At 40.8% G+C, this 280810-nt stretch overlaps 30 protein-coding genes, 4 long non-coding RNA genes, 2 other non-coding genes and 6 pseudogenes across 48 annotated transcripts; 18 read left to right on the top strand and 24 right to left on the bottom strand.

The window, feature by feature from the left end:
- Positions 1-4583: 4583 nt before the first annotated feature.
- LOC121054671 (F-box/LRR-repeat/kelch-repeat protein At1g09650-like) lies at positions 4584-5801 on the bottom strand. Its single transcript, XM_040524864.1, has one exon. It carries the CDS (start codon positions 5799-5801, stop codon positions 4584-4586), a length of 1218 nt encoding a protein of 405 aa, XP_040380798.1.
- Positions 5802-10232: 4431 nt separating this feature from the next.
- On the bottom strand, positions 10233-15647 carry LOC102716877 (syntaxin-132-like). The gene is made up of 13 exons (XM_006655772.2): positions 15420-15647; positions 14412-14528; positions 14241-14297; positions 13941-13989; positions 13748-13836; positions 13567-13640; positions 13441-13483; positions 11336-11396; positions 11213-11238; positions 11006-11083; positions 10846-10926; positions 10701-10766; positions 10233-10594 (listed from the first exon to the last, which is right to left on the bottom strand). The coding sequence occupies exons 1-13, from the start codon at positions 15435-15437 to the stop codon at positions 10436-10438; spliced, it is 918 nt and encodes a 305-aa protein (XP_006655835.1). The 5' UTR covers positions 15438-15647; the 3' UTR covers positions 10233-10435.
- A 2025-nt stretch (positions 15648-17672) lies between these two features.
- LOC102712823 (ribonucleoside-diphosphate reductase large subunit) lies at positions 17673-22509 on the bottom strand. The gene is made up of 17 exons (XM_040525373.1): positions 22023-22509; positions 21852-21913; positions 21690-21777; positions 21265-21528; positions 20943-21183; positions 20786-20862; positions 20294-20464; positions 20123-20215; positions 19852-20001; positions 19684-19770; positions 19429-19593; positions 19229-19348; positions 18857-19059; positions 18631-18780; positions 18399-18546; positions 18170-18262; positions 17673-18094 (listed from the first exon to the last, which is right to left on the bottom strand). Exons 1-17 carry the CDS (start codon positions 22248-22250, stop codon positions 17990-17992), a joined length of 2445 nt encoding a protein of 814 aa, XP_040381307.1. The 5' UTR covers positions 22251-22509; the 3' UTR covers positions 17673-17989.
- Positions 22510-23062: 553 nt separating this feature from the next.
- LOC102716600 (36.4 kDa proline-rich protein-like) lies at positions 23063-23930 on the bottom strand. The gene has a single exon (XM_006655771.3). It carries the CDS (start codon positions 23886-23888, stop codon positions 23232-23234), a length of 657 nt encoding a protein of 218 aa, XP_006655834.1. The 5' UTR covers positions 23889-23930; the 3' UTR covers positions 23063-23231.
- A 1475-nt stretch (positions 23931-25405) lies between these two features.
- Positions 25406-30360, bottom strand: LOC102716323 (probable serine/threonine-protein kinase PIX7). Of its 2 annotated transcripts, none has more exons than XM_006655770.2 (7): positions 30115-30360; positions 28528-28844; positions 28319-28454; positions 27364-27497; positions 27130-27253; positions 25924-26274; positions 25406-25717 (listed from the first exon to the last, which is right to left on the bottom strand). In XM_006655770.2, the coding sequence occupies exons 1-7, from the start codon at positions 30266-30268 to the stop codon at positions 25701-25703; spliced, it is 1233 nt and encodes a 410-aa protein (XP_006655833.1). In that variant the 5' UTR covers positions 30269-30360; the 3' UTR covers positions 25406-25700. The 2 variants fall into 2 exon arrangements, with proteins under 2 accessions (XP_006655833.1, XP_015694214.1); XM_015838728.1 differs by having other exon boundaries at positions 28528-28841.
- An 8990-nt stretch (positions 30361-39350) lies between these two features.
- LOC102712545 (chalcone synthase 1-like) lies at positions 39351-42665 on the bottom strand. Its single transcript, XM_015837976.2, has 2 exons — positions 42328-42665; positions 39351-39354 (listed from the first exon to the last, which is right to left on the bottom strand). The coding sequence occupies exons 1-2, from the start codon at positions 42663-42665 to the stop codon at positions 39351-39353; spliced, it is 342 nt and encodes a 113-aa protein (XP_015693462.1).
- Positions 42666-42770: 105 nt separating this feature from the next.
- On the top strand, positions 42771-43350 carry LOC107304458. Its single transcript, XR_001550542.1, has 3 exons — positions 42771-42844; positions 42953-42989; positions 43157-43350. It is a non-coding gene; the product is annotated as an uncharacterized LOC107304458 (long non-coding RNA).
- Positions 43351-43693: 343 nt separating this feature from the next.
- LOC107304451 lies at positions 43694-45127 on the top strand. Its single transcript, XR_001550537.1, has 3 exons — positions 43694-43832; positions 43938-44147; positions 45044-45127. It is a non-coding gene; the product is annotated as an uncharacterized LOC107304451 (long non-coding RNA).
- Positions 45128-49969: 4842 nt separating this feature from the next.
- Positions 49970-53645, bottom strand: LOC102716043 (zinc finger CCCH domain-containing protein 40). The gene is made up of 4 exons (XM_006655769.3): positions 53474-53645; positions 52567-52836; positions 51868-52091; positions 49970-51267 (listed from the first exon to the last, which is right to left on the bottom strand). The coding sequence occupies exons 1-4, from the start codon at positions 53576-53578 to the stop codon at positions 50430-50432; spliced, it is 1437 nt and encodes a 478-aa protein (XP_006655832.2). The 5' UTR covers positions 53579-53645; the 3' UTR covers positions 49970-50429.
- A 180-nt stretch (positions 53646-53825) lies between these two features.
- LOC107304420 lies at positions 53826-56069 on the top strand. The gene is made up of 3 exons (XR_001550512.2): positions 53826-54245; positions 54625-54740; positions 55408-56069. It is a non-coding gene; the product is annotated as an uncharacterized LOC107304420 (long non-coding RNA).
- Positions 56070-64886: 8817 nt separating this feature from the next.
- Positions 64887-67525, bottom strand: LOC121054670 (annotated as a pseudogene).
- Positions 67526-69469: 1944 nt separating this feature from the next.
- Positions 69470-73208, bottom strand: LOC102715764 (mitochondrial outer membrane import complex protein METAXIN). Its single transcript, XM_006655768.2, has 6 exons — positions 72989-73208; positions 71659-71999; positions 71495-71571; positions 71147-71207; positions 70688-70856; positions 69470-69930 (listed from the first exon to the last, which is right to left on the bottom strand). Exons 1-6 carry the CDS (start codon positions 73173-73175, stop codon positions 69752-69754), a joined length of 1014 nt encoding a protein of 337 aa, XP_006655831.1. The 5' UTR covers positions 73176-73208; the 3' UTR covers positions 69470-69751.
- A 3245-nt stretch (positions 73209-76453) lies between these two features.
- LOC102715486 (proteasome subunit alpha type-4-2) lies at positions 76454-77490 on the bottom strand. Its single transcript, XM_006655767.3, has one exon. It carries the CDS (start codon positions 77376-77378, stop codon positions 76626-76628), a length of 753 nt encoding a protein of 250 aa, XP_006655830.2. The 5' UTR covers positions 77379-77490; the 3' UTR covers positions 76454-76625.
- A 1493-nt stretch (positions 77491-78983) lies between these two features.
- On the bottom strand, positions 78984-89238 carry LOC102711986 (probable LRR receptor-like serine/threonine-protein kinase At1g56140). The gene is made up of 17 exons (XM_040525533.1): positions 88980-89238; positions 88707-88866; positions 88552-88623; positions 87985-88056; positions 86309-86380; positions 86098-86169; positions 85940-86011; positions 85231-85302; positions 84819-84884; positions 83369-83440; positions 82006-82071; positions 81350-81412; positions 81212-81256; positions 80437-80507; positions 79912-80276; positions 79610-79796; positions 78984-79506 (listed from the first exon to the last, which is right to left on the bottom strand). Exons 1-17 carry the CDS (start codon positions 89089-89091, stop codon positions 79322-79324), a joined length of 1824 nt encoding a protein of 607 aa, XP_040381467.1. The 5' UTR covers positions 89092-89238; the 3' UTR covers positions 78984-79321.
- Positions 89239-90152: 914 nt separating this feature from the next.
- On the bottom strand, positions 90153-93071 carry LOC102715026 (dehydrodolichyl diphosphate synthase CPT3). Of its 3 annotated transcripts, none has more exons than XM_006655766.3 (3): positions 92339-93071; positions 91394-91471; positions 90153-91229 (listed from the first exon to the last, which is right to left on the bottom strand). In XM_006655766.3, exons 2-3 carry the CDS (start codon positions 91427-91429, stop codon positions 90366-90368), a joined length of 900 nt encoding a protein of 299 aa, XP_006655829.1. In that variant the 5' UTR covers positions 91430-91471; positions 92339-93071; the 3' UTR covers positions 90153-90365. The 3 variants fall into 3 exon arrangements, with proteins under 3 accessions (XP_006655829.1, XP_015694432.1, XP_015694433.1); XM_015838946.2 differs by lacking the exon at positions 92339-93071 and adding an exon at positions 91855-92311; XM_015838947.1 differs by lacking the exon at positions 92339-93071 and adding an exon at positions 92247-92264.
- A 9003-nt stretch (positions 93072-102074) lies between these two features.
- Positions 102075-103746, top strand: LOC102711709 (RING-H2 finger protein ATL46-like). Its single transcript, XM_006656624.3, has one exon. The coding sequence runs from the start codon at positions 102262-102264 to the stop codon at positions 103294-103296; it is 1035 nt and encodes a 344-aa protein (XP_006656687.2). The 5' UTR covers positions 102075-102261; the 3' UTR covers positions 103297-103746.
- A 4777-nt stretch (positions 103747-108523) lies between these two features.
- On the bottom strand, positions 108524-118840 carry LOC102711441 (AP-1 complex subunit gamma-2-like). 2 transcript variants are annotated; one of them, XM_006656623.3, is made up of 19 exons: positions 118598-118840; positions 118179-118481; positions 117914-118055; positions 117305-117478; positions 116179-116358; positions 115696-115850; positions 115418-115508; positions 114831-114994; positions 113527-113581; positions 113304-113426; positions 113115-113210; positions 112071-112198; positions 111359-111463; positions 110988-111277; positions 110634-110741; positions 110480-110557; positions 110221-110393; positions 109620-109724; positions 108524-108957 (listed from the first exon to the last, which is right to left on the bottom strand). In XM_006656623.3, exons 1-19 carry the CDS (start codon positions 118639-118641, stop codon positions 108862-108864), a joined length of 2610 nt encoding a protein of 869 aa, XP_006656686.2. In that variant the 5' UTR covers positions 118642-118840; the 3' UTR covers positions 108524-108861. The 2 variants fall into 2 exon arrangements, with proteins under 2 accessions (XP_006656686.2, XP_015694185.1); XM_015838699.2 differs by having other exon boundaries at positions 110480-110554; positions 118598-118839.
- A 2874-nt stretch (positions 118841-121714) lies between these two features.
- LOC102711162 (pre-mRNA-processing-splicing factor 8A) lies at positions 121715-131643 on the top strand. The gene is made up of 13 exons (XM_006656622.3): positions 121715-122120; positions 122843-122966; positions 123065-123157; positions 123342-123732; positions 124393-124882; positions 124992-128788; positions 128871-128977; positions 129096-129350; positions 129447-130082; positions 130171-130368; positions 130460-130738; positions 130869-131111; positions 131202-131643. Exons 1-13 carry the CDS (start codon positions 121843-121845, stop codon positions 131391-131393), a joined length of 7083 nt encoding a protein of 2360 aa, XP_006656685.3. The 5' UTR covers positions 121715-121842; the 3' UTR covers positions 131394-131643.
- A 1185-nt stretch (positions 131644-132828) lies between these two features.
- On the bottom strand, positions 132829-135728 carry LOC102714743 (PTI1-like tyrosine-protein kinase At3g15890). The gene is made up of 4 exons (XM_006655764.3): positions 135399-135728; positions 134568-134712; positions 133811-134073; positions 132829-133687 (listed from the first exon to the last, which is right to left on the bottom strand). Exons 1-4 carry the CDS (start codon positions 135467-135469, stop codon positions 133063-133065), a joined length of 1104 nt encoding a protein of 367 aa, XP_006655827.1. The 5' UTR covers positions 135470-135728; the 3' UTR covers positions 132829-133062.
- A 2456-nt stretch (positions 135729-138184) lies between these two features.
- Positions 138185-138257, top strand: TRNAA-AGC. Its single transcript has one exon. It is a non-coding gene; the product is annotated as a tRNA-Ala (tRNA).
- Positions 138258-144781: 6524 nt separating this feature from the next.
- Positions 144782-146109, top strand: LOC102710883 (auxin-responsive protein IAA20-like). The gene is made up of 4 exons (XM_006656621.2): positions 144782-145006; positions 145087-145277; positions 145599-145692; positions 145893-146109. The coding sequence occupies exons 1-4, from the start codon at positions 144831-144833 to the stop codon at positions 145945-145947; spliced, it is 516 nt and encodes a 171-aa protein (XP_006656684.1). The 5' UTR covers positions 144782-144830; the 3' UTR covers positions 145948-146109.
- Positions 146110-151211: 5102 nt separating this feature from the next.
- On the bottom strand, positions 151212-152958 carry LOC121054705 (ethylene-responsive transcription factor RAP2-9-like). The gene has a single exon (XM_040525101.1). It carries the CDS (start codon positions 152815-152817, stop codon positions 152248-152250), a length of 570 nt encoding a protein of 189 aa, XP_040381035.1. The 5' UTR covers positions 152818-152958; the 3' UTR covers positions 151212-152247.
- A 4774-nt stretch (positions 152959-157732) lies between these two features.
- LOC102710599 lies at positions 157733-161501 on the bottom strand. 3 transcript variants are annotated; one of them, XR_005811992.1, is made up of 3 exons: positions 160143-161501; positions 158154-158697; positions 157733-158053 (listed from the first exon to the last, which is right to left on the bottom strand). XR_005811992.1 is itself a non-coding variant. In XM_006656620.3 (2 exons), the coding sequence occupies exon 1, from the start codon at positions 161398-161400 to the stop codon at positions 160162-160164; it is 1239 nt and encodes a 412-aa protein (XP_006656683.2). In that variant the 5' UTR covers positions 161401-161501; the 3' UTR covers positions 158072-158697; positions 160143-160161. The 3 variants fall into 3 exon arrangements, 1 of the variants encoding a protein (XP_006656683.2); XR_005811993.1 differs by having other exon boundaries at positions 158320-158697; XM_006656620.3 differs by lacking the exon at positions 157733-158053 and having other exon boundaries at positions 158072-158697.
- A 1842-nt stretch (positions 161502-163343) lies between these two features.
- Positions 163344-169239, bottom strand: LOC102714295 (protein FAR1-RELATED SEQUENCE 9-like). Of its 6 annotated transcripts, none has more exons than XM_040524995.1 (8): positions 168767-169239; positions 168336-168405; positions 167650-167759; positions 164620-166750; positions 164419-164546; positions 164257-164337; positions 163935-164022; positions 163344-163807 (listed from the first exon to the last, which is right to left on the bottom strand). In XM_040524995.1, exons 4-7 carry the CDS (start codon positions 166685-166687, stop codon positions 163960-163962), a joined length of 2340 nt encoding a protein of 779 aa, XP_040380929.1. In that variant the 5' UTR covers positions 166688-166750; positions 167650-167759; positions 168336-168405; positions 168767-169239; the 3' UTR covers positions 163344-163807; positions 163935-163959. The 6 variants fall into 6 exon arrangements, with proteins under 6 accessions (XP_040380929.1, XP_040380930.1, XP_015694162.1 ...); XM_040524996.1 differs by having other exon boundaries at positions 167650-167737; XM_015838676.2 differs by lacking the exon at positions 168336-168405.
- A 1177-nt stretch (positions 169240-170416) lies between these two features.
- LOC102710312 (F-box protein At5g67140) lies at positions 170417-173188 on the top strand. 2 transcript variants are annotated; one of them, XM_040524760.1, is made up of 5 exons: positions 170417-170672; positions 170760-170906; positions 171041-171167; positions 171790-171888; positions 172726-173188. In XM_040524760.1, exons 1-5 carry the CDS (start codon positions 170515-170517, stop codon positions 172924-172926), a joined length of 732 nt encoding a protein of 243 aa, XP_040380694.1. In that variant the 5' UTR covers positions 170417-170514; the 3' UTR covers positions 172927-173188. The 2 variants fall into 2 exon arrangements, with proteins under 2 accessions (XP_040380694.1, XP_040380693.1); XM_040524759.1 differs by having other exon boundaries at positions 171032-171167.
- A 3349-nt stretch (positions 173189-176537) lies between these two features.
- Positions 176538-178015, bottom strand: LOC102714018 (caffeoyl-CoA O-methyltransferase 1). The gene is made up of 4 exons (XM_006655761.3): positions 177776-178015; positions 177600-177679; positions 177307-177451; positions 176538-177192 (listed from the first exon to the last, which is right to left on the bottom strand). Exons 1-4 carry the CDS (start codon positions 177896-177898, stop codon positions 176767-176769), a joined length of 774 nt encoding a protein of 257 aa, XP_006655824.1. The 5' UTR covers positions 177899-178015; the 3' UTR covers positions 176538-176766.
- Positions 178016-181043: 3028 nt separating this feature from the next.
- On the top strand, positions 181044-183312 carry LOC102710030 (annotated as a pseudogene).
- Positions 183313-187617: 4305 nt separating this feature from the next.
- LOC102713744 lies at positions 187618-190429 on the top strand (annotated as a pseudogene).
- A 1271-nt stretch (positions 190430-191700) lies between these two features.
- On the bottom strand, positions 191701-201629 carry LOC102709749 (annotated as a pseudogene).
- Positions 201630-207797: 6168 nt separating this feature from the next.
- On the top strand, positions 207798-207907 carry LOC121054819 (annotated as a pseudogene).
- A 4821-nt stretch (positions 207908-212728) lies between these two features.
- On the top strand, positions 212729-215261 carry LOC102709471 (putative receptor protein kinase ZmPK1). Its single transcript, XM_040524863.1, has 2 exons — positions 212729-213121; positions 213166-215261. The coding sequence occupies exons 1-2, from the start codon at positions 212740-212742 to the stop codon at positions 215259-215261; spliced, it is 2478 nt and encodes an 825-aa protein (XP_040380797.1). The 5' UTR covers positions 212729-212739.
- Positions 215262-218858: 3597 nt separating this feature from the next.
- On the top strand, positions 218859-221547 carry LOC102709184 (putative receptor protein kinase ZmPK1). The gene has a single exon (XM_015838445.2). It carries the CDS (start codon positions 218933-218935, stop codon positions 221351-221353), a length of 2421 nt encoding a protein of 806 aa, XP_015693931.1. The 5' UTR covers positions 218859-218932; the 3' UTR covers positions 221354-221547.
- A 4142-nt stretch (positions 221548-225689) lies between these two features.
- On the bottom strand, positions 225690-227153 carry LOC102708904 (annotated as a pseudogene).
- Positions 227154-228103: 950 nt separating this feature from the next.
- Positions 228104-231906, bottom strand: LOC102708627 (transcription factor SPATULA). The gene is made up of 8 exons (XM_015837928.2): positions 231411-231906; positions 231248-231313; positions 231076-231141; positions 229844-229967; positions 229650-229726; positions 229489-229552; positions 229248-229369; positions 228104-228437 (listed from the first exon to the last, which is right to left on the bottom strand). The coding sequence occupies exons 1-7, from the start codon at positions 231759-231761 to the stop codon at positions 229281-229283; spliced, it is 837 nt and encodes a 278-aa protein (XP_015693414.2). The 5' UTR covers positions 231762-231906; the 3' UTR covers positions 228104-228437; positions 229248-229280.
- A 4608-nt stretch (positions 231907-236514) lies between these two features.
- On the top strand, positions 236515-240159 carry LOC102713468 (serine/threonine-protein phosphatase PP1). The gene is made up of 3 exons (XM_006655760.3): positions 236515-236906; positions 238169-238728; positions 239516-240159. The coding sequence occupies exons 1-3, from the start codon at positions 236729-236731 to the stop codon at positions 239744-239746; spliced, it is 969 nt and encodes a 322-aa protein (XP_006655823.1). The 5' UTR covers positions 236515-236728; the 3' UTR covers positions 239747-240159.
- Positions 240160-243977: 3818 nt separating this feature from the next.
- Positions 243978-253235, top strand: LOC102713190 (E4 SUMO-protein ligase PIAL2-like). The gene is made up of 16 exons (XM_006655759.3): positions 243978-244258; positions 244428-244500; positions 246286-246351; positions 246796-246861; positions 247001-247083; positions 247520-247571; positions 247754-247819; positions 248620-248687; positions 248766-248814; positions 248907-248991; positions 249072-249170; positions 249326-249377; positions 249790-249841; positions 249925-250041; positions 250113-250964; positions 252323-253235. Exons 1-16 carry the CDS (start codon positions 244065-244067, stop codon positions 252935-252937), a joined length of 2589 nt encoding a protein of 862 aa, XP_006655822.1. The 5' UTR covers positions 243978-244064; the 3' UTR covers positions 252938-253235.
- Positions 253236-254905: 1670 nt separating this feature from the next.
- Positions 254906-259185, top strand: LOC102708346 (proline iminopeptidase). Its single transcript, XM_006656614.3, has 10 exons — positions 254906-255227; positions 255868-256004; positions 256096-256269; positions 256870-257106; positions 257192-257292; positions 257384-257456; positions 257586-257654; positions 257749-257856; positions 258287-258412; positions 258826-259185. Exons 1-10 carry the CDS (start codon positions 254921-254923, stop codon positions 259018-259020), a joined length of 1527 nt encoding a protein of 508 aa, XP_006656677.2. The 5' UTR covers positions 254906-254920; the 3' UTR covers positions 259021-259185.
- Positions 259186-260547: 1362 nt separating this feature from the next.
- Positions 260548-269244, bottom strand: LOC102708067 (subtilisin-like protease SBT6.1). The gene is made up of 10 exons (XM_015838872.2): positions 268552-269244; positions 267934-268062; positions 267403-267555; positions 266920-267036; positions 266234-266418; positions 265275-265538; positions 263989-265072; positions 262296-262808; positions 261284-261344; positions 260548-261194 (listed from the first exon to the last, which is right to left on the bottom strand). The coding sequence occupies exons 1-10, from the start codon at positions 269101-269103 to the stop codon at positions 261094-261096; spliced, it is 3159 nt and encodes a 1052-aa protein (XP_015694358.2). The 5' UTR covers positions 269104-269244; the 3' UTR covers positions 260548-261093.
- A 410-nt stretch (positions 269245-269654) lies between these two features.
- LOC107304383 lies at positions 269655-273404 on the top strand. Its single transcript, XR_001550451.2, has 3 exons — positions 269655-269880; positions 270691-271086; positions 273017-273404. It is a non-coding gene; the product is annotated as an uncharacterized LOC107304383 (long non-coding RNA).
- Positions 269846-269996, top strand: LOC121054846. The gene has a single exon (XR_005812130.1). It is a non-coding gene; the product is annotated as a U4 spliceosomal RNA (small nuclear RNA).
- Positions 270193-275089, bottom strand: LOC102712912 (protein disulfide isomerase-like 1-5). Its single transcript, XM_006655758.3, has 12 exons — positions 274467-275089; positions 274238-274367; positions 273925-274090; positions 273302-273420; positions 273062-273142; positions 272892-272978; positions 272601-272672; positions 272457-272525; positions 271734-271811; positions 271394-271534; positions 270668-270721; positions 270193-270586 (listed from the first exon to the last, which is right to left on the bottom strand). Exons 1-12 carry the CDS (start codon positions 274949-274951, stop codon positions 270470-270472), a joined length of 1599 nt encoding a protein of 532 aa, XP_006655821.1. The 5' UTR covers positions 274952-275089; the 3' UTR covers positions 270193-270469.
- A 473-nt stretch (positions 275090-275562) lies between these two features.
- LOC102712638 lies at positions 275563-278799 on the bottom strand. The gene is made up of 4 exons (XM_006655757.3): positions 278695-278799; positions 277966-278474; positions 277004-277189; positions 275563-276149 (listed from the first exon to the last, which is right to left on the bottom strand). Exons 2-4 carry the CDS (start codon positions 278446-278448, stop codon positions 275865-275867), a joined length of 954 nt encoding a protein of 317 aa, XP_006655820.1. The 5' UTR covers positions 278449-278474; positions 278695-278799; the 3' UTR covers positions 275563-275864.
- Positions 278800-280810: the final 2011 nt, after the last annotated feature.

Below are 280810 nucleotides of genomic sequence, written 5' to 3'. Positions count from 1 at the left end.
CCTCTTCTTCTTCGACGTATTCTTTCTCTATGCAAAATACGCGTATACGATAAATACAAAAATGCATAAAAACAAAAAATGCATGAAAATGCATGAGACTTATGCAGTGAGTGTGTGCTGGTCTCAGGTGGTCTCTACTGAAGGAATTTTTATTTTTTCACTTTGTTTTACAGATATATGCATTTAATAATTAAGAAGGTTTAAAAAGGGTTATGTTTTATTAAGCAATATTTCTGTATAGAAGTGAAGAAAATTCCTTTTACAAAGTTATAGAGCATGGTTTTATAAATTCAAAAAAAGTGGTTTCACAATTTTTAGAGTTATATTCAATTTGTTATGAATTTAACAAGTTCTAGGCAATATTTAGGGCAAAACAAAAATAAAGGAAAAGTTTGTACATAAAGTACCAAGTTTTATATTTTTGTAAAATAGTTCACAGTTTCACAGATCTAAACTGGTTTCACAATTTTCGGAGTTAAAATGAATTTTCTACAAATTTTTGAAGTTTTGCTTGTTCTTAGCTTTAAAAAAAGAAATCAAATTCGAAATTAAATCTCAGCCGGGCCCACATGTCAGTGAAAGTTTTTTCTCAGTGAGAGGCGTTTTTGCAGAGAGACCCTCGAAAGATGGGGAAATCAACCCGCACTCCCTTGCTACAGTAATACGTGTCTAGGCAGTTTTCAGATTGGACCCTAGAGTTCATTAAATTCAAGAAATCAAGTCCCTAGCTAGCTCACAAGAGTGGCAGCCATGCTTGAGTTCGGTCTACGGCTCGTCGACGACGATCAGTGCACCGAATCGGTTCGAGCGCAGAAGAGAAAATGTAGAGGGGGTTGTTGCGCATCTGTGAGTTGTAGTGGTGAGGGAAATGGTGGTCCGTAGCTCATGGAACATGAGCAACAGCTACGACGTGTCTAGGTATGCCCATGCATGTGCTTGCAATGGCTTGGTTAGTGCATGCAAGGGCTCGGTTAGTGCATGAACTGTCTCAAGGTACTAGGGTGCTCACCAAGCGAAGAAATGGAGAAAGCGAGGTCCACGGGAGCGGCGGAGACGGTGGCCGGCGGCGAGGTCGGTGACGCCCACCATGTGTTTTACAGTTTGCTTCTAGGGCAAGAGAGGTACGGGTGAGCTCGGCGTGATGCGTAGATCGCGTTCCATAGGAAGAAAGAGAGAGGGACTCACCGGAGATGGAGAACGACGACGGCTAAGTCGCCGGTGCCGGGAAAGATGGCCGAGCTCCGGGAATCCTGTGCGTGGGTTGTGTTTTCTTGGGCTTGGAACGTGATGTGGGAAGTATGCCCTTGCTCCTGGCTCGTTGGCTTGGCAAATAAGCAAGAGTGGAGTGGGGGGAATAAGAGAGAGAGGTGGCTAGTGCTATGATGGGGTTTCTTGGGCACCCATTGGGCATGGAGGGCGGTGGAGGCTGTGAGGAGAGTGTGGGAGGCTGCCATGTGGGTCCCAGGGGGTGTGGAGCCTACTTGTCATTGAAAGAAATTTGAAAACTGGCTTGGAGGCTAAGTCAAGAAAGGTTGTCTGCCAAGAATCTTTGGAGATGATTTAAGGGAGATTTTGTGCAGCAAGAAACCTGGGCAAGTGATCCTCTTGGTCGGGGATGATGTAGAGAGTAAAAGGGTTGAAGTGGTTTGGGTTAGAAGTCTTTGGTTGAGGCTTAATGAAGTGATGAATATGGGTTGACAGCATGGTTAGCAGCAGTCGACGGTAAAGTTAGTAGCTGATTCGATTTTTGGAGGGAGAGAAGAAAGGGTTAGAGAGTGATCCACGGTGTGTCATTCCTCGTGGTGTTAGAAAAAAGTTAATATAATACTTTGGCTGAAACAAAATTTTAAAAAGAGGTTTTGAAATAAATTTTACAGAGAGAGCAAGTTTGAATCTACTAAGCAGTTTTTCAGGATTTTGAAGATTAAAATAGATCAACGAGTTAGCAAACCTTAATAAAAAATTATGAAAATTTGTAGGTTGATTTTCTGACTATTTTTGAGAATTTTCATGAGACAAAACTGCTATTTTGTTCTTGTTATTTCAGTCCTTTCTTCACCACCTTGCTCTCTCCGCTCACTAACTTTTAATTGTGTCGGCTTCATCTGACACTTCTGGTTGTGCCTTGGCCTCAATCGGCCCAGTACTACAATCACCACCATAAAAACCGCATAATTACCGGAATTAATCCACCAACCACAACCACTCGCTATTATTCTTTAGGGTTAATTAGATTCATGCCATTATAAATTTATCAATTTTAAAATATGACATTACTATTCGATTAATTGTAAAGATGCCATTATAATTTTAGAACTACTTTAGATATGTTAGTGTTAGACCAATTACTCTTTGCACATACCAAGGGTGCAATGAACAACAGAGGGACAATATGGTTTATTTTTTTAAAAAAATACATCAAAAGGGTATGGAGTGACATTTCGAATAGTTCGGAAATTATAATAACATCCTTACAATTAGTTAAATAATAATAACATTTCAAAACTAGCAAATTTATAATGGCATGATCTAATTAATCCTTTATATAATGGCATGGTCTTTAAAACTTATCTTTCACTATAATTGTATATTAAAATATATACCAGAAATAAATAAATATTTATTTTTCTTGAAGTATTTCCTCAAGCTCCAATTAACCGGCACCCTGCGGTCCAAGCCCGATATCTCTAAGATCCAAAACAATTGGTTGTCTCGATCGTCATGACTAGAGTCAGATTAACTATGTTGTCGACGGGGTCGGGGCATGCTCAAGATCGCTTCTGCATTCGGCACCAAAAACTACTACCCTCAAGAACAGAAAGAATGGAGTGATGCCCTGACAGGGTATCAAGAACGGATCATAGCTTCCTTGCCAGAGAGTCAAGTTAAGATACTTGTTAGCCTAGCCCCATGTGTATCCGTAGCCTTCCCTGTCTTTGAGAATCTCCTATTTCTTCGTAGCACGCGTGTCCTTCGTATGTTACGTCGCCTGTTACTGGATAAGTAGATTTTCTGTTTGAAGTGGTTTCAGCAAATGGGGGATATCTGCCCCGCCTTGAGTTGCGGTCTTGCGCATTCAAGCGTAGAATAAGGCCTAACAATAGGGTGTAAACTATAGCGAACTCCCATGCTTATATAATCCAATCGATGTAGTAGTGGCTTGATGGAAGCCCAGTGTTTTTATTTGATCCAGTATATGAGATGTATATCCTATTCCGAAATGATCTATTAATCTGCTAATAAGTCGTTTCATAGCAGTTCCGTCGTGATTTAATCACGAAACGCGCTACTTCTAATGTTAGGATTGCTAAAAGGAAAAAGAACCCATTGTATGGGAAATACTTCAAGAAGTTATAAGGGGACATACTTTACTGTTGAATAGAGCACCTACCTTGCATAGATTAGGCATCAGGCTTTCCAACCCACTTTAGTAGAGGGGCGTACTATTTGTTTATATCACTACGGATATATATTTCATAATATATAACTTTAAAATAATAATAGAAAACATAATTATATAAAAAATATCATTGCATAGGATAATGACCGAGTCAAACTACACACGTTAGTGCCAAGTTAGCAAAAATTAAACTCAATACTGCCTTATTACTTCATTTGCACATGTTTTAAAAATGGGAGATACGTTATACCCGGTTTTGTGGTTAAGTAAAAAAACAAACTCGCCGTATAGCTGAGGGAGGGAAAATGGCATATTCTCATGCATGGAGAAATATGACGTGGCATGTGTACGTGTAGGACATTTCTGCTCGGTTACGAGATACTAATACAAATAGGTTGAAATAGAATTAGGCGATTCGATTTTAGGCTGACATTCGTAGGTTGCTGACTTTTATTTGAATATATCTACGTATAAAATAAAACAGTAGTCGAACTGAACGTAATTACTTTAATTTTACTATTAATTAAACATTTGATTTTTTTTCTTCTGTCAAACACGCGCACAGTGCACAGGGACTAGGGGGTGCGTGTATGGGCCTTGACTTCATTTGCATAGGATAATAACCGAGTCGAACTATACACGTCAGTGCCATGTTAGCAAAAATTGAACTCAATACTGCCTTATTACTTCATTTGCACTTGTTTTAAAAAGGGGCAAAAATGAGAGATACGTTGTACCCGGTTTTATGGTTAAGTAAAAAAAAAACAAACTCGCCATATAGATGAGGGAGGGAAAATGGCCTATTCTCATGCACGGAGAAATATGACGTGGCATGTATACACATGGGACATTCCTTCTCGGTTATGAGATGTTAATACAAATAGGTCGAAATAGAATTAGGCGATTTGATTTTCGGCTGATATTTGTAGGTTGCTGACATTTATTGGGACATATATATGTATAAAATAAAACAATAGCTGAACTAAATATAATTACTTTATTTTTGTTATTGATCAAACGTTTGATTTTTTTTCACCAAACACCCGCGCAGTGCATGGGGGCTAGGGGGTGCGTGTGTAGACCTTTTGACTTGGGTGTGCACGTCTTCAGATTATCAATCAACAGCAATGACTAAATTAGATTAATAAAATTAAAATTTTCAAACATTTGATCTAGGCGGACCCTAATTACTTTGCATGATGGTGAGCAGGCTCTCCCTGTACTGAACGACCTGGTTCATGCCCACTTCACGTTCCAGCACTTGGCGTTCCGTGTCGTACCGGAAGATGCAGGTGAAATTCGCGTTCAGAAATATGCCTCCTTGGTAGTCGACGGCAAATGGACGGACGGCCAAGGCAGGGTGGTATAGCTCGACGGTGCAATGCAGCGACCACCGCGCCGCGCCATCGTCGTCGGCGGCGGAAGCCGTCCAGAGCTGAGCGGCGGCGACGCCGGCGTCACTGACATGCTTGTGTACGTAGCACAGCTTGCCAGCCAGCTCGGTCAGGGCCGGGCCGAAGCCCTCGTCGTCTTCCAGCGCCGCCTTCATGCACGGCGGGATCGGGAAAAGGGAGAACTCCTCGGCGCGCACGTCGAAGCGCAGAATGCCGCGGGCGGTGCCGCTGCCGGCGGGCGGCGGCGGCGACGGCAGGGCGGCGTTCCAGTAGATGGCGCCGAGGATGCACGGCGACGGAGAGGGCATGACGAGGTAGGGCGAGTCGGCGACCGGCCTCCACGCGCCGGAGCCGCCGCCGAGGGGGAAGACCTCGCATCCGACGCTGTAGTCCGTCTTGGTATAATCGCAGTGGCGGATGAAGCATCGAACCACCTTCACCTCGCCCGTCGATGGATCGGCGCCGAGGCCTACCTTTTGGATCCCGAACAAGTCCGGCGTGCCGACCGGCAGCTCGGCGAGCTCCCTGGTCGCCGGGTTGCAGACGATGATCTGATCCGAGGAGTACATCTCCGAGGACACCATCACGAGGCCGTTGCAGTGCAGGGGCAGGTTCCAGTCGGCGGCGACGCCCAGGGGCAACGCCTCCTCGTGAGCGAGCTCCGCGGCGGCGCCGTGCCCCTGGTAATGGAAGAAGCTGACCGCTCCCATCCGTTGGTCCGTCACGCTCCAGCACGGCATGACGATCATGGACGGCGGCCGACGGCGGCGGCGACGCGCCGCCGTGGAGTGGTGCAGCTGGAGGCGCACGAAGCGCGGGTCGGCGACCATGGCGCGCCACGACCTGCACACGGACCGAAACCGCAGGATGGACTTGACGGGGAGGCGGAGCAGGATTTGCTCGGCGACGTCGTCCGGGATGTCGGCCATGGTGGCGCCGGCGGGGTTACGCCGCCGCCGCTTGCTCCAGGGCTCGTCGTAACCTCCACCTTCCCGTTGATTCTCCATCATATACAACAGTAGAAAGCTAGCTAGAGAACACCTGTAATAATTTAAGGAGTAAACAATACAAGAAGACGACTTTTATTTGAGTGATTCTTCCTTGTCCGAATCACCTGTACGAGCATTACGTTCGTACGTTACTTCCTTATTAAGATTAACACGGTTGATGATATCAGCCCAAGTATTAATAACGCGGCCTTGGCTATCAACAATCTAATTAAAATTGATTATAATTTGCTGAGAATAAACATATTATCGTACGGAAAAAAGACAAAAGCTAAGATGAAAGAAACAAATTCTAACAATTTAATTAATAAAGGCACTATTTATTATAAATTATATAATTAACTTGTGTGTTCCCATATCATTAATTGTTGCATGCCTTACCAAGTAGTATAAAGTTTTTCAGGACGCGGAGGTTCAAAGTCTCGAAGATAAGCCATGAAGGTAAACTTTTCGGAATGAGCTTTTTGGGAAACATGAGCATACACACATTACAGATTTATCATCTCGATTACATATTTGCTTTAAGAGATAACCAATAAAATATAAACAACTGAAACACCCAGATTCAAGGATTCAATCTGTCTGAAGTATTAGAGTAGTAACTATACTCTACGTACATACAAAATTTATGGAACAAAAGCATATATAAAATATAAATTGGATGTTGTATTATAGTAAAAAATTACAAACTCAAGCTTGATAGCAGTAAACGACCCTTAGTAGGTATTACTTATATGGAAAGCAGGATATGTTTGGGTCTTGTGTTTACCGATGCAATTACTTGGTATGCTAGAGAAGGCTTTCAGCTCATCTGCTAAAGAAAAGGTACCTAAATCTCCTTGATCAGGATCATATAGCTGAAACTAATCACATAATTTCACTGCAGAAGAAACTACCAAGTTTCAAGTTTCATAGGGTTCTCAATTAGAGATGGGATGTGCTCAAAGAGCTTAGATGTAGAAAGAGAAACATAGTCACCTAAAAACCTTAGCTATGGAAAAATATATGTTGGCTCCTCGCATAGCCTTCACCTGAAAAACTTGCCAGAATTCTAGAGTAAATGATGTATTTACAAAATTATGAATGAAACTATTATATAAACTACGGTGAAAAATTAACCCTTAAAATCAACTTATAATTTAAGGTAAAAATTCAAGTGAAAAGATAAGACCTTAGACGCCGGGAGCTGCAAAGTCAAGATTTTAGGGTAGGGATCAATTTAACTTGTAATGAGCAGTAAACATGGATCGTCAAGGAAAACTCACAGAATGACTTCTGCAAGCAATAATTTCATGAATAGAGAATCAATGAAGGCTTATCACCGCAACTACTTTAACTATAGACCTACAGCACATAAGTGAGCATATCTTTTGGTTTTTCCTTATGTTTATAAGTTAAAATTTAAATTTTTAACCTTAAGTTTGGAGTTGATTTTGATGTTTTTATTGTAGCTTATTTTTTAGTTTTAGCTTTTATAGATCAGAATATGTATATAAAAATTTTATTCACAAATGTTTTTTTAATAAATATGTCGTTTGGCCTTTTTTTAACAAAACTGAAAGATGACCCTATGATTGCTTTATGCAGTAGATAATCAATGGTCGAAACATTGACCTTTAAAAAAGTAGAGGCATCAGATATTATGTAAAAATCACTTTGCAGAGCAATGGAACAAATACTGCTTGGTGCCAAACACTGCATCGTATATAATCAATCGGATAGGACGTGAGCAAGTTGTATGAAAGGATTGATATATATACATCAGAGAAATGATTCATGACGATAATTAACGTACCAGCGAAGGTCAGCTACAGGAGTATGAATCAGCAGGGCAAGCATGCGCATTCTCAGAGCATAGCCTGCACTGAATTGCTGAGGGTGGTCTAGCTGCATACCCAGGTGATCAAGTACGGGGTGAAGGACGATATGACAGCAGTGTGTATATATATATATATATATAAATTTATGTCTATAATATTATATATATGTATAATTTTGTATAAATGAAGATTTTCAAATAGAAAGTTTGAATGTGCGAGCGTGCGTGTGTGTCTGTGTGTGTGTTTTTATATTTTAAGTTTATATATATATAACTTATATGTATAAAGTGCGTGTGTATGTATATATATATGTATGTATATATATTCTGCCAAAATTTCGTCGTCCGTCCGCTCAGTAGGCCGCCCACCAGGCCTTCCGTGTCGCACGGGCTCACGCCGCGGGAGGAGCGGCGGACGGCGCTTGCGCCTTGCGGAGGACAGCGGCCGGCGGGCCCGGGGAGGTGGGACCCAGAGTTTGTGAGCATAGTATACACAGGCAGTAATTAGCACAAATCTAATACTAACGTTTCATTTTTTTTACAGTGTTTGACCATTTATCTTATTTAAAAAATTATGAAAATATTGTTTATTTTTCTTATGACTTATTTTATTATTAAAAGAACTTTAAACATGACTTGTCATTTTTATATTTGTAATAATTTTTAAATAAAACGAATAGTCAAACATTAAAAAAATTTAAACATCTTATATTATGAAACGGAGCATGTATATTCTATAGTTCCTCCGTCCTCTTCTCATGAGTCAAGACAGAACAAGTTTCAAGTTCATACACAAAACGAAGTTCCAGAAAAGATGCTCAGATAAAATGCTCGGGATCATAGGTAGCTGCTCGTTGCACGAATTTGACAGCCTCAGATTTATAAATTTTGAATTCTATTTATTAAATAGTTTATAAATTTAATTTTGTATTACAAAAAATTACAAAACTAACCATCTATATTGGGCTGGAAACTAAACCCACACCCTCGTATAGCACTCGAAGCCAGTGGGCCGGCGGCCCATCTTCCCGTCCAAATCCACGCTGAACAGAGAAAGGATCAGAGCGCAATTGTTCGAACTTGTAGGGACTCTTCTTATAAATATCTTCCCTAAACTTTGGATATAATTGAAAATTTGTTAAACTGGAAGGGCTTTACTAGAATTTCACCACCTGTGAAAATGGTGGGCAAGAAAAGAGTGGAGGCGCCTTTCAAGAAGCCGCGTTCGCGTCCACGACGTCGGCTTCTTCTCCGCCCACCGCCGCCTTCTTCGTCTTCTTCCGTACAGGTGACGCCGAGGCGCTCGCCGGCAGTCGGAGGCAACAACAATTACGTCTACCACTTCGGCTCGACACCGCGTCTCAACCGTAATTGCTCGGCGATAGCGCAGGAGCGCGCGTACAAATCCGCGGTAGAGTTCGGCGCGAACCCGCCGACGAAGTTGCCGGCGCGGGAGAGGAGGATCGACCCGGTGTCTTATGGTGAGTACGGAGCACGCGAGGCGGCTTACTCCTACCAGCGGCTCGCAGCATCGTGGTTAGGGGCGGCCGACGTTGGATTCTTGGAGCCGTCACGGTCGCCGCAACCACCCCCTCCGGGCGTCAGGCTGCTGCCGCCCCGGCATTGGACACCAGCGCCGCCTTCGTGACCACCGCAGCCGCCTCAATCTCTGCAGATTTGGGCTGCAACTCCGCCGCTATCGCTTCCAGCGCCACCGCCGAAGACGCAGTCGCCGCCGCCGCCGAAGACGCAGTCGCCGCCGCCGCCGGGCGTCACCGAGCGTTGGCCTCCTGCGTCATGGCAGGATCACCGGTTAGATATTTCTTTTACTTTCTTGCAAGACTAAGACCAGTTCTTGATTTCTTGCCTAATCGATTGCTTGGGTTCTTGGCAAACCTTGGTATTTCAATATTCGTAGGGGAGCAGTTCTCTCCAGGGTGGTCATTCCGCCACCGCCCCCGCCGTCGCTGCCTCTGGAGCCGCCGGGAGTCATTCCGCTACTGCCCCCACCGGCCGTTCCTCCGCCGCCGCCTCCCAGTCGCCGGCACCACGCTACCTCTGAACATTGAACAGCATGTGAGTCCAAGTCCCGAAAGACGAATTTTGAGGAAAGATTTTACGGAGCAGATTGTTTTGAATAGAAATTTTAGTTGATAGATGGGAGCACAGTGAGCAAAGGCAAAGTAGTTTACTGACTTGTTTCTGGACAACATTTTGCTTCTGCTTCCTGTGAACACTCTGCTTCAACTGCCTGACGATGTAAAACAAATCAAGAATTCGATGTGTAACATTTACCTATTATAGTAGTTGATCATATCCCAGAAACATACGAGTTAAGTAACAAATTCTATGTTCTATTTCTAGCATTCTGCTTTTTATCTGGATTTTCGCTCCTGACTGTATTTTTACAGTTTTCTAGACTGACTGCTGTCTGTTTTTTTTTGTATATCCCTCAACCTTAATGAAATTTGGGAATCCATTCCTGGGCCTTCCCGGCAAAAAAAAAAAAATCTGCCTTTTATCTGGCTTTGTGTTGTTCAGTTAGCGCCTTCGGCCCTTGACCGAAGAATTATGAACAATATGAATGTAGTAAAGTGTAAGCAAAACTTTGCATAATCAAGCTGCATGCTCATTATTCTTATCACAGAGAACTGAATAAGTTCACACCCAAAAATTCACAGAAAAGTACATGACGCTCTAGCACCGTGGCATACTGGCATATACACATCTAGAAGTAGAACTACACAAAAGATAACATTACCAGCCAAAATCGACATGAACATGATGCTTCTGACTTCTGAGATGCAAGGTTTTTCTACTTAGACCACGGCTTTAAGGAGAGCACAACGATGAGGATGACTATCAGGAGAATGATTATCCCTATGCAGGTCCATTTCCGTGTGTTTTTCTGCAGAAATCTTGCTTTCTGGAGGAGGTTTGTTCCAGTCTGAATATGTTCAGCTGCACCTGATACCTGAACAGAGGTAGGATAAAAAATTCAGAAGCCAGAACGAAATGTGGCTCATAAAGGAGCATGGTAAAGATCCTCTGAGATGAGAGCTTGTAAATTGTAGATGTACCTGAGACTCTATATTGTCCAGGATCTCTCCTTGAGCCTCAACCAACACTGACATGTCAAGAAAAATCTGCATTCACGAGTTGTCAGGTAAACTAAAGCATAGTCTTTAGAGCATCAATTTTCTGGAAGATTTCTTATTCATTTACCTGCTGCAGCTCAAGAAGCTTCTGCTCGATCTCTTTCACCGTATCATGCCGCTCCTGGATTTCTTGGAGAGTGTCAAGTACCTGCATAAGCCATAAATTCAGGTTAAACCAGGTATTTTTGTCAGCATTTAATGGCAAGAGGGATCAAAAAAGTTGATACCCTTCCACGGCCTTGTTCCTGAATAGCTCTCTGAAAAATTTGCTCACTGTCACCAGTTTCTATTAACCTGTCAATTGTCTGAAGATTTGACCAGGTGTAAGCAACATAACACATGCATATTTTAATATATGAATTAAACAAAACTAGGTACATTGTTCGGCCGACCCAGCAAAAAAATTGAAGTAAACGATATATGGATCTTCTTACCTCTTCATCAGCACGCTCGCCAGTTACTGTTTTTTTTTTTTGGATATTTTAAACAAGTAAAGCTATCAGTGCAACTGAAATAGAAATAACTTATACAGTTTTGAGAATTTTAACTCAACTAACCAGTAAAAACACGCCGCTCCACTACTTCCCGGTATTCCTTCTGGATTGCCTCTCTTAATGTCTGGAAAAAATATTTCACGGTGAGGATGATAACAACCATGCCCATTGTACAAGCTGAATAAGACTAAAGGCACAATCCAACAGCACAATTGAAAAATTCTCCACTAGGGAACTCACAGAGCTTAGAAAAGCTGAACACAGCTATGATAGTGCTACTGCCTAAGAAGGAGTCACCGGCCTTGCTCAAAGATTACCGGCCGATCAGCTTAATTCATAGTTTTTCCAAGCTAGTAACAAGATTGATGGCAACAAGACTATCCAAAAGGCAAGCTGACCTAGTGCCTTGCAATCAGTCGGCGTTCATAAGAGGAAGGTCCTTGCATGAAAACTTCTTGTTCGTAAAAGGGATTGCAGCACACTGTCATAGAAGGAAGAAGGCAATAATTCTGCTCAAACTTGACATATCCAGAGCGTTTGACTCGGTTTCCTGGCCGTTCCTACTTGCACTGATGAAATATAGAGGGTTCGGAGTTCGATGGTGCTCCTGGGTTTGTTCGCTGCTCCTAACCTCTTCAATGCTATTTGTAATGGTTATGGACAGAGATTGGTGGCCAGGGCAACAGAAGAAGGGATACTCTCGGTGTTTGACAGGAATCGAAGAGCGCCAACAATCTCCTTGTATGCCGATGATGCGGAGAGGCCAACGGAGCAAGAGGCTCATGGAGTGAAAGCCATCCTTCATCTGGCATTCAATGTTGTGAACAGAGGATCTACCATTGACATACCTGGGACTTCCACTTTCAGTGCGAAAATTGACAAGAAGGGAGGTGCAGCCGTTGCTAGATAGGTTTGGGAAGAAGTTCGCAGGTTGGAAGCCAAAATTCTTATCGAGACAGGGGATCGGCTTATCCTGATTAAATCGGTTTTGTTTGCCCTGCCACTGCACATCCTAGCAGTGCTTGAACTACCACAGGAGCTGCCCGATATATTTTTTTCGGCTACCAAGCATCAAGTCGGGAATTCTGGGTGGCAGCATCAGGAACTCCAAAAGAACTTTATTCAGCTTCGTGGAGAAGCCCAGATTGACAGTTGCGGAGGGAGTTAGAAATCATCGATGGGTCCGTGACATTAAGGGGGCGCCGTCCAACGCAGCCATGGTTGAATTTTTTGAAGTCTGGGATGCAATCCAACAAATTCAGTTGCAGTCGGAAGAGGAAGATAGGGTCATTTGGAAGATGGCCACCAAAGGAGTTTTTACAGTGGCAGAGGCATACGAGATGTTTTTCATCTCTAATACAACCGATCCGTGTGCTCGACTGATTTGGAAAGCAAGAACGCCAACGAAAATCAAATTCTTCATGTGGCTTGCGGAAAAAGGTAGATGCCTAACAGCGGACAACTTGGCGCAGCGTGGCTGGCCACACCAGACGGGTTGCAAACTATGTTCTTCATCACAGGAAACCTGTTTGCACCTGCTGATCGATTGCGTATACACAACAAGAGTGTGGACAATGCTAAGAAGTTGGTCCAGGTTGAACTTCATTTTACCGAGCGATCAGGGAGGAGGTCTGGGCGAGTGGTGGCTGCAAGCACGGAGGTGTTGTCAGAAACGCTACAGGCGGAATTTTGACGCCTTGGTTCAGCTCACTTGCTGGTTGGTATTGAAAGAAAGAAATGACATAGTATTCAACCAGAAATTCAAAATAGCAGAACACCTGGTGCAGGACATCAAGGATGAGGTTCACATCTGGAAGATGGCAGGAGTGCTAATCACACATCTTAGGTTAGAGCCTTGCAACCTGGTTTGTCATGTGATGAACTAGGTTGCCATTGACAGCCTCATGTCAATGTCTCTGTACAGAACTTGTAAATTCTTCTTACTTAATGAAAATCAGGCCACCCCGGCTTGGGGCCGGCCCAGCAACAAACAGTTGTGTTTAGTTCTTTATCTGAGATGTGACAGGGTAAGCAAGCCCCCACATCAAATTTAAGCTAGAAGTAAGACTTGCACTTGAGTGGGTGATTCACAACCTTGCGTGGTAAAAAACTTGTAACAGATAATTTGTGGACAAGAATTGATGAAATTCTCAGTGAAAAAGTAGTACCTGAAACTCAGATATTCGTTCTCTCAACCTCTTTGTCAATGAACTGTGATAAGATTATCAGGTCAGTGATCAACAACGTACAAGAAAGAAGAATGAGAGTGAATGTAGAAATGTAGGATAGCATACACTGTGGTTGTAGTCCGGGATCGGTCCACACCCGAACCCTTGCCAAAGCCTGGTTTTTCTCTGTTTGCAGCATTCTGGAAGGGAAACAAAAACAAAGTGGAGTTATGATAAATTAGTAGTCTAAGGTACTTCTGATGTACCAGTGGAAAAAAGTGCGAAGAGAAAAAATGAAGTAACTCACGTCTTTATTCAACTTCTCTACTTTTGATTTTGCCAGCCGTGCAACTTTTGTCACCTCATTGACATCCTTCTCCATTCGCTTTTTAATTTCTACAATTTAAAAGGAGCAATCAAATTACGGGTGCAAAATTGAAGCAAGGCTGGATGGGTCCTTGGTGACCTATCCAATTTGCAGGAAAGAATTGATATGGTACCTTTCATAGCTGAAGCCTTGGTAACAACTTTTGACTCCTCATTTGAGTTCTACATGAAATTTGGAATCTTTTAGAAATGATTAAGGCTAACAGTGTTCAATCAACAATTCATTCAAACAGATTCAGGACAATTAAGTATTATTTAAGCATCTTGAGTACACGCATCGATCTTTCAAAAAGTCATATACGCATCACATTTTCAAACTTGTAAATTCTATAAGTGCTACTGAGATTTGATACATGTCCAATAGCGCGCACATATAAATTCAGTAACAGGTCCAGTTTGATATTGCTGCTCACCTGAAGGTCCTTCAGTAACTTTGTCAACGTATCAAGTAACTTCTCAATCTCCCCAACCTGAATGTTGTGATAAACACAAAGTTCAATGCGGTAGACTGCAATAATTTTAATCATTTAAGGAAATTCCAAGTGTTTTTTCAGATAGAGAAATATTTCAAAGTATAAAGGCACCTGTTCAAAGAAGCCATCAAAACCAGGCTGCGTAGAACTGCCCATGTTACTCTGCAACCCTAGCTCGATATCAACATTTGCTGGGGCTTGGTCCACTTTGCTGAGCTCGAACGAATCCTGTAAATTTGAAGGACACAGAAGTTCGATTAGTTTCACACTTTTCACAAAATTGTAGGAAGATTAAAAAGATCACCATAACAAAACTTATGTTTAGATTCTGAAATTGCACCCATTCCTGCAATCAAAGCTTGGGTCAAGATGCAAGACGCTAGTACGGATTTTTTATTAAAATAAGAAAACTAACACCGCCAAACAAATGATCATTGCCCCCGCGAAAAACAAATGATCATTCTAAAGTTTCAGTCTTGAAATTTTTGGCCTGAAAAACGGCCCAGCGAAAAAGTTTCAGTCTTGCAAAATATATTAAAATATCCGATACAAAACCAGGGAACAAATTTGCTGCGTCAACTCGATACAAATTCCATACTCAAAAGTTGCACCCAGAAATATTTTTATGATAACCATGTCTAAACAGTCTTAAAGACTATCACCCACGTCTTTATTCTACTTATGCTTATAAGCCAACATTTAAATTTTTAACCTTAAATTTGAAGTTTTTTCACCAAGTTTTATTTTTCAGCCTTGGCTTTTAGATCATTAAGAATACGTATATAAAAGTTTTATTCATAAAATATTTTTTATTTCCAAATATGCCGTTTGCAATCACCGCCCTTTTTTTAACATATCAAGAATTTCCAAAAACAAAAATATCAGTACAAACATCAGATCATCCAGTTGGTATGAAGTTTATCAAGGCCGATCCAAACATGAGACAGGATTCCAACCTTCAAGTTCACCAAAACTAAAATCTTCCTAGCAAATATAACAATCCTCAAGAACCAGAAATAACCACCCCCAGAACAGAAAACTCAATATTTCATCCCCCAAAATCACCACAAAAGCAACATCAACACCAAAATAGCAGGCAAAACACGCGATTAATCATACCGACAGTAGGTTACGCATTCTCGCTGCAACCGGCAAGAACCCTCAGAATTCTCAGAATTTACACCTCAAAGAGGCCCAAAAATCCCAATTTTTTTCACAGGGGCGCCTGCGCCGGTGGCGGAGGCAGGTTCTTGGCGGCTAGAACAGATAGGAAGCCGCGGTTTTGGTAGGAAATTTGGGAGGCGAAAGGGAAGGTTCGTGGCTTGGGAAATGAAACGAAAAATTCAGAGAGGAAGGGTTTATTAACTGCTATGGAAGAAAGACTTGCCATCCCATGTGTCTTCACACAACACCAGACACCGTTTGCTTCGGCCAATGGATGCCAATCTTTGCTTGTATTTTCACTTGTTTTTCTTTGTTAAAGTTGTCTTTTTTTTGCATGTTGATAGAGATGGATCCATGTCTGTCTGGGTCAGTCTTGATCTTCACCTGACATAAAGGATTAGATGAAAACTCTGTAGAATGTTGACCATAACAGCTCTAGTCAAAAACAGCCCTGTTAAAATTAGATTACTGATAGGATTATTAATTTGATTATGGAGATAAATTAATTATTTTGAGAAATGAATCTAACAAATGACTTAGAACAGATGGTGTAATAATTCAGTAAAAAAGTTTTTTTTTGACAAATCGCATTTTTCAAAGTGTGGAGCAAATAACTTGTTACAATAATATGAAAAGAACATGACTGTCTAATGAGAGGGGGGCAAAAGATTCATAGCATTTATTACTAGTTCTGTTTTTCTTTCTTATATATTTTTTCAATATAGAAAAATCTCTTTATTTGAGATGATAAAATTCCCTTATTTATCCAGGAAGTGATTTTTTTAGTACTGACTTAAATAGGAATTGATCCTGATTGGGATGAAATGGCATGACATTCTTTGTAGCAGTACCTTAGTACTGTGCGTTTGTACAAGGGTCAAATTATTGACTAGGTTAGGCAAGAATTAGTCCATGAAATAATCTGTCAAAGATTTGAATCTGTTATTCAGTCTCCATTCATATCCTTGAAGCTTCCAACCCATGCTTTTCTTTTTCCTAAGGTACTGTCTGCATCCGTTATAGTTGAAATGCTTTAGTTCTGGGCTTCTGGCCATCAAGGGAATTAAGAATTAGTAGCTTCTTATCATGGAGAAAATATTGTTCACATGAAAGTTGCTATAGTACACTAGTCAATATCCATCTGCCTATCTATCAACCAGTCAACCTAGCCATTTCCTGCAACCCTATCTTTTGGCTTTTGATTATTTTTATAAGCCAAAATTTAAATTTTCAAAATAGTTGATTTTGATATTTGTTTCGTCGTAGTTTATTTTTTAGCCCTAGATTTTAAATCACTATAAACACGTATATAAAAATATTATCTATAAAAGCTGAACTTCCATAGGGAGAGGCTGATTATTCTCCCCTTGCAGTATTAGAGTCATCTTATAATGAACTTAATTATTGTGTTTCAGTAATACTCACGTGCCATATACAACTAAATTCTACTACAGTAAGAGCATCTCCAACAATAAATCCATTCCACTCTCCAAGCTAAAAAACAACAAACATAGAAAATAAATTGAGATCCTACGAACTCTCCATTTGAATGGCTAAGCTATCTCGCTGGCCAAATAAGCAGCTGGGTGGCTAAATTTAGCCAACCAAACCAGGCTTGACATCCATAGGCCCTACCAACCACCTCTCCGTCCACCATCCGTTGTCGTCGTTGGTGAAGTCGCTGTCATCGTCGAGATCGTCGGCGCCGCACCGCCCACTCCGACACCACCCCGCCTACCTCCCGTGTCGGCGCCACGCCGCCTGCGCCAACACCGCCCTGCCCACTCCGACACATCACACCGCCCCGCCTACCTCCCTGCGCTCCTCCCTTACACCGGCGCCGTGCTAGCCCGACGCCTCCCCGCCCATGGAGGTCCTCCCCGCGCAACCTCCCACGCCGCACCGCCCCACCATGACCTGCCTCTACCGCTTTCTGCTAGAAGAAAAAGAAAGAGGGAGAAAGAAAGAGAAAAATAAAGAGGGAGAGAAATAGATTGATGGAATGGGAGAAAAAAAAAAGAGAAAAGGATGACATGTAGGACCTAGCTATCATAGATTCAAAATAGAAAGAATGGGTAGAGATGTTAGAGTAAAAAACGAATTTAAATAGTCAAATAAAATAGAATGGCTAAATAGGTATTTAAAAGTCCAATTTAGACTCTCTATTGGAGATGCTCTAACAAATTGAGATGTTGTACCACATGAAAATTTGATGATGCAAAAGCAAATCCAAAGCCATATGAGACTTATTGCCAAAGCCCAAAGTACTATTGCCAAAACGGCAACACCACACCACACGTCAATAACGTTAACACTAAGACATATATACATTTGCAGTAACCCAAGAATTTCGCTGGTACAATACAAGCCGAAGATGAAATTCAGCAGACAAGGAATGCCCAGTATCTCAACTCAAACATGCTACACTACACCAAGAACTCCTTTTCAGTTATTGAGACCCAATGATCAGCTGGTTGTATAATGTTGTCTTGATTAAAAATAGATCAACTGTGTAGTGGAGGCATCTAGCTTCCACATGCCAAGCACTCCTCCCGGTTGTTCAAGGAACAAACGACCTGAGCCATTTTAGCTTCCACATCCTCTTCCTCTGCAGGCTTGGTGCCGTTTTCCTGCACACAAAGTTTTTTCTATGAGTTGGCTTTGAAGGAGTGTAAAACAACTGTGGAGAGGGCCAGAACACATACTCCATTGGCCTTCAACAAGGACGTATCAACTGTAAACTTGATCGCATCAGCAGCTGCCCGCGTTCTTAGATAATACATCCCAGTTTTCAGGCCCTACAATTAACCAATATAAAGCATCTTTACTTTGGACTTTCTTCAGCAAGAAACATTGCAAGGACAGATATTTTTCATGAAATGACAATTATAGATAAAGTTCAGGAATATGCTTCAACATAGCCTTAATAATTACCTTCGACCAAGCATGGAAATGCAGAGAAGTTAACTTCCCGAAGTTTGGTTGTTCCATGTGGACATTAAGACTCTGGCTCTGATCAATGTAGCATCCACGATCAACTGCCATGTCAACCAGGTTTTTCTGCTTTATCTCCCAGACCGTCCTGGTGAAACAAATGAGGTTAACTGATTAGACAAATGAACATGTGCATCTGGTAGAATATAGCATAAGAGAATGGACAACATACTTGTATATCGCTTTAAGATCATCTGGGATTTCTGTCATCTTTTGAACAGAACCATCTTCATAAATTATCTTATTTTTCAAGGCAGGAGTCCAAACACCCATTTCAGTCAAATCATGGAGAAGATGCTTGTTGACCACAACAAACTCCCCACTGAAGAAGCATTAAAGAAAATTAATCATATGTACCTGTAGTTCAGCACATGAGCACTAAGAGTATAATTACAAACCTGAGAACACGTCGGCTGTATATGTTAGATGTATAAGGCTCAAAGCATTCGTTGTTCCCAAGAATTTGACTAGTGGAAGCAGTGGGCATTGGAGCAACAAGAAGAGAATTTCTTACTCCAACTTTAGAGATAGTACTCCGTAGAGCTGTCCAGTTCCATCTATCAGATGGCACTACGTTCCACATGTCAGGTTGGAGAATACCCTATAAAGTGGATAGAGAAAAGTCTTAGAATATATATCACTTTGGAAAATATGTCAGGTTCAAAGCACTCAGTAATTCAGTCTTGATTTCCAACCATCAAACTAGTCAAACTACACCATCAAATTGGGAAAAATCAGTGATTGAAATAAGACTTGTAAGGGGGAAGAACCTTGCTGACAGGGCTTCCTTGATATGTTTCATAGGGACCTTCTTTAGCAGCAAGCTCAGCAGAAGCTTGCAGAGCATGATAGTAAATAGTTTCAAAAATATCCTTATTCAATTGCTGAGCCTGGAAAAGAGAATCATGTTTTTTACATATCAGTAAGTGTAGGAAGGAACTAGTTCCAGCACTGAACTAGGAAAAAGTACCTCCGGTGAGTCAAATGGCATGCCAAGTAATATGAAAGTATCTGCCAAGCCTTGAACACCAATGCCAATTGGCCTGTGCCGCATATTTGACCTCTTTGCAGTTTCAACAGGGTAATAATTGATATCAATTATTTTATTGAGATTGTATGTAACAGTTGAAGTAACCTGTGAAATCAACAGTGCGTCAGAATATTCACTGACATTGACCTGAATTTAACACTAGTAGAATAAACAGATTGTGAGTAATCAGCAGACCTCAGCAAGCTTGTCAAAGTCAAAATATCTATTTTTAGAACCATTGCTGCCAACAAGCTTAGATGGATGGGATTCTATGGGGACACTCTGCAACAGAATCTTACAGTAAGACATGCAAACAGAGAATATTCCTAATTAACTCGCAGCCGAAGAACTATCAAGATATACCTTTTCCCTTACGAAACGTGGTAAAGCAATAGATGATAGATTGCAGACAGCAGTTTCAGAAGGACTTGTGAACTCAATTATCTCAGTGCACAAGTTTGAAGATTTGATTGTTCCCAGATTCTGCTGATTACTTTTCCTGTTGCATGTATCCTGCGGGAAACCAAGAGCATTAGAAATGAATGTTTGGAACCTGACCATTACAAACAGAATTTGGAAAAATCTAAATCCAGAAGCAAGTACTCCTTACTAGTTTTACTAGCACCAAATTTACCTTGTAAAGCATATATGGTGTACCAGTTTCTATTTGTGCCTTCAAAATGTCAAACCAGAGTGTCTGTGCTGGAACAACTTTCTTTGCCTTACCCTGAAAGAACAGAGCTAGGTTACCATAACATGTTCCAGTGTCAATAAAATGTACGGTTAAATGCAATTTCCAACTCACCTCTCTCTCATATTTCTTGTACAGATTCTCAAACTCGTTGCCCCAGCAATCAGCTAACCCTGGAGCTTCATTGGGACAAAACAAGGACCATTCTTCGTTATTTTGGACTCTTTGCATGAATAGGTCAGGAACCCACAGCGCATAGAAAAGATCCCTTGCACGATGCTCCTCCTGTTTTACCATTCAGAATAACATGCCTTTTAAGAACCTTTTCGAGCTAAGCTTTGAAGTTAGCAGAAATGACACATTAGAAACATAAATAGCACAGGCAATGCATGTTGATTTATTTTGTGACCGCAGTACACGGAACAAGTAAAACCTTCTACATTACAGGTAAGGAAAGGTAAGGAATCAACTTCAGGTGCAGAGATCAATATCATTGTAAGGATAAAATGAAATCAACACATTGTAAAATGGAGATTAGAAGAATTAAATGGTTGAAGTTTTCCTTGCAAAGGACACAATAAAAGGAAAATCTGGTTGAGATTTTACCTTCCCATGATTCTTTCTAAGATCAAGGAACTCAAAAACATCTGCATGCCAAGGCTCCAAATACACAGCAAATGCACCTAGTTTTTAGGAGTGTGAGAATTCCTGATGATTATGGTATCAGAGTAGTTCTAAGAAACAAAATGACCGTAGAACATACCCTTTCTCTTGCCTCCACCTTGATCAACATAACGGGCAGTATCATTGAAAACACGTAGCATAGGAACAATCCCATTGGAGGTTCCATTTGTTCCTCGGATATAGCTCCCGGTAGCTCTAATATTGTGAACTGATACACCAATTCCTCCAGCAGATTTGCTTATGACAGCACATTCCTTCAAAGTATCATAAATTCCCTCGATGCTGTCATCTTTCATGCAGATAAGGAAACAGCTGCTTAACTGCATTGCAGAGAACAAAAGAGTAAGCAAACAAATTTCATCATCCAAAGCTAGGATTTTTCTGGTTGGAATGCACAGTACTTGGGGCCTTGGAGTGCCAGCGTTGAAAAGAGTTGGTGAAGCATGAGTAAACCATCGCTGAGACATCAGATGATAGGTTTTGATAGCGGACTCAATGTCATCCTTGTGTATTCCCACTGAAACTCTCATTAACATGTGCTGCGGCCTTTCAACAACCCTCCCACCAAGCTTCAAGAGGTAAGACCTCTCCAGAGTCTTGAAACCAAAGTAGTCATAATCGAAGTCCCTATCATAAATTATCTCACTGTCCAAGCGAGAAGCATTCTGGAATCAAGCGTCAGAACATTAGAATCCACGAAAATCATAACATAAATTATCCTATAGGTAATCAATTGAATAGAACAGTACATTTACCAAGCAGGATAATAACAGAAACTATCTCTGCGAGTCCCTGGACAATGTATGACGGTTAATTGATATCTCACCTTCATGATGATTTCATATACATCGTCAGCAACCAAAGGAGCATTCAGCCCAGATCTCTCGTTGACATGTCCATACATGTCCTTAATCCTGCATCCACAACGAAACCTTTAGAATCCAACCTCTCACAGAGTACAATGAACCAAAAGCAATTCATTGCTCACGTATCCGAGAAGGACTTCTTGGTGTTCTTGTGCAGGTTGGAAACCGCAATCCTCGCCGCGAGCTTCACAGCAGCAATCCACATGTCAGAGGCGATAAGGTACCCAATGGGGGGGGGGGGGGGGGGGGGGGGGGCTCAACAAAACCATCGGGCGTCATTATGCGGCTATTACCGAGGCGTAGTCGGGGTGGGAGGCCGTCATGGCGGCGGCGGTCTCGGCGGCGAGCTCGTCGAGCTGGCTGGTGGTGACGCCCTTGTAGACCCCGGCGCATACCTTCTGCGCGACGAGCACCGGGTCGCAGTGCTCCTGGCTGAGGCCGTAGCTGAGCTTCTTGAGCCGCGCCGTGATCTTGTCGAAGTGCACCGTCTCCTGCCGCCCGTCCCGCTTCACCACGTACATCTTCGCCCGCCCCCGCCGCCGGCGAGGCCTTCCGTCGAGCACCTGGTGCGCACCGCACCGCACCGCACCGCCGCCGCCGCCTCGATTGGATCGGGGAACGAGGAGTGAAGGACGCGTAGGGTTTGGGTTGGGGAGCCGCGCTGAGGGGCAGATTTAAATGCTTTCCCGGCGCGGGGAGAGGAGAAACAAATTTCTCGCTACAAAAAAATTCAGAAGGGAAAAAAATGCTTCGATTTGGAGCAGGTTTGGCGCGCGGGCGCGGAGCTGTTTCCCGCGCGGATTTTGGCGATGTGGCGGCAATATATATAAAAATATCACCAGGCTCCACGTCACCACCACGGCCCATTCCAACAGACAGGTGGGCCCGACCGGGCGTCCTGTTCCTGTGGGTCCCGGCTGTCAGACACTCCGTGCGTAAGAAAGACGAGAATCTGGGCCGGGGCAGCGTGTAGAGCAAGCTTTTGCGGTTTGTTTATTTTTAACTTAATTTTATTTTTTTGGGGTGCTTTTGCGGGCGGCCGCTGAAATTGAGACGGCGGCGTGGACTTTCGGGGACCGTATGATTGGTGCGCGCTCCGTTCCTTCCAGGAGAAGATGCCGCCACGCGGCGCCATCCCGACCGTTGAGACCTGCAGATTCGAATTCGAGAGGAAAGTGTGCAGGAGAAGGAAACGCAACGTGATGATGGGCCGGGCCGCCGTGTCACGGAAGGTCCCCGGTTGGCAGATGGGCCGTGCCCAACTACCAGCCCTCGTACTAACACCCACCAGTCGGCAGCGTCTCGAGATGGGCTATTGGATTGGTTATTTAAAACTGAACTTAACTTTGGGATTAAGTCATTATTAAGATCCAAGAGAGTACAATATTTATCACGAAACTAATTAAGACAAACACAAATTAAAGACAAACTAATTAAGATAGGAGATAGCTAGCGACATAGCCTCCTCCATTGACGATGCTGCAGCTTCTTCTTCTTCGTGTTCAGGCGTAGAGAGGTGGGCACTTGAAGCCCTCGGGCGGGTGCTTGCCGCAGGTGATGAGGAGCTCGAGGGCGACGGGGAGGTAGATGTTGATGTTGAGGAGGCGGGCGCGGATGGTGGTGCAGAGGCAGAGCGCGGCGTCGAGGTCCGCCACCCCCTGCACCAGCGGGCAGCACTTGGCCTTCGCCTTCTGCCCGATCACCAGGTGGATCAGGCCCCCCAGCACGTCCACGCACGCGTTCAGCTTCAGCGCGTCGATCGGGCACGTCCTCGCCGGCGCCGGCGACGGCGGCGGGATGTAGGGCGGCACGTACGGTGGCGGTGACGGCGGAGGGATGTAGGGCGGCACGTACGGCGGAGGGATGTAGGGTGGCGTCGGTGGTGGGATGTAGGGTGGCACGAACGGCGGGGTTGGCGGCGGGAAGTAGGGCGGCGGCCGTGGCGTGGGCGGCGTGTATGGCGGGTGGCACGACGGGCACCTGGGAGACGGGGGATTGTGGTGGTGGTGGTGGTGATCATCATGATGCCCCGGCGGCTTCCCGTGGTGGCCGCCGCCACTGCCGCTACTGGGCGGCGGGCAGTCTTGGTTCCAGCCGTGCGCGACGGAGACGAGGACGAGAAGCAGGAAGGCGACGACGGTAGCGAGCGCCCCGGCCATGGCTGATGGTGGTGACGGGCTAGCTCAAGCTCGCTCGCCGGCTCAACGTTGCACGGTGGCGTGAGGACGGGTTGGCGCCTATTTATAGAGCAGCCATGCACGCGACGCCGCCGCTGATCAAGCACACACATCACATGCAACACGTACAGTCTCACACGAGCTAGTAGCTATACCACTACTAATCTCCCAGGTCAACACACCTGATACAATCAAAGAACTGCACTAACCAAGAAAACCATTTGTTAATCAAGGCTGCGTTATTTTTGGCAGGTTATTTCTCATCTTCTACATTTTTTATAAAATATTTTTATATACAAATTCATCATTTAACCTTTATAAGAAAAATGATTTTCAATTTTATAAAAATTAAATTAATCATTTACACTATTAAATAACTGTTAAAAAATCAGATAATCTTATCTACTTCGTCCTTTATCTATTAAAAAAACACGACGTAGCGAGCGATTAATTAATCAACTCGATCAAGGTCGTGAGCTGATTTTGCATGGCGTGTGGGGTGGATGGGCGCCAGGTGTAGGCGGCGGGGCGGACACCTGGCCCGGGCACGCGCGCAAGCGGCCACGGCGAGGGGCGCTCACGGGCGCCCGGACGGACCCGCGCCGACGCCGTCGCTTCAGCACGCACCGTGTACGTGGTGATGAGCTCGAGACGAGGCGTGCGTACGCCGGATTGCCGGAGTCCGGAGGCGGAGGGGCGGGAGACTGAGGTGGTTGTCGTCATGGGACGCGCCGCGCCGCCCGTGACACTGACGACGCCAGAGCTGGTTGGAGTTTTCCGGCGAGCTGGACGTACGGCCGCGCCGGCCGGGCTCCACCTCGCACTGCATTGCCGCCACGTCCAGATTCGCATGGAAAGGGAACAGGAGAGAAAAAAGAATTCGTGAATTCACATGGCCTGATCGTGGGAATCGTTATTCGTGGAATAAATAAAAAATAATTTATAAATAAAATATTTATATACATATTATTTGAGTTCTAAAAGCTAAGAATAAAAGTTAGACTATAATAGAAAAAAAACCAAAATCTACTTCAAAATTGAAGGCGAGAATTTAAACTTTGATTTATTAGTAAAAGTGAAAATATGTGACCGACAAGTAATTACTCCGGTCTAACTATAACTGTTCGAAGTGTTATTTACGAACACGGAAATTTAAAATTTACAGGATTCATGATATCTCGATTCCTAAGCTAGTCCATTCCAAAATAGCCCTTGATTTGTTCAAATAAGCTACAGTATTTACTGCAGTAATTCTGAGGCTTCAAACCAGATTTGTGAGCCTCAACTAAGCAGGAGTCACTGACATGTAGACCTAGAGTAAGTAGGGCCCACGTGTCGTTCGGTAGCACCACGGATGCAGTAGGATCCCGTTCTAAACCTGTGCAGTTTTATGTTTTTTTTTTTAACATAACACGATCTAATATCTGCAAATAACATTGGAAATTGGCCGACAAGGGAGGGAGGGAATAAAGGTAGGAAGGAAGGTACTAGTATTCACATTTGGAAAACATCAACCGGATGATCGGCCCATGTTAGAAAATTAAGTTGTTATTACACGTTGCAACCACACATACATGTCGTTTTTCGCTCGTGCAACCGGTCACCAGACAGAGTGACCAGTCGATCATCCAAGCGAGATAGACATCAGAGGGGCGTCACATCACATCTCTCCAGAGATTTGGGGATTATCAAACCTAGTTTCGCTGTACAATTAAACCAAAAACAAGCAACCAGCAATGACCTGAAGAATCATAAAATTTGCTGCTTTGTAGTAGCAATGTAGCCAGCCAGCCATCACCGACGTGCCTTTCCTGCCATGGAAAAAAAAAACTTGCAGTAAGCTTCATTTGCTAACCTAAAAATTCAGAATTTTAATCAGTCGCCACTCTGGAAGTTTGTATGCTCAAAATCCTTACAGAAGATAGTGGCAAAATAGTTCTTGCATTCAAAACCGAATTGAGGTTACTTCAGGGACAATGAATTTAAATTTGTTCATAAACTTCAAATGATAACTCACCACGCTGAGATGATCGAGGTCTATATGATGCAGAGGCCATGTCATTTAGGTCCTGCAATGGTGTCAGGTGCTTGACAACTTCATCCATTGTCGGACGAGACTTGGTGTCACGGCTAAGGCAGTGGTAGCAGATCTGAGCAACCTTCTGCACCCCTCTAACTGAATAATTCAGCCCCAAGCGAGGATCTACGAGTTGATAGAGCCTTCGCCGATCGCTTAGATATGGCCTTGCCCATGCTACCAGGTTCTGCTCCCCAGTAGGCCGTTTCTTGTCCATTGATCTTCTACCGGTTAACATCTCTAGTAACACAACTCCGAAACTATATACATCACTCTTGGATGTTAAGTGTCCTGGAAAGGGTACATATATAGATGAGCTCTTGAACATGAATGTATGTTTCTCAAAGAGAGGCATAATCAGGTGTTTGACATTACATGATGGCAATATTTTAGTTTTCACGCAGATGGCAAAGATCCTGTTGGAAGTAAATTTGTGAGATGCACACAGCAGTAATTTTTAATTAGAGAAGTACTGCTCTCCACGTTTATAGGTTAGTTGCATAAATTCAGGATAATCAAATCATCCTACAAAAAAGTGCTCAAAAACACTAATTGTCTAGAAATACTAGCCATTTGTTACTTAGGTATATGACGTCAGTTGTTACCTCGTCTTCATGCCTGGAGTGTACTACTATGCATGAAACACAACATTAATCCTAGAAATTTTGGATAAACTACAGCAGGAGAAAATTCAATAGCAGAAGTAACTTAAAAGAATGAACTTTTAGGTTCAGGTAATTTTTTTATATCAACAAATGGAATCCTGAGTCATCTTTTTTCGCCAGGCCGGCAGAAGCCAGCCGAAGTTTATTAAGCTCTGAGTCATCTTAGTATTCAACTTAGTAGTAGGAACATCAGTGCCATAATTAGAAAAAGAAGTTCTCCCTCCGTTTCATAATGTAAGACTTTCTAGCCTTGTCTAGATTCATATGGATGCTAATGAATCTAGACATATATATAAATTATATATATTTATCGATCGATGAATTTAGGTAAGGCTATAAAGTCTTATAATATGAAACGGAGGTAGTATTAGATTACACCATAGAAACTCAGGGAAACATAATAAAACACCAACCAGTAGATTTGTAGTTTAAAGAAATTTGGTCCAAGTAGAAGAAGAAACTAAAAGTTTCTACACGATACCTGTCATTACATATTCAGGCGCAGCATAACCGTAGGTACCAACAACCCGAGTAGAGACATGAGTTTTATCGCCTTGAGGACCAGCTTTTGCTAACCCAAAATCTGAAAGTTTTGCATTGTAATCCTGTATAATCAAAATTTCCACTGTTATTAGAATAGAATGCAAGGAATAATCTTGTGAAAAAGTGCAATATATTATGAGCATGATGTGAACAAATTGATAAGGAACAGTACCACATCAAGAAGGATGTTTGACGTCTTAAAATCCCTGTAAATTACTGGTTTGGGACCTCCATGGAGGAAGGCTAGCCCCTTAGCAGCGCCAAGTGCAATCTTCATTCTACAGGGCCAAGGTAGGGGAAGAGCCCCTTCAAGATTAAACAAAGATAACATGATTCTTTAGATTAGGGAAAAGATTCAAAGGCATTACCAATCAAGAAACTTCAGAAGAAAGTACAAGTAGTAAAATTTGTTAGGCAAGGACCACCTAATAGATCAGAGACCAACACAAGCATCATCAAAGAACAACACAACAATCATCTTTAGTGTAAGGATTAATTTGTGTGAACAGGTCCTAGTTTTCAATAAACTATTAACAATTCAATTAAACAACAACTAGATAGGATATAAACAAAACAAGTCAACAACAACTTTTCCAAAAGTGTATTACTCCTACTACTTATTCTAAAACAACCATCCATGCATTATCACCTTGGAATGAAAAAGAAGATAAACAAACAAAGGGTCACCTTCAACCATCGTTGCTCCTTTTGTGGGAAGTTACAGGTTTCTATAAGGAAACTTAATTTATTTACTTCATTGAAAAATATTTCTCAAGATACAACAAAATCTAAATGCTTGGATGACACAATTCATTTTATTTTAAATAAACTGATATACTAACACATTGGCATATGAAAGTATTCATTTTTTAGCCGGGGTGTCCGAAGACAGACTGACCCAGATTTTCATTAAGGAGCAAAGAATTTACAGTAAAAACCGAAAACAAAAGCAGAAGCCCAGACTGAGTTCACTTTTGCCGTCCCAGAACAGCTAACAAGGCAGCTGAAGCCTGCTCAGCTCAAAGTAACTATGAAAGTATTCATAGTAAATGTAGTTGGCATGAATTAAAAGTGCCACAAAGATCTCATTTGAATTGATATACTAATGCCTATATTTGATTGCTTACTTCTGAAAAGATGGTTTTCAAGACTTCCCCGGGCCATGAATTCATATACAAGCAACCTTTGGTCATCCTCGATACAGTATCCAATCAGCTTAACAAGGTGTTTGTGATGCAACTGTCCCAGAAAATCAACTTCTGCCTGAAAATATAATATGTTTGTAAGTTATAACTCTAACTACAGAAACACATTTATGAGACATGCCCATACTTACCACCCATTCTCTATGACCTTGAAGTGCATCCTGCTTCAAACTCTTGACAGCAACTGTAAGACCAGTACCGGGTTTTGCAGGAGATGTGCTGTTTGGATCAATCCACCCCTTGAATACATACCCAAACCCACCCTCTCCAAGAATACTATCTGGTCTAAAGTTAACTGTGGCAGATTTCAACTCTTGGAAAGTAAACTGGAGAAGCTTGGGAGGTGTTTTCTTTTCAGCTGATGCATTAACACCATTTTCATCATCAAGGTTTGTCTGAAAATGATCACCAAGCTCTCGATTGCTAGCATTTAGATACCTGGTCTCTGCTGTTATAGAGAAAAATAAAATGCTTGAGCACCTCACCCAAAAACTGAAAAATCAAACAACAGAAAGTACTCAGTAGATATCGTAGTCAAATTAAGCTCCATGGCCATAGATACCAAACTGTACTTTGAGAGCATTGTAGTCAAATTAAGCTCCAATGAATAAGCCTGTATAGAATATGTTTGAATGGCAATACTTATTAGTTGTTGGGGTCCCTTCATATATTCAAACTGGTTAAGTAAGTACTAGATAGATATTGACACAAGATTTATTATATCATTGGCATACCCGTAATCGATTCTTAATACAGGAACAAAACCCATCAAGTTGACTTGAAATACCATCAGTGTTTTTCTTATCTTATCCAGGTTATTATCTTGAAAGTACTACTATTCAGTTTAATCATTTCCCATATGTCAAGGTCAGCAAAAATGATCAGCATGACAGAAGACAGCAACGCAACAGGATGTATTTTGCTCCTGAAACAAAGGATAAACGATTTGTTCCATGCTTCTGTCATATTTACAACCATTTTTCTTAACCTGTCAAAAGGATCAGAAAATCGCATTTGACAGACAGTTTAAATGTATACCATAATGAGTTTCTTAGCACAGTACGAATGAAAGATGAGCAAAACACATTGATCTGAACGGATATACATTTCCAAAACACATAGAACATGTCGTTTCGTTACCAACAAATACAACATACTAAAACTGTTACTGATATCTGAAGAACACACACTGCTTAGATAATTCTGATCAGGCTCATATATATGCAATGTTCCCTCAAACAGGTTGTTTAAGATCATGACACTCACGCCTGCAGGAAATCCCAGCAGTATCACAGCAAACATGATCCATTCCATCTCAGGCAAAACAACAAAAGAGCATCTCATTTTCGTCTAGTCTTTATGTATCTCAAGTCATAGTTTTTGTTTCAATTTCTCGTTATACCTTTCCTAAATTCCAACGTATATTAAGCACTAATCATCTGATCAAATCACCAGTGAACACGACCAGAATATCCCAGAAACAGAAAAATTTATCCCCGTGGATGAACATCAATCACATCGCCGCAACAATAGCAAACATAAAATCCAACCACTAGAGAACAAGCAACCAAATCATCCCCAGAACCAAACAAAAAAATATATCCCAGACTCACCAACCAACTACTACAAACAAAACCAGAAGAGTTGTATCCAAAAAGAAAGAAAAAAAAACTAGACCAGACGAGGAAGAAGAAGGAAAAGGGGAGCAAGAAGCAAACCTGCGTCGTGGACGTGACTGCCCTTGGCGGATCCCCCCGCCGCCCCCTTCTCGTCGCCCGCCGGCGGCGGCGGCCGGAAGCAGGCCCCACGTAGCCCCCTTGCGACGGCCGCCCAGCACCCGCAGCCGCGCTCCGCCTTACGCCGGGAAGGCATCTTCTTGGAACAAAGAAAAAACACACACACACACACCAAGAACCGCTTCTTGCTGCTGCTGCGCCGCTAGCTAGCCTCCTACCGCGGCTGCTGCATCCATCGAGACGACCGGTTCTTGGGCTGCTTTGCCCCGTCGCCGTCCAAACCCAATAGATAAGTGCGCCCCAAAAGCGAAAGCGAAAGGGAAGAGGGAATTAGGAGGAGGAGGAGGATAGGTGCGGGGCGTGCGTGCGAGCGTGCGTGCGTGCGTGAGTAGTAGTAGACAAGTAGGCGAAGCAAGCGATAGCGCGAGATGGGAAAGCGCGCGAGAGCGAGTGGCAGTGGGGCGTCACCACCACCACCACCACCAGCAGCAGCGGCTGCTGCGCTGCCGGTGTGGATCGTCGCCGCCGTCATGATGACGGCGTCGGTGCGGAGGCCGAGGAGGGGGAAAGGCGGTAGCTTTTTGGGCAGCGCAGGTGTGGAGTGGTCGCCATCACCGGCTTGGCTGCCCGCCCTGCCCCGAGTTGTCACTGCCGCCGCGGACGGGAGTGGCGACGAGCCAACCAACCAACCAACCAACCAACGGGCAACCGCTACTCCTGCACGGACAAATTCGACACTTTTTATTTTCTTCATGGCGTTATTTTTACCAGTAAATTCTTTATCTTCTGTAAGAACATTTTTTAATATTTTATATAAAAGTATTTTATAGGGAAGAATATCCTATTATATTTCTAAATTAGATTTTTAACATTGTACTAATTAATCTCTTGTTTATACCATAAAATAACTATTAAAAATTTAGATAACCTTTAGTCTTTCACACTTTCACACTGATCCAACAAAAGAACACTAATCAAATTATTTAGGATCTGACTTAATAATAACTGGTTAGGATGGTAAATAATCGAATCCCAAATTTGTAGCGTCAAATAAACTCAAATCTCTCGGCCTTTTCCACATAGATTTTGGATCTTTTTTTGTTAGCACATTTGTTCAAGCATGGATGTGTTTTGTGAAAGAATTTTATACAATAGATCTTCGTCAACGTTTGTAAATCAAAATTTTAATTTTATGTTACTTAATTCCACCGTATATATATACTCAAATTACTTAAAAAAACGATAAGTCATAAAAAATTTAAACTTGTATCAGCTAATTCCACCATTTATACACTTAAATTACTATTAAAAATAAGAAAATTCACATATCCTAAATCTTCGTCACTTTTAAAACAGGGCATACGGTGTTTTTTGATTTTTTGCCCATAAACTTCTTGAGCTCTTAAACAATATGTTATGTAAGAGAATCCATTTGATATTTGCCTGATCTTTTTGGAACAAATTATTTGCTTTGTAGTATCTAATGATTTATTTATATCCATTATACAAGATTTTATATCCTGGCAACATTCATATTAATGCTAATAAATCTAAACTCATATATAACTATATATTTTGATCAATTGGTGTGTACCGATAAGATTAAAACCCGTTGATATAATCCATCTGCTCCATCTATTTTTTTTATTTTACATCATTAACTTCTGAATCTATATTTGGTGATTCGTCTTATTTAAAGTTTTTTTTTTAAATTTACAAGATCACAAGCCATTGTTAAAGATCTTTTAGTATAGATCAAATAATAACAAAGTAACTAATAATTATAATATTTTAAATAAGATGACTGTGAAATATAGATCCAAAAGTTAATTAGGTTATATTAAAAAGAAGACGGAGGGAGTATTTTAAATGGGATCTACGTGTGTATGGCGTGCGGCGGCTGCTGCTGATGAGCGGAGAATATGTGCGGCGCTGCTTTTTCTCCCGGTGGATCGCTGGATTATTCCCTTCTCCGGGGGTGTGCAGCCGTGCAGCAAGTGGCCGGCCGTAGGTGGGAGCCTACAACTACAAGCGACCAGATATTCGGATCAACATCGCGGTAAATGTGGTAAAAAAGAGCTTGAAAAAAAGATTTTTATTGTCTAGTCAAATATGGTAAAACAAGAGTCCTTTTCAGATTAATTAAAAGGAGATTATCTGCTTGCTATATGGAGGCATAAAAGAGCAGATCATTTAGTTCATGTATACTGTATTTGCATAGTACAAAAAAATGAGAAAAATTAAACTTCTTTAGATACTGAGATTTTGTTAGGATGTATCAACATCTAAACTGAAAAATAAGGTTTACTAGAATCACACAAACAAAACCATACATAAAGACAGCGTTAACCTGATGATCAACAATGTTATTGGAGACGATTGGTGGTGAGAGAATCATCAATATGAATTCGACAAGATCTGTGACAATGCACCTTGTTTTGAGAGGAGATTGTGCTTTAAGCTGAAGCTTCAGGAGTGCAGTAGTTAAAAGGTGGTCCCTTTGCTCTAATCACAGCAACCATTGCTGAGCCTGAACATCATCGACCCCACGAGCATCGCATCGCATCCTCTTCAGTCCACATCCTTGGGACGGGCAGAGAAACGGGATAGCAAGAACAGATGTTCTTTTATCCTACCAATGCATTGCATTCATATGTCACTGTTCCTCTGAAGAAAAGTGAGATGACAGATACGAATGAGATGGAAGGATAAAGAAGAAGAATAATTCAAAAGGAGGGCACCAAAAGGGAGTCTTTTTTATCTGGATCAGTTGTTCCAATTGTTGGTATAGCTATACTGCAAAGTGGTAAACAATTTTGGCTTCCTTTCCTACGGCCCCATCTTCACATGGTTTTCGGTTTTTCTCAATGATGTTAGTATATTTTTGACCGAAATTCAATGGAGATATTTGACAATTCCCAACTTCCCCCAATGGAACATGCAGTGGTTTGTGGAAATTTGACGAATTCAACCTTGTAGCAATTAGCATGTGCTGAAACTGGAGTTGTGCTTGTCTTTTCTTACCTGCTGGATGACTCAAAACTTGCTCTAGTCATGCGTCATCTCTGTATTACGTATGTTGGATCTGACCAGATTTCTATGTTCTTTTAACGGATTTATTTAAGGTACAACCAGACTGTCTTGAAACATCCATCAGGGATGGATCCAATGGTCCATATAACTCTTACCTCCTAGGAGATAAGTTCGTTCATTTATTACCATCAAAACATTCTTAATAACAAGGAAAGAAGTAAAGTTTCCTTTTAACAATATACACAAATTCATATTGCTACAATAATTTTTGATGGTAAAATTTTAAATTTCGAATGAAGTTTACCAGTCAGATTAAAAAGTCCCTTTTTGGTTTATTACTTCTACTTTTTAGTGGAAAATCTGAAACAATTTCGAAATATTGATCCATATCATTTTTTTAAGATATAATAGTTTAGAAGATGAAAATATAACCACTTTTTTGCTTCAGATTATTGTTCCATTAAACTTCCTATTAAAATTGTGGTAAAACCATTTATATGTGGGTCCTAATATTTGAATAAGTTTGCATTTTTTGGAAAGTATTGAACGTGACTCTCATATTTGGAAGGAGAATTTTATGCTCCATTAGCTTTCCTTTCCTAGTTATTTATTAAAAAATATCAATGATTCTTTCACCTAGCAAAATAGATCATTTATAATCAACAGTTCATATCTTTCCTAGCTTTCTTATCTCTAGAGAGGTAAAGATGGTGTACCGGAAAACTTCTCTCTTTTAACACAATTTTTTTAATTATCCACGTATGTGTTAGTGCTTAATTTAAACCATAATTACGTGTGCACTTACTAATGTATTGGATAAATTTTATAATTATTCAGAAAGTACCCGAAGGCAGAGGTAGAGAGCCTATTACCGCACGGTGGGCAAGCCCTAAACACACCCCACCTCTTGTGTACTGGGCGGCTAGGTCGACATACACGATTTAGCAGATGAGTGATACAGATATCCGACCTATATTTAAGTGTGTCAAATTGGAATATCTCCTTGTTTTCCCTCCAAATTCTGCAATGTTGAGAAAAAAATTTGTTGGATAAATATTTACTCCTGAGCATCCCCTGCCAGAACCTTCACTAGTTTTCAACTTCCAAATTCATTTCCCATAAAGAGCTTTTGGTGTACAAACCTACTTCCAATTAACCAAATGGTATTCTCTAGTACAAAGCCCTAAATTCATTATGTCTAGAGCTAGAATCCCCAGCCCTCCTTGGTTTTTTGGAGTACAAATCGACTTCAAATTAACCAAATGGTAGTATCTAGCGTCTTAATTTTCTTGCCAAAGAAATCTTCTTCTATAAAAATCCATTTTATATTTAAGTCCTTGTAACACCCCCAGCCCGTTTGAAGTCTGTTAGTAGTGTGTGTGGCCCATGTGGCCCAGAAGTGAAAGTTTAGTGGAGGTTTAGTACACCTTGAAAGTTTAGGTCGGTGAGGACCTGCTTATAAGCCTTAGTGCTCCAACCATGGTATTCCCGAGTTAACCCTTTTACACAAAGCGAGAACGAAAGTGTAAGTGGGATACCATGTGAACTAATACGGATTTTGGACGTAGGGTGTTACAGTTGGTATCAGAGCATAAATCTCCGTTGTATGATGCATGTGCTTTGGGCAATGCTCTGCACCGGAGGGTGTTCTGGGCCTCCGCCGTGTAAACGGTGAGTTGTCGAGGCGTCAGTCCTTAAGGGGGTGAATGTAACACCCCAGCCCGTTTGAAGCATGTTAGTAGTGTGTGGCCTAGAAATGGAAACGTAGTGGTGGTTTAGTACCACCTTGAAAGTTTAGATTGGTGACGATCTGCTTATAAGCCTTAGTGTTCCAACCATAGTATCCCCTAGTTAATCCTTTTATACGAAGCGAGAACAAAAGTGGTCCGCTTAACGTGTAGAGCGGACTAATACGGATTTTGGACACGTAGGGTGTACCGAGGGACTATTCTAACAGCGATCATTGTGGACATTAACAAATATTTGGTCCCTGTAGCATTTACAATTGTTGAAAGTGAGGACACATAAAGATTGGCGTAGTCCAGACATGCCAAACGATCACCCTAGGGTTTTAGAACCTTTACCAAACGAACAAAGAAGTGTGATTAGAGCTCGGAAGTGCAGGGGAGCAGGGAAATGCTGCTTCGAGGAGTAGATTGAACATAAACCAATGGAGAAATAGTTGTTGCTATATGATACTGATGTGTCCTGATATAGCGTTATGATAACTAATATTGTCGAGGTGTACTTCAGCTGGGTGATGAAAAATATTCGTCCACTTCTACTAGTTGTCGTATTTTAGCCTTTGAGAGCATTACTTGGTGCACACAGAAGTACACGTCAAAAAGGTGTGCAATTTTCACTCTATACGTAGCCAACCCTTATGCAAGGTACTATATAATATATTCAAATATGGAGTTAGTATTGCCATTTGCACCGTGCTTTCTTGAGCTTGTTAATTGGCAAAAACAAATCCAATAATATGGATTCTCCCTTCTCAGTTACTCTAATTAGAAAAAAAATCATCTCTTTCACTAAGGCCTCGTTTGGAAGCAATGGAAAAAAAAACCTAGGGACATATTCCTGGGAGGGAATTTTTCATGTGACATTTGCATCCTCTTTCATTCCCAGGGGAAAAACCCCAGCATCATTTGGTTGCCCGGGTGTGCCGCGGGGACGGGACCGCGCAGGCCATGGCAGCCTCCCGGCGGTGGCGTCCAGCGCAGAGAAGGTGAGGAGGAGCTTCAAATTCACAGCAATAACTAAACATATCGCTGCACATATTGCTGAACAACAATTCAAACATTGGATTTGTGAACTGATCCATTCATTCCTCTGACAAAAAAACATAAATGTGACAAAAAAAGGAGTAGCTTGCTCTTGCTGGAACATTCAGATACTGGAGTAATTCAGTACATTACATTGCTCAATCACAAATATATATCTGATGAAATTTGTGCTACAAGTAAGTTTATGTTACTACTAATTTCGAGAATCACAAATATTTTCCTGAAAACGCAAAGCCACAGCAAAGTAGTTCAATGCAATCAGCAATCATATTAGCAACAACATCAGATCAGCAACATGCCTCTTAAATCTTAATCCTCTATTTTGTGTTGGAGGGAGATCATCATCAATTCCCCAGGCAGTTCTCTTCACAAACCACAGCAATTATCATATCATGAGCAATTCAAGTTTGACCCTGCAAAGGATGGCATGGTTGTCATTAGCAATTGCATATCAGGATTTGATAAAGAAAAAAAGGAGAGTGAGCTCTACTTTGCTCAAATGAATTAAACTCCAAAAAATATTCAGCTACTAAGTAGCTTGCTCACCAGAGTTTTTTTTTAGTGTGTTGCTGCATAAACATGCGACATAAAAGAAACGCTATAACGCGAAAAACACGTGTTTTTAAAGCCATGTGATAAACAACTACTGCAAACATGGCAGAAACCAATCTGACCAAATTAAATATGGAGCTCTTGAATCCTGCAATTTTAAGTGATAAACAGATGAAGTATTTGCATGGCAGAAACCAATCTGACCAAATTAAATATGGAGCTCTTGAATCCTGCAATTTTAAGTGATAAACAGATGAAGTAAGATGATTCATCTCCTTCATCATCAACAAGTGGCTAACGAGCAGTTTTTGTTTGGAGAACAAAAGTGGACAGTTGCATCACCTCCTGCTCAGAGTTCAAACAACCATCTCATTAAGCAGGCCTGACCACCACAATGATTTTCATTTTTGTTCAGAATATAGTAATGACACCAGAAAGTAAGTAGCAATGGCTCTATACTACATAACAATTCAGACCACCTCAACGATTAACGTTTTATTTAGAATCTATTACTGAAACTAGAAATTCTCTAAGATGTTAGGTGACTCGGTCCATACTGCCCAACAATTGCAAAACTTATCTGAAACTTATAAGAACCCAGACCACTGAAACGTTTTCACGAAGGCATGAAAAGAAATAGTACTGTTCCTACTATGTAATACTCAATGACAAACTTATCTGAATGATTAGGATTTTATAAAAACTTCTACCAGCTTTCTGTTTAAAATGGCAGAATTGGGAGCTTTCCACTGTCCAAGAATTGAATTCTGACCACTGATTGGTATCTTTCATTTAGGAAAATAGAAAAACTATGCTATGAATAAAATTTTCATATATATGTTATAAAAATAAAAAAAAAAAAACTATAATAAAAAACATAAACAGAGAGGTTTCAAACTTATGAGTTGTGTGAATTGTGATGGACAGCAAGCTGGCAAGCTGCCGGCCTGGTCAAGTCCCGTCCACCAACCACCGTTGATGATAATTGAAGAAAAAACATAGTTTGCCAACTTATATGATTACCAAATCAAGAACAGGATCATAAACCTAGGCCACAACACTAACCAAAACCCTAGGAAAAAATGAGGAGAAGAAGAACGGGCCGACCTCAGATCTCGAAGAGGAAGGCATGGAGGAGGAGGAGGCGCCACTTGTGAAGGTCACGGGGGAGACTCGTTGCCGGCGGTGCGGGGAGAGAGAGGGGTAAGAGGTGACGGCGGCAACTTCACGAGAGCTAGAGGCGGAGCCAAGGCAAAGGCAAATGCGGAGGTGGCGGTGATGGTCTCACGAGAGTAGGAGGCGGAGCGGCGGCATCGCGAGAGGTGGAAACGGAGGCAATGGCCGCCGGAGGCGGAGGCGACGACGGGAAAACACGAGGGGATTTTTCCCCGACGGTGAGAGGCGTGACTTTTTTCCCCTCAGATCCCACGCAAATTGGGCTGGAAACTTCCCCGGTCGTGGGCTTCCAAACGTGCGAAAAAATTGGCCCGTAAAAAATAACCCCATGGACTGGCCACCCAGGGAATAGACCGGGATCCCGCCGGATGGGATCCCGGGCTGCCAAACAAGGCCTAAGTTGTTTTCTCCTAATTGCTTATGCTATAACTTGCAAGACTGTGTTGTTTCTTTCTGTCTTGGTACAAACTTTCAACAACCATAAAAAACATATACCTTTTTGATTAAGTTGAACTAGGGTGGTGTTTGGTTGGCAGAAGGTAATGTAAACGCTAATGGAATGTGTTGCGGTGGTAAGCGATACTATTGTATCAGTTCACGTAATTTGTTTGGTTCAGCGCTGTAACATGTTTTCTTTTTATTACTGTGTTTGTTTGGATGAAGCTGGAAGGGAGGTAACAGGAGGCCAGAGGCTAATGCATTTGTGACACAAAATGGTGCAGTTCCTGACGAGCAGCACGCGCACGTCGGCATCGGCGCCCTCGTCTTCCTCCCTCCGAGGCTCCCCACGCTGATCCCGTGGCCTGGCCCGCAGGCCACGCCGGCGACGACGACGCCGGAGGATCCGGGCCGGATGGACACGCAGTCGTCGCGCGGTGCAAATGGTGGAGTCAGCGATGGTCACGTGGCTGGACTGCCCGACGTGAATCCCGTCCGTGTTACGGCTCGCCGCCGGCGCCTCAATGTGGAGGCCCTCCGCCGCGACATGGCTGCTGCGGTGGATGTTGAGGTGGAACCTCCGGCTGTTCAAGAAGGTCAGCGCCCTCACCGTCGCGTTCGCCACCCCGTCCAGCTCCAGAGTCTGCGCAGCCACCGGCCATGGCCGCCGTCAACTTCCACCGTTCCATTCACCGGAAAAACTCTCCAAAGCTAGCTTAACCACCGTACCGTCGTCGTCTTGGGCTTGGCGCTATTGATCATCTGATGTTCGCCGCCACCGTCGTCGAGGGTGCCGGCGCCGGTGACCAGGCGGTTGCTGACGCCGCTGAACGTGATCCAGCTGGCGGCGTCACCACCACCCGTCGAGCGTCGGTGGAAGCTGCCGGTGCACGGACGCAGAACGCCGTCGACCACCACCACGACATGCGAGCAGCGGCGCTGGGGCGACGAGCAGCGATGCCGGGGGCGGGGGAGAAGAGCGGCGGTCCTGGGGCGGGGGAGAAAAGCGGCGGCGCCGGGAGTAGGGGTGACGAGCGGCGGCGCCGGGGGTGGGGGAGGGGGCGATGAGCGGCAGCTGCGCTCTAGATCTGGAGGCGGCGGCGCGACGCTAGGTTAGGGGCGACGAGCAGCACCTCCCCTCCCGTATCGGTATCGGATGGCACATGGGGGAGGAGCGGTAACAATTTTCTATTAGGCCCTTATCCTATCACAAAGGTATCTGATTACAGCTCATCTAAAACAAACAGGTGTAAAGTAACTAGTTAGCGCTGGTAACAGCTCCGGCCCAAAATCAGCCAAACCAAATAGCTCCTAGATGTTTTTGAACTTTGCATCTGCATGGCTCCAAACGAGGGGTCTAGAGTTCAAATCTCCGAACCCCTTGTTATATATGGCGCTTGGGTGCAAGTGGCAGCACTTCGATGTATTGCCACCGCCGCACGTGTCGTTCTCGTCCTTCATGACAGGGCGCTCGTAATAACTCATGCACGATCGATCATTGGAGTCTTCTTTGGCGGATGGAGAAGATGATGGTTGCATGGCCAACATGTGGGGAGGTTGTTCGTGGGTCCGCACAAAGAATTCAGCCCAATTTTCTGGCACGAGGTCACCCCCTTACTAGCGAGTGAGCCAAAAAGGCCGATTGGGTAGTGGCATGCCGATAAATAATGGTGGTGATTCAATTTTTTGGAGTTATTTATTAACAAGAGTGCAGTGCAGAACCGGTTACTAAACTTGTTTATTTTGATTATCAAGATCTTCATGCTCTTAAAATGCACATCTAGATTTCAGAACTTACTAAAGTGTGTCATTTAGGTTCCAAACAGTCATGACTTATTTAGAGTCCAACGTGACGTTGACATGGCATGTCACATGAATATTGACGTGACATCATTCTTAACAAATCAGTCACTGTACAGTTAAAGATGATGTCACATCATTATTCGTGCGGCATGCCACTGACGTGGCTTGTAGGATCTTAGAGGATCAATGAAAATTTGAGATCTTGATAACATACTTAAACAAGAGTATAGAACCTAGATGTGCCACTTAGCCTAGGAACTGTTGTTCACTTTACTCTATTAACAATTAAGTTGGCAATCCCCGAAACTTCTCCAACTGAAATACATTAAATCCGCTGACATGTAGGCACTAAACCAGCTTAACCTCAAATTAGACGTACAGGCAACATGTATTAGGCTCAGATTATTGTTAATCAGAGTAACGTTTGGTAAGGGAGCAGGTAGTGGATTGCAGGGTTGGGATTGAACAAGGATAAACCCCACGCAAACGGCAGATTGCAGACATTAGTCCAAAATATAGCAGCATCTTAATTTGTTTAAATGGACGTGTTGCCGTTTTTTAATGAATGGATTAAGCTATCCACAAAGAAGATGGTAAGGTCAACTTTGTATTATCATGCACAACAGTAAAAAAAAAGTTGTGGGTGAGAAAAATGTTGTTGGTATAAGCAAGATTTGTTATGTTGAATGCTTATCCAGCATAGTATAAATATGAGGGCATTCCATGGCTACCTATCGCCACAGAACTATATAGCTAGCAGTACAAGTAATCACAGATACATAGAGTAGAAAGGCTACAAATTAAAATGGTTAGCCAATTATTCCTCGTCTCCTTTGCTTCAATGCATGTTGTATTTTTCGAAATGCATGCCACCGCTAGAAAACTCATTTTCGACGTCGTAGGGGTCTGATTTTAACAGACGGGCATATCCTTTGGGACTAAAATTCTGCCAACAAAAATTGTACCTGGCCTAGAGGGGACGGTCCGCCTGAGAAGATGGATCTTTGCAGGCGGGCCATATAAGCGTCGTCTGCGAAGAACGATCTTCGCAAGCGGCACGCGTCGTGCGCCTGATAAAATCCATTTTCACAGACACCTCTTGTATAGGCCGCCTGCAAAGATGCCCCTATTTATGTTGGTCTTACTATTTTTTATCATATTACAAATTGACAAAAAGTTTACTCAACATTTTGCATATTATTTTTTACTATTTTTTTGCGTAATTAACATTTGTAGGGTACAATGTACAATTTTTTATATGTTAAAGGTTTTTAAAAAGAGGTTTCAAATTTTAGTACCAAATTTTTATGTGAACCTATTGTATGAAATTTTTATAAGAAATAAAAGTAATAATATTAAGGTTTCTATATTTATACGTAAAATTATTTTTTTATTACAACTACTATATACATTTATAAATTACAAAAATAAATTAAAAAAATTTTAGTCAACATTTTGCATATTAGTTTTTACTATTTTTTATACGCAATTATCATTTGTAGGGTACGATGTACAGTTTTGTATATGTTAAAGTTTTTTTAAAAAGAGGTTTCAAAATTTAGTACCAAATTTTTATGTGAACCTACCAGTATGTAAATTTTTTAAAAACTTAAAAGTAATAATATTAAGGTTTCTATATTTATACGTAAAATTAATTTTTTTTATTACAACTACTGTATACATTTACAAATTACAAAAATAAACTAAAAAAATTTTACGCAACATTTTGCATATTAGTTTTTACTATTTTTTATGTGCAATTACCATTTGTAGGGTATAATGTATAATTTTTATATGTTAAAGGTTTTTAAAAAAGAGGTTTCAAAATTTAGTACAAGTTTTTTTATGTGAACCTACCATTACCATTGTATTGATTTTTTAAAAAAAATTAAAAGTAATAATATTAAGGTTTCTATATTTATACGTAAAAGTAATATTTTTATTACAACTACCATATATAATTACAAATTGCAAAAATAAACTAAAAAAAATTCAAAATAAATACATTCACATCTGTAACAATTTTCGCATACGGACGGACCGTTTGCAAAGATAGTTATACCTTGTAGGGGTTACATTTTTCGCAGGCGGTCTGGCCACCTGCGAAGATCGTGAAAATAGTTTTCGCAGGCGGGCAGTCCGCCTGTGAAGATGAATTTTGCAGCCGGCCCGCCTGAAAAAACCTTTTCCCTGTGTAAGCGCCCACCCACTGCCCCAAAATTTTCAAGTCCGAGCACAAACTCTATATTTTTTGTTTTGACGCCGTGAAGCTGCCAAATTTTTTCGCCGCCGCACGCCTGCGCCATCGCCCTCCGACCTCCGCCTCCGCGCTTCGACGTCTGGTCCCATCCACAGCCGCCGGCGCGCCCCCACCCGCCGTGATCTCCGAGCACACCGCCAGCACCCTGGCCCCGCGGTTGTTCTGGCCAGGTCCTTGGCCACCCGCAGCACCGTGCCGCCGGCGAAGCACCCCTGCTGGTACATCATGAGGCGGTTCACCGAGGGGCGGAGGCCGAGCATCTTGGCCAGCTGGTAGTCGGCGCCGGGCATGTCGACGCCGGAGGTGGTGCAGAAGACCAGGTGCGTGATCCTCGACCGTGGCTGCCCCCACCCGATCTGCGCTGCCGCCTTCCCCAGCTTCGGCACCTCCACGACGACGATGTCGTGCCGCGCGTCCAGCGGCGGCGCCATGTACGCGCACATGTTGGGGTTCTCCTGCAGGATCTCCTCCGTCAGGTGCATGTACCTCTTCCTGATCTGAGACTTGTCACGTCAGCATCTTTTCCTGATTTTTACTATCTTTTTTTAACATCTCAAAATAATATATATATATGCAAATACATACAGTGTGTATTTGCAGGATCTCCTCCATCAGGTGCATGTACCTCTCTGTCTTTCGATCTGAACTTGGTGTTTATTAGGTGAGCATTGAATTGAATGTGTTCCTGGATTTTCCTCCTCATCTTGATGTCATGCATGAATGTCTCGCTAACTGGCTTGTTCTACTGCTCATCCATGTTGGATTTCAGGGATACCTTCTCACCCCGTCTATTTTCTTTTGGTCAGGTATATATGTCAAAATTTGAATAACTAATCTTAATTTTGAAGTTAATTTTAAAATTTTCGTCGTAGTTTATTTTTCAGTCTTGACTTTTAGATCGCTATACTACGTACTACTAGATAGTTTCACATATTTATGGTACTAATATAATGTTTATCTTCAATGCATGCAGTTGCCAAGATTAGAACATCGAACAAGCTTTGACGATACAGGCATCATAAATGTCTAGCGTGATCTATGCCACATCATCCACCGTGAGTGCTGTCATGTGAAAGGACATTTCTTTGACCCCGTGGGTTCCCTAGCGACAAGTGAGAAATTCAAGAATCTTCAGGAGTGAAACAATGCTATGCTATAATGTTACTAGATGACGTATATAAAGTAATAATGTATAAAAATATTGCAATATATATATTTTGGCAACACTTTTCAGCTATGCCTTATACGTAAATTTCTCCGTTCCAAATGTTTGATAATCTTCTAATATATGTACATAAAAATCTACCTGCAAGAATTTCTATTAACGGGCAAATTATTATTACATTTACGGGCAAATTATTATTATATTTCAAAAATTTCTACCTATTTTTGCATGCGGATTTTCTATTTTTTGCACGCGGCGGTTTCCTATTTTCGCAAGCGGACAGGACTAGCCAATACCCGTTTGCGAAAATTATCTTTGTAGGCGGGCGGCCGTGAAGATCGAATACCTTCGCAGTCGTTTGCGTAAAGGCAGGCGGCCTCCCCGCCTGTGAAGATCGAATACCTTCGCAGTCGTTTGCGTATAGGCAGACGACCTCCCCGCCTACGAAGATCTTTTTGGGCCGCTTGCGATAATGATTTTCCCAGTAGTGGCATTCATATGTTTCAATTGCATTGTTGAGATTTGCCTGTACATGAGATTTTTCAATTAAATTTATGTTCTGATAATCATTGGTACGTGTGTTTTGCAGAGCACACAACTTGTTAAGATCGGACCATGGGGGTGGAACCGGAGGAGGTCGTGTAGACATGTCTGTGCCCCCAAGGAGCTTGAAAAGCATTACGATCCGTAGCGGGGCAGCCATTGATGCTGTAGCCTTTACATACAATGGCACAGACGGGAAGGACCATCTTGCAGGTCCTTGGGTGGCGGCGGGCTGGTGGCGGAAATCCCAGCTACGGTATACTCCCTTCATTACATATTAGAATATTTTTTTAAGTTTGTGTAGATTCATCCATATATGAATATATATGTATTCAGATTCATTAGCACATAAACAAACATAGATAAGGCTAGAGCCTAGAAAATCATATAATATGGAATGGAGAGAATATATTTTTATTTTTGGTTCCTACCACCTCCATGACTCCATATTAAATTTCAGTAAACCATGTGTTTTATAATCAAAATTGTATAAAAATACGGGTATTATCACTTGTGACACGTAACCATAGGTTTATGGTTAAAGGGTTTCATACAACCCCACTTTATTTAAATCTCGTGTAAATTTATCCTATCAAATACAATAAATTTCAAAATACAAAAAGTTAGATTGACCACCTATACTAAATAAAAACTTTATGTTTCTATGCATATGGGTTGGGCTTTATGAAATCTTAGAACTATAATACCCAGTGTTACGTGCCACAAGTTATCGTATATGAGGTTTTCTGTAATTTTAACAATAAAATATGAGGTTTTCTTAAATTACTCAAGAAGACTCCATTTTTTCACCATGGATATGGACAATTGACTTTATCTTTGACCGACAAAAAAATGAAGGTTTTGGACGGAGCACCAGTTAATTTGCACAGTTGGAAAAAAAAAACCCCTAGCTAGGGTGCATGTATATAAAAGATTATATTGACCTTAAACAACACTTTGCCAGTAGGTAGCACAATTAAACATGTTATGATTGATCGATGCCCATTAGTATTCTTATTCACACATACTATATTTATATATGGTTGCTGCCCATTAATATTATGTTAATTATTCATAGTCCATTTACCGATGGAAATTTTAGCATAATAGCTATGAATAATTAATAATAATGTTTCCATATATACGTCGTAGATTACACTTGGGTCTCAGGAATTCGTGAAGGAAATCTCCGGAACTTTCACCAATGTCGTGACAAACCTTACGATTGTCACCAATGTCACCGCTTATAATTTCGGACAAGGAGGCGGGACTTTTAGCGTCCCACTGCAGAGCGGCAGCGTCGTTGGTTTCTTTGGACGAGCCGGTGCACTACTGGACTATCTGTTGGTGTTTATGTCCACATATGATATGATCATACCGTCGTCTACGTTTGAATATGTCCTTGGATGTATCAACACCAATTGCCCTCCAAAGGGTACATATATAACCATATAGTGTGCATGGGTGTGTGTGCTTGGCCGAGGTTTACGTACCCTTACTGGTGCCTAGTTTCTGTTATATGTTATGCCTCTGTTACTGTGTCATATACTCCCTACTTTTTTATTTGACGCCGTTAATTTTTAGATGTACATTTAATCGTTCGTCTTATTTAAAATTTATATTCAAATATGTAAAACTATAAGCCATGTTTAAAGTTCCTTAATTCAGTAATAAATCAAATCACAATAAAATAATTAAAACATATACAAATTTTTTGAATAAGACGATTAGTTAAATGTAGATCTAAAAGTTAAATGTGTCAAATAAAAAGATGGAGGGAGTAGCTTTATTTGTATTGTATATTATCACTGTATATATATGTACGTTGTCTGTATGATTATTATATATGAATAAAGGACAACTGTATTGTGTTGTACTGTCCTTATTTTGAGAAAGTGCACATGTAGGTTACTACTACAAATAAAGCATTCCCTTTGTTTCATTTTATAGGTTAGTTTAGCTTTGTGGTATGTCAAAATTTTTTACCAAGCTTGTTAAACATACCGTAGAAATATATTTTATCGTGGATTTAATGAAACTAAAAAAATATCATCATCGGTATGGTGATGGCAAACTCTACGATTAACGATTACATTTCATTTACTCTCTGGCGATATCAATCTGCTTCATCTAGATGTCATTAATTGTCGATGGTGATGTGCGCAAGATCCGACGACAGGCACACCAATCGGAGGATATATATGACAAGTATTACATGCAATAAAAAACACTATGCACATTTTTGTGCACAATCGACGGGGGTTTAGCAATAAGCTAGGTCATGTTATCTCTACCTACCTTTAGATTGGTGTTCTAGTTGTTCAAACTGAAAACTATTGTAATAAAGATCAGAATGAATTTCTATCGATCGTCTAGAAAATGAGGAGCTAATCGGTGGTGGCAAAATTAGCTAACAGTGATAAGCATAAGCCCGATATATATACGTACTTTGGTTAAGGTGGTACGAACTTTGACAATGGGGTGATAAGCATGCATAAGCCCGAAAATGAGGTGCTGAACTATTGACCATGCTGATATACTCCATAGCGGTACACATGAGCTACTTGTTGCTTTTAGTGCATCTAGCTCGATGATAGATATACACACAACAACACAGATTCAAGACATATTAATGGGTTTAACTTTTTAGCCTACTAAAATTAAGGAATGTGCTTGTCTTAGAAATATATGCAGAAGTGAATATGTAGTCTAGTGGTTACAATAAATCCCAAGGTTTTAAGATTGGGTTGTTTGAGAAGCTAAGTTTTCAATTTAAAATAGTTGTATATATCTGATTGGGTATAAATACCTGGTAAAAAAAACCCTACTTATTAGAAAAAGAACCAAGTTAGTTTATGAATGGAGCATGAATCCGGATCAATTACAATCCCTAACTATCTCATTGATGATCATCGGGATCTTCTTCCTCGGTCCCGTCATCGGCAACAGCATTAGGGCATGTACAACAATATAGATAATTGTTGTTCATTTTATATACACAGACAACTAAACAGACAAGTTGTATAATGGATAACCTATTTGCTTGTCTGTACAACATTTAATACACTATTTTTTTGTCTTATATTTGTTGCATACAACCAATACATGATATTTTTATGTAGGTGTCAAAAAATTCGATGTGATGTTTTTAGAAAACAAAACATGACCTAAGTTCTTTATAAAATCTATCTTAACAAAGGTTCAACATTCTTGATCTCATAGCACCACATTATTAGGTGGGTTAGCAATGAGAATGGGAGAAAATCAGAAATAGCTCAACCGGTGTTTTGGTTTTGGGACTGGGGTTTTTGAGGATATTAGTACTCGTGCAGGTGCAATGCACATTCCACAATATTTATCCTTAAACATTCTAGGTCCATGAGCCTGCTCTATATAATGTAGTATTACATGAAATAAATATATACATACGTCACTAATGCATTATGAAACAATTATGATTTGTTCATACCAAGGTACCAAATAAACTCTCCATTTGCCTACCCACTTTCGGTTGTAACTGCCTCGTTAGCTCTTCTGCATAATCATTTTTTTATTTTGTTGTTGTACTATCAAGACAAAATCAATAGATCTCTGTGAGAAGAAATAGAAACTTACAACTTTTCATCTGTCAGTACTAATCAAGTTATTGAAAACCTACGGTTAGCATGGATTAAAAATATCGTTTTTTCATATTTTCATAAATAATGCTCCTTAATTAATACAAAAATGTAGCGGAAAAAGTATATCAAGTATAACTTGTATTAGAATAGAAAAACATAGGCATACTGAAAATGCACCAAAGATGCATCTGGACAGATAGAAAATAACAAAATAGCACAAGAAAAATCAATATCTTCAGTTAAGAACAAAGCTTATTGTATTTTAACAATCGTAAATGGCTTTAGGAAAGTAATTAAAGTAAAATAAGTGATAAGTAATCAAAACCTATTAGACAATCAAAATATCAAACTAAAGGATGTGACTACACAGATGCATGCTGAGACCGGCTCTAGATTGTTTCAGTGGCATTTAGTCAAACACCCACCGAGCAAAATAGAGTATGCCCAAACAATAGAAGAATTTCAGCAGTTAATCATTGGAGTCACATCCAAATTGCACGAACAAAAGAAATGAATTGGAAATTTGGAATGGTGGCAAAGATTGAACCAACTCAATGATATATGATTTCGATCATTAGCGATGGAACCGTACCGCCACCCGAGACGATGTGCCAGAACTGGATCACGACACAACTGCAAGATCCAAATTAGTTTGTTGCACTGCAACTAATCACAGAGTAAAATGGTCTAACAACACCACATTGCAACTAAAAAATCAATTTCATGAGTAAAACAACTTGGAACAGAAGTTGGAGTGTTGGACTAACGACTGAGCATTCACTTAAACACCTCCTTGGTAAAAGAAATAAAACAAATCCACAATCAAGTAAGAACTTTCTGCTAATTGTTTAAGACAAAAATCAAATAATAAAGTGGAAGGGAGAAGAGATCCAACCAAAGCAAAGAATTTTTTTTGCTGATGCCGGTCGGGAGAGTGGGCGCGGGCACGGGAGCGGCAGCTTGCGTTAGGGCGCCAGAGGTGGGCGGCGGCCGGGAACGACGGCGGCGGCCTGCGATGGGGCGCCGAAGGTGGGCGCCGGCCAGTCGGAGGTTGGGGGCAGGCGGCGGTACCGGGGCCACCCGAGAGAGTGGGCGCAGGCGTGGTGGCGGCTTGCGCCAGGCGGTGCTGGAGGGCACTGGGCGGCTTGCTGGCGTCCGGGAGAGCGTCGTGATTTTGGTGGAGTTAGGGACGATTTTGGTGGAGTCAGGGGGTGTGTCCTATGTAGGATTGTAGGATTGCAAGAGAGATTTATTTCAGATCGTCCTAGATAATTGGATATGCATATCTAACGAAAAATAGATTGAGTAAATCTTGTATACATTTGTTGGTGTGGCCATAAAAAAATTATAACTCCTTATGTTTATATTAATATAAAAAAATAGATTGAGGGCAGATAATATAGTTGACCAAAAGGCCAAGGCCCGACTGGTGTCGGGCCCATGCTGGCATGGCCTGACCGTTAGGCCGTGATTTGGCCTATGCCTCAACACGGTGGATCGGCCTGACACGGCACGATCCAAATATCAGGAGGCAAAATAGATGAGGGAGCCAAAATAAACTTGGTCTAATATATAAGGCATGGCCTAAAGAGATGAGAGATGCAAAATAGATTTATTCTAGCCGTATAGAGACATGCCAAGAGATGAGGGTGACAAAATAGACTTTCCAAAGAGAAGCATGATGGGCTTTCATGCTGGCGCAACACAACCAGAGTCTTATTGGGCCGTGTCTGGCCCATTAGTGCAGCAAATGGGCAGGGCCGACAGGTTGTTTGCCCATCAATAGCAGCCAATGCATTGACGTATAGAAATTAAATAAAGTATGGCTTGCGATGTATTATCTCCATTTTTTGGTCCCTACAAAAATTATATGGATGCTAATAAATCTAGACATAGAAGTGTCAAAATATTCAGAACGGAGGAAATAACCGTGACAACAATACCATTTGGTTGCAGATAATTGTCATTGGTTAGTATTTGTTAACTTTGACCGTTCATATTTTCTAGAAAAATATTATGTATGTGTAAAAATATATTATATTAGTAACATGTGATGTACAAATGTACAAATATATAACTTTTACTAATCATTTAAAAAATTATAAATGATTGGAGTTAAAATAATAATGGTCAAAATGATAAGTAAATGAAAAGATTATAAACGATTAAAGTTAAAATAGTAATGGCTAAAAGAAAACGTAGGGAGAAGTAGTAGGAATTCAACGGAGGTTACGAGGACGGATTGATTGGGATCGACATGCAAATGGAGAAGGATTTGCTACCGGGGAGCATGTAACGGATTGATCAGATATTTATACATGTGACTAACCTCGCGTTCGCCCCGTGGAGCCCGCGGACTTTCAGACCTCGATATATCCCTCCGTCCGTTCGCAGATCACAACATACAAAAGCAGCTGGGTAATCAACGAGGGTGAGGGTTAGCATGTTACATGCAATCTCACACACAACAACAGGTTCCATTCCAATATATCTATTGCAACCATTCCAATATATCTATCACAATATAAAAAAACGCACGGGATTTTAATACTACTAGTGTTCATACAATCAAAAGTGATATTCTGCCCCACCGTCCTCCGCTCCGCTGACACCCACCACACACGCCCACCACACACATGCCGCCGTCTAAAAAGCGACTAAATTAGTCCATCCTCTTCCTCTCCTACTTCTGCTGCTTCCAATAAATTGAACATCAAATTCAAAGACAGCGTCTGTTGCCCTTGCTGGAAGAACTAAAACGTCGGTCATCTTCGAGAATAATTGTTCGAAACATCCATAAACATCCTCACTTATTCCAAGCTTTACAGATGCATTAACATAACATAGCATCTGGTTATGGTGAGCACACTGGCAGGGCATCTACTCTAGTAAGATTACGACCTTCAGTTCTGGGTTGTCTATTGCTGAGGAGGGCCTTGAGTCTGCTGCGGCATTGCTGGTGCTGGTTGTTGCGATGATGAGCTAGCTTGCGACTGTGCTGGTGGTGCTAGCATTGGCTGATAAGGCGGATACTGTGGTAGCTGTGCGTATGGCATGCGAGGTGGGGGCATGTAACCACCATATGGTGGATAGTAAGGAGGGTACTGGCCATGGTAATATGGTGGTGGCACAGGATAACTCTGCCCTGAGCTGCTTGAAGCTTGAGCTTGCCCAGCCTGCTGTGGACCAGGTTTACCATCGCCATCCTGTGACTTGACCAAGGCACCCATCCTCTGAGGATCCATTGAAGGGTAAAGTGTTCGCTCTGCTGCTGGCGGTGCTGGAATGTTGAAGTAGTATGATCCTGATGGTGCTTGCTGTTGTCCCTCTGTTCCAGGAGGTTGAGGCTGCTCACCACTCTGCTGCTGAGATATAACAGCCCTAGGGAGCATTCCTCCATGTGCAACATGCCCTTGCCTTGTAGCTTCATCCTCCTCTGGCTTTGGTGCTTGGGGCTTGCCCCACATGAGCTTCAGGCGCACACCCTTAATGACTAACTTGTTGGCAAGCTCCTCTGCAGCTTTCTCAGCACCTTCTCTTGTAGTGTATGTCACAAATGCACAAGCACGTTGCAGAACCATCCTTATAGACTCAATCTCACCATGTGCGTAAAACTGGTCCCTCAAATCCTGCTCAGTGATACGATTATTAAGGCCACCAATGTAAAGTGTCCTTATACTCTCATCATCTGGAGGTGTTAATGATGGCATCTCACCAGCCTTACCCAAAAGTTTCAAAGCAACTGGATCATTAACTCTGCAAAGAGTAAAAAAAGGATGTGTCAGAGAATACAGAAGTAATATATAAAGAGGGGCAAATGCAATATGAACCAAATGAGTACAATGAAGAGTTGAAGATAAACACCCTACAGCTTGTAATAGGGAACGCTGGTGCATCTCATGAATATGATTTATGAATCATCAGTGTTTGACAGGCAACTAACAAAACTTCAATTAGGCTACAGTACCATTTTCTACTAAACAACATAATGCCCAATTTCCATCCATGTTTGGATAGAATGGTGACAAAACTTGATTGGAATATACCGACATTTCTTTACTTCATTGTTCATCCATCCATAGACATTGGTTATGTAAGTCATATCCAGAGTTACAATTATGCCTGTAGATGCTGGTTTGCATCCTGACACTACACAGGGATTTAAAATATCAATATAAAAAATAATCAGAGATAGCAGGTCTAACAGATATAAGAAAATGATTTATAAGCATCTTTGGAGTATAATGATCATTAATTGTTGCATCTTAATGATAAATAAAAAAACAGTAATATCTGTAGAAAACTAAAACAAACACACAGTTCAAAAATTTGTATGCACAATCACCATAAACATACCCATAGTAACGGTCTTTGATATTCTGCTGAGATAACTCCCCGGTTTCAGGCATCTCATGTCGATAAGGGCATTCAGCACCTCTTGTACATTCACCACGCACATAGAAACTGCAGACATGAGCTCGATTCCTCTTGTAATATGGTGCTGTCCTCTGAAGCTTCAGAATAGTGTCGTTGGGACGTGCCTTCCCATAGGAAGAATCATAATCTATTCCAGCTATGGCCTACATTTTGATAAAGAGTGCCTACCATTAGTAACAAAAATCCATACATTTAGAGGCATGAAGAATAATAATTTGATTATGAATGACACAAGAAGAAAGGATGTGTAGGTACTCCACGGAACGAGAGTAGTTAAAAAAGGATAATTTGTGTTATTTGAGGTCATTACACTTAAAGTGTGTACGCTATATATATATAAGGCAATACAAATGCATAGCCAAAACTCCTTATAGTTTGGGATGGGTTATTACTACATTATGGTAGCCATAAAGACCTTACAGTGTTATGCTACTCCTAGAATAAAACTAAGCAGTAAAAAATGGAAAGAGCACAACGGACATAACTATTTGAAGTAAAGAAAAATGAAAAGAACAGTTATATGGATATAAACAATTTGAGTTGAGCATTGTGAAAGTTGGTTTACAAATACAATTAGACAAACACTAAGTTATGTAAGGTTATGTAAAGGAGACATACCTTGCGATCATGCTCTTCTGCAAAGTACTCACGGTTCACGTCGCTCCTTGGGATTGCATCATTTGAATTAATAGAGAGTGCTGTATCCCTAACCTGAACTGGTAGACCATATTCAAGATCTAGCAGGCAGACCTGGCAGACATTTTTCAGTTTGCAACATGTCTGACAGATCTCTGTTTTCTTGTACCTTGCATCCCGGCCAGGTCGCCAACGGAAGACAGTAAAAGGACGTGCGCATATTTTGCACTCTTTATCATACTCTGCTCTTAACTGCCAAGACAAACAAGATAACCATTAAATCTTGTGTCCACATCAAGATCAGAAGCAACTAAATGTGCCAACAAGGATAATTTGATAAGTAATAAGTAGACAAACAAGAAAACCAGTAAATATTGTGTCCACATCAAGATCAGAAGCAAAAATAATTTGATAAGTAAATCTCATACACATCTAATTGCTTAGTATTGGATCCCTGCATAATGCCTTGCCTTCTGCCTACCAATTTATTCCCGTTTTGTTGTCTAGGTTATCCTGCTTGAATAAAATACTATAATCATAATACTGTAATTGGTGAAACAAACACCATTTTGACATGAAACGCCCACCCTGGAGCAGCAATTTTTTCGGCCTACCGGCGTTGCTAAGGCAGAACAAACAAAACACACATACCACAATGTTTCTCGACGCCTAACTTTTGACCCCGATTCACCCAGAAACAATCGCACCAAGAGGTTCAAATCACGGCGCCGCAGCCCCCCACAGAAACAGACGCCTAACTTTTTAACCCCGATCTACCCAGCAGCAATTGCACCAACCCGTTCAAATCACTGCGCCGAAGTCGCCACATGAACCACCAACAGCACGAACCAATCAGATCGGATTAGGGTTTGGGACAAAGATGCCGTACCATGCGGACGTAGGGGTTGTCGCCGAGGCAGGACTCGCAGATGATGGGGAAGTCCGACCGCTCCCACCCGTCCGCCTGCGCGTCTCGCAGCAGCCGGTGAGCCATCTCCGCCGCGTCGTCGCCGCCGCCGCCAAGAGAAGAGAGAGAGAGACGAGACTTGGCTCGAATAAACGACGCGCTACTATCCGATCTGATTCGGCTTACCTGATTACCTCCCTCTTAAGTGGGCTTTACTGGGCCTAGTCCGCCTCCCTCTCTAAGTGGGCCTTATTGGGCCTGGTTCGTCTCCCTCTTTAAGTGGGTCTTATTGGGCCGGTCCGGGCCACGCGTGACGACGTGAGCTTTCGCTTCGTTGAGTTGGTTCCGCTCGCCGCTCTGCCTTCGCCGGCGGCGGGAGGAGGATGGAGGCGACGGCGGGGAGGTGGCGAGTCTACGGCCGGAGAGGGAAGAGATCGATGGGCTGCGCAGAGTCGCAGATCAGGGCCAGTCCTAGGGCTCCTTCTTCGCGTGCGGGAGAGGGCGACGTGGTGGCGGGGACAGGAGCAGGCTGCGGCGGCGGCGGCGGCGGTGCCAACCTGGTACGCCGTGTGGGAATGGTTTCACGCCGGCCGGTGTGATCTGTCGGTACAGCCGCCACCTCCTTCTCCCCGACTTCCGAGCCGAAGGTGCAAATGGTCCTAAAAGAAAATGTAGTATATGCTGTAACAGTTCGATTGTCAGCATCAATGAGATCAGGGAGTACATGTTAGTTGACATTCCATGCTGAGAGCAGGTAAACCTGTGTCTTAATTGTGTTCATGCAATTCAGATTGTGTGCTCTCAACCCAAATTACAGTGTGGTTAAATTGGATTTGTAATTAGATAACAGTTACTGGATCATCCACTTGCAGTTATCAGCATTAAGTCAGCTCTACTCATCCTGTTCATTATCAGTTTGTCAGTATCATCATTTTATCTTTATAATTAATAACGATGTTTTATCCTTTGCTTTTGGACCAATTTATTGGGAAGCAGTTCAAACCTGTTTATAACTTATCTATGCTTTTTAACATGCTCTGTTCTTATATTCCTTCTGTACAAAATACTTAGTTAATGTTCTTTCCTCCGGTCTCTTTGTGAAGTTTTGTTATTAAAATGAAATGTTTTTGCAGGTTAAGATTAGAGGCTGAGCTGTTTGCACGGTTGTGGAGAAAATTCAGTTTTTTCCACAAGATGATTTCAGAAGTTTGATTGCGAGAACTTCACCCAATCCCCAATATCTGTTAAGGTATGGCTTCAGTTCCATGACTTTATAGCTTCTGTCATAGCATTAGCATTTTGCGTGAACCAAGGGAGCTTCTGAATTGCAAAAGAAAATTTTAATCTGATCAAGTATGTGTTTGAATACTAAAAATAACTGAAATTAAGTACTGATCGTTAGTATTTCCAAAAAAGGACTTATTGTTAGCAAGTTTTTTGGACATTGGTATCCTGTAGTGTAAATCAATTGGGCGCCCTACTAGGAAAATTGTGGCTAATCCTTATCCTAATACAGAAATGTGGAGTGAGGCCATTTTAATGAATATTCTCTAGAACCTCTTAGTCCTGAGTTAGAATATGGGCATGTGAGCTCCATTAGTGCAGTACTGCAAGAGTCAGCATCTATAACCAGCCAAACCAGCAAAAAGGGATAGATAACTGTTTTGTTTTCAGAACAGCGTAAAAGGTAAATGGATTTCAACAGAACGTCATAAATGCATATACATGCATGGAATGCATAGTTCTTTAGTGTTCCTTTTAAGCTATCTGAATGGAAGAAAAGAAACAACATTGAACTTCTTATTTCCACAACGATCATGCTATATTGCTATCCCAGTTTCATCAACACTGCACACCTTATCAATGGTTGGGGCTGGGATTTTATGTCATGTCACTTATTGTTATGTTCAATGTAGTCAGCGCCAAATATGCACATATATACTTCCAGAAAGTGACCGCATCACTTGTAAAGACTGCAAAATGCTTGTTGATAATGGTGAACCACATTGCTGGATGTACGACCTACCGATCATTTCCAAATAGCTTCAGTTTGCCAATCTCTGAACATTCCGCTCTCCAGTTGGAGGAGAAGCCTCATATGCTTGAATCCTTATTGAAGTAAAACACGGACACCTCCACCTCGGACAAACTGCCTTCCCTATATGTTATTTTCCGAGAAGGCAATGACTCTCAAAAGAGCTATCTAGTTTCTCCGGGAGAAGGGGCTTCTTTCAGCAAAGATGTAACTGTGGATTGCAGTCCTGGGCACAAGATGTTGATCCTGGTTTCCTGTGTATTGGTTGAGACTCTATGCTCAACATTCAATCTTGATACTAAGAGTAAATGTAAGATATTGTACTCAACTCAAGATATGCTTGGGTTATTCAAGGTGTATCTGGTAACTGTTTGAATACGCTCACACTCACGGTGCTCTTGTTGCAAGATTTGTATTTTTGCTTTTGTGAGTTATGCTTTACACACATGAATATAAATGTACAAGACCTGTAACTTGTATCTAGAGACAATGGCACTGAACTTTTTTGTTGTTGGAAAAGATCATACAATTGATGATCACAATGACCACACAGAACTGAATCTTAATCAATGACCACACCTTAGATCATCTTTACAGATATTGAAGAAAGTTGAAGAGTTCTATAAAATAGTACCAGCTGGAATTTGTGGTTTCTTCGAGTCGTCCTCAGTCAAGACTCGAGAGTCTATGGAAAACCCTTCGTGCCTTTCTTGACAGGGAAGGAAGAACCCATGCTCCATGAGGCCATCTTGCCTTAATGTGATTCAGTTCGCACTAACAAGTGCACACATAAGCATTGACACATTGTGCCAGATTATTCCTTGGTTTTTATGCACACACTTTTAAACTGCTAAATGATGTATTTGTTAAAAAAAATATATATAGATATCAAACCAAGAGTGTTTTAAATCTGTGTGATAGAAAATTAGCAGACTTGGTGTGTAGGGATGACAACGGGCCGGGTTTGGTGCGGGTATAGCAATTACACGCCCGCAAACTTGAAGGCTATGGGTAGAATTCCCTACCCATGCCCGAGGGTAAAATCTGATACCTGTACCCGTCGGATACCGGACGGGTATCGGGTACCCGTCTATGAGGGTACACCTGAAATAAACAAGAATCCCACAAGCCACAACTGCCCAGGATGCAGTTATGCACAGAAAGGTATAAAAGCACAAGCTCAATGAAGTATACTTACTTAGCAACGAAAATATGACACGTCGGCCTAGCTTTTTGAAAAGACCAACCAGAAGCAAGCAGAAGACCTAACAACACCACATGCAAGCTCGAGCGAAGGAAGCGACCCTAACACGAACAAACTTGACGAAGACATGTTCTTCTGAACCACATTATATACAAGTAGTTAGTACAAAAGTACCCAACAAGCCACATAACCATAAATAAACAATTATAGTACATGTAAGGAGTACAAAGGAACAGGGTTCATTAAAGGTGGTTTGATAACAATCCTATATCATAAATAGTTTTGCCCTACTTTCATAAACATTTTATCCATAAAAAGGTATAAACGATGTTTTAAAACAGTAGTAATATTAACTCACCATTATTCTCAACATTATCAAGTCCACGTTTTTCTTAAAATGAAGCTACTCATACCATGAGAATAGGAATCACCCACGATGTATCTCCATTAACCGGGAGCACGACGTATTCAAATACTGTAAGACTCTGCAGTGTCTGCCCAGCTTTACCCGCATGATATCCACAGTTTGCAAGGCTGTAAATAACATAACGTAATACTGCCCCAAGTTTATCTAAGATCCACCTAGCGGGTTAAAGGATTTTGTGGCTGTTGGCCCCGTCTCAAACGCAAAGGGGGTGTGTTCCAACCCGCCACAACTTCCACCCACTATTGAGCGTCTCAGAGGTACATCAGCTCCTCCTGACCTCTTTTGGGCATACACAACTTCCTGGGTACACGCAACACCCTCACTCATACAATTCTCACAACACTCGGTGGCCAGTACACACCTGAGGCCGGTATTGCCATATATACAGATAGACTGCAGATCATCAATTCACTAGAGCAGTATACGTTAAGTTCAAATATCTTGATCATACGGATGGGCGCAATTACATCATTTCACATGGCATAAGAAAGTAATTCAAAACATCATTTTTACCCAGAGTTAATCTCCATATCACTCCAAACGAGTGATTCATATCAAAAATAACATTTTATACAACCTGATAGTACCATCATGTGACAATGGGTAAAACAAATGTATTTGTAGGGGTTTGGTGGTATTACCCACTACAATATTAATTTAAAGTATGCAACCTATACCTAGGTTATCAGGGAATATGATATGGTGGTTTATGGTATTGGCAATAATATTAGATTAAATATAGGGCAATAACTAATGTAACAAGATTATTTGAAAATAATAATACGCCAAAATAACTTTGCAAGTAAATAATGCATAAAATAACTCAGTTGTTCTCTATTTAGGTTCTCAAGTTGATCAAGGATAGACTTCTCTTCTATACGATCTAGCGCACGCACACAAGAACAAACAATAAACAAAACCATAAAACTAAAAACTATAAATAAACAATAAGAGATAATAGCCGAATATATGACTAAAGGGATTTTGAAGGCTTTTGGACCGATATAGGATTAAGATCAGCATTGTATATCTAGATGGTGATAATCTAGAGTCAGACCAGCGTATGATAGAGTCCAGAAGTCGAAGATATCAAAATAATGTGTTATAATTTTATGTGTTAAACAACGAGCAGACTTGGGTTTTAACCTAGCATATTATCATGAACATGGAAGCTGGTATAAATAAAGAAATATAAATAGGTTCATGGTTGGTAAATGGTCAGAGATAATTGGATTAGAAAAAAGATTGACCATTTGAATTGTATACGCATTAAGATTAAATTATGTGTATCGAAAAAGACTATATGGATCAAGTATGGTTGGCTCGATTCAAAGGAAGGGTTAGACAATGTTGGTAGGCTACTAGACTATTGAATTAAATCAATAGTTTGAATTATGTATGGTTTTACGTATAGGAACCAAAAGGATCTCCGAATTAAATAAGGTCAGGTCAAAAGAAATAATATGAAATCGACGCTTTGAACATTGCCGATATATTAGGATAAACTCCGGATGTGACTACATAATTATTCGGTATAGCAGAGTGGCTAAACAAATAGTGGTATATCAAATCAAAGGTCAAGTTGACTTCGAGTGGTTTCGCCGGTATTAATGAACAGTAAACCCTAGGATCAAAATTAGGGTTACGAGTTTGGAGTCTTCGATGACGACGAAACCGATACCATTGGATCTGGAATAATTCAAGAGTTAAGAATGAGTCTCGGATTTTGGTTCCATGGTCAAGGGATCAGTGAACCAAGTGAACTAGAGAATAGATAATTTTTAGGATTATTTTCTTTTGGAAAAATGAATTGAACCGAAGGTGAAGTAAAATATGGAATGGTTCAAAAAAAAGAGAAAGATATAAACTGGTTTTGGGTTGGTGTTTAACGTGGTGTGAATAAATGATTGCCTATAGGGTTTTAGTACTTTAAAATACAGTGGAAGAACAAAAGGAATTATATTGAAAGATGACTGAACCGAAGGCGAATCGATACTTGAATTGATTCGAAAGGCTATAGATTCATTTGTTTGTAGGTTCTGTCCAAGGGTATGGAGATGGTTGTTGCAACCTAGGAAAACCGAAACGAATTTGGTTGGAAAGTGGCTGAACCGATCAGAGGACTTGAATTGAATTGGTTTTATTTGGGCAAGTCAATTGAGTTCTGGTTGGGCTGAGTCATATGGGAACAGTGTCTGCCTGGCACTGTTCATCTTCCTCCCCGGCTGTTACGTAAGCAGAGAGATGAAGAGAGCAAGGGCGCCGACGTCCAAGTGATGGAACGGCGACGAAAGCCACGGCGTGATGCGTCCCACAGGAAGCAGTGGCCGGAGCCGGGAATAACGACGGCGACCAGAACGCACCCAAAAAGGTTTGGACTCCGGAGGAGAGAGAAGGATGAACCGGCGAGCTCCGGTAGAGAACGCGGCTAGGTTAATGCGTCAAAACGCGTTCCACGATGAGGGGATTCCATTTTTGTGGTTGGTGGAGGTGTAAGAGCAGTATAAAAAAATGTTCACGTCGGGTTGAATCTAGACAAGGGTGCAGCCATGGCGGCGGCGCTCCGGTGAACTGCAGAGGAGGACGGTGGTTTAGAGGGCATCAGGGTGGCGAGGCAGATCCGGGCAAGGCCCCAGCCTGGACTGAGATGGTTTGGTGATGCGGCATGGTGTGCAGGCCGCGACGAATAGGGGGAAAACGGCGGGGCTGCGGCGCCGGCAGCTGCCCGGAGACGATTTTGCCCGGGAAGAAGAGGGGAAACATGTAGAAGCACAAGGTGGAGGTGATGAATACCTTACTTTAGAGGATGGGCGATGGCAGCGGCAGATTTCGGGAAGAAAGGTGTCGACGTGCAGGTTGAGACCTGCTGCGTCTCCATGCTGACAACGACGAATCAAGCGACGACGATTTGGGTGGTTTCAGGAGAAGAAGAAGAGGCTGAGAACCTCGCTTCTCTATGAATGATGGCGCTAGAGGAGAGGAACATGGAGAGATTTTGGAGGGTGAGCAAAGGCGGCAACGGGGAGGATGAGGGTGAGCTCGGCTTCAGTTCGTTTTTTTATCCGTGTGACGGAAAAAGATGACGACCACATTGGCCGTGTTCGGCCACATATATCTAACTCCCCCCCCCCTCTTTTATATTTTTTACGAAAATTTTTTATAAAAAAATTATTTTAAAAAATCATATTAATCTATTTAATATTTTTTAATAATTAATTAATCATATTTTTTCATACTAGATACCTAGCCCACCCCTCTCCACTCTCTCCACGAACGAACGCAGCCATTGTCGAGTAGGTTGTCAGGCAGTTGAGGCGGTGGGTGACAGAGAGATGACGACGACGATTGCAATGTCGGTTTGCCGAGATTGGGGCGGTGGAGAGAGATGGGCTATCCTGGGCTGGCTTGGGCCGAAAAGAAGATGGGCTGCATAAGTTTCAGCCCGAAATAAAAAAATAGAAATAATTTTAGAAATGTCTTAGATATATTTGAATAAGCGAGTGCAACAGCAATTCATGTGGTATGCGGTAGAATTGTCTGAATGAACTCAGAAGTTCGTATTTAAGATGTGTTTGAGATATTTGTGATACATTTGGATAGAAGATAAATATAGAGATTTCGGAATTTAGATAGGACTAGTATAAATAGAAATTCGATACAGAAACTTGGGTAGGATTTAGATGAAACAAAAGTAAATAAATGAGACTGAAGTTTCCGGATACCGGCATGACTTTGAATAGGAATTTTTGTGAACACCGAAATTTTATGAGAAGAACTTCATAACAGATAAAAGAAATTGGATCAGCATCAGACTTTTAGATCAACAGTGGGATCAAATAATAATTAACTACAGATGAATTTGAATTGATAACAAAGATTTAGATACATTGTGATGGATGGAAAAGATAAAACGAATGGAATGGACTTTAAGGGCTCCAACTTGACAAAAAAAACAAGAAACAACAACTTAAAACATTTTCGCAAAAAAATTACCCTAAAATTTCGAGGATGTTACACCGTCAGGTCTACCATTTCAAATGTCAAAAGCACATCAAAATAACAATTCCAACATATACAACAAACTAAATATACTCCTTATAATACAATATTGCATTACACATGAAAAATTCAACAAATTCAACATATAGCTCATAATAAAATATTCTAACAAATACAACAAACTAATCATAGCAATAATAACAGCACATGACACATTATCCGATGTTCAGATTCAATCATTCAATATTGTATCACACATCAAAAGTTCAAGACATAGGTCATATCAAAGTTTTTAGATAAAAGGGAGTACGTCACAAATATTATTAAATAAACAACATAATAAGTTCAATATGTGGGCTGACGGGTTACCCGCGGGTGGGGAAAAATATCCATCTCCGTATCCGCGTCAATTCAGGATGGGTACGGGTACTACCCATGGGTAAAAAATAGTACACGTACCCATCCCCGTCGGGTCAGCTACCCAGCGGGTACCCGATACTCGTACCCGAATTGATCCCTATTGGTGTGTGCATGTGTATGCGGATAATGTGGGTAAGTTTGCGACATCTATATCCGAAATGGTTGTTTGGTCTATGTGTGTGCAGGTGACGAAGGTCAAACCTAGTCAACAGCAGATCAGGGGCTAGACTTAGTGAGGAGTCAAGGTCCAGAGAAATACAGTATGCCCATTGATAAGTTTGTAACCCAGTCGATGCACAGTATATAGATACAGTACAGAGATGAACTCGCAACGGGTTCACAAGTCATGAGAAAGTACTGAAAATTTGTAAAGAAAATCAAAGAGGAAAAAGAAAAAAAGAGGAGCACTAGTTACTACATGACTTCTAATTGGTTGACCGTTAGATAGTATAGCAGCATGCATACACACGTACGGACTGATCATGCATGGTCCATGCATGATCACGGCAGGTCGGCTGACTCAGTCTTTCCCCCACATAGTCAGGAAGGCAGGCCCATCCAGATGGAGACAAGGAGGGGATCCATTCAGCAGTCGACGAGTGGCAAGCTTGTCTTCCACTGCACGCATTGTAGCCAGCTGGTACACACAGATATTCTGCGAATGGAGCGATCGGATAAGGACAACTAGGTGGCTCATTTTCGAATCGTTGATTCTATATCTGATGGCTAAAAAGAGGTAGAGTAAAGGCTACATTTTGAGGGCATTTTAGTCTTTTTCCCAAGGGTTGGCATTTTAGTCTTTTACTAAGGTTGTAACCAGCCTCTCCAAGCCTATAAAATGGGTTGGGAGGCTAGTTTATGTTTAGAGGTGCATAAGAGAGAGGAAATATTTTATGAGAGTTGTTTTTATCTTATGTTATTTTTATAGTTTTATAGTAATTTAGTATATATATTTAAAATAGCTTTTTCGGGAGAGTTTTTTTATGTTGTAATACAATCTTCTGTAAATTTTATCGTTTTTTCTATTAAATAACTATCACAATATCATATAATATTTTAAAATTTATCAACGAAAAAACACCTTATCTTTTATCTTTAATCAACGAAAAGAAAACAACTTAAATATCCAATAAGAATTTTAAATTCTAACTACATGTTGTTATCCTCCTTATAATTGCATTAATGTCCATACTAAAATTCACTCGTTATTCAATAGTTGTTTTAATTGTTTTGCTTTTATGTGGTTTTTATAAGTTTTTTTTAATCCAAGCACAGTGGGTTTTTATAGGTTTTTAGTAGTTTAGTAGATAGATCTAAAGTAGTTCTTCTAAAAAGTTTTTTTATCTTATCATATAATGTTCTGTAAATTTGATCGTTTTTTCTATTAAACAATTATCACAATATTATATAATATTTTATTTTTCATTAACGAAAATAATATGTCTTATCTTTTATCTTTTATCAATGAAAAGAACACAACTTAAATATCCAATGAGAAGTTCAAATTCTAACTATATGCTGTTATGCTTCTTGTGATTGCATTAATGTTTATACTAATAATTTATTCACTATCCAATAGATATTTCAATTCTTAAATCTTAGTTCTTTATTTATTTTTGAAGTGTTAATTCTACATCTAATGGCTGATTAAAAAAAATATAGAGTAGGGGGCTACATTTTGAGTTTATTTTAGTCTTTTCTCAAGGGTGGAACCAGCCCCTCCAAGCCTATAAAATGAGGTGAGAGGCTAGGTTAGATTTAGAGGTGCAGAAGTGAGAGGAAATATATCGTGAGAGTTGTTTTATATTTATTAGTAGTTTGGGAGATAGATATAGGAGAGCTCTTTTTAAAGAGTTTTTTTATCTTGTAATACAGTCTTCTATAAATTTCACAAATCATGGAGAAGTGTCGAAAATTCGTAAAGAAAATCAGAGTAAAAAGAAAAAAAAAGAGAAGCACTAGTTACTGCATGTCTTCTAACTGGTGACCGTTAGCTAACATAATATCACGTATGCACACATACGCACTAACCATGTGTGGATTCATGCATGCATCCGTACGGCAGGCCGACTAACTCGGTCGTGGCCCAAGTAGTCAGCCATGGAGGTAAGGAGAGGATCCATTCCGCAGCGACACGTGATGAGCTCGTCTTCCCCACTGCAGACAGCTGGGACGATCAGATATTCTGTGGATGGAGCGATCAGATGAGTATAGCTACGCGGCTCATTTTTGAAGCGTTGATTCTATATCGGATGGCTGAAAAGAGCTAGAGTAAGGGATACGTTTTGATGTTATTTTAGTCTTTTTCTAAGGCTGGAACCAACCCCTCCAAGCTTATAAAATGGGATGAGAGGCTAGTTTAGTTTTAGAGTTGCACAAGGGAGAGAAAATATTTTGTGATAGTTGTTTTGCTCTTATGTTGTTTTTATAAAGCTCTTTCTGGAGAGTTTTTTTTATCTTGTAATACAGTCTTCTGTAAATTTTATCATTTTTTCTGTTAAACAACTATCATAATATCATATAATTTTTTATTTTTCATCAACGAAAAGAACAACTTATCTTTCATTAACGAAAAGAAAATAACTTAAATATTCTCTCTACATTGTTTTTGCGGGGCGTCGGGCCCTGTCCGGGGACGAGTATCCGTTGGGGTCATGGCTAAGGATGAATTTAGCCTCGTTTACATTTTCGAAGCTAGAGCTAGGGAAGGAGTTCAGTATCGTGGTCGGGGCCATTCTTTGCCAACCCGGTCCCGACCCACTAACTTAAGCCGAAATCATCACTCAAACTGTCCTAGGACTTAGTTTGCACTGATTTTGATAGTTAAGGGACCCGCTGTATCTAATTTTTCAGTTGGAGGATCAAAATCGGGATGCGTTAATAAAATAAGCAACCTCAAATGAACATATTCTGACTTAAATCTGCAGATGCAGTTGATGAACGAGCTTGCCCTTGCCCGCCCTGATGGTCCAACGACATGCATCAAAATCAAAATCAAAATATACTCTCTATTTTTTTATCAACATTGTTGATTTTTAAGTCTGCAATTCGTCATAATGAAAAATTTATATAATTGCTAATTATTTTGTTGTGGTTTGATTTTACTAAAGAAAATTCAAGCATGATTTATAATTTTATATATTTGTAAAACAAATTTAAATAACACAAAAGGCCAAACATACATCTATAAAGTAACAGTGTTAAATAAAAATAGGAGGGAGTATAAACCTAGGTCGAAATAGACATTTGTTTGAGCTGTGAACATGTGTTGTATACATAAAACCATTACCAAACATTTGATCTAGTGTATTTAATTCACTCGGATGGATAGGAGGCTCTCTCTGTACTGAATGGCATGGTGAATCCACTCCCCTCCACGGCATAACAGGTGCTACAACTTGTCCCTTGAACGCAAGTAGGTCATCTCGTTGTTCATGCCGACCATGCGTTCCATGACTCCGCGTTCAACATCGTACCGGTAAATCACGCTGTAATCCACGTTGAAAAGTATGCCTCCTTGGTAGTCGTCGGCAAATGGGATGACATGGTGAAAGGGATGACACAGCACGACGGTGCATTGCAGAGACCACTCATCAGCGGCGGCTATCCAGAGCTGAACGGTCCGGTCGTCGGGAACGTGTCCGTAGCACAGCTTGCCGGCCAGCTCTGCCAGGACGCCGTTCGCGTCGTCCAGCTGCTGCACGCACGACGGGCTCGGGAAGCCGGCGAACTCCTCGGTGTGCATGTCGAAGCGCAGCATACCCGGGGTGGTGCAGCACCCGGTGGGTGGCGATGGTAGACCGACTAGCCAGTAGATGGCGCCGAGGACGCACGGCGACGGCAATGACCTGACGAGGTACGGCGGGTCGGCGTCTCGGCGACCGACCTCCACGCTTGCGAGCCGAGGGAGAAGACCTCGCATCCGATGCTGTAGTCCGTCACGGTCTCGTCGCAGCGGCGGATGAAGCAGTTAAGGCAACATAATTTTTTGGAGTTTGAATTTGGATATAAATCCAAGAGCTTTCTATTCAGCTTGTGTTTGTCATAGTTTGAATTTGGCACTGTGTGATATGGCAAGTTCTTGTTGTAAGGCAACAGAATTTTTTTGGAGTTATCTAACGCATCTATAGAATATTTGCTTCTTCTACCAAAAGGTGGCAAATTCTAAAGATAACATAACAGGGTTGACTCCCAAGTCATTGTCATCCACTCGTTGGGAGAGTCGTGTTGACAGTGTTAGTTATAAGGTTTCAAATCCCAGAAATAAGAGAGGCTTTACTTTAAGTGGTTGAATATGATAAGGATCCACTGAAGTCTAGTGAAGCTAAATCATTGGCGGAAAATGAACTTGGTGGTTTTGAATTTTTACTGTCAATAATCATCTGGTATGCAATATTATTTCAAGTTAACTTGATCAGTAAACAACTACAGTCGAAAGATATGCCTATTGATGTTGCAATTGAGTCTGTACAGGGGCTGATTTCCTTTTTCAAAAATTATAGAGAAACTGGCTTTGCACAAGCACAGGAAGCTGCAAAAGAAATTGCTATAGAGATGGAGATTAACCCTGAGTTTCGGACCAAGCGTAAAATAAAAAGGAAATGGAAATTTGATGAGGCCACAGATGATGCATCTTCTAGTTCACAATCTGCAGAGGACTTATTTAGAACTGATTATTTCATACCTATTGTTGATCAAGCTATAGCTTCGCTCATCAGGAGATTTGAACAATATCAAGGGTATGAAAAAATTTTTGGTTTCTTGTTTACTTCAGATAGATTGCGATCTTTGGACAACAAGAGTTTGATGGTTGCTTGTGTTAATCTTGAAAATAAACTTCAAAGTGGAGAACACAAAGATATTGATGGAAAAGAATTGTATGGGGAGTTGATTTTCATCCAGGATTTACTTAACGAATCTATGAGTACTCTTGACATTCTGAGGTTCTTGAAAAAGCATCCCTTTTATCCTAATGCTATTATTGCATATAGAATTTTGTTAACCATTCCCGTGACTATTGCATCTGCGGAAAGAAGCTTTTCAAAACTAAAGTTATTGAAATCTTACTTACGTTCCACTGTAACACGAGAAAGACTTAATGGATTGGCAATAATAGCACTTGAAAATGATGTCTTTGAGAAGATTAATTATGAACATATCATTGAAGATTTTATTTCAAGAAATACCAGACGGATGATGCTTTTCAATAGAAATTGAGATCAGTAATACCTTTTTTTTTATTTTAGAGTTAATGTTTATTATATTTCTATATTTTTGTATATTTGTATTGAAGAGTATATATTTAAGTTATTTATTTGGTAAGTAAAATTAGTTTTACTCGCCATTCATTAAAGGACCTTAATTAATATTTCGAATCGGAGCCCTAATTCCTGGAGACGGGCCCGTGGATCCCGTGCAAGTCCGGCGTATTGGCCGGCAGAACAACGAGCTCCCTGGTCGCCGGGTTGCAAACGAACGTCGTCTGAGAGGAGTTCCCGGCCTCCGACGCTGCGGACGACACCATCACAAGGCCATCGCAGTGCCGAGGATAGCACCAGCCGGTGGCGGCGTGCAAGGGCCATGCCCCCTCGTACGTGAGCTCCGCGGCGGCATCGCCGTGGCGCCGCCCCGGGCAGCGAAAGAAGCCAATCGAGCCGATCACTCCCATGTGTTGCACCAGTGGCACGACGAGCATGGACGGCGGCTGGCGTCGCGCCGCCATGGAATGGAGGCGCACGAAGCGCGGGGTCGGCGACCATGGCGCGCCACGACTTGCACACGGACCTAAACCGCAGGATGGACTTGACGGGGAGGCGGAGGAGGATTTGCTCGGCGACGTCGTCCGGGATGTCGGCCACGGTGCCGCCGGCGGGGTTGCACCGCCGCCGCTTGGTCAGGGGCTCGTCGTAGCCGCCACTTTTCCGTTGATTCTCCATATCACCCCCGTTTCCACGCACTCGCACAAACCAACAGTAGAAAGAGAACACCTGTAAGGCTGTCAGCAATACAAGAAGATGACTTTTTATTTGAGTGATCCTTCCTTGTCCGAATCTGACACCTGTTTTGTAGTCGAATCCGATTCTCGTCTCCTCGGAGGCTCGATCGGATTTGGTCGGCATCTTCTGTTCAATTCAAGATGAACATCAGCGCCAGATGATCAATGCCTAGCCGGCTAGCCCACATCCATCTGCTAAATCGATCATCCCATGTAAACCACTCTTTAGTTAAGAAAGCCCCATGATTAGACTGTTAACCTGCTCACCAACAGCTGTTTGCTGCATGCCTACCTGACTAAAGGCAGCTTATTTATCCCGCTCCCTCTTTTTTATTTAACGCCGTGGACTTTTAATTTACGTTTCAATATTCATTTTATTTATTTTTAAATATACAAAATCATAAGGTATATTTAAAGTGTTTTTAATGATAAATTAAATCATAACAAAACAATTAACACATATGTATTTTTAAATAAGTGAGAGGTCAAACGGATCCTTAAAAGTCAACGACGTTAAATAAAAATGATGAATGTGGCACTATTGAATTCTATAACTCTAAATAAATACTAATGTCTAAAACTAAATATTCCCTCCATCTTACAATATAACAACGTCTAGTACTTAAAATTTATCATATACAACTTTAAAACTATGTTTTCTCAACCAATCACGAGTTTATTTTCTAACATTAGCTAGCTTTTAGATCACTAAGAGTGTTTATATAAAAATTTTACTCATATTTTTTTCCTTTTATAAATATACCATTTGAACCATCACCCAATGGCAGATGGCTGTGTAAACAGAAAGAACTGAAAGAAAAAACTGCAAGCAGGACTGGGCGAGCTCGAGAGGATAAGCAAGGTGACAACAGATACATACGCTCATGTTGCACCTCCATCCGCATACTAGTCAGTATGCTGAATGAATCTCCAAAAATATTACAGTAGGTACGTGATATTTCAGTGGCACGGACCCAATTTTACCTTTATAATATTGTTTTGTACGATCCATAGAGATTTTTTTTATGTTGGAATTTTTGAATCATATTGTTTTTGCTACGTAGTTGTAAGTTTCTTTTAATTAACTCCCCACCCATTTATTATCCCTATCTTACTCTCATCAAAAATAAAATCCCTATCTTACCTCTCCCAAAAAGAAACAGAAAAAAAGAAAAAAAAATCATAAAAGTAATAAAGATAGTGGTGCAAAGCTAGGTACTGAATATACTTGTGTTTATCCTTGGGCCGCTGTCATCGCCTTCTCCGTCGCAGCTCTGCTCCCTGCCTCCCAACTCCATCTCCCTTCTCCGTCGCCGCCTTTTGCTTATGAAGTTAGACACAACTATAGTTTTAAATGGCAGCTCAGTACGAAATTTTTTATTTTTTAAACATTTTTAAGAAATAATTTTATCACTAAACATATGGGAAAAATATTCGCACCCTATAAACCTTTTAGCCACGCCACCAACATTGACGGACGAAACAACTTATCACGCCACGGACAATAGCGTGACAGCGTTATCTTGCCACGCCACCAACACTGACATGGCCAAAAGATTTAGTTTTAGACAAATTTTGTCCAGAGGTTTAGTAATAAAATTATTTATTAAAAAGATTTAAAAAATAAAAAAATCGATAAGTACGTTTTTATCTTTGAAATACCCACATTTCATTCATCCTTGCATACATGCAGATAAGCTTTCATCTCTCGGCGTGAATACATTTCATCCAACCTTGATTGTGTAAGATAAAGTCTGTGTAGTTTGTACCACTTATCATTTCAGTTCTGGACCTCAGTTTTGTTAATCTATTTCAGTTCTGGACTTGGTTCCTTGTTATATAAACGAACATCAACCTCTTTCACAAAAACAAAAGGTGAAAAAACTGCCATGGACTTCCAAATGGTGCTTCATTTATTTAGCAAATCTCCAGACGAAAGGGCATTAGACACATACAATTGCATGCAACGAATCCATACAGAATTCGACAAATTACGTTTACCTCTGAAGTACCCAAAACGAGGGAAGTGCCAGCTCCAGGCCAACTCAGTGTATTCCTAACTACAATATGAAGTATGCGATCTCTCTGACTAACCATGGGAAGAACATTTTCAAGCACCACAAACGGTGCTTCAGCAAATTAAAATTTTCAGAAAGAATCATGTAGTACAGCAGAGGGAATCAATCTTCATAATATACACCATCCTCAACGTCTAGCTCAGAACTATCGACTCCACCCATGAGCGATAGGAATATAAGAACTGCAACAAGCTGTGTCGCAAGGAAATACTTTGATCTTCGCCTGAATGTCTTTTCCTCCTCTGTTCGTTCCTTCTTAGCCCTGGGCTTTGGCTTATAACCTAGAAAGTATCAGGTCAATTAGAACTCAAGTGGCAAATAAATGTTTGAAACAATCCAGAACATAAGTAAAAAAAACTACTTCATCTATTTCATGTTATAAGATGTTTTGGTCTTACCTAGATTCATCCATGGATTGATGAATATATTTTATGTGCCATGATTCATTAGTATCTATATGAATCTAGCAAGGGCCAGAACATATTATAATGTGAAACAGAGATAACGCTGCACAACAATCTTGGTAACATGGAACTTATAATATTGATTGGCAACCTTTTCATCTTCCTATCCAATGAAAATGCACACAAATCCTGCTAACTATAAAACATGTATTACTCTTGCTCATGAAAGTGGTAAAAGTCATCAATTGCTGCAGAGACATTACTGATAAGTGCCATTCGAGTTTACTACAGTTAGCTTAAGTACTGCATCACACTTGTTTCATAATTCATTTGGAGAAGTGCATTACTCCCACAATCAAGCCCAAGAAAATCCTGAATGGAACACACCACAAGGCTCGCATCAAATTAACAGCTTGACAAATAATAAATTCAGTTTGAACTCATATAGAAGCAATTAGCAGTCTTAGAATTGATGAGTAATGCGAATCGTTCATTGAACACAGAATACAGAAGATGAGGAATATCTCATGAACAGAGAAAGGTGTTCCTATATGAAGTAATAGATAAATATGTTTGCTAAAAGCAGTACACTGCATTACAATCTGAACGACAACGAGTCAACACGATAACTTACTCCGACCAGAAGACGCTCTTTTCCTGGGTGTGGAGGATGATGATGGATCAGTTGATGATCCTAATCCTGTTGCTGATGAATCAGGTTCCAGTAATTGGACCTTGAGGTGCTCGGTAAAGTTTACCAAGTTGTCATACTTCTGCAGACAGCTTCGCAGCACAGATGTATCCTATGAGGCGGAAGTAAGAAGTTTGTCAAGATATAATCAACACAGTACTTTGGGGAATGTGATTGGCAACTTATGTTTATTGTTAGAAAAATATTATCCGAGAAACAGAACCATAATGTAACTATCTGAAGAACTTGAGATGTGCAAATGTGCTTGTAGGAGTATGTGCAAGTGCTTGACAATTAGCAATGTGGCATGCATGCAATTATATACTCATATCAATATATTCACTTTGGCTAGGTAAAGCTGAGTATAGAATATCCTGAGTATTGACTGTTGCTGGAACTCACAGGTAATGCATTAAGAACAAAAAGAGCATGTCCAAGGAAAAGAGCATCAACATCTGTAGGGCTGCACAAATTAAAACAAAAAGTTAGTGTTCTGCAAATATCATATCAAATGAAGAGTGGTCATCAGTGTCAATAAGAACAAAAACTTAATACTACATCTGTTTCACAATATAAGACTTTTTAGCATCGCCTAGATTCATATGGATGCTAATGAATCTAGACATATATAAAAACAATATACATGATATATAGATGAATCTAAGCATATTCAAAACGTCTGACAATATAATACAGAGCAAGTATAGATATATATTTCATGCAAGTCAACAATAGAAAAAGATAGTATACCTGTTGTCAAAAAGAAAGATTTGATCTCCTAATCTTGTAGATAGGGCATCATAAGCAGCATTTGCTTTCTGGTATATCTGTTCAAACAAGACTTATATTGTATTTACGAGATTTTCCCATGTGAAGAAATAAGCCTTTAGAAATATGAGTAGGGAAGTAGCAACCTCCTCTTCTTTTTCTGCAGCATTAAGCTTAGTTATACCCAGTTGTTGCTTCACTTCTCTCGTTTTCTTCCAATAGAGTATCTTTCCAATGGGCCAGGGGAGATCAGAAAAGTAGATATCATGTGGAATGCTTCCATCGGTAACCGCCCAGAGTTCATATTGCAAAGCATCTGAAAGCCAGGTTGAAACCATGGCCTTTGTGGATAACACATCCGAATAAGAAACACTTGGATGCTTTGAGTTCAAGTCAATAATTTTCCCCTCCTTGAGATATTCAATTACACCACCCTTTTCATTGTTGAATGCAACACACTCACCAAACTCAACATATGGTATGTGATCTGTGGAATGAAAATTAAGGTATAAGAACAGAAAGCAGTGAATTTATTTTACAAATAGTACAAAGAAACCAAGGTCTCAAGTTGACCTATGTAAAGAGCAAATAAGCCCTGTGTTTTGTTTGTTTGTCACCCTTTACACTAGAAAAAAGAATTTACAGACAGGTGGGACATACTTTGTCCTTTTCAACTTTCATAGAACTGCACTGTTCAGTGAATACAAACCCCAGCCGTTTCCTCCCTCAGTTCCTCTCCCTCCACCCTTCCAATCCTTTTAGCATCACAAGAAAGAAAGAAAAGACTCAAGCTTACTCTAATGCTTGAAATAGCGAGTTACTCACGATAAGATGCTTACTGCCGATTAAACAACCTTGCTTGAAATTTCATCTGGCCAGTCTTAGAAGCTGTATATGCAACAGAAAAATGGCTGTGGTATTCAGTTATATGATGCACACTAGTGTTGGCATACGGTAGCCATTAATGGACTATAGCATTTTTAGCTCATTAAAGCAGACCTACCTATAACATTTTTAGTTAACACCAAGTGTGCTCTTTTAGTAAAAGTTTGCTAGTATATTTTTGCAATTTTTTCGGATTTTTTTTATCAGGCTATCAGCCTAACATCAAAATAAAAGCCATATCTAACAGAAAACATGCATAATTCAGAGGGCATCTCATTGCAATGGACCAGTGTCTGATATCCACAGACCTGAGAAATAAGAACCTACAAGTGAAGCTTCAAGGATTCACGGCATTTACATGGAACCAACAAAAAAGAAAAATCACCTCCTACTACCCGAAAACCAGAACCACTAGCAACAGCATCAATCCCCAGCACAACTCGTCAACATCTGACGCCGCCGCAAGGAAAGCAGGGGGATCTCAGGCCACCGGCAAACCACACTATCCGGAGCATAGAAGCCGAGCTTACAGTCGTCACTACAGCAAGCGTTAGGTACGGGTCCACAGGATTCAGGGAAGGTGGAGCTCACCGGCGTCGGGGAAGGAGGAGTCGACGTGGATGTCGAAGGGGACCTTGCACATGCGGAGGTAGAGGAGGACGGGGAGGCAGGTCGGGCATGCGGTTGGGAGCCCGAACGCGGGCTTCCTCGCCACCAGCACCTTCCGGTCAGCCTCCTCCCACTCCGCCGCCGCCGCCGCCGCCGCCGCCGATGCCATCGCCGGTAGTGAGAGAGAGGGAGGATTGCTTGGAGCTTCGGAAAGAGAAGGCCGAGGGTTTATGGGTTCGCGCATCAGTGTCTCGTGGGCTGGGCCCATACCTAGCACATGCGTGCGAATACCGTTCCGGCCCATCTTGTGTTGGGCCGTCACTTGTGTGGGAATCCCGCGGGCCACATTATGGTGGCCCGAAACGAATGCCTGGTCGTGCAGGCCTGAAAGTCTGATGCTTGCAATCTTGCATGGATTTCATCGGGTTTTTTTTTTGCTTTTTTGTGTATATTTTTTCAAACTGTTAAACTTTAGTATATTATTAAATAACTATTAAAATAATATCTCAAATAAGTCAGAATGTAACCATAGGGGTTTAGAGCAGCCTCGAAACGGTTTGGAGAAATTTTTGGTTTGATTCATATAGCACTGAGCATGGCCGCAAATCAGATGAAACTGTTTCTCAGCCGGAATTTTACGAGGTAGTACTCCCTTTTCTCTATTTTTTTTATTTGATATCAATGACTTTTAAGTGTATATCTAACCATTCGTCTCGTTTAAAAAAGTTAAATAATTATTAATTATTTTGTTATGATTTAATCATTATTAAAATTATTTTAAATATGACTTATAATTTTAAGTATTTGCATAAAAAATTTAAATAGAATGAACGGTTAAACATATAACCCAAAATCAACGGTGTTAAATAAAAGTATTAAATAAAAAGATACGAAGATACGAAGGGAGTAACTTGTTATCACTTTCAATTTAGAGTTTTAGACACGTCGCCACAATCAACATTGCTCGTATAGTAAAAAAAAACACAGAATAGACAATTATACACCATATCATTTCGTTACCACATAATCCCACACACCTGCATTTCCACTCCACAAGGAACTACCACCTCCGTCCCTAAATATCGTCGTTGACTATTTTATACATGTTTGACTATTCATTTTATTTAAAAAAATTACATAATTATTAATTAATTTTATATTATTTTATTTATTATTAAATATACTTTGATGCATATACAGAGTTTTACATATTTGAAAAAAATTGAATAAGACGAATAGTCAAACATATATAAAAAATTAATATTATTTTATTTATTATTAAATATACTTTTATGCATATGTAGAGTTTTACATATTTAAAAAAAATTAAATAAGATGAATAGTCAAACGTATGGTCAAACATTCAAGGACCTTTCGTATGGTCAAACATTCAAGGACCAAAAGGGAGTATAGGCAAAGAGGAAACACAACAAAAGTGGGAGTTACTACAAATGCACAAATTTAAATTGTGCTGACCAAAACTTTAGCAGCAGACGATCACGCATATATAGTTAATTTGACTTCATTGCTAGATTAGGACGATAAGTCTATGATCAACGTCACCAAATCAACCAAATTACGCAAATGATGGCAATAACCAAATTACGCAAATGATGGCAATAACAGAACAAGCCTTCATGGTATCTGAAACATCAGTAATCAACCATGGAGAAAACTGCACCTTGCAGTTAGCATCTCCAACTCAAAGTACAACCAAAATATGAAAACCTCATCCTACCAATCATATCAGGGGAAAATTGCAAGTGTATTTGCAGCTAGTTAAAAAGATACTGTTCAGCTTCCTTACTTCACAGAATAATACTGCTAGCAACTCAAAAAAATGATCTCGAGTCTGCAAAAACTACTGTTCAGCTTTCCATCTTCAAAAGGTACAATGCTACTCAGGCAGTTTCAACAAGGCAATCCTAGACATCGACATAATACTAGCAGTAGTTAACTACATCTTCACAGGTTGAGTTGCTCAGCCAAATTCAATGAAGCAATTATGGACACAGTTAAAATGCCTGCTTTCCTACATTAATAGAAGCACTAGACATTGTATAAAGGACACTTCAAACATGATTTTCAGAACAGAGAGATCTATAATTCTTTGTTAGCATAGAACCCATACAGTTATTCCAATTTTTAAAGTAATGAACACCAGATCGAGATTTGCAGTCTAGAGAGTACTAGAGTAGCATATTCTGCTCCCAAATTATTAAAAATAGCACACAACTAGCTAATGCGCTAGTGAAATCAAGAAAATTCCAGGCATGGTTACAAGATGAAGCGATCCAGTATCCATTAAAGTTCATAGTTCGCCGAAAGATTCATATCTTGCTGTTGGGGGCAAGTCTGCCTAATACAGGCCCCTTGTGATACCACCAACGTTTGTTGTTGGCTAATGACTGTTGTTATTGTTAACTTGACTTCTCCATGAGCAAAGAGGGCCTATGATGGCCACTGATCAATATTTTAACCTAGTCTTAACCATATTCCATACATAATTACTGACATTCCCATAGGCAGGGTATACAGTGAATTGAAATATTTGAACATCTAAGAAACTGATGTGTTGAAATATTGAAAACATCTAAAAGCTGAATTTTATGGCTATAGGAATTATAGGTCTTCTGAAACAACAAAAGAATATCATAGTTTGGGACTTCGGGTGGATTAGCAATCACATTAAATGACAACCTGATCACATATTCCCATGCATAGATCTCAACTATTTTTCCCTTTACCATATTCATAGTCCCTATCTCTCCGATCACAATAACAATCAAGCAAGGCAGGAATGCATTTTAAGGGAATTTACTGTCAAAGATTAATCATTGACTGACCAAGTATGTTGAATGTAAAATTAAAACACATAATATCAGGTAGTTTAGCTTAGATGACAGAAGCATAATTCATTAAACCATCTAAGAGCAGCAAATTCTCCTTTGAAACTAATGAAAAGAGCACACAACCAACCAATCCAGTGCAGTAGTGAAATCAACAAAATTCCAGGCACAATTACAAGATAAAGTGACAAATCAACCATAGTAATTCTTGCTGTTTGGGGCAGGTATGTCTTATTCCTTTCTAATACAGACTTCCCTTATTCCTTGTTTACTCCTTTTATCATTGGCTATTGACTAATGACTGTTGTTTATTGTCATGTTCAATTGCCCATGAGCAAAGAGACCATACAGTGATCACCAAACAAGATTTGAATTCCCATAGGCAAGCTACATCGTAAAGTGAAACACTGAACACATCTAAAAAGCTGAATTCTGTAACCAAAGGAATCCTAGTCTTCCGAAACAACAATTCACCCTATAGTTTGGGTAGGTTTACTAAGGACATTTGATGGCAACATGGTCACACACATAGATCTCACCCGTTATCCCTCTCCCTGATCACAATAACAATCAATCAAAGCAGACCAAAATGACAGAATTGAACAAATTTAAGGGAACTCACTGTCATAGATAAAGCATCGACCGAGCAAGAATGTTCAATGTAAAATTAAAAACACATGATATCAGATACTTTAGTTTAGACAACAGAAGCATAACTGATTAAACCATCTAACAGCAGCAGGCATCACAAGGCACAGCAAACCAGCACATCAAGCCTCAGGAGCAGGCTGCGTGAGGCCGGATTTGGCGAGCAGCTTCCCCAGTGCCTCAGGGGAGCAGACCTGGTACTGCACCTCCCCGGTGCCGGGCTGCAGGAACACCTCAGCGAGCTCCAGCTTCTCGGCGGTCAAGCTAGTGGAATCCATGGTCTTGGACAGGACCTTGAGGGCGAGGGCTACGGCCTCCTCGCGGGTCAGCCCGTCGCGGTAGTCCTGCTTGAGCATGGACTGGGCGGCCTGGCTGTTGGCCCCGACGGCGGCGGCCTTCCAGCCGCTGTAGTTGCCGGAGGGATCGCTCATGTAGAGCTGGAATCCGTGGTGCTTGTCCCAGCCGGCGAAGAGGAAGGAGACGCCGAAGGGGCGGAGGCCGCCGAACTGGGTGTACCCCTGCTTGGTGTCGCACAGCGACTGGACGAGCTGCTCGACGGGGATGGGCTCCTGGTAGGAGAGGGCGTAGCGCTGGGCGTGGAGGCGGGCGGTGTTGAGGAGGATGTTGGCGTCGGACATGATCCCGGCGACGGCGCACGCGAGGTGGGAGTCGATCTTGTACATCTTCTCGGCGGAGCGCGAGGTCTGGAGGAGCTTGGACGTGACCTTCTTCTCGCCGACGAGGACGACGCCGTCGGCCGCCAGGACGCCGAGGGCCGACCCGGCGTTGCCGATCGCCTCCATGGCGTACTCCACCTGGTACAGCCGGCCCTCCGGCGAGAAGATCGTCGTGCGGCTGTCGTACCGGCGAGACATCGCGGCGGCGGCGGCGGCGAGAGATTGGGGTTTTCTCCTGTGAGATTTGGGGATTTGGGGGAAGAAGTGAGGGCACAACTCGGCTGAGGTTAAGGAGAGAGAGAGAGACCTACTTGTAAGCCAAGAAAAAGAGGGAGAAAAGACTCATGGGCTGGAATGCTGGATTTGGTTTCAATTTCTAGAGACTAATTGGACGGGAAAGAGATGAAAAATAACTAGAATTAAAATCCATTGTTATGTCAGTGGTGAATTAATCCAAAATTCGAAATTTTTAATGGTCGAGGAAGGAAAATATTACTTCAAACGTAAAATTTGCTATGAAAACTTACGGTCTTTACCGCAAAACGTCACAAGAATACGTTTCTGTTGGAGGACACTGTAAAAAAAATGGTAATTAGATGTTAAACACCTATAAAATTATTTTATAATATCTTCTAGAAATGAGAGAGAAAATATGATGAAAGTATAAGTATGTCCTTGTCTCACTTAGTTTGATTTGTCTATTAGTCTAGTTTGAACCAAACTCAAGCCAGTCCAAAGAGGGGATCGGGAGAGAGAGACCAGTTTGGGACTGGTTCGAACCAGAACTGATCATGTTGAAATGAGTTGGTCTATGGGCAATATAGTCTTTAATAAAAATTTCTCTCTCCATTTCTAGCTGATATTGTAAATAGGAAAATTTGCAAATGTGCTATTATAATTTTGTAAAGTTAGATATATACTATTAGTATCACAGTGACATATGAGACCTGCATGAGTCAATGGCATGTGGATTAAGATGACATATCTTTAAGTTTACAAAATTATAATGGTATATTTGCAATTTTCCCTTGTAAATAATGTTACTGGTGTTTAATAGCTAATTACCTTTTTTGCAGTGCCCTCCAACAAAAATATGTTCTTGAGATATCATGCTGTGAAGAGCGCAAACTTTCAATGTCTTGAAAATTTTCCCTACTTCAAAAGTGCTTAAGTTTATAATTGTGAATTTTCATATAGGGATAAAAATGGTCGGAATCAGTAGCATGCCTACAGAAACGACGTTTCATTGATCAAAGATCAACTATATTTATCAATTTAACTATTTTATGTTGACTTAAAGACAAATTATATATATATATATAGCTAAAAATAAATACAGATAAAAACGGTAGCACTTTTACGAAAACGACGCTCAGTAAACAGGAATTTTGATACCGCTTAGACCACGTTCGGCAGTCCCTAGTCCCTTCTTAGTTAACTTATCTCGCTCATTTTTTTCGCGCACGCTTTCCAAACTGCTAAACGATATATTTTTTATAAAAATTTTCTATAAGAAAGTTGTTTTTTTAAAAAATCATATTAATCTATTTTATATTTATTTTAATAATTAATAATTAATTAATTATATACTAATTTATTAGTACGTTTTATGTTTTTTCGTGCTGAGATAAGATCAATCCATGCCGAACGAGGCCTTACACGTTAGGATAGACAATCTCATACTCCATGGTTGAAGAATTAGTTAGCCACGGACTTGCAAACTTGCAAAACAAAGCACAGACACAATAAAACAGCGGCAATACGCAATTTTTTTCTTAACAATTAATCTCGAGTGTCAATTGACACCTGACATGGTCAATGAAGCTTTTATAAATTTGATACAAAATAAAATATGTGCAATAAACTTTTAGAAAGTAATGACTCTAATCCTTGATTACAAACGATTGTAACAAACAAAAAGAATAATAGTATCTAAGATCCTGACAACAAACCAAACTGTACATCAATATTTTGCCTTCCTCTTGACGTTATACAGTACTTTTTCCTGTACATGCTCATCTCATGTAAAACCAAGCTCAACGCCCATACAATACACATAGGCCCATGAACATGCTAGAAAGGGAACAGAAGGAACAAAAACAAACCAGCTTTGTATATGCACATCTGAACATCTCAAGCGGTCATGCCTTTGGATGCTTCACAAGTGAAACCCATTTCCACCAGAGGTACACAACTGATGAAGATACCACCACAGCAGCTATGGAAAGAGCTACGATGCCTGCAACCACTCCCCTTCGCTTTTCATTCCTCCGTGATGTATGCACTGCAGGTGGGGGACTGGCTTGCGCCTCTGTGTAAGGGAACACTGAAAAAATATAGCATTTCCTTGTCAGTCAATGTTTTATCTGACAAGCAGAAAAAGACATATCAAGAAAAGACAGTATATGTACTGTAAGTCTGTAACTTACCTCTTATGGCTGACACCAGAGGACCGTAGGTTCCATTACGTGGAACACAGCAAGTGCCTCGTCCATTCCAATAGAGATGTATTTTCAACACCGAGTCGGTGACATTCGCTACATGAGTTACGTTAGTGGCTTTGTTGAAACCTCCTGCTGCATCAAAAATGTTGAAATCTGTCCTGATATTCCGATCCTGCAGTTAACCAGACACTTTTTTTTTTCATTTTTTGCTAATATAGTATGGGTGTATTTCAAATATTTGTTTGCCTTAAGATTGTTAAGCTTGGAGAGAGAGAAAGAGATCAGACCTGGATGTCAATGTTAAATAAACGCCTTCCTGATTCACTTTCTATGACTATCTCTGCAAAGAAGAGTTCAATTTTATATGTCCCACTAGCCAAGCCAACCACATAGTACCATAATGAACCAGTTGATGTTCTTGCTGTTTTGTAGAGATCAGCCATGTCTGTTCCAGGAATATTTTTGTTTGTACTTACAATACCAGTAGAGTTACTAAAAGGATCAGCGCCGACATGACTGACTACCCAACTGTTAATAGTGTTCACATGAAAGCGTGCTGCTCCAAGATCTGTGGAGTCATCATTGAACACAGTCTGCTGGTCTGAAAAAGTAAATTCCTTGCCCCCACAGTTTACCGCAAAGTGTCCAGGATCTGCATTTATGATGACAGATAAGATTCTGAAATAAATAGAAGCATCAACAGAACTCCACAGACCCTATAAACACCAGAATTTTACACCAAAATACTAAATGAAGCACCAAGGAAGAAAAGCAAGTTCATAGTTAAATGGTAAAAGTTTTTGAAAACATACTAGTAAAATCTTTTCGGTTGCATTCTTTCATGTCTTTCATGTTGAGACAGTTGAGGAGAGAAAAAACTTCACTGCAAGATGACAGAGCGGGTAAAGAATATGTTGCACACCATTTAAAATAATGAAAAATACTAAATTAGTAAGCTCTACTGCTACTTGAAATTAAGATTGTACATTCTAAAATTGACAAGTCTACCACCAGGTGCTGATGCTACAATCTTAACAAAGTTTCCAAATTCCACATTCTCGTTACGAAATTACATTACATCTCCAAAATCCTCAAACAATTACCATAACAACAAACTGTCCATCAAATAAATGAAAATGCAGAAATACATCTTCTAAATGACTACCTCAATCTCATGAATTGCATAGCAAAACATGAAAGACCTCCAATCTTAAATTGTCCTTAACCAGTTTAGCTTACTGCCTCTGTCCCAAAAAAGACTTCATTTTTAGCCCACTTCACATATCTCTACACAAAGCTACAAATACTAAAATGGCCTTCACCTTTTCAAATCCCAATGTATTTGTCTCCTACCTTTCCAAACTCCAATGCAATGATTGCTCAAAAATGAAATCTTTATGGGACAAACAAGAAGAGCTAAAAATATAGCCTCTTTGGGTCTGAGTGATATTTGTGTATTTCTCTTAGTAAGAAAGAGCAGTAATTATAGGAGCATATTGATTACATTACTAACTATTCAAAAAGGGAAGTCTATTAATTTGACTTTGTTTGACAACATAACCAAATATCATTGGAAGTGTTAATTACCTGTGATTTGATTCATTTGCAGCAATTGAAGTTCCAATATAATTTCTGTTCATAAAAAACATGTGCACAAAAGAACGAGTGAAGCTGCTGTAACAATCAGTCAAGTTCTAGCGCTTATTAAAAGAAGAAATGGCATACATCATTGTATTAGAAGAATTTTTAGGAAGACCTCCATTAAGCAAAGGATTATATGTAACATCCCTGTAGTGTTCATTGGAGAAAGAGATATGTTAGACAGAATTAAGATCAGGTTGCACTAGTGAAAAAGATCGATCCTACTTCATCATATGCTTCACCATCAAACTAGCCATATTAGCATGCAGCATGCTGAACTTGAGCAGGTATATCTGAGGAAACAAAAAATGAGAAATAGAGTTGCATCTACTTCTGCCTTCTGCTGTATCCTTTTATCAGCTTGGGAGAAGAAGGTTAGCTGACATGGAAATGTTCCCCTTGACTGAGCTTTAAAGAAGGGGTCCAGTGAAACCTTGTGCAGGGAGATGGGCACAAATGCGGCACCCAGGATTTGAGACCTGGGTGGGTCACACCTCTACTGGGTGTTCTATCACTGAGCTACATGCTCATTCGCAACAGCCCTGTAATATTTATGCTCCTTGACAGTGAGTACGTGATATTTTAAGTAGTAGGGATCACATGGCAACTACTGATACAAATCTAATATCTACTGGTTGCCCGGTTGGATTAACTGTGTCAGTTGTATTTCATCCATGAAGTTCACATTACAAAATGCTATTTGCTACACTTCAATCAGCACATGGAAGTGGCAGACTTACAAAGCAAGTAGTGATGGAGGCATTTGAGGAGGCAGAGATCCACTGAAGTTGTTTTCACCTGCATAACTAAAAAATAAAAAATAATAGTCATAAATACAGGGTAAAAATACCTTGGAAATAAAATATTAACTAAAAAGAACAATATGGTTACAGATGCTAATACATTACAACCATATCGACCATAGACCATAGTTCATTGGTTTAGCCATAATATAATACAAGCATGCTGGATTTCAAGATAATTATTTAAAATGTATAATGCTCAAATGTGGTTTCCAAATTCTGCAAAGAAATTAGGTGATTGTTTGGGTGTTTCATAGAAAAAGCTAAACGATATTTTTACAAATGAAAAATAATTTGTGAATAAAAATTTTATATATATATTCTTAGCGATATAGTAAAGCCAAGGCTGGAAAATAAACTTCGGGAAAAAAACCCTAAAATCAACTCTAAATTTAAGGTTGAAAATTCAAATTTTGGCTTATAAGTATAAACATAAGCGAAAAGATGGGGGGGTGTTTAGAGCTTGTAAAATGACTCTACGATCTTTCATGTCGAAACATACTGGGAATCTGTATTTTGAAAAGTATAGAACGGTTAATTACAAATTTCTGAATTGATGGTGGAAGCTTTCAAAAGTTCAGATGTATATCATGGTTTCAGTTCTCGATTAACAGCTTGTTAGAAACAATAACTTCTGCAGAACATGATCCTACAAATGAACAAAAAAAAAAACTGCTGCCAGAACTTGAAGAAGATTCGATAAATGGCTAGTTATTTTTTCAGTAAATTTTGTTAAATATTGCAGTAGGAAAAGTCGAGTGGTGTGTTCAGATGATGGATTCATCACAGCATAGTGAAACACATCATGTTCTTTGACACAGGTTCACCGCACTGGCAGTATTGTCATCCTCCCATGGACCTGAAGGCCTCTTGTTTTTATTTGACCATTTAAGTTACATGGTTTGTAATGGTAATCAGACATCTAACTAGATAGACAGGCAAACACGGCCATAAATGCAGTCAAGCAAGATCTCTAGCAACAGAAGAGATTTCTTTTTGTGAGGATAGCAGCGGACAGAAAAGGTAAAAGTTTTTTGTCAACTATCCTGGTCTCCTGGGTAGAATCTGAGATAGGTAGAACCGTAGAAGGGAACCTGATAGCTTAAATATGAGGCCTGTCTACAGGTCCAGCTGCTACATAAAATATGTCTACGGGTAAAATAAAAGCTATTCAGCAATCTGGTAGAATGTCCAAGGTTTCTTAAACTTGTAATCAGTAACAAGTTCCCTAACGCAAGTATCTCATCCCAAATTAAGTTTCTTGTTAGAGAATCATATTTCTCAAAAGAATCCAACTTACAGGTATTGTAAGGTCCTACTATACCGAAACACTTGTTCAATTGGTCCTGATAAGTTGTTTGATCTCAAATCTCTGCAAAGATAAAGAAAATTGAGAGAGATAAAGAGCATAATTACAAACAAAATGCGTTACAATTTCAATGTTCATATTCATAGCAACAGAGAAATTTATCAAAATGCAGGGTTTACTTTTATTGTAATTTTCTCTAACAATGACATGATTAAATAGTCCTATAGGTAGCTTATGCAGCCAAATTGAATAGCAAAGCTCAGGACACAACTAAAAAGTGGTGCCTACGAGGTTAATTGACCATATCAATGATCCATATTTCATATTTACCAGAGCTGATAGTCATACCATGCTATTAGTTGTGGTTTTTGCCATCATTGATGCTGATATAATAGTAGCTAACCTTTCAAGAGCACATTTAGCATACACCTCACTCCAGCTATATCAACTCATTAGTCAGTTATCACCATGCTGCCACTGGTTAGCACAGCAAGCAAGCCGCCCCTGCCTCATGTGCCCCCATATCCCAAGCATGTCGATAAATACTTAGAATAACTATCCAAAAGGAATAGGCTAATCTTTTCCTTTGTGTTGTGGCGTTGTGCTCTGGACGGGTGAGCTCAGTCGGCCTCAGCTGCCATGTTAGCTGATTCGGGCTGGCAAAAGCAAACTCGGTCGGTGCCCTATTTTGGTTTTGTTTTTCCGCTTGTTCTTTGTAAATTCTTCATCTTAATGAAAATCTGTGGTCTGTCTTCGGCTACCCCAGCCAAAAATAACTATCCTAAATGTTAGTTTGTATAATTTTGAGTATTATCTAGGGTAAGTATACACACCTGCAACCACACCACAGCTGGCGCACCAAGTTAAATCCTAGGAGTTTGAGCTCTAGAGATCACATTCGAAGTGGTCCACCTCATCAAGGTTATGATTTGATTAACATAAACTTTTATTGTTCTGCAAACCTCTTTAGAAGATGAGGTACCGATGGTTCTGAGATCAAGCACCCTCTTATCTCTATCCTTTATTCCTCTTGCTAACAAGCAACATCACCTCACCGGCAGCAAAGCCCATAAAAATGGGGCCCTTTCCAACATAGCCAAGGTTTTCACTCCCCGTTGCCTGCGTGGATGTGGTGGTGCTCGACAGGAGGGTGAGGCCTGCAGCCTCGCCGCCCCAGAGCCTGGGTGAAGAACAGAAAGGGGGAGAGTAGAGATTGATTTCACATCTTTTTTTATTGCCTTCAGTTGATTAGTGTGCCTCTCGTTATATAAAACCGGCTACTAATAACCCTCCTAACAACCCTGTCTAACAAAGCCTAACAAACTAACTGAATGCATGAGAGGGGCTGAATTCCGCCGTTAGCACTTCCCAGATGGAAACTATAACATTGAACATAAGTAAACAAAAATATTGTCTTCAAGAAAGTGTTTCTGAAACCTACAGGTATGTTAAATTTGGCCAAATTGGGCTACGAAACTCTCCAGTGAGTCCACAGTTCCTCATAGATCTGCTTAATAACAAGAAAGCATGTATCAAGAACTTGTATTGACCAACATCCATAAAAACAGTTACTCCCTCCATTTCTAACTACTTGCCTTTCTAGTTTTGTCCTAAGTCAACTACTTGTATCTTTGAGCATCAATTTCTAGAAAATCATATAGTTTAATATGTTTTTAGATTCACCATGAGAAATACTTTCATAATATATAATTTGCACGTATTAAACTACAAATTTGTAGAAATTGACGGTCCAAGATAAAAATATTTGACTTAGGACAAAACTAGAATGACGGGTAATTTGAAACAGAGGGAGTAGCTCAGTAAAAGTAAGGAGCAAACCACTGGTAACGTACAACACTGAAAGGTTTTCCCAAACTCCTGTGAAATTAGAAGAACGGTCATCACCACCAAGGTCACCAATCATCCTGTAATGAAAGGTTGCTAATATGATTAATAATAAAATCAGGTAAGTGTGACTTCGAACTAATGGTAACTTGGTAATCCTGATTATGGCAGATAAGACGTTTCTCCAGATACCTTTACTCGATAGTTGACAACACAAAAGCTAAAATATATTCAATGGTAATAAATGGAAAATTAGTTATATACCACTAAGAAGTACACATTTTAAAATTTATCAATCCAAAAGCCAGAATTGTTTCTCAATGCAACTCGAATTGTGATTACATAACTACCCATATACCACTGCAATAATAAGCTTGCAATTGTTCCTCCAGAACGTGGAGATAATTAGCCAAATTTAGGGCAATAAATTGGTGAATTTTTTAGGAGATTGATAAAAATTTAGGACAGAAATCAGAAACTAATGGGTCTAAACTTGTAAGACTCAATATGTTCATTCGGTAACTGCCATTCTGGAATAGGTAAGAAGTCACTTGTTCTCAAATTTTTGTAGTGGCATATACAAACACTTTCCACTTTTGTAGTAGGGGCAGAAGTTTGTGATCTTTGGAGTTCTACACATGCACATCCAATTTCTACCCTTACAGTGGTGTACAACTGATTGCGTTAATAATAAAATAAACCATTAGAGTTACTTACAGGTGTGTTAAATTGGTCAGATTAGAGAATTTGTTTGGAATAGGTCCTTGAAGCTTCATCCCATATATTCTCCTAGCAAGGCAATAGCATTGGAAATATGAAGTTAGAAAGGGAAAAGGAGCTGTACCTAATAGGAACAAACAAGTGATTATACGTACAAGTCTTTAAGATTGGTAAAGTTCGCAATAAATTCTGGAACTGGCCCATCAATGTTATTGTCAAACATCCATCTGCAATTACATAAAAGATTATGATTTTTTTTCCTTAGATATTTAATCTATTCCTCTCAGAATCCATTCCACTTAGGATATGGACCTCATGAAAAGAAAATGTCTGATAGTACTAAAGAGAGAAATGAGGTATGCTTACAGGGATTGTAGATTCCTTAATCTTGATGATTCATTAGGGATATTCCCATTGAGTTGGTTATTGTTCAAGTGCCTAGCTAAGTGGAGAGCATTCAATCAGCTATGGAAAAATCAAAAATATTGACAAATAAGTTGAGCCTAACTGATTCTTTTTAAAGGATTTACTTTACTTTATGCATACGATGTAAACATTACAAGCTATAGGATTGGTAGAGAAGTACTGCCTCCATCCCAAAATAAATAAACCTAGTACTGGATGGGACGCGTCCCAGTACTACAAATCTGGATAGAACCCAATCTAGATTTGTAGTGATAGGGTATCCTGTCCAGTACTAAGTTTTTTTTTGGGGTGGGGAACCGAGGGAGTAATTTACCAAACAAGGACTAAGGTCATGAACTTATGTTGTGTTGCTTAAACTGATAGTGAAATCAATCCTCAACTATAAAAGTAGACATTTTATACCCCCTCAACTATCAAAACCAGACCAGCAATTGCCCAGTAAGGGCAATTCAACCTCACCAAATTCGATTATGTTTTTTAACTAACATGGTAACAGTTTTTTTACATCTCTTGCTAACTACTCCCTCCATCCCAAAGTATTGCAACCTTTGTAATTCTACAAAGGTAGCTATATTCTGGGACAGAGGAAGTAGGTGCCAAGTCAGTGAGAGGTAGCTGATTTGGATGCCAACTTTGCAAAAAGCACTGGCAAAACCAGGTTGGGTTGTCCTTAGGGGGTATTTGATCTGTTTTAATAGCTGAGGGGTGTAAATGCCTAGTTTTTTTTCTTGAACACGCGGGAGAGCTGTGTATCATTTCACTAACCAAGAGAGAGAAAAAAAACACCAGAAAGAGGAACAAAACCCCCAGCCCTGAACTCAAACCGCTCTTACAATTACAAAAACCTCAAAATGACCTCCTTACGCCGTAAGGACTAGCGACCTACTAAGCAAATCCTGGAGCTTAGAAGCTCCATCCAAGCACCAAAGGGAACTTTCATTTGCCACAGCTTGTATTACAGACATCAAAGTTAGGACTTATGCCATCAAACAGACAACCATTTCTATGCTTCCAAATCTCCCATGCCACAAGTCTAACAAGCGAACTGAAACCTTTCTTTGAATCCATTCCAACGCCTCTCACTGCCCTGAACCACCAGCAGAGAAGTGACTTGCGTCTGTATGGACATATGTTGGGGTCATACTAATGTGGCTATATCAAGTTAGAGGATTGAAATACTTAGTTAACAGATAAAATTACAGATCTGTGTATTTAATTCAGATGGTTAAGATGTTTTTTTACAATCATCTCAGTTACAGATATCATAATCTGTTTAGGAGGAGTTGAGATAATTGGTATGTCAATTATGATCCTTGTGTAAGACTCAGACATTTCTGTTCAGAAAAGGAAGCTCTCTAAAGGATGCTTGTCCAAGTAACACTCATATGTTCATAGATAGTACTTCTAATACAGTACCATCAAATAAATTAGCATTAGGCCATATTGCAGGAATCTATTTATGTCAAGACAAATTACAGTGTCCCATGGCATTCAGTAACACTTGTAAATTAACATGTTCTTTAATGACATTAACAATAAAAATTACTCAATGAGATGCTAAACAAAATTTGCAACTAATTAGTCAACTGAAAAGAGTTGAGAGGTTTCATAATCACCATAATTCCAGTTTGGTAAGATTTGCGATATTAGGGCTTATTGAACCACTCAATCCATTGTTGCTCAAATCCCTGCAGGAACAGAAAGAAAAGAGAAGTTGGTTACAAACATGTACTAACATTGCATGAAAACTTTAGCAGGTACATGCACACAGAAGATTAACATCTATCTACCCACTTCCAGTATTACCATGGCTTAACTGAATATAAGCAATAAAAGAAAGGTCTGAATTATCAAAGTGGATGTGGTACAAATGAAAGAAGTGTCCACACAGATAATGAAGCATACCTAGTGCAAGCAAAGAGTGAGTAAAGAAAAATGCATAATAGATTCTTCTCATAGTACCAACTAATTTTATCCAATATTCGTCAACAGGTCCATATGAGGCATGAAACATTAGTTTTTCAGTAAATACTATGCTGTTGCTGGGTAATGATCATAACAACTAAATCCCTCATCCCAACCGAAAAAAAAAACATATTCCTGTGCCAATATGTTAAATGCACAATTGCCTACGGTAAGCAGATTCACAGTATCAGAGAGACAGAACCAATGCCCAAACTCACAGAGAGACCAGCTCCGTCAAATTGAATAGCCTCTCCGGGATAAAGGTGACGTTCCTGTAGCCGGTGACGTTCCTGCATCATCCAGAGAACACCCATCATTCCCCCACACAAAATGAGGCATCACAAACAAACTAACTGAAGGATGCGGCGCTCACAGGTGCGTTACACGGCACCCCACGCTGGCGTTCAAGTCGGAGCAGTTGCAGCGGATGTCGATGGACGCGTTCGCCGGGAACGGCTCGAAGACGGGATTGCCGCACGGGTTTTCCGGCAGCGTCAGGTTCCATTGCTCGAACACCTTGCGCAGGGAAGCATCTGCGGGAGCGGGAACGAGAGGCCATCACCACTCCGCGGACTTCGAGCTAACCTCGCCGCGACCGCGAGCAATCAGAGGATAATGACACGGGGGTGGGGGGAGAAATCCGTACCGTCAGGGTTTTCGACCTGGCTGCCCCGCGGCGCCGGCAGCTGAGCGGCGGCGAGCGCGACGAGCAGGAGGAGGAGGAGGGCGAAGGGAGCGGCGGGAGGAGGAGAAGCCATGGGCGGGGCGGCGGGTGGAGATTGACCTGGGGAGGGGGGAGCATGCGGAGTAGACTTGGGGGGGTGGGGTTTGGGAGTTTGACCGCGCGTGGGTTCAGCGAGACGAGGTCTTGGGAGTGCGTGGGCTTCGTCGTCGGAGAGAGCGGGCTCCGCTCGGCGGCGGGAGACGCGGCGGAGACGAAGCTAGCTGCTGGTTTTGCGGGGTTTTTTTTTCCCTCAAAACTAGACGCCTCCACCAGACCTGACTGGTATTTTTTTTGACTTTTTAAAATTTCTATTTTAAAACTAATCTCTTTCTAAACTTGCTTTAATCTTTTAGCCACGCCGCCTGGTTCGTCTAGCGGTGGCGTCGTTGTTACACTAATTTCTTATGACATGACAGTGTTATTTGGTCACATCAAACATGGTGATGTGTATCTAGAAATAAGTTTTAGTTAGGTTTAGTTTTAAAACTAAGAAGATTCAAAAAAAATGATAAAAATACCGGACTGAGTCTTCTTCCTAGATAGACTGATACATTACTAGAGTTCTCTTCCTAGATAGACTGATGCATTACTAATTTCAGGTTTGAATGATATATTTGATTTTTTTTTATATTTCATAAATTAATATCCATTTGTTTTTTATATTTCATATGTTGGCGTATCAACATAATCAAAGTGAAAATAAAGGTGTCAAAGCATCAAATTACAGCCATTCAGCAATTCCATTTGTATTTTTTTCATGACATGTAGATCAATTTTTTGAATCATCAAGCAAAAAAATGTTTCAAGGCACAAAAAACTCTTAAATATTACAAATATACTACAACCTCCTAAGCTGATCCGTAGATACTTGATGCGAGCAATTTTGTGCCAAAGTGATTATATAAAGCAGGAATCAGGCTACAGCTGGGGGAAAAAATGAGTTGTTGCTTGTGTTGGCAAAACTATGGAGTATTTATTTATGGATGCTTTAAACTTTACAATGTTCTCAAATTGTTTCCATGCATACTGTGACAAAAAGGAAATACTAGCAGACAGACACAGTCACACAGAGTTGATGCACCATACTCACTTTCCTTATATCAAATGCTATTACATTTCACACATCTGGATCAAACAAGACGTTAGTAATATTGCCGCGTACAAATGTTTGGCCTGCCCACAATGGCATAGCTATACCTCGTACATTTCAAATTCCAGGATAGATCAAAGGAGAACACGGATTATTGTATAAGTACATTTTTTTTCTTGTATGATGATGGTATATATATCCTTCTAGGGAGGATGTGACTACAGATACTTCTTAGCCTGTGCTCTGCTTTGCTCAATATAAGGGTGAACTCTTTGATACTGTAGTATGGCCCAGACAAGGTGCTTGAAAGAGAACTCCGGCCAAAGAGGGTCTGGGTTCTGCAAATGACTGAACGTCGTCTGCCACAGAAGGAAATTGCTTAGGCGAGTCTCGCCTGAGGTCCGGATCACAATGTCAGGATCTGGGCAACCAGCACTGTACATATGATGGTCCAGATCTTCTACTGAAATGTCTGAATGCACACTATTATTTGCAACATTATCAGCATGATCCATCTGCAGCATATGCTTCCTTTCTGCACAGACCTTATTAACTGCATTGACAATTTCACAAGTGGAGTTGTATGGCATGCAAACAGAGAAGACTAATCCTGTGTTTTCAGCAGTGCTAGCCATCAGTTTCTCAGCTGCTACCCTCACCGGTTCGCTTAACATGTCCAAGTTCCCCCAGAAGTTGATCTTACAGTTAACCTTGTCGATGACATTTCTGTTTTCCAGTAGTTCATTGATCTTCTCCTCCATCAACTCCATCAAAGATTTCACCTCAGCTGGGTCTCGCTTAAAATTATCAATGCTAAATGCATACACCGTGATGTACTTCACCCCCATCTCATAGCAGTAGAGCAAGCTGGCAATGAGAGCAGAGAAACCAACCCTGTGACCAGAGCCTTCCTGGATACTCCTGAATTTAGCGTATCTGCGGTTACCATCCATAATAAATGCAATATGCTTTGGCATTGGGCCATACGAGAGGACAGCTATGATGCATTTGCGGATAAAATTCTGCAGACTAGCAAGAACACCTGTCGCAATTAACTCGTCATGGTTCTCTATCTTTGAGTCCTAAAAAAACAGAAGTATAAGAAGATCAGCAAACGTCAGCAGTAAGCACAAAAAAAGGCAGATCTCTTGGATGATCTTTGCATGACTAATGATGATTCCACCTGGATGCCTGTTCTACACAAGATATCAATCTATATATCACTGCATATGAATCTATAACTTACCACAGAAGGCGATTGAGAGATAAGTGAGCCAAGCATTTTGATGATGAGGGAGTAAGGGACCAACAAGCAATATCAGACCTGAAAACTCAAAAAGGCACAAGATTTTTAGACTTGCATGTTCGGGTAAAGAAAAAGGGGCAAATGTATACACAAAGGTACTATATAATCTACTTTATCTAAAGCAAGCATGTTTACTTGAAGAGAATACTAATTTGAGAAGAAGAATGAATACCAAAATGATTACATTTAATATAAGTTCCTGGAAACTACATTTTTTTTATAGAGAAGGCTGGAAACTACATCAAATTCTTTCTATTTAGATAAGCTTTATCGCCTTATCGGGTAATACTGTATGTGATAGTTCAATTCAAATGTGCAACCTTTGGATTTGCAGTACAAGATATTAATTGGCTTCACTTAAATTTCCTAATAAAGTGAGGCAAAGATGAAGACTGACTGACCATGCAGATGTCGGGAAGATCTTCCACGCACTGAAGTTATGAATTATGATGAACTACTACTTATGGGATAAAGGCAAAAAGAGAAAACTTTTCCAGAGTTTGGAATACGGAGTACTACAGCACAACTCATAAAGCATCGTCACTTCTCTTTCATGAACAAGATAGATGCACTTTCAGCTATTGAAATCCCTACTACGCTTGTAGGCTAAAGAAGCTTCCACTCGTACGGCGCAAAAAGGAGAGGAATTTATAGCCAGAAGCTTCGAACAACTAGGTGTGATAACAAGCACAAGTAAGGTATTAACACAAACAAATAACAGCTGAATTAGCATCAGGCAAACCACAGCCAGTCTCAGCTCCGCCAAAAGAAGAACCAAATTGGGCACATGTACCTCACAGGTATTCCATCGAACATGTGGTGAGCAAAGCAAGAACACACAGCATGACCGTAGGAGGAGCAATCAGAGTACAGAGAAATTCACACCTGCTGCGTCGACGGACGGCTCGGGAGGCCGCAGCTGGTGACTGGTGTAGGGGGATCGGCTGCTCCCTCCCTCCCCTTTATAAGCCGCCCGCAGCTCGCCCGGCGAGAGTGACGTGCGAGAGAGAGACAGAGAGGGGAAAGGGAAAGACAGCGACGCGGCGTGCAACGAGAGGCGCCTCCGCGTCGCGGAGATTCGCTTGGGCCTTGTCGTGCTCGGGCGCCGTGGCTGGTGGTGGTTCGCTGGCTGGCTGGCTAGCCCGCCGCGCGGCGCGGCACCGCCACTCCCTCGCCCTCGCGCGCGCGCCCGCCCGGCGTGAGGGAAAAAAGAAGGAAGAAGAAAAGAAAAACTACTGGCGAAACGGCCGCCCTGGCCCGTCGCGGAGCCGCCGGGTGTGGAGCAGGTTGCTCGATCTCCGCCTTCGCAAAGCGAGGCGGCTTGAGTCGAGCAAGCCCACCTAAAGTGTTGCCCCAAGGCTCGAGCTCCTTGGGTTTGACCGACGACCGTCGATCGGTGAAGCTCGAATCGAGAAAGAACGCGTCACGGTGAAGCAGCGCCCCGGAGCACCGCCGCCAAAGCCGCGCCGGCGCCCGGCCCCCGCCGTCGAAGCGGCGCCTCGGAGCCCCGTCGAAGCCGCGCCGACGCCCGGTGCCCGACACCCGTCGTCGAAGCAGCGCCCCGAACCCCCGCCGCTGAAGCCGTGCCGGCGCTTGGACCCCGCCGCCGAAGCCGCGTCCCGGACCCCCGCCGCCGCCCGATGTCCGCCGCCGCCGAATCCGGAGGGGAAGCGCCCGCGGTGGAGAGTGATAGAAATGGAGAATAGTAGAAGGAGAGAGTGTAGGGGTAGATTTAGTATGAATATTTTAATTTAAGGGTCTTTGTTATAAAAATTTGTACTGTTATGTAAATAGAAAAAATTCTGAGCTAAAATAAAAAAATACAGGGGCTAACAAGAAAAATGTTAGAGCTACTTGCACTGTGGAAAAACTTTTTTTTTTATGAGTGGTCTCATCCATTGTGTATGCTGGGGATCTTTGATGAGGCTATTTGATACTGTGAATGGTCTTAGGCCCGAGGTAAGGAAGGGGTTAGTAATCCGGCATGAAAAACATAGTAGTAATAGATTAGTACATGATTAATTAATTATTAAAAATATAAAATAGATTAATATGATTTTTTAGAATAACTTTCCTATGGAAAGTTTTCAGAAAAAATATACCGTTTAGCAGTTCGGGAAGCATGCACGTGAAAAAAGAGAGTAGTTAGTTATCTTATTGGCTTGGCTGAACACGGCCTTAGAGCAGGTACAATAGCAGGCTATAAGCCAGCTATAAGCATATTTTAAAGAGATAAGAGGGGAGAGATAAGAGAGGTGGGCTACTAATTTGTAGCCAGCTGTATACGAACTCCAAGACAGAGTGCGTGTATGACATGTAGGACCATATATTAATGTTTTGTAGATAACTACTATATGAATTGACTATTAGATTGACTATAGATGAATTGGAGCTAGCAGTTGGTTATACTATTAAACTTGCTCTTATGGCCCGTTCAATCCCCAAAAAATTCGAGGATAGATGTCACATCGACACGTACGATCATATATTTAAAGTATTAAACATAGTCTAGTTACAGTATAAATTTTAGATTTCACCTAAAAACCGCAAGACGAATCTTTTAAGTTTAATTAGACCATCATGAGCACATATTAGCTACTATAGCACTTATACTAATCATGTACTAATTAGGCTTAAAAGATTCGTATCACAATTTTCCCTATTAGTTTTAATGTTCGTATATTTAATACTTTATTTAAATGTTTAAGGATTCGACGTGATATCTATAGAAAAAGTTTTTAAGGAACTCAACAGGGCCTTAGGCCTTGTTTAGTTTGTAATTTTTTTTTGCAAAACATCACATCAAAACTTTAAACACATATTTGAAGTATTAAACGTAGTCTAATTATAAATAAATTTCAGACTCCGCCTGGAAACCGAGACGAATCTTTTGAGACTAATTAATCCGTCATTAGCACATGTTAGTTACTGTAGTATTTATGGTTAATCACGTTCTAATTAGGCTCAAAAGATTCGTCTCACTATTTCCTCCGTATAATTAGTTTTAATGTTTATATATATTTAATAATTTATTTAGATGTTTAAAAATTCGATGTGATGTTTTTAGAAAAAGTTTTCGAGAACTAAACACCCCCTCGCTGGACTGACCTGACACCCACAAATCTCCTTCCCGGCCGCCTTCCCGGCCAATTCCACCCCTAGCTGGCGGCGCGGACCAGAGCTACTAGAGATGGCCGGCGGTGCGGTGGTCAGCGAGGGCACAATTGGGCTCGCGCGGGCGGTTGGAGAGGCCGCGGTGCTACTGCCGACGGAATTTTTTTAGTTTTAAAACATTTTTAATAAATAATTTTATTATTAAACTTTGGGTAAAAATATTTTTACCGTATAAACCTTTTGGCCACGTTGCTGATATTGGTATGATAAGAAAATGTTGTCACGTCATCAATATTGGTGTGATCAAAAAGTTCATAGGAGGAAAATATTTTTCTTTAAGGTTTAATAATAAAATTATTATTAGAAAGGTTTAAACAATTAAAAAATTTCGGCCGACGACGGCTGCGGAATCAGACGATATATTTATAAACAAAAAATAGTTTAAATAAGAATTATATATATACATATATATATATATATAAGAACTGAAAAATAAACTTCAACCAAAATCAACTCTAAATTTATGGTTGGAATTTAAAATTTTAGATCATAATTATAAGCATAAGCGAAAAGATAGTGTGTGGAAATTGAGTAAATCCTCTCCTTAATTAGTACTACCTCCGTGTCATATTGTAAAACTTTTGTCTTACCTAAATTCATCAATTGATGAATATATATATATATATATATATATATATATGTGTGTGTGTCTAGATTTATTAGCATCCATATGAATCTAGGCAAGGCTAAAAAATCTTATATTATGAAACAGTGGGAGTGCATCATAATAAACAATAATACACTAAAATATAATCATAAATCTTAAATTATAAATTTCAGCAATCTAACATCGATAATTACCAAATCAAAACCAAATGCCAAAAACATTATTGCCAGTGGCCTAATATTTTCACATATTTATATAAAACCGAGCCCGTGGGTTCCAGCGAGGGATTTTCCTCCCTCACCCATGAATCCCTGCATGACAAAAATAGAGCGGGTTCGCGGGCATGATGGGGATACTGCCTAGCCTAAGGGAGAGACAAGGTAGGGCGGTAGGACTTACTAGTTGGTAAAATGGTTTCATCTTGCTAGATTAGCCCATGTAGTGAGAAATTTGGCAAGTCATTTGGCTTGGCAAACATGGTCACAGAGAGGGTCTTGGAGTACTCTTTGCTTCTTCTAAGTAGGGTTTTACTTATTGTTTCATATGCTAAAATCGTGTGTCCGTGATATCACAATTATCGACGATAACTGCAATGATCACGTGAAAACCACATGAATTTAAAATTAAATTTTTAAATAAAATCACCACGGTTTTAGGGGTCAAACCGCACGGTAGGTAGCGATTATTGCCATGTTTTTTTTTAAAACAATAATCACGGTATCTAGGACGATAATCGTTGTGGTTTTTATGATATTGACAATCACGGTTGTTCTCTAAAAACCGGATGATACGTCACAGCTATTGCGATACATGTTATTGTTATGGCGATATATCACCCTGAATCTATGGTTTTTATTTTTATTCCAAATAATTTTAAAATTTTTGAATTATCATGATATACTGAACCAAACGATGATTTACCATTATCGTGCACCAGTGATATGGGCTATTACCGTGGTTATCATGACAATAATCAAGATATTGCAAACCCTCCTAAGTTGAGCTGCGGGTTGTCTTGGAGAATCAAGCTTTTGACTTTGTCCATACTAATGTTGAGGCTGAGCTAATGGTGGTACAAGAAATAAGACAAATCCTTGCTTAATGATTATCTAGTATTTATTATTGTAAATTAACTTAAAATAGATTTTTTAAAGAACTTAACTTTAAAAAAACTCATTGTGTTTTATAGGACGAGTCATTTTGGGTTTGTTTAATTCAAACATTTTGTAGTTTGACTAAATTTATTGAAAAATAGAATAATATTTACCGGGGTGGATTTAGCATGAGGGCGGCGGGGGCTCAAGCCCCGCTACCTCCGTTAAAGCCATTAGAGCCGTACGAAGACCCCTCTAAAATTTTATGACAAAGATAAATAGAAAGAAGAGATCAAATCTCTATCTAACTTGTTCAGGCCCCCTAATCTCGTTGGGTAGCCGCCACTGACATCTACGACACTAACTTGGTTCCATTAAATTCATGATTGAATATATTTTCATGATATATTTAACTAAATTTTAAAAGATTTAAATTAGAATAAAAATAAATTAACTTATACTCTGTGACATGAAACGGAGGGAGTACTTTGTTTAATGGCTTTGGAGCATAGTTACAGGAGAGTTGCTCATTCCATAAGACAGGAAGAACGAGGCTTTTGACTAGGCGAGCTCGAGCGGCTCGATTGATGAAAAAAAAAAAACAAGGCTCGATTGACGAAGAAAAAACGAAAACGTGTGTTTGCAAATGAAAAATAATTTAGAAGTAAAACTTTTATATACGTGTCCATAACGACTTAAAAAGTAAAAGTTGTAAAACAAATGACGATAAAAAACCACAAAATCATATCTAAAATTAAGTTTTAAAATTCAAATTTTTGGTTATAAGCAGTTACAGCGGTGAAACGGTTGCAGCCCAAAGTATTCTAGACTACTCTATCAGCTGTACAGGGTCGGAATCAGGTAGTATTTGCTTGGGAAGCCCAATCACGTCTGCAGGTATGCGGCACGCGGCTCACGGCCCACCTAAGTACTAACCACAACGGTTTCTTTTTTAAGAAAATATATGCACCGTACGTACCGTTTCACTTATATTTATGTTAATTTTAAATTAGAGTTTATTTTGGATATTTTTTAACCAAAGTTTATTTTTACACTTTAGTTTTTAGATCGCTAAGAATATGTATATAAAAGTTTTGTTCATAAATTATTTTTCGTCTGTAAATATGTCCATTAGTTTTTCCATAAAAATCCCAAACATACATATTTTACACAAAATACAACTATACTTAATTAGTATAATACAGATCATGCTAGACACCGGGCCCGGCGGCACCAATCCTACTTTCGCGTGCATTAGACGAGATTACAGTAGTCGGCAACTTTTGAGTTACAGTGCCTCGTCAGCAATTCCAAATGTAACCTGTCTCGACAGGGAGCACAGACGGTAATAGTGTAATACGGTACGAGGAGTAGGAATGTAGGAATAGGATAGCTTATGCCAGAGCCCGACTTCTATATCGAAATATCTATTAAAGTTATATTTAAAAGCCTGAAAAAAATAGAAGATAAAAGGTAAATTAATGTAAAACGTACTAATTCAACTTCACATTTTGAGTAAATTCTAATTATGTCTCTGACAGTGAGTGATATGATATAAGACTATTCACTGGCAAGTGAAAACTGTTCAGCATTCATACCGGTTGATGTGCGAATGCCATCTTCTCAGTGTGCAACAACCAACAAACTTTCCCGAGGATTGTACTTGCGAAACGGGCCAATTAACCGGCTCCAAACAAGACCATGAATTACTGCTACTATCTGATGTCCTTCCTTCGCACTTTCGCAGTGAGTTAGGCACTGATTGCTCATCTCACTCCTTAACTACGCAAAGCAATTAATTGCGTTTGAGAGTAGCACAAGGAGCCGTCCTCGGACAAGATTTGTATCACCCATATCTACTTATATTTATATTTATAAAAAATAAATCTTTTGATTTTGTTTTTTTACCGAAATTGATTTATTTTTCAGCATTGGTTTTAGATCTATAAGAATATGTATATAAAACTTTTATTTATAAATTTATAAATATGTCGTTTAACTTTTTTATATAAAAAAATCAAACAATCGTGCAGGTGTTCTATTTTGGTAGCTACTGGAGTACTGTACGACTTTCAGTTGAACTAGGCACTGTCATATGTACATCTACCTGAACAAACATTCTCATAACATGTTTGTTTCGCGTTGGTTTATATAAACACTCTCATAGATACCGGAGGCATGGCGCGGCGGTAGCTGATGGCCGGTAGGCAGGGAGGTAGATGGAGGGGAGAGGAGGGGATGACATGTGGGGCCAACGAACGCTTTTCATGCTGGCACGCCATGTCGGTAAAAGTGGTAAATAGTCAGGAATCATCACTTTTCCAATATAAATATTATAGTCAAATGTAAAAGTGATATTTGAAGTGTTATATGTTTACCGTGACGAATAGTTAAATTATCTTAATTGAGAGGATAGTTGAGTAGCAGTTGTTGTTCCTTCCAACATTATGATAGACACCAAATGAATTTCATATGTTCCAAAATTACTTTATCTTCTAGCTTAAAGTTAAAAAGGACGATTATTTTAGAATGAGTATACTACAACAACACACCAAGTTATGTTTTACTAAGCTTTTACGGGAAAAACTGAGAAATAAACTTTTATATTTCATCGTTTATTTGTATACAGATGATTACTACAAGTATTTATAAAGAGAGAACGTGAACGTGCTTCTCATAACAGCTGTCTCCTCGTAAACAGATATAATTAACATTTTGCTAACGTAATAAACCGTCCAATTTCTAACATCCCTAAAAAACTATGTGGTATATATGGCTGCGTTTGAACCTAAAGGTTACGAAAGCTAATTAGCCGTACGAAACGATAAACGTAATTAGTATATGATTAATTAAGTATTACATATTAAAATTTTAAAAATAGAGTTATTTAATCTTTTAAATAATTTCTATATAGACATTTTTTTGCACGAAATTCATCTTAAAAAACCGAAAACGAGGATTAGTTTATCTCAACCGTCTGAACAATGCACTGCATATCTTTTTCTCTTCAACGTTGAAGCTGCCAATTTTTTTTTGTGTGGCCAGTAGGAATAGCTTGTAAGCATCGAGCTGCTGCTGCTTTGCCGGAAGCGGGCCGGCCTGAGCCCGTCGAGCCGAGTATGCAATGACACCACATAGCCATCCATCCCCGGCCACCGCGCCACCACGGCGATCGCTTTCACGGCCATTGCGCAGGCACGCGGCGACGCAAGGAGGAGCAAAGGAAGGCAAAATTCTCATAAAAAACTGTTGTATGTTAAAACTGATTTTGCCATTAATTTTTTAATGTCTAATGAAAGACATATTATTAGAGAATTCGTCTCCTGTGATTTTTTTTCTCCACCCATGTTGAAGGGGTGTTTGACGTTAAATCATTTTTTTACGATGTTTGCTTTAGTACAACGAAAATATCTCGTGATACCTTGAGATATCAATATCTCGAGTTACTTTTTGTTGGATCAGAGGAAACTTATTTTTTCCAATCTAACAATAACAAAATATGAGAGGGAAAAGCACGAAGAACCTCACGACGCGCGGACGGCCGCGCGAGGGGCAGCAGCAGCAGTGTTGGTGTTGCAGTGGTGTGCTGTCGTACGGCAACCTGCAGGTTGTGGTGTGGGGGTGGGTACGTGGCGCCATGGTTAGTTTGGTTTTCTTTTGCTTACAGAGTGGTGGGGGTGAACCATTGAACCAACGGTTTCTCCTTTTGTGAAAAGAAATAAATCCACCCGGTGATTTCATGCTTTGCCGCTTTGGGGAAATAGTTAATTTGATCTTGGGTGGTTAGTATGTCTTGCGTTGGTATATGGTTTTTTTATGTGGACATGTAATTTTGTGGATTGACTGAAACACTATTAGTAAATAGTGAAAATTACGGAGGAATTCTAAACTGGAATAATATGTAAAAAAATATATAACATTTTTATTGTTTTATGTGAAATTATTGTAAACAATAATAAAATGATATTCTAAGTTGTATCAGTTCTCAAATATAACGCGTGGGACACTGACCGGGTCACATATTTGATCTGAATTTTGGTTCTCGTCTATAACAAGTCTATATAGGTTTTAGGCTTTTGCCTTTAAATAATAATATTTTTTCATTTTAAGTGAACATATCCCAATACTTCTAGCCGACAAATAATGTGACCATTTTCTTTCTGTGTCTGTTGATGAATTATGGTGGTGACAACACTTCAGTCTGAATTATCCTGCTCAAAAGAAATTTGAAGGGTATGCAGTAGCCTGGCAAATTCTCAGCTCCATCTTTTTGCTTCTGTCGTATGTTTATAAGTTAAATTTTTAATTTTTAATCTTAAATTTAGAGTAAATTTTAAAGGATTTTTCACAAAAGTTTGTTTTTCAGCGTTGACTTTTAGATCGCTAAGAATACGTATATTAAATTTTTATTCATAAATTATTTTTTATTTATAAATATGTAATTTTGTTTTTCTATGAAAAAGTCAAACAATCTGTGCCTATAGGGGGTGGTTAATTACTTAATTTCATTATTGCCTCCTTCAGCCGTCTGTGACCATGAATTTTCAGTTGCAAGGTTGATTATCAGCCACATGGGATGGGACTGCACCCTAACCATAAACTAGGTGGCAAACGCACTTACGCAGCTGTCTCCTCCACTGTCTGAACCATTTTATAGTGCAGTTTTTTTAGCCTAAAGAGAGAGAGAGAGAAGCAATCAAGCACTAAATCATATCACTACACAACCACTCCGGCTCACAAACTCTGAACTTTTTAGGTTGGATAACGCTGTTGGTTTCAGTCTTTCATATGACAGCAACAAAAACAAAATATCTCCTCCAATTTGCACGCAGTGAAAACGAATGGCAACAACAGACAAAGACCAGTATGATCAGTATTGCCAACCACAATATTTAGGCAGTTTTCAACTTTTTTTTGGTCAGAGTGACACAGTATTGCTTCTTTCTTCCCCATTTTGCTTCACATCACAAGAGGTGCCAAGTGTAAAGAACAAAATCACAAGATATCCCAATAGGCCATGGTTACGTGTGCAATCACCTTGACTTGTTGATGCCCAAGAAAATGGCATCTTAACTGCAGCATCACCAGTGTCTCCCCACATATATTCCAAAGCCAAATCCATTGCCCAGAGAAAAGAGAAAAGAACACAGTACCAACCTTGCAGAAAGGTTCAAGAATCCCATGTACACATAGTGCCACAAGTCCACCACTACTATACTCTCTCTGTTTGTGCAAGAACTGCATGTCATTTTAGATACATATCATGTCAATCTTAAGCATCAATATCCCTTTAAATGTTTAGATTAGACACGTGAAAACAGTATGCTTAGATTTGTACCAGCAAATACTAATATTTTAGTTTGTATTATTGTGTTTCCATGTTAAATACATACATGTCGCAATAGAAAATGGATAGCCAAAGTCTATGCTCCCTATATTCCAAAATATAAAATTTTATGGGATTTGAATTCTAAAGCGTGAGGCTATTCATGGCACTAATTGTCACATTGATCATTTTTCATTTCAATTTTTTTTCATATTTTATTCTCATCTACTCTTCCACCTCATTCATTTATCATTTACTGAGATACACATCATAGTCTTTTTTCTAACGTTAATATTGCTACAAAAATTAGAAATACCTATATTTTATAAGGTAATATTTTGTAAGCCAATTTTTCTATTGGTTGCTTGTGTCCCCCAGTTGCATATAAACATGGGGGTGTCACACTTCACAAGCCTTTGCTTTGGCATTTCCTCCAACACCTAATTGCTTGGACACTTGCATTGCGTTTGCAACTTGCAAACAGCCAAACAAATACTCTACTACTAGCATTAGCATTTGCATTAGCCTTCAGGTCAGCTCAAAAAGCATTGAGGTTTTTGCCTCGCGAAATGAGAGTCGCGTTGCCCGGCGAAGCGAGGAGGAGGAGATGATGGTCGCCGGAGGAATCAAGAGCCAGGGCGGCGGCGCGACGGTGTCCGGTGCGTCGAGGATTAGCCCGGCGGTGGTGTTTGTCCTGGTGATATTGGCTGTGGTGCTGTTCGTGTCCGGGCTGCTGCATCTTCTTGTTCGGTTCTTGCTCAGGCGCGGCCGTGCGCGCGCTCTGCGGGGCGGCGGCGACGCGGAGGCGGCGGATGGTGGCGGCGGCGGCGGGGAGGAGTCGGCGCTGCAGAGGCAGCTGCAGCAGCTGTTCCACCTGCACGACGCCGGGCTGGACCAGGACGTCATCGACGCGCTCCCGGTGTTCATGTACCGGGAGGTGGTGGTCGGCGCGGCGGGCGCCAAGGAGCCGTTCGACTGCGCGGTCTGCCTGTGCGAATTCGCCGGCGACGACCGGCTCCGGCTTCTGCCGCTGTGCGGCCACGCGTTCCACATCGACTGCATCGACACGTGGCTGCTCTCCAACTCCACGTGCCCGCTCTGCCGCGCCGCGCTCGGCGCCGACGCCGCCGCGCTGTTCGACGCCGCGTTCGACGCGATGGCCGACGAGGAGGACCGGAAGCAGGAGGACGCCGTGTTCCCCGTGCGCCTCGGCAAGTTCAAGAACCTGTCCATGGCGGCCGGCCCCGTCCACGACGGCGACGCCGCCATTATCACGAGAGAGGAAGGCGAGTCCAGCAGCAGCAGCTTGGACGCGAGGAGGTGCTTCTCCATGGGCTCCTACCAGTACGTCCTCGCCGAGGCGAGCTTGCAGGTGTCCGTCCACCGGAGGAACGGCGACGGCAATGGCAGGGCGGCCGCCGCCACGAGGCTGAGAGGCCTCGGCGCCAACCCGGTCGGCAACGACGCCGCCGGCGAGGGGAAGAAGATCGGCGCCGGCAGCAAGGGCGACAGCTTCTCGGTGTCCAAGATTTGGCAGTGGCCACGGCAGGGCAAGGGGAAGCTCCCCGTGCTCGCGTCCGACGACTCGCCGGCGGTGGACGGCCGGTTGCCGTGGCCGAGGAGGAGCCCTGGGGACTCGTGATGCTGTTTTTCCTATGGTGTGCTGCAATTTTTTTTTTGTTCAAAGCTAATCTGTTTTAACTTTTTTTTAACTGCGTTTTAATTAATCTGTTCATAGCCAATTCGTTTCATTCCGCTTTTGCTGTTCGCTTGCATCATCTTGATAGAGATTAGAGAAATTTCTTAACCAGCGAAATTATTAAATACAAGAGGCCAATTTATGAGAAAAAATAGTTTATTGCCTATGGATATCCACCATTTGCATCGCTGAAATAACTGCACTTTGCCCTGAAAGAAATGGCTGTGGGTCATATGGTGGTAGAGTTGCTCAAACATTTAAGTATGAACAAGTACGTGTTTTTAAATAGTAGATTCTTGTTGTCTTAGCAAGCAATTGCTTGTACTGTGTACAATACTCTTTGCTTCATCTTCAAGTACTTTGCAGGAAACTCTACAACTCAAGCTATCGTTAATTTACACGCATAGGATTGCTTTCTGACGATTTACTACTAGCATTTAGGTCATAAAGTTTCGTTTGGGACTGTTTGATGGTGCTCTAGATTCTAAAGCAACTGTTTGATAGCTAGCTTCCGAGAATATAAAATAAACCTAACTTTTCTAGCTTCTTAGTTTATTTCTATAATATGTAACTACAGATTATCAGAAGCAATGGACCGTGGACCGTTTGAGGCAGCTGTAGAAGTAACTTTTGAGAAAAGTTACCGCCCGAATAAATTCACCCAAACAGACCCTTTCTAGACTTTAGCTGTTGTGGTAGAATTTCATGATTCAGCTAAACTAAATTTGATTCGTAGTTTTCCTGCCAGACAACAACCAACCGAGTCGTCTTCTAGTTAATCTTTTTTTTTGACCTTCTGTTGGTTGATGCTGATAAAAAGGAAAAAAAGAAACAAAAGTCATACCAGTTCAAGACTTCCTGCCTAGCATTTTAGAAGAAAATCTACCATGTATTAAAAAAACAAGTTAGTTACAGAATTTTTACTGACCGTACTAAGATCTTTTACATCATAGGTACAACTAAAGCACTTTCAAACAACTCTTCTATTAAAAATAAAGGAAATAAATTTTTTTTGCGGGTCATCCTTTGGTTGGTGGTGGAAAAAAACAAATGATATATTTGCAAACAGAAAATAATTTACGAATAAAACTTCCATATACATATTTATAGCGATCTAAAAATTAAATCTATAAAATAAAATACAATAAAAAACCTCAAAATTAACTTTAAATTTAAGGTTGAAAAATCAAATTTTGTTAAATAAGTATAAGAAAAAAAATAGGGATGAACATTCCTTCGGTCTTGTATTATGACTAAGGTTCATCTAATGGTGCACGACATGTAATTTTCAAATACTGATGGTGTGCGTATATATTTATGGGAATGGGTGTGCACAAAACCGTCGAATGTTTCATACTATGCTTGGGAAAATGAAAAAAAAAGTCCACGTAGTGCAAAACGGTGAATAAATTTTGAAATATTTGCAAAGATTTCACCCCTTCTTTTGTCGTGTGATTACGCTTATTAGCCAAAATTTAAATTTTAAACCTTAAATTTTGAGTTAATTTTGAGACTTTTTTATTATAGTTTATTTTTTTAGTCTTGTCTTTTAGATCACTATTAATATGTATATAAAATTTTTATTTACAAATATATTGTTTTGGTTTTTATAAAAAGGTTAAAAAACACCCCTAAATCAACAAACTGTTCACGCAATGTGATGTTATTTTGGGGGAGTAATTAAATGCTTCCGGGGCAGGTAGGGCGGACGCATCCGCCGAACTGGGCGCGGCCTGCCTCTGCTAATGACCAAGATTCAAGCCTGCATTAAAGCTGCAAGAAACATATTTAATCAATCGTATTATCTCAGCCAAGCATCGTCGCAATGCTTGGACCGGAGCGTTTCGAAACGCCCGAAAGCGATAGACAGGAGAGGAGAGGAGAGGAGAGGAGGGGCTCGTATTGCACTAGGGATGTGTTTGGTTTGGGGATGAGTTAGAATGGGTTAGACCCATTCCTGTTTTTTGGGTTTGAGCGGTTTTATTTTTCTGTTTGGATGAAGGGTTAGAGCGAGCATGTTTTCTGTTTGGTTAGAGAGATGTAAATGGATGGAATGAACCTATCCTGTGTTTGGATGGATGAATTTTGGTAGGACAAGTAGGTAGAGTAACCTCCTCATATGCAAAGGTAAGATTACCTCCTCACAACAAATATGTGAAGTTAACAACTGAGTTTACAAACTGAGAATAGTTATGTGCATGCATTAATATATCAATTCTTCACACATAAATAGTATTTTTAAAACATTGACAAGCCAATTAATCCACGTTCTAAGTAATATAAGGATAATAATCACAAATTATTTTTCTTTTGCCAATATGTCTTTTGGCTATCAACAAGCAACAAATGACACGGTTGAACAATCGATCAAACTTTGAAATGGATGAAATTCGCACGAAATGTTAACCGCTTGTTGTACGGTGCTGCCGATTTGCAGATGTGGAGTGATGAGAGGATGCATCATATTCATCTAGAAAGACCTGTACATCAATGAAGGGCAGCAAGAAGTGCTCGTCGGGTGCCTTAGCTTCATCTCCCTCCTCGGCAGCCTCGACACGTCATCGGCAGGAAATGGACCATCGGCCTCGCCGTCGCCGTCTTCCGATAGCGAGGACGAGGCGCAGGAGGTGAAGAGGAGAGGAGGGAGGGGAGCACCTGATGCCAGCGCCGATCTATTCCCTGTCGCCGCCGCAGCCTCCTCTCCTCCCCCTGTCGCTGTTGAGCCGCCTACGAGGAAGAAACGCCGAGGGGGAGAAAAATCGCCAGCGGAGGAGGGAGATGCGGTCTATGCACCGGTGATTTTTCCGGAGAGTTCACCCTTGCGTGGGCCCTCTTCACGCGCGCCCGCGCACGCTGCTGGGTCGGCTCGGTCCGGCAAATTTTGCCGGATCATCCCACCCCGAATCTGGCTAGAATATTCCCTCCTAGGTCCGACCCACTCCTTCCGACTCCCAAACCAAACAAAGGCAAAACCAGATTGGTTCCATCTCAACCCATGAAATTTTCCCAACCAAACACATCCTAAGGTGGCTCCTTCGCTTCTGTACAAGGCAGAGTTTATCGCCTGCAACTGCTGCTTGCACGTGACAAAGCTGGTCCTAAGTGAGTGTGGTTATGTGTCTTTATCCGCTATTAAATGAAACATTAATTAGTAGTACTAATCTCGTGATGGTGCTGACTGCTGAGGGCGTGTGCTCTCCCAGGTCTAAAATGGGAGAAAAAGTTTGGCAGGTTGCATAGAAAAACTGGCCGGTCTCATATTTTTACTTATGTTTTATTTACAAGCTAAAATTTGATTATTTTTTTCACCTTAAATTCTGAGTTGATTTAAAAAAATTCATCATAATTTATTTTTCAGTATTTCCTTTTAGATCGCTAATATCACATACATAAAAGTTTTATCCCAAATTATTTCTTTTTAAATAAACGTTGGGCTCTTTCTCGGAAAAAAAAAACAAACTATGACCTCCGCAACTTGTCGAGCGTTTGCGATCATGGCAATCCTGCTGAGAGGACATGTTTTAGACAGAATGGGTAACGATCTCAGTTTTTAAAAGTAGAGGGTAACTAATCTTTGGAGCACACGAGTTTTATGGATTCTGATTTCTGAAAAGCATTTTAAAGGGTAAAATACGTTGGTTATACTTAGACTTATCGTGGTATATCATCTAGGTACCTAAAGTTAGAAAATATAGATCTACATCCTATACCTATTAAAGTATGTCATCAAGGTCCAAAGCACTTGCCATCTAGGTCCAAACCCATCACATGCCTCTTTAGGTGCTTGACACTTCAGGTTCTCAATATCAATAAAACTCAGAAGGTACATGGCAACTCCACAAAGGCATTGTATTAAAGAGGTATGTGACGTTTTAGGGCTAATTTGACGCATATATGACTGAAATAAGATTAAAAAACAAAAGAATAGGAAAAAAATAGAATAGACCACAGAAAAAACATACGAATCAAAGGAGAGGGGTGGACTCAACGTAAATTTTCTAAAGGGTTTAAAGCTCTGGTTAACTATTCTCCAAAATCACATGCACTGTGTCCTAAACTACAATGAGAGAACCTTAAAGTCAACTCAATTGTAAGATTGGAAATTTAAATTTTAACCTCTAAACATAAACAACAGCGAAAAGATAAGATAACAGCAAAAAGATAAGATAAGTATGTAAGAGAGTAACATCGTTGAAGGACTTTTAGTTTGCTCTGGAAGTCTTCAATTCCATAGGATGCATGAAAATCTATGCTGGCTGATCACTAGAGAGTGGCAACTGAAATTTTGATATTTTGGTCCTTTTATAAAACTTATTTTACAAATAGACTCATAAAAAACTTATTGTACAAATGAACCTTTTTGACCGCACCAACGTCATTAGCGTCAGTGTAGCGCCAATGACATTGGCGCCATCCTCCTGACACACGAACATAACATCATCATTTGGAGGACAGCGCTAATTTCATTAGCACACGACGTCAATGACGTTGGCGCGGTTAAAAAGGTCTATTTTATACAATAAGCTTTTTCATAAGTCTATTTGTAAAATAAGTTTTTAAAAAGAATCAAAATATGAAAATTGCAGGAGTGGCGATGACCAAAGAGACACTGATGCACACGACACAGCACAAGGGCACCCCCGTCAATCAGGCAGGCATGGGGGCAAAGCAAGGTGCCAAATGACAATAAAGGATCCTTTCTGAAATCTGAAGTCCCGCTATTAGTACCAGAGCAGTGGAAGCAACTATTCAGGGATGGTGCTGATGCTGAGGCACCGGTGGATGATCATGGACAAGGCATCAGCTTTCACAGCATGTACCCAGATGTCCAGAAGACTCGAGTGCTTACCAGGTCATATTTTGTCGAGCACCTCCACAGAAAGCAAACTCCGATTCATGATGAGTTTCTGTGATAGTTTAACAGAGTTCTTGTTCAAAGATTTCCACTTGCATTGCATCTGGGGCTAGTTAACAGAGTCTTCATTCCACATATCCTATCAAGAAATAAACGACAAGTTGCACTCCAATAGTTGCATAATGGACAATCTGCCACTGGGTAAACCATAGATGGATTGGTGCTCTTTTGTGCACAGCATAAAAGCTATTCAGCAAAAAGATTTGTACTGTTCCCGCAATATGCCTGAGGGGTTCTACTATGGAGGAACATGTAATGTAAACCCAAAAAAACAAATAATTACATTGAAGAATATCATAATACAACACATTTCCTTGCTGCCTGAAATGAAGGGGAGGCTGAAAGTTTTAGTTATCCTCAAGTAATATACAGCAACATATGAATACATTTTTCGCAAAACTGGTGATGTAGCATTAATTGCTGCCAGCTACTATACAATATAAAGGAAAATGAATGGCCAAAACCAGCTAGTCGTGTACATAACTCACTAGGAGGCAAGCAAAAGGAGAAGGGGCAGAAAAAAGAAAAGGAAAAACTCGCCTTTGCCTACAGCAGTTGGGAGAGCTATCACAACATTATAAATACAGGTCAAACTACAAGCCAGCAGGAAAATTGTTGATTTGCCCTTGCTCCAGCCTGTCCTCACCATTCACTTTGTAAGATATCCGCATACGCATCGCAAGAGGTTTCTGTGCAGTAAAATTCATAAACAGATGTTAGGAATCAAAAGTCCAGAAAGAATCCTAAGTTCTGTCTGTGTAAGGATGGTTGGACTGACAATGGAAGGTTTTAGTGGTGGACCATAAAATCCTAAGTTCTGTGCACTGGAATGTGCATAGATGACAAAACTAATTCCAGAGAGCAAGGGCAAAACAACTTTATCATACTCAATTTGAAGCATGGAAAGATGGTAATGTTACAATAAACAAATATTCATGGTGATTGTGCGAATCAGTAAAAAAACAGTCCTCATCCTGCAAACCTATGCATACAGCCAGTGCACCTAATAGTAATACTGTATTTTATATCCCATTATTTGATGCATGTATGGACCTTTAATCAGTAGATCTCTAGAAAAGGAGTGTTTACTTGGACATATGAAATATAACTAAACTACAAGTATCAATGACAGAAAGGCAAAAGGTAGCATAGACGTAGGAGTTGACAAAAGCAGGCAACCTTGGCACACGGATGAACGCTTAACTTATAATACTCAAACTTAACTACCAAGCTAAAATTGAATTAAATGGTTATATAGGCTCTTTCAAGCTTCTAAAGAACATTAAGTATTAATCAAAGAAACAAGAAATAGGTCATGATTGTTTCTGCAGAGCAGCTCTCTTATTGTTACCTGTCCATGTTGGTTATTTGTGACACTGAGGCTTTGTGTAACAGAATCATTTCCATTGGCAGGAAGAATGTTGCTGCTAGCTGGGTCCAAACGCAATTGGATAAACTGATATGCAAATTCAGGAGAGAAAAGGAGTATTAGCCTCGAGTATTTTGTATGTTTTACAAGTTACAACTACTAAAGCAAACTAAGAATTTGTCGGCATGATGGAATTTCAAAGTGAATAGCAAAAGCAACTAAAAATGTTACTCACTCCCTTCAAATTTGTAAATATTTTCTTACATATTTTAAATAAGTATCAAAGGAACCCAAAAGAAAACAGAGGCAAGTATCAGAAATCAGTCATTAAAATGATGCTTGAGTATATAGATAAAAGTAGTTATTTTAAAAATAAAATGGCCAGTACACAAAGTTTAAAACTCCTGCATAGATGGTTTTTGGTATTTCGAGCCAAATAATAACTATATAAGTCTTACAAGAAACCAAAACAATAAATAATAGTTGGCTCTTAGGTCCTAACTATTTTACTAAAAAAAAACATTGCTGGTCAGGGAGTATGAATGTCAGAGGTGATCACTAAACAACAATCTGACAGTAATACCTTTGGTACAGCTGCCTGAAAGATGAAATCCGTGAACGTATTAGATGTCAAATTTGTAAAACTAGCATGAATTGTAGTCTCCTGCAGTTTTCCAGGTTGCTTCTTAAAATTGAACGTGATCTTCAAAGTTGCACTCTGGAAAGCTGTGATCGATGGGTAAGCTGTATTTTCATCTGGTAAGCAAGTATAGCAATGGTCAATATAATAATGATTTAGTGTGCTCCATAGTGTCAGATAAAATAAGGCGATAGGAGCTGACCAGAAAGAGGGCTGCTTGAGGACAAACCATCAAGAAGATCCACAACTTGAGATGTAGCAGGTGCCAGTTTAGTCCCTGCTGAATGGTGGTAAGATAAGTAAGCCTGGATCATTAACACATGAAAATATGCAAATATTATCATGATAGCTTTTACCTTGACCAGGGGCGCCAAAGTTTGATAATGTTGGTGGGCCATTTTGTACAGGAGACCCGATAGATAGAAGATCCATCAGAATATCTGTGCTTGCAGATGGAGCGCCACCTTAACATAAACCAGAAACAAAATCATGAGCGTCGTACACCACAAACGGTACAATTGAAGATTCAATGTCATGATCCTAAGCCATCCAAAACAGAATAATGTACAGCTAAGTTTTCTCATCAAACACGTATTACTGACACTAATTAGTATCAATTGTGAGTATATGAACATTATTTTTTTTACTTTACTAGTTTCACTTATTAAACCAAATCTATATTAAATGAACAAAAATAGTAAGATCAAAACCTGCTGGAGATGTATCAGTCAATCCTATGCCCAAAAGATCCTGTAGAAAATCATTAGGTGCTGCAGCAGGGGCAGAAGTAGTCACAGGAGTATCATCCGAACTTAAATCAAGCAAATCAGCTAAAGGAGCTGCTGGTTGCTTTGCTACACCGTTTGGAAGCTTAAGTGAGCCTCCAGGAGTTGTTGCTGCAGCTAATTTATCTGATGATATAGTCGCTTGTGTAGAAGCAGCTCTCTTAACCAAGTAACTAGCTTCGTCTATTACAGGCATCCGCTCAAGTAAAGATGATCTGTTCATAAAACAGCATTATCAAGGTTAATCTTACAGAAACAAATATATTACCAAAGCAAAGGTAAAATCTGTGACTCACTTGATAGACTGATGCCTCTGTATGATGGAGCTGAATTCAATTGATCTTTGTTGTATCTCAAGCACAGTGTTTCCTTTATTCTGTGCAACTATTTCCTTTATCCTCCTGGCAATAAAATAAGAGCATGGTGACAAAATGCAAACTATCTTGAGATAGATATAAAAAAACTGCATAAATTAGATTTAAAAAAGTATTTGCAGAAAGTAATGCCGCAAAAAAAACTAACGGAAACTTCAAACAAAGGGATGATATGTTACCTTTGTTTTCCCAATACAATCAAAGTTGTATGATGCAAAAAATCATATTTGTATTCATGTAAACAAAGGGTAATTTCAATGAAAAGAGGATGTTATCCTCAAGTATGGCAATCACCTCATGAACATTGTAATTTTATTTTTATTAAGTTAATTAACAAGAAACCAATTCACACGAAATTGAGTGATCAGCAAAAAACAAATAAATATTCCCTTCTTAATTTGCTGTTAAATTACTTTTCTTTGTAGCAAGCTTGCATTACATAATAAGTAAGCACAGGCAGTTCATGCTAAAATATTAGGATGAAAATCAGAAAGGGGTGATCCTGTGGTAATATCCAGTCTCATTAACAAACCTCAGATCAATCAAGAACATGAAGCAGAATGACTGAAATAATCAAATTCCAATACCTGTGTAATCCATTTGGTAGTTCCAAAGTCAAGTTACGATAACTTACTCTGAAGTTGGTGGAAATCGAGAGGAAAGCTTTAATAGAGCTACCAGACACATAGCCCGAGTTGTCACATCTGCAGAGTATCGTTTCAGAGAGACTTCTACAGCATCCACAGCATCAGATTCTGTTACCTAAACAAGTTCACACATTGACAAAGCTGTTTTTACATTGTAAAAATGGAAAACACAGCTGCTAAATGAAATACATACTGAGAAGCACCAATATACACGGGAAAATCATTGAACTAACAAAATGACACATTTTGCAGTGAACCATCTACACAGACATGTGGACAAGTGGAAAATGTTGTCATGTAGTTTTTCCTTTTCACCATCATTATAGATAGTAGTAATTTGGTATTCCCTCCATCCCAATATGAAGCTATATCTATCACCCACCCTGTGTCCCAAAATGAAGCTATCTCTCCACCTACCTCATCATTTCAATCAATCACAACCATTCTCCATTTAATTCTCACATACATTCTCTGTTCAACCAATCGCAACATTTCTCTAATCATTCCTACTACCTCCGTCCCAAAATAAACCAATCTTTTACTTTTTACCTATAATTCTTGACTCTTCGTCTTATTTAAAAAAATTACGATTAATATTTTTGTTTTTATTAGATGATAAATCATGAATAGTACTTTACGTGTGACTAATTTATTTTAAATTTCTTGAAAAATTTTCAAATAAGACGGATGGTCAAACGCTGGACACGGGAACCAAAAGGTTGCCTTATTCTGGGACAGAGGGAGTACTTACCTACTTTCTTAATCCCTGTACCCACATGGAGGGAATAATTCCAAGTTGACTGTTACAAGAGGGTATTATGGGACACTTTTATTGAGTCCAAGAGTTATCACTTATCAGTACTAAAAATAGACCATGCCAAATTGAAAACATCACATGCCTGAAAAGAAAACTGCAGTAACGCATAATTCACTAATGCTATAAAAGCAAACTTATTATTGCATCCTGACTTCTTGGCAGAAGTATGCACTGTGCAGCAAATGAGAATGGCTTGCAAGAACTGTCAACTCACCGTAATTGGTTCCTCTATGTCAAGCATGCCAACATTGTTCACCAGCATTTCGCCATACTCACCAATGCACCATACAGACACCCTAACTAAACTTTCCTAAATAATTCAGTGTAGAAGAGATTCAGGCATGTTAGATAAGTTGCAATTCAATGGTATATGTCATAAAGAAGATTGCCTATTTCTCCATACCTGTTCACCACAAGCTATCAATGCCTTGTATAATGATCTCACTGAGTATCCTTGAAGTTCAGATGCATTGCTTATTAAGACTATAAGAGCATGCCACACATCATCCTTCACATAATTTCCAGCCTGAGGATTTATAAGGTTATAACAAAACTCAGACAACATGGATCTAATTGATTAACCAGTGCAAGAGAAAATATTCCCAGAGTTGTGCTTCTGTGCATACCAGAGATAAAACCTTGAACATCTGGTCTAAGTACCAAAGCTTATCTTGGGAAAACCTATTTGAAATGCTACATTGTTAATGTCCCATAAATCAACAGGAGATTGAAAGGCACAAATCAACAGGAGGCAAACAAAATGACTATACAAATATAATAAAGGGACAACACAGGTGAATGTTGAAAGATGAAATACTCATGTTAAAGCCAGTTAACTAAACCAGTGCAGAAGATACAAGGTAGTGTATTGAATGTCATGTTCATCTGACATGATAAATATCCTCCAGAGAGAACTTTGTGCAACTGTTTCCCTAGTTAGGTGAGAAGAAAGAGGACATGTAAAGAAAGGCCAGGAATGAAATGAAAAGAAAGCAACTATACCTTCTGACCCCCCCCCCCCCCCTTTCTACTTCCTTTTGCTCCACTTGGAGCAGGAGAAAATAATGTGCCATAAGGGAAGTTTTACCGTTAATCGCACAAGATGAGTATACTTTTTGTTGTCTGTTACATTTCGGAACGTTTACGGAATATGCGACTACAGGGTACACAGGACCTTTTGAAACATTTACAGAATATGCAACTAAGAGTTCTTACAACGGGCCCGTTTGGTAGGGCTCCAAGCTCCAACTCCAGTGGGAGCTAGAGAGCAGCTCAAAACTGTTTGGCTAGCTCCAGAACTCCCGAAAGAGAGGATATGGAATAGGTTGGCAATAATACCCTTGTGGCTTATGTTGTGTTCATGATACAAGCCATGTAATTCATTATTTTTCTTTTGGATATAATTTAATACTGATTTTTTTTAGAATTTGAGCAACATAATTGGATGGTTAAAAAATAATCAAAAAAATATATGACAAAATTACCGCATAATAGAAATGTTTAGTAATAATTTATAGTAGCATTGTCATCAAAACATAAAGGAAATGTCCATAAAATAATTTATAGTAGCATTCAACAAACTGAGGAAGAGAAAATATTACGGATAGGTGAGTGGCAATTTCATGTAATTACATTAAAAAAACTTGAGGGTAGTAGGTCTTTTTGGGTGAAGTGGAGCTGTGGTGAAGCAAAAACTCAGCTCTACCCCTGTAGTTCAATTTTTAGGAGTAGCTCTACTAACTCCGCTCCAAAAAAATTTAGAATTTATACCGTTTGGCACAACTCCGGCTCTAGGTAAGTTGAAGTTGGGAACTAGAATCGTGCCAAACGGGGCCAAAACTAATAAAAATGATGTCAAAAACTAAATTGACCATGAATCAAGTTGGCTGGAGAAAAGATAAGGAAGGGATTGTGTTATGTCAAGTCTTACTTTTCAACAATTGAGCATATCTTAGCTGTGAGGTCGTCCTTGAAATCCTGATCACTTACTTCAAGGTAATCAACAAGTTCCTTGGTCAAAGGCTTTGCATTTGCATCATTGACAAGTAGGTAAACAAGTTCAAGGGCCCTTTTGCGAATAGAGACATCTGCATCCTGGAAGAACATAAGTGGTTACAAATTATTGAAGTGCAAAAGAAAAGGAACAACATATCTGGTAAAATAAAGTGAAAGTGAATAGCATAGACACATAAATAGCGCAAACTGCCACAAACATAGAAATATGTTATTGCTATTGATTTTCTTTAAAATGAGGGAAATGAAACAATCATGCACTATGAAATCAAGCAGGAAAAAATTCTAATCCGCTAGGGGTAAACTTGAAGAAAAAAGATGGTTATGCACTTGTCACTAGTTATGATTAAAAGCTTCTTGAGAAATGAAGAAATGAACAGAGCATATTTTTGGAAGCTATCAAAGGTGAAAAGTGGAGACTGTCTCAATATTCATACATGAGCATCCTTTTACTTCCCTAGGGGAACGAGGATAAATCCGGAGCACATGAACTGGAGAAGTTACCTTGACACACTCTAATATTGTTGCCCTATGCCTCTGCACTGCTTGTGTATCTACCGCCATGGCCTTCATAAGCATATTCAGTGCAACATATCTGAAACCACAGTACGGACACTGAGTACTATATCCATCATATGAAGAACATTCTACTAGTAAAACAACTCAGTCATACAAATGTATACTTGTTACAAAAGAAAAGTACGATAAGCAGTAGTAGCTCAAAATTTAGAACAAGCTACAAGTTACTCCTTGGGTCACAAGCTTGAATATCTGTTGCCTACCTGATGTTATTATCACGGTTAGACAAGAATCTACCCAAGATATTGATTGCCAGCACACGTAAACCACTCGTAGCTTCAATGCCCATAATAGTCTCAACACATTCATATAAAATAGCATTTCCAGCATTCTTATTTGACTCAGTTTTTGTTGCAACCTGGAAATACAATATAAGTGTTAATAGTCCATTATAAGATACAAAGAGCACAGCTGCCAAAAAGCAGCCTATAAAAATTGTTCTATTAAAATATTAACTCAATAATAGTAAACATATTCATATCACTGGGTTTTAAATCCAGGTGTAACAATGCCCCTAGAACGACAAAAACAAACCAATCACACTGCAGACATTCAGTTTGATTTACAACACATTAATACTAATGCAATATATGCACATGTAGTCATCATGAACTATCTACAAAACGATGACAACAAATGTGATCTGCAGGGATCTATTGTATATAAAATAAAAATCAATAAGTCACCTGGGCGAGAATATCATTCACAAACTCACTGCAGTCTGCATCTCCTTGACCCAAAACTCGCATGAGTTTAAGAACTCTGATATGCAAGAACGGATCCGTAATGCCAGCTATGTCGTATTCAGGAGCATATGAACTATTGGACACGTCCCTCAGTATTCGGACCAAACCATCAAGGCAGTTCTGTAACACCAAAATTTTATCAGAACTATTGCTAAAAATGAGCACAGACGGTTGAAATGATTTACAGGTATCAGATACCAACGGAGTGTTGATGAACATACTGTGCAGCAGAACACAGAAAAATTTTGCTTCTTTAAATGAACATAGCATCAGTCAAGTGTCAATGATTCAATGGCTCAACGCATCACCAAGTGGATGAACAGGAGGAATTATGGCTGAGAACAGTAAACTCACAATTTGGAATACATAGGATGCTAAATAAGCAGGTTTAGACATGGATTGTTAGTCCGAAATGTTAGTAGTCTGATGGATTTGGAAATTCTATGGCAGTGGTTCCAACAATCAGCCTGAATGATTCATTTCATAGAAATAACAAACAGATAAAACTGCCAATGTCTGTGCATCCAACATTTGCCAAAATCATCTCTAGTCTTCCTTTCAACCAATAGGAAATTGGGGACTGTACTGCATACCCTTTAAACATCAATCATTGAGGCAACCACAGCACATAGGATTTTTTACAGAGATGAAAAGATATGCAGCAAGCATGTCAATACATCACCAGAAACCCTTTTATATACTATTTGTGCCTACGTATGAATGTTGAAAGTTCAAACATCATCGACGCCACATTAAGAGAGCAACAGATGGTGCAGCAAGACTATTCAACATTACGTATATGTTGATACAAGGCACTCAAAAGGTATAGTTTTCAAGTCAAAAATTTTGGACGTCAGGACAGTAAAGTGGCAGCTGGCAATAATTGGATATCAAGAATCTGGTATAGTTAGATTTTGTTGCAACGGCTTCACTGAAAAGGTATGTTTTAACATAAAAGGAGCCAATGAAATTAGTAATTTGTTACAGACTAACTTTGAGGATGAAACAGAAGGTATCGGCAGCATTTTCCAAGGAAAAAAATAACGGTTCCTAGGATGCACTGTACCTTCCTCAGGTACTCCAATGCCTCTTTGCTTGCTTTACAGAGTTCTGTGCAGAGCTGAACAGCAGATATTAGAACCCCGTGATGTTTTTCCTTCAGTAATGAAACAGCAGAACCCATGAAGTTTTCTGCCAAATCTGGGACCTTTCGTACAATCCTTATAGAGCATAAAGCAGCCTACAAAACAGCCAAATCTGTACAATTAGCATGATAATTCATAAAAAAGATTTCAGAACCAAAAAAACAAAGGCAAAACTTCTTTGCAGGGTGAAATGCTAGGGAAATAAAGGCTCAACATGTAATAACTAATAAGCTTTCAAAATACTGATAGTATTGACAATAACACCCCAAAAATGAAGAATAGTTGTCGAGTGCAAGTTGACCCATGCTAACTTACCCAGAGCATACGCTATGAGCTATTAGCCTACCACATTACATTTATATAGATTTACTAGTGCTAATAAACATGATTTCTGTGCAATTTAGATGGCTAGTGGTTCTTTCATCCATATAACTAGAATAATACTCCTGGAATGGCATATACTAGTATCATGGTAAAAGCAGATTTCAGTGGAAACTAACTAGAACATCGAGTCTAAAGTAAACAAATACCTTCTTCTTCGTATTTGGTTCCCTGCTTTGCAATAACCTCTCCACCTCAGGTGACAGATCACGCGCCATTTCAGCGGAACAAATGTTGCCAAGAGCACAGAGCGCAAGCCCCACAATGAACTGGTTCGAGTGGTTAAGATCTCTGTCCGCGTTAAGTACTACCAAGTGCTCAAACAAGAACATAGCATTCTAAGAAAATCAAAACAATATGCAGAAAGCCGCTGCAAACACCACGAGCATAAGGCATAGGCTGGTAGGAGGATACTGTTTGAGGGAGTTAGTGACGAGCATGAGGACCTCCTGCCGCTCGTCGAGCAGCAGCATGAGGCCGAGGTAACCGATGCGCTTCTCGGGGAACCCCGCGGCGGCGATGAGCTTGAGGCACTCCATCTGGCCGAAGTGGGTGGGGTACCCGAGCATGTGGATGAACATGAGCTTGGCCATGTTCCGGTGCCGGTAGTCGTGGTCCCCCTCGCTGATGGCCGCCCGTATCGCCGCGCACTCCCGCCGCACCACCGCCCGCTCCTCCGCCGCCGTCTTGCACGCGCGTATCGCCCGTATCATGTCCCTGCACCAGCATCAGCAGCACCAACCACGCGTCTCAGCACATGCCCTCACCGGATCTGAGAAGAGGAAGCGGAGAGGGGGAGGGCGGCGATCCGAGCCGAGGCGAGCGCTCCCAACCGGAGGCGGGTGCCGGAGGAGAAGGGGTTGATGGCGAGGTCCATGGCGAAGTCCTCGACGATCTTCTCGACGGAATCCAGCGCGAAGCGACGGGGGATCTCGTCGCCCCGGCGGCGGCGGCGACGGCCGGGTGGATCTGGGAGGAGGAGTGGACGCTGGCGATGGTGGTGGTGGTGGTGGGAATTGCGAAGAGGCCCCTCGCTGTCGCTCGCGTTGCGGGTTCGTGTTCTTTTTGTTCGAGGATTAGTTGCCGTTTTTGTGCAATTTGGGATCTGATCTCAATCTCACGGCGCTGACCTCACTCGCTGACAGGGTAATTTCAGCAGTGCAGTGCAGTGCTAATCAAAGTGGTTCTTTTTTCATTTTTGGCATTCTTAGTATGGTCTTTAGCATAAATATTTTGGGCTTTTGCAAATTTACCATTATTTTTTTCTAAATTACAAGAACGTCATTTAAATAATAGTTCTAATAGTATTTTTTAATTTTCTAGTGACAGTTTTATAATAACGTTTGAACCTTGGCAAATTTACAACTGTCTCAAAACTTTTCGTGCCATATTTCCTCCATCCAAACATTTCATCTTAATGTAAGTTATATTCTAATACTAGTTTTCCAATCCATTGCTTTTTATTTATTAATTTCCATCCATGCCCTTCAACTGGCTGCTCACTTCAAACACCATCACTTAGTAAGAGGTATAATTATTTCTTTTATTCTTAATCTTTCCAAATAAGAAAGATATTTTATATATGTGGACGGAGAAGTATGAACTTCCTTAGGTGGAAATTTGTAATTTGTAGTCGTAACTTGTGTGCACTAAATTTGTAGAGGTGTATGAACTTCATTGCGTGAAATTATATATTTATATTTTAATATAATTTATTATGCAGGGATAAAAATGGTCAAAATTGGTCTAACTCTAAGTTAGAATGGAAGGCATAAGACATGCAGTGGATTAATGGTGTCGTCGTCAAATTCAATCGGACATGATCACCCTCATTTGTAAAGCCAAAATTTAAATTTTCAGCCTTAAATTTGGAGTTGAATTAGGGTTTTTTATCACATTTTTTAGACTTTATTTTTATATCGCTAAGAACATGTATATAAAATTTGTATTCGCATGACATTTTCGTTTGCAAACATGCAGTTTGTCCTTTTTTCTGCAAAAGCCAAATATCACCCTAAAGTGTTGGCCCCTCCATGTTTTGTACTCGACTTCACTACTTATGTTTGGAATGCTGGACAAATATGCATGCTTTGTTATGGATAAAAATATATTATAATATATCATTGGTAAAATATGTTATCCCTTGTTAAAACCAAATATTATAATGTTCCTAGTATAAAAAAAATACCATGTGTCAATTTATTAAACAAAATAAATAATGGTGATGATAGTGAATCTATCACTACCAATAAATTTTTTTAAGGGTATAGACATTTAATAGTAGCTTTGGGTATTTATATTTTGACGAAATTAATTGTTTTTGTCACATCAAAAGATCATTATTATATATATAGCACTAAAAGTTTCTTAGAGCATCCCCAGCAGCTCATCTATCTCATCCTCTATCCTAAAAATAGAGGATGAAGATTATAAAACGAGCTTCAACAGAACGACTATCTTATTATCTACTTTTAGATGTCATCCATATTAGGAGAGAAAACTTTTATATTTAGATGTTCTCTCTCCATCCTCCAAAGAGATATAGAGGATGTCATATATGGATGATCTAGTGAAGTACAAAGAGATATGAAGGATGAAACTAGTTTAGATGATCATCCAAGTAAATATATATATGACCAAATTTAGATGAGCTGTTGGAAATGCTTTTGTGTCCTTGCATTTAGCACCCCATCCAACTTTCTGCAAGTTTCCTACTATAACTCTTCTCTCCCCTCTCCTGCCACCCAAGCTCGCCATGGTGGATTGGAGGGCAGCCAGATAGTCATTTCAATATGGCTCACTTGACCACCACCAAACTTCTCGTGGTTGCTTCGTCATGCTTGTTCAGTTGTTCACTGAGCTTGCCCCTATCCGTCCCTCTTGTTCTCCTCATGTCTATGCCCTTGCGCTCACACTAGTCTATTGCTCCAAGCTTCCCTATGGCCCAACATTGAGTTTCCCCACCCTCGATTCTACTGAGCTTGAAAAAGTTGGTGCTGTCAAACTATTTCATGGCTGCCCACTTAGGCCTTAGCTCACCCTTGCCGCTATCAATGTACATCATCCACTTCCGCAGTTATCAAGCTCTCCATGCCCTTTGTCTCAAGCCCACCTTTGAGGTCAAACCGTGATGTTATCTTGCATGCATTTGAGCTTATGTGTTCTCGTGTGATGTACTACCTCAGTCCAATGTAAGCATATGTGCGTTGTTTAGTATAGATTATGGTTAAGAAGAAAAGACCGTCAGGTCTCTTAATAAACGAGAAATGGATATAGTGGAATGGTATGCGGGGGGTAAAACTAGAAGAATCTTGAAGGCGAAATGATATATATGACAATTAGTGCTATAAATAGTATTACACATGCTTATATTTTGATATAAGATTGAAATCATACAAATACTTACACTTTTGAACAAATGGAATATGAATTGGGAAGAAAAAGGAAATCTGATGCTGGATAAAGGAGAGATGAGCAGGTTGGGAAGAGTAACGAAAATGTTGATGGATTGCTAAATACAAGCTTGAACGTCTGCGGCAGCGGAGCACGGAATAGCGGCCACGCATGCGTAGGAGCGGCGTTGGAGCGGGTGCAAAAGACTCAAGTTCATGTTGGGAGTCAGTTGGGTAGTTTTTCCGTTTTTCATTTGGACGGAGGGAGTAGAAATGCGTATTTTTCCTTGAAGCCATTGTGGGGGAAAAAAAGGTAAACAAAAAAAACCCTGAAAGAGGCGCCAGGCCCATTAACTGATCCACGACCGGCTCAAGAGAAACCAAGCCCAGCAATGTGACCGACACATCCGGCCCAGCCCACGAACACCAAAGTCGGCTCCAATCCTCACGCGTCGCCGCCATTTGCCTGCAGCCGAGCCCACCTATAAAAACCACCCACAAGTCACCCGATCCCATCGGCTTCTCCCCCTACTCCCCCTCCCTCCCTTCTCTCTCCTCTCATTTTTTTTTTTGCCCCTTCCATTTTTAATCCCGACCCCTCTCGAACCCGAGCGCACCAGTTCACTTCGAGACTTAAACCCTAGCTCCCGCGGGAGGCCGCGCCTCTGCCTGCTTCGCCGCCGACGATGTGGAGCGGCGGGCCGCCCCCGCCGATGGGGGCCGCGCCGCCTCCCCCGGGCACGGTCGGCCCGGGCGCGGGCGCTCCGCCGCCGCCGGCCGCGGGCCCGCCCGGCGGCGGCGGCGGCAAGCCGCTGACGCCGGCGGAGCTCGAGGCGCAGCTGGTGGAGAAGGCGAGGAAGTGGCACCAGCTCAACTCCAAGCGGTACGGCGACAAGCGCAAGTTCGGGTTCGTCGAGGCGCAGAAGGAGGACATGCCGCCCGAGCACGTCCGGAAAATCATCAGGTAGTCCCCCAGATCCGCACCGCCTTAGGATTTTCTAGGCTTATGCTGTTGCTCGTGGATGTGTTCCGGTGTTCAAGTGCTCCTCTCGGGCTCTGGTGCTCTGTGCTGTAGATGTTTTTAGCTTTTGTCCTAGGGGATGGTTGTGGCTGCCCTTTGAATTGTGGTTAGTTGTGCTCCGAGTGAATATGATAAGTTTTTCAAAATTTACGGTTATAACTGTGTTAAGTATCTAGGGATGCCCTTAGCTGCGATCCACTGGTTTACTGTACCATCATGTTCTTGTTGCTATTAGCTGCTTATATAGTTATATTATGTGGTTACTGGCTTGATCGGTACGCTAGCTGCAGAGCCAGCAGCCTAGCACTTCTGATCACGCCCTATTAAACCGCTTTCTAAATGTTTGGAATTGAATTGGAAGTCAAGTTGTGGTAGTTGTGGAAATGTTACGGTTTTTCTAATTGCTTCAACTCAATTATGATACTAGATATTTTGTACTCTAGTTAGTTATGTTGATGTTTTGATTTTGTAATTGTTTTGTCTGCTGAATTGTATCTTATTTTTGCCTGGGGTTGGGTATCACTTGTGTTTGATCCTGGGAAATGGGGTCAAGTGGTACATGTTTTGCTTGGGATTTGCTGTTAATCTTCACCATTAGCTACTCTATGGGTTGTAGTTCCTTTTTATGTTACCCACAATTTATGATTGTATTTCTTGCTGATCAGGGACCATGGCGACATGTCTTCAAAAAAGTACAGGCATGACAAGCGTGTATATCTTGGAGCACTCAAATTTGTACCTCATGCTGTTTACAAGCTACTGGAAAATATGCCAATGCCATGGGAACAGGTATGCTTTACTGTGACACTATTTAATGAGTACATTGTTCTAGCGATAGTTGAGATTACTTATTGCTGGCAATAGATTAACATGACTTCTGATTTCAGGTTCGGCATGTAAAGATCCTGTACCATATCACTGGTGCGATAACCTTTGTAAATGAGATCCCATGGGTAGTTGAGCCCATTTACCTCGCACAGGTAATTAATTAAACACCTTATCTTTTCTCTAAAAAGTTATTAGCTCAGTTGACCATTCTGGGAGAATTGCTATTCTATGAATCTCTATGTTACATTTGATATGCAGTATATAATTCAATCAGATCTTTAGCTGTATCCTTCCGATTTTTATAGTCACAACATCTCAAACGTATGTGTTCCACAGTGGGGTACAATGTGGATCATGATGAGGAGGGAAAAGAGAGATAGACGACATTTCAAGAGAATGCGCTTTCCTCCATTTGATGATGAGGAACCTCCCCTGGACTATGCTGATAATTTGCTGGACGTTGAACCTCTGGAGGCTATACAGTTGGAGTTGGATGAGGAGGAAGATTCAGCTGTGCATGAATGGTTTTATGACCATAAGCCACTTGTGAAGACAAAGCTTATAAATGGCCCCAGTTACAGGAAGTGGCATCTATCGCTTCCCATAATGGCGACACTCTATCGTCTTGCTGGTCAACTTCTGTCCGATTTGATTGATCGTAACTATTTCTATTTGTTTGACATGGAGTCCTTCTTTACTGCCAAAGCACTGAATATGTGTATCCCAGGTAACCATATTAGCCTTTATCTTGTAAACTCATTCATTTTAATAATTTTAATTGCTTTATGTGAAATATATTTTTTACATTTATTTTCTTAGTGCACTAAATTCAATACTTGCATCATGGAGAATGCAGTTTATGTGTCCACAGCTGTTCTTTTTTATGGAACGTCCATAACTGTTATGCCAGAGAGAAACCAGCCTGCCCCCGGTCAAACTTTACCCATTGGACATTTTTTATGTTCAAAGTAGTTAATGGCTTTTATTAATTAGATTAGATGATGCATATTGGATGGGTGACTGAGAGAAGGATTTAAGGTTTTGTGTTAACGTATGTCTGAATCAGCAATTTTGAAAATTGGCTAGCAGATTGGGACATAAAATGTGCCATCTCTACTGCTCTCTTCACCCCTTCTCCTGTAAGCACAGACTTTTCACTATTCCGCAACTATGTTTATAGAGGCTCTGAGAAACTTGTAGTTGCATTAATTGGTACACTTGAGAGACATTCCAAAATTGTTGAATGGGCATTCAAAGTAGTCAAAAATTTGCTTCATTGGCATGTTTTGATTTTTTTAGCTTTCAAGTAAGATTCGGATGGGCATACATTTTGTTATTGTTACATCATAAACTTTCTTACTATATTAAAATAAATGCTGTATTGCAGGAGGTCCAAAGTTTGAGCCACTGTACCGTGATATGGAAAAGGGGGATGAGGACTGGAATGAGTTTAACGACATCAACAAACTCATCATTCGTCAACCACTCAGGACTGAGTACAGAATTGCTTTCCCACACTTGTACAATAATAGGCCAAGGAAAGTGAAGCTTGGGATATATCATACTCCAATGATCATGTATATCAAGACAGAGGACCCAGACTTGCCTGCATTTTACTATGATCCCCTGATAAATCCTATAACCTCGACTAACAAGGTTGATCGTCGGGAGAGGAGAACAACTGAAGACGAAGAAGACGAAGACTTCTGTCTCCCTGATGGTGTGGAGCCCCTCTTGAAAGGAACAGAACTTTATACTGATACAACAGCAGCTGGCATTTCATTACTCTTTGCTCCAAAGCCTTTTAATATGAGATCTGGTAGGACTCGTCGTGCTGAAGACATCCCTCTTGTATCTGAGTGGTACAAGGAGCACTGGTGAGTTCCATTATGACATCCCTTGGTACCTTTTCCTGTTCTCTTTTTATCAATGCCCTGCCTGATGCACTTGAGCTTTCTATGCTGATTGCGTTGTTCTCTTCTGTAGCCCACCAGCTTATCCAGTGAAGGTGCGTGTCAGCTATCAGAAACTACTGAAGTGTTATGTGCTCAATGAGTTACATCATAGGCCTCCCAAGGCACAGAAGAAGAAGCATCTGTTCCGTTCGCTCCAAGCGACAAAGTTTTTTCAAACAACAGAGCTTGACTGGGCAGAAGCAGGTCTGCAAGTTTGCAAACAGGGTTACAATATGTTGAACTTGTTAATCCACAGGAAGAACCTTAACTACCTTCACTTGGACTACAACTTCAATTTGAAACCTGTAAAGACTCTCACAACAAAGGAAAGGAAAAAATCTCGGTTTGGAAATGCATTCCATTTATGCCGTGAGATATTACGTCTTACTAAGTTGGTTGTTGATGCAAATATCCAGTTCCGTTTGGGAAATGTTGATGCTTTCCAATTAGCAGATGGTTTGCAATACATATTCTCTCATGTTGGCCAGTTGACTGGTATGTACCGTTACAAGTATCGTCTGATGCGGCAAATCAGGATGTGCAAAGATCTGAAGCACTTGATATACTATCGTTTCAATACTGGTCCTGTGGGAAAAGGACCTGGTTGTGGATTCTGGGCTCCAATGTGGAGGGTGTGGCTGTTTTTTCTGCGGGGTATTGTGCCACTGCTTGAAAGATGGTTAGGTAATTTACTGGCCAGGCAGTTTGAAGGTCGTCATTCAAAAGGAGTTGCTAAAACTGTAACGAAGCAACGTGTTGAATCTCACTTTGATCTAGAGCTTCGAGCTGCTGTTATGCATGATGTCCTTGATGCTATGCCAGAGGGCATCAAGCAAAACAAGGCAAGGACTATACTGCAGCATCTTAGCGAGGCATGGCGGTGCTGGAAGGCAAATATCCCGTGGAAGGTCCCTGGTCTGCCTGTTCCTATTGAAAACATGATACTTCGTTATGTGAAGTCCAAGGCTGATTGGTGGACTAATGTTGCTCACTACAATCGTGAACGTATTAGGCGTGGTGCAACGGTTGATAAGACTGTGTGCCGCAAGAATCTTGGAAGGTTAACACGTCTGTGGCTGAAGGCAGAACAGGAAAGACAACACAACTACTTGAAAGATGGGCCATATGTGACACCTGAAGAGGCAGTTGCGATTTACACAACAACAGTTCATTGGCTAGAATCAAGGAAGTTCTCACCTATTCCTTTTCCTCCACTTTCTTATAAGCATGACACCAAACTACTTATACTGGCTCTGGAAAGGCTAAAGGAGTCCTACAGCGTGGCAGTAAGGTTAAATCAACTGCAGCGGGAGGAACTTGGCTTGATAGAACAAGCATATGATAATCCTCATGAGGCATTGTCCAGGATAAAGCGACATCTCCTAACCCAGCGTGCTTTTAAAGAAGTTGGCATTGAGTTTATGGACCTGTACAGCTACCTGATCCCGGTATATGAAATTGAGCCTCTTGAGAAAATCACTGATGCTTACCTTGACCAGTACTTGTGGTATGAGGGAGACAAGCGACACCTATTCCCGAACTGGGTCAAGCCTGCTGATTCAGAACCACCACCTCTGCTTGTTTACAAATGGTGCCAAGGTATAAATAATCTACAGGATGTATGGGACACTAGTGATGGGCAGTGTGTTGTGATGCTGCAGACAAAATTTGAGAAGTTCTTTGAAAAAATTGATCTGACACTGTTGAACAGACTTTTGCGATTGGTCTTGGACCATAATATTGCTGATTATGTCACTGCAAAGAACAATGTTGTGTTGTCTTACAAAGATATGAGTCATACAAATTCTTATGGTCTCATTCGGGGTCTACAGTTTGCATCATTTGTTGTGCAGTACTATGGGCTTGTGCTGGATCTCCTGCTGCTTGGTTTAACACGTGCAAGTGAGCTTGCTGGGCCACCTCAGATGCCTAATGAGTTCCTTACATATGCTGATACCAAAGTTGAGACAAGGCATCCTATCCGGCTGTATTCTCGGTATATTGATAAGGTGCATATAATGTTCAGATTCACTCACGAGGAAGCACGTGATTTGATTCAGCGTTATTTGACAGAGCATCCTGATCCTAATAATGAAAATATGGTCGGTTACAACAACAAAAAATGTTGGCCTAGAGATGCAAGAATGAGGCTCATGAAGCATGATGTAAATCTTGGAAGAAGTGTCTTTTGGGACATGAAGAACCGCCTCCCAAGGAGCATCACAACGTTAGAATGGGAGAACAGCTTCGTCTCTGTTTACAGCAAGGACAACCCTAACCTGCTGTTTAGCATGTGCGGGTTTGAGGTTCGTATACTACCAAAGATACGGATGACTCAAGAAGCATTTAGTAACACCAAAGATGGAGTCTGGAATCTGCAGAATGAGCAAACAAAAGAAAGGACAGCTATTGCCTTTCTACGTGTTGATGATGAGCATATGAAAGTGTTTGAGAACCGTGTCAGGCAAATCCTTATGTCCTCTGGGTCTACTACATTCACCAAGATTGTTAATAAGTGGAATACGGCTCTCATTGGTCTTATGACATATTTCCGTGAAGCAACTGTTCACACACAGGAGCTCTTGGATTTACTTGTCAAATGTGAAAACAAGATCCAAACTCGCATAAAGATTGGCCTGAACTCAAAAATGCCTAGCAGGTTTCCACCTGTTATCTTCTATACACCCAAGGAAATTGGAGGCCTGGGAATGCTATCGATGGGTCACATTCTTATACCACAGAGTGATCTCAGGTACAGCAAACAGACAGATGTTGGTGTGACACATTTTCGGAGTGGTATGAGCCATGACGAGGACCAGCTTATCCCTAACTTATATCGCTACATTCAGCCCTGGGAGAGTGAGTTTATTGATTCACAGCGTGTTTGGGCTGAGTATGCTTTGAAGAGGCAGGAAGCACAATCACAGAACAGACGGTTAACACTTGAGGATCTTGAAGATTCATGGGATAGAGGTATTCCTCGTATCAACACTCTTTTCCAAAAAGACCGTCACACTTTGGCATATGATAAAGGATGGAGAGTGAGAACAGACTTTAAGCAGTACCAAGTGCTCAAACAAAATCCATTCTGGTGGACACATCAGAGGCATGATGGGAAGTTATGGAACTTAAACAACTATAGGACTGATGTAATCCAAGCTCTTGGTGGTGTAGAGGGTATTTTGGAACACACCTTGTTTAAAGGAACATATTTCCCTACTTGGGAGGGTCTGTTTTGGGAGAAAGCATCAGGTTTTGAGGAGTCTATGAAATACAAGAAGCTGACTAATGCACAACGTTCTGGTCTCAATCAGATACCTAACCGAAGATTTACCCTGTGGTGGTCACCAACCATCAACCGTGCAAATGTATATGTTGGTTTCCAGGTTCAGCTAGATCTTACTGGGATTTTCATGCACGGGAAAATTCCAACCCTGAAGATTTCTCTAATCCAGATCTTCCGTGCACATCTGTGGCAGAAGATCCATGAAAGTGTTGTTATGGATCTTTGCCAAGTTTTGGATCAAGAGCTGGATGCACTGGAGATTGAGACGGTGCAGAAAGAGACAATACATCCAAGGAAGAGTTACAAGATGAACAGCTCCTGTGCAGATATCCTGCTTTTTGCTGCACATAGGTGGCAGATGTCCAAACCAAGCTTAGTTTCTGAGTCAAAGGATGTCTTTGATCAGAAAGCTAGTAACAAGTATTGGATTGATGTGCAACTACGCTGGGGAGACTACGATTCGCATGACATTGAACGTTATACAAGGGCCAAGTTCATGGACTACACTACTGACAATATGTCCATCTATCCATCTCCAACTGGTATGCTTTCTATCTATGAACTATTTTATCAACTATCTACTTGTATGAATTGTTTGTAGCTAATTTTTATTTTGTTCTGCAGGAGTGATGATTGGAATTGATCTAGCATATAATTTGCACTCTGCTTTTGGCAATTGGTTCCCTGGGTCAAAGCCCCTCCTTCAGCAAGCAATGAACAAGATAATGAAGGTAATATAATCATGTTAATTGTAATTACTCTTTATCTTTAGTTTACAAAATGACTAATGTCTGTATGTTCCAATATTTCCAATTGAACTAACCTGCTAAACTGTTTCCTTCTGAACAGTCAAATCCTGCTCTGTATGTGCTGAGGGAGAGAATAAGGAAGGGTCTACAGTTGTATTCTTCGGAACCCACTGAGCCATATCTGTCTTCACAGAACTATGGAGAGATATTCAGCAATCAGATCATATGGTTTGTGGACGATACAAATGTCTATCGAGTTACCATTCACAAAACATTTGAGGGTAACTTGACCACTAAACCAATCAACGGTGCTATTTTCATTTTTAATCCAAGAACTGGCCAACTATTTTTGAAGGTATGTACATTTTTTTTGTACCTACAATTTTTCTGTAGTATTACTGCAGAGCAGTGTAACATTGAAGATAAAATGAAAATGGATTGTAATCTGCAGGTGATCCATACAAGTGTATGGGCTGGACAAAAGCGTCTTGGACAACTTGCCAAGTGGAAAACAGCTGAAGAGGTTGCTGCATTAGTTCGTTCTCTTCCTGTAGAAGAGCAGCCAAAGCAAATCATTGTGACAAGGAAGGGTATGCTGGATCCTTTGGAGGTCCATCTGCTTGACTTCCCTAACATTGTTATCAAGGGCAGTGAGTTGCAGCTGCCATTCCAAGCTTGTTTGAAGATTGAGAAGTTTGGTGATCTTATTCTCAAAGCTACAGAACCCCAGATGGTTCTATACAATATATATGATGATTGGTTGAAAAGTATCTCATCATTCACTGCTTTCTCTCGGATTGTGCTTATATTACGTGCTCTTCATGTCAATAATGAGAAGGCAAAGATGCTGCTCAAACCTGACAAGACCATTGTTACGGAACCACATCATATTTGGCCAACCTTGACGGATGAGCAATGGCTGAAGGTTGAATGTGCACTCAGGGACCTCATTCTATCTGATTATGCGAAGAAAAACAATGTTAACACTTCTGCACTGACGCAATCTGAAATTCGTGATATTATACTTGGTGCTGAAATAGCTCCACCATCACAGCAGAGGCAACAGATTGCTGAAATTGAGAAACAGGTAAGGCCCATTATAATAGGAACTGTGTTCAATTTTTGTTCATGAATTATTCACATTTACTCACTCCTGGTTTTACTTGATTTTGCAGTCTAGAGAGACGACTCAGTTGACTGCAGTTACAACAAGGACGACTAATGTGCATGGAGATGAGCTCATCATCACCACAACTAGTCCATATGAGCAGCAAGCATTTGCATCAAAGACTGATTGGCGTGTCAGGGCCATCTCTGCCACAAACTTGTATCTTCGTGTCAATCACATTTATGTTAACTCGGATGATATAAAGGTCAGTAAATTGGTCCCTTTTCTTTGATAACCATTTTAAGTTGCAACTGACAAGCATTGAAGGGTTACTAACTCCATTATCCTATCTACAGGAGACTGGCTACACTTACATTATGCCAAAGAATATATTGAAGAAGTTCATATGCATAGCAGATTTAAGGACACAGATTTCAGGTTTTCTATATGGGCTGAGTCCGCAGGATAATCCCCAAGTTAAGGAAATTAGATGCATAGCTATTCCTCCACAGCATGGGACTCATCAGATGGTGACACTGCCTGCAAACCTTCCTGAGCACGAGTTCCTTAATGATTTGGAGCCACTGGGATGGATGCATACCCAGCCAAACGAAGCTCCTCAGCTGTCACCACAGGTTCGATTATGCTTCAGTTCTTTTTAGCTCTTGAAAAGGAGCACACGTTGTAATCACGTTGCAATATTGAGACTTTTGGCCTGTGATTGGAGTCATAAGGCTTAACTGTTTGCATTGTTAATAATTGCAGGATTTGACTTCACATGCCAAGATTTTGGAGAACAACAAGCAATGGGATGGTGAGAAGTGCATCATTTTGACATGCAGCTTTACTCCAGGATCTTGTTCGTTGACCGCGTACAAGTTGACGCCGAGTGGTTATGAGTGGGGTCGTAGCAACAAGGACACCGGAAGCAACCCACATGGATATCTCCCAACTCACTATGAGAAGGTCCAGATGCTTCTCAGTGACCGATTCCTGGGATTCTACATGGTATGAATTGCTATCTAATGCTTTGAATTTCAAGACAACTTAAGCATTATTCCATGCCGAAATCTTACATTTCTTCCGTCTCTTCGCCAGGTGCCGGATAACGTCCCCTGGAACTTCAACTTCATGGGGGTGAAGCATGACCCGCTGATGAAGTACAACATGAAGCTTGGCACGCCCCGGGACTTCTACCATGAGGACCATCGGCCAACTCATTTCCTTGAGTTCAGCAACATTGACGAGGGCGATGTCGCGGAAGGTGATAGGGAGGACACCTTCTCGTAGGCGCCATGAACGCCTATACCACCATACCCTATCTGCTTCGAACTTTCGCGCTGTTTTGAGTAGAGATCTGTAACCTGTAAAACCTGACGCAACTGGTAGTAGCACATGATGTTTGTTAAAGACGGATTGTATACCCTGATGTAGCCTCCGCCCTTAAAGAACAGGGTGCTTGTAGTTTGTACAAGTGCACGCCATGATAGCATTGGAGATTTTGCGTAGTCTTAATATTGTGTTTTGTAGATCTCGTCTATAAGTGCACTTAGAGTATGTTCAATTGATGTCCATAAAATAAAATTTTAGAAATTGAGCTAGAAAATATATATCCAACATGTTACAAAATGCATCTCTAATATTTAGACACACATATAATTAGCTCACTTATATTCTAAATTTGGTGCAAAAATATGTGTTTATTTTTAGATTTTTGTTAGAGGAGTGTGTAATTTTTATGCATAATATTTTTTTAAGATGAAACCAGTATATATAATTAGCTCACTTATATTCTAAATTTGGTGCAAAAATATGTGTTTATTTTTAGATTTTTGTTAGAGGAGTGTGTAATTTTTATGTCTAATATTTTTTTTAAGATGAAACTAGTATAGTTTTTAAAAGTAAAATATTAGTGTTGGAGTGCTCTTATGGATGGGTGCCGATTTACCCGTGAGTAATTTGGACTGTTTAATTAAATGAATTAAAATTTACTTGTAGTAAAATTTAGCTTATTTAATTTGACCAGAGTTGACCTATTTTACCAAAGGGCTGATCCGCTGGCGGCTGGCATCGCTAGTTGTGCACTGACCTCAAACCAATTTTTAACATTAAATAAATTTAAAGTTGATTTGAATGGTTTTTTTTACTAAAGTTTATTTTTCAATCTTTGTTTTTATGTTGCTAATAATATATATGTAAGTTTATTTATAAAATATTTTTTTTTTGCAGATATACTGTTCGTAATCACACCATATTCTTTTTAAGCTTGGTAGTCGCCGTTTTTCCTGATATTTTCCCTGGCCCTTTTCGTCTGCTGCTGGTTGCTAGTGCAACATGGCCTTTCTTAGAGCCGACGATTTGTTAAAACATGTGAACTTGCTGTAGCCGGTTGTCTGACCATTTTATGGAAGTTACATGCTACTATGCTAACATGAAAAAACTATACCTTTTGTTGTTTTGCCATATAAAAACTATACCTTCTGTTGTTTTGCCTTGTATTATATGTGGCCAGTTCTGAACCATCCACAACTTGCATTGCAAAACTGGTAAGAACAATTTCAGTTATAGATGATAAGATAAAGTTACAAACACAATTCAATCATCCAGATCTGCATTCAAGTAAATCCAGCTAAAATGAGTGAATCAGTCAAGTATTCAAGAATAATTTATGGCATGACAGCCATCATGCCCAAACATCAGGCCAAGTATATATGGATCTATGCAGTGCACACAAAAAGCACCATGTGTAATTCTTTGCGCCCCCCCCCCCCCCCCCCCCAAAAAAAAAAAAAGAGCACCGTATAACACAGCTAACTCATTTACCTAATTTCCCTCTAAAAAAGGAGGAGAAACTTCACAAATGACAAAGCCTGTACACTTAAATCATGTCAAACCAAGCAGACCAAGCACCAATCCCACAAAAAATATGGACTCTACATTTTCTAGGGTACTAAATCCATCACGCTGCAGCCAATCCTTGATCATTTTTGAGCACACAGTCCGAGCTCCCCTCTGGAGTTGACATTGCATGGGAACTCACCGTCGAGTCTGGCCTGAACAATTCATCATTTTCAAGCCTGGAAAGCATCTCTTTGGATTCACCTTTCAGCATTGATACAACTTGAAGCATCGTTGGTCTCTTTTCCGGTTCTCTGTGTGTGCATGCCAGCCCAACCAGCACCACTCTTTTTAGTTCAGAATCAGAATACTTATCATTGAGTTTAGAGTCCACAATTTCATCGTATCTACCATCTTTCGCCAAAGGAAGAACCCAGTTTCGAACCCCACACATTTTAGCAGAGCCTGACTTTTCCACTGGTCTTCTCCCGCTAGATATCTCCAATAGTATTATGCCAAAGCTGTAGACATCACAACCTGTTGTAGGTTTGCCAAACATAACGTATTCAGGAGCAAGATAGCCACGTTGGTTTTCGCTGATTATCTTGTCATGATCCACCCCATCTGGGATGAACTTTATCAGACCAAAGTCACCAAGATGTGCCTGGAAATTCGAATCTAGCAGCACATTAGTTGCCTTGATGCTCCCATGGATTATCTGGGGTGTCGCATGGTGGTGAAGATACCTGTGGAGAAGCTCATATGAGTGAGTTTCTTCTGTAGAACAGCTAACCATAAGGAAAGAAACTAAAGCAGAAGAGATTATGTATGCTATGCTGTTATGAACAAAGATGAGGTTGTTTACTAACGCAAGAGCTCTAGCAGCACCAATTGCGATAAATGTTCTCCTGCGCCAGTCAAGAAGGCACTCTGTAGAATGTGCTCCGTGAAGATGTGCATAAAGACTGGAGTTCGGCATATAGTCATACACCAGAATGCGTTCAGGTCCATCAGCACAATATCCACGAAAGCTCAAGAGGTTTTTGTGCCTCACTCTTCCCAAAATCTCAACATCTGAAGCAAATTCTGTTTCTGTCCCATTTTTTGCACATTTCAACTTCTTCACAGCAATCTGCATTTAAAAATTATTAGCAGTTGAACTAATTAGAAACTTTGTTCTAGAAGGAGAAGCATCTTTGCACAGCCAAACTACTGCAAAATTGTGGTGGGTTGCGGTTTACAGCCATTCTTTTAGAATAGATCCGACATAGTTGCATGCATGACAGGGAATGTGGAACCTTTTTTATTTGTACAAGATGCAGATGTGCAAACTTGTAGCCAGTCCATCTTCAAAATTTTGTCTAAGTTGACCTGCCTATGACAACATATTCTACCTACCTAATGATAATGCAATCAAAGATCAATGTTCTACAACTGAATAAAAAATTCTAGATTATAGTTATGTGTTTGTTTAGTGAGACAGCTATCAAAAAGATTGCCAACGCTGCAAAATAATGACTTATGACTGGGCAAGTTATAAACCAAGATATCTAAAGGAGACAGTTGAAATTATATTTCTTGACATGACATGCAGATCAAATGGACAGAGACGTGAAGAACAAAAACCTGAGAACCATCCCAAACTTGTCCCCAATAGACACAGCCGAATGGTCCTTCTCCAATCTTGTTATCATAATTGAAGCTATTTGTTGCTGACCGAAGCTCCCTCAATGTAAACACCCACCTAAGCGATCCGCTCCCCTCATCACTCCTGTTGAATCAAAGACATGAAATAGATTATGAGATACTACCAGTATACCACGTTTTAACACCTCTTGGTTAGATAAAGAAACAATTAAAGCTATTTTCCCTTCAACTAATACCCACTCAAATTGATCTGACACGTTCTGATGGTGCATCAAAAACCAAACTACCATGCCAAATTCCCAAAACATTAAATCCTAAAGTACTGTTTGAGTATATTTGATTTCCATTCAGTTAGGAACTCGACAATGCAGCAGAATGAAATGAAAACAACATATGTGAGCTTCAAACAGATTGGAAAATAATATCATACATTTTGACAGTCTAGAACTGGAAAATGTCTCTCCCCTTTACCAGGTACCACCAATTGCACACTAAGACCAATACCTTTACAGACCGGCTGCAAAACTAAACCAAGATTCATCATTTTCGCATCAAATTTAGTACCAAACACTTTCAGTACCCAAAAACAATTACTTGCCCCAAACACGAGAGCAACTAGAACGCACAGCACCCCTAGGTTTCATCATGTCTCATCTAACCAAACCAACCCATCCCAACCCAAGAACCAACAAACCAACGCACAGAATCGGGAGAAGAATTCCCATCCTTCACCACGAATCACGCAGAACACCCCCCCCCCCACACACACACCCCCAAGAGAAACAAGCTGACAGCAACAAAGATCCTTACAAATCTTCCCCGGAGGCCTTCCTGCCGCAGCAGAGCACCCTGTGCGCGAACCGCGAGAGCCTCGTATGCATCGCCGCCGCCCCACTCCCCGACAAGCCGGCGACGCGCAGGCCCGGAGCGGAGAAACGAAGAACAGAGAGAAAAAAAAAGCAGGAATCTTTGGAAGCAAGGAAGTGATGGAGAAGAAGGCGGACTCAGCTGGACTCGCTGGCCTGCCGGGCTTGAAGCGGGGGAGGAGGACGAGACGTCGCAGCGGCGAACAGCCTCGCAGCTGCGCTTTCGGTGGAAGCTTTTTTTCCTTTCTTTTTTGTTTTTTTCTCTCTCGTCTTCTTTTCTTTTGGGCTCGTGTTGGTTGGTGCGGTTGGCGAGCACGAGTGGGGATGGGAGGGACGGCGTGGCGTGGCGTGCAGTCCAAACCGTGTGGGCGGCTGCCGCCTCACCTAACCCGTTGATTCGGGTGCCACCGCCTCGCTGGACCGTCGGATTGGGGTTATTAGGTTTCTTAATTATATACATACATGGAGCACGTACGTGTAAGGAGGCTTTTTTATACCGTCTCCGTCTCCTGATAAGCAAAGTTCTATAGTTTAAATTTAAACTATAAAATTGTTCTTACTAGAGATGCGATAAAAGTTAATCGGTTAAAAGGAATGGTTAAGATATTGAGGCCGCGTTCATTCGAGCCCCACGAGTTAACTCCTCGTTTTTCGCGCGTATGCTTTCTAAACTACTAAATATTGTATTTTTTGCAAAAAAATTTTATAAAAAAGTTGTTTTAAAAATTCATATTAATCTATTTTATATTTTTTTAATAATTAATAATTAATTAATCATGTACTAATCTATTACTACGTTTTTCGTACGAGGATAAGTTAACTTACCCTCATACCAAACGAACGCGGCCTAACACCAATATCTTTTCGTTTGTGCTTTATGTTTATATGCCAAAATTTAATTTTTTAACCTTAAATTTGGATGATTTTGTGGGTTTTCCAGTAAAATATATTTTCTATCACTGACTTTTATATCGATAAGAATATCTATGTAAAAATTTTATTCATAAATTATATTTTGTTTGTAAATATGTTGTTTGTGCTTTAAAAAATAAAATAATCACCCGCTAAGTAATAATGTATTTGGCTCACTAACATTTTGTGGAAAGCACATATGACTTATTTAATGGTCACATCTCTGGTGCTTGATAGGGATTGAGGTTTTGATTGGATGGCAAGGGTCACTTGAATCAAAGGGTTTGTGTAGAAATTTTGTAGCATTCAAATTGCGTAGAAACTTTTCATATAGCTCTTTGAAACAAAGTGTTGGAGTTTCTAGCTTGTATAAAATTCCCAGGAAATGATAAAAATGCATGTTGTCGAGGAACTCTAACCTTTTGAGGGTCTATTCGGAACACATAAATTTTACAGGATTTTTAGAGAAAAATAGTTCGATTCCAAATTTTATTTGAAAATCCTCCAAACCGAATAGGACCTGAAAAAATTTCTATGAGTTTATCTCTTATTCAATTTTTTGTGTTTTTTTACGGTCTATTCAAATGACCATTTTAATATTTTTCACTCCATGTTTTGTCATAATTTATTTTACACTTTGTATAAAAATTCTATGTTTCTTCTACTCCTCAAATTTTGTTAATAGTAAGGAGCCATAAAATGAAGAAGCGCACACGAACTAGCTCAGCTGGTTAGGCCTCTTATTGGCGGAACCTGTTCAATTAAGTTCGAGTCTTAGATTTGGTATGGGCAGTCAGGGCAGAGATGGATCAAGCGTATGTGTCGTGGGGGATCCGGATAAGCTGAAGTTGCTATAGCAACAGTGGCATTTATTACCGCTAGATGCAAATTAGATAGACCAAATCAGCCTGGTGCACTGTAGCAAAAGTACTGTAGCAAGATATATGACGTTTATCATCAGAATGGATGGACGAAACTTCGTGCAATAGTTAAGTTGCAGTCACCGTTGTGACTGCATGGGATCCGAATCGGTTGGAGGGGGACAGGGGGTGTTACCGGTGTTCACATTTATAGCTAATTATACTACTTACAGTAGACTGTGTATTCGTTACTTAGGCACTGATGATGACTTTGTTAACCTTAAGTTTTTTTAGGTATTCACAGAGAATGCGTGGGTATAATGTTTATGGTAATTATTTATGTGTATATGAGCACATGCTTTTATACCGTGTTCCCGTAAGAAAATAGTCAAGAAGAGCACAAGTGAACTGCATTTAGGATGATCAATCTCTTGTTATCCATCTCCGAATGCATCTTCTACGGTTTGCAGCACACGTGCAAGAGTGAAAATCTTGGTTTCTCGTTGCCGTTTTCTCATCACGGTTCACATCCTCTCTACCGCTCTCCAGCGTGTGTACCAAAGCCAAGTCCTACTATCTTGCCGTGCTGGCTGTAATCTCAGGTTTGTTGGATTCAACCACACCATGTGGTATGTTTTAAGGAGAGAAAACCGTGCGTTTTTGTGACGATTTTTCTTGGAACGGATCGAGGTGCAAGTTCAGAATCCCAGATTGTAGTGGCGACGAACAGTGAGACACGCCATTTTCGATGGAATTGGAGATGGGGGGAAGAGGTGGTGCAAATGGGCCGAAGTGGATGGCCTGACCCCTCCTGTCGTTGCAAGTGTAAGAAGACCGAGATTGCGATGTGGTTACACCTCTCGGCTTTCGTTCGAATCCGTAGCTTTCAGCCCACACGGATCCAGTCTTGCGACCTGGAATTCGCTTTTCCAGGTAGGAAAATGAGCTACACCATCCCGGGGATGTAGCTCAGATGGTAGAGCGCTCGCTTAGCATGCGAGAGGTACGGGGATCGATACCCCGCATCTCCATTCTTCTGTTTTTGCCGGTTGATGAACAAAAAATGCATTCTAATTTCGTTTTGGCATTTCAAAACTTTAACCCATACCAATAGGAGAATGGATGAATAGAAATGTATGTCCGCTTTAAAATGAATTTTTTCAGCAGATTTGAGCGGACGAAAAATTTCCCATGTTTTCTCTAAACAACTACTACCTCCGTCCTATAATAACATCATTTTTCGTTTTTCCGCGTCTAACTTTTGACCATTTGTCTTATTTAAAAAATTTATAAAAAAACTTAAAAAACTAGTCGCGCATAAAATACTATTCATATTTTATCATCTAGTAATAATAAAAATATTAACCGCAAAAAAAAATTCAAGTAAGACGAAGAGTCAAAACATTTTATCAAGAAAAAGTCAAAACATTTTATAAAAAAACTGAAAAATAAAGTTATTATGGGACGGAGGTAGTAGAATAAAAGAAAATTCTCCTTTAGTTTTGCTCTACTTTAATGTTTCTATAAACCAAACTACTTTCATATGAATTAATCATAATTTGTCTTTTGAATAGAACTTAACTCTCTGAATAATAATTTAGTTTTGGCCCATGGTTTGACATTACCTATATTTTAGCACGCCAGCAAACCAAACAAGCCCGCAACGTGTGTAGAAGCCAGCCGCAGCCGGTCACTCCACCACACGCACACGACCCGCACGATCGCACAGGCGCGCCGTCGCTTCACGAGCTCTCGTCGTCGCGCACCACCCGCCGGCCGCGGCTTCCACCGAGCGGAACGGGCGCACTCTCGGTGGCCTCCGCATGCAAGACGGCAACCATCGTGCGCGTGGGCGCGCGCCGTCAGCTGTGAAAGAGAGAAAAAAAAATGCGCATGCACCATCGCATCGTCAAGCTGGTGATCTGCTCTGCCGATCAAAGGATCCAACTCACGTTTCCATGTGAAAAGCCGTACGTGACGGCAGCTCCATCCTGGTCCTCACCACTTTTCGCTGGTACCTCCTGCTTCCATCCCATAATAACTCTATTTTTTATTTTTCTGTGCCTAAAGTTTGATCATTTATCTTATTTGAAAAATTTATAAAAAACTTTAAAAAATTAGCCATACATAAAATATTATTCATGTTTTATCATCTAGTAAGAATAAAAATATTAATCGCAAAAAAATTTCAAATAAGATGAACAGTCAAACCATTGTATTAGAAAACTGAAAAATGATCTTATTTCGGAACGGAGGCACTATGAAATTAGAATTAGAATTTTTATTCTTTAATTTCGATTGATTTAAAATTTTTCTTATCATTGTTTATGGTTTTTAACCTTTTTTAATCATTAAGAAGATATATGTAAATGTTTTGTTCATAAATTAATTTTTGTTCGTAAATATACCTAATTTTTTTCTCTAAACAAGAGATACAATGACCCTGCTGCTAAACACAAAGACAAGGGAGTACAAGGGCGTAGCTATCAGCTCAGCTGTTGTTCCTGCGTGTGATCGTCTCGTCGACAAGCTGAAGCCGGAGGCGACGCCATATTTGAGGCTACGGCTGAGCCAGCACGCACTCCGGGCGGTAGTAGTAATCTCGTGTCAATTTCACTGACAAAGTGGGAGGCTAGGCGACAGCAAACTGGCAGTTCCCCGGCCGTAAGATCCGCGCTGTCTGGGGGACATGCCGGTACTCTCAGGTCTTGTTTACTTCCAATTTTTTTTTAAAAAAAACATCACATCGAATTTTTACACACCTAAATAAATTATTACGTATAGATGAATTAAAAAACTAATTGCACAGTTATGAAAGAAATCTTGAGACGAATCTTTTGAGCCTAATTAACCCATGATTAGTCATAAGTGCTACAGTAACCAACATGTGCTAATGATGAATTAATTAGGCTCAAAAGATTCGTCTCGCGGTTTCTATGCTAGCCGTGAAATTCGTTTTTTCATTCGTGTCCAAAAACCCCTTCCGACATTCGGTCAAATATTTAACGTGACACTTCTTCCAAAAATTTTCTCCATCGAAACACCACTCACCTTCGTTGCTCCCACATCTCATGTCTCTTTGTTCCATTATTATCTTATTAAAAAACAAAATTCTCTCTTGTCTCTCTTCTCCTCTCGCGAAGCTAGTCCATACGTGCATGCATACACTGGTTGCGTTTGGTTAGTGGTCAAGTTAAGATGGGATATGGCCATCTATGTTATGTTTTTAGGGATATGGCGATCCAGTTTTATATTTGGTTAGATTGATAGGATGATCCAATTTTTTGTTTGATTGGATGGATGAGTATGGATGAGATGGACATATTGAATTACTAATAAATAATAATATAAATTAATCATCATAGATTTTATCGTAATTAATAAAAAATATCAATTAAATATATGTATCATAATTAATTAACACTAATTTAAACTTGGTAATTACTAATTAATATCAAAACAAGCTAATTATCATTAAACAATCACTAATGATCATGGTTCGCGAATGTGGATGAGCTAATCCGGCCAATTTGGCCGGACACACCCATCCAATATCTTCGTGAAATATTTCTTTTTTGGGCTACCATATCCAGTTTCATTCACGAACCAAATACATCAAAAACCTGGATGGTCATTTTCCATCCAGACATATCATACCAACCAAACACACCCTGATACACCACCATGATCCGTCGGGATTCACACTATAATAATAATAATCTTAAGCCCCAAATGGCCGGTTCGGTGCACACACAAAAATGGTTTCCTGTTACTGCGGAATCGGATTGGTTTAGCGCAAATACGTAAACAAAATGTTACATTTTTCTATACTACTATAGAAGAAATACAGTAGCGGTGATAGTCAGTCTGTCACTACCACCAACATCACTGTTAAGTGAGCCATTCATTATATCAGCACACCACATTGTCTGGATACTTTAGTTGCTATTTGTATTTGCTAGCTCAAAATAACATATTTGTAAATAAAAAAACTTTAAATATTAACCTAGAAGAAATACAGTAGTGGTGATCATTTGGTTTATTCAACGAAAAGTCAAATGACATATTTGTAAATAAAAAACTTTATAAATAAAAAATTATATACGTGTTTTTTCTGATCTAAAAGACAAGACCGGTAACAAAACTAAGATGAAAAAACTGCAAAATCTATTCTAAATTCAAAATTAAAAAATATGAACATATAAGCATAAACATCAATAAAACAGATGACGGTGATAATCAGCTTCCCTAAATTTAATTTCAAGCGGGGACAAAAGAGCCCCTGGACCAAGGTACACACGTGCACGCACGCGCGCGCCGTGCGGAACGAATCTCTCGTGCGCCGCAGCTCTACTCGATGTAGGCCAGCCGATTCGACACTTGTCAAAGCGTATCCCTCCCGTTTTCTGCTGCCAAAAACCACGGCATCAAGCGAGTGACCCAGTGCATCGCATCGCACGGCGGCCGTCGACGCTTTACCAGCTTCTTGCCCGGATCAGATGCAGAGTTCAATGGACCACACGCTAAAAAAAAAAATTCTTTGGAGTATCCAGAGATATGTTTAATCATGCTCCAAATTGTATATTGTTTTGGTCTGTGTTGTGTTTGTTGTAGAGATAATGAGATTAGTTAGGTTACGCTGCATGATTGCATCTGATCGAACATTGATGCAACAGGATAGTGGTATTGGCTAGCTAGCTAGGCTTGTGACGGAAGTTCTTTCGCTGAACGGGGTGATTGTTTGGAAAGGCCAAACAACCTATTGTAAAAAAAATAATTTATAAATAAACTTTTTATATATACATTACAATCTAAAAGTTAATTTTAAAAATAAACTTTGATAAAAAAACATAAAATCATCTTTGATTTTAAGACTAAAAATTCAAATCTTAGCTTATAAGTAAGCGTCGACGCCATGCTCATGCGAACGCGAAAGTATGCGATGCTGGACTGCCGGCGATGGATCATGGACGTCGTTGTTAGTTAAGGCACGAAACTAATCTCTTGTGCTGAAAGCCTGAAATCACGACTCGTCGTCGTGTCTCCTTTTTCTGCCGTTTCCAAGAGCTACCACTCCAGATTTTTGGTCTTTCCCTTTCGTTGCGTCGTGTCTGCCATCTGCCAGGCCGGGGGCAAGGCGCAAGTGCACGGGAATTGGCACCTGGAAAAAAGGTAGTAGAGCTTGTGTGCACGGTCAGTTCGTCAGACACATCATTTCACCTTTGCTGGTGGAAATGTAACGCCCAAACTTTTGACAAAAAATGCTTCACCGGTCGCAGTCTCGCAGACGGCAAAACCCGTCTCTAACCGCAGCAAAGGAAAGAAACATCAACCGGCACCAGCTTACGTGTCGAAATCGCACCCAAAACACACTCACAGATCATCATGCGTATGCATATTTTAAGTACAAAATCCCAATCTCGGTTCAAAAGTATCTGCTCAATGTGTGCTTCTCGGAAGTTTAACAGAGTGGAGTAGGAGTGTACCGGACATAATTAGAGCGGTACAATAATAGGCTATAAACTAACTATAATCATATTTTAAAAAGAGAGAAGAAATAAGCTACTAATTTATAGCCAGCTGCACTACGTGCGTTAAGACACAGTGTGTAAGACATATAAGACTATGAATTAATGTTTTATAGATAATTATTATATAAATTGGCTATTAAATTAAATTGGAACTAGTAGTTGTTACGGGACATGCATTGTCGATCTGATTATTCAATTCAATCCAGTCTTGCTGGTTTGTGCGTACGATATGGGTGGCCGAGGACGTTTGGAGCAGACAGTGATTCGCACTGAAAATCCAGTCCAGATTAGTATAAATGGTGAGTGGTGTGCTAGAACAGAGCCGGCAGGGGGCTCGGCAAGGCATGGGGGAGCATGGGCGATGCATCCGGACCGATTTGATTTGCTTGCAGCGTGTGCAAAACGACGTGACGTGCTGCAGCTAGGACTGGTTGGATGAAAATGGGTTAAATAGGTTGGTTTTAATTTGAATTATGTTTGGTTAGATGCAAATGGACTGTAACTTTCAAATGGTCTGGATTGGATTGGGTTATAGAGACAAATGGATTGGTATGGACTGGATTTGGTTAGGTTATTTTAGGTTCTAAATGGATTAAACCCGTGGAGGGTAAATGGATCCTTTAATTGGATAGCTAATGGATAAGATAATAGACATACGTGAGGCCCACATGTAGAAATAGACCAAAATTTGCACAAAGTTGCTTTTATACCTAACAGATTATCCCACTAAATTTCAGTCAAATTTAATAAACTTTTATAGTGTGAACGTGAGTTTTAAAATTTTAGGTCCGAGTTTATACATATCAAATGGTGCATCCATTTTACAAGAGTGGGTTGAATCCATTTTAACCAAATAGGTTGGTGCGGGTTGGGCTAAAATCAAAATTGGATTGGTTTGGATTGAATTCCAAAGAAGAATAATTGATACGGGCTAATTTAGTAAACTAATTAGAAAAAAAATCAATTGGAGCGGATTTGGATTGAATTACAATCTATCGGCGGGCTTAGCTGCAGCGCCCGGGCGAAACACCGAGCGGTGCGCCATGTCCTTGACCCGGTGGCATGCAACTATACTCAGATTGATTCCACCATGGGTGGCGACGGCTCACGAGAAAAAAAAATGCCTTTGTCGCCGGCGCGCGGCACCATCTCGTGCTCTGTTTACTCGCTCTCTCTGTCTGGGGGGCACTGATCTAGCGAGTGGCACAACAATTGTACACACGTTAAAAGGTGGGCACCGTTACGATTATACGATACATTCCCATGCTACTGATAGTATTGTAGTAAAATTTAAATCTAATTATATATTTTATAAGTATATTAAACATTTTATTTAAAACTTCGGTAAATATAATTTATTTTAATGTGATACACAACACACTAATTTTTAATAAGACGAATGGTCAAAAATTATAAGTGAATAGTTAGAATCTCATAATATTATGGGACAGAGGGAGTAGCTAGCTGCAGCATGGAATTTAAGATACATTAATGTTTTATACATAAATATTATATTAATTGACTATTAAATTAATTATAAATAAATTGAAGCTACTAAATGTAAGCTGCTCTTTGTGTGTGTTTCACAACGGCAGCCAGGGGGCACCATCATTCCCTCAATCGGATACCGTCGACAGCTTTTAGCGACTCGCGCGTGCACAAAGCCGATCCATCTCACTAACACCGAAGCACCCACAAAAAGCGAACCAACCCGAAACTGGCCGGTCCACGCCAGCGTACGTATGCCACGAATTCCCCCCAAAAATCTCGACGAATTCGCCAAAAATCTCTACGGATCTCGCGCGTCGCCGATGCGTTCCGGAACGCGCGGGGGGGCAGGGGGACAGCGCGCCCGCGCCCCCGCCCCCCCGCGACCCCGACACGATGTCTCCCCGCTGTCGCCGCCCGCGCGCACGCCGTGACGCCGATCGAATCCGTCGTCAGTCTCTCGTGCGTTTCAGCGCCCGCGCCCGCGCGCGTATATATATATATATGACACGCAACGCATCGGCTGATCGCTCGCGGGATGTACGATATCGTGGCGGGGAGCGAGTTCGTTACTGCTGGAGGCGGATGGAGCTGGAGCTCGGGCTCGCGCTGCCGTCGCCCGGCCCGGCGGAGCTTGACCTCCTCAACAGCGCGCCGGGGTCCTGCGGCAAGAGGGGCTTCGAGCGCGCGCTCGAGGACGACGACGACGGTGGTGGCAATGGCGGCGGCGACAGCGATTCCGACGGCGAAATGGGCAACAAGTGAGTGGCCCCGATCGCACCTCTCGTTTGCATACTGGCATTCGTCTGCACAAATTGATGTGTTGGGGTGCCTGCATTAGGAGGAGGAAGCTGGTGGGGTGGCCGCCGGTGAAGTGCTTGCACCGGCGTCTCGACGGCGGCGGCGGCGGAGGATACGTGAAGGTGAAGATGGAAGGGGTGGCGATCGGGAGGAAGGTGGACTTGTCCCTCCATGGCTCGTACGCCGAGCTGCTCGACACGCTCCACCGCATGTTCCCCTCCACTAACCAAGGTAGCAGTGGATGCATGCATGTCACGATCGCTTTGCACAACCATCCAGTGCGAGGGAATCCAAAAACAAAAACAAAGACTATTTGCAACTGCTTTAATTAAACAACTGCGCAAAATTTCTTAAACGACCCATTTGATCGATGACCTTTTGTTCGGAATTGCATTTTTTTAAGATCATGGGAATCCTACCTTTTGCCTCGATCGAAACTACTGCCAATTACTTATCGATAAAATCTGCAAAATTCCGGCACATTTCGGATTGCAGGTTTACGAGAGCTTAATTTTAATAAATATTATTACGACTTTGGTGTACTATGTGCAGAGGATGATGGCGACGACCGTCGACGTCATCCACACGCTGTCACCTACGAGGACGGGGAAGGAGATTGGATGCTGGTCGGAGACGTGCCATGGGAGTATGTCGATTTTTCTTGCTAGCATGGTTATCACTAAAATTTAACAATTTAAGATATCTTTCGGTTTGAAGGATTTTTTAAAAAAAACTAAAACCAAATTATTTCTTATAAAAATATATATTTTATAAAATTTGTACATTTCGAAGAGGCTGTTACTATCAACGAATGAACTAACGGAGAGCTTGAATTCTCATATGCAGGGCCTTTGCCAAGTCAGTGAAACGGCTCAAGATACTGGTGCAGTGCAATAACTGACTGCAAGCCACTAGTACTAGTCTTCACTACTTCGAATAAAATTGTAAGTGAACAAATCATCTTGTTCACACTCTCTCCATAAATTATGTGTACTGGGATCGATCCAGTATTTCGCAATTCCATAAGCTTGATGAATGGAAATTAAGCTCGTAGCTGTTGTCATCGCCTTGCATTTCGGCTGCGTTTAGTTCCCAAAATTTTTGGAAGACAGGTTACATCGACACGTACGATCACACATTTAAAGTTTTAAAGTATTAAACATAGTCTAATTACAAAATAAATTTTAGATTCCGACTGAAAATCGCGAGATGAATCTTTTGATTCTAATTAATCCATTATTAGCATATATTGGTTACCGTAACACTTATGGTTAATCATGTAGTAATTAAGCTTAAAAGATTCGTCTCACAACTTCCTCATAACTGTGTAATTAATTTTAATGTTTATGTATATTTAATGCTTCGTTTAGATGTCCAAAAATTTAATGTGATATTTTTAGAAAAAAATTTTGTGAATCAGACATGGCCTTCGTGTCAAACTACACAAGACTGCAGGTAGAGTGATCTTGCTGTGATCACCATGTGCATGCATCTGTATAATGGTAGCCATACTGGAGCAGATGATAGCTAGGGCTGAATACTGAGCATATCCGGTATGGCAAATTCAGTGATGTTGTTAGAGTAGATGTCGCCTTCTTGGCTGGCAGTAGTAGCAAGCGTCCAAATTTGTACTGGCAATATGTATGGGTAGGAAAGGGAAAAAAAAGAGAGGATATATCGGCATGCACACGTGAGATGGTACTCCTATCTATCTCATCGTGTCAGAGCTGGGACACCGGACAACAGACACGCACATGTATGCGGCGTCAGATTGGACAGTTTGAAGCCATTCCTAAACTCTCGCGCGCCGCTGGGGAGATGGCCTTGTCAATTCGCTCATAGATTAATTAAATGATTGATTTAATAAACTATTTGTTTAATTGGTGTATAAATGAATTGATGGACTTACATCCTTAGGCGGCGGTGATGTCGGCCGCGTCTGCCGCCGATGGATAGGATCCAAGTTGGCTGTCCTGTATATCTCTCTCTGTTATTTCCTCTGCTTTTGGAGCAGTTTTTACCATGGGCAGGGAGGAGGCTACGAGTCTGCAGACTCTGCACCACTAGAAAATGTTTGAGAAGCATGCACCCTCTCTTCTCAATTTTAGTTATACTTATAAGCTAAATTTTAAATTTTAAATTGATTTTCGAGGTTTTTTATGAAAATTTATTTTTTAGTCTTGACTTTTTGATCGCTAAAAATATGTATATAAAATTTCTATTCATAAATTATTTTTCGTTTATAAATATGTTGTTTGATTTTTTCCATGAGAAAAGCAAAAAGATTGCTGCACCGAAATTAGAAAAAGAACTAAAAAACAACGCATGAGTTGGAATATGATTTATACTTAAAAGTATACTAAAGATCATGCCAACAAATTCATGCAATCATGCAATGTTACATTATTTTTAGGACTATATACATTTTTTCTGAATTTCTTATAATTTTCTAAGAGTTTTACTATATTTTACTATTTTCCACATTTTTTCAAATCAGTTCCAATACACCGCGTTTATCGTGCCAAACCACCCAGTAATTGCAACTTAAACAAAGTCCAAAAGTTTAAATTTAAATTTTGATTTGTGAATTTTTCACAGTAACCGCCTTGCCGTTGGTGGACGGTAACGGAAACCCTCATCAGAACTATCTGAAGCACGCCCTCCGTCCTAAAAGTTTTATCTATCCTAGTTAAAAACGATAATCTTTAATAATCCGCACTCCAACCATTTATTTATAATGTTATTTTGGGACGAAGGTGGTATGTATGATGCCTTTTTTATATACTTTTTTAAATATTGAGGCAGGGATTAATTTGATTCCGATAAAGTTCTTTTGAAATTCCCAATCACAAAAGATACTGACCTAACAGAGTGTAGTTCATCAATATATAGGACCTTTGACTCTCTTATATTGTGTCTTGGACTTAGGAATGCATAATAATTCTCTAATTATAGAGAAGTAACATCGTTTCATGTAGAATATAATTTGACACTCACCAACCGATAATTCCATATGATTCTTTTTTGTTTCCGTCCCTAAACTAAAGTAATTTCCAAATCCAAATCCAAATCCAGTGAAGGAAATTGACCCACTGCTCGTGAGATCCACCACTAATTAAATCCACACTGGATCATGTCTCCAGTGAGGTGGTTCAAGTAATCTGTTACCGACAAGCTTACAATACAACATGATGACATGATCCAAACTGTCCGACTAAATAATGGCGAATAAACTATGTCCCACTGCAAAACTGCAAACACTAGCATCCATGGATTTCTTTCCCAAGCAATATAAACATATACATGTGTTGTTTTCGATATTTCGTCAGAAAAGATTGTCCATTTCTCTCTGATAGCTCAGAGATGCAAAACTTTATAACAGAAACACAAATCTACACAACCCTGAAACAGTCAAAAGAATTTAAAGTTTTGAACAACTGTGCCGGCCGGCCGGCGAGTCACTTTCTGAACCGGACAAGAGTTCCGCTGGCGGTGCTTACTGCACATCGTTCCAAAACTGTTTCACATTTAATTCCGGTTTGTGATGTTTGCCATGATGTTGACACAGATGGACTCTTTTGAGTTCTCAAATCTATCGAGATGTTTTTTTTTCATTTTTACTATGCTTAAGCTAAAATTTTAATTTTTAATCTTAAATTCAGAGTTGATTTTGAGGTTTTTCATTAAAGTTTATTTTTTAATAACTTTTATATCGCTAATATATATATATATATATATAAGTTTTATTTATAAATAATTTTTTGTTTATAAATATATCGTCTCCACTTAATTACTTGCACTGCTCCTAAGTCGTCGTGTTGTTTCAAAAGAAGATACTGTGTATGAGGTGAGGTCGTTACTGTCCATACTTGATTAGGAGATTTTCTTCCCTCCGTTTTGTTGTGGCTCAATTGAATGTCGTCCCCTGCTGGTCCGTATAGTAGAACTGCAGGGATGCTACACCTTTTCAAGTAGAAGGCATATATGCCGGTGTAGCTTGTTCGTACTGCTTCCATTGTAAACCAAACATGGCCGGATTTTGGGTTGCAGGCTTATTTACAGAAGGTATATTGTGTTTGAGGAACAGTTCAATCACTGAGACGCGCAAAGCTATTCTATACTCCCTAGGACTTGAACCAAAGTGCCCATAATTAAAATACACACAAAAGTAAAAATAAGACCCACGTATCGATGACTCTAGTGTCATTATCATAATGATAAGAGATGTAAATCCGTTATAAGGATGCACACATAAGTATCTTAGATATAGATGTGGGTGTGTTTAGCAGTATGCGTGTCTTCTATATAATAGAAAAACTAATATCGATATGTATTATGTATTAGATCTGGTATTCATAAATACTAATATCATATTACAAGAGTATTTAATAGATGTTTGATTTGCAGAGCCCCTTCGACTCGCCTATAACACATGATCATACTTAGTGACAAACACGAGGGATTATCTACCGCTCCATATAGTCACCACGACACCACCCACAGCAATTTAACCTCGCCATGATCATCGCCTTTCCCTTGCCCCTCTATCCTCAATTCGGACAATCTAGGAGACTAGGGTGGTGTTTGAGATAACTTAGATTAAAGAATTGACATATTGTCTAATTTGCAATAGCTATCTCAGCATACAAACGGCTAAATAAACTAGCGAAAAGTAAAAAAATAGAGAAAACTTGCTTTACAAAGACTGGATGAGAAAATTTATATAAAAAGTAAATAACTTGCTTTACAAAGACTAGATGAAAAGGTTTTATATAAATTTGTTTACATGAAATACATCTTTTAGAAGTTTATTAGCGTGATGGCAAAAATCTATAATCCTTCCTAAGGAAAGAATGCAACCTAGAGGATTAAGGGGAAGGGACATAGCCATGGCCGCATTGAGCGAGTCAGGGATGGGACATCCCATACTATTTCCGCACAAAGAGAAACACTTTAAAGCATCTATAAGATATGCTAATATTTTACTCTTAAAACCTTATATTAGGTACACCCAAAATATATTGGACATAAAAATTACGTATTTCTTCAAAAGAAGCTAAAAACCGAATTGCTTATATAGGAACACATATTTTAGAATATGAGAGAACTTATTTTACACATATATAAATATTAAGAATATACATGAGAACATGTTAAAGCTAGAGATATGTTTTCTGGACTAATTATAAAAAAATCAGTTTTAAAGATCCATTTAGACGATCTCAGAATTCAGATAGAGTACATAGTTGAGGCGAGTTTGCGTGTGCCGTTTCCTCCACAACCAAGCCAAAAAAAAAGAGAAAAAGAAAACGGCAGCAAGAGTGTGCAGTGCAAGTAGTGTGGTGGTAGTAGTGCAGTGCAATCGAGCGACGTGTGGTGGGTGGCGGGGTGGACCAGGCGTCGGCCGGACCACCGCGGGTCTTCCCCTGAAAAGCAACCACGAATCTTCCAGGGCGGCTCATCGGCGGCGTAATCAATTACCGACACCAGCATCATTAGCCGCAGATAAGGACAGTCGTAGTTTCGTGACATAGTTAGGGATGGTTTAGTTGGCAAAAATTTTTGCTAAAGGGCTCTCATCGTACGTTTGACCGAATGTCGGAACCGGAAGGGGTTTTTGAACCTGAATAGAAAAACAAATTTTAGATTATGCCTGGAAACCATGATACGAATCTTTTGAGTCTAATTAATCAGTTATTAGCAGGTTACTGCAGCACTTATAACTAATCATGTCTTAATTAGGTTCAAAAGATTCGTTTCACGATTTCCTCCGTAACTGTGTAATTAGTTTTAATATTGATGTATATTTAATGTTTTATTTATATGTCCAAAGATTCGATTTCCTCCGTAACTGTGTAATTAGTTTTAATATTGATGTATATTTAATGCTTTATTTATATGTCCAAAGATTCGATGGATGTTTTTAGAAAAAAAATTAGGACTAAACAAGTCCTTAGTGGAGTATAAAGAGATATAAAGAATAAAACTAGCTTATATGATCAAGATATGGATGACCAAATTTAGATAAACTGTTAGGGATACTCTAATATCGTAAACCAAATAACCGATAAGTTTTATAAGGATAAAACTCTCTTGTCTCATGAAACTTCTTTATTTAATGAAACTTCTTTATTTAATGACTCTGGCAACTTGCCAGCGAGATGAAACTTCTTTATTTAATGACTCTGGCAACTTGCCAGCAAATTTTACTGATGTTACATCTTTCTTATTTAATCTTTTTATTTAATGGGTATGCTACCACTATAAAATATACATTAAAACCATCTCATCATCCATCTCCACGGCCTCATCAACATGAAAAAAAAAATAAAAACCAAAAGAAAGAAACAGAAACCCGCCGCCTTCATTCGGGTGTTGCACTCGCACGCACGCAGCGGCCATCATCACCGTCACCACCGCGCCGCTGCCGTCACGCTCGTTCACCGGGCGACCAAGAAGCACGCCCCCCCACGGCAGCCTCGCCGCGCCGCCCAATCCCCTCGCGCCACCGCCGCGCCGCCCGTCGCCGTCGCCGTCGGTCTCATCCTCTCTCGCCTTTCTTTTTCACTGGCTGGTGAGCGACACGGGAGGAGGACATCAGAAGACGCTAATTAATTAATTCACTCAGAGAGCTGGGAAGAAGCAAACGAGGAGGAAGAAGGAGATGATCAGATGGCGACGATGATGATCCGAGAGATTCTTGAAGCTGCTCTTTTTTTTTTTTGGTCTTTTGCTTGATTGCTCGGTATCTTTCTTTACAAAGCACTCTTATGTGAAAAGGTGAGGTACACATAGCCGTCTTGCTTTAAGCTACATGCTCACGCTGGCACACACGCACGCACGCACACGCGCCACCGGCCCGCCTGTGTCTCTCCTAGTACAGTCGCCGTCGCCGTCGCGTCGCCGGAGTAGCCGAGCTGATTCTAGATTCCTGCTTGGTGACCACCTCCCGGCTTGACGGCGACGTCGCGGCTCCATTATTGGATATACCCTGCCTCCTGGCTTCTCCGGCCTCATCGCATTTCGCCGAACACCTTGCATGCGCCCCCGTCCACGACCGCCTCTTTCCTTGGCTGGCACTATCTGCTTCGCTGACTGCTGCGCTATTAGCTACTAGCTCTAGCTACTACTGCTCTCTGTCTTGGCTGGCTAAGGACTACGAACTAGATGGAAGAAGATGGGCCAAAATCAGCTCGGATTGCTACTCGTCGTCGGAGGTGTCCGGCGTGGGCTCCCGGTTGAGGTCGGGGTTCTTGGTCCGGCGGCGCTGGGGCGGCGGGGGCTGCGGCGGCTGGAGCAGGGGCGCGCCGACGGAGTGCTGCGCGTCGACGCGGGCGCCGACCTCGGCGGCCTTCTTGCGGATGGCGGCGGCGGTGAGGCCGCCCCCCTCCCGGTGGTCCTCGGCGGCACCGCCCGCGCCCGCGCCCGCGCCCCCCGCCGCCGTCGCGCCGTCGAGCTGGTCGGGGAAGTTGAGCCGCGCGGAGCGGCCGCGGAGGTAGAACACCGCCGTGTCGTAGGCCCGCGCGGCGGCGACGGCGGTGGAGTAGGACCCGAGCCAGATCCGCGACCGCTTGTTCGGCTCGCGGATCTCCGCCACCCACTTCCCCCACTTCCGCATACGCACCCCGCGGTACTGCCTCCCGCCTCCGCCCCTCCCCGTGCCCGCAGGAGGAGGAGGAGGAGGAGGAGGAGGAGGGCGAGCCTTCACCGGTTGCGGCTGCGTCGGGGGCGGCGGCGGCGCGGGGCACAAGACGGTGGCGTCCCTCTCCATGTCTTTCTCCGCGGCGGCGTCGAGACCTGCGGCGGGCGGGGCGGGGCGTGTCTCGCTTTTCTCTGGGCCTATGGGAGGTGGGTGCGGTGTATAAATAGAGGGGATTAAGTGCGTGGCGTCGCGGTGGGGATTAGCGGGGAGAGGGTGGGATGATGAGTTGGTGGGAGGGTGGGGGTGATGGATTTTTAGCCAAGTCGGTGCGGTTTTTGATGGCGACGTGGGAGGGTGAGGAGTTATCCTTTGCCGATTCGTCGGGTTGGGTTCAGCTGAGGCACTGCTTGGTTCACAAGACAAAACCTTAAATATAAATAAAAAACCAATTACACAGTTTATGAGTAAATTACGAGACGAATCTTCTATGCCTAATTGCGTCATGATTTAATAATATGGTGCTATAGTTAATATTTGCTTATGAATGATTAATTAGACTTATTAAATTCATCCCGTAATTTTCTAGGAGAAACCGTAATTTGTTTTGGTATGACACTACGTTTAATATTTTAAATATGTGTCACTGTATATATCAATATGACAACCAAACATAATTTTTTCCTAACTAAACAGACCTGAGTTGAATCAATGGTTCGTTTTCCTTGGTTATTAGCACCTTGAATTTTTCGTTTATCTATCAAATTTAAATTTAAATTATAATTTTGTAGTTGATTTTGATATATTTTTTATCGTAGTTTATTTGATATATTTATTTTCTGTATTATATATATTTATAATATAAGTTTTATTTACAAATTTGTCTTTGATTATTTTAAAAAAATGGTGAAACAATAACCTTGGGGTCATTGTCGGCGCTTATTTTGATTGAGAGAGGGATTCCCGTGGACCAGTTTTTTTGTGTGTGTCGAATGAAAGTCGGGATCAAAATTAGTAGACTTGTTGCTATGATAAAACGTTACTTCAATTATGCGTCTGTTATGCATTCTCATGCAACAAAGTTTTATTTAATAAATATTAAGAGTCGACTCTAATCTACTGTCATGCATAATAATTTTCTCTATCCTTTCTCGGTATCACCAAATTTAGTTACGTGTGATTAATAGAGTCAACTAATAAGCATTTTTATACGTGCCCTTAGGTATCAAGCATGATTCATGTGAATATGACATCTTATATTTATTTAGGTATAAAGTCTAACGTCTAATACCTCAAGTATCATAACTGGTATTTATGATACCATATATAATACAACGGTATCAGATTCTCATCCTGTAATTGCTTCGTCCTGTAATTGTCTCAACTTTTTAAGACAAGTCTTCGCTTACCATGGTGATATTTTCTACCATACAATTATCTGTACATGGTTTTTTATAATCACTTGTATATTAAACTATTACAAGTTTATGATCAGAGATCCATAGTTTAACATATTTACTCTCTCGAGGCGTAAGCTCATCGAGTAGGGGACCATGGGAACCTCTGAGTTCAGCCCAGGGGTATAAGCTAGGGCTCGAAAGCATAGCGACAGGGAAAGCGAAGAGAAATGAGGGGGTCAGGCCCCTCGAGTGAGAACAGAGAGATTATGCAGGTTCAAGCTACCGTAAGACGTAATACCCTGCTCCTGTCGCTTGTGCACTACTGGAGTAAATGTTACAAGCTTTTGTGAAAATGTTCTACTTGTCTTCTGTTGTCCTTTTGCTGCTGGCCATGGTCTTATTTTATACTGCAAGGGGACACCACGGGGCCATGATTTTTTCCGCCTTTGGCGCGTATGGGGTTCATTCTCCTTGGGATTGCTACGAGAGTTGCCATTAGTCAATGTGTCGTCATGCTATCGTCGTCGGGTCCCATCGACCAGTAGGTGGAGGAGGGAGACAACCCTTAGACCCAGCGGTACAAACGGGAAGCCGCCTCTCCTCTCATGCGGTCGTCCGTCAACGAGAGGGAGATAGATCATCCCTATGGTGATAGATATGTCACTGCTCTATTAGGTTTAGTTTGCCTCCCCTCGCTTTTCCTCAGGGAGGGGCGCAAGCGGAGGCATGCGCCCGCATCTGTATTTAATGCAGCGAGGCGTGCGTCTGTGGCGTTGCATATGTCAGGCGTCCCGCCATCGCCATAAATGCGGTGGTCGGCATTGAGGGTGTGCTATGTCCACACGCACGGTGGGTCCCGCGCGTGTAGCAGCTAGGATAAGGGGGTTGGGGGCGGCCCGACCCCCCCCCCCCACACACACACTTGGTGGTTTAGCGCCCTTCTAGACCCGATCCGATGTGGGCACGCGGACCTCTAGGGCTTGACCCTTCTTTCCAGGGGGCTTGACATGTGGGCCCATGGATCCACACGTCACTTGCATACATCGGGCCCATATCTTCGACATACTCAAAATATGGTGCAACTCAAGTCCCGTACTTTGATTTAAACATATTTTCTCATTTTTTTCACGAACATGTTTCATAAACTACTATTGTGTTCCTAGAAAAATTCAATAGGAAAATAGCTTAAAAAATATACCAATCTATTTAAAGAAATTATAAGATAATAGTAATTAATTATATTATTATATACTAATTGTTTTTGCGTTTTCCACGTCGGTTTCTATACCCATATAAATAACGCGGAATCACTCTAAAAAAAAATACTAGCACACGCTGCTTGTGTACCTCCATGATTGGAATTTACTTTGCCGTTAGCAGCAGTAGCATTCACGAGCAAACAAAGGTCAAACCCTAATCGCTAGACAAAACAACCTGCGCAGTTACGTGGCAGGACGCAACCCACCACACCAACCCGCCGCCACGACCGGAGCCAAGCGATAGGCCGCGCCGCGCTAGCACCGCACGCACCCATCGAAGAGCCCGTGTCGCGCGCCCCCGGCCGACACGTACGTCGGCGCGCCGCTTGGCGAGGGAGGCGCGCCTCCGCGCGCGAGGTGGGGTGGGGGGGGAGGCGGCCGGGGAAGCGGAGCGGTCGCCGACATGTGGGCGGGCGGGCGGGGCGGAGAGCGGCGTCCCGCGGCCACGCGGCGGGCGCGGGAGGGCGACGTGGTCAGCCGAGGCCCGAGGCCCCAGTGGGGTCGGGGCGAGGGCCCCCTGGATACGGGGCGCCGTGTCGCGTTGCGCGCGGGGGCGACCGCGACGGCGTGGTTATCCATCCGTGATCCGTCGTCGTCTCGTCGTCTCCCGGTTGCGTTCGGTTTCGGTGCTCCCTGCTCGTCAACTTGGGGCCCCCCGCGCCCCCGCGATACGGCTCCGGTTTTGGCTGCGTGCGTGCGTGCGTGCTGCGCTTGGTGTTTTATCGGTTTCTGGTTGAGTTGAGCGGCGGCCGGTGGCCGGCGCGCGCCGGCCAGCCACTGTATTTGGTTGGTTTTAAAAAAGCGAGAAATTCATGGAGAGACTACACTAGACTGAGAACTTGTTAAAAAAAATGTAAGTGCTCTTTTTGGAATATTAGAATTATCGAAACATATGAATATAAAATATATTATCCTACCAATTTAAATTCTTCGATCACACACGAAAACAGTAGATCGAGCGTAGGGAAAATGCAGGAATTAAGAGAGATAGACACAAATAAATTTTTTAAGAGGTTAGACCTCACGATAAAAATCCTCTGAAATTCTAATATAGGATTTTTCTCATAGCAATTTAATACTCCAAAATCTCTTCCTTTGTTCCAAAATAGACCTAAGTATTTTCAGGATTGAAATCATATACCAAAATATAAATTTATTGTACTACTTATTATACCAGACACTTACTGTTCATTTTTATACTGAGATACTTATATTTTAGATTTTAGGGACGTGATATTTGAGCAAGTTCAATAGTATAGCCAAGTGTTTGCTATAAATTGTCTAATAGCCAATTCATCCGATAGTTATATAGTACACAATTAATATCCTTTATAAAAAAATATCTGACCCCACCTGTCATACATACCTATGTTTTAAACTGCAGCGGACTTTCAAATCTATAGTCTGTTATTCTTCCCTCTCCTCCGTGGACATCCTAAAATATACCTGCTCTTACCCTAGCGACAGTAGCACAGAGGGCGGAGAGCGTCGTGTCTGTTTTTGCAGAGGGCATGTTAAACATGTGACGCGTGCAGGTGTTTTGGCTGTTTCCTTTTTTAGAAAATACCGGAGCAATTTTGGATGAAGATAAGCATAAAGTCACAAATCATGGTTATTTTTCCTTGGTTTTGTGCGCAATCTTTTCAAAACCCTCGAACGGTGTATTTTTTACTTTAAAGTTCGATCATCTATCTTTCTAAAATAAATTCTTAACTAGTTAATTCTATCTTTTATCACTATTAAATAGCTATTATAAAAATTAGATGTTCCTTCATTTTCATATTTAGCTATAAAGAACACAATCATTTCCATCCCTATGTATTGTAATTCCTACGCTTTTCATATGTACCTATCAAACGACAATTTCGAAACTTTTGTGTGTTTTGTTATTCCGAGGGAATTCAATAAGCATGATGTTTTGTTCCCATGTTTTTTTTTCTATTATTTTGTTTTGACAATTCTACGTTCCAGAGGGGCCTTCTTTTTTCATCCGTCTTTCACACTGCTGGGGTGAGCTAGAAGGTGGCGTTGCACTTGTCCGTAGTACAAATAATCAGACGACGTGGATATAATAGGGTAAGCTTACAACTGTAACTGTAACTAGTGCACACATTCGGAGTCGGGCTAGATAAGCATGTGCATTGCATCCCATCTCAAAATAAGTTTATTTTTTTAGCTTTTTATATAATATTTAACTCTTTTTAAAAATTTTCACGATTAAAATTTTTGTTGTTATTAGATGATAAAACATGAATAATATTTTACATGTGACTAATTTTTTTAAGTTTTTTAATATTTTTTTAAAAATAAGACAGATGGTCAAATGCTAGACTATTTAACCTAAAACAGAATAAAATCTTTTTAGGATGGGATGTACTGTGACCTTAGAGTTGTATGTGCATGATTTCACTTGTGCAGGGTTTAATCTCAATAACTACGAATATTACGCAAATAGGTAAGCTTTTAATAACATTTACTGGTCCTAAAAAAATATCACTGGTTTTCGAATCAGGCGTTGTGTATCCGTGTGCGTGTTCTAATCGAAAGTCAGACTGGTTCCGTTGTCAATTTCGTTTATTTGCAGTAGAACTTCGCTGCTTATCTCCTCCATAGATTCCAGACCGTCGTTGAGCAACGGTGGCCAAGCAGGCGGCGCTTGAAATTGTGGACGAGTGGGCCGCGGGAGAGACTGCAGCATTTCCCCGCAACCTGAAATTGAGCTCGGAAGGTTAGGCAATTGGCCCAGTTGATAGCTAACACAGCCGATGCACACAAATATTCAGAGAAGGCCAAAACAAAAATGTGCAACCTAGGGATAGAGAGAGAGAGAGATGTCCAAATACTGCAGAAAACTGGCATAAACTCAGACAACTGCCTCCGCTATATCACAAGTTCACAACATTCAAAACATCAGCTTAATACTTGAGATATGCACATTCAGCAATATCACCCAGGACCTATTCTCGTGCTTTTACCTTTTTTTTTTAGCTCAGCTTGTTCGGCAGAACAGGTATGACCGTATAAGTACAGAATTACTTGGGATACTCTTCGAATGGTTTTCACCTCCTCATGGAGACAAACATGTTGATACCGTTGTTTCTACCTCAGCTGGAAGGTAACCTTATCTGCCTCTCTGAAAAGTGCGTGATTCTTATGTGAATTGTGCAGTAAGCTTCTCCAGGTGCCCGAAAATGAACGTCTTCCAGCTTCTTCAGACTTCAGCTATCGCCCAACAGGATGTTATCCACATGTTGCAGGCTTGCAGCCTGCGTGTCAGGAATTGGACATCATCTTTCAGATGTGGTCGTGTGGATGCCCTTTTTGGATTACTGAGCAGCAGTATACCACAAGTCCTGAAAAACCAAGGAATGATGAATAAACGTTTTGTGGACAATGTGGCTCAAGTGGTTTTTCTATTGTCCATGACAAAAAAAACGTTACTGCACTAGTCAGTTTTCTTGGGAATAATCAATTCGTAATATTAGTTCATTGTTATGAGGTTTAATTATTGTTAGGTTTTTTTCGTGTAAGCCCATGACTTTAATATTAAACAAATAAAGATGAGTGTCATACTCCCTCTATCCAAAAAAAAAACCAATTCTCCGGTTTCCGTGTTCAACGTTTGATCATCCGTCTTATTTGAAAAATTTTCAGGAAATTAGAAAAAAATTAGTCACACGTAAAGTACTATTCATGATTTATCATCTAATAAAAACAAAAATATCAATCGCAAAAAAAATTTGAATAAGACAAATAGTCAAAAATTGTAGGTAAAAAGTAAAAATTGATTTATTTTAGGACAGAGGGAGTATAACACAAGCAAGTTTAGTCCATTTATGTTAAATTATCTTCTCATTTTGTGTTACTTTGGTCTGTCATATTGAAGTCCTATAGCAGTACTAATATTGCAAAATATAGGGGTACTAGGGGGATAGAAAAGTGCTAACATGTACAAAAGGAAGACGAGCAGAGTACAATTCTATTGACAACTAAACTCTGATTTTTTAGAATCACAGTGTTCTCCCTGGATTAACGCTTCTCAACTGATATACGAATTATGAAACTTCTTGAAATACTTGCTCATTGAACAATTGAAGCAGATCATGAGCATTACACACGCTCCCAAGTTCAGTATATTGCAAAATTTGTGCCTGAAGTTTGCTAGCATATGGCAAGTAAACTATTCAGAATTGTGTTTTGCAATGCAAACTAGATCAAAATTATCCACTATTGTCTTTTTATCTAGAATTAATTCCAAAATCACATGTAACCCATCCGACTCATATGCTCCAATCCTACAGTGCTACACCATAACACCAAGCTGCCATTTCTTGGGAAGATACGCTGGTCGGCTGAATTGGTGTTGGGCATTTATACCCAAAACCATCCTTATTGACCAGAATTCTCATGAATGTTCTAACGATTTGACCAAAAGTGAAGAGTTTGTCATGTGTCCATCTCAATTGAAAAAAGGCATCTGAATCTCTCGACAGATTAGATAGCAGAAAGGCTATGTCCATTCTATCTCCTACATGAATTAATTGGGAGCAAACACTTATGCATCACTTTCATCTGTCAGTTAATAAACTGCCTCAACTCTCAACTATCATTTCCAAGGACTAAATAAGTAGGCTTGGTGCTTCAGCTAAACTGCCAAACAAATAATTTTATAGGCACACTGTAACTGAGGAAACCCACACATAATGTTCACCATCATGTTGCTAATCTACATTAGTTCGCTATATGACCATGATAGCTGCATGGAAAACCAAAGAGATGTCCATTTCCAATTGTTTACCTGTCAATCCATGTTAACCTCAAAAATAACCATCCTCGTCCTCGTCGTCGCTACTCCATAACATGTCAACGCCATTTATCCCAACACCCAATATGCCATCCATAATTTCCTCATCAGCAAATGCAGACATTGTTGCAGCACCAAACAACTTGGTCCTGGTTGCAACGATGTCATCAACAACACCATCCAAATCACTCGTATCCCAATCCACTGTGAACTCATCATCATCTTGCTCCTCTTTCTCTTCATCTCTGAATCCCATATGTGCCCCATTCTGCAGCATCTGCTCATCAACCTCTCCATTCTCAACACGGTCCCATGGCAACCAAATGTCAGCTACACTTCCAAGAGCACGGCAACCGTCCCCAACCACAACTGTCCTCAAGTCAGCGGCGCGCGCTTTCCGCACTGTATCAGTGAAGTCGGAGTCATCGGAGACCAGCACGAGCCAGTCGACGCCGCAGGCGACGGAATGCTTCACCTGACGCTTGAGCGCGTGATCGGCTGCCTGCGGCTTGTCCGAGACGGTGCGGACGTGGACGCCGGCGCGGCGGAGCTCGGAGGCGAGACCGTAACCGACCTTGGGGGTGAGGAGCTCTCGCGCGGCGTCATCGTACTTGGTGTTGCCGGAGATGAACCGCTCCCGGAATTTCTGCCGCTTCTTGCCTTTGAGAGAGCGGAGGCGGGAGAGCTTCTTGTTGCGCTCGCGCTGGTGGAGCTGGCGGAAGTGGCGCGTGAGGTCGGGGCGGGTGGGGAAGCGTCGGCCGCAGACGGCGCACGAGTAGGGGACGGGCGGGGCGGCGACGCCGGAGCGCTCGGCGCGGTCCATGGCGCGGCGCTCCCGGCGCTCGTCAGCGACCCAGGCGGGGACGTGGGAGAACGCGTGGCGGTTTGCGAAGGCGGAGAAGGACACGACGCGGCCGAGGAGGGAGGCCGCGTCGCGGAGCGCGGAGGCCGCCGGGAAGGGCGGGCCGCGCGGGGGCTTGTTGTCGAGGTCCCACAGCACCACCACCGTCGGCGGCCGCGCCGTCCACATCCCGTCCTTGCCACGGACCATCTCGACGTCGGCTATCGGGCCCACGGGGGGCGGGCTCTCACCCGCCGCCGCGTCGTGCCGGGACAGGCGGTCGCCACGGAGGGAGAGGCGGTGGCGGAGGAGGAGGAGGTGGGGGCTGCTTGCGCGGGGGAGCGGGAGCGGCGAGGCGTGGAGTGGGGTGGGGTTGGCGGTGAGGTGGGGGAAGGAGAGGGGAGGCGGCATGGCGCGCGTGGGCGTGGCGAGGTCGCGCCCCCAAGGTGTTTGATGGTGGATAGGAGAGGACGAAGCGAGAGAGGAGAGGCGGATTTTGGGCTCGGTGGAGAAGACGGGATATGCCACTGCGGTTTTGCTAGGCGAGTGGCTTTATTTTACGAATGTAATTATACTGCTGCCTCCAGGTCTTTTTTATTTAGCATAGTTGATATATAAATCTATATTTGATTATTTGTTTTATTTAAAATTTTTATACAAATATGCAATATTACAGTTATTATTTAAAGTTTTTTTAGTAATAAATCAAATCATAATAAAATAATTTATAATTATATACTTTTTAAATAAGACAAATGCTCCAGCGAAAAAAAAAGTCAACGATGTTAAATAAAAGACATGTAAATAAGAAATACGTACAGCTGATATACATATGATTTTCTTTATTCCTATAAACATTATCAATGGTGGTGACCGATTGTTAAAAGGAAAATGACTATAGACCTACGATCTCCGTCCCAAAATAAATGAATTTTTTGAGTTTTTAGATAGAATTTTTAACTCGTCTTATTTAATTTTTTTATGATTAATATTTTTATTTTATTATTATATGATAAAACATGAATAGTGCTTTATGTTTGATTATTTTTTTCAATTTTTTAATAATTTTTTTAAATAAGACGGATGGTCAAATGCTCACCTAGAAAGAAACCTTTTTTCTTAGGACGGAGTAGTAAGTGTTAACCACTTCTACTAAGGTCGCTTTTATATGGTAAGTAATTGACATGAAAAAACGCAAAAAACGCACCAGTAGATTAGCATATAATCAATTAATTATTAGCTATAAAAACTTAAAAAATAGATTGATATGATTTTTTATGCAACTTTTCTATAGATTTTTTTAATAAAATTATATCGTTTAATAATTCGGAAAACGTGTGCGCGAAAAACGAGAGAACATATGTTAGTAATCCTATCTAAAGAACATGGCCTAACTCTTTATTTTTTTGTGAAAAAAACTATGCAATGAATAGACTCATGTGTTAACAACAAATGTATACATTAATTAGGAGATGATACATAAAAATAATGTTAATAACATATTAATGATATTTTAATACATTTTGTTTGCAATGTATGGATAATATACTAGTCAGTAGAAAAACATGTATACTTGTTATCTATGAGAATTTTGAATATCTAAAATAATTTGACAAAATTGAATATTGTACATAGCGCTTAAAGATTATCTTAGAAAACTTAAATATCTATAATAAGAGACATTTGTTTGATAAAACTGGTTACATAACATTCAAAGGCTGGGAGTGTTTTCAGATAGATAAAAACTCCTTTATGTAATAAATAGCACCGAAATGGTCATGAATTTAGTTAGTATTTATTTAACAAAATAGGTCATAAAGCACTGAACTAAATTTGTCTGATTTATGCCCCTCAGCTGCTTGGATTCCCACTTTCAGTGGGAGATGTATCTGCTTGCTCGTGAGATAATCTATCTTATAATGGTAAATACTCAAGACACCTTCGTTAAAAAAACACGAGTGAAAGCAAGGAAATTTGGATAGCATAGATAATTCCAATGATCAGATCAATCCATGCTGTCCTCTTAATCATCAGTCAGATTACATACAGTTACACACTGTCACTATATTAGATCCCAAATCTTCACCAAAAAAAAAAAACACACAACATGGTCGGTTTGGTTTGGAACTATTGGCTACCACGCATTGTCAGTGCATTTCACTGAATCTGCATCAGATTAACATTTCAACTTCCTTTCCACAGCGTTACTGCCGCTAGAATCTTGCTGGAAGTGATGCGATCTACTCTTGACAGTTAGCAAAACCACGGGCCAAGTGGCAACAAGGGCGCCAGCCGATCATCATTTTAGCCCCCCAAAACATAATTTTTCCGCAATTGGATTCTGATCCTGTGAATAGCTAATGACTACTCTCAGTTACAACCTTTTCATAGATAAATTTCCTGGCCTGTACATCCCACATTACAACATACTCAGTTACTACATGCAAGCCTACAATCACCTAATTGAGATTACTAACTATACCTAATTGAGATTACTATGTAAAAAAGATTGCGTAGCAATGGGATAATTTACCCTAGGATTCCACTTCAACAAAACAGAAACGTCAAAGGCCAGAAGAATAGCTAGACCCATCAACAGTCGTGTGCCAGAAATTAACATGCAAAAGCAACATCAAACCTCCAGAAAGGTCGACAAAATTCATCCAGGTGGTTGGCTGCATTCATGTCCAGACAGCATTTTCCAAAAGGCACCTTAGTGGATTCCTGGAAGTTGAGTGATACTGCATTTAAGGTCTGAAGTGCAGCACAGGTTGGTTCCTCCAATGAACGGAATTTGAATCCCCGTAAAAATGCATACCTAAGATGCCCAAAATATTTGAGAAAATGTGAGTGAGCTACATTTTGATCCTACCATCCTAGATATGCAGAGCAAAATCATCCTGACAATAGCAGCAGCAATAGCAGTATGCAAATGGTGCACATACCAGGAACTGTATACTTTACTGTCCTTCAAACATTCTTTGCACCACCAAAATTCGAATTGGGACGTATTGCAGAATATGCTGAGAAATCCTGTTGGTCATGTGTAAATAAAGGACCATAAGTTCACAGATTCTTCTGACTGCCCCCATCGACGAATGTTTTGCATGGGTCAGATTCATTTTCTTCTCAGTTCAGTTGTTTTGCTTAGAAACATTGTAAAAGTTTATTTGCTTTAGTCCCGGAATCGCATGTATCCATCGGAAATGATCAACTCGAATAACAGATAAAACAAAAAAATTTAGGCCAGTCTGCCGACCATAATACCTGTGGTGCACAAAGAGGCATCGTGTGCATGTTTGGATGCATGTAGATCTGGTTTGGTTGCATTGGGGTAGATGAGAAGGTCTGCAAAATATGTAGAATGCTGGTGTAAGACCAGTTAAATGCCAGAAGGAAACAAGAGCTACTAGTACATACTTCTTGTACCTGATAGTAAAATGGTCTTCCAATTGTTGTGTTACCCTGAGCATCTTGTGCAGATTGAAACTGGTGCTCATTAGGTTGAGCGAGTACAGGTACAGATGAGGAAGCTGCTGGGGTTTGTTTTGCTTTTTCTGCATGGAGAGGATATATATCTTTTAACAAAATGGTGTTTTACAAGCATGAAGGAATAAGTTTGCTACTCACTTGCGCTTGGTTCTTTAGATGATTTCTTCTTCTTTTTGTCCCTTTTACTGACATCTTTTGCAGTTTGATTACGCAAACTTCTAATTTCAAAGAAAACATCAAGTGCTTTCTCTCCCGTTTCAAGGGTGTCCCAGAATATCTTTCTTGATTCTTCTAGTTCCTGGCTCTTTGCTATAAGGCTACATGCATACTGCGTCGCCCGGTTGCGATATGCAAGTTCAGCCTCAGTGCATTCCTGTTGTGTTGAATCATCTTGACTAAGCTTATACATGCTTCTCCTGGCATCTTTTGTCCATCGTTTTGAAATGTACTTTTCAGGAATTGTGTCCACATTTTGCAAGCTGAAGGCTTTCAGAGCATGTGAACAAAGAAGACCCATCCTTTCAAACTTTCTGCAACCACAAGAGATTTCCATAGTGGAGGTATCAAGAAGAACGGTCCAGACTTTTGAACCCCTCCCTTGCATAGTAATTTCAAACCTCAACAAGTTTCCACCGCAAGAACTTTCATGGCATGAAGTTGCTCCACAACCATCTAGAAATTCTGCCTCAAATAATTTGTAGATCTTATGTGTGTAGGATTCTGCAGCCTGCTTCAGAACTGTACTGTATTTAATCGCACGAACTGGAGCAGTTTGGCTACAGCGAAAATCCTCTTCGGATTCATTTCTACGTAGGGCCTTGACAACCTTTTCTAGTAAAAGGGCAAATCGTGTAAGAGAGGTAGATTCATCAGAAATTCCATTGAGTGTATTATTTGAGACTTCCCCCCACTGAGATGAATTGATCCCACCATCAAAAGTATCTTTGTTAAATGCTGAGCACCATCTACTGCGGGTCCTATAAAGGTCACTAAGCCAGTTATTGTCCTGTAACTTAAATTCATTTAGCATCGCAGCCCATGATTCCTCGAGCTCCATTTCTGAGTCAGGTCCTTGAATGCACTTCATAAACATATTTTGAAATGTTTGAGAGGTATTTACCGTGCCCAATTGAGACTGTGCATTCTTCAGAATATGCCAATATGAAAAGCAATGCTGTGTGTTAGGAAAAACCTGCTCAACTGCCTGCACAATAGCTTCATCCTGATCAGTGAAAATTGACTTTGGTGACCGGCCACCCATTGACTCGAGGAATGATTTAAATAACCAAACATAGGAAGCAGAGGACTCATCTAACAAGAATGCCCATCCAAAAACAATATTCTGCCAATGGTGGTTAACTCCAACAAAAGGAGCACATACCAGGCTATATTTATTTGTGCGGTAGGTTGTGTCAAATATAACAGCATCTCCAAAGCAATCATAATCATTTCTACTTTTGGCATCCCTGAAGAAAAAGTTGGTCATACGACCTTCTTGATCAACTTGAACATCCCAATAGAACATACCTTCCTCACTGGTTCTACGCTTGAAATAGTTCACAAGACTTTGGCTATCTCCTGCCTCAATTATCATTATACCCTGCATGCTCACATGATTGTAGCAATCCCTTATAGTATACCCAGGAGGCTCCACAATATCACTTTCTATCATATGAGATAAACCATTTATTGAATGTGATTCTGTAGATGTTGCTGGATCTATGACACCTGATTTTCCAACAGCAAGCGACTTCGCAGATCTCAACATGTGTCTTTCCCCAGGTTTCGCTAACTGGTGATTATGCATGGGAGTAAAGCGTATTACTGTCCAGCGTCCTTTCTCATCAACTCTAAAGCGAATCATTGCTTTGCAATTAGTTCTTGTATCTGGGCGGTTAAAATTTGCTTCTGTAACAGGCTCATCATACTTAAGCCCTTCTTTTGAGCAGTAGTAATCCTTTGTACGAATATTCTTTGTGCCAATGAAGTATGACTGTTTACCCTTCCGGACACTAAAACCAATTCTATGCCCATAGTCACAATACAATTTGTATGCCTCTTCCTCACTATGGACAACACAACCAAGAAGCTCATTGGCAACATCCTTGAGGCTCAAGGCACTTCCACTATCTTCCCCATTTTCTGTTTCTTCACCATTATCCTTCCTTTGAATCCTTTCTTCTTCAGAATCTCGGCTGCTGTCCATTTCTAATCAAGAAGTGAGCATAAGTATTTGCATAAACAACATAAGAGGTAGTTCCACACACTGCTGCAAAAAAGGGAGAGAATATTCTCAGTTAAAATCCACAGATACGAAGATAAACACAAAATCAATAGGAAAGGAGAAATACGCAGTATATCGTCGCAATTAAATGCCGCACTCTATATTAGATGTCAAATGCAACGTGGTTATTTTAAACTGGCAGTACTGGGTAGTTGTTAGGATGCTCACTCATCCACTTAACTGGAGCCCCATGCAATTTTGGACTATCAAGTATATTGGTTTTCCTGGCCAAGAGAAAGAAAAAGAGGAAAATCCCCTGGTTTCACTGATCATCAGACTGGTTTCGAGATGCGCCTTTCCAACGTTGAGTAAGAAACCGTTATAATATAAACAATATCGTGGAACTAGGGATACAATTCAGCACAAACAAAGTGGCAGCATTCCTTAGCACTGCCTTTACTTAGGGTCTGTTTGGTTACTTGTATGATCCCAGCCTAGCCCATATCCTCTAGCATGGTTGCTCTCAGCCTGGTTAGATTCATACAATTGGTTGTGTTTGGTTGTCTGTATGAGTTTATCCTAGATGACATGAAATCCTGTTTGGTTAGTTGTATCTCTGAATGCTGTATCCAGAAGATAGTGTTTGGTTGGATGATTTTGACCTAAGTTTAGTCAACTCTTGTGTTGAATGGTAAGGTTACCGCATGAATCATTCCAATGAAAATTTCTGCAAAGTGCTTACTGTTGTGCAGTGATTAAATTTTCAAATTAATTTTAATTTGAAAAGTTTTTACATAATTAATGAAATGAACAACTTGTTGCATAACTTTCTTATATGGTAAAATAGAAACATGAACAAATATAACAAATTAGAATGTGTGGAGTTGTACAGTAATTAGAAATTGCTAGAAAGAAAATGCCAAAAGGGGCCTCAGCCAACTCACCCAGCCAAAAGTACAGTTTGATATAAGCGAGGGAGTAATGAAACAGCAGTGATCCTCAAAACAGAGACAATCCGTGAAATACAAAGTCCTATGGCCAATTATCAAGCAATCTGTAAGTTATGGCTTAAAAGGTGAGAATTGAAATCTCATGTGTTGAAAAAGGCAATGACACTAGGTTACACACTTCCAGTACAGTATATTATCTATACAATTTACATCAACTCAACAAGCAAACAAATGACAGATGATGTTCCGAATGAGATCTGACTACCTAAAAGGCTAAAACAAATCAACATCTCTTCACTCCCACTCAAATATTTTGTTGATCTACGCAGATTATGTATAACTAATAATAAGATAAGAGACAATTTACAATAATATGCCCAGCAGTTGACAGAAACATAAAGTAGCCTATCTTCAGCATCATACACAATAGTCAAACACAACTAAAAATGTTTCTGCAAAAGAAAATACATCTGGCCAGACATATCAGCAATAATATGAGAAAGGCTATACTTTCAGAAATTGTATTAACTATATCAAGGTCAGAATTGTTACAAAACCCATCAAGTATTTCTGTCATGTTCCCTCTCCCCTCTTTCAAATTTACAGCTTCAGCATATCCTATACTCCATGTACAAAGCAATAGATGAAAAATTTACAGTCATAACATCATAACTCCATACATTGTTGCAGCTACTAGCAGGCAATTCCTGTCCTGGATTTTTTTCTTTTGTTCTTCAGTTCAAGCTAAACCTGACAAATCACACAATCAACAGGTGATTTACATAATTATGCAGTGTGCTGACATTTTTCAGTTGCAAATTCAGATATTTATTTAGCAATGCGTTTTGATTTAAATTGTTCTTGACTTCCACACCCTGGAATGTGGAAACCTGCCATCTTTTCTAACCAATCAACAGTTTATATTAAATTCTAGTCGTCAACTGTCAAAGTAAAAAAAATGATATCATACTTTTGGTACTTTGCCTACAGAACCCGTCAAGCAGACATACATTGTTGCAGTTAAAATTGGGCAATGTAATCAAATGAATGTTTGGTGTTGGATTAGCATTTTCCAACAAAATAAACAGGGAAACTTATATTTATATCTCACCAATAATTGCCTGCAAAGGATTTCGGAGGTCTACGGGCGGAGGAGGGCGACGGCCGGAGAAGGGGGCGGCTGAGGATGCCGAGCGGCGGAGGAGGGCGACGGCCAGAGGAGGGCGGGGCAGAGGATTGCGAGCAGCGGAGGAGGGTGACGGGCGGAGGAGGACGGGGCGGAGGAGGGCGACGAGGGGAGGAGGGCGCGACGGGCGGAGGAGGGCGCAGCGAGGACGACCTGAGCGCGCGCAGGAGGCGCCAAACCCTAGCGAAGCAGCGAGGGGGAGAGAAGTGAGGCCGATGGAGATGACCCCTCGCTGCTGGGCTGCACGAGCGGGTGCACGCCTGCACGGGCGAGATTCCACCGTTTCTTACTCAGCCTGCCGTGCCCCCACACGACACGCCGGCGGCCTCGCCGGAGCCCGGCGCCGTGCGGGGGGAGGAGTGGGGTTGCGCCGGTCCACGGCCGAGACGATGGAACCGGTCCAAGGGGATCTGGTGGGGCTCGCCTCCAGGGCTGCGTGCACCAGGTCTTGGAGCCCCTTACATGGACCGGCCTGGACAGGTGTCCGGATGAGTGGGCCTACAAGTTCATGGGCCCAGCTAAACTTGACCCAGGTTTGATCAAGCGGTTTGGGCTGAGTTCATGGTGGCACGTAAAATGTGTTACTCGTTAGCACATGATTACTTACTCACTCCGTCCCTAGACGACCTTTCCATTTCATTTTATTTAAAAATTTTGAAAAAAAAATTGAAATTTTTTTTAAAAAAATACACACATAAAATACTATTTATGTTTTACCATCTAATAAAAACAAAAATATTAATTCATAAATTTTTTTAATAAGACGAAGAGTCAAACATTATATTAAAAACTGAAAAATTGGTTTGTTGTGGGACGGAGAGAGTATTTAGTTATTACAACAAATTGGAAAAATATACTACCTTCGTTTCAAAACATAACTTTTAGGTTATTTAATAAATACTTCCTCCGATTTTAACAAATAACACCGTTGACTTTTTGTTACATGTTTGACTATTCTTCTTATTTTAAAAAATATATAATCATAATTTATTTTGTTACGATTAGATTTATAACTAAATATATATTTAAATATAACTAACATTTTACATGTTTGCATAAAGTTTTTAAATAAGACAAACGGTTAAACGTGTACCAAAACATCAATAACGGTATATAATGAGGGAGTACTCGAGTAAGGTCAATAGGTTATTCTTTTTGGTTTATTTCATTGATCAATTTTTGAATCTTGAAATTATTGTATTCCCTTTCCAATTAAATGACTGGGTTTGGAATCATTTGAACGATCAAAATTGTAGGTATAAAACTTAAATCTTAAAGAAACTTATATGCAATTTTTAAAAAAAACAAAAATATACCGTTTAAACGGTTTGGGAGGGCGATTAGCTCATAAAAAAATCCAAACGAACAGAGCAAGGCCTCTTTTTTACATTGGAATCGGGAAGGATCGGTACAATTCAAACGAAATTTGAACTAATTTGTGCGGGAATTTTGAAAGTTTTCGTTGAAAGAAAAAAAAAAGAAAGGCGTATTCGGTGGGCGGCTCGATGGCGCGAGGATGTCCACATGATCATGCGAAATTCCAAGCGATGGGCGCGCCCTCTCGCGTCGCGTCGCGTCAGGCTCACGCTCACGTGAGCCATGGCGACCATGGAGCAGTATAAGCAAACCCGGCCCCTCGCCTTTCCGTGGAGGTGACGGCGACCACGGCGGCGATGGAGAGGAACGGCGGCGACCGCGACGTGGTCGTGGTCGTGGCCGGGTCCGGCGTGACGGCGGCGGCGGAGGAGGAGGAGCCGCACGTCGAGCGGCTGCCGGCGGACCTCCTCGCCCACGTGCTCTCCCTCCTCCCCTCCTTCCACGACCTCGCCATGTACGTCTGCTCTGCTCTGGGTGACGCGCACGCGGCGGTGGCCTGACCTTGACATGTTTGTTTGCTTGCTTCGTCGATCGGCTGCAGGGCGGGGGGAGTGAGCCGGCGGTGGCGCCGGGCGGTGGAGCGGTCGCTGGCGGGGCGGCGGCGGATGAGCTTCGCGGGGCAGCGCACCGGCGACGACTCCACCGCGCGCTTCGTCCGCGCCGCCGTCAACCTCCGCGACCTCGACATGTGAGTAAGCCGGATTGGTTCTTGCTCGCAACCTTGATCGATCAGGCCAAAGCAAAACTTCTTGTTCCTGCCTGCTGCCTCCCGAATTCCGATCTTTACCTAACTTTGTTTCCCCGTTCTTGGAGTTCACGAAGCTGTTGGGGCTGCCAGATCACCGATCAAGGATTGATCAGGATTTCCACCGCCGAGTGCGTCAAGAACCTGACCTCAATATCTCTCTGGGGATTGGCTGGGATCACCGATAATGGCGTCATCCAGCTGGTAAATTACTTAACCTAAAAGCCCGTTGAAATTTTTGTTTTTTTTTAAGATCGTTATGTTCATCCGGTAACTAAGGTTTGGGAATTTCTGGTCGAGAAGACAGTGTCTCCTGTCCTGTCTCTGATAAAATTTTAAGCAATCAGACTTGGAAATATGGAGAGCAGAGGCAAAACTTGTGCTGTGTTTTCTGTCCGAGACTTGGCAACTTGATTGATGATCATATTTATTTGTGGGACACTGATGATCATGCTATGCTTTGTGTCATTGTTTTGGCATGACTGTCTTAGATGTCTCAATGGCATGTCAATTGATAATTGATTACTAGCTATTGCTATCATAGTGTAGAAGAAGGATTTGGATAGGAATTTATAGAGCTGTAGGATGTTGTCATGATGCATTGTTAACTTGTTGCTTTCATTCAGAATAATAATGCACTGTTCATATCCAGGAAGTGAAGAAAATGAATTCAATTTTTAGCATAGTAAAGTCTAAATCATATTTGATCTCCATTAACCCATTTGTTTATCAGCAATAAACAGTGGGTTCATATTTTTTTACCTTGCACTACCAAAGGGCATCTCTGCTGTGTCACAAACAATAGCTTTGTCAAACTTCCCTGCAGGTTTCAAGAGCCCATTCTTTGCAGCACCTGAATATTGGTGGAACTTTTATCACAGACGAATCGCTGTATGCAGTTGCAAAGAATTGTATAAATCTGAAGGTACGCTTGTTCTCTTCAGATCTTCAGTCCATAACTTCAAAACAACTATCATGTTTGTGCAAATTAAACTTGGCAAAGTAACACCTGAAAAAAGTCCTAGAAGAGTAGGAGTGAATTGCTAATCTGTATATCTACATCACGTACAATGCATTTACAGTATTTGTTATTTGGAAATGAGTCATTTCATGGGTGAAAAATGATTGGTTCATCTGACAGCCGTGGCAGATTGGCCATGGATTGCCGTTTGAATTGAAGTAGACAAATGATGTTAGCGATTGATATTTTTTCTCGGTTCAGGTGGTCAGGACTCAGGATATGTATGCAATCGCTGCATTAGTGGCTATCGATGCTGTTATAATTCTGCTTAAAATCACCCCTGCGTCTATCACAAAAACTGTGCTGTAGTTCTTTTCAGAAAATAAGGAGAGATGCAGTGCCGTAGTTATTTAGGCTGTCATGCTTAAATTTTGGAAAATGGATTAAATAACCCGCTCTCTACGTCAGCCAATGCCTCATTGTTGTTCTTTTCAAAAGGGAAGTCTCAATGTACTACTGCACATAAGATTTCACTATAACAAAGCCATCACAATCACCCTTACATGGGCAGCAAATTTACTCAAGGACATTGTGATATAGTAGCATTTTAGCATCGTCATTAGCGTTGAAAACTGCACAGTGATAATCATCCACACGTCTAGATTACCTGTAGAGTAGAAGCAAAAGTTAAGTACAAAGAAAACATTGAAAAACAAAACGTACAGACGAGTTAAAGAATGGAGTTGATCAAGTCACCTTGCACGGTGCCCTCTTGACTTTCGCTGTGGATTGGCGATGCAGAGCATCATAGTGTGGAGCTGCCGCCACGTGACGGAGGCCGGCCTGGTGGCGCTCGTCGGCGGCTGCCGGAAGCTGGAGTCCATCAACGTCGGCGGCATGAGGGTGCCGCCGGAGAGCTTCGCCGGCCTGCTCGCCATCAGCCCGGCGCTGCAGATCAGGTCCATCACCCAGGTCCTCAATGCCAGCGTGCAGGTCTCCTGAAGCTGAAGTGACATCAACCATAGCAGCGACCTGCCAATTGCCCATCCACTTCATAAAGGTAAAATGGGAAATGATTCCTGAATGATTCACTCCTGGAATCGAATAAGATTCATGAAAGGGACTCGTGCTGTTCTTGATTCTTGCGTTGCGTTGATTTGTTTTATTTTTCTCGAGACCCTTCTCTGTGTGTGTGCGCGCTGATGTGTTGACGTGTTGTGTACATTTCACCTGTACATTTTAATACACAGAAATACAGAATAAATGTGTACATATATAATACTCGTGACAGTTTTATGGACTTATCAGGCCCATTTAGGCAGCTGAATTCATCATTAATATACAGACAATAACAATTATCTTCACGAGAATGCATCATTTCGATCTTTTATTTTGAAAAACATTTCTCTGTGATGGAAACATCTCGCCAACCGAGCGTTGAGAAACATGTATGGCTGTGAGAGAGACAAGGACACGAACCCAACTCTTGTAGAAGTTGCGGTCGAACTGTCCTAGCAGAAGCCGCTTCATGTCTTTATCCGTCGGGTTAACCAGCCGCCGGTGCGCGTTCTCGCTTTACCCGACGGTGCAGTTTTCGCTTTACCCGACGGTGCGCCGTCCCTGGCTCCCAGCATCGGTCGTGCGGAGGGGTGTCTCTCTTTCACGATTTTACGAGGGTTGATAACAAATTTATCATGTCTACTTATGAAGATCAACATAATATTATATATATAGAGTGACAAGTCTATTTTTATCACTCGTAAGAGTAGGAAAAAGTTAAATTCTCTGACTCGGCCATGGACAGTTCGCGGTGGCCGATAGGTGGGGGTTTCGTTTGTCTGACGCGAAATAAGATTCAACCTTATTTTTTCGTGTTTGTTTATATTTATAAATTTAATTTTAATTTTTTAATCTTAAAGTGGATTTTGGGTTTTCTACTAAAATTTATTTTCTAGTGTTGACTTTTAGACCTATAAGAATATGTATAAAATTATTTTTTATTTACAAATACATCGTTAGCTTTATTTATGAAAAAATAATCACCCCATTATCTATTGGTTCTGTTCATCCATACTTGGCGGTTGATATATACTAGGTGCTGTATACATCGGTTTACATGTCAACCATCACGTCAGAGTAAAATTATATTAGTACTTCATTTTTTTTTACATCATTGACTTTTTAATTTACGTTTGATCATTTGTCTTATTCAAAAATTTTGTCTAAATATATAAAATTATAAATAATACTTAAAATAATTTTAATAATAAATCAAATCATATTAAAATAGTCAATAATTATATAATTTTTTTGAAATAAGATGAAGGATCAAACGTAGATAAAAAAGTCAACATCGTTAAAAAAATTAGAGGGAGTATTTCTATTTGACGGAACATATTTTTAAAAGCATGTTACAAATAATTCATGATAGTTGGTTGTAGTTTATCTGAAGTAAGGATCGTAATGAATTCTATTATCTTAAAAAATAATTGACCATAACAATACGGTGATAAGCTGAAAAGGCATGGTCTATTACACTTCCGTGAGCGCGAGCGTTAAGCAGTTGATTAATTGGCTGATGAAGCAAAAGTCAAAAGAACCCTAATTATTTCCATGTAGGTCACCATGGATAACAAGAGGGAAGCAACTGTCCATTTCTTGCCCAGATGAGGCCCATTTCAACTAGCAGTGTAGGACTAACTAAAAGATTTTTTTATTAAAAATTAACAAAAATATTTTTTTGTTTGAAAAATTGCAAAACTATGACCCAATGTAGCTAGTGGTCGATATATATAAAACATATATTGACCGGACGATATATCTAACATGGCAAACATGTGTGGGCTGTTAATTTTAAGGCGGCACATAACGCCTATTAGTGAGTGTTTTATTCGCTCTCTAAGGAGCCATCAGCAAAATCGTCCCTTCTCTCTCTGCTCGTGAGCGGAAACACTTCGCATGCGCCCCCATAACGCTAAGTAGATAGACATTGAAAGGATCGCCTGCAAATGTGACAAGCTCCATTAGTCGTTTGTGCAACAGCTGTCAACAGACGTTTGTCATATCGGATAATTCAGATATTTAACTATATATATATATATATATATATATATATATATATATATATATATATATATATATATATATATATATATATATATATCGCTCACTAGCTAGGTGTTGGGATTTAGTGTTATCGTTTAAAAACACAAATATATTTTTGTTAATTTTTAATAAACATATATAAGTAAAAATATTCGTGACTAAAATCATGATCACCTCGGTACACCATAGGTACTGTTTGGAGCTTTAGACAATTTCTCAGGTAATCAACTTGTTTGCCTTACTTGTGTACTACTCCCTCCCTTCTTAAATACAAGCACTTCTATGATTTAATTTTTTTTATCATAATATAAACATTTATGGATTGATTCATATGATTTTAATTATTCCAATGATTACAACCCAGTCACATGCTTGGAAGAGAATCTAATTAATTCAAAAATAAATAACTGAAATGACTAAAAAATCTATTGGTATTTACTTTAATATGTACTAAATAAAAAATAACAGAAATGCTTGTATTTGAAACCCATGCAGTATTATAGTCTCACTAAATTGAAGAATAGCACATGTGTGTTCATGTAGTACTTATTGCTAATCATGAACTAATTAGGCAAAAGATTCATCTCATGATTCATCTCTAACGGTGTAATTAATTAGTTTTTTATCTATATTGAATGCTCCATTTATATGTCTAAATATTCGATGTGATGTTTTTAGAAAAAATAATTGAAAACTAAATGGGCCTTTACTTAAGATTTCAGACTTTGAGACTCGGAATTAAATCACTTGAAGTAGCCCTGCCAGCTACTTGCAGCAAATAGCTCGAAAGAGTTGTCATTGTCAACAAACCACCGAAGAATTCAGCTATTGATACTCACTTCATCAGTTCATCCCAAACTAATGATTTTTAGATTCTTTAGCAAAAACTAAGGTAAAAGAGATATACTCCTATTCTTTAGCAAAATTGTTTAGATTTTCTTTCCAAACATCTCATTGGCCGAAAATGTACGGATTTTGTCCATCAAAATTAATGCTGAAAAATCCTTATGTGTAGTATGAATACTAAAAATCTACTTACATTGAGTCATTCCTTATTTTGAAAACCCCCAATCCTTCGTTTCAATCTGACACATAGGAACATTTTCTATAGAATTCGAATCGTATAAAATTTCTTTACATATTATTTGATTCAAAATTAAGGGGCCTCAATCCCAGAACATTCAGAACACAAACAAAACTGCTTTACTAATGCTGCCAAAAGTTTAGCATGGGCAAGACGACAAAACAGAACCATCCAATTTGTTTGGTAGCAAGCACCGTTCTCACACGCAACACAAGCTAACAAAAACCAGGTCAATTTATAATGGAACCGTATTATTGTCTCAGGATTTACGTATCAGACAACACTTTCCATTATGTTGCAAATTACCTAAGAAAACAAAAAAAATGCCAAAATGGTAAACCCTACCTCTTAATATAAAAATATTTTTAGCACCGTAGAGACATTAGTTGCATGAAAAAATAATTTAAATGATTGCCATTAAATAAGAAAATTATATGGAGCGAGAAGAAGTTAAGCGTAAAATGAATAGAGATTTAAATACGAGATACTTAATGTAACAGCTAATATTTCACAGATACACATTTTATAAGATAAATTTGAATTTGAGAAATACACCAGTATAATAGGACACAAAAAGTATTTAATTTATATACTGTAATTTATAATAAAATGACTAGTTCATCGCGTCCGGTGTGACTCGGGATCGGTGCGTGTCACTTGACGCGGCGGCAGAGGGTGATGCCGTCGCCGACGGGGAGCTGGCAGATCTCGACGCGGTGGTCGGCGGCGAGGGCCTTGTTGAGCTCGAGCACAAAGTCGCGGTAGTAGCGGATGTACTTGCGCATGGGGGCGTCGGCGGGGAGCACGACGGAGCCGTTCCAGAGCGTGTTGTCGTAGCCGACGAGGCCGCCGACCTTGACCAGCCGGAGCAGCCGCTCGTGGTAGTTGAGGTAGTTGTCCTTGTCGGCGTCGACGAACACGAAGTCGAAGGCGCCATGGTTGGCGTCCTCCTCCAGCAGCTGGTCGAGCAGCGGGAGCGCGGGGCCCTCGCGGAAGTCGATCTTGTGCGCCACGCCGGCCTTCTCGATGGAGGGGAGCCCCAGCTCGTAGTTCTCGCGGTTGATGTCCATGGCCAAGATCTGCGTTAGTTAATGCTCCATCTGAGCGATCGATGGTTCGATTGGGGCTTTGCTTGCCAGATCTGGGAGGGGGAGTGATCGGGAGGGAGGCCGGCGAGGGTTTTGGTTGCTGACCGTGCCGTCGTCGGGGATGGCGAGCGCGGTGGCGAGGAGGGAGTAGCCGGTGTAGACGCCGATCTCCATGGTCTTCTTGGCGCCGATGAGCTTGAGCAGCAGGTTCAGGAACTGCCCCTCGTCCGCCGACGTCGTCATCAGGTTCCTGCCACAAACACGTCGATCCATCGATCCACCCAAATCAAACCGAGCGCAAAATCAAACACACGCGCCGCCCCAGCGAGCGATCTCGACGAGCTCCGATTCGGGGGCCAAGACGATCGAGGAGGGGGAATTCATGGTGTCGTCCGTACCATGGGTGCTTGGCGGTGACCTCGCGGAGCTCCTTCATGCACTCGTGCTCCCGCGGGTACACGCTCGTCTCCAGGATGTACTGCAGAAGCAACACCTCAGACCATCACGACGGCGGCGGCGGCGGCGGCGACGGCGAAGATGATGTAGTTGAACGGCGGAGCATTCAGGCGGGTACCTGGTAGAGGTCGTCGCTCTTGAGGAGGCTCTTGTGGCCGACCTCCGAGTGCCGCGTCTTCTGCTCGCCGCCGCTGCTCTCATTGGTCGCCGCCGCGGCCGCGTCGGATGTCGCGGCGGCCATCTCGACCGTGAGAGATCCCCGAGTAGATACTAGCAGCAGCTGCACCAATCCGCTCTTCTCGCTCGCCGTCGCCGGCTCGACCTCGCCTGACTGACTTCACCGCCGACGCGCCGACGCTCGCGTGGTTTATATAGCGCGGTGGAGTGGGATTCCTCGGCAGAATAATCATGTGAGAAAAAAAAAACTAAGAACAATAAAAAATGCGTGAAAAAAGATCTTGGAAGAGGAGGCGTGCGGGCGGGGGATGACAGGTGGGGCCGGGATGTCAGTGAGCGGAAACGGCGGTTAGAGTACTTGATACAGTACAGAATTTGGGTTGGTCAGATCGTGATGCGTTGGTGGGGGGTCGCGTGGACTTGATTACTCGTTGGCAAAAATTTTGGAGCACACCGCGTTCGGGTGGCAAGGATAAGTTAACGTAATAATAGAATTAATTAATTATTAATTATTGAAAAAAATATAAAATAGATTAATATGATTTTTTAAAACAATTTTCCTATAAAATTTTTTTGCAAAAAATACACTGTTTAGCATTTCGGAAAGTGTGCATGTGAAAAATGAGAAGGGATAAGTTAACTTAGGCAGGGGCAAACGCGGTGCACTCTGCTATAGCCGATAGGGTGATTATTTGACTTTTTTAATGAAAAAAACCAAATAATATATTTACAAACAAAAAATAAATTATAAATAAAACTTTTATATACGTATTTTTAGCGATATAAGGTCAAGGCTATAAAATAAATTTCGGTGAAAAACTTAAAAAAAATCTAAATTAAAGATTAAAAATTCAAATTTTAACTTATAATCACAGGCCAAAAGAGGGGTGCAAATTGCATGCCAATGCGCGTCTATCGATCTCGAATCCTGCCACTCCGTCACCGTCTATACACAGCACATTGCCCCCACAAATTTCCAATCTCGGTTTCTAATGTCGGTTGTCAACGTAGAGGAGAAATCTGCTCTAAGCAGAGATGGGATCCTCTGCAGTAGCAGGTGCTACTGCAGAGGTCTCTGCTAAGAACATAAGAGCCCTGCTGCTCTGCACCACGAAGTTGCATGGCGTACATCCTCCGTAGAACTGCCTCTGCAATGTAGTACTATTGATAGGTGGGCCCCACAGGTCGTAGGGTTCATATATTAGTCTTTTAAACCTAATTAGTCCATAAATAGCTATAAGTGCTAGTGTGCAATTAGTTTTTTATTTTATCTATGTTTAATCCAATTAGCCTTATATCGAATAACCAACGACCAAAGCCAATGAGAATAGTTTTTTCCTTCGAACACCACATCGTTCTTGCACAGTCAAATTGACCAAAAAGTTATAACTGCCCATAACAGCAGTAATGATCTGAACCGATGATTTTGCCTTGTAGAAGATGATTCCAAGCCAGCAACTTGGTCCCAAAAAGATACCTTCGCCAGGTAAAGTTGCCTGGAAGATTTTAGATATGGTGACATGTTTATGTCTATCTTATTTTCAAAACCAAACTTGAGAATACGTAATCCCTGTTGGTCTTCAGGCTGACAAAATATCTCATCTTGCCCATGGATATTTTCGTTTGACCAACTAGTAAGAGCTCTCAATACTACAGCAACTGCTGACTCCAAATCATTTATAATCAATCTAATAGTCAATTTATACAATAATTATCTACTATATTATTAATATCTGGTCCTACCTGTCATACACATTGTGTCTTAGGGGTTATTTGGTTCCAGAGATTTTTTAGTTCTTGTCACGTCGGATGTTTGGATGTTAATTAGAAGTATTAAATATAGACTAGTAGCAAAAGTAATGCATAAATAAAGGCTATTTCATTAGATAAATTTTTTAAGCCTAATTAATTCACGATTAACAAATATTTACTATAACATCACATTCGCTAATCATGTACTAATTAGGCTTAATAGATTCGTCTCGCGAATACTCCAGAGTATAGGGTGAGTTTTATTAATAATATATATTTAATACTTCTAATTAATGTCCAACGTTCGATGTGACGGAGACTTAAAAAATCCCTAAAACAAACATGATAATCTGCTATTGTACCTGCTCTAATATCGACGATGATCAATGAACCCCAAGAGCTCCATCCCAGCCGGAGACAGTTACACGTATCCAAGTCAAGGGGGTGTTTAGTGGATGAAATGAAAATTTTTAGGTGTTACATCAGATGTTAAATCAGATATCGGAAGAGGTTTTTGGACACGAAGGAAAAAACGAATTTCATGACTAGCCTGTAAACCGCGAGGTGAAACTTTTGAGTCTAATTAATCCATGATTAACCATAAGTGCTACAGTAACCCACGTGCTAATGACGGATTAATTAGGCTTAAAAGATTCGTCTCACGATTTCTCACATAACCGTAGTTTTTCATTTTATCTATGTTTAATGCTCTATTTAGGGGTTGTTTGGGACAAGGGGCTAATATCGAATGTTTGTACACTTATTATAAATAGTAAACGTAGACTATTAATTAAACCCATCTATAATCTTGGACTAATTCACGAGACGAATCTATTAAGCCTAATTAATCTATGATTAGCCTATGTAATGCTACAGTAAATATGCTCTAATTATGGATTAATTAGGCTGAAAAAATTTATCCCGTAGATTAGCACTCATTTATGAAATTATTTTTTTATTAGTCTATGTTTAATACTTCAAATTACTGTTCAAACATCCGATGTGACATGAGGCTAAAAAGTTTAGCCCCATCTAAACAACCTCTTAGATGTCCAAATATTCGATATGATGTTGGCGAAAATTTTTGAGAACTATGGGGTTGTTTAGCTCCCAAAAATTTTCACCCAAAAATATCACATCGAATCTTTGGACATCTAGATAGAGTATTAAACATAGATAAAATGAAAAACTAATTGTACAGTTACGTGAGAAATCGTGAGACGAATCATTTGAACCTAATTAGTACGTGATTAGCCATAAGTGCTATAGTAACCCACATACGCTAATGACGAACAAATTAGTTTCAACTACAGCCGTGAAATTTGTTTTTAATGTCTAAAAATCTCCGCCGACATCTGATCAGACAGGCAAAACATTTTATTTCACCGACTAACACCCCTGTGATCTCGTTCCATCCCAGCCAAACTGGAACGGGCAGAGGGCAGAAATCAGAACCTCACAGCCGCTGTCACACGGCAGCAGGTGCCTCGGGAAACAAACCGTCCGTCCGTCCGTCGCGTTATTGGTTGGTTCCTCTTGCTACCAGTACCACTACCCACTCCTTTGCCTGCTTCTTTGATCGATTCCCTCGCAGAAAACGCGATGCATTCCGCGGCCTCTTCCTCCTCGTCTTCCATCGAGATCATCGACGCCCACGCGTTCTCCGCTCGCTCCGATGGCCCCGACCGTCGCCGCGCCGACGGCTCCCCACGGCCCCCGAGCTCCGTCTCCGACCGCATCGCCTCGTCTCTGCTCACGCAGGAGGCGGTCGACGCCGTCTGCGACAAGTACGGCGTCCCCAGGGAGTTCACCGCGCGCCCCGCCGGCGACCTGCGCGCGTGCTCGGCGCCGCAGCCGGGGGCCGTGTGCGTGTACGCACAGGCGCTGGAGGCCGGGATGCGCGTCCCGCTGCACCCCTTCGTCTGCGAGGTGCTCCGGCACTTCGGCCTCGCGCCGCCGAGATCGCGCCCAATGGGTGGCGCGCCATGGCCGGTTTCCTCGTGCTCTCCTACCACGCCGGCGTGCCGCCGTCGCTCGCCGTTTTCCGGCATTTCTTCAAGCTGTGCTTGTTCAAGTTGAGCGGCTGGTACCACTTCCGGGGCAAGGACACTGCCGGGATGCTCTTCACGGGGATGCCTAAGCACATCAAAGGATGGAAGGAAGGTTTCTTCTTCCTGTCTTCGCCGTCGCCATGGCCGTGCCAAGTGCACTGGGGCGGGCCGCCGTCCAAGATCGCTACCGCCGAGCCGGTGCTCACCACTGGGGAGGAGAAACTGGCGGCAAAGCTTCTGGCCGCGCACCGCACCGTGGTTGATCTCAGGAGGTATCTCTGTGAGAGCAACCTCGCCGCGGCATTCTCCTCCAACCTCACCGCTGCATCACCGCAGCCGCCGCCTTCTCGTTCTACTAGTGCCAAAGGTAAATGTCGAACACTTCCTGGCTCTGGCGAGCATAACCTGGCACTGCAGAGAAATTACTCCGTCGTGTTCCTGCAGAGATGGACCCATCCGTCTTTGAGACGATGAAGAGCATGCGGGCGGAGAAGGCGGCCGCTGCGCAGGCGCCCATGACGGCGCAGAAGGTGAAGACCGAGCCGGCGAGCGACACGCCGTCGTCCGGGAAGAAGAGGAAGTTTGATGCAGAGGCCAATGCGAAAGAGGGGACGCCGCCGCCACCTCCTCCCGTGGCTTGTGTTCCCCGCCTCCGGGCTTCTCGGAGCAGACGCCGGCAGCGTGCGACGAAGACCGGAAACCGGGGCACGTGCCCGACAAGCACGACGGCGACACGCCCGAATGGATGGCCGCGCGTGAGTTGCTGCAGACCATCGTCACGCCGTCACGGGAGCGCCAGTTCCCGGCGGCGAACCCCTCCGACGTCGTCGCGGCGAGCTACGTCTCACTGCTCCAGGTTCGCTACCTCCATGCCACACACCGTCGATGCAAAACCGCAAGAATCGTCGTCGTCGTCGTCGACGACGTCGCGTTCACTTGTTCATGGCGTTTGCCGCAGGCGGCGAACTACGCGTCGTTCGCGTTCGATTACGCGCTGAAGCTGGAGGAGAAGCTGCAGGAGCAGGAGCGCAGTGCCGGCGCCATGAGGTCGGAGCTGGAGGAGAAGGCGCGGGCGGAGCTCGCCGCGGCGAAGGCGGCGGCGGTGCAGGAGTACCTGCGCTCCGACGAGCACAGGCGGTAGCTGGCGGCGCACGCGCAGGAGGGGTACGAGCGCGGCATGGAGGACATGAGGGGCGTCGCGCTCCGGTGCTACCCGCACCTCGACGCCGCGCGGCTCGTGGTGCCGACGGATCGGTCGGTCTGATACTCTGATTTGGTGGCGGCCGACGGCTCCATTTTCCCTTATAGTTTTTGCGTCTCATCCGCGGAAACTGAGGCAGCTGTCATAGAAATTAAGCAAGAGAATTTTGAGCCCGATAAGCTAAGATGGTCCTAGAAATTAAGCAGTGAATTCTAACCCGATAAACTAATTTTCTAGACGTTCGGTCTGATTAGGTGGCGGCCTCTTCGTTTTTGCGTCTCATTCGCGAAAACTGAATCCATTTTAGTAAGTGGAATTTAACCAAGTATTAGGCATTCGTGTAAAATTCGTCTACTAAATGCTGTCTTCTCTGATGTACAAATCCTAGTATATATAAAAGTGTCACCATTAGCTGTGATTTGGTTATTCACTGGATTATAGGCTATCCATGTTTTGATCCGTTCGATTGAACCATCCCGGCCGCACTGGATTAGTAACCTACTTGTTATTATATAAACAATAGCCTCAAGAGTAAGACTGAAGAGAGCGAGTCTTATTTATTTTTGTTTCCACGACCTCAATCTTCTCTAGCAATCTCATCTTACTGTGTGTGTTTATTTCGTGAAAAAAATTTAAGTTGTTCTGTCGTATGTTTGGTTAGATGTCGAAAGTGATTTTCGGTCATAAATGAAAAACGAATTTCATATCTCACCTAGAAACCGCGAGAGAAATGTTTTGAGACTAATCAATCCACCATTAGCACATATAGGTTACTGTGGTACTTTTGACTAATCATACACTAATTAGGCTCAAAAGTTTCGTCTCATGATTTCTTACATAACCGTGTAATTATTTTTTATTTTATTTATATTTAATGCTCTATTTAGGTGTTTAAAGATTCGATTGTGATGTTAAAAAAAAAAGACTCAGAACTAAATCGGACCTTACTTCTTCCATTTCACATGTATTTCGTGCTATTGGTTTAGCAGCTTTTTGTTCCGATATGATTCTTCTCTAATTACCAGGGTTACTGAAACCCGGCGGTAACCGAGCCCTCCGCAGAGGAGGCACGGCTACGGTAAGCCGCGGTAACCGAGTTTAAATTTAAGAAAATTTAATAAACAAATATATGTTATATATAGTATAGTTTTGTCAAAGAAATTCATGAAAAAAATATTTTTTCGGTGTAATTAAAAATCATAAACGAGATTTTTAGAAAACAAAATTAAAAAATAGTCTATTGCAAATAATATTTCATAGGAAGATGATTAAGGATATTTTGTGTTGAGTCATTATTAATTTACACTCGACACTAGGGTATATAATATTGAAATACAAATATACAACGATGAATATATGGAAAATATGTATAGAAAAAAATTATAAGTGCATGTTAGTACATACATAATATTTTTATTCATAATAATAGGTAGTAGGTATAGTTGTGACACAACAATCAAAATGAAGTTGTTGTTACTTGTTATTGCTGTGAATTATTTGGTGAAGAGTAATATGACGGTGTATGTTTGTATGTTGTAATATCAAGTATTTAGGAAAGGTTATGTGAAAATTTCCTTCTTTTCCCTATAATATGTCCTATTTTCCTATGTCATAATTAAATATAGTCATAAAATATTTTCCTATTTTTTATGTATTTTTTAGATTTTTTAAAGTCTTTTTTGCATTTGACATCACACCCACGGTCTTCTTACGGTAACCGCGGTTTCGGCTAAAAAACCGTACGAGTAACCACGGTAATCGCCGTTCTCATGCGTTGTTACCGCGGTTACGGCAAACCACGTGGCTTTAAATTCAAATTTTTTGATTTAAATTTATCACGGTTCTTACTGTTACCATGTAGAATCTGTGAGAGTGTGACACCACGGTTTGTACGGTAACACGAACCCTGCTAATTACCTAATCCATCTGCTTTGTTTTTCTAGCTTGCGTGTGTCAGATATCGATATGGATGGAGAGAACACGTATCCGAGTGTCAATGCTGTTTGGTCCAGATTGCGTACCGGACCATGTGTTGCTAAATTGAAATGTTTGGGCCTGTTTGGGTCTTAAGGCCACAGCAGCAGAAAGAAAGAAAAAGGGATAAAAGAGAGGGAAAAAGTTCATTGTCCCTCCCTCATCTATAGTTCAGGCGTGAGCTGTCGCTCAGATGTAAAGCCGAGTAAATCGCCTATCAGATGTATCGGACCAGCATATTTTACTATCTCTAGCGGTCTAGATGATGATTTTTTTTCTACGTGGCATCTATATGTATGTTGACGTAGTCTTTTTTCATGTCATTTATGTGGTGTTTACATAATATTATAGTTAGCTAAAAAAATTAAAATACGATGGATTCCTCCTCCTTCCCTCCCCTCCCCCCTCTCTCTCCCGGTGAGAAGAGAGGATGTAGCGGCAGTCAACGAGCCTCGCACGAAGGGAGGCAACAACCAATGAGCTCGCGGTACCATTGGACAGTGAAAAAGGTCAACACATGGCCATTGGGAGATGAAGTGGCGCTCATCGGGGAACAACAGGGCATCCCCGTGACACATGGAAAAGGAGAAGTCAATTTCCTCCTCTATTTGTAAGGCCAGTTACCTCAACGAAACAATGCATAAAACATCTAATCACAATACAGAGTTTTATTGTATCATTTTCAAAGCTAAATAAATTATTTAATTACTATTAAAAGTTAAAAAGCTGAAAAATAAACCAAGATAAAAACCTCAAAATCAACTTTAAGTACATGTTGAAAATTTAAATGTTGGCCTAAAACCGGGGATACGCTGGCCCAACCGGAAGAAAGCCTTTTTACACCCCAAAAGCTAGTCATGAGATGAAGGACCCCTCCCCTTTTAAGTTGGTGCCACTCCCTCTAAATTTCCAATGTGGGACTATTCCTACCAATCTCTCCCGTCACATATTGGTGCCCCTTAGCCCTGACCGATTCAACACACGAGCACATACAGGTCTCACAGCTGCGGTCCATTGACCGGCCCAACACATAGGCACATACAAGCCTCACACCCGTGGTTCACTAGACTTTGGACTTACACCACCCGAGTGTGCACGGCACTAGAGAGACCGTGGGCCTAGCTCTGATACCACTTGTTGACCCAAAACCGGGGAGACGCCGGCTTAACCGGGAGAAAGCCTTTCTACACCCTAAAAGCTAGCTCATGAGGTGAGGGACCACTCCCTTTTAAGTCAGTGCCACTCACACTAAACTTCCAATATGATGTGGAACTATTCCCAACATTAAAAGCATAGGTCTAATGAAAAGATGAGGATGAACCCTACGGTCATCCTCAAATGTTACCGCGAAGAAATTAAGAATAAAATAAAATAACTATAGTAACTCATTAATATAGATAGTAGATGGTTGTTGGTGTAAAATAAACTAATTTTAAATGTGATATAATTGATGTGATAAGTACTAGCATAGATACCTTACCTTTAGAGATTAAAAAAACAGACGTTAGAATCTTTTATATTAGAGGACAGAGTGCGTTTGGTATAACAGGACTATCGAACCAATGACAACCCAATGAACCCATCGCTAACATATCCAGTGGAGTTCAGCATACCACTTTCATTTTGATGAAAATTAAAGCAATCGGCCATTGTCATGCCCATGAGAGCCTGCGCCTACTTCAGTTCTCATGCTCACCAATGCTCTGGCAAGCAATGAAAAAACCTTCCTGCTTGCTAGCTAGAGGGTCATCCATTTCAACGGCACCGCACAGGTAGAGCTGAGTGAGCAGCGAGCACTTCCACCATTATCTTCTCGTTTATATTTATAAATTAAAATTTAAATTCTCAACCTTAAATTTAAAATTAATTTTAATTTTTTTTATCATAGTTTATTTTCTAGCCTTTGATTTTAGATCAATAACAATACGTATATAAAAATTTTATTTATAAATTATTCTTTGTTTATAAATTTGTCGTTTGGTTTTCCCCCAGAAAATTTATTCACCGCATGTACTGTACACCGTTGAATCAACTTGGAAGTCGCCTGCCTCTGCCTAGCCATCCAATGATTCCAATCCAAGGCCAGGATCATCTTTTCACGGTCGCAACTTCTTTGCCTTCAGTAGTGCCGTCCTTGACCGGTTGATCCAGATCGCACGACGAAACTACATATGCACGCGCGGGTGCAAAGCGTTGCATCCGGCGGGCCTGGCTGGCCAGCGAAGCTCGGATTGAGCGTTCCTGCTCGGCCTGGCTGGAAGGCATTTTTTGCAGATACGGGCCTAGCTAGATGTAGGCAACCAAATAGTCCCCATATGCACGTGCGGGTGCAACGCGTTGCATCCGGCAGGCCTGGCCGGCCAGCGAAGCTCGGATTGAGCGTTTCTGCTCGGCCTGGCTGGGAGGTATTTTTTGCATGTGCGGGACCTGGCTGGGAAGGAGATTCAGGCAACCAAACATGAACGAATTGCATCAGATACGGGCCTGGCTAGATGCAGACAACCAAACAGCCCCTATATGGTTCGGCTTCATCTGCAAGTGCTCAGTGCTTTCTGCTGGTCGTGCTCAGCTTGACATGGATCATGGATGCAGCACCATCGCCGTGCTGAACAGGGCGCTCATCGTCCTCGACGACGCGTGCAGTCAGGAGAAGCGACCAAAATTAAACAGGCTGCAATCAATGGCGTGCTTTTCAGCTGCTAATTAACACAATTTCGGCCACGCCGTCCTCGACGGGGTTAAGGAATTGATTGGCCGCGTCTAGTCACATACCATCAAGAAATTAATTAACATGATCCACATATTTTCACAGCAATTGCTGGCTCTCTTTGCTCCAAAATCTGATGCTAATTTACAGCAATCGATTACAATAGATCATAATATATAGCCTCGTACCATGCCACACACAACGGATATTGAATTACTCTGATGGCAATCAGAAGAGTCCACGTTTTCACCACACTGATCATCTCCTCCCTCCAGATGCTCACCGTTGCTCCTGAAAATGGCACAGGAAGCTTCATTGCCAGAGGTTCATCCATCTCCACCCAGGATGCCATCCTGGCGTCTCCCAACGGCGAGTTCACCTGTGGCTTCTACAAAGTGGCGACCAACGCCTTCACCTTCTCCGTCTGGTTCTCCAGGTCGTCGGAGAAGACGGTCGCGTGGACGGCCAACCGCGACGCTCCGGTGAATGGCAGGGGCTCCAGGGTCACCTTCCACAAGGACGGGAGCCTGGCACTCCATGACTACAACGGCACGGTTGTATGGAGCACGAACACGACGTCCACTCGTGCTAGCCGTGCAGAGCTTCAGAACAGTGGCAACCTTGTTGTCATGGATCCAGACGGTCATCACCTCTGGAGGAGCTTCGATTCGCCAACCGACACGCTCTTGCCAACGCAGCCAATGACTCGAGATACAAAGCTGGTGTCTGCGTCAGCCAGAGGTTTGCCTTACTCAGGCTTGTATACCTTTTTCTTTGACAATAACAATGTGCTTAGTCTTATATACAATGGCTCTGAGACTAGTAGCATATATTGGCCAAATCCTTCCTTCTTACCATGGGACAATGGAAGGACTACTTATTACAGTAACCGAAATGGGGTTCTAGACTCTGATGGCAGGTTTGTAGCTACTGACCAGCTTACCTTTGTAGCATCTGATCATGGTCAGAAGGATGTCATGAGGAGGTTGACACTGGATTACGATGGAAATCTTAGGATGTATAACCTAAACATGGCCACAAGAAACTGGTCAGTCACTTGGATGGCATTCCTTCGAGTATGTGAAATACATGGAGTGTGTGGTAAAAACAGTTTGTGCATGTACAAACCAGACCCTCGTTGTTCTTGTCTCGAAGGCTTTGAGATGGTTAAACCAAGGAACTGGAGCCAAGGATGCAGACGCGAGGCAAATGCCACACTCATATGGAACAATAACGCAGAGAATAAGTCTAACCAGGGATTCTTATTCAAAAAGACCTCACATACCGACTTGTATGGGTATGATCTGAACTACTCCAAACCAGTAACACTCAAGCAATGCAAAAGAATGTGCTTGGACAATCATGATTACCAAGCCTTTGAATATCACAAGGGTTTAGGTAAATGTTTTATAAAAGGTTTGATTTTCAATGGCAGGAAATACCCAGGTCTGTATAATGATTTCTATCTGAAATTTCCCAAGGCGATGACCCACTCACAAATATTGGCTTCTGAACCATTCCATGCTTGTGTGGCCACTGAAAAAGAAGCCTATCCTTCATCACAATTTCTCAGGAGTAACAATTCCAAGTTCAAGTTTGGCTACTTCCTTTCCTCTGCATTGACGTTACTTGTAGTTGAAGTGACATTAATTACAGTTGGATGCTGGGTTGCTAACAAATAGGGCAGAAGACCAGAGATCGATGATGAAGGATACACCATAATTACTAGCCAATTCCGAAGGTTCAGCTACAAGGAGTTGAAGAAGGCAACATATTGTTTTCAAGAAGAGCTAGGAAGTGGAGGCTCAGGAGCGGTTTACAAGGGAACCCTTGATGATAAAAGGTTGCAGTGAAGAAACTAAATGATGCAATCCAAGGAGAACAGGAATTCAGGTCAGAGCTAAGTCTCATAGGGAGGGTTTATCATATGAATCTGGTCAGGATTTGGGGATTTTGTGCCGAAAAGACACAGAAACTCTTGGTTACTGAGTTTGTTGAGAATGGTTCTTTGGACAAGGTTTTATCTGACCATCAGAGCTCATTTCATGGCTACAATGGAGCCAAAGGTATAACATTGCACTTGGGGTAGCGAAAGGATTGGCCTATCTCCACCATGAATGTCTTGAGTGGATCGTGCATTGCGATATCAAACCAGAAAACATATTGTTAGATAAAGACTTCGAGCCCAAGATTGCAGATTTTGGACTGGTGAAGCTACTGAAGAGAGGAGTAGCACAGATGTTGTCAAGAGTGCATGGAACTAGAGGGTATATTGCGCCAGAATGGGCTCTAAATCTTCCGATCACAGGTAAGGTTGATGTTTACAGCTATGGAGTTGTACTTCTTGAGTTAGTAAAGGGGATTCGGGTTTCCGGATGGGTGGTTGACGGTGAGGAGGTGGAACTTACTGTTAAACACACTGTTGACATCCTCAAAGAGAAATTAGCTAATGAAGATCAATCATGGCTCTTGGAGTTTGTCGACTGCAGGCTACATGGAGAATTCAACTATTCACAGGCAGCCACAGTGGTTAAGATAGCAGTGTCATGTTTGGAAGAAGAGAGGCGCAGAAGACCAAGCATGAGCAGTGTGGTTGAAATCCTGCTTTCTCTTATGGAATAATGCACAGTTCTGTCATTGCTACAGGCCTACAGTTCTATCTAGCTGACATGTGTATTATGAGAAAAACAATAAGGTATATTATTGCATACAGGAGATAATGACCACCTATTTTTATGTAGGTCTACAGACGCTGAGATACTTGAGCTCCTAAAATCTTGCAATAATAAATGGTGTAGTAGTATTCAGGTTCCTTCAACAGAGTAGTATTGTTCATCATAACCATTTAGTCTACTATGTATATGAGATGCATCCATTTCCACTATATATGCAGTGCATACCACATTATTTGACAGATGAGCGCCTCAAGTCTAAACAGAATAGACGACCGTAAGTCAATAACACTTCAAGGTATTTACATGTTCAGCTGTCAAGACTCAAGACTCCCAAGACCGGAACTGAAATTCTAATTTCTTTCTAGTATTGCTACTTGGATATATGAAGCAGGGACAGTCGGACAGACTAAACAATTACTCCATCCGGTCCATATTACGAGATGATTTGGTTATTTCTAGATTCATCCATAAATCAATGTATATTTTTCATATCTATCGAGATTTATTAGCATCCATATGAATTTAGGGATGAAACAACAGAGGTAACAGATTGAAGCCAAATAGTCAGTATCATGTAAGCCGTATGATCCAAACGAACCAAAAAAAAAAAGCAGGAATAGTTAAGGAATCGATCACCCGTTCTTCGCAGGCGTTCACCGCCGACGCGATCGGCGACTCCGGCGGGCATCAACTGTACACAAACCCACCAAATCAGTCAGTCTCGCCCTCCTCCCCCTTCCTCCGGTGGTGTAAATGCGGAGTGATCCCCTCTTACCAGCGCAGGGGCTCTCCACGCGGAGTCGCATCGGACCACCTCACCGGCCGCGCGGGACATTGCCCCCTTGTGAGCGGCGTCGGACTCCGCCTCCGGCGATCTGGGCACCACCGGCCCCGGGAGCGGCGCCACGAGCAAGGGCAGCAGCGAGTACTCCGGTGAGCACACATCCTCTGGGCCGATCCAAAGTGTAAGATTGGGCCGGACCCATTTTGCTGTTTCGATCGCAGTGTTTGGGTCCATTTGGGCTTTAAACCCATCGAAGCAGAAGATTATCCTACTACCAATATTTCTAGCAAAAAGAATGTTAAAATAATAAACATATCTTTTTTAAAATAGAAAAAAAACTTAGTACTAAACTAGACGTATACTATTATTACAGTGAATTTAGACAGATATTTTATCTAATTCATAGTTTAGGATATTTAATACTGGATTATTTTTCTTATTATAAGAAATGACACCTCTCTCACACAGTCAAAACCAGATCGAACATGCAATTATCGGATCGATAAACCAAACTAGAGTGGACGCGCGCTTCGCGCGCAGCCGTGGTTATCCAAGAAGAGCATAAAGATGTATTTCAGAGGTTTACCATAGAGGACGCATATGATCATTACCATGCATATAGAGATTAGCACATTAACTATACATGGATATGTTTCATGGTGTTGCAAGATTGTTTTTTAATAGAAGTGACAGCCATGTTCAATGGAAATAACGGTGGCGAATCTCTATATAGGAGCTATGTGATGCGCATTGTATATAGTGATAAACAACATGCATAGAACAATAGTCAGAACATTATGCCCTGAATAAAAGGCCAGCCGATGTATTGGCTAGATAATCTTTGTCTATAGCTGGTTTACACATTGACTGGCAAGTAACACAGAGAGTAGAGGTCTTAGCTATGTACAATGATCATCAAGAACTCTATGTCTTGAACAAAAGGCCAACGGATTTGTCTAGCCCATCCTTCTGTGTAGGCCGATGACAAACTGATAGGTGGATAGTAGATAAGGCAGGAGTCTTAGTTATGTACATTGATAATCAAGAACGCTATGTCTTGAACAAAAGCCTAGCTAATGTGCGTACATCATTTTTTCTGCAGGTGGCCTTCTGCTATGTACAGATGAAACCAAAATGACTACTTTCAGGGGAGTTGTTGCCTTCATTCACTGTTACGGGAGAAAATTGTCTTAAGTCATATATCCATGTGATGTAATATTGCATTTGTTGAAGTGAATATGAAGCACATAATGAGTATAAGAAAAGAGTACCTGCCATGTTCTTCCTGCTGGTTATCTTCCTTGAAGAGTTTCTTTGTAGCTGAAGCTAAGCTGCTGGCTCTGCCTCTATTTAACTATTTGATGGAAATAGGGATGATATGAGTGGCATAATTACTATAAGAAATGTAAGCAGGTCTATGAAATTTACCTCTTTTTAGCTAATGCCTTGATAGGGACCGATGGGTTGACAGGTGGACTTTCATCATAGGTGGTTGGGATCTGCAGCAGTTACAAGCAAGATGAGCATTGAATGGTTTTATTTGTGCTTCATTGGTGGAGTGAGTGCTATTTTTACCGTGTTTTTAGTTTGTAATGTTGTAGGCACAATAAGAGATGTATCCCCTGAATCTTTGTGTTGGGGGCTTGTCTTGCTGGGTGCCTTGCAAGGTTTCACAAAAAATTAGATTATATTGGTAAATAGATATAGGCATATTGGTGGTTCCATATTATATATATATATATATATATATATATATATGCTTACCTGAGCAGGCTGTTGTGGTGTGGGTTGCACTGATAATACAAACCTCTTCTTTGATCCTCTCTCATATGAAGGTTTGCTTGTTGGTGTTTCATCTTTTCCACATGCACCAATGTACTTGGGTTGTCCTGATGGACTTTCATACATTGAGAGAATACTCTTTCCTTTGCTTGAGGTGGGGGAGCCAAGGGTGCTATCACTTGATTTTGGTGATGTGTACGTAGAGCTAGTAGGACTGGCTACAACAAGCTCAGAAGAAGCTTGCGAGCTAGGCGGTGCCATTAGCAGTGGTGGTTGGTTGATGTTGCCAGATGATACGATAGTGTTGACCTGAAATGTTTCCATGTCCCTTGAAATCCTCATTGAACTGTTCTCTGAGAAGCTAACATTCCACACAAAGTCTTGTTCAAGAAGTGATGTTATCTCATCTGGGATAAAGTCCTTGTCATGTGGGTTTTGCTCTAATAGAACCTCAACAGGTTTGCGAATCAAACGTTGTGCAGTTCTTCCAAATAAGACAAACGGAGCATCCTTAGTGTCATCTCCAGCGACGACAACAACTTTATACCTTTTATTTTTTAAGGGGAAAGTTATTAGAGCATGATGCAGGCAAACATGATATATAAATCTTGAGAGTATTGTATTATAAAACTCACTTGGTAGATGAAGTTCCTATGTGGCCACAATCACTGTCTGTGCACCTGTATGATGACCCATATGCTCTTGCACCTTTGTAGCACTTCCCACATGCATGATACCACCACCTTGATTCGCCGCAAATTTTTCTAATAGTAACACGCACTATGAAGCGTAGGTGCTGCAAACAAGTTATACATGTAACTGGGATTAATACAACAACATATGGCTGTTCTTTTAAGGAAGATAATGTAAAGAGACTATATACCTTATGCTTGTGTGGATTCATAGTGGTCAGCTCTTTAACCGTTTTCTCCTCAGGTGGGCTGAATACATGCGTTGGTGCTGATGTCTCGACGGATTTGATTGGCCAAAATGAGGTGGTAAAACTAAACAAATGACATATTATTGTACACATATAAGTACACATGGATGATATTTGGTGTATGCATAAATACTTGGTATTATCTTTCTTTTAGCTCAATTGCCTCTGGCATGTCTAGATTTATGTACCATTTGCATGGTGAGCTACCGGTTAATGTTAGGCCTGTAAATAGTCAGTAGCATTGTTAGTCTTGCACTGTATAGATGATGGCAATTTAAATCTATTTGGATGCCTATATAAGGTCTCACCCATATCCCTATAGTCTTTGACAAGTGTTCCAACAAAGACGATAACCTGTGGCTGTGTCTGCCCATCAGCATATACTTTCTCATCATCAAAAGCAGTCGCTCTTTCTCCCCATAGTGTGATATGTATAGTTGAGTTGCTTTGTGGATATTAGTGGCAAATGTGGCAATGTTATCATCATTACAATAGCCAAATATGTTAGTGAACAGAGCAAATTTGTTGAGATCATTAGAGCTAGGTGCAAATTGATAATAAATATTATTGCCTTAAAAGAAAAAGACCCATAGAACAGGGAACTGACTTAGCATCACAGAGCTGGAGTGTTCTTTTCAGACTATCGGTGTTTCTTGATTTAGGGCGAACAAGAGTTGGAGGTCCAAACTCAGTGATGACTCCCACGATGTCTGCATAGGATATGCATAGCTTCACTATATAATGCAGTGAGCAATGAACATAAATATCAAGGAAAGATTAGGGATAATTTGACATACCCACATAAAACTGAGTTTTATCAATAAGAGAAGGTATCTCCTCAAATGGTGTCAATGAGAAAGTGATCCCAGGAAACCTGTCTGGAACATCAATGCGTTCCTGCAGTTCTGTCCATTTAGAGAATTGTATCATCAATTCATTTGCAACTGGTCGCTCGCTTGACAGCATATGAATCAATGTAATACACTTTCCCTTCTTGCAAGAGAGGATTAAGCAGATCAGTTGCTGGTGGGTATATCTGAACATGAATACTATATCCCTGCATATGAGTTATGTGCATACAAAAATAGTTAAATGTACGTATTAGCAGGATAAGCAGATGCATGCACATTAAAGACATGTAAGCTAGGATTACCTCTTCATCAAGCAAGACAAGGTCAGTGTGTAGGAGCTTTGTCTCATCAGCAAGATCACAAAAGTGCCATAGCCTTGAAACACGTGCGCATAGCTTTGAACTTGAATCTCCGGGCACAATATGTGAAATGAGTATGTGACCCATTCTTTACCTTAAACCAAAAAATAGAGAGTTATTATATAAAACAATATAATATTAGCAATGGCACACATAGGCAAGAGGAGAGCGATACTTTGTAGCACAAATGAAGTCACTGGCACAAACGCATAACATAATGTACAAATGTGTAATTTATATAGCCCATAGTATTATAATGTATATGTACATATACATATATATTTTTGTTGTTGTTAGTTGGGATAGGCTGCTACGGTTGGGACGACACCGCCTGCAAGATGGAAACAAATTTATTGCCATGTTCTTCTAGACAATAGCTAGGAATGCAAGACATGTAAAATATGAGAGGCAAGGCAAGCACCGGTCCCCTTGTAGCGGACAACACTTCAGTATACACTACATTTTTGGTTTGGTTTCCACAAGTGCCATCATCGTTTTCAATCAATATTTTTAGGCCATCCCTGCTTGTTGCTCTTGATACTGCCACGTATAGTTGTCCATGAGTAAACACTGGTTTTCTAAGATAAACACCTATATTTTTTAGGGTTTGTCCTTGGCTCTTGTTAATTGTCATTGAATAGCATACTCGAATAGGAAATTGTTTTCTCTGAAGTGTAAAGGGCCATTTTAATTTTGTTGTGTGTAATGTGATCCTTGGTATATAAACTGTTTCACCAATATTTGATCCAGTTAATATGGTGCATTGCAATATTCTTTCACCTAGAACACAGACTAATAGCCTTGTTCCATTGCATAGACCAATCGATTGGTTTAAATTCCGTAGGAACATAACAACAACTCCTTGTTTTAAAATAAGCTTGTGAGTTGGAAAATTGGTGGCATTGATTGAGTTTAGAAATTCAGTAGGGTATAGCAAGTCAAAATCTGGGATCTGTTCAGATGATTTGGATATTGAATCACAGCTTAGGTATATCTTGGGGTCTCCAGGTATTAGACTAACATCTCATCAACCATCGAATTGTTAGGACAAACAATTGCACGAGATGCAAGGTAATCTGGGTTATTATATGATTCAATAAAACCAGGATAGATCTCTTTAACAATAGCAGCAATTTTGTCGCCCTTGGTCATTATTAGCAAGTCATCAGGGATAGTGACCCAAGATGGATAGGTTTCACCAGATTTATGTCCATTGGTAGAGTACCATCGCCTACAGATAAAACCCATTGGCTAAAATCATGCAGTTCATTTCTTTGATGTAGTGGGAGTGTGTTATCAAGCAATCTCATATTTGTTTTCAATGTTAAGATGGACACATGATTCCATAGATCAGAATTTGTTATTGATGCGTTTATGATAGCACGGCGCGATCCTTTTGGTACAACCGGTAGAATTTGCCTGAAATCACCTCCTAAAACAATAGGGGTTCCTCCAAATGGCACAATAGATCGAACATTCTGTTTCAGAAAGTATATCTCGCATAGTTCGGTCTAGAGCTTCAAAACATCGACTATGTGTCATGGGAGCCTCATCCCAAATGATAAGCGAAATTTCTATTAAAAGCTCAGAAAGCATTGTCCCTCGTTTCACATTGCAGATGCTATTTTCATCAATATCAATTGGTATTTTAAATCGCGAGTGCGCAGTTCGACCTTTTGGCAACAACAATGATGCTACCCCTGATGAAGCAACAACTAACACGATTTTATTTTGTGACCTCAGTTTTGCAATTATTACATTTCATAAAAACGTTTTTCCAGTTCCACCATGGTCACACACAAAGAAAAAACCAGGTTGTTTATTGAGCACTCGGGAAGTAATTTTCAAAAAGATGTCAGATTGCTCATTGTTTAGCTGTGTTACTAGTGATTCTGCATGCATCAATAAAAGAAATGGATCAGCTGATAATTCTTCATCAATTAATTTATTGCATCCTGGTATTTGTGGAAGAGAAGATGGTTGTGGCAAATCAAAATCTCTTATCTTACCACCACTATTGCCAAAGACAGTAGCAAGCTCGTGTAAAAGGAGATTTTTGAGATGTTCATTGGGAATAACACACCGTGGGTTATCTAGGGCTGTTTTTAATCTTTTATGAATATCATCAGTCATGTATAACCAGTATTTATCAAACAGCGCACTAATGTTACCAACTGAACAAAATAGAATGATGGTGACAAAGAGTTGCCTAAGTTGTCGTGCTGATGCAGACAGAATGGTTTCATCAAAGAGGAGCATTATCTCCTTCAAGAAGTCCTCTTGCCTCACATGCTTCACTATACGTTGAGTACACAATATCGTTGTATGTACGTATGTCAGCATAACTTGTTGCACCTCTAACAATCATTAAAAGCATTCGCAAGTAATACAATTCACCGGTCGCTGGATGGACATAATATATTCTACCAATTTTTGGAGCAGGTGTTCGAGTACGCCATTTTCTAGATGATGGCTCCCACGACCATTCTTTTGAGAATTCACAATATGTAAGCGAGCGAGCGTTAGGATATTTTTTATTTGTTTCAACCCATTCAGTTAACATTGATCGCTTTGCTACAGGGCTATTAAGGACAACATGCAAATCAGAACCCTTTTCATATCTAACATAATTTTGACTAGGCAAATGCAGAATGAGACGTTGAACTGGAGGCACTCTATAGTGTATATCAAATTCATACAATCAATGGAGCGCCTCATAGGTAGACAAAAACCTAGCATCCATATATTCCAATATCTCATTACGCGGGGCTAAATCATGATTTGGAGATGCATTAGATGTTTTTCCAGTTGTTTCAAAATATACCTTGGCTCTGTCTTGGCCTTTTGTTACATATTTAAATAGATATTTAATTAGATTAGATTTGTTACACCACTCAACATTTATGTGAGCCTCATATGTTTTGAGCAGTTTGAGATTATATGGAACAACTGATATGTTATCCAGCGCAATGCCATTCTTTACTATGCGTCGGTCATCATTTCGTCGTCTGTATATTGTGAAACCAGATTCATCAACAAAAGTTTCATCTTGAAAATCTTTGGGGTAATGTTTAGAGCATTTGTTGTCTTTCATACAAGGGCAATTTTTGTTATCAGATCCACATGGACCATGCATCATGAATTCACTAACGAGTTCATAGCCTAGACGATCAGTATCGAAGTCAGGTATTTCAGCACATATAAATTCATCAATGATAGATGCAGAGATGTCAGCGGTTGGTGCAGCAAGCCAAACCAGGCAATGTATGTGTGGGAGGCCACGCTTCTGGAATTCAACAGTGTACAGGACTGGACGCAGCAAAAAGGAAAGGGTGTGAGCACCAAGCGCTACTATTTACTATAGATGCATAACCTGATAGGCATACCTGCTAAGACTTTCCCAAATGTTCTCCCCTCTCTAATGTCAGCAATAAAATCAGTGACTTTCATATTAAAAACATGAACAATCATGTCAGCTCTATCTAATGGTTGCTGGCCAGGCTCAAATCTTATTGATTCAACAATTTCTTGCCATTTTGAATTACATGTGTATGTCACAAAAAGATCTGGCGAACCAAAGACACGACATATTGCCATCGCATCTTGATAGTTCATAACCATATATCTCCTACCCCCAGTAAAGCTAGCGGGAAGTATAACACGTTTACCGATTGAATCTGCATCAGTCACACCTTTATCAATTGCATCAACAATGCCATCTACTGTCTCAGAGCGTAAGTCATCCTGATGCTCTATTATGAACTGAAGCTTATTAGCCTCGATAGTAGAATATATGTCAACATCGATTTGATCACTTAATCGTCCATAGCATGTCAATGGGTTTGGTTCATTAAGTCTGTAGTGCATATAGTATCTAAAAAATTCTTGCATTGTGACATATTTTCTACCGGTTCCATCATAAATAGCATATTTGATACCTAAATGAAAACCTCGTTCACCATATGGAAATAATAAAGGGTATTGTAGTGCCATATACGATGGATGTAATGAAGATACTCTATGAAGACCACGACCCTCAACATGTACTAAAACATCAAACTTGTATTCTTTCGCTGAGAAGTCGCCAACTATTATCCCTGCTATTTCACTGTTTGTTGGAAGATTATATTGAACTTCATCTTTGGCATTACATCCTAACAACCGAAGCGTTATTTTTTCATCGCTATGAGTTGACAAGCGCTCTCTTGCATATCGGAATGTTTGAACAAGTGTATTATTATTCTGTAGCATTGCTGATAGTGCACTGACAATCTCAGCATCGGGTTTGTCTATGTTATCACAGTCATTCTGGAAAATATTTAATCGATTTTGTACCTCATTTTCTGGATCAAAAATATATAACTGTGCAAACTTTGGCGCAGACCCGCGCGATGGTAGCAACGTTCCTATTTTATGATGAGCAACACCATTTTTTGAAAACATAGGGTGCATTGCCAGTATTTATTGATTTATCAATAGATGCACCCATGGAGGTAAAAGCAAACATCGAATTATAAGATCTGATTTGTCTTAAAAACCTTCTCGATTTAGCATCACCACTAGACAGTAACGTGGCAAGTGGCTCAGGAGGTGGTTTTATTTTAGGCAATTGTATTTTTCCACTCTTACAGCATAGATTATAGACAATTTTTCTTTTTCATATATCAGACATGTTTTTAACCCGTTCCTGATACCAAAACACAGCCCCACAATATGAGCACTCATATGTAGGTAGGTCATAGTATGAATGGCCTGGGTATGATGCTGCCATAAACAACAGATGGAATCAAAAGATACATATGGTACGAATAAACATGAGAATATTTATATCTAGAGGCCGCGCACCCTTCAATAACTGAATATACTCCTTATCTTCTCGCGACAAATTACCAACAGCCTCCGTACTATGAGCTGTATTTAAATAAATGCATAGTGACACGTGTGCAAGTCAGCGATCACCGGAGATGGCAAAAATTGGTAGACATACATATCAGACTATATCAAATGTTTATTACCAATATTAGTAGGGGGCGGTGGAGGTAATTTAGAGCGCACTAAGCATCGGTGCTTTCTATTTAATTTAGAGCGCACTAGTAGGGAACATGGTCTTTTTGATAGTGACACAGAGCTAAGCTGGGATGCATTGGGCACTGTATTTTCTATATGCATCGTAGATTGGCGAAACAATACATTAGTAGCCCTTCTTTGTCGGCTAGCACGAACCCTGCTCACCCTGTCAGTACTTTGAGTAGACATCTATCAAAAAGCACGAAAACACCGCAACAGATCAAATGAGCGACATATTTTATCACCACAAAGACATGAGGCATTGTTGATACCCTATAAATGCAAATAATGCACACAACAACATCACTGACATGATGGAGAAAAACCAATCAATAAGCAACGGAACAAACATTGCCTATTAAAATAGCCTGCAACATTGAACTACAAGGAAACAACAACACATAAATACTAAATATGTCAATAATCTACTCTGACAAATAACCTAGCTGCTCATTATCCTCGACAAAGAACCTAAACCAAAGAGAGCTACATATATGCAGGACATCATCTGAATGAGATGGAACCGCTGCGCTGGACGATCTAATACGAGCGATGCAGCTAGCGGCAGACATCGCTGCTGCAATGGCAGAACAAGCTATCCTCCTATAAGCAACCATCGCACTAAAGTTGTAATCATGCACAACAAAACCGTATTTTGCTTGCAGGAACCTAAGAGCATGTCTAGTGACAATTTCATGCGCATAATCGACCCTATCAAAGACCGACTGCTCGAAAAAAAGCTCTCTATCTGTGTCGGATTTATAAACGACGGTACATGAAGCTCTATGCCAGACATTCAACCTATCATCATGATCAAATTCCCACAAATAGCTCGGGGATGGAAGCATGCATTGAGACGCAGCAGCATTCAGAAGCAGCACGTGTGAAGCCTTAATGGTAACCATAGCGGCCGCGGCGTTCGAAAGATTGGAATAAGGACGCACGGATAGGAATCGATGGATGAAGACAAGGCAGGAAGCAATAAAGAGAAGAATAGAAAGCTGTGAGTGCCTAAAACAAACAAGGCAGCTATATGGTGTGGCCAGCAGAAATATAAAAGCAAGACAGACGACAGGGAACACGTGCGCACACACAAATCTATATAACAGCTAGTGTTGCAGTAAATTGAAGCCGTTGGTTACACAGAGCAATCGACAAGATGGGTTGTAACTGCCAAACGATAGTAATGTAGCACACGATAGTAATGCAACACCATAGGACAGTTTCAACAGAAAAGGAAAAAGAATACGGGCCAAAAACAAAGGATGATCGCACCATAAGCAAGAATCAGCCAGAAAAGACAAAGCAAAAGGCAAATAGACATACCATGTAGGTCAGGCTTCAGGTCACCAAATAAGAGAGGACAAGGAGAGTGCTCTGCACTGAACAGCAACAAAAAATAGCAAGACTGCAGGAAGAAAAAGGAAAAGCAGTATGCATAAATACAGGGTAGGCACAAGGCAAAAACAAGAACATGTAAAAAAAGTAAAGGAAAATGAGGCAACATTACCTGAGAAATCCCGATGCATAGATAGCACAATAGCAATCGTTATATCACGAAGGAGATCAACCTAAATCCCCAGTCCTACAAAGAAAAATCGAAAAGAAAGAATAAGCATGCATCAAACGGAAAGCAATATAGCAGGTGAGAAAGCAAGAAACAAGAGAAAGCAAAAAAAAAAAACAAGGGCGACTAAGAACACCCAAAAAAACACAGAAAGATTACCACGCCATGCCGACAAAATAGATAGGGACAGATTAGACGAGTAGGCAAGGAAAAATGGAGTCGCCAGTTCTATACGCAAGCTACGAAGAACAAGAGAGGAAAACGTGGGAAAAGGAAAGAGGAAAGCTAAAAAGTATGCCGTGAAAACTTATGAAGCCAAAAGCTAGGATGAAACAAGCATGCTCGTTCTCTAGCACCAGAAATGATACCAACCTTCCATTGAAAAAGCCTCAGACGTAGTAGAAGCAGTAAAATTGGGCCACATGACAGCGATATAAGCTAGGACAAACCAAACTGCAAATGGTAGAAATAAAAACCGGATACAATAATTGGCAGCCGAACAACATGAAAGAGTAAATAGACACTGTCCCATGAACCAAAGAGACCGAAGGATGATAGTGGTGCCCACCATACAGGTAGCCATGGCTCATAGAGCATGTCCACAAACATAGGCAAGCACAACCGAGCTGAGCGCAACCAAGACAGAGACTACTCGCGCTGTGCAACACATCAGGCCACGATAGGCCGGGCTTACACCCATGACGTAGAGCTAGCCCCCAAAAAAAAGGACAACAGGATTCCATCCATGCACCAATGAACTGACCCCATGAAAAAGAAATGAAGAATAAGCTGGCAGGCCTACATGGCACAAGAGCAAAGACATAAACCATGTCTACCGGTGCACATGTGCGTGCCTAGATAGTCAAAGGCAGACTGCACGTGTATGCATGGCCTAGCAATCCTACGAGTAGGGCCCACCGGTGAAATTATGAGCTGAGCAGTGCGGGCCATGGACGCAAGCTGCACGTGGCATGCAAAGCACACGCGAAATAAAGCAGGGCTACAAAAATCCTGTAAATTAAAAGCTAATTGGCCCACCAAGCAGAGAGACAAAGCGATACACCATGGTCACACACATGTTGGCTGCCTGCACGTGGTTGCTAATGGGCCCACCGAATAGAGAGACAAAGTGATACAGCACGCTCACACGCATGGTAGCTGCCTGCACATGCCGCATCCTGTATCCTTGTGCATCCCAGCAGACCATCATAGGCCACACGATGGCAATCGGGTGGCAGACAGCATGAAGAACGAGGGGCCTCTGAACACAACAGCAATGCCAATCCGATGACGTGTCGCGTAACGGGTCGCTCCACGCCAGCGCAAAACCTCCCGGACGCATTCCATTTCTCCTAGCTTTTAATATACAGAATACTCGTATTTCACTTGCACATGCCGTTCACCATCTCGTTGAAGACGCGTATGACGTGCCCTCTGTTACTGTCTTGGTGCTTGGCAGTAATTTTATTCTTGATGGTGTAGTTGATTCTTTTTAATTATGTTTCATGTGTTGGCTTCTTGATGTTGTAATTGTTGTAATTAGTATGTTTTAAATGTTACATCCAGTCAAAACATTTTACACCGAGTACTAAAACATCTAAAACAATTCTTGAGAGACAATGAAATGCCGTCCAACGTTTTGGTAGATCTGCTTGACCTGGTTGAGACGATAGTTGTCATCTTGGATCTTCCATTGCCAAAGTTGACACCAAAGCCCAAGGGAGCTCCAACCCATGAACTCTGCTTCCCTGCTGCTATCCTGTTAACGGCAGAATTTAGAAAATTACCGTTGGAGACTAAAACGAGATTAATGAGCGAATCGGATAGGAAATAGGGCAATCGAACATGAAGCAATTGAAATACGACTCAGATACAGCCGATGAAGTTTGACTCGGATGGGAAAAGGAGTCTGATTGGGCCTGAAAATCATCTAGATAGATTTAGAAATAGATAGAGTCCGTGTAATTTAATTTTTTCTATTAATTAGGGTTAGTTTTATCACTAAGAGAGTTAGAGTCTGATCGGGACTTTGTGTATTTATCTAGTAGAAATTAGAGATAGAGTACGCATAGGAGTTTGTTATTCTTTTTATCTATTAGGAGTCGTATATCGTGTCTAACACGGACTAGCATCCATCCGAGGGTATAAATATGTATGCCCGGGATCATTATAAATCACCTACTTCTAAATACATAGATCAATTACCTTTGGCGCATCGCCACCCTCTTCACCGAGGTTACAACATCGGCAAAACTTGGCACCAGACGTGGGACTGCATCGTCTTAATCTCTGGTGAAAGGGTAAGTTCTACGTTCCATCGGACATGGTAATCGTATCGGCTAGATTAGAACTGTCTCGGTTCAGTCTGATCTTCTAATTTGGCTGCGCGATTGCTAGTTATCGTATCAGTTTCAGCTTGAGTTACTCTTGTATCTTGGGTTGATCTGGTCGACCACTCTAGGTAATTTACGTTGATTTGATATTTGCTATTTGACATCTTCAATCTCATATTGTCTCGGTTCGGTTCGGTCCGCTCTATTAGATTGCGTGTATCAATAATTTATATCAGATTGATGTATCTTATTCATTATAAATCACCTACTTCTCAATACATAGATCAATTATCTTTGGCGCATCGCCACCCTCTTCACCGAGGTTTCAACACTGGCGGAACTTGGCATCTGACGCGGGGCTGCATCGTCTCGATCTCTGGTGAAGGGGTAAGTTCTACGTTCCGTCAGTCATGGCAATCGTATCGGCTAGATTAGAACTATCTCGGTTCAGTCCGATCTTCTAATTTTGTTACGCGATTGCTAGTTATCGTATCAGTTTCAGCTTGAGTTACTCTTGTATCTTGGGTTGATCTGGTCGACCACTCTGGGTAATTTAAGATACAAAAGTAACTCAAGCCAAAGTGGTCGACCAGATCAATTCAAGATACAAAAGTAACTCAAGCTGAAACTGATATGGTAACTAGCAATCGCACAACTAGATTAGAAAATCGGACTAAACCAAGACAGCTCAAATCTAGTCGATGCGATTTCCGTGGCCCGGTGGAACATATGACTTACCCCTCCGCCGGAGATGAGACGATGCAGCCCCGCGTCAAGTGCCAAGTTTTGCCGGAGTTGAAACCTCGGGAAGGAGGGTGTCGATGCGCTGAAATTTAGTTGATATATGATATGGATGATTTACAATGACCCTAGTCACACATATTTATATCCTCGGGTAGATGCTAGTCCATGTTGGACACGATATATAACTCCTAATAGATAAAAGAAATAACAAACTCTTATGTAGATTCTATCTCTAATACACAAGTCCCGGTCGGACTCTAACTCTCTTAGAGATAAAGAAAAAAATCTAAACTAACTCTAACTAACATATAAGATTAAATTACACGGACTCTGATTATTCATGAATCTATCTGTAACATTCTAGGTCCAATCGAACCCTATTGCTTATTCGATCTAGACTCCATCGGCTGAATCCGAGTTGTATTCCGCCTGGTCTTCTGTCCGATTGTCATGTTTCCTGTCCGATTCGGTCTTTAATCACAGTTTAATTTCCAACAACAATTATCCAAATTCTTGCGTTAACAGCAGTTGCAAGATCAAATTAACTGATTGGCACGCCCGTGTAATCTAAGAATTTAGGTCATGCACTGGAACGTTCTAAGAAGTAACTCTCAGGCCTTCGTGCGTGACACGTCATCGGCTCGCATTTTGATGTCAGCACATCCTTACCGGCCATTGCCAAGGCGCTCCAAGTCTAATGCCACCACCCTATAGGCTGTTAGTGCTCAATCTCACGATGGCCACTATCAAAACATAATAAACTTAACCACAACTTTAGTAACTGTAGTAAGAATAGAATAAAATAACTATAGTAACTCATTAATACTAGTAACGTGTCTATGCTAACGCTACGGTATCCTAATATGTTCGATAATACAATATAAAAGAATAGCGTTTAAGTTATTATTTTTAAATACAAAGTGCTCAATTATAAAATATAATTTAGCATGATTAACTTGTAAAGCAGTACATGAGTGATTATTAGCGAGAGTAACATGAATAATTACCTATGTGTGATCATGAAAAATATGATAGCTATATTATTTGTTACAAAATAATATATGTTATGAGATACCAGAATTATTTATAATGTACTACAATACAATCATCAGATTTATAACAAATGTCACTCACTTATTTATAACATACTATAATCATCAGATTTATAACAAATTTAATACAAGTGACCACATGTATCACATAACTCCACCTTTTCTAAATATCAAGTATATTTAATTTTAAAATAATATTAAATATTAAATTCACATAACTCACAGAATTCACGTAACTCACCGTCTTTTCTAACATCAATTTCTGATTTGAGTTACAGGCCAAAAAAAAAGTCAAGCAAGTACAGGTTAGGAAAAAAATCAATGAAATTATATTATGAATTTGGAGTACATAAACTAATTTTAAATATGATATAATTGATGTGATAAGTGCTAGCATAGATACCTTACCTTTATAGATAAAAAAAACGTTAGAATCTTTTATGTTGGAGGACAGAGTGCGTTTGGTATAACAACAGGACTATCGAACTAATGACAACCTAACGAACCCATCGCTAACATATTTAGTGGAGTTCAGCATACCACTTTCATTTTGATGAAAATTAAAGCAATCGGCCATTGTCATGCCCATGAGAGCCTGCGCCTACTTCAATTCTCATGCTCACCAATGCTCTGGCAAGCAATGAAAAAACCTTCCTGCTTGCTAGCTAGAGGGTCATCCATTTCAACGGCACCGCACAGGTAGAGCTGAGCGAGCAGTTCCGCCGTATCTTTTCATTTATACTTATAAGTTAAAATTTAAATTTTTAACCTTAAATTTAAAGTCGTTTTTAGTTTTTTTTATCATAGTTTATTTTATAGTCTTTGATTTTAGATCAATAACAACACGTATATAAAAATTTTATTTATAAATTATTATTTGTTTGTAAATTTGTTGTTTTCCAGCCAGGATCATCTTTTCACGGTCACAACTTCTTTTTACCTTCAGTAGTGCCGTTCTTGAGGTCCCTCCTTTGCAATGTCATTTGGTGGAATGGCGCTAGATGGTTAGCAAGAGGAGATGCTAAATGCGTTTGCTTTTCGTTTTGGTTTTTTGTGTAAAAGTACTGTTACATTTCTAGTAATGGAAATGGGAGAGGGCCTCGACCCTTTCTAGTTTTTTTTTTTAAAAAAAAGTGCCGTTTTCTTGACCGGTTGATCCACGATCGCACGATGAACTATCTGGTTCAGCATCATCTGCAAGTGCTCAGTGCTTTCTGCTGGTCGTGCTCAGCTTGACATGGACCATGGACGCAGCACTATCGCCGTGCGTCCTCGATGCACGCAGTCAGGAGAAGCGACCAAAATTAAGCAGGCTGCAATTAATGGTGAGAGCCGGGGCATCGCCTCTTCTATACAACACCACTGATATATATATGACGTGCAGAGATCGCTTTAATTTTCAGCTGCTAATTAACACAATTTCGGCCACGCCGTACGTCCTCGACGGGGTTAAGGATTTGATTGGCCGCGTCTACTCGTGCACGTACCATCTAGAAATTAACATGCATGATCCACATATTTTTCACGGCAATTGCTGGCTCTCTTTGCTCCAAAATCTGATGCTAATTAATTTACAGCAATCGATTACAACAGATCATCATATATAGCCCTCGTACCATGCCCCACACAACGGATATTGAATTACATCTGATGGCAATCAGAAGAGTCCACGTTTTCACCACATTGATCATCTCCTTCCTCGAGATGCTCACCGTTGCTCTGGCAAATGGCCCAGGAAGCTTCATTGCCAGAGAGAGGTTCATCCATCCAGCATTTTTTTTATCGTTAAGGACGTACCACGAAATACTAATTTTACATAGAAAATAGTAGACCTTCTCTCTTCAAGAATAGTAAAATTGCTGCTATCCTGGTGTCTCCCAACGGCGAATTCGCATATGGCTTCGCCAATCGGCTATACCAATAAGTATAATCATTTCAGTTTATAATTTTCTGTTATCACTAGTTGTACGACAAGACCAAGCGTATCGCAAAGAGAAACGGCTTCTGTACATGCCGAACTGGGTGACGAGAAAAAATGTTTAATACCATACCGCTTGTTCTGCAGGAGATAAGCTAGCCATACAGCTATTTACATGGAGACAAATGTTATTGTAAAATTTAAGCAGCTGCGTGGTAATCACAATGCGAACTATTCTTTCGCCTTTTGCTAAAGAATACCTTGTGTGCGCCACAAATAGCAGCATACTTTTTGAAGGGTGTTCTATGTGTGAGATTATGCCCTACAAAACAAATATCAAAAGTTATAATTCAATTTTAAATAATTAAGTTTCAAATTCTCTTTGTAAATCAAATTTCAAAAGTTAATAATTAAATTTCAAGTTTTTATTTATGATTAAGTTTCAAATTAACTTGGTATGAAATTATGTCTGCTTGGCAGTTATATCAGTGGGTTTTTTTTACAATCCTCGTACATTATACCACTAAACTTGAGATATTTTTTCAATAACGACAAAAAAGCTCTATATCTGCACATTTCAAAACCTTTATAGCTGCCGAGGAGGAACTTGAACTCGCTATTGCGTGGGAGTGATCTGATACAAACAGAAATAATCCTGTGCTGAAAATTGAAAAGCATCTAAACTATGTTCATGCATGTTCGGTGCAATTCATTCATGGATTTGAGAGAAAACAAAAAGATCCAAAGTTGTTTCATGTTTGCAGCATATACTGAGCACCACACAGAGGAGAGGAAGGAAGAGAAACAAGAAAAGAGGAAGGAAAAATCTGACATGTGGAGTCCATTGTACGTCATATCAGTGAAATCATGTACATGTATATGTGATGCATACTAGTCGCATCTATCTCCGATTGTAATAGACAATGGAATCTTTTCACCCCCGTTTTGCCATCCCTATTTAACAGAGCTATGCGGCCTTCGCTACGCGGCCTTCGTGAGAGGCGAGAACGTATCTGAATTTTACACATACTCCTGTAAACATTCCTTGAGGTGATGGTTGATGGTGAATCTGTCACGATCACCGTCAACTCTCTATTTTTTATCTACTCTATTTTAAAAAAATAATTTTAGATCCTATGTGTCAATCACTCACACCAACTCTACTTTTTTATGAGAAGAAAAAAAAATCATAGGACTAATAGGCCCACATGTAAATATAATAACATGTTGATGATATTTTAAAGTAAAAAATCTCGTTGTAACGTATGAGACAGTATGTCCGTATACTATGAAATACCAAAGACTCATCTAATCATCCGTAGGGCAACAGCATGCTGTGACTCTTAACATGATCCTCATCCTCCAGGGTTCTAGAAGCCATATATGCCACTCTAGCTAACCCACTGCCGTAACATGATGAAAACATCTCACGCTGAATTGCCTAATCTCATGGAAAGAGAAAATTAAAGTTGCTAACCCGTCATTACATTACATTACATTATTCTCTTCCTGTGTGCGCCGCGGCCAGAAGCAGGCGGCTGCAAGCAATCAACGCCCACACGGGTCAAACGTGACAAACAATATAATGCAGCGAAAATACTTTATGGATTTGTTCATGGAAAACTATATGGAGCCGGCCGCTGAAAAACTATATGCCGCCATCGTGGCATGCCACGTCAGCGGATGGAGAGGATTGGAGCTCGTTTGGACCTATATGACACCCTCGGACAAGTTTAGGGATCTAAAAATATATTTTAAGAGTTCAGTAACTTAGATGATACATGCATACAAGCTTAGAGACCGCTGATGTACTTTACTCTTTCATTTATTATATACATGGAGAGACCTTGGATTTAGCGAGAAAGAAATTGGCTTGTTCGGTTTGAGGAAACAGAGGATTTAAATCCCTAACAATTAATTTTTGTAGGTGTTATTCGGGTTATATGGATAAGATATATGAAAACCAAATAAAATGGTCCTTTCCTATAAGCTATAGGAAGAAAACATTCAAAATTTTGTGTGCACTTAAACCTCTTGAACGTTTAGATTGATGTGTGCATGTGTTTTCTTATTTAATTATTTTTTTCCTGTTTCTCTATGTTACAATTAAGCCAGACGAAACATGTCCTCAGCGCAAAGAGCATGCACTTTTAATAAAAACTAAGATTTATTTGGCTTGCCGCATATACAAAATTTCTCCAATCTCTGGTTCTCAACACGATCTCTCCAACGCGGAGATGTAACATGCAAGAAATATGGAGTTAGTGATCATAATTTTTGGGCATCTCTATAGAAGAACTATTGGGGCCAAGGCCAATTCATAGTTTGGAGTAGACCTACTTTCTGTTATTGAGACTTTTTTTTTCAATATCTCCTAGAGAGCAGGACACCTCAAAATCTCATTACAAACACCGGATTTTGGGGATAATTTTGTAAGCATCCGTTGGCGATGAGAAAACGGTCACGTGGCAGTAGCTTCGGTGAAGGCTCCAAGCTCACCTTCTAGAAGGACAAGAGCTTGGCACTTCTAGATTACGATGCTAGAGTTGTACGGAGCACCGACGTAGCCACTCGAGCTAACCGAGCAAAGCTTCTCAACAATGAACTCGGATCACATGCAGTCAGCCTTGACTGCAAATTAAGGACGGCACGGAATTTCATCCATCCATTCTAATGATTAACTGTCTAAATCTTATACTACAATATTTTCACTATAGTGTGTCGGACTGATTTAGACCATTCGATTTGTATCCATTGGTAATAAATATTACTGTCTAAGTTGTAGTTGTTATAGCAACCGTAGATGATCCGAATTCCTCAACAACGGTCAGAACCTAAGGAGGAGCTTTGACTCGCTAGCTGATACACACGTCATTGCATCCAATAACGAGGCATGTAAGGGCTCTCACAGTCGAAGTAACGGCTCCCCATAGCTCTGTTTATTTTGTGGTTGAAGAGTCAGCAAAGACACGCAATTCACAGTGCATCGTATTCTACATGGGCCCACAAAAGTTATGACTTGTCAGGGCAACGAGCTTCACAGTGTAGCAACCTTGGCTCCCTGTGTCTTGGCGTGTCCTGTGCCTGTGCTCCTCTGACAAGGAAACTCGTTTCTCCTGTAGGTTGCGAGGAGCTTCGCAGAAGTCGGTTTATAGCTTCCGTGGCATAAATTTGCTTAGGTGGTGAGCTAAAGCTATAACACACGTAAGCCGACTGTGAAAGACCTAAAACTGAACTCTGCATCTACCAGGGGCTTGCTATATTCAGGTTTCTATATCTTTCTCTTTGACAACCACGACATGTTTGACTGTTGACATTTGGCATATGGACGTGTTCTCTATTCTTTTTAGAATGAATGGATTAAATAGATTCACATGTTTCCCAAACCTCTAAGCACTATGATTCTATTAAAAACATTAATATATATATATATATATTAGAATTTTTTTTAAAATGTGTTTGTTAACTTTATGACAATTAATATTTGTTTATTCAAGGGGAAAAAAGGAAGCCAAAACTTTCTATGACCGGCCATGGCTGAATGGGAGGACAGTTTGTAATAAATATCAAATATGAGCCCTGTTCGGCTGTTCGCCTGTTCCTTGACTCCCTGTCAACGATGCGGTCAGAGAAAGCAAAGCAACCAAAAAAAAAAAAGGCCGCACATACCAAATGCAGTTCATCAGATCGAGACCATCCAATTCAGTGTCGCATGTGTGGAAGAACTAGGCATGACAAAATGCCAATTTTTACATGCCTCCTGCTACAAAACCGAATCTGGACCGTAGATTGTCTACAGCAACAACGTTAATGGCCAAACAAATATTTCTGTAACTATGCTATCGAAACCTTAAAACAACAGTTCAAGGAAGGAATTCCTAGTGACAAAACAGATTTGGAAGGATGTCTTAAGCATGACAACCTACTCACATCTTAACCCAAGCAACAATAGTACCGGCTTGCTACTAGAAGATTGGATAGCTCCAAAAGAGCTAAAAGGTGACATCAAATCCTTAATAATCATGGTATTGTGGAAAATATGTAAAGAACGTAAGAATAAGGTCTTCAACAAGAAATAGACAAGTTGATCAACCAAATCACAAAGACAATTGGGTTCTGGTGTACTAGTGGCGCACGGGGGTTATCAACCCTTTGCCTAATCAACATGGAAGCGATGACGAACCTATACTGTGAACTAGGTCTACAAAGGCACCTCCTTGGTGTCTACTGTAGCCCCTTCTGCCCTTATTTTCCTCTTCTGCGATTTGTCACCATGCTCTTGTATTTACTTTTCACACCCTCTTAATATAATGACACCCTGTCCGGGCTTAAATAAATGGCTGAGTTACAAAGTTAATAGCTATTATAGCATTCCCAACAGCTTATCCAAATTTGATCAGTCATATTGCCGGTAATCTAAAATATATTGTCTATTCATATCGGTCATCATTCCAACAAAACATGTATATTGCGTCCTCCATATATATTTAATATTATACAACCACATATTCTCATGTTGTTATTATTCTTTTATCTTGAGATTAGATGTTGTAAAATAGAATGAGGAGAGAGAAACTCTATCCTTTCATTACAGAGGATGTTCCATTTTAAAGTATGAGATAAAATATCTATTGGAGCAAATTTTTTTCACGTATATTCTATTTCCACGACGGACAATGGGAGCTGTTGGGGATTTTCATAGTCAATATATGAGTGCCTAACTCGTTCTTACTACACAACGAATGAGGTACCGCTTGAATTAGTGGATGACTGATTTGAAGTTTACACTAATTATTCAACGGCACATGAATTAAATGTTACAAAGCTAAAAGACTATTTTGACAAAGGTCTTACTGATGAAGAAAGCTACCAGAGGAACTATATTGTTACATTGTTTTGACTATTTAGTCCCTTTCCTACGCTAATACATCAAGTATATCTGTATATGATATATATATAGCAACTGGCAAAAAAAAAAGACAATTAGGAGGCCAGTGAAGTTGTCGTTAACTTTGTCATAGACTCAGCCACTCAGGCAGTTATTGGCTCTTTGCTCCACAATGTTGTTTTTTTTTTTTGCTGGGACCGAATTTGCTCCATAATCCTTTTGTTTTTGACTGAATTTGCTCCACAATCTTGATATATATAATGGACTCCAGCACATTGGTTTCCATTGCGTCAGATGATCATAGGCAATTGCTTGCCATAGCCATGAGAGCCGTCTACATTTTCACCACACTGGTTTTCTTCCTACTCATGCTCACCATTGCTCTTGCAGATAATAACAACAGCTTCCTTGCCAGAGGTTCATCAATTTCAACCCAGGATGACACCATCTTAGTGTCGCCGAACGGCGCCTTCTCCTGTGGCTTCTACAAGGTGGCCACCAATGCCTTCACCTTCTCCATCTGGTTCTCCAGGTCGACGGAGAAGACGGTCGCTTGGACAGCCAACCGCGATGCTCCGGTGAACGGCGAGGGCTCAAGGCTCGCCTTCCAGAAGGATGGGACCTTGGCCCTTCTTGACTACGGCTCGCCTTCCAGAAGGATGGGACCTTGGCCCTTCTTGACTACAACGGCAAAGTTGTATGGAGCACCAACACAACCGCAACTCAAGCCAACAGGGCAGGGCTTCTCGACAATGGAAATCTTGTTGTCATGGATCCAAACGGCCAGCATCTATGGAGGAGCTTCGACTCGCCAACAGATACGCTTCTGCCGTTGCAGCCAATAACTAGGAATGTCAAACTTGTATCTGCATCTGCAAGGGGTTTGCAATATTCAGGATTCAACAACTTTCTCTTTGATAGTAACAATATGTTGACACTCGTCTATAATGGCCCTGACGCTGGCAGCATATATTGGCCAAATCCTTCCTTCGACCAGCCATGGCTGAATGGGAGGACGACTTATAACAACAGCCTATATGGGGTTCTAGATCAGAAAGGTCATTTTGCAGCAAGTGACTTATTTCAATTTGACGCCTCTGATCTTGGTGATCATGTAATGAGGAGGTTGACACTGGATTACGACGGTAATCTTAGGCTGTACAGCCTAAACGAGACCATTGGCAGCTGGTCAGTTTCTTGGATGGCATTCTCTAGAGTATGTCAAATGCATGGAGTGTGTGGCATAAACAGTGTCTGCAACTACCTTCCTAAACTCCATTGCTCTTGCCTCCAAGGCTTCGAGGTGATTGAACCAAGTGACTGGAGCAAAGGATGCAAGCGCAAGGCAGACATCACAGCCATCTCGGAGAAAGGGAATAGACATAATACAAACAACACAATCAACCAGAACTTCTCTTTCAGAAAGAGCACTGGAACTGACTACTGGGGGTATGACTTGGCCTACAAAGCATCAGTGCCGTTCTCGGAATGTAGAAATATATGCCTGGCAAACTCTAACTGCCAAGGCTTTGGTTACCGAAAAGGAACAGGCCAATGTTATCCAAAGTTCTTGCTTTTCAATGGCAGAAGCTTCCCTGATCCTTACAATGACCTCTATCTGAAAGTTCCTAAGGGGGTATCATTTACCAAAGAAACAGATTCTAGACTAAACCATTCTTGCGGAGTTACTGAAAAACTGGCATACACTTCATCACAAATGTTGGAGGATGTTAGTTCCAAGTTCAAGTTTGGTTACTTCCTTTCTTCTGTGTTAACATTGCTTTTGATTGAAGTGGTTTTAATCGTTGCTGGATTTTCAGTCGTTAAAAAATGGGAGACAAGACCAGAGATTAATGATGAAGGTTACATGATCATTTCTAGCCAGTTCCGAAGATTCACCTACAAGGAGTTACACAAGGCAACGAATTGTTTTCAGGAAGAGCTAGGAAGTGGTGGATCAGGTGTGGTTTACAAGGGAGTCCTTGATGATGAAAGGAAGGTTGCAGTGAAAAAGCTAAACGATGTGATCTATGGAGAGCAGGAGTTAAGGTCTCAGCTAAGTGTCATAGGAAGAATGTATCATATGAATCTGGTCAGAATCTGGGGGTTTTGTGTGGACAAGACAAAAATACTCTTGGTTTCTGAGTACATTGAGAACGGTTCTTTAGACAAACTTCTATTTGACGATCACAACTTATTTCCTGTCCTAAAATGGAGCCAAAGGTACAGTATTGCACTTGGAGTGGCAAAAGGACTGGCATATCTTCACCATGAGTGTCTTGAATGGATCGTCCACTGCGATATCAAACCGGAAAACATATTGCTAGATAAAGACTTTGAGCCAAAGATTGCTGATTTTGGACTGGTGAAACTACTTAAGCAAGGAACAACACAAATGTTGTCGAGAGTGCATGGAACTAGAGGGTATATTGCACCAGAATGGGCTCTAAATCTTCCTATCACAGGCAAGGCTGATGTTTACAGCTATGGAGTAGTACTTCTTGAGTTAGTGAAGGGGATTCGGGTTTCCAGATGGGTGGTTGATGGCAAGGAGGAGGTAGAACTGGCTGTTAAACGCACTGTTGATACTCTCAGCGAGAAATTGGCTAGCAAAGATCAATCATGGCTGCTGGAATTTGTTGACCGCAGGCTTGATGGAGAATTCAACTATTCACAGGCAGCCACAGTGCTAAAGATAGCAGTGTTGTGTCTGGAAGGAGATAGGCATAGGCGACCAAGCATGGATACTGTGGTTGAAATCCTGCTTTCGGCTGTGGGATAATGTCCAGCACTATCATTGCTACTACATTCATATCAAGTTGATGTATGTATTGTGAGAAAATAATAAGGTACCTTGTTGAAAGAGAAACTAACCAGAGCGCCTATCTTACACTGAAATTTTAGTAGTATTCGCATTCCCTCAAAATAGTAACGGAGTATGGTTATTTGGTATTCGCAATAAACCATTATAGTATACTTTTTCTGAGTCTAATAACGTATATGAGAGTAACAATTGAATGTATTTAATCCATTGAAGAACATGCGTAGACTACGAAGCTGTAAGAACTCGAAATCTAATTTCTTGAAGTATCACTATTCACTAATTGATTGAAGGAGCAGAAACATATTAAACAAATAATTGGACCCTAAATAGTACCATTGATTAAAACTGTATGATCCAAAAGAACTACAGAAAAAAATAACAGGATAGTTAAGGAAATCAACCACTACCAGATTTCTACCTCATCGTTGCGGTGCTCCGATGCGCTCGACGAGGCGACGCCATTGCCCGCCCATCAACGTCGAATCATTCCACTCCGTCATCATCTGTTCATAAACCCCCTCAAATCAGTCTCGGACTCCCCCAAATCATCTGCGCAAATGCTGATTAATCCCCTCTTACCAGCTACTGCTACAGGCGCCGCTGCGGTGCGTAGGGCTCCGGACAGCGCGCGCCATTGGAACTCCTCCGCCTCCGGAGACCCGGGCACCGGAACTGCGCCGCGAGCAAGGGCAGCAGCGGGTGCCCCCAAATCCGTCGCGAGAGCTCGCGGTCGACGCGGTGGCTGCTCGCCGCCGTCGCCCGCCGGTAGCGCCGCTGCTCCGCGGCGAAGGTTTTTTTTTTTTTTTTTTGAGAAAACTCCGCGGCGCAGTTCGAGTCTTCGAGAGCGCACACATGGTCTGGGCTGACCAAGTGGTAGATTGTGTCCGGCCCATTTTCTTTGCAAGGCTTAGGGCCATTTGGGCTTTAAGCCCATTACAGAAGAAGATCATGGGCCTGTTTGATTGGCAACTAAATTTGCCGAGCTATAGTTTTGGTGGATAACGTATGGTTTCCGTCACAACTATAACTCGTCTAACTTCGAGCCATTTGGCCCCCGTGCCATTCATTATATTTTATTGCTTAATTTTATCTAAGCTTAATTTATCATGTTGTTTGTCACAAAAGCATGGTTAGACTAAGGCCGCGTTCATCCACCCCTAAGTTAACTTTTCCATGCGCACACTTCATAAACTGCTAAACGGTGTGTTTTTTAAAAATTTTCTATAAAAAAATTGTTTTAAAAAATAATATCTATTTTATATTTTTTAATAATTAATAATTAATTAGTTATATACTAATTTATTAATACGTTTTTCCCACCAGAGTAAATTAACCTAGCAGGCTCAAACGAACGCGGCCTAAAGTTAGCTTAAGAATGTACGGTAACGTTAGTTCTCAACCAAACGGACCCTGTATACTCAGTACTGATAGCGTACTAGTACTACCTCCAAAGTTCCAATATTGTTTGGCAGCTTTGGACAAATTATTTTGAAGCTAAAAATTTTGTAATGGCCTGATCAAGAAATTTTGGCAACGGCCACCTTGTTTCACACTAATTTATTTTTATATCCAAAATTTGTCAATATTTGAACGTTCAATTTGCTCCAATTTTGATTGCAAAGATTTGGGGGGCAATTGTTTGGTTTGTTTAAAGAAAAAGGCAAACAACATATTTGTAAATAAAATAATTAGGAATAAAAATTTTATATATGTGCTTTTATCAATCTAAAAGCCAATGCTTGAAAATAAACTACAATAAAAAATCTAAAATTAACTTTAAATTTATAGTTGAAAATTCAATGTTTGACTTATAAACATAAGCAAAAGTGAAAAGATAAAGTGAAAAGATGGATCTGTTGGTGGTATGGAGATTTTTTTTATTTTTTAAACTTTTTTAAGAAATAATTTTATTACTAAACATCCGGAGAAAATATCTCCAAAACTGAATCTTTTAGGACAACGCTGCCACATCGCCTGTTCGGGCATAACATGGCGTGGCAGTCTTGCCACGCCATTGGCAAGATAATGCTGCCACGCCACCGACAATGACGTGGTCAAAAGGTTTATATGGTGAAAATATTTTCTCCGGAGATTTAGTAATAAAATTATTCCTTAAAAAAGTTTAAAAAATAAAAAAATTCTGGTATGGATGTCATGTGCTCCACACGTTGAACTGCCCCTAGCCATTTGCTCCTCCTATGCTTGCAAGTTGCAACCAACGGAGGAGAATGGTTAAGCAATGTTGACCCCGTATTCTTGTAGTATTATTCGAGAAAAGCTGACCCTTCGTTTGGCGTCATACAAAATTTAGCAATTGACGGAGGAGGGGGTCAAAGAAAAATGTAGAACTAAGGCGACATGAAATTCATTAGTCAAGACATCACGGATTTAGCAGCGTAATTAAGGTCAGCATGCAATGATAGTTGGCAGGCAAGTACAAGAGAGAACTCTTCCAGTGTTGCGGAAAGAATAGCATTTCAACTCGGAACGAGCCAATTTACATCAACTAAGGATGGTCATCGGAGGTGATTGTTCGTCTTTTCCAAAGAAAAAACCAAATGACATTTTTATAAATAAAAAAATATTTATGAATAAAAATTTTATATACGTGTTATTAGTAATCTAAAAGCAAAAGCTAAAAATAAACTATAATAAAAAAACCCAAAATCAACTACAAATTTAATATTGAAAATTTAAATTTTGAAAGATGGAGTGATTAAATTTGATAGAGGGAAACTGCAGCAGTATATTTTCTCAAATGCTGCATACTTTCATAATATAATAAGTTTAATAGGTTGCATAAATACTTTCCATGTTCTAAAATATAAAGGTTTCTAAGTTGTTTAACAAACATTAAAGTTGATGAAAAAAATGCTAGAATACCTTTTAATAAACGAGGATGGGATAGGGGTGAAAGGAAAGACATAGATGTGATAGAAATAAATTAAAATATAAGGTGGTTAATATAAAAAATACCATAAATAATAGTGTTTATATTCTATACAAATTTCAATTCTCAAAGCGTTTAAATTAGAAACGTCCAGCGGTTATCTTTTCTCTTATGCTTATACTTATAAGCCATTCTCTTATGCTTATACTTATAAGCCAGAAGTTGAATCTTAGAAACTTTTGATGACAAGATTTTTTTCATCATAGTTTATTCTTTAGTCTTGTCTTTGATTTTAGATAACTAAGAACATGTATCGAAAAGTTTTTACCTATAAGTTATTTTAATTGTTAATAAGGCATTACGCTTAAGATTAATTTCAATGAAACAATGACGTTTTTAGCTGTCAACATTGCGCTTTGAATACCACATCACAGCCCATTTGTCAAAGAAGACCAGGGAACCAAGCTTCTTGCCAGATGCAGCAGTGCAGCACCAGGCAACGCCGTTGTGGGCATGCTGAATCAATGATTGGCCATTTGGTCCCCTTCATCGTTCCTGTCCAGTTCATGCAACAGAAAGCCGCCACCAGATTTGCAGGCTCCTGGCTCGACGACTGATCAATATATAATTGACTCCAGCACACACTTTCTCGTGCCAAACACTCTGGCCCTCTTCGGTTTGAAGAAATTGAACTGTTTTCTCTGAAATTACTGTGATCCGAAGAAACCTTACCATCGCCATGAGAGGCTTCTGCATTTTCACCACAGCGATCTCCTTCCTTCTCATGCTCCTCACTGCTGCTGCAAAAGATCAAGAAAGCTCCCTTGCCAGAGGCTCCAGCTTCTCCACCCAGGGTGACACCATGGCCATCCTGGTGTCACCCAATGGGGACTTCTCGTGTGGCTTCTACAAGGTGGCCACCAACGCCTTCACCTTCTCCATCTGGTTCTCCAGGTCGTCGGAGAAGACCGTCGCGTGGACGGCCAACCGCGACGCTCCGGTGAACGGCGCGGGCTCCAGGCTCACCTTCCGGAAGGACGGGACCTTCGCCCTTCTCGACTACAATGGCAAAGTTGTATGGAGCACGAACACAACGGACACTCGAGCCAACCGAGCTGAGCTTCTCGACTATGGGAACCTTGTTGTCACGGATCCAGACGGGCAGAATCTATGGAGGAGCTTCGACTCGCCAACGGATACACTTTTGCCTCTGCAGCCAATAACTAGGAATGTTAAACTGGTATCTGCTTCTGCCAGGGGTTTGCTATATTCAGGCTTCTACAACTTTCTCTATGACAGTAACAATGTGCTGACTCTTGTCTACAATGGCCCTGACACTGCAAGCATATATTGGCCAAATCCTTCCTTTGATAACCCATGGAAGAGTGGGAGGTCAACTTATAACAGTAGACGCTATGGGGTTCTAGATCAGGGAGGCTATTTTGTATCAAGTGACAAACTTAAATTTGAAGCCTCTGATCTTGGTGATCATGTCATGAGGAGGTTGACACTGGATTATGATGGTAATCTTAGGCTATACAGCCTAAACGAAACCAGTGGCAGCTGGTCAATTTCTTGGATGGCATTCTCAAGAGTATGTCAAATGCATGGAGTGTGTGGCATAAACAGTGTCTGCAATTACACCCCGAAACTCCATTGTTCTTGCCTCCGAGGCTTCGAGGTGATTGAACCGAGTGACTGGAGCAAAGGGTGCAAGCGCAAGGAAAACATCACTGCTATCTGGGATAAAGGGAATAGAAACAATACAAACAACACTATCAGCCATGACTTCTCATTCAGAAAGAACACTGGAACTGACTTCTGGGGGTACGACATCGCCTACAAAGAGTCAGTGCCATACTCTTACTGTAGAAATATATGCCTGGCCATCAATAATTGCCAAGGCTTTGGTTACCGGAAAGGAACTGGCCAATGTTATCCAAAATACTCACTTTTCAATGGCAAGAGCTTCCCAGATCCTTACAATGACAACTATCTGAAAGTTCCTAAGGGAGTGTCATTTACCAAAGAATCAGATTATAGACTAACCCATTCCTGCGGAGTTACTGAAAAATTGGCCTACCCTTCATCCCAAATGTCTGAGGATGTCAGTTCCAAGTTTGCGTTTGGTTACTTCCTGTCTTCTGTTCTAACATTGCTTTTGATTGAAGTAATTTTAATCATTGTTGGGTTTTCAGTTGTTCAAAAGTGGGAGAAAAGCCCAGAGATTACTGACGAGGGCTACATGATCATTTCGAGTCAATTCCGGCGATTCAGCTACAAGGAGTTACACAAGGCAACCAATTGTTTTAAGGAAGAGCTGGGAAGTGGTGGATCAGGTGTGGTCTACAAGGGAGTCCTCGATGATGAAAGGAAGGTTGCAGTGAAAAAGCTAAATGATGTGATCTATGGAGAGCAGGAGTTAAAGTCTGAGTTAAGCGTCATAGGAAGAATATATCATATGAATCTGGTCAGAATTTGGGGGTTTTGTGTGGAGAAGACAAATAGGCTCTTGGTTTCTGAGTACATTGAGAACGGTTCTTTAGACAGACTTCTGTTTGACGATCACAACTTATTTCCTATCCTAAAATGGAGCCAAAGGTACAATATTGCACTTGGAGTGGCAAAAGGACTGGCATATCTCCACCATGAGTGTCTTGAATGGATTGTGCACTGCGATATCAAACCGGAAAACATATTGCTAGATAAAGACTTTGAGCCAAAGATTGCAGATTTTGGACTGGTGAAACTACTTAAGCAAGGAACAGCACAAATGTTGTCGAGAGTGCATGGAACTAGAGGGTATATTGCACCAGAATGGACTCTAAATCTTCCAATCACAGGCAAGGCTGATGTTTACAGCTATGGAATATTACTTGTTGAGTTAGTGAAGGGGAGTCGGGTTTCCCGATGGGTGTTTGATGGCAAGGAAGAGGTAGAACTGGCTGTTAAATGCACTGTTGATACTCTCAACGAGAAATTGGCTAGCGAAGATCAATCATGGCTGCTGGAATTCATTGACCGCAGGCTTAATGGAGAATTCAACTATTCACAGGCAGCCACAGTGCTAAAGATAGCAGTGTTGTGTCTGGAAGGAGATAGGCGCAGGCGACCAAGCATGGATACTGTGGTTGAAACCCTGCATTCGGCTGTGGGATAATGTCCAGCACTGTCATTGCTACTACATGTCTACATTCATATCAAGTTGATCTATGCATTGTGAGAAAATGGTAAGTTACGTTGTTGAAAGAGAAAATTAACAAGAGCGCCTATCTTACACTGATTGAAATTTTAGTAGTATTCGCATTCCCTCAAAATAGTAGCGAAGTTTGACTGTATGTATAGGATAGTGTATAATACGAATCCAGTTTGACTGATGAATGCTTCGAGTCTAATAATGTAGATGAAAGTAGAAAATGAATGCATGAATATTTGTCATTTGTCAAGACTAGCTACGAAACTGTGAGAACTGGAAATCTAATTTCTTTCAAGTATCAGACTATACCACTAATTGATTTAAGGATCAGGAACAAACTAAACAAATAATTGTACCCCAAACATTCAGTACCATTGATTCAAGCCGTATGATCCAAAAGAGGTATACAAAAAAATTGACAGGATAGTTAAGGAACTCAACCACTAGCAGATTTCTACCTCATCGTTGCAGTGCTCCGATCCGACGCGCTCGGCGACACCAATGCCCGCCCATCAATCTCGAATCCTTCCCCCTCCGTCGTCATCTGATGCATAAAACTCCCAAATCAGTCTCGGACTCCTCGCCGTCCTCCAGCACGGGTGCTTATTAATCCCCTCTTACCAGCTACCGGCGCGTAGGGTGTGATCCGGGCAGCTCCGCGGCGTTGGAACTCCTCCGCCTCCGGCAACCCGGGCACCGGAACGGCGCCGCGTGCCAAGGGCAGCAGCGTGTGCACCCCCCACCCAAAATCCGTCGCCGCCGCTGCTCCGGCGCCCGCTGGTTCGAGTGTACGAGAGCGCATGGGCACACCTCCACTGGGCTGATCCAAGTGGTAGGTTGTATCCGGCCCATTTGCTTTGCAATGCTTGGGCCTATTTGGGCTTAAAGCCCATTGCAGAGGAAGGTTAATACTCTCTTCGTTCCAAGACAAATTAATATTTCACTTTTATGATTAACATTTTTGTTTTTATTAGATGATAAATCATAAATAGTATTTTACGTGTGATTATTTTTTTAATTTCTTAAAAAATTTCAAATAAGACGGATGGTCCAACGTTGTACACGGAAACCGAAAGATTGGTTTGTTTTGGGACGGAGAGAGTACTCTAGTTGTGATTGTGAGTGTACTAGTTCAAGTTCTAGTAAATATCAAAACTTTTTGGTGGCTTTGAACAAAGAGGATAGTCGTGTCGTATTTGTAACGAAAAATAATTTATGAATAAATCTTTTATATATGTATTTTTAACGATCTAAAAGGCTAGGCTAGAAAATAAACTTCAGTAAAATAAATTCAAAATCAACTCAAAATTTAAGATTGAAAATTTAAATTTTGGCTTATAATAATAAGTATAAGCGAAAAGATAAGAGTAAAATTTGGTCGTATTATTATCAGTGAGAAAGTCATTTGGCGTCATACAGCAGTACAAGATATAGCAATAGACGGAGTCGGGTCAACGAAAAATGCAGCAATAAAATGACATGCAATGCATTATATTAGTCAAAGGCATCACGGATTTGGCAGTGTGATTAAGGTCATGTCAAAATTTATAAAAATAATAATTAATCAAATTAAGGTTGTGAGTTGTGACAGCACTTTCAAGCTCGTGCTCAACGCCGGGGGACCAACGCTAACGGGGGCGCTGAACGGAGTGAGATCCTTGTCGGTACGACCGTACGAGAGTAGTACGCTCGTAGTACAAGATTAGTATAAAGTCAATGCTATAACACATTAAACACAATATCTTTTCAAATCAAAATTAATTAATTTTGATATGGAGATACAATAGTATATTTTCTCAACCGATACATATTTATATTACCATAAGTTTGGTTGTAGCTATCGGCTAATCGGCTCCTTGCTGATAATCAACTTTGAGTAGTATCTAACATAAAATTGATAGGTGTAGTTTGGTGTTGCATCGGTTCAATCTAACTAATCAAGATTACTCATAGTAAGCTAGATTATATTTTATAGATCCTTATTGATCATCAGTTGGCTATAGCCAAATAAATCTTGCAAATATGTATACTCATGGTAATTATATCAATAAAATACCGATTGCCTTACTATAGTGTTTCTACACCAATTGGCTAGTCTCACAGAATCCTATCGGCTAATCGGTTGTTTGATATACTTCTATCTTTCTTGTCAATTACATAAGCCAAATTGATTGGTACACCTTGAACCTAATTTAATAGGATCCACGCTAGAGTGAAGCAAATCTCTCAAGACCTCACTTGTTCGTACAAATTTGGCGTCAACACATGGTGACGAGATCTTCACTGGTTGCGATGGCGGCATGGCATTTGTTGGGTTCGGTGGGGAACCCGTTGGACTTGGATTGAGGAGTAGGGGCAAACAGAAGGCGGGAGCTTTTTGTTCAGGATCTTTTTAGCCTGATGCTGCAACCTGCAAGCCAAGGAGAGGAGGGGAGGGGAGCGGGGTGAGAAAATTTTATTTTTTAAATAATTTTAATAAATAATTTTATTACTAGACCTCCGAGGAAAATATCTTCACCCTGAACCTTTTGGCCACACCACTGAGTCTTGCCACGCCATTCCATGCCGATTTTGCGACGTGGCAACGTTGTCTTGCCACGCCACTAACATTGGCGTGGCCAAAAGGTTCAGTTTTAAAAATATTTTGTCCGGTGATTTAGTAATAAAATTACTTGCTAAAAAGGTTTATTTAATAAAAAAATTTCACGGGGTGACGGGAGTCTTCCGGAGCGACCGTCGCCGGCAAGGGTTTGACGGGGATGAGGCGGAAGGAAGGACATGTTGTGTTCTTCTTCCCAACTTTTTCTAAAGTTTTGTGCATGCTTCTCAAACTATTGCATATTTTTTGCAAACGATTTTTATATCATGTCATATTTTTAGACTATATTTTAAACATTATAGCAGTTAACTCAATTGTCTATACTACTCCATCCGTCCTAAAATATAACCATTCTAGAGTTGAAAATGCGGATTAAGAAGGCACAAATGATTGAAGAAAAGTTGTAATCGGTTGAGAAGAGAATGTATGCGAGCAAATTAAATGAAGAATGACCGGTTGAAATAATGAGATAAATAAAGAAATGACTTTATTTGGGACAAAGAGCGGAAATAGCTTCACTTTAGTTATAGAAAATACTCCAGATGATATTTCATTTTTCATCTTCCATAAACTTGAAAAGGTAGGACCACTAGCACTAGTAACTACGCTCGTTTCAACTGACCAAATTATTTGAAATGGTATCCATGAAAATGAGAATGCAAATGGTTAAAAAGTATATAAATGAAAGGAAACGATTTTTTGTTTTGCCTGCTGTTTTCCTGTCCCATAAATCGTTTGTTATAATACAGTAATTACCATATATCTTGATCCTAAATACCAATATATATGGTAAACATTTCTATTTGGTTTGGAGTATATAGTTTAGATGAACATCAACGTCTCAACTAAATACCTCCTATTTTGAACATATGCCTAAAGAAAATATAGTTTGTAATTTACACAACATAAGCTTGAATTATTGATTTTTTAGGTGATAATGGGCCAACACCCTTCGATTCTTTTGTAACCCTACTCGGTTCTTAAAATTTTTTACCTCAATAATCTATTAAACCTTTCCACGTCATTTTAGACCCAACTCTAAATTTTATAGGGCAAAGGTTGATACCACCCAATCATATTACACAATCATGTTAAGTTAAATATATGATTTCGTAGTTCAATTTTACAATACTTTTATACTGTTTCCTCGAAAAATTATAGTTATCGAAATAGTTAGAACATGTTTTCCAATCATTTTCGTCCCAGATTGACAAAAGAGATCGAAACCAGGGATAATTTTGAAAAAAGAAAGAACGAAAAGTATCGTTACCAACTTACCATTGCCGTCAGCTTCCTCACGCTTAAAAAGTTTTCCTAAAAACATCACATCGAATTTTTAGACATCTAAATAAAACATTAAATATTAATAAAAATAAAAATTAATTGCATAATTATGAGAGAAATCGTGAGACAAATATTTTAAGACTAATTAGTGCAGATTAGTCATAAGTGCTACAGTAACCCACGTGAGCTAATGACGGATTAATTAGACTCAAAAGATCCGTCTCGTAGTTTCTTAGCGGAATCTGTAATTTGTTATATAATTAGACTACGTTTAATACGTCAAATTTACGTCCATATATCTGATGTGATATTTTTTAAAATATTTTTGCAAACTGAACTGAGCCTAATCGACCTCGCCAGTGAGTTGACTAAGTTCTGATTGACACATATAGTAACATTGGTCCGTACAAATTGATCTGTTTCCAGTATAAATTCTACTGAAATTATTGTGTGATTTATTGAGCAGTCAACAAACTAAAAAACCCAATGGAATAACCAGGAATTCAGCATCGAACACTATGCAAACAATTTGATCCAAAAAGAATCAGCAATGGCAGAGATATCGTCGCTAATCAATCATCAGTTCATCACCGTCTCATCGGCCTCTCATCGTCGCCGCCAAGGCGCTGCGAAACGCCGACGCGCGCCCATGAATCTCGAGGTCTTCCGCTCCGGCGTCGTCGCCTGTCCGGCGCTGCGCCGCCGCCGGCATGTCGCTGTCCGCCTCCTCCGGCGCCAACGCGGAGTGGTCCTCTCTGGCGAGCAGCACATTGTGGAGCATTGCGCATGTGCCGATGCACGCCACGGCGGCGCGAGGGCTCTCCTCGTCACGGAGGCGCGCGATGGCGCCCCATCCCTTTAGGCTCCGGACTGTGCGCCTCGCCTTGCGGCACATTGCGTCGTGCGCGGCGTTGAATCCTGCCTCCGGCGAGCCGGGCACCACCGGCCCCGGGAACGGCACCATGAGCCAGGGCAGCAGAGGGTACCCGTCGCCGTCACCGGCCAGGTACTGGCCGGGGTCGAGCACCTTCCCTTGCTGAAGCTCCTGGTACAGAGACGACAGCTTGAGCACCTCGAGGTCGGTGCGGTCGCCGCGGAAGCCGGCGGCGAGGGAGAGGACGCGGGAGGAGGCGCCGGCCACGAGCTGGGCGGCGAGGGGACCGTCCGGGCCGTCGAAGCGCGCGCAGGCGAGCGCGCCGCGGCAGGACGGGAGAGGCGCGGACGAGGAGGCGCTGCTCGGCTCGGCGGGGAAGGCGAGCCAGAAGCGGAAGTTCGCGAGGAGGACGCGGCGGAGGCGGCGGGAGGCCGCGCGCGGGGCGGAAGCCGGCACCCCGAAGAGCGCGGCGAGCGTCGGGTAGGGCAGGCCCGTGGCGAGGCGCGCGAGCGCGAGCGCGAGCAGCGCCGAGGACGGCAGCGACGGGTGGGAGAGGAGCGGGTCGAGGAGGCCGGCGAGGAAGTTGAACGTGGGGGCCGAGACCCGGAACGCGAGCGGGTACTGATCCGGGCTCGTCGGCGGCAGCGGCAACCGCAGCGGCTCCGGCTCCGGGTCCGGGTCCGGCTCCGGCTCCGGAACCGGGAGGGGTTCCTCCCGGTCGCTCTCGCCCTCCCCGCGGCGCCTGCGCTTGCGGTCGCGGGGGGCGGCCGGGTCGACGAGGGCGAGGAGCGAGGCGGCGACGGCGGAGGTGAGGTGGTGGGCGAGGAGGAGGGGGGGCGGGGGCGGGGGCGGCGTCATCGGCCGCCGCGCATGGTGGTGGTGGTGGTTGCGCGGTCGGTGTATCGAAAATACGGGAGGAGATTTTGTTATGGAGGAATGGAGGATTGGAGGGGAGGCGATCGCAGCAGTGACGCGACGTTGACGACGCCCGCCCCGCCACGCCCCGGACGCGTCCGTCCGTGCACGGTCGCCTTCGTCGCCCACCCGGGTACTCCGCCTCCGCCTCTCACGGGTCACGGCTCCCAATTTTCCAAATTGACACGGCCACAGGAGCAGGTACGAGATTCTTCCACCGCCTTCTCTGTTCGCTGACAAAAATTTAATTTTTTACCTTTATATTTAGAGTTATTTTAAAGTTTTATTGCGTTTATTTTCAGTCTCGTAGATCGCTAAAAATAAGTAGTTAAAAATTTTATTTATAAATTACTTTTAGTTATAAATATGTATTTTCGTTTTTTTCCAAAAAATGCTAAAAGATGGTTTCCTTTGCGTATTTTATTTTGGACTCTTTTAAAAAATAGTGTAAAATTCTGGTACTTTGAGGTGCTAAATTTTTACGCTAAAAAATATGGTACTACTTTTCAAGAGTGTTAAAAAGATTTTTTTTAATAAAGGAAAATTGGAAGCCTGGAACGGCTCTGTGAAAATCATGTAAAATTCATATATTCGAATATTTTGCGGTTAAAAGAACTTTTGCCTTGTTGAGTTTGGAAAGGAAGAACTTTGGAGTCATTTTTTGCTTACAGTGTAGTGGTTACTTTGGTTTCTGGCGAGGGATGTAAGGTGAATGGTTTTCGAAAGGTTAGTGATGGACACGGACTTGAAACTCGGGGATGACTTTTAGACTTTTGCATAAGTTTAAGTATATAAAATGGACTTTCCATCTACTTTTGATATGGAGCATCAAACTATTCAATTTCTGCAGATAAAGAGGATAACTGATATGATCCAAATGGACTTCTTTTTTTTAAGGTAAGAACATATTTTTGACACAAATATGATGAAATTAATGGGTTTGAAAGTGGGTGACCAACTGACCACCAATGATTGCTCAAAATATTTGACAGAAGGGGACCATGGAGTTTTTTCAGTCTCAAAAAAGTTTCAGTAGACTATATTCTGTGAACAACCGATCCTTCACGGAAGTGCTAGCTGCCAGACTCGTACAAAGAGGACTTAAATCGACATGTGAACATTTGCAGATGATTACAAGTTTTGTGATCTCATCAACATGCCAGTTTTCGAAATGACTTAGATCGGTTACGATTACATGGTCTTCTAGTGTCATTGCCTGCCTACTAAGTGAAGCATTCAGGTCGCCTCAAGAATAATAGCATTATTGATAGAGGTAAGCAATTCTGAAAGTCTGCCTGTCTGTTAGATTACTGAGCTAGGTCACGTCATCCTTCTTTTGCACCTGATTTCAGTGCCACCAGCAACCACGTCCTAATCTGTCAAGGGTTCAAACCAAGCAAAATGTTAGCTGAACCTTGTCAAGGTTTCATTAGGGAGAAACAACATTAGGTCTGGAAGCGAGTTAAAGAATTGTGTTTGTTCTTCCAAACTATCTTATCAAGTGTAACAGTCAGAGCCAAGGAAAAGATAGTTGACGATATCTATGAAGTATTGAAGTAGCTGACAATATAATTGTTCTGTTTCATATTATAAGACACTTTTGCCTTTGTTCCAAGTCAAGCATTTTCTCATTTGACCAAGTTTATAAAAAATATAACATTTTCAACACAAAATAAATATACTATAAAAATCTATTTAATGATGGATTAATTGAAATTGATTTGGTATTGTAGATGTTAGTAGATTTTTATATAAACTTGATCAAACTTAAAAATGTTTTGACTTAGGAGTTAGGACAATCTCAAAATAACTTATAATATGAAACAGATGGAGTACTTTATAGTGCAAGATTGGTTAGTTCACCTATCTGAAAGAATATGCTCTTTCATGGTACGATGGAGATCATGGAGTGGATTAAATAAGGCCAATTCGATCTACTCCATTTTTAAGCACCGTTTCAGTTTCATTCTTTATCCACCATATATTTAGAGGAACCATGGGCTAAATACTGAATATCAAATTTAACGTCCTTGATCTGGACACGTGCTAGATAACATGCCAGTACATGAAGCAAGTTAGTTCAAATTAAGGAATTATTAGACCCCAACATGAAGTTGAACCATAATCCAACTTTTAGACAAAAACTCATATTGTAAGAAAATTTGATTGTCATTATAGAAACTTACCTACGAATGTCTTGTACTTTTTGGTACCATATCCTATAGTTGCTCTTTGTTATGTGAGCCACCATCAAAATGATCTGTGTTTAACATGGATGATTCTTTCCTGATAGAGCTCATCTCGTTTCCTTTCAGAGGATGAACATAAACGTCAGTGAGAAGTAAAAAAAGAGAAGGCGTGGTGTCAGTGAAAATATGAAATGAACAGAAATGCTGGCAAAAGCTAGTTAAAGATAGTGCCACAAACCTGGCAGACTTTCTTGATGTGATGCTAGGTGATGCTTTGGCATTATCTCTCCATGAAACGCCATCTTTGATAGGAAAAATACATGCAAGAAACAAACTCTTGTGAAACTGCAACACCATATTTACAAACAGTTAAGTTTAGACAATTTTCTCTTATATTACCTCAGAAGATCCAGGCAACTGAAATGGTCGAAGGTGGGACTGTGATGACTCCAAGTGAAATGGAGGCTCAGGAACGGCTGTGCTAGGAACACTTGGTAAGATTAGAGAAGGTAGTTGATTTTGTGGAGGAGCATTCAAGGGATCAAACAAATGATGGCCCCCTGAACTTTGGTTTAAAGGTGGCATCACTGTACCAGGGTGCGCCACTGTGACATTGTTGCCACCAAGTGCTGCAAACATCTGTGATGCTTGCGCAGGTTCAAGCGCTCCAGATAAATATGATGGGTTCAAGTAAACACCATTTCTCATTGAGAGCATCTGTAACACATTTCAGAACAAAAAATCATATCTTTAACTTTTAGTTAATAACACCTAGCAACAGAATATATCTATCATAGTATATGAATGGATGTGGGATTCCAGAACACATTCACCCTAGGAACTAGTCCTAGCCTTAGTATATACCAGCATGCCCAGCAAGCTTCATGGTCAATCTAATCAAGTCAACAGTAAAAATCCTAAATGTAGTCAGTAGCCAGGTTCAGTAGAATATTTTTTACTGAATATATGAATCGATGGTATGGTACCTTACTGCTCGCTCACAGTCCCATAGTGATTGCTCATGTGAAATTGTGGAGTGCAAAAAAAAAAAAGAAGAAGAAGAAGAAGGCAGCAATCATGGTTTACCATCAGCATCTATATTACCGCATATTATGATTGCTAGAATCCTAGACAATACTGTAAAAACAGCATCTGAATTGCCACAAACTACATCTTTCTGCCCAGCCCCAGTTCATGTACTGCAGAGCAAGAGGTAGCTCAAAAATGTTTAATTGTCCACGTTGTATGAGCCATATCTCACAGTTCATGTTTTGCAGATTTGGATGGCCGAGCAGTCCATAAGTTTTATTGCTCGTCATGACAAGATGGGGTCAGGCAAGTTGATATGATTTTTTTTCTTTTTCTTTTTTTGAAAAAAAAATGTATCTGAGTCCCAATGCACAAGCATTGAGGTCAAAGAGGCTTGATCTTAAATAGACACCCAATGTAACTACTACTATACCCGTGCTAACGCTATGGCTCAATTTAGTAATGTAAATAAGATATCATAGAATCTTTCGATTGTAATCATATAAACTAAATATTCAAAGTTGTTTATCTATCAAGCATTTGTTAATCAAATTATTATTTAAACAAACTCTGACAAAATAGCAGCAAACTTTAATAGTGAACTAGAGCACATTGTCAACTAAAATCATGTTAGAGCAAGAAAGCACAAGGGATTCTGCTTCACTAGAGCATTCATTGTGCATCCTGGTCGTGGCACGGATTGGATGAATAATCAGCACGACAGAATGCGCATACCAAATCTAATGCACCAACAATTTTTAGCATCATCCAGACGACCAGACATCTATCTGCTAACCTGCACTTGGAGCTGCAGTTGCTTCAGGTACTCGATGGCTTCATCTAGCATGGATGCCTTGTCAGTCTGCAACCCACAAACCCGCACAAATTACACGAAAAATTTTCAGCATAAACCGAAACACAAGCCCCAAGTTCAACGTGAAAAAACGTCGCCTTTATCGATGGATCACCTTGTTGGAATTCGGTATCAGGCTCTGCAATGCCTTCATCTTCTCGTTGATCTTGCTCCTCCTCCTCTGCGCCCAAAAACCAAGAGCAGCAGCAAATCAGAGGGATGCGAAGCAGGAAGAGAAGGAACAGATGCTCACAGCGAACGTGCGCAGAAGCCGCCACCTTCTCGGAGAGGTTGTGCACCTCGGCGGCGCGGCTCCGCTTGCTGCCGGAGCCCCCGCGGGGGCGCGCCGCCGCCGGCTCGGGCTCCGACGACCCGCCCGCCTCGCTGTCGCAGAACCCGCCCAGCTCCCCGCCGCAGTCCACCTCCTCCCGCTGCCGGCCCAGAGCCGGGAACGCCGCTAGCCCACCGACCACGGCGCCGAACATCTGGCGCCGCACCTCCTCTTCCACCTCCTCCTCCTCCTCCTCCTCCCGCTCCATCTCCCTCCTCCTCCGCTGCTGCTGCTGCTGATGCAGGAGCACCAGGCCATGGTGCCCCTGCAGACCGAACCCGCGGCCCTGCTCGTCCATCCAAGAACGCGGAGGAGGCGATCGATCAAGGCAGGATACGGGAAGAAGCGTCGAGGAGGAGGAGGAGATGGAGGTGGAGGTGGAGGCGGAGGTGGTTTTGGGGAGGTGCGGCCGCTTCTTTTTAGTGTTGCGCCCATGCCTTGCTGCTTCCGCTGCTGAGCTGAGCAAAGAGACGGGCGGGGGTGGTGGGTTGCTTGCGCCCGCACGCGCGCTCGCTCGCTCGCTCTCGTGCGGGTTTTGGGAGGGGTTTCTTCTTTCTTTTTTGCGGGTTTCGTCGCCAACTTTTTTGCGTTTTTTTCCGGTGTGCGGCCGCGCGGCGCGGTCGCGGTGGTTTCGTTTCGTTTCGTGCTTTTCGTCGCGGTGCCGTGCCATCTCAGCGTCCAGCGAGCGGGGGAGGGGGGAAGAGGACGCGTCGGTCTGTGTCATTTTTCCGGGCTCTCTTCCTTCCTCGCTTCTTCGTCCGGCTGCCGTTTGCGCAGCGGTGGGTCGCATTTATGTTGGGCTTTTCGGTTGTGTGTGGGGTTTGGGATGGCTGAGTTCACTCCTCAGAGAATTTCATTTAGTACTCTCTCCGTTTAAGTTTAATCGTCATATTAAAAAAGGCAGCTTTCCATGAATTTACAGCGGACATCCACGGTGTATCAGGCCTGATGTGGTCGCATGCAGTATTTACTCCGAGATTGTTCGTCCTTTCGTATTGTGGGTCTGTAGATTGGATTTTTATTGAACTGCGAATTGTTTCTGCTTTGCCGCATCACCGCTCTCATCTTCATCAACGCACACATCAGCTCCACATGAAGCTGCTTCTGCATGTAGAAGACAACATGAAGGTTGAGGGAAGCGATCAATCAGATGCTTTGCTGGAGAGAGAGCGTTATGGAAACGAAGAGGTCATATACGATTCCGACGACATTCGTGTTGTGATGGAATCATTCGCCAGTGACATAGAAGTTCCTGATTCACAAGTCACCGTGGACGTCCAAGTGACGGTTGTGGTTCGGAAGGAGCTCCATGGAGCCGCATCTGCTGCAGATGAGAGTGAGCTCGAAGCCGCTGTAGCCATATGTGAGAAAGTTGTGTACATGGACGTCGCACATGTCCTTTTGCATATAAAACCACCGAGGTGAGTACCTTCAATCTTGACAAGGCAGCTTATCATGTCTCAATTTTGATGCTCCCTATCATGGTTCCTCGCTTGTATGGAGAGCATGATCAGGATGTCAACGATGCAGCGCCAGACCTACATAAACAATCGAGTGTTTATAACATGGGCGGTGGCCGAGGTCACGTTGGATGCGAAGTGTCCGTTCCATGCGCGCTCGACCAACATGCATGTATGGGCTGACGAGAACGTCTGGGCTGTCGCCGTGGTAGAGCAAGTAGATAAGCACAGTTTATTTTTATTGGTCTTGGTGGAAAGTCCTAATATGACGATCAAATTTGGATGGATGGAATACTTGCCAAATGTGTACGTTAGAATAGGTTATTTAAAATAAAAGGGATAAGTCTCACCGAAAAATACTTTTAATTGGTTAAAAGAAAATGGTGTCCATACTAGATTGTCTTTAGAAAACAAAAAATATATATTTCACTTGAAAAAGGCAAAAACACCATGCTTAAAAATTGAGTTGTAGAAATATGTAAGTGTAAAAAACGGCTACAGTATCCGAGCATAATGCGTTGATATAATGTCCCACTTGACAGTAGTTGTGGTAGTATAGATATGGTACCCCATGTTTACTTGTGAAAGTTGTTTTGGTTTTTTATATATATATATATATATATATATATATATATATTCTAATGGTTAAGGCCATTTTTTTTCAACTTATGCAGTTGGCTTATACCTCGCTTTTCATCAGCATAACAATGTGCTTCGTATGAAAACTTTCTACATAAGAAGTTACTTTTAAAATAAAATAAAATATATTTTTTAATGTTTTAAATATTTAATGCTCAATTTATCATACGCTAATCGTATTTCTTGTTTTGCATGTTGCTTTAACCAGAATGAACCTGGAAGAGAACATGCAACTTTTAGAGCTAAGATAGTGATATGTTCTACTGGTTTGCATGGCTAAGAACTCTTTAGCCACAAGTTAGACAAAATTTAATACAAATTTATGTCTATAACAACTTGATTTTTATGTCATAATATCAAAAGAATACAATAAACCAAACGCTAGGCTACTTGGTCAAACCTTCCCGGTTTGTTCAAATTTTATTTTGTCAAAGGTTTTCGTGTTTGGAATTTATCCTGTCTTTTTTGTTTTACCAAATTTATTGTTTTTCATCGACGGCCTATGTACTAAATGCATTCTATTCCTAAGGTGCAATGGGTTTCATTTTTTTCCTAACCAAATACGGTTCTTTTGCTACGGATAAAAGAATATATGTGGTAATACTATCTAAACTGAATAAATATATATTTCCATGAAATGTTTTACATATCGTTTATCCATAGCGAATATTCATCTTAAATTGATTTTATGTGTATCTACCATTTTATATTCGACTGTTTTTTAACATTAGAAAGCTTAAGGGATGCTTCATACGTTTCAAAATATAATTATTTTTAGGTTATTTTATGAAGTATCAAGGATGTGTCGAAATATTCTCTTCATTGTTTTTTTTGTTATTTTTTAATTTTGAATTGCTTAAATGATCGTTCGTCGTATTTAATTGGTTGTGTAATTAATTAAAATGATGAGAATCATCAAAATTTGTGCATGAATTGCTATGTCGTGGTAAAAAAAATAAATATAGAAATACTTATATTTCGAGATATTTTGTAAATAATTTACTGTGGAGTAGATGGGTAACGGGTTGATGGCCACTGTTCTAGTCGAGGAAGGAAAAATAAGAAAGCATCGAGTGGAGACTTGCGTCTAGTGATTATTGCGGGAAAAAAAAACAAACTACAAGTAAATGAATGTGAAGGAATTTACTACTTTACGAGAAATTGTACAAAACCTTTTCATCCGACAATATTAATATAGAGTCTACCCTTAACCTAAGAGCTATATTTAAGTGGATATAAACAAAAAAAATGCATAATTTTTATGAGAAGACCAATTTGTATATTAGGATATCCAATCTAGAATTGAATAAAGTGATGCTTTATTGAAAAATTGCTCTGGTTAATGGCATCGTATTATGTGTATAAGCACCCCGCAAAAAAAAAACCGAACTAATACATAAACGTATTTTGTTTGGAGTGGCACGTCAGAGTACCACAAAATAAAACTACTTTTGGTTTAATTCTATTCCCATGCCTAGTTATCCAACTTATTTATACCTCCAACACGACATATGGTTGTTATTTTCAATAGATTATCCTCTACTGATTCGACACACGCATCCTAAACTTTTGGCATGACACCTAGGCTCAAGTTGTGTGGTATTCCATTTAATTACGAAACTGCATAAAAATGAAGCGATTAATTAGCACATGATTAATTAAAATAGATTAATATGATTTTTAAGCAATATTCCTTTGTTTTTTTAAAAAAATGTAACATTTACCTGCTCATGTGTGGGCGCTAAAAAAAGATAGAAGATGTTTCTGTATAAAGTGAATTGGTCCTCTTTTCCTATCAACTTAGGCTTTTAGGTGTAACTGGTTGGTGCATGAAACTTAACATGGTATCAGAGCCAGAGATCTCGAGTTTGAATTCTAGCTGGCGTGTAATTATTAAACAAACTGCAGCCCACTCATATTTTTAAAATAAATTTTGAATTTTGTAGTTGTTAACTTCATCATTTATAAAAAATACTATAAAAAGTTAAATAATCTTTCATGTTATAGTTTATCTTGAGAATTAAGCCTTATATATATTCTCGAACCAAATACTCCATCCTTGTCATTAACGTTTGTATCAATAATTTGACCGTTTGTCTTATTATTATTTTTTCAAATACGTAAAATTACAAGTATGCTTAAAGTTTACTTACTAAAAAAATCAAATCATGATAAAATAAACAATACTTATATATATTTTTAGAAAACAAATGGTCAAACATAAAATTTAAAATCACGGTGGAATCGACAATCTGAGACCCTGTTTAGTTTCCAAAAAATTTCGCCCAAAACACCACATCAAATCTTTAAATACTTAAATAGAGTATTAAATATAGATAAAATGAAAACTAATTGCACATTTATGTGAGAAATCGTGAGATGAATCTTTTGAGCCTAATTAGTACGTGATTAGCCATAAGTGCTACAGTAACCCACATGCGCTAATGACGGATTAATTAGGCTCAAAAGATTCGTCTCGCGGTTTCCAGGCCAGCCGTGAAATTCGTTTTTCATTCGTGTCAAAAACCCTTGTAACATCCGATCGAACGTCTGATGTGACACTAAAAAATTTCATTTCACCAACTAAGACCGCATTCACCTCCACCCGTTAGTTAACTTATATCAAAAATTTTCTATAGAAACATTATTTAAAATAATCATATTAATCTATTTTATATTTTTTAATAATTAATAATTAATTAATTATGTAATAATCTATTAACTTACGGACGCCACGCCGAAAGGGGCCTAAACACTCCTGATTCTTAGCCTCATTATTCAAACCAGACGGGACCCCTCAATTCTGCTTCCTTGACCCATACAATGCTGATATGATATGCAATGGGGAAATCGGGAATGCACCTTGACCAGCCCTTCCTTCCCCTGTCGACCACTCCTGCACCTTTTTCCTGGTACAATCCGTCGGGGACGCGTTGCAATAACACCCCCGCTCTTCTCGCTCCTCTCCGCTCCCTCCCTCCTCGCTGCACGTTGCCTCCCCCTCCCCCTCCTCGCCGCCGATCGAAAAAGCTAGGGTTTAGCCGCCATCGCCCGCGCGGCGCGGCGACCGGTGCTAGGGTTTTTGTTCTCCTCCCCCCACCCTCTTCCTCTCTCTCTCTCTCTCTCTCTCTCTCTCTCTCTCTCTCCCCTTCTCCCGGTGGTTGCGATGGACGCTGCGGCGCTCGACGACTTGATCCGGCGGCTCCTGGATGCCCGCGGCGGCCGCACGGCGCGCCCCGCGCAGCTCTCCGACGCGGAGATCCGCAGGCTCTGCGCCGCCGCCAAGGACGTGTTCCTCTCCCAGCCCAACCTGCTCGAGCTCGAGGCACCCATCAAAATCTGCGGTAAGGGTTTGGCTACTCTCCCCTCCCCTCCCCGTCCCACAAAACCCTAGCGAGCGTGTGCTCCTCTTTTCCTCTCCGGTGGTATCGTCTGTGCGTGTTAGAAAGCGTTTGCTCTCCTCAGGCCGTGTTGTATTGTGGTGTGCGCCTTCGCTTGGGTAATAGAATAGTCTCTGGAGTGCTTTCTGCTAATTCGAGGTGCCCTTGTTGTTCGAAGCTCTTGCACTTCGGTGTTCTTCGATTTGGAGTTGTCATAGATATTTAGGATGACAATTCTTTCGGTGGGAAATGTTATAGTGCGTTCGTATCTGGACTTTCAGTCTCGACGTGGCTTGGATTGCACAAATGATCTCTTTTGATTGGGGTCAAGGGCAGATTGTCGGCACGATTAATCTATCTTTTCCTTCATTTGACTTTCTGATGAAATTTACAGCTTCAATGAGAATACTGCAGAATTCAGAACTTTAAGCTAGCTTTGTTGTTTTAATAAGGAAATTGTGTTTGAAATTCTTCGAAATTCTTTAGGTACATTATCTTTTGTTAGCGCTTGAGTGACAACAATGTGTTTAAAATTAGCAGTCTATGCTGTAGAAACAAATAAAATTTTCCCGAACATCAAGATTTACCTGTCTACAGCACATCATTGTAGCATTTCAAGTGCGGCTTGAAGAGTTTCATGCAAAGATACTAAGGGCATGTTTGGTTTCGTTGCCCAAGTAGGCTAGCTCTGCAAGGGAAAACCAATTCTTTGCCTGCTAGCTAGACTTGCCATACTCCATATGTTTGGTTGGTTCGCCTGCTGTGCAGTTATCACATGTGGATAATTTTTTGCCATTGAAGGAGAGCCAATTTGGCTTGACTTTGCTGGCGAGACTTTCCTGGCCCTGAGGCTAGCTTGTCACTGGAAGCTAACTAGGATGGGCGCGGGTTGACCCATGGATAATTTAGGATTGACTCTAGTTCGATTAAATGAACTAAGTTTCACTACAAAATAAAATTTTGTTCATTTAGTTGAACTACAGTCGACCCTAAATTACCTGTGGACTGATCCACAGCCATCCCTAAAGCTAGCTAATTTTTGTGGTTCCAAACAACTAGCTTAGCTGGGAAGGCTAGAGTAAACCTAGCTTAGGATCCAAATGTTCCCTAAGCAGCTATCACAAATATGCTGAAACTTGTTCTAACTGTCAGCAATTTGTAATGTATAACTGTAGAATTTGTTTTCATCATGCTTACCATCATGCCGCTTATTTACTCATTGTCAGGAGATATCCATGGCCAGTATTCTGATCTTCTTCGGTTATTTGAGTATGGTGGCTTCCCACCAGAGGCAAACTATTTGTTTCTAGGTGATTATGTTGACCGTGGGAAACAGAGTATAGAAACTATATGTCTTCTCCTTGCATATAAGATTAAGTACCCAGAGAACTTTTTCCTCCTTAGGGGAAACCATGAATGTGCATCTATCAACCGAATCTATGGATTCTTTGATGAATGCAAAAGGAGGTTTAATGTCCGTACCTGGAAGGTTTTCACTGATTGTTTCAACTGCCTCCCAGTGGCCGCACTTATTGATGATAAGATTCTATGCATGCATGGGGGTTTATCTCCTGATCTAAAGAACATGGACCAGATTCGCAACATTGCACGCCCTGTTGATGTTCCGGACCATGGTCTCCTCTGTGATCTGTTGTGGTCAGACCCAGATAAAGATATCGAAGGTTGGGGTGAGAATGACAGGGGTGTATCTTACACTTTTGGAGCTGATAAGGTTGCTGAGTTTCTTCAGACACATGATCTGGATCTGATCTGCAGGGCTCACCAGGTATGTTTTCATGCTAATTTTGCACTACGATTTTCAAGCAAGTAACTATGATTTTGCACTACGATTTTGACTCATTTAGTATTTGGTATGAAGTGCATATTTAATTTGACACATGAGTTGATGTTTCTGAAACATTTAACTTCTATATCAAGAACTGTTCAATGCCTGACTAAATGATTTTCTTCCTTCTCTTGAGTTCTACAGCAGAAATATGTTCTTTATTTAATTAAAAATCCACCTATGGTTATGTGGTTTATTTATTTAAAATGAAGTGGAGAGTGTCTATGCTACACTATGTTGTTTGCATGCTACAACTAGGCATTAACGTACAGTAATTCTCTTGTAAGCATCAACATGATATTCTATATTGCTGCAAATCATGTTCAAATCTGTAACTAAGAATATGAAACTACATTTATGTCCTTGCTTGGGGGTGAACTTCCCATTGATATTGGAGGAATTAGATGGTTATTTTGTTCGCTTTTTGTCTATTGAATGCACCATTAAACCAATGAAGTCCATGGATTACTGATTTGGTTAAAATATTCCAAATCAAACCCAGTCAAATTTCTGGTATAATTCAGAGTCCAGCTACAAATATCAATCTCCCCTTTCTAGTGTAAGCAAAATTAAATATCTTGGTTTACTACCACTTCTTTTGGATATAAGCTGAAATATACATGACATATTTTTATCACTGAATCTCTGCTGTAGTGAATTATTATTGTTATTGAGCTGCTGTCTTTATTTACCACTCACTGATTTGTATTGGAATCTTCTATGATAGGTTGTGGAGGATGGTTATGAATTCTTTGCTAAGCGCCAGCTTGTAACCATATTCTCTGCACCCAACTACTGTGGAGAGTTTGATAATGCTGGTGCGATGATGAGCATAGATGATTCTCTTACATGCTCATTCCAGATCCTTAAGCCTTCTGATAAGAAAGGAAAAGCAGGAACTGGGAATATGTCAAAACCTGGAACTCCGCCTAGGAAGATAAAAATTAATATTATTTAGGAAGATTCCACTAATGTGAACTGAGAAATTGTGATGGAGCACTCCTCCAAACTTGTTATGGAAAGTTTTTTGGTGCGCATGACACTGTTGAAAATGTCAACCTGCGTGTTTTCACTGTCTGATGCAAATCTCTCCTGCCATTATACCTGCTGAAAAGAAGATCATACTTCGGCTGTTCGGCAAAGAAAACCATACTGGGAAATCTTTTTAATGTGGATTACTTATTTGTTCTTTCTCTGCTACAAAAGTTAGAAACTAGAATATCTATCAACGGGAAAGGAAATTGGCAGTCTCATGTAGATTTTGTTTAATGCTGTATGCTATTCTTCTGTAAAGTTTGCCCTTGAAAGGGACTGACTGATTAGCTGTAGTCTTTTACTGATGCTGATTGGAAAGAATGACAACTTTTTACCGGCGGCAGCTGACAGTTAAGTGTCTTGATCTATATGATAGGTGCTTTTGTCACTGCCATTTTAAACTAACCTTTTAGTAGGCTTAAATTATTTTCCATGGTTGGTTAGGAACGTAGGTGAAGCCTTGGCTATTAATTATCTTTGTGTATGAATGGTTGTGTATACCTACCCAACAGAAGAGGAAAAGGTCGTCGTCCTCGCGGTGGGATGGCGATTTTGGCCTTACTAGTTTAAACTATTTGTCTAGGTAAGCATGAACTTGTTTTTCATGGTTAGCTCGGTACCAGGTGATGACATGCCACTGCCCTTTTGACCCTTGATTTACTACTACTTGCCTTCCTTGTCGATGATAATAGCACTTGTACATTGTTTACGTACTAATGTACTAGTTTGAATGTGGTTAAGCCTGATTGTCTTCGTTATCGTTTAAGTACTAATTGAGTCGTGTCTATTTGAATGGACCCTTGTTTAAGCCTCAAGGTCTTATCGGGCTTGGGCAGTTAGGCATTTGCACATATTTAATCAACTCTTATTGGTCACTTGGTTGGTCACTTGGTGTAATATTTAAGTGCTATGTTAGTCTATGAAACCATAAAATAAAATTTTGCATCTAGAGCATTTGTTTTATTTATCCATTTAAATATATTTTGATGATATCATACTATTGAAATGCACAATCTTGCAGTGAGAATGGGGTCATCCCTACCCCTCCATGTCATTTGGTGTACCCCTCCATGTCATTTGGCGTCGATACAGTTAATTAGGAGTAGTACTGAGGCTGAACTTTTTAGTCCCATGTCACATAAGATATTTGGACACTAATTTAAAGTATTAAACATAGACTAATAAAAAAATTAATTTTATAAATGAGTGGTAATCCACGAGATGAATTTTTAAGCCTAATTAATCTATAATTAGAGCATGTTTACTGAAGCATCACATAGGCTAATTATGGATTAATTAGGCTCGATAGATTCGTCTCGTGAATTAGTCTAAGATTATGGATAGATTTTATTAATAGTCTATGTTTACTATTTATAATAAGCGTGCAAACATTCGATGGGACAAGAGACTAAAAATAAATCTCTTGTCCCAAACACCACCTTAGACTGCCAACCAAACGAAAAATTGTTGTGGCAATGAAATTATAGAAGAGAGAAGGAAAAAAAGTGGAAAACGGGTCGCACGCATGATACCGTTTCGATGGCTGTCCCAAGACGCATGAAACATAACTGTTTTAGGGGTGGTTTAGTTCCTAAAAATTTTTCTTAAAAACATTACATCGAATCTTTGGACATCTAAATAAAGCATTAAATATATAAACATTAAAACTAATTACACGGTTATAGAGGAAATAGTGAGATAATTTTTTTAGTCTAATTAGGACGTGATTAGCCATAAGTTCTACAGTAATCAACATGTACTAATGACGGATTAATTAGATTCAAAAGATTCGTCTCGCGGTTTCCAGGCGGAATATGAAATTTGTTTTGTAATTAGACTAAATTTAATACTTCAAATGTGTGTTTAAAGTTTTGATGTGGTGTTTTTGTAAATTTTTTTTACAAACTAAACAACCCCTTAATAAGGGACTTCACACACGTCCTTTCGCCTCGAAGGCTGTAGAGCGGTGGAGGCAGAGGCCAAGGCGAAGCGAAACCCGTGCGCCACCCAGCCGGCGCTGCCGTCTTTCTCCTCGTCCCCTCGCCCCTTTTCTCCTCGAGCCAGCCATGAGGACTTTGTCGGCCCCTTTACCCTCCGACTCCGGTGTCTTCGGTCGCTGGCAACGGGGAGGGGGGTCCAGGTTAGTCAGGTAAATCCCGTAGTAGGGTAAATCCTTTTGCTTTGTTTTGTGTTTTCCTTTCTCTGTGCAGCTCAAGAGGTCGTCGGCGTCGCGTCCTCTTGTCTCGGTGCAAAACCATGGTTGTTGATTTTCTGTGGTGGTAGTTCCGAGTTTTTTTTCTGGCGTCTTCAACTGGATGCGCTGCAGGTTTACGTTTTAGCGGGCTGTGCATGCCTTCACCTTTATCTCCCGATCCATCCGCAAGAACGTCGACCTTCTTCGTCAATGCAGACGGATCTTCGACGAGTGGCTGAACTTTTTTATTGCAGTCAATGAAGCCTCAACCTCCATCGAAGGCCCCTTTTGGGTTTGCTTCTTGATGTTCATTTACAGTTACTTGTGGTTTTCAAATCACCGTCGTCGTCGTCGCCATAGGTGTCTTCATCCAAGCAAAGAAGCAACGAAGGGCATGATTGTTTTTTTGGATCTTCTAAAATCCTTTGTTGCAAAAGTCCTGAGCTTAGATTAATTTGGCCTTCTGCAAGAGCCCTCTTTGCAAAACTGCTGGTGCATGCAGTTTAATCCTTGGTGTCGAGGACTACTCATGACAGGGGTACTCTTCTCTACTAAATAAAGTATATGAGTTAAAGACAAAAAAAAGACGCATGAAACAATGCTCGATCCATGTTGGGTTGTATGGCTCTTTTCTTCCTCGCATAACCTTGCATAACCTATCATTGGGCTGTACATGACATGTAAAGATATTAAATTTTGTTCTCTTTGGTATGGACACTATGCACTGGAGAGATGACATGTAAAGATATTAAATTTTGTTCTTTTTGGCATTGACACTATGCACTGGGAGGTAGCGCCTACGTATTCATTTATTTTTCTCTCTGCTCTAGACACCACCAATGGATACGCCGAGTTAGGAATGTCCTAGCTTATCTATATTATATGGCGATATATGTATTCTATGAAAAAACACAACGGACTTGGCTCCACACAACTAAGGTTTTCGATATCCGGATCCATATCTTAGAATTTTATAACACCCTAATCCTACCAATCCGAATGGATCGATCCTACTAAAAAATATTTTATATTTTTTTAGTGAAGTTTTTTATAAAGTCAAATAATCCCCGCTTAAGACTACTAAGGCTTATTCGGTTCAAAGGATAAGAAAAACGTAGGAATAGGAAAAACATATGAATACCATGGCTTTGCATATGCAAAATAGAGGAATGTGATGTTATGGAGCATTCGGAATACATGAATATAAACCACAGCATGCATCATATGTCAGACCAAAACAAATGAGGTAAGAGTGGATGCTTTAATTCTATGAAATTCTTACGTTTTCGTAGGATATACACAGTATTCATATGAAAGTCCTACATGTCATTCCTATAAAACAAATACATAAACAGTTCCAAATAAACAATCCTACAAATATCAAATAAAAATCCCTTAAAACGAATGGGCCCTTTAGAATCCGGTTCACTTTTAAAATAACATTATTACACCGTATAAACAAACAGATATGGAGGAGTCTGGAAGGGGAAGCCAAGTTCATGGGCTACTGTATCCTGCTACCCGGAAGTTTTTCCTGCTCATATAAATAAGGGGCTGTTTAGTTTCTAAAATTTTTGCCCAAAATCATCATATTAAATTTTTGACACCTAAATAAAATATTAAATATAGATAAAACGAAAAACTAATTGCACAATTATGTGAGGAATCGTGGGACGAATCTTTTGAGCTTAGTTAGTACGTGATTAACCATAATCGCTATAGTAACCCACATACGCTAATGACGGATTAATTAGGCTCAAAAAATCCGTCTAGCAGGCCAGCCGTGAAATTCGTTTTTTTCGTTCGTGTCAAAAAAAAAAAACCTTCCAACATCCCCTAACCACCCCTTAAATAAATACAATTTTTACCCTAGAATGGTAAAAGAAATTACATTACTTTTCGTCTTCCCCGCAGCAGCTACGAGAGCGAAAGCGAAATCGTTCACAAAAAGCAACTGCGCCACCGACCCTCTCGCCGCCCCGCCCCGCCCCGCCCCACCAGCGGCCGCCGCCTCCGGCCCTCCGCCCTCTCGAATCGCGCGCGGCCCATGGCGAGCGCGTCGCCGCTTCCCCCCACGCCGCCGGCGCAGCCGCAGGGCAAGGAGCAGCAGCAGCAGAAGGCGGTGGCGATGAACGCGCTCCGCCTGCTGGCGATCGGGGACCGACTCAGGTCGCACTTCCGCGGCGGCGCGACCGTCCTCGAGCCGGCCGACCTCGCGCACCTCGTCTACGCCTTCGCTAGGTGAGCCCCCCTCGCCCTCGCCCTCAGTCCCCCCCGCCTCGCGGATCCTAGGGGTTTCCGGCATTGCCCGCCCCCGGCTTCGGTTGGCACCTCCTTCGTTATTGCTAGGGTTTATGGGCACGGTCGAAGCTATTTCGACGCGTTACCTCTTTGCGTTTTGCGCTTGCAGAGGGATCGATTTCGCTCTTTCTAGCGGTGATGTTCCTATCGTGGCCAGTGATATACCCGGCATTCTGAAAAAGGTAATTTTCTCCCCTACGAACAATTTCGCTCTTGTTTTTAGTTCATTCGTCTTAATTTGGTGCGCTTTCTCATCCAAGTATTGGAGTAATCCAAGTAGTGGAGCAACGGGACGTGGTAATTGACTGCTGATAACTAATTACTTGCACAGAATTGCTATTCTTAGTAATGATTAACGATTTGAATTCATTATTGAAGCAATTAATTGTTGGCTTTGGCCCAAGATTAAATGGCACACTCACACAAGTAGCAACTCACGCGATGACACACACGCACGAGTGGCAAATTTCGGTGGACACACGCAATGTATTTCCGGCGACGAACACTGGCGGTGAAGCACGTATAGCTATACACACACTTGCAGATGGCTGAAATAAGGATGCACACAAGCTTTGACGACGAACGTCTTTCCTTTTTTTTTTTTTAACTCAGCTTGTAACTTAGTACGTGACCTTCTATAACCCAGCCGACAAACCACTGAGCTAACAACTTTGGCCGTGTCATACGCACACGTAGCGCGTAGTCGCATGAACCAAGCTACTGGCCAAGCGTCTCATGCAACACATGCATGGATTCACTAGCACTGACTAACTAACTAGCTAATTAATTGATCCATGCATGCAGCCACTACCTGTAGACAAACTCAACGCGAACCCATCATGTTTTCAGCTATTACATGCATGCTCCCACTAACACACGTCTAACACATGACGTCATCACTCTTACTAATTAGCTATTAAACATTAAATAATCTTATGCAACAAGAATAATTCTAACAATGGAGTATACTAGCGTTTACAAACTATAACAAGTGGAATGTAGGTTCTACCTTCCATTTTAGCATAATGATCATTATGCCCATGGCCCAATAATGTACATAGTAAAATGACATATCAATAAAAAGAGCACACTGGAATTTATTGACGCATGGGAGGTTGGTAGGATTATTCTAGAATCAGCATACTATTTCTTTCAATTTGTCACTGCATCTGCAGTGCGGGGAACATTTTGTAGCACATATTTTAAATATTGACACGCACGAAAATATGAAGAGAGTCTAACTTGGCATGGCAAGAGGGACACCACATTTTTCCTTTAAGCAGTACTACAACGGGGCAAGCTCTTATTTTCGTTAAACATAATGCACAAGTTCTTATGAGGGTCAGAGGGTCTCATTTCCTATGTTTCTAAGAAGCCTTTGTGATTTTCTTATTTATATGATTCTTTTGTACTTTAATGATGAAGGTATCCTACTATTGATGAGATAGCCTTCAAAAGAATTAATAAGCCATATTAATAGTTAAATACTTATGTTGCCGCTGTTCACAAAAATATGGCAATTATTTATATCCTTGTGTTACTTTAAACATGCACCACCTGATTCCCAGCTCTCGCTTTCCTGCCGCATGATTTACCTTGCTACACTATCCAGTACCTGTGAAATCTGTGATGCCAGTGTTTCCCCTCCAAGGCACTACTATTTTATTTGAGAGTGCCATCTGCCTAGCATAACATCCCCCTGTACTTTGCTTCATAAATTAGAATTGGTTGCCTGTCTCCTTAACTGCTAATGACCTTTGAAGTAGGCTGTAGGACTCAACTGTTTCTGTACTTTTCCATCTTTGTGTTGTGAGGCAATGAACAAATTGTTAGTGTAATTACCACATTTGACTTTAAACTATGTTTTCTGCCTTTTTTGTACAAATATGGCTAATTTTTTTTAGTGAAGTCAGTTATGCCAATTCTGTTGTGTGTTATTGATCTGAAGTATAACGTTTATTTACCAGGTATATCTGATAGGAAAAGATCAACTTCTGCAATCTTCTGTTATGGTACTAATGATATCATGCAAGGTAGGTTGCTTCTTCTCAGTCATAGATGAGCTAGGGTACACAAGCCGCTTTGAGCAAAAACCCAGTTATTTTGATCCATTTTTTAATCTCAATTCACTGAGGTCGATTTATTTCCAACCCAAACATACACTTACAGAGAAGACTTTTTTGATGCCTTCATACATAGCAACAGATCATTTTGTTTCAACCCAAATTTTCTCTGGTACCACCTTAAGTGTGTACAACAATAACAACTGTAGCTGTTAGTCCTACCCATCAATGTATTTATTTAGCTTCCAAGTGTATAATCACATTTTTTTGAGATGTTTCAAGCGAGTTAAAAGAGTTTTATGTATGATCATATTATATGCCCAAGCTGCACAATTTGCATTTTTGACCTGATATCTCCCAACATAATATCTTTCCGAAAAAATAAAATATTAACATGTGCTTGCTGCTTTGCAGAATGCTTGTTCTCAAAACTGGTTTCAACCCACAGATTGTACTGATATTCTCAGAATGGCTAATGAGGTGTGTGTGAAATGTTTTCTCCTTACTATTATGTTGATTCTTTTTATGAGAAATTCCCTATTTTTTGTTCATGCTTATTATGGTAGCGGTGTGGCCTTAAGATATTAGCCTACTTATTATATTGTTTGTTATTATGAAGCTCTCTGGCAACTTCTGCACGCCAGCCAGCAAGCCAGATAATGAAAGCACTGTGATCCAAATTATGTCAACAATAATTCCAAGGTTGTGACCATCTCTCTCACACTTGTGCACAAACCTTTTTCTTTAAAAATTGCGTTATAAAGTTCTTGTTTGGATTTAAAATCTTGATTTTATATCCAAAATCAAGATTTGTAAATTCAAGGTGACATGTGAAGTTCTATTGTTCAAGGTGATATGTCATTCTTCAATAATTGTTTCTTTATTCAGAATGTGAATAGACTTAAGAAATAAATTGAGAAAAATGGACTTCAGTATTTGAATGCGAAATCGAAATACCTTTTTAAAGTGAAAGTAGTATATTGCAAAATTTTGAAAGTACTAATTGAAAGCTATATGCTGCTATCTCAGTTATTTAGTTTAATATTAAAAAGTCTAAAGTATTTTAGTCTGCCTGTGTTCAATATTTAAATTTTCAGTTGAAATAAGGTGATCCTTACGTTTCTCTAAATTTCTGTAGGTACTATCCTCAATTGAAGTTTGAACGTCTAGTCACTTCGCTGGAAGCAAAGGTAGGTAGCCTCATGAATTGAAGATACTAAGTTTTACAATTTTATCTGATATCTTTTGTCTACACCAGTTTTGTGAATTCTTACATCCTTATATGTGAAGACATATAACTGATGATCCTCAAACACTAAAGGTTTTTTAGGAATGGAGCCCTAATTTTGATGTATCTGTCCATATTCTACAGGCTGGATATGATGTTTTAATGGCCGACTTTTTCATTCATAAGAATGTGCCTCGAGAGGAAAAGATTGTGAGTAACAATGCAGTGTAATATTAATTTTATGCATGCTGTGGTAGTTTTTTGTTGTCAAAAGTTCAACTCACAGGTTGAGTTTTTTTAACCATGAACCATCATCGCGAAGTGCAACCCCATAGGTGTTTGTACACAATGGTGAACCCAGAACAAAAATTATCGTGGGTCCTATACATGTCATAACATATAAAATATTCTTATTTTTGACTAATAATACGATTAATATAGACTAAAACAACTAAGTATTAGAATTCTACCCGGGGTCCTGTGACCCTGGGTAGGATTACGTAGGAGCGCCACTGTTTGTACAATGTTTTACTTTGCATGATATTATGCACCATCCAAGTTCTTTTATGCATCTGCAAGCGGCATTGGTGCGGAACCACTATTTATTTAACAAGCTAGTTTTATAGGTTATATTCATCTCTTCTAAAGTAGATCATGCTTATAACTCTACTATCCATCGCAGTGCTTGAAAATCTTTTGAAACGAAATAGATCAAATAAGCTGTAGAACCCTTTTTGTGAAGCCAAAGTATTTTTAAGTATCTATTGAAATCTTCCTTTAGTTTTAACTGTCATCTGAACCCACTAGTTGCTCATTTACTGGTATGGTCATCTTGTAACATCCCAGATCTACATGCATTTGTGTTTATTAGTGTAAGTGATTAGCTGTGAATGGACTATAATGGCAAAATGGCAGGAGCTTATGACTATTATCATTCTGGTACTTCTGTATTTTGTATGTATTATGATGTTATATAGAGTCAACTTTACTGATATTCTTATGTTTTGCAGAATCTAATTGTTGTGCAAAAGGAAGACCTAGATGCCTCATCATGTATTGCAAACCCACCACATGTGAGGTACATTTCATCATTATTATTTTTACTTTGATGCCTGCAAATGTTAAACTGAAAAACAAGATTGCATTTTTGTTTCAGCTTTTTAGTCAATGGAAAAGGCGTGGACAAGAGGACTAATGTTTCAATGGTCAGTTTTGAGTTGGACACCAAGTCTTCAACAATTTGTTAAACTTCAATTGCCTTAAAACCTAGATTAATGCCTTTCAAATAATTTTGTAGGAAACAGGACCCCTGTTCCCAACTGATATTACCAGGTTGCTCAAATACGGGGCAAACATCATCCAAGCTATAGGATATTTTAATGGTATGCATTGCCATGGTGTGCTATCTGTTTACTTCTATTTCAGTTGTTGAATATTATAAGCCAACAGCCTTTTGTTTCAGCTAACTATATCATAGCTGTTGCATTCCTGAACAAATTGGAGTCTTTTGACGCTCCAAACCTCAATGATTATGCCCAACCAGTCACTGCTGATCCCCCTGGTAAGTGAAGTTTATTTTAATCTGTATTGCATGCTATGCTTTCACAAATTCTTGATTATGTAAATTAAATTTATTTTGATCATGTAATGCATGTCAGCTATTCTATTATGCGAATTGAATTTTTTCATAGTGCTGTTTCTTTTATTTTTTGGTAGATTCTGATATACTTGAAGGACCATCTAGAGTTTCCCTGAAGTGCCCCATAAGGTAATGCATTGCACTTGTCATGAAATACAATTTGGTGCATGCTATGTTTCAACTTTTCCATGTTGATGAAACTTGGGCACCTTTAAACTTTTGTATGCTTTCACAAGTTCCCCATAAGGCCTGACCTGTGTTCTTGCATGGATATGGTCAAACAACATAGTAAGAAACTATTCTTTTTTAGTACCTAGTTTGCCAAAATATTCTTCTGTATATAGGTGGTGATGTAAAAGTTGCAAAGGTTAATTAAATAACGTGGCAGTAGTGAATTGGGCTGTTTAAGAGTCTAGATTGATGGCAATTAAGTCAAATTTAATAACTTAAAAACTTCTATCATGTATTTGAATGAAAAATGCTAGTCCACTGCCTTCTGATTCTGTCCTAAAAGATATTTATTTGCCATCTTTTGTTGCAGTTTTAGGCGCATAAAAACTCCCATCAAAGGATGCCTATGCAAACACTATCAGGTATGGTTTTATCATTTTGTTTGTATTTATGGGTTGAGCCTATTTCTTTCAACAAAAGTAATAACAGAGGATGCGTTGTTTAGTGTTTTGATTATGATAATTACATGGAGATGAACTTGAGGAAGCCGACTTGGCGCTGTCCATGTTGTAATACTCCTTCAAACTTCACTGACCTACGGATTGATCAAAAGATGGCCAAGGTTAGTTAATGTACATGTACATATACGTTATCTCATTATGTGCATGTGACCAATCTCCATTTTTCTGTCAGATTCTGCAAGAGACTGGAGAAGATACTATTGATGTCCTTGTGTTCGCTGATGGATCTTGGAAAGCCGTTTCAACTCATGATGAGAGATCAGATAAACATTCCAGTGATGTTATTCAGCAGAGTGGAGATACTATGGACACTGATGCGACTCCTGATGATGTCATAGATCTGATAAATGAAGATGATGGTGGTGATGCGGCAATGAGTTTTGCCTCGGCTTCAGAAGATGTGAAGCCTCTCTTGAACTATCAGGATCTATCCGTGGCAGACTATCTTTCAGATTTGCCCATGAACACAGTTTCCCAGGCAGAAGATGTACATGCAGGCGGTGGAAACAATGAACGTGGCAATGTCACTTCAACTTCTGGCCAAAATTCATCATTGCCTTCTACTGGTGGTCTGGGCTCTAGTTCATTTGGGACTTTGGAGTCTATTCTGCCTCATAACATTCTTCACCCTGTTATCACAGATGCAGTCTCTCCTTCTCTTGATACCTCTAATTCTGTAGTTCCGAGGCAGAATGTACCTCAAGGAACACATTCTGATGTTGTGCGGTTGCAACCACGAATAGATCCATTGCTTGGATTAGAAATTGCAAGACCTCCTATACCCAGGAATGTCAGGAGGGATCCTATAGGAGTTCAGGCTCTGCCAGTACAACCACAGAGAGTACGACCAAATATCTACAATTGTCCACCTCCTTTCCCACAATCCAGTCCAGCTTCTTCAGCATATCAAGCACATCATGTGACAAACTCAGATACTGTCATCACTGCTATAAACTCTGGTGTTGGATCACTATCAAGGACTCCAGATGCCACATCGTTATTGCAACGACAGTTGACACAGCAGGTAAAAATCTTTTCAAGCCACTATATATCATGGTCTTTTTGCCAACATAGGATAGCATTGGTTTATCTTTGAAAAGAGTTCATGTTACATGGCACTATCAAATTTAACCAGCCCTGCAATCACAGTAGATTCATCTGATTACTTTTACTTTTCTGTAATACTAATGATAAGACATCTTGAGCCTCAGAGTCCATACTGGTATGATAAAGTGATTGGAAGGTTGAAAATTGTTAAATTTGGTCCCTGGGCTACTCCATTTCAAAATTTAAGTTCCATTGTCTTGCCAACTTACTTCCAAAATATATGTACAGATGAACTATGCAATGTAAATTAAAATATGAAAAACATACCTTCCTCAGTTTGAAAAATTGTATACACGATTACATGTGGCCAGTTAGCCATCTACATATACATGTGCTCTAGGGATGCAATTATTTAAAAAGATCTTGCAAAAACTGTAGTACCATACACTTGGTTACACATATCTACCCATTCACCCCTGACTCCTCTTAAAAGAGTAAATATCTGTGTGTTCTCTCACCTTCATCTATGATGCTACCGTTGACTTTTTGCTCTAGTTTTGAGGTATTTGAGTTTGTCAGATAACATGGTAATCTTATCTTCTCTTTCACTTGGTTCCATACCCGTTTTATGCTTTCTCCATCCAAAGTAAACCTTATACTTGAATAGGAGCGAATATTTATGAGGTGCTTGAATTACTTCATCTTCATTACTCATTTTATACTAGCTTTCTGCATGCATGTATATTGCAAATACAAGTATTTAGTATGTGAGGGTACCTGCCTTGGTAATTGTTTGTTAACCAGAGAAGCTGGTCCATGGCCTAAAAGATGGTTTTTAGTGGAATATTAGGTACTGTTGACTGCTACCTCAGGGCGCTAGCCAGCTGTAGTTTATTGTACAATACAAATCAACACTCCCTCTGTTCATATTGTAAGTCACTTTGGGTATGTCTTAAGTCAAACTTCAAGTTTGACCAAGTTTTTAGAAAAATGTAGCAATATTTCCAACACAAAATAAATAAATTATAAAAATATATTGAATGGTGGATTTAATAGAACTAAATTGGCATTGTTGATGCTGTCACATTTTTCCAACTTTGTCAAACTTACATGGGTTTGACTTGGGACAAACACAAAGCGACTTATAGTATGAAATGGAGGAACTTGGTCAAATTTAAGTAGGTTTGACTTGGGATAAACGCAAAGTGACTTATAGTATGAAATAGAGGTAGTAGATTATAATCAATAGAGAAACAATTCATGATACTCAATTACTCATTTGAGTTTTTTTTTCATCTCAACAAGCAGTTTACAGAATCACTTATTTGTTGACAGGACATGCGCAACACACAAAACTATCATCAAGCAATCATTGGCATTACTGCTCCTCAAAATTTCATGAGACCGCCGCCAGGAGGCCTATTCCAGTCTATAGGTGCCAATGCACTTGGAGTTTCCCCTGCACAACAGTCCCATCACATTGATCGGCTATTAGCGAACAATCTATTGAATCAGCTTGGACAAGCTGCAGTGGTTCAAGCTTCCACAACCCCTCCACAAGTCTTGCCAACCCAGCCAGGCAGCACAAGTACAATCAGCTCGCAGATCCGTACTCATTTCCTTCCTGCACAACGCAGCCAAGCAATGAGACCAACACAAGCAGCGCCTCGGCCTACAATTTCTCAGGCACCATCTCGCCTTCAGCCTCCCTTTTCGCCAGCTGCTGCTCGGCCCCTGAGTACACCTCCCCCAATCGGAACTTCCGATGATCTTCCAGAGCTTCCTGTGGATGAAAGCTGGCGCCCCTCAGGGCAGATGAGAGGGAGCCTGACTGGTGAAGCTTACAGCGTAGCAATTGGACGCTACACCCCCAACGTGAACATTGCTGGTCAGCAGACAAATGTGGTGACAAGTCAGGCTCGGCCAGCTGGTCCGGATGCGCGCAGGTAACGATGGTCAGGCAACTCTGGAACGGTATTGCTCATCAAGGAGATTTTGTTGTTGATGAGCAGGCAACTACAGTAGATATCTCTCTCCCTAGTTACGTTAGGTTGTTGTTAATCTGTTAACTAGTTAGGAGGTTGGGACAATCGTAGTGTGAGCGCTATGCTCACCTGCAAGGCTGCAGCCCTATTTTTGTAGCAGTTTCTGTGCCGCTTAACTTGCAAGTTAGTACGACCTGACGACATGGGCTGTACATGGAACAAATGCTAATTATGTAGTAATGTATTGCAGGCTCTTGCAGCTATCGCATGCTCTTGTCTGATTTGATCATCTCTTTACTGGAGTGTGCCCTTCCTTTATCCAGTGGGACTCTGAGAGTCAATGGAATGGGTTGATTCATCGCCATTTCATCAGCACTAATTGTCACTGTCTGCTTAGCAACCAAAATTTATTTTTATACCTTAGTTTTATAGTCGAATTTTGGGATTTTCATTGTAAAAGGTATTGGTTTTAAACTGACAATACATAGATATAATTAAATGTTTTACTGAAATTATTTTTGGTTTTCCACGGCTTATGAGTTGCACATCAAAGTATGGGCAAAACATAGCAGTGGATTAGCGCATGATCGGTTAAATCCCAATAATAAAAAACTTAACAAATCGAATAATATAATTCATATAAAGTATTTTTTATATAATTTTTTAATATAAGCCGTTTAAAAGTGTGAAAACGACAAGAAGTTATGAACAGGTGTAGCGAGGTCGTCGCCTGCTGAGTCTTGACTTTTCACTGTCAATGCAATGCGCGTGCGCCTCTACCATGTAGCTACGGTTGCTGGCTGATTGGATAGCATAGCTTGTTCAGTGGGCTCGCGAGGAGAGAAAAAAAATAGCAAATTATTAGCTAGCCATAAATATACACCCAGTTGAGAGAAAAGTGGATTTATATTTATGTTCCTAGCTTTATAAATTCATAGTGATTACCATAAAAAAGCCTGAAAACAATTTTAAAATTATACTTAAAGCATCCCTAACAACTCTTCTATCTCATCCTCTATCCTCTATCCTAAAAATAGAAGATGGAGGATAAAAATATAGTTCCAATAGAACATCTATCACATTCTTTATTTTTTTTATTATATACTCTATATTTAGATATTCTCTGGAGGATGTCATATATGGATGATCTGCTGGAGTACAAAGACCGTGTTCGGCAGTTGGTAGAGGGTGGGTTAGTTATCCGACGTGGAAAACGTAGTAATAGATTAGTACATAATTAATTAATTATTAATTACTAAAAATATAAAATAGATTAATATGATTTTTTAAAACAATTTCTATAGAAAATTTTCACAAAAAGTACACCGTTTAGCAGTTCGGGAAGCATGCGCGCGGAAAACGAGGTATATTAGATAACTAGCCCGGTGTCCCGAATACATCTGTATTATTTGTAAAAAAACGGTGAAATTTGAATAAACCTTGCTAAAAATATATCTTAGTTTGTTTTAATTTTTGAGAAAAACATGGTTGGTTCACTGAGTGGTTGACTAATGCAAACATGCTTGGTAAGATTACTGTGCAATGAGCCAACGACTCTCTCATTACTACATTTATTACTAAATAAGCTATCATAGTATGCAACTATATTTATTTAAAATAACATATTTTCTAAATATTATTGGCCGAAAGTAGCATCTTAAAAATCATTTTTGGTATCCATCTATTAGAACATACGGAGTGTGGTGTGGTTATACTGGAAATTTAAAAATAGTTTTTATGGAAGCAAATATTATATCTATCCACTATCTTAAAAAAATGTTATCACTTTGGATAATACAGAAGGAGAAAAAAGAAAATGATACTGGTCAGTTTGGCACATTGGCGACCTGTACAGCGCTGCCGTGCATCGGCATCAGGCGGCGTGCGCATTCGCGTCGCCGTTCGATTCGTGGGCGGAGATATAAAACGCTGAGAACGCGGGGCCCACATGGCAGTGGCAGCCCGCCTCTCCGCCTTTCCCACCGCCGCCGCCACTGCCGCCGCGCTGCGCCCAGCCTTCGTCGGCGTCCCCCGCGCCGCGTCGTCCCGCCGCCGGCGGATCCCCCTACCCGGGTGGCCGGCCGCGGCCATGTCGTCGTTGGCGCCGCCGCAGCAGCACAAGGCCGGGGCGTGGTACGCGGTGCCCGACCTCAGCCTCCGCGACCACCGGTTCGCCGTCCCGCTCGACCACTCCTCCCCCTCCCCCTCCCCGTCCGCCCCCACCATCACCGTCTTCGCCCGCGAGGTCGTCGCCGGTGAGTCGCGCCTCTCCACGGACCGCGCAATGTGCGCGTTGCAGCTGCCGCGCTGGGGGATTGGATTGGATTAGCTCATACAGTCATACTGCGGTACATACACCGGGGGATCGATCCCTGGGTTTGGGAGGGCAGGATAGCTATAGGATATAAGCGAATACCGAGCATCAATTTAAGTTCTGCGTATTTGTTGCGATCGCTAATCAGACTGAGGGATGATTTCTTATCGTCATATCGACCAAATACATATTTGCTGGATTCAGATAGTGTGATATATACTACATTTAGCTTGTCAAGTAGAAACATATGCTTAATATTGCCTTCTGCACTAACTAACCCATCAATTACGAGTTTGCAATTACTAAGTGTTAGTGCATCAAAAGAGCTTGCTTACTGAACTGCACAAAGCAATGCATAATGTTTTTATCGTAGAAATGTTGTGGAAAGTGTATGGAAAAATCAACATTTTGCTGATGAAGTCAATGGATGATGGAGAAGAGGTTAAGCTGGTGTGATGTATCCACCAATGTAGACTGGTTGTAGTACCCGTCAGTTTCGTGTTGGGGGAACTTAATTTATCACTTGAGACCTTGCATGATCTCTAATATTCAGGAAACTTATGTTAAGCCTATCCTTACAGCCGGAAAAGAAGATTTGCCTCTGCCTTATTTGTTGTTTCTACAAGGCGGGCCTGGATTTGAGAGCCCCCGTCCTACTGAAGCAAGTGGATGGATAAAGAAAGCATGTGAAGAACACCGTGTTGTGTTGCTCGATCAGGTATAATCCAATATATTTGGTGGATGATGTGTTCTCTTCTTCTTTGTTCCTGTTTTGCCCCTTCTTGTGTTGACATAATTTGTATTTGCAGCGAGGGACAGGACTGTCAACACCATTGACAACATCATCACTTTCCCAAATAACATCTGCAACAGAACAGGTGGAGTACTTGAAGCATTTCAGGGCAGATAGCATAGTTAGGGATGCAGAATTTATTCGTCTGCGTCTTGTGCCAGATGCCAAGCCTTGGACAGTTTTAGGACAAGTATGATATCTAACTTATTTGATAGTGATGCATATCTTGGATCAATGTTATCATATTAATTCTTAATCAAGCATCTACATTTCTAATAAAATTAAGAACCAGTTCATGTTTATCTGTCGAATAAAGTTTCTAGTACTTGCACCACTACATGGATCACTAAAAATAAAGACCGAGCTTTGAAGTTTGTCATCCTCCATTGGCAAGTTACACTTGCTTAAGAGCTTATGCTTTCCTCATTTTCAATAATATGGTTGCTTTTCTGTTGTTATACATATTAAATTGGACATTAGCTCATTAGCTTGTTCACAGTTCAGAACGAACCTGCAACTCCTAGCAAGAGCAAAGACCTAACCAACTTTGTGTTGGCCCATTGGGAGCAACAGTGTCCTACAGTCCCCCCCCCCCCCCCCCCCCCCCCCCTCCCCCAAACTTTAGAGGATCTTACGTGGCTTCATTTGCATATCTTTGCTGGCGATATAACAGAGAAAGTGGAAAAAAAGGCTTCAGCATATTTTATGTTCAACTACTTGTTTCTCTTTTATTTGATGATGGTAATCTCGCAACATATTAATTCACTATCTACTTTTTCTTCCATCACAGAGTTATGGCGGATTTTGTGCTGTTACCTATTTGAGTTTTGCTCCAGAAGGCCTGAAATCTGTTCTTTTGACTGGGGGGCTTCCACCTCTAGGAAGTGCCTGCACTGCAGATACTGTGTACAGGGCCTGTTTCAAACAAGTTCAACAGCAAAATGAGAAGTATTATGCAAGATATCCTCAAGATATACAAGTCATTCATGAGGTTGTAAGATATTTGAATGAATCTGAAGGTGGAGGAGTAAGTCTTCTTAAGTGAATATTTTTGCGTTTCTTTCATATACAAATTTGGAAACTTGTATCTTGAGCATCATTTGTGCTTTCAGGTTTCTCTCCCATCAGGTGGTAGGTTAACTCCCAAGATGTTGCAGTGCCTTGGATTATCTGGTTTGGGTTCTGGTGGAGGATTTGAAAGGCTGCATTATCTGTAAGAAATACCTTTGATTTTCCCATTCATGATTTGAAACACAAGCACAATTTATCCAATTTTGAATATCTTTTTCCTTTGTCCGGGACAGGTTTGAGAGGGTGTGGGACCCTATATTAGTCCCTGGCGCAAAAAAGACTATAAGTTATTACTTCCTGAAAGAGGTAAAGTGTCCATCACCACACATAAATTGTTAATCTGATTTTCAGATCTTGGCATATTCCTAGTAAAGAAAAGTTAGTGTTTGCACTTCAGAGATTCCAATTGGTAACCTAACATTAAATATTTTGCAGTTTGAAATGTGGTTAGGTTTTGATCAAAATCCACTTTATGCTCTCTTGCACGAGTCTATCTACTGTCAGGTACCTTTGGAGCCTCAGATGTTGGTCTCGTAACATCAGAGCAGTATATAGATTAGAAATAATTGTTTATGCCTTCTATTATTGATGGATTCAGGGTTCTCCATCAAAATGGTCAGCTCACAAGATTGGCAGTGAATGCGAAAGTTTATTTGATCCTATTAAGGCTATAAAAGAAGGCAAGCCTATGTATTTTACTGGAGAGGTACGCAGTATGTAAGATCTTTTAGTGGAAGTATCAATTCATTACAGTCAAATGTTTCTTGCTAAATGAAATCTGCTAGTGAAATGTACATTTGCAGGCTATTTCGAATTAATTAATGGCCTAACTACTAAGGTTTACATATTGGGGAAGTTTCAATTGTCAGATGAAACTTCGTCCTGGGTTTAAGAAATTAAAAGACTTTATATGAAGTTTTTCCAACATTAACTCTGGTTGACAGTGAGTGCACCACCACCTTTGGACATCTTGCATACCTTTTGGGTAAATCATGTGAAAAGAAGTCAGCAGTGTCAAGTCGTTTTCCTTTAATTGACTCTACCTATAGTAGCTTCCAAGTTCTCTTTTGAGATGTCATCGCTTCTCAGAAGATTTTATACAGATTTCTAACATGCATTCATTTCTCAACACACAGATGGTATTTCCATGTATTTTTGATGAGATTCATGCCTTGCGACCCTTCAAGGAGGCTGCCCATATGTTAGCTCACAAAGAGGACTGGCCTCCACTGTACGATGTTAATGTGCTGAACAACAATAAGGTTCGCCTCTTGCTGACTACTGTGAACTATATACAGCAGATAAACTAGTATGTTTTGTACATCTACTTCCTTGGTATAGCAAGAAAACATCATCATTAATTCGTTACTATCCTCTACCAAGGAATCAAGGCTAGTTTCAAGGGAGTTCAGCTCAAACCGAACACATTTGATCTCCCCATCCACCTCCACATCCATCTGGATTTAAATCTTACAACTAGCACGTTGCTCTCCCTTGCTGCCCTTTTATTCGTCAGTGCATGCACGACGTTTCCTGGCCTTCTTTTTACTAAAACGACATCATATTTGCATGATTGCATCTCCAGCTTCTTAAAATCACAGGGCTTTACTAGGATCCACCGTGAAGAACAACACTTTCCATTAGCTGAGTAGATTTTACTTGATAAATTATGCAGGTCCCGGTGGCTGCCGCTGTCTACTACGAGGACATGTACGTCAACTTCAACATCGCCAAGGAGACGGCCTCCCAGATAGCGGGCATCCGGCTCTGGATTACCAACGAGTACATGCACTCGGGCATCCGCGACGGCGGCTCGCACGTCTTCGACCACTTGATGGGTCTTCTCAACGGCAAGAAGCCTCTGTTTTAGCTGCCTAATTTGGAGTAGCGAGAGTAAAACAATTAGATATTACGCAATAAAATAAGAAAACTGGCAATTCTTCGAAAAGATATCAGAGCTGACTTTCTTCCGGTAATACTGATAATAAAATCAACATGTTAAATTGTGGTTTTTTTTACTCTTTCTATTTTGTGTTTCATATTATAAGTTACTTTGGGGTTGAGTTTGTCTTTAAGTGAAACCTTTTAAGTTTGACGTTTATAAAAAAAATTCTAATATCAACAATACTAAATTAGTTTTAATAAATCTAGTGTTAAATATATTTTATAGCATACTTATTTTGTGTTAAAAATACTTTTATAAACTTAGTCAAAATTATTCCAGATTGATTTAGAATAAACCCAAATAAATCTAGAATATAAAATAAAGGGAGTACTGTTCTGCGAAGCCACGAAGACACCGGTTCAACCAGTCAATCGAAATGAAACATTCCAGTTGTAAATAGGAAAAAGGCTACACTGTTCGCGACAATGCACAAGATAACTCTAGAATAGGTGATATAGAATGCACCTTGTCTAAATTTCCCCCATAAATAATTGCTAAAATGTGCACAAATGTTACTAATGTTATGGTTAGCGGGTCTTAAATGGGTCTATCAGCATATCTACGTGGCCTTAACATTACAATGTTATTAGCAACTGAGATGCTTAGTGGCCCGTAAAGGGAATATTTGTAGACCTCAACGGGCCGAATATTACAATAGGTGGGCCTTAAATTGGTCGATCGTTTAACTAGACCGTTTAACGGGCTACGGTGTGTTTTTCGCATATGAATTTGGGTCTTCCAATAGAAACTTTGATCAGCCTCCGCTAATTATTACTCGCTTCGTTTATAATCATAAGACTTCCTAATTTTTCCTCATTTTTCGTCTGATAAATATCTGCATCAATATATATATTTTGTATAGATGCCTAAATTTATTAGCATATAAATAAATTTAGATAACATCAGAAAGTCTTAATGCGAAAATTAACACATGCATTATATATGTGTCTAGATTTATTAGCATATAAATAAATTTAGATAAAATTAGAAGGTCTTAATGTGAAAATTAACATATGCATCAATATATATATTTTATATGTGTCTAGATTTATTAGCATATAAATAAATTTAGATAAAATTAGAAATTCTTAATGCGGAAAGGAGGAAATAGTACTATTCCTCAAAACACCCCGTGCTAAAGGACTATCGGCAACCTTCCATAGAGTGGTTATGGTTATCCATTTCATAGTGGTTATAGTTATTCGCCAGGCTAGATGAGCCGTAAGCAATAATACGACGGCTGAAAATACTACGGGGTTTTTCTTGGATGATAGCACAAATTTAATGTAGAATATGTGCACGAATGCACGACGATGGCTGATGATCATTAGCTAAATTATCAGGAAAAGAAAACAAATTAAATAGCGTAACCCAAACGTTAAACAAGAAATGCCAAGAGCATATACTGTTCGACAGGCAACATCTGAAGAAAAAAAAAGCTTGAATAATATGTAATCTGACAGATACGCTCATTAGCCTATTCCTCTTGCATACTTACAACAAGCTCAAGCTAACGGAGCCACAGAGACGCTCATTACCCCTTCACTTTCAGACATGGAGAGTAAAGGAGGTGCCGAAGAATAAAATCGTTAGCTCTAGCCTCTTCCTAAAGGGAATTAGCTCTTAGTGATCGTGCGACAAAAACTAACATATTATTACATTGGCAAAATTTTTGAATAACTACAGACAACTTCACGGCAATCCATCATCTCAAAGTTGAAGTCGAATCACCTTTCCGTGTAGCTGCTGACCATCTCAATCAGCTCTCCTTGCTCAGGAAAAAATGCGAGCCATGTGCCTCTAGTCACGGTGCAAAAGTGTGTCTCGAGAGGCCTCCCATTGCGAGCTGAAAACATGACCATGATTCCGCTAGAACTCAAGCTCAACTGTGTCTCTCTCTGTGTTAGTGTGGTAGATGGAGTTCCCAATTATATTCCCATGGCGATTGCTGTGCAGGTGCCAAAACTCTTAATTCATCCTGGCCCCAACAGTGTCATGTTAGACCATACGGTCCATACTTGACAATCTAGCAGCCGTTGACCCTTTCTTTCGTCGACGGCGCTTTTGTTGCACTCTGCAGCTGAGGTACAACATAAGGCCTGCATATCGATGAAAGGAATAAGGTCAGAAATTATATACCTCGGCATATCCTGTAATTGCAGTAGCCAATCAAGTATTTGTTACTTACAAGCAGTGGCAGCAAAGCAAGGTACCATCCATTGGCTTGCCACTAGCACTCCAATGTCAATCTGCAAATAATTGAATGATTAGTGTAAATCCGAGAGTATCTCCTAACAAAACCTATTACCTCATTAAATGCTGAACTTCCCCCTCTACTCCTATGTTCTAGAGAAATAAAATTAAACTTCCTCATTACATATCCTGATTTATACTCCCTCCTTTCCAAATATAGCTACATTTAGATTCAAGTTTTGCCCCAAATAGCGACCTAGGATATGAAAAGATGACTTTTACCCTATTACTCCCCATACTACCCCTAGTTGCCCCTATTACTTCACTAGCCCTCAGGACCCCCCCATGCGTACTATCCGGAATCCCATCAAACCCCTATGCATTAATAAGGGGTATTTTAGACATTTTAATCTGATTCTTAATTTCCCAAAACCGTACAAGGTAGTATATTTTTGTATAGGAGTACATAGATAACATTATTGTGTTTACATAGGCTTCCCACGTTCAGTAGTCTGGTTTTCCAGTCTTAAACTCCCAAACACGTGGTTTTCAGGGTACTTCAAATTGACCCATTTAACAAAACTAGCAACAGTTTTCTCCTTGAAGATTCAAACGTCATAAATGGCAATGGGATGCAAGAATTTCAAATATGGTGAATCCAGTTTTGTACAACAGCAGATCATTTAGACTTAAATACCCTACAGCTTCTATGTAGTCTCAATCAAATACGGTAGTTGCAGGCTGGACCAAAGGCATATTTGGTGGCTGCTCAGTGCTCACAACATTTGGTCGGGAAACCATGAGAACTCTATTATATTGTTCTTCAATTTCTAGAATAATCATATTTAGAATGATGCATGCAAAATATGCTAACCCCACTATTATTAAGTGTATCCACCAGTCAAAAACGAATTGCTTGATTAGGTGTAATATGCTAACTTAACAAATGTCTGCTAGCATATTATTGTTAAAGTTAGCCCCTACAAAGGGAGGGCAAGACAGGATACCTCTTCATGACTGAGAAAACCAAAATAGTCCATTCTTCTGTCAAATTTAGCAACTATTGGTGTTGCAATATTTCTTTGCAAGCCAGCTTCATCTTGTGTGCTGTCAGAAGTTACTATTGTAATGTTGGGAATAGTAGAAGAGTCACTTTTCTGATACTCTGGCAACTTTCTTGTTGCGCCAGTTGGGTGGATACCATAACCTTTCGTTCCCCAAACCTCAAATCGGGAATCCTGGTGACAGATCAATTCCTTGTCAACAACTGTTGAATATGTTGAGAAGTTCACATCTGGTCTACGTGACAGTTGATGGATGCTCTCAAAAACCGGAGATTTTAACTGAGCTGATTCTGAGAAAAGAACAGGATCTTTGATTCTATTGCCAGTGAACTCCACAATTTTTCTCAAAAGCCAATAGCAGTTTGTTACCATGTGACTACTGTCAAGGCAATTTGAATCTCCATAGACTGCAATCCGACCTTTGCCTGCTTCCATCATTCCAAGAACAGAAGAGAGCTGCCAAGTGGAAGCAAATAAGTCTTACCAATACACACATCAAAACAAATGGTAAAATATATGTTGTGAAGTAAGGGCTATGGTAAAATGATGCAATCAAAATAAATATCAAATTATTATCTACCAGTAGAATGAACTGGACAGAATGCTCATCAGTATCCTCCTTTGAGGTCTGGGATGATGTTCACAACTTCCACAGAAACCAAGAGGAGGAGAGTTGATATGAACGATGACAGGAGATGGGGGATTTATGGTGGCTTCAGCATACACCATGTTCTTCATGGCAAAAACAATTTCGATCTGTGGCAAGCTGATCTGGGAGGCAAGAGCTCCATCCAAAGTGAAGTTCTTTATGTGGCTTGCAGAGAAAGGACGTTGTCTCACCACGGATAATCTCTCCAGGAACGGTTGGCTGCACCAGCAAACTTGCCACCTCTGTTACAGGCAAAATGAGGACTGCCATCGCCTATTTTTAACTTGTGACTATGTGACTCGGGTCTGGGCGATGGTTAGGGGATGGGTGGTAGTGGATTTCCAGCTTAATGAAATTTGGTCGGTCTGATTCTTCAGCCGACCCGGCAAAAGTATCCTCCTTTTACTAAATTTGACTTGGTATCTATGTCCATCAGAAAAAGGACAGTTCACTAGTTCAGAGTATAGGCATGAGAAAATTCTGAGCATAAAAGGACCCAAACTTCACAACTGAAAAGTTATGTATTTGCCCTAATTGTAGCTTTCGATGCATTAGACATCATAAATGGAAGTTATTTTTAGAAACAACTGATTTAAGTATATCAAAGAATCTAACAATTGCAACTAATTTGGCCAACAAAGTCTTGTCTGAAAGTTCAAGAGACTATTATTGCAAGTTCAGCATGACCACATCCATTGGTTAGCTCAGAACCTGATACTCCTGAAAAAACTGCCTACCAATTATAAACCATGTGCACAGACTAGGAGGCACTGAAGCAAGGCACCAAGACTAGGGAACCGTTAAGGAGAAATGACCAGACATGCCTCTAGCAAATTGCATACTACAACAACTCAACGGTTCAACCTATCAGGCATCATTAGGTTAGAGGTCAAGTAGAAACATTGCAATGGCTACACCATCATTTTGAAATGGCGCGTTCCAAGAAAAATAAACAAAAATGTGAAAAGGTAGGCAAAAGATACCAACCTTGCTTTTCTCTGGGGTGTTTTGTGTATCTGCGATTCTTGAGTTGTCCTGTGCAATTTTAGAGTTGTCCTGGAGTTGAAAACTATGCAAATAACCTCCTGCTGGGAATTGCACTATATCAGTTCCAGAAGCATAGTGGGTCTGCTCACCATTGATTGAGAAGTCACCACTTAGTACTTTGTCCCCAAAAGCAATGCCAAATGGTGCCAAAAGTTCATTAAGTGCAGGAACATTTGCACCCCCAGTAATTGGAGTCCACCAACTGCGGGTGTTTTCATCAAAGAATGTCATCTTAACCATTGTGTCGACATGATACCACTCAGCAAAAACAGCAACACCAAGCCCTTTCTGTACAACATCATCCTTAAGTTTCTGAATCTCCTCATTGAAGTACTCATCCTCAAGATCAACCATAAGCAGTGTCCCATAGTTGCTAGCATCAAAGCAGGTAAGTGGTGAACCAAGGGTTTCAATGTAGTATCCTGCATCTCTCAGCATGTTGAACAATATATGAAAATTTGTGTGCAAGTGATCACCATGCCAGTCAAGGATATCATTATGCACATTAAGTGAATCTCTTGGAACAAAACCAGACGGGTATTTGATGTTATGAAATTGATCCCACAATATTCTTCTGGATCTAACAGGTGTTGGCACTACCTTGACCTTCAGGTAAAGGACACACGAGCTACTTCGTGGACTGCTTTCCCCATGAGCTGCTGGGCTGTAGATTGACAATGTAACATTGCCACTAATTATGCCTGAAAACTGATATCCTTCGTCTTTAACTTGTAAATGCAGAGCAAGGTAACCTGTCCAAGGCCATATGACATCTGAGTAGGTGAAGTGAACACTAAGAAGATTGCCAACATCCTCAGAAGGTTGCCATACAGGTGGATCCTTAACATAACCAATCACCCCCATCCCGTTCAGAATTGTAGCATTGAAGACTACTGGCATAGCTCCAGCATACAGAGGTTGGCGACAAAAAGGCCAGAAATACGGACAATCAGTGAAGTCAAGCATGTTAGGGAAGATGCTTGCACGCGGTTGGTAATTTTTCAAGATTTCATATGATTGCCAGCTGGAAAAATATGAAACAAATAAATAAGTATCTCTTTGAGCAAACAATAAAGAAAGTCAAGACAGTTTTATAATATATACTGCCTCTAAATTCTGAAAGGACAAACCCTGCTGTTTGGAAAGAATGAGATATAAGAAGTTTGAATATCTAACAAATCATAGGCATATTAAAAGGTCTACATATAAAGGGACAAGAAACTTACAGGTCAATCTTGCCAGCACCCTGCTCATACATGTTTGGTCCTGAAAGCCTAGAAGCACCCTCTACAAGGGCCTGTTTCATTGTAGCAGGGTTAAGGATGGATTTCCGACGGTCCTCTGGTATAACACTAACAAGCAAGCATACTACACCAGCAACCACTGGGCTTGCAACACTGGTGCCTGAAAGGGTTTTACAACCTGTGCTGATCTTTGAACCCATTATATCACGACTATACGCAACAACATCAGGTTTTACACGGCCATACCTGCAAAATTGAAACCACAGCTTATAAGCAAGCTAGTTCAAAGATGTGTGAAGCTGGCACAAGACTACAAGAGAAGATGGTACTATGGCATTGTACAAGATTACCATTGCTACCCCCCCCCCCCCCCCCAAACCACTCCCACCCCCCAACACACCTACAACACAAAAAAAATGCCTCACCATGGCAAGTATCTACCACTGATATTAATTAATGACTAGAAGTTCATGGGACAGGAAACTGTTTCTCCCCATAAAGTTTAATATCCCAATCAATCTAATTTCCAACAACAAAATTATCAAAAATGATTTACAACATACTTGAGAGAAATTCCTGTAAAAAATCATTTATGTGGTACCAATATCGGCAAGACATAATTCTACTTGAACTGCTATTATGTGATTAAAAAGAATCAGCATATGACTTTCTTCTGTGTGCACTTCATGTGGCAAATTTGATAAGCACAAACTTGGCAATGACCTTTATCAACATAATACATAAGAATATATCGAATGAGTAATCCAAACTCCATCACTTTTTTTAAGATGCCACTACACTAGCTTACAGGTTTTATATACTCTCTATTATGTTCTAACAAAATGGTGCTGAACTTTAGCTTTTCAAGCCTACATACTCCAGATATGGGAAAAACAACAGTAAGTGAAAGACTAAGAAAATAGGTAAGTTGAACAATGTACCCATGAGGAAGCTCCCAGGTAGTCATGCCTCGAGAGGAAAATGAAGCAATATGGTTATTGTAATCAATACCACCAACACCAATGACGTCGCTCTGATCAGCTGGGTTATTTAGCGTGCCATAAAGAGGGCCATCATTTCCAATAGCTGATACCATAATAATGTTATTTGCTGTGAGCTCCCAAACCTACAAAATAATTAAGAACATTACAGATTTTCACTAGATATTTATATATGCATCCTGGAATTTAATTTTAGTACTTAGACAGCAGGAAAAGATGTACATTGCTTCTCAAACTGATTTACTTTTTACTCGGTAATAGAAATTTAGGTTAAGATGAGCTTAATCACAAAATAATTAAACAAATTATGAATGTGTTTTCTTTGGTTTTTCACGCTATATTACATTTCACTTTTTTATTTCCTGTGAGTTTTATTTTATTATTGACCACCATGTGGCAACAAACACAAGAAATCTGTTATTCTCTCTTATGTGCCCATCAACTCTGAAGGCCACTTATCAGATAAAACCACCTTGATAAATCTGTGTAATGGTAGTGGATTGAGGGTGGGAGACAAGGTTGTAAGTTGCAAAGTGTAACAGCTTCTAGTTTTAAACAAAAACAAACTCTATTGCAGTACAAGGTGGAACACGGGGGAAATGAAGAAAGTTATCCTCCTGCTCTACCTTTTCCACAAAGGGGAGATCCAGATAATCAGGTCCACCAATACTCAAATTCAGTACATCCATACCAGTTGCAATTGCATAATTGAATGCATCCAAGAACCACGATGTGTAGGATATCTGCACTGAGAACAAGATGAAATTCTCAAAATCTTACCAGCAGTGCCTTCTAACAACAGTTTGATGTATATGCTTTCCAACAGGTAAGTAAAAATTGGCTGCAGAAAACACATCATGGATAGAAGGTACCTAAGAGATCTTAAACTGTATTATGCTCATATAGAAAGAATAAAACATATATAAGAATCTTTTAGACCGCCTACGCATCTAAATTGTATGTTTTAAAAAGTTACAGATGAAAATCCATAATTTTCGGCAACACTTATTCCATTTTCAATAGCAAAGGTTAAAAAATGGATTAAATTTGATAGGTTAAGAAAATCTAGTTTATGTGACTCATACATCATGTATAGCAGCCGTGCATACCTGAGCATCTGTGAACACTCGAAATGCATATATCTCAGTGTCAGGTGCAAATCCAGGGCATTCTGCATCTTGACCAGCAATAACTCCTGCTACAAATGTACCGTGTCCAAGGTTATCATTTAGTGTGTCTTCGTTTGTCCAATTAGTGCGTTCCTACAAAAAATAATCTCTTAAGTAGTGTTTCCACCTTGATGGGGATAACAAATCTCCAGGAGGCAAGGAGAGGAAACATTTAGAAAAGCAATACATGTTCATCATCTTGTTCTTGCCTTGCAATACTAGCTAACCTGCGCATGCTGCTCCAATTTCTTTTACCGTGAGGACAAAAATTTATCATGGAACAATAGCTATACTTTTAAAGAATCCCAATTAATTCAACATCTGACACCAGGAAAAAAACACCACAAAGAATCTGTAATGATATATGATGCATGTACCCTTTTTCCTCCCAACTAATGTTCTTTTTCCTTTTTATGCATGTGTCTTTGAACATAATCACAGGAAGTAATATTTACTAGCATCATATTTTACCTTAATATTACGGAAGTGCGGGTGGTCTGCTCGAATACCAGTGTCAAAAATGGCCATCTTGACTTTCCTACCAGTGAAGCCTATTCCCCATAGTCGTTCGGCTCCAAAAAGAGATGTTACTTGTGATCTCTGTGGAAGGACACATGTTATTGAATTGTCATGCTAAAACATGACAACAAACATACAGCCTCATGATTTCACAAAATATGGACAGAAATGTTGGCATGGGTGTATATGTTGTGCCATCATGTTCTATAGAAGTGTCTTGGCATCTTGTATCAGCTGGGTAGAATCATGCTACCATGAAAATGCTCTAATTTTAAGCAGTGTCAGATTATACACTAAGACACTACACAGTACATTAATACCTCAGAGTAATACATGGAATACCTTCGCCTGGATACCAATGTTTTTTTTTCAGTTTCCAACAAATTGGCCAACAAAACATATACTGTGATCTTCAATTCAATTCACATATTTATCTCTTCTAGTTCTCAGAGATAGACATAAAGATCTTTACACACTCTGGTTCAATTGCATGTTATCATTATTGGCATGAAAATCGATAGAAATGACCATTTAGAGACGCTTCTACTCTGGATAGCAGCAACCGTGTACCTGCATGAGAAGCTTGCGCCTCCAACCAGAAGACGAAGAGTTACTATCTAGGCCGCATCCGACCTCATTATCTTCCCCTCCCTCCCCCTCCTCCTCGAATGACATGGCCGTGAACAGCTTCCCCTTCCGCGGCGGCCGATCCGTCGACAGGACGCCCCTGGAGTAGCTGGCATCAGCGTGCACGTCCCGGACGCGGCCGAGCGCCCTGACGGCGTCGACGACAGCGGCCCGGTACGCGTCGCGGATCTCGAGCACGGCGAAGTCGGTGGGGAACGCGGCGGCCGGGTTCCGCCGCTCCACCCACCGCCACGACGCGGCGGGGGGCGGCTGCGCGGCCCCGCGGAGGCCGTCCTCCAGGTAATCCCGGTGCTTGCCGGCGTGCCGGTACTCGACGAACCGCACCACGTACTTCGCCGAGGGCGGGTCTAGGGTTCCTCCTCCCCCTCCGCCACCACCGCCGCCGGTGGACGGGGAGTCGGACGGTAGGATGGGGAGGGCGAGGAAGAGGAAGGGGACAAACGCCACGTAGGCGAGCCGCCTCTCCAGCGCCATTCGAGATCAACCCGGCGGCGGCGCGGCGCGGCGGAGATCGGCCGCCCCGCCTGTTGGCTCGCCGGAAACGCGCTAGAGAGAGAACGCGTAATTAACTCCACTAGTCGAGTCGAGTGTTACGGTGAGAAAATCGCGGTTACTCTCTCTCTCTCTCACTCGCCAGTGGGGTCGCCGATTCTTACCACACAGTTCATCATCCATTTAGTTCCAAAAGTTTTTTTTAAAAAATAGATAATTAGAGCATTAAATATAGATAAAAAATTAATTATATAATTAAAATTATGATACGAATCTTTTAAATCTAATTAATTTATAATTAGTCATAACTCATAAGTGATATAAGTAACCTACGCGTATTACTAATGAATTAATTAGATTCAAAAAATATCTCGTGGCTTCCAAACAAGCTATGAAATTTATTTTTTATTCGTATCTTAAAAACTCTAACGTTCAACATAACATTAAAAAAATTCGGTGCCTTAATCATCCTTTTTTTTACCCAGATTTTCATGAATTTACAGCGGAGTGTTCTCATTAATACTCTACTAGTTTGGGCCTGGTAAAAGTTGCAGGCGAAGCCCACAAGCGAACTGCCCAAGAGTAAAAAGCGAGGCCCATGAGCAGAACGGCGAAAGCTAAGGCGGTTTTGTTTCGTGTTCGGTTTAGTACCACCTCGGCTGCCGAGGGAGATGTGCGAGAGGGGCGAGGGTATAAAGAGGGGAGGTGGGGGAACGGGATAAGCATCTTTGCGCTTGGGGCAATGACGCAGCTAGTGAGGTAATACCGAGGCGCGTCAATTGCTGGTTGAAAACTATTTCCAAACCCCCTCTTTGGCCCACCCGGGCCACTGAGAATTTCTGGAAGGGCTCTTTCTCCTTGGAGAGAGTAAAGCCCTACAAATCAATATAAAGTTTTATTCTGTTCCACACAGTATGAGCTTTTCTAAAATATCAAAGTTATGATATGTCCTATTTTGATTATATGCATTTTCATGGAAATAGTATGGATGGACATAACGTGTGTATTTGCCTACATTTTCTATAAAAATGGTTTCCGTTCCTTCATAGGATTATATTTATCATCCTACGCTTGGAGTAACAGCTCAACAGGCAAACAAAAGCGACAAATGAATCATGTTATTAACAACTTGGCATGTGTAGTAAATCATTTTTGAAAGGAACACGTTCTGCTATGAGAAGTAAACCTGGACAATCCATATATGGTTCAATTTAAATGCTCATTTGGTCATTTTCTATCCTATTTCCTTCTCCCTCAAGGTACAATTTCAAGCCCAAGACAAACATGTCGGTAAAATAATTATATCAATCGAGGATGCTATGATTTCAAAAGCTCTATGAGTAATCTACTATAGCTCATCCTTGGCATTGTCAGAAGCAGCTACTGTTTTAGCATCTGAAATCTGCAGCTTCTCCTTGATGAATTTTGCCATGTCCTTCAGATTTGATTTCTTTGAAACTTTTATCTGCAGTTCAAAGCATTTTATTAACACATGTAGTGACAATAACTTAGAAGTATATGTTTGCATCTGTTTCTGATGTCATACCGGATTGCTTTTGTCTTGGGCAGGATATAGCAATAGAGTCGGGTAGTTGTTTATCTGCACGGTGGAATGGACAATTGTAAGGAAAATTGTATACCTTTGTGATACTGCATTGATGATTAGCTCGCCTGATGTTGCATAAAGTAATGGGATATACTTCCAGTAATCAAGCAAATTAACTATTAAAAATTTTCTCTCGTGATCTCTATTATTTAATACTGGTAACATCTTAGTTACTGAGTGTTCAATAATATCAATCCAACATTTAATCTATTCTACCCAAAAGTGCAGTCACAAATGCCATCAAGCTCACCAGAACCTTATCTGATCTTCAACATATTGCTGCTATAATGAAATCATGTGTTCTAGCTTGTCCAGCATGGCAACATTTGCAGGAACAAATGAACTTCATACCATGCAAGGTAATGTAATCTCCATGCAACCATGTCATTTTCTAATAAACATTTGAGGTTATAACTTCTCATATGTAATTAAAATTCCAACGGTTTTATACTTGCGTACATAATAACCATAGAGCCTTCTCATTAGAAATTCATAAAATATCTCAAATGTATCTATTTTCTCTTTAAGAAGTGACTAAATTGCAATTCCAATAATACAACAGCACTAAAACTGATAGTGCGTGAGTAATTGAATCACTGAAATGGTATGCATCATTTGATATCTCTATACTACTGGTATATGATGGTAATGCAAAGACTGGTTTACCTGCAATTTGGGATGTTCATTCACAGAAGCATCCATGCGTGCAAATTTAAGATTCGTATTGTCCAAATCATTGAAATGCTTGGCCAACTTCTCCACGTTTTTACTTATGGCCTCACAGTCAACACACCAAGGTGCATGAACCTTTATTGGGCAAAAACGGAGTGTAAGATCTCAGAAAGAATAAACTTAATATTTTTTACTGAAAGGTATCAGGCCATAAAAGAGACCAGATATAAGAAGCTTTAATAAAGTTTAAATAAACTCAATATTTTTTTAGAAGTGAAGGGTACCAGGCCATAAAAGAGACCAGATATAAGTAGCTTTAATAAAGTTTAAATACCTCAAGGAACACATTGTGAGGACTTTCTAGAATTGAAGAATCAAATGTACGGCCAACAACCTTTTCAATAAGTCCCTTCTGCAAAATGTTGAGTGAGGATCAAACATACTAATTTCATAATCTTAACAAGAAAAAACATGTCACTATGCTCCTTGTGATAAACTCATATAACATGGAAAGATGTAACTGCTTGATACTTGAATGCAAGTCATGGAGTAAGTGTAGTGAGCCCAAACTACTACTTCCTTTGTCCCAAGTGATCATTCTGGTAAAAAATTATCCTAAAATAAGTGACTACTTTGGGACTTAAAGAAAAGAAACCAGAGTAAATAGGGGCATACACAATTATTACGCATGTTGGGAGTAATGTTAGCACATATTTTCAATTTCTCTGAAATTAGAGAAAGTAGTCATTTATTTTTGGGATGGAGGGAGTAATATGCATCTAGTATATAGAGCATTTAGAACGATAGTTCAGTAAGAATTAATAATTAACAAGCCCCCCATACCCACTTGTGCTAGATGTTATATTTCCAATTCACACATTTTTCCATTACCCCTAAGGCAATTTTTCCAAAAATGCTAAAGATTGCTACAAGCGAATGGTGCATAAGATGCTGCAACATTAACATATGGTTATTGCTAAGATAGGCTGTGTATAAAATTCAGATCTGATAAATAATGCAATGAAGTTGAAAGTTCAAAATTAGCAATAAATCTTACTTCTTCTGGTATTGGTTCTGATCGGAAGTATGGTGGGAGTGTACCCTCCACGAGGTCTCTAGCGAAGTCCTGTTGACAGTGCATGATACAACTAACTGATCTTCTTTAAGTATGTAACATAAAGCCAAACAAATAAATGAGAACCTGTAGGTTATTCGCATTAATTTCTGCCTCCATCAGATATTTGGTACCTTTGCTGGTATCAAATGCTGTGACCTGGTAAGATCTCAGGTTTTAGCAATAAGTTTATCATGTGAAATAACAGATTTACAAAGTACTGTAACGATGTGCATGTGCCTAGACCAATTAGCAGAATAGTTGTTATTATGAATGAAAGAATAATTTAAGTAAGCAGCAATTTCATGTCCTCGCATATAAAGTAATGGAAAATTGCCTCTAAAATGAGACTTGTCACTTAACATACAACAAACTTACAGTGGGTTTTTCGGGTTCAAGTCCATAGAGAGTCAGGAATGGTTTTGCAAGCTTTTCTTCAGCAGTATCCACATATATAAACATTATCTGCAGAGTGAGGGATAAAACAGTTTTAGCCCATGCAGGTGATGTGGTATTGGCTCAGCAACGAACACGGCAACAATTCACACCTTTGTTTTGAATTCTCTGGCAACCTCTTGGATCATAGATTCAAGATCTTCAAAATCATAAGCCTCTGCAAAGGTGAAGATCTACAACAAATTTACAAGACCATCCAATTATCAGTATAACAAACATCAAGAATTAATTTTATTTGAACTACATAGCTTGTTGCTTTGATCCTCTCTAGTAACATATGGCATATATCCAGTTTGACTTATTCATACAATAAGAAAAGCAGAAGTGCCAACCTGCAGCTTAATAGGGCTTCCATAAACTTTACCAGAGTTGAGATCAGTGAATACAGTAATTAGTGGGAACTTGTTAAGCTCCACAAACTGTATTATTGCTTTTTCTTCAAATGCTCCATCTGCATAAATGCCATTATATCACTTTTTCGAATGAACCAACTAATTTTCTAATTGCTACACTTGACAACATTGTTTACCCAATGGGTAAATATGTGCAGCATAAATATTAAAATGTCAGAGAAGAAAACGATTGTCTTTCAGTGTTCAGTAAGGCTTTTCATCGGTAGGTTACTCACCAAATTATGGTCTGCGAGACTGAAATGTAAGAGGGGGAAGTGAAATTTCCAAAGGAACTTTTCTATATTTTATGAGTTACTGGTAGGTTCCCTGTGCTTTGCAACGGGAAATTGATTGTTTTATGGGTCCATTGAGAAAGTGCCCAATAGATACATTGAGTAGAGAAAAATTGTTTATTTGCTCTGATTTTCTCTTGAACATGGTGTGCTGTACGTGGGGGGCAGTTGGTTTTTTGCAGTTTTCTCAGAGGGGGAATTCTACGCACGAGGGGAGAGGGAGGACGGACGATTGCACTTTTTAGTAGTAGAGATATAGAAGAAACTTACCGAACTTCTCAAACTTCTCTGGCTCACTTTTCACAAGGCCCAGGAATTGATCTTCAGATGCAATGCTAGGAAAAAGAATTTTGGCCACATTCCTATCATTGGTTTCTACAAATTGTACTTCATTTTCCGAGGTTGCTGCTTTAATGAATTCTTCATATTCTGCGCCCTGCCCCCAAAAAAGGATATGGATAAATAACATCCAAATGTAATGAAATAGACTCTATGAACCTATTCAAGATTTTATATTTAGAGGAACGTAGAGCATATATATCATATATATCATGTATTCAAATCCAGCCGTCACCTAACGTACCTCAAAATTTTTGAACAGGCCAAGAGCAAAGGTTTGTTCTTTTTTGAGAAATTCCTCAGCGGAATCCTTTGACTGAAGTCTAATAACCGGTGCGGCAGTCTTCTTTCTTACCCACGTAACTATCGCGTCTCTATCAACAACAAAGACATAGTTCTCTTGCTCAATTCGTCGAGCATGTTAACGGCACCTCCTAGAACGAAATGGCATATACAGCGGGCAGCTTACTCACTTGGTGTGGAGGCCAGTGAATTGGTGCTCGGTGCCGTTGACGAAGAGGAGGACGGTGGGGAACCCCTTGACCCCGACGGCGGAGGCGGCCTTGGGGTACCTCTCCCCGTCGAGCTTGGCGAAGGCGACGGCGCTCCCCATGGCCCGCAGCGCCGCGGCTGCCTCCGCGAACCGCGGCATGAGCTGCGCGCTGCGCTCGCACCACGGCGCGTAACCAAGCAGGAGCAGCTCCGCGTTGTCCTCCACGGCGCGGCGCGCGTTGTCGTTGTCGAGCACCAGCACCATCGACTGCGCCCGCCGCACCGCCTCCGCGCCCGCGGCCTTCCCCCCTCCGTCGAGCTCCCCCCTCTCCTCCTCCTCGTCCACCGCGAGCAGCTCGTCCAGCACCTCCGAGTCGTCCCCGTCGTCGTCCAGGTCGAGCCGCGCCGCCGCCGCGCCGGCCAGCAGGAGCAGCAGCGCCGCCGCAAGAACCCGTCGCGCCCTCATCACACTCGACCAAAGAAGCCCTCCTCCTCCTGCTCCTCCTCCTCCTCGTAGATCTAGAGCACCACGAGCTCCACGCGACGCCACGAGCAGCAGGAGGAGGTGGTGGAGAAGGAGTGGAGATCGAAGAAATGGCGAGCTCTCGATTGTTCAAACGGCAAGGATGAGACTAGACTGATGAGAGCGCCGCGATCACGGGGGTGAGGCTGACGAGTGGGGCCACGTGGGTGGTGGGCCCCACATGTCAGTGGCACGGAGATAGACGTGTCGGCCGCACATAGGGTTGGATCGCGACCGCGTGATTAGGGGTTAAGCAAAGCGAGTTTTTGGAGCCGCATTTGCATGTGATTAGAGCCCAAAGGTCAGCACTCTACGCGGGAGTCAACGGATGATGGATCCAAGGATCATCCAAATTAAAACAAAAACTCAGAAACATAGCAAGAAATTCATCGAATAAAATGCAGACATATTGTTTGCAAAATTTAATGCCATACAAGATTAATCCTTTTGAAAACCTAGGTTAGAAAAAACATGATTTTCCTTGATGTTTAATGTTCTGTTGAGAACAAAATGCAGCATTTGTCCATCCACGCGAAACTGCAAACATGGTGATCTTATCTTGAAACCATCTAGACTTAGTACCACACTTTGGTACATAATTTCCTTATGAAAGAAAGAAATGGGAAAGGAAACACTACCATACAAAGTGATTTACTGATTTATCGACAAAATCGAAGCTCAAATTAACAAGTGATCACATAAAAGCTTATTGTTCTTCACCAGCATAATGCTACAAATACATACAGACAACTGCAAGCTGCAAGAAACGGAAGAACGGCTACGTGGCTGATCAATCCCAGCCGGTGAGGCCGGCCGGCCGGCCGGCCGCCAGCGTGATGGACGACGAGACGAGCTCTCAGATCTTGTAGACGGCGCAGGCCTTCTTGGAGAACTTGATGGGCTTTGTCTTCTTGGCGTCGACGACGATGGGGCAGGTCACGTGCACCTTGTGCGTCACCCTCACGAGCTTGCCGATCACGTAGCCCCGCGAGGTCAGGTCGAAGTCCAGCGTCAGCGGCACCGCGCCGCCGGTGCTGGACAGCATCAGCCCGCCGCCGGCGCCGTAGAGGGGCACCTTCTCGCCGTGGATCACCGCCGTCACCACGCGGTGGCTCTTCCTCGGCTGGTAGTACCTGCGAACCTGTGATCACAGTTGATGTTAACTTCGTCGATTGTTCTGAAATTTACCAGGAATTTTTACCATTAACGACAGGATTGTATTCCCTCCGTCCCAAAATAAATATTTTTTACCTCTCCGTTAAAAAATTTACGATTAATATTTTTGTTTTTATTAGATGATGAATTATGAATAGTTTTTTATGTGTGACTAATATTTTTTAAATAAAACGGATGGTTAAACACTGGATATGAAAACCAAATAATTGATTTTTTTTGTGAGACGCATGAAATGCAGATGAAATAAATGCACGGATTCAGATAAACACTGACACAATGTACGAAGAATCTCTGGACCATTTTAGTGCATTGTCTTTGTTTGACAAAACATTTCCAGTTGTCGTCCTGTTCTGTTGTCTTATGCGGTTGTATGGAATTTTCATCGTCACAATGCATTTCGCCTTTTTTTTTTTGATAAAAGGCTCTTACATTTTCCCGTTTTAATTTTTTTAATCCCTATGGTAATTATATGCATTTTCCCCACTTGACTAAAAAAATAACCATTTGCCTAGTTGAAAGTTTGAAACTTATTAAACCTTTGGTATAATGCATAAGAAATAGATGAAAGAAAGAATGCAAGAAATAAGTTCACTGCATCATTTTGAAAACAGTTTGCCGCTAGAAAAGCAGGGATAAGAAAAGAGATTCAGTTATGTAGTTTACATACTTGGTAAGTAGTGAGTTAGTATTACCAGATAATTTAGCGACGACACCAATAAGTTATGATAGAGAGTTTTCAAGAAAAAACAAATGTTGTGATAGAGAAGCGTGGCCAGCAAGTACTGAAAAAAAAAAAACAATGACTGTTGATAGATATACCTGTCCAACCCCGATAGAGATCTCTGAATAGAGCAGGTGAATAGGACCCGAAGTGACATGGATCCCAAACATTGCAGCAGGGTTGTATACAGCTATGTGCAGAGAGCAGTTAAGCGTGACCAATTTGGTTGGAACTCCACTATGGTCTGTGCCCTCACCAGCGTAGAAATCATCCATCGTCAAGCTCTGAGGAAAACAAAGTTCTTGGTTAGAACACAATTGAAGGAACCAGCAGATTCAGATCTGAGCAAATTTTTTAGCAACACTAAAATGGTTGATGGGAAATTTTACCATGCCAAAGCCAAACTACCGTAGATTACAAATGCAGATTAATTACTCTGGTGATTTCTTATTTATAGAACAGTCAACAGTGGTTAGGAAATGAAAGAGACAGTCTGACATACTGAATGCAGTTGCATGTCTGCAGCCAAGTTTGCCCTCTGTCATTGTGTTTTTTCTCTTTGCATATTCATTTATTACAATAAAAAATTAAATCAAAGCTACCTGTATTGGTTCACTTTTCTATACTCCACTTTGCATTACTTTGTTCTACAACCACCAGAATAGGATTCTAGTTATACACACAAAAAAGCATAACTCTCAACTTCAGCTGCTGTAACTTTTACCATCATGTTCTAACCAAAACCTTCTATGTACCACCAAATTTACGCCCAATTTCTACCATTTGCTTACAGCAACATGTAATCACCTCTAAATAACAAATATAAAACCACCCAACTCGTCAACTCTTGAATTGCAAACAACATTCTTTGCCTATTTCTCATCACTTCCAAACTACTAATCTCTGTCAAGATAAACCACCAATCAATTCGATAGCTTAACCATTAATCAATCCACATTTCGATCCACGAGATGAATTGGGAAGTAAACCGGAAGTGCAGAAGCAGAACATTCCGTCAGTTGAAAGGAGTAAAGAAATGCGAGGTTTTTTTTTTGTATACCTTGACGACGACGTCGGGCTCGTAGGGGCGCGCGGCGCCCCAGATGATGAGGCAGAAGACGGTGAAGAGGAGGACGAAGCTGAGGAAGCCGAGGATGATCTGGCACCGGCGGGAGAGGCCGCTGTCGCCGTCGAGGTCCTCGTAGGGACCCTCCTCCTCGATGACGTTGCACTCGGGCCAGCCCTTGTCGTTGAGCGCCTTGCGCTCGCCGGCGCCGGCGCCGCCCTTGCGGCCGCCGTCGCGGAGGTTGCCGGAGAAGCGGCTGACGGAGGAGGAGCGGGAGTGGCGGCCGTAGGACGGGTGCGACGGCGACTCGTTCGGGCTGTTGTACACCGGCGTCGCCTGCATCGACGACGACTTGTACCCGCCGTCGTGGGACTCCCGCGACGGGCTCTGCACATAGTAGTTCGCCCTCTTCGGCGACCGCGGCGGCGACGACGGCGCCAGGCTCGTCACGTCCGACTCCGACTTGGCATGCATCATCCCTCCCCTCCGCTCCACTCCAAACCCTACCCAATCCAAGAAACCATCAGCGCCCGCGCGCCGATCGATCGGGGCACGAACACGAAACCGGCAGCAAACCAAGAAGGCAAGAACGAACCCCAAAAAAAGACGCGGTTCTTTGTTTTTCCCGGGGTTTTGGGATCATCACCCCCCCCCCCCCCCCCAATTCAAACCACCCGCCCCAAGAACAGCACACCGGCAACGATCCAGAAGAGGAACACGCACCTGGGAGACGAACGCGAGAAGCTCCTCAGCTCGTCGACGTGGCGAGCGGTGGTGGTGGCGCAGGCGCAGGCGGTGGAGCACTCGTGTCCGGGCACTAAAAGAGGAGGGCAGCAGCGCGATGGAAAGGCCAGGGGCAACCTCCGCGCGGGGATCCTCTGCGGCGGAAAGACCCCGGCGCCCTCCAGTAGAAACGCGACGCGTGGAGGGGGGAGCCGAGGAGTGCGGTGTCTGGTGTTTGGGCGCGGGAGCAGCGGATCCGATCAGTTGTTAGGATTTCACGGCGCCGTGCGGGGCGCGGTTTATGGGAGTGTCGGCAGCGACGGGAATGTCCGTCTGCGTTACACACTCCACTGTCTCTCACTGATGCCTCAGCTCAGCTATGGTACCCAAGCTCAGGGATTTTGGCAAAAAATTTCGTTAAAAAGATCACATTGAACGTTTGATTAGACGTAAGAAGGGTTTTGACACGAATGAAAAAACAAATTTCAGATTCCGCCTAGAAACCGCGAGACGAAACTGGTGAGTCTAATTAATCTGTCATTAGCAATGTTTGTCATTAGCAATGTTAGTTACTGTAGCACTTATGACTAATTATGTTCTAATTAGACTCAAAAGATTTGTCTTATGATTTTTTACGTGACTGTGTAATTAGTTTTAATATATATATATATATTTAATACTTTTCAAATGTGATGTTTTTGGAAAAAAAATTAGAACTAAACCCGGCCTCGGCTCCATACACAAGCCAACTTTATTATTTTTTTTCTTTTGGATATTAACGGGGGCAAGTCACTTTATTTATGGCATTTCAGCTCCTCTCTTTTCCTTCCGTGACAAAATTTCTTCCCGTTTTGGCTCACGGCGGTGGTATATCTTTTTTTTCCCATGAGATTTTTTAGAGTTTCTTAATTGTCTGGTTTTGAATAATCTAGAAATCACACATGAGGATAAAAAGCATGGAAAAATTTGATGAATTTCGTTAATTTTGAATATCTTGATATGGTTCAAAATGTGTACCTCGTACTGTTTGTTTTTAACTTTATCAAAATTCATTAAAAATTTATGGAAAATATATGTCTTGATGGGGCTCCATCCACAAGCCAACTTTATTTTTTTCTTTAAGATATTAATGGGACAAGTCACTTTATTTATGGCATTTCAGCTCCTCTCTTTTCCTTCCACACCAAAATTTCTTCCCATTTTGTCTCACAGCGGTGGTATTTTTTTTTTCTCACAAGATTTTTAGAGTTTCTTAATTGTCTGATTTTGGGATAGTTTTTTGAGGGTATAAATGACTGAATTAGCTGTGACAAAGTTACTTTTTTTTATTTAGAAAGGTTAGATGATGAAATTTTGTATAGAATTTTTTTACAAAATAAGATTGTTTAAGAGATTGAAAATAATCTAGAAACCGCACATGAGAATAAAGGGCGGTGGACAAATTCGATGAATTCCGTTAATTTTGAATATCATGATATGGTTCAAAATGTGTACCTTGAACGGGTTTGTTTTGAAATTTGCCAAAATTCATTCAAAATTTATGGAAAAAAAATGTCCTGACGGGGTTGAAATTCGCTAGCAAATCGAGATGGCAAACAATGCTTATGGATTTGAAATCATGTTTGGAAATTTTGGATTTTATGTACAGCATTAACTCCTTTGAATTATTTGCACTCAAAGACAATTGTGGTACAGTATGTACTATGCCAAAGATTTTAAGGGTGCCATGTCCTTAATTTCAATCTTTACAGTACTTGATCAATCTATTGAAATTTTATTTAATGCATGGTACAGTCTTACACTGCAAGCCACCTAATTTAATTTGGCCATTAGTTTGACAGGCTGAAATGAGTGTGAGAAGTTGTGTAGTAGTATATAGAGCTAGCATGCATGTAATGTAGAGGTAAATTAATGGTGAGAAGAATGATAATTGAATGTGGAGATTTGGGCTGACAGAGACATGTTTCGGCTCTGTGAAGTTGACATGTTTCTTTTGGACAAGCTGGATGGAAAGGAGGCAATGGGTGTATTCCCATTCACGTTGCTTGCATGAACCAATCAAGAAACAAATAATTTGTGGTTGCCTGCAAGAATTCTCTAATCCAGCAATAGCTTC

The sequence above is a fragment of the Oryza brachyantha genome, chromosome 6 (assembly GCF_000231095.2).
Source record: "Oryza brachyantha chromosome 6, ObraRS2, whole genome shotgun sequence".
Taxonomy (NCBI): Eukaryota; Viridiplantae; Streptophyta; class Magnoliopsida; order Poales; family Poaceae; genus Oryza; species Oryza brachyantha.
The sequence above is the reverse complement of the archived record's forward strand: the minus strand, read 5'-3'. Positions and strand labels throughout refer to the sequence as shown.

Excerpts from the sequence above, each read along its gene's own strand:
- LOC121054671 (XM_040524864.1), bottom strand. The coding sequence starts at position 5,801 with ATGGAGAATCAACGGGAAGGTGGAGGTTACGACGAGCCCTGGAGCAAG.
- LOC102716877 (XM_006655772.2), bottom strand. Across the intron at positions 11,239-11,335 it reads GGAGCGGCGTGTTTTTACTG|TAACTGGCGAGCGTGCTGAT; the intron begins GTTAGTTGAGTT and ends AAAAAAAAACAG. Across the intron at positions 11,084-11,212 it reads GCGAGCGTGCTGATGAAGAG|ACAATTGACAGGTTAATAGA; the intron begins GTAAGAAGATCC and ends TCAAATCTTCAG.
- LOC102712823 (XM_040525373.1), bottom strand. The coding sequence starts at position 22,250 with ATGTACGTGGTGAAGCGGGACGGGCGGCAGGAGACGGTGCACTTCGAC. Across the intron at positions 21,914-22,022 it reads CCCACCCCGACTACGCCTCG|CTCGCGGCGAGGATTGCGGT; the intron begins GTAATAGCCGCA and ends GCTGCTGTGAAG. Across the intron at positions 19,060-19,228 it reads AAGGAAGCCCTGTCAGCAAG|GGTATTCTCCAACCTGACAT; the intron begins GTTCTTCCCCCT and ends TCCACTTTATAG.
- LOC102716600 (XM_006655771.3), bottom strand. The coding sequence starts at position 23,888 with ATGGCCGGGGCGCTCGCTACCGTCGTCGCCTTCCTGCTTCTCGTCCTC.
- LOC102716323 (XM_006655770.2), bottom strand. The coding sequence starts at position 30,268 with ATGCCTTCCCGGCGTAAGGCGGAGCGCGGCTGCGGGTGCTGGGCGGCC. Across the intron at positions 28,455-28,527 it reads AAGGTCATAGAGAATGGGTG|GCAGAAGTTGATTTTCTGGG; the intron begins GTAAGTATGGGC and ends TTATATTTTCAG. Across the intron at positions 27,254-27,363 it reads CAAACATCCTTCTTGATGTG|GATTACAATGCAAAACTTTC; the intron begins GTACTGTTCCTT and ends TTGATTATACAG.
- LOC102712545 (XM_015837976.2), bottom strand. The coding sequence starts at position 42,665 with ATGCACCTGACGGAGGAGATCCTGCAGGAGAACCCCAACATGTGCGCG.
- LOC102716043 (XM_006655769.3), bottom strand. The coding sequence starts at position 53,578 with ATGGCTCACCGGCTGCTGCGAGACGCGCAGGCGGACGGGTGGGAGCGG. Across the intron at positions 52,837-53,473 it reads ACAACCCCTACGTCCGCATG|TTAAGAGCAGAGTATGATAA; the intron begins GTACGGCATCTT and ends TTGTCTTGGCAG. Across the intron at positions 51,268-51,867 it reads ATCAAAGACCGTTACTATGG|AGTTAATGATCCAGTTGCTT; the intron begins GTATGTTTATGG and ends TACTCTTTGCAG.
- LOC102715764 (XM_006655768.2), bottom strand. The coding sequence starts at position 73,175 with ATGGCATCGGCGGCGGCGGCGGCGGCGGCGGCGGAGTGGGAGGAGGCT. Across the intron at positions 72,000-72,988 it reads CTCCTCCTTCCCCGACGCCG|ATCACATACCATATGTTGAG; the intron begins GTGAGCTCCACC and ends TTCATTCCACAG. Across the intron at positions 70,857-71,146 it reads TTGTTCTTAATGCATTACCT|GATACATCTGTGCTGCGAAG; the intron begins GTGAGTTCCAGC and ends TCCGCCTCATAG.
- LOC102715486 (XM_006655767.3), bottom strand. The coding sequence starts at position 77,378 with ATGTCTCGCCGGTACGACAGCCGCACGACGATCTTCTCGCCGGAGGGC.
- LOC102711986 (XM_040525533.1), bottom strand. The coding sequence starts at position 89,091 with ATGGCTTCTCCTCCTCCCGCCGCTCCCTTCGCCCTCCTCCTCCTCCTG. Across the intron at positions 88,867-88,979 it reads CCAGGTCGAAAACCCTGACG|ATGCTTCCCTGCGCAAGGTG; the intron begins GTACGGATTTCT and ends CCGCTCCCGCAG. Across the intron at positions 79,797-79,911 it reads TATTTAACATTGACATCCAG|GATCGGAATATCAGGACAGA; the intron begins GTCTGATCTCTT and ends GGTTAACTGCAG.
- LOC102715026 (XM_006655766.3), bottom strand. The coding sequence starts at position 91,429 with ATGCTTGGCTCACTTATCTCTCAATCGCCTTCTGTG. Across the intron at positions 91,230-91,393 it reads TCTCTCAATCGCCTTCTGTG|GACTCAAAGATAGAGAACCA; the intron begins GTAAGTTATAGA and ends CTGTTTTTTTAG.
- LOC102711709 (XM_006656624.3), top strand. The coding sequence starts at position 102,262 with ATGATGGTCGCCGGAGGAATCAAGAGCCAGGGCGGCGGCGCGACGGTG.
- LOC102711441 (XM_006656623.3), bottom strand. The coding sequence starts at position 118,641 with ATGGACCTCGCCATCAACCCCTTCTCCTCCGGCACCCGCCTCCG. Across the intron at positions 115,509-115,695 it reads AACCGTGATAATAACATCAG|ATATGTTGCACTGAATATGC; the intron begins GTAGGCAACAGA and ends CTGTGGTTTCAG. Across the intron at positions 108,958-109,619 it reads CAAATAACCAACATGGACAG|AAACCTCTTGCGATGCGTAT; the intron begins GTAACAATAAGA and ends TTTACTGCACAG.
- LOC102711162 (XM_006656622.3), top strand. The coding sequence starts at position 121,843 with ATGTGGAGCGGCGGGCCGCCCCCGCCGATGGGGGCCGCGCCGCCTCCC. Across the intron at positions 123,158-123,341 it reads AGCCCATTTACCTCGCACAG|TGGGGTACAATGTGGATCAT; the intron begins GTAATTAATTAA and ends TGTGTTCCACAG. Across the intron at positions 130,739-130,868 it reads CTCCTCAGCTGTCACCACAG|GATTTGACTTCACATGCCAA; the intron begins GTTCGATTATGC and ends TAATAATTGCAG.
- LOC102714743 (XM_006655764.3), bottom strand. The coding sequence starts at position 135,469 with ATGCATACGAGGCTCTCGCGGTTCGCGCACAGGGTGCTCTGCTGCGGC. Across the intron at positions 134,074-134,567 it reads AAGTTTGGGATGGTTCTCAG|ATTGCTGTGAAGAAGTTGAA; the intron begins GTTTTTGTTCTT and ends TTTTAAATGCAG. Across the intron at positions 133,688-133,810 it reads GGTGCTGCTAGAGCTCTTGC|GTATCTTCACCACCATGCGA; the intron begins GTTAGTAAACAA and ends GCTTCTCCACAG.
- LOC102710883 (XM_006656621.2), top strand. The coding sequence starts at position 144,831 with ATGGAGCTGGAGCTCGGGCTCGCGCTGCCGTCGCCCGGCCCGGCGGAG. Across the intron at positions 145,278-145,598 it reads GTTCCCCTCCACTAACCAAG|AGGATGATGGCGACGACCGT; the intron begins GTAGCAGTGGAT and ends TACTATGTGCAG. Across the intron at positions 145,693-145,892 it reads GTCGGAGACGTGCCATGGGA|GGCCTTTGCCAAGTCAGTGA; the intron begins GTATGTCGATTT and ends TCTCATATGCAG.
- LOC121054705 (XM_040525101.1), bottom strand. The coding sequence starts at position 152,817 with ATGGAGAGGGACGCCACCGTCTTGTGCCCCGCGCCGCCGCCGCCCCCG.
- LOC102710599 (XM_006656620.3), bottom strand. The coding sequence starts at position 161,400 with ATGCCGCCTCCCCTCTCCTTCCCCCACCTCACCGCCAACCCCACCCCA.
- LOC102714295 (XM_040524995.1), bottom strand. The coding sequence starts at position 166,687 with ATGGACAGCAGCCGAGATTCTGAAGAAGAAAGGATTCAAAGGAAGGAT. Across the intron at positions 164,338-164,418 it reads GAAGACCATTTTACTATCAG|ACCTTCTCATCTACCCCAAT; the intron begins GTACAAGAAGTA and ends CATATTTTGCAG. Across the intron at positions 164,023-164,256 it reads TGCCTCTTTGTGCACCACAG|GATTTCTCAGCATATTCTGC; the intron begins GTATTATGGTCG and ends CATGACCAACAG.
- LOC102710312 (XM_040524759.1), top strand. The coding sequence starts at position 170,515 with ATGGAGAGGAACGGCGGCGACCGCGACGTGGTCGTGGTCGTGGCCGGG. Across the intron at positions 171,168-171,789 it reads ATAATGGCGTCATCCAGCTG|GTTTCAAGAGCCCATTCTTT; the intron begins GTAAATTACTTA and ends ACTTCCCTGCAG. Across the intron at positions 171,889-172,725 it reads AGAATTGTATAAATCTGAAG|AGCATCATAGTGTGGAGCTG; the intron begins GTACGCTTGTTC and ends TTGGCGATGCAG.
- LOC102714018 (XM_006655761.3), bottom strand. The coding sequence starts at position 177,898 with ATGGCCGCCGCGACATCCGACGCGGCCGCGGCGGCGACCAATGAGAGC. Across the intron at positions 177,452-177,599 it reads GTCACCGCCAAGCACCCATG|GAACCTGATGACGACGTCGG; the intron begins GTACGGACGACA and ends TGTTTGTGGCAG. Across the intron at positions 177,193-177,306 it reads CCATCCCCGACGACGGCACG|ATCTTGGCCATGGACATCAA; the intron begins GTCAGCAACCAA and ends TAACTAACGCAG.
- LOC102709471 (XM_040524863.1), top strand. The coding sequence starts at position 212,740 with ATGGACTCCAGCACATTGGTTTCCATTGCGTCAGATGATCATAGGCAA. Across the intron at positions 213,122-213,165 it reads CTTGGCCCTTCTTGACTACG|ACGGCAAAGTTGTATGGAGC; the intron begins GCTCGCCTTCCA and ends TTCTTGACTACA.
- LOC102709184 (XM_015838445.2), top strand. The coding sequence starts at position 218,933 with ATGAGAGGCTTCTGCATTTTCACCACAGCGATCTCCTTCCTTCTCATG.
- LOC102708627 (XM_015837928.2), bottom strand. The coding sequence starts at position 231,761 with ATGGACGAGCAGGGCCGCGGGTTCGGTCTGCAGGGGCACCATGGCCTG. Across the intron at positions 231,314-231,410 it reads TGCACAACCTCTCCGAGAAG|AGGAGGAGGAGCAAGATCAA; the intron begins GTGGCGGCTTCT and ends TTTTGGGCGCAG. Across the intron at positions 229,727-229,843 it reads TGTCACAGTGGCGCACCCTG|CCGTTCCTGAGCCTCCATTT; the intron begins GTACAGTGATGC and ends TTCCTAGCACAG.
- LOC102713468 (XM_006655760.3), top strand. The coding sequence starts at position 236,729 with ATGGACGCTGCGGCGCTCGACGACTTGATCCGGCGGCTCCTGGATGCC. Across the intron at positions 236,907-238,168 it reads GGCACCCATCAAAATCTGCG|GAGATATCCATGGCCAGTAT; the intron begins GTAAGGGTTTGG and ends ACTCATTGTCAG. Across the intron at positions 238,729-239,515 it reads TGATCTGCAGGGCTCACCAG|GTTGTGGAGGATGGTTATGA; the intron begins GTATGTTTTCAT and ends CTTCTATGATAG.
- LOC102713190 (XM_006655759.3), top strand. The coding sequence starts at position 244,065 with ATGGCGAGCGCGTCGCCGCTTCCCCCCACGCCGCCGGCGCAGCCGCAG. Across the intron at positions 249,171-249,325 it reads AGTCACTGCTGATCCCCCTG|ATTCTGATATACTTGAAGGA; the intron begins GTAAGTGAAGTT and ends ATTTTTTGGTAG. Across the intron at positions 249,378-249,789 it reads TCCCTGAAGTGCCCCATAAG|TTTTAGGCGCATAAAAACTC; the intron begins GTAATGCATTGC and ends CTTTTGTTGCAG.
- LOC102708346 (XM_006656614.3), top strand. The coding sequence starts at position 254,921 with ATGGCAGTGGCAGCCCGCCTCTCCGCCTTTCCCACCGCCGCCGCCACT. Across the intron at positions 257,107-257,191 it reads ATGAATCTGAAGGTGGAGGA|GTTTCTCTCCCATCAGGTGG; the intron begins GTAAGTCTTCTT and ends TTGTGCTTTCAG. Across the intron at positions 257,655-257,748 it reads ACGAGTCTATCTACTGTCAG|GGTTCTCCATCAAAATGGTC; the intron begins GTACCTTTGGAG and ends TGATGGATTCAG.
- LOC102708067 (XM_015838872.2), bottom strand. The coding sequence starts at position 269,103 with ATGGCGCTGGAGAGGCGGCTCGCCTACGTGGCGTTTGTCCCCTTCCTC. Across the intron at positions 267,037-267,402 it reads GAGTGTTCACAGATGCTCAG|ATATCCTACACATCGTGGTT; the intron begins GTATGCACGGCT and ends TTCTCAGTGCAG. Across the intron at positions 261,195-261,283 it reads TTGCTTTGCTGCCACTGCTT|GCCTTATGTTGTACCTCAGC; the intron begins GTAAGTAACAAA and ends ATCGATATGCAG.
- LOC102712912 (XM_006655758.3), bottom strand. The coding sequence starts at position 274,951 with ATGAGGGCGCGACGGGTTCTTGCGGCGGCGCTGCTGCTCCTGCTGGCC. Across the intron at positions 274,368-274,466 it reads TTCACTGGCCTCCACACCAA|AGACGCGATAGTTACGTGGG; the intron begins GTGAGTAAGCTG and ends TGTTGTTGATAG. Across the intron at positions 270,722-271,393 it reads ATGAACATCCCAAATTGCAG|ATAAACAACTACCCGACTCT; the intron begins GTAAACCAGTCT and ends TCCACCGTGCAG.
- LOC102712638 (XM_006655757.3), bottom strand. The coding sequence starts at position 278,448 with ATGATGCATGCCAAGTCGGAGTCGGACGTGACGAGCCTGGCGCCGTCG. Across the intron at positions 277,190-277,965 it reads AGCCCGACGTCGTCGTCAAG|AGCTTGACGATGGATGATTT; the intron begins GTATACAAAAAA and ends TGTTTTCCTCAG. Across the intron at positions 276,150-277,003 it reads TCTCTATCGGGGTTGGACAG|GTTCGCAGGTACTACCAGCC; the intron begins GTATATCTATCA and ends CTGTGATCACAG.